Raw genomic sequence first — 259,710 nt, 5'->3', positions numbered from 1 at the left:
AGAGTTCTGCTCACAGTAACAGGGCAAATGCCCAGAGTTTGCACTCCAAAGGCAGGCATAAAAATGTTAAACATAATTCGCGTTCATCAAAATCCATGACTCTCCTCTGAGTTGTGATTTTTTTTTTTGATACAGAGCCTCAAGCATCCCCCTGAGTAGAGTGCTGTGACATCACAGCTCACAGCAATCTTCAACTCCTGGGCTGAAGAGATTCCCTTGCCTCGGCCTCCCAAGTAGCTGGGATTACAACCGGCCCCCCAGAACGCCCGGCTACTTTTTGGTTGTAGTTGTTGTTTGGCAGGCCCGAGCTGGATTCGAATACTCCAGCTCTAGTGTACGTGGCTGGAGCCTTAGCTGTTTGAGCTATAGGCACTGAGCCTGAGTTGCGATTTCATTTCCACCAAATAGCTCTGCAAATTGTCACAATTGGTGATTCCATTGAACTCAAAGCAGTTCAACAATGATAAAAGAATTCACTTGCCATCTGCCTAAACCACACATCTAGATTGAGTCGTGAATTGTCTCCACTTCCTTGAACAAATCAGTTATGATCCTCCCGCAGTTTCAAGCCCACTGTTCAAACATCTTGTCACACTGGTATTAATTTATACCTCTTTTTCCAAAAAGGATTTAAGGTAGCTTGCCACATCAGAAGAAATTATTACAAGCCACTGGAGGCTAAAATTTCGATCTCTCAGAGCCTCTTAACATTTCAAAAAGTCCCTGATCTGCCTGAGGTCAGGAGTCCCAGACCCCATCTCTACCAAAAAAAAAAAAAAAAGCCAGGTGTGGTGGCAGCCTCTATGCAGTGGTTCTCAACCTTCCTAATGCTGCAATGTATTTTCATTGTTACAAAGGGGTGGCGACCCACAGGTTGAGAACTGCTGCTCTATAGCCTCAGCTACTTGGGAGGCTGAGGCTAGAGGACCCCTTGAGCTCAAGAATTTGAAGTTGCTGTGAGCTGTGATGATACAACTGCACTGGAGCCCAACCAACAGAGGGAGAGCCTTTCTCTAAAAAAAATTTAAAACAAGGCGGTGCCTGTAGTTCAGTGAGTAGGGTGCATCCCCATATACCGAGGGTGGCGGGTTCAAACCCAACCCCGGCCAAACTACAACAGAAAATAGCCGGGCATTGTGGTGGGCACCTGTGGTCCCAGCTACTCTGGAGGCTGAGGCAAGGGAATCGCCTAAGCCCAAGAACTAGAGGTTGCTGTGAACTGTGACCGCACGGCCCTCCCCGAGGGCGACGAAGTGAGACTCTGTCTCTTAAGAAAAAAAAAATTAAAAAAAAAAGTGCTTGCTAAGAAAAAGGGTCAGTGAACTTCTTCAAAAAGTTTCTACTACCTAGCATCTTGACTACATTAAAAACTAAGTCCTTAAGTTCTGCTTCAATTTCTTTGAGACAGGAGACAAACTATTAATTATGGACCTGAGCATAGAAAATCATAATGCTAATTTTTTTCTATCCCATAATCAAGAGTCATATCATTCACTAAAAAAGACAAAGTTAACTACGGGCGGCGCCTGTGGCTCAAGGAGTAGGGCGCCGGTCCCATATGCCGGAGGTGGCGGGTTCAAACCCAGCCCTGGCCAAAAACCACAAAAAAAAAAAAAAAAAAAAAAAAAAAAAAAAAAAAAAAAAGACAAAGTTAACTACACCACAAACTCTCCTGAAAATTGGGCACCACCCTCTTCCTATAATTTGATTTAATTGGTAAAGCCTCCACCCCTCATGTACCCCATCTGTGGTGAATAAACTCAGCTTTTCAACTTTTAGAACAGACTGCTCAGATTGCACTACAGATGTTTAGGCCGTCCTAATTGGTGGGTGCTAGCTAAATAAGTAAAACTCTTCTTATTGTTAAATGCCAGGTCATGCTCCCAAACAGGCAAGATTCCTTTATCTTGAGAGAATAGTCACAGGATATTATAATACATTTTGCTACTATGGAAAGCTAGAAGGTGGGGTTCACAGGAGCTCAACAAGAAAAAAATCCTGTTGGAGCCTCAAGAACCCAGTCCAGGTACCCTTCAGGAATAGCACCTGGAGGGTTTAGTTTGAAGTACTTACACCTCAGATAGACATACCTTCTTTAGCCAATCAAGTAACATTTACTAGCATCTATCTGTGCAGGGGACACAAAAATCAACAAGACAAATCCTTGCTTTCAAGGAACTTGGTAACTAGTTAAGTAGACACAAAAAGCCACTAAAGAATAATACAGAAGAGTATTATTTAGGTAATAAAATGCATTACTGCCTATGAATATCTGGGGAGGAAACAATCATGTCAGACCTGAGTGGGGTGATGAAGAAGGCTTGATCTGGCATTGAAGGAGGTGCTTTTGTGTATTTCTTCTCTTTCACGCTGATTTCAGATTAATTTTTATTTTATGTGCAACAACTCTAAATTTAGAATTATGTGTAAACAAATCAGCTGCTTCTTCAACCCCAAACTTTGCCACCCTAATAACACTATTAATAGTGTTAATAGTGTTATTAGTTTGCTGTTGCTATTTAACAAATCACCAGGGTGGCACCCGTAGCTCAGTAGGTAGGGTGCCGGCCACATACACCCAGGCTGGCAGGTTCAAGTCCGGCCCAGGCCAACTAAACAACAATGACAACTGCAACCAAAAAATATCCGGGCATTGTGGCAGGAGCCTGTAGTCCCAGCTACTTAGGAGGCTGAGGCCAGAGAATCGCTTAAGCCCAACAGTTTGAGGTTGCTGTGAGCTGTGACACCATAGCACTCTACCAAGGGCAACATAGTGAGACTCTGTCTCAAAAAAAAAATTAGCAGCTTAAAACACATTTTGCAATTGTAGTGCAAGCCCTGGAGGAGGGAGTGGAGCTGGGTGCTGTGGCCACTGATGGGCAGCTGTCTCACCCCTGCCGCACTGCTGCCACTGAAAAATGGCTCCAAAGATTAAATGAAGCTCAGAACAATATATAGATGAAGCATCACAGGCTCTCCAGATGTGTGGTGATAATACCCCAGAAAGAAATTGATCTCCCTGGATTAAGTAACCAATCACAATAAAGGAGATTAGTCCTAAAACCTTCCAGAAATCTTTTAACCTGGATAAAAGTAAACAGAAAACTGATTTCTTGGTAATACAAGAATTTGAAAAAGATGATTCCTTATTTAGTAGCTTCTCTGGTAAAGATATGACCAGCTGTGATAGCAACAGTGAAGATGAATAAGGTGGAAAAATAGATCAAACGGTGAAAGCCTGAGTACATTCAAAGGCAGCTTTCTGCAAAAGAAAAGACAAAGTGAACATTCTCACATTCTCTGTGAGGTCTGCCAGATAAGGACAATTCTTTTCCTCAGCACCAATAGTCTTTAAAGCTATGAGAGCTCAAAGACCAATAAGGTCTACTTCTCTCTGCAAACATAAGTAATGTACTCCCTTTGGCTTCTTGACCTAAAAACTCTGAGGAGAGTCCAAGCTTTGGTTCATTGTTCTAATCCAGACAAGTGCAGCACAGAATGATGTTTGAAAAGATTTTTACAGCCGGGTGAGGTGGCTCATGCATGTAATCCTAGCACTCTGGGAGGCGGAGGCAAATGGATCACCTGAGCTCAGGAGTTCAAGACCAACCTGAGCAAGAGTGAGACCCTGTCTCTAAAAATAGGCGGGCATTGTGGTGGATGCCTGTAGTCCCAGTTACTTGGGAAGCTGAGGCAAGAGGATCACTCGAGCCCAAGAGTTTGAGGTTGCTGTGAGCTATAATGCCAAAGCACTCTGCGGAGAGCAACAAAGTGAGACTCTGTCTCAAAAAAAAAAAGAAAAGATTTTTACAGGCAGCACCTGTGGCTCAAGGAGTAGGGATCCAGCCCCATATACCAGAGGTGGTGGGTTCAAGCCCGGCCCGGCCAAAAACTGCAACAAAAAAAGAAAGAGAGAAAGAAAGAAAAGATTTTTACAATCTCTAGCCTGACACCAGGTGTGAAGAACAAAGTAGTTCATTAAAGACTTCAATTGTTGAACTTAAGCCTCAAGTGTTCGGTATTCTGTGCTTTTAGATGAGTGTCAATATCCTGTGCAAGGATCTCATGGCTATTGTCTGGACAGTTCTTCTCTCATGGAAGTTCTACACCCCTTCTCAAGTGGGAGGGAACTCTAACCCTAAAGACAAGAATCTGGTAAACCTGCACCTGGTCCTTGCTATAGAGATTTTTGTGGATCCTTCTTGTGAATGGCTTGTTCATTGGCACCTTAGGAGTCATACTGCAGAGCCCAATGGAGAGGCACGATGATGTCTTTCCATTCTCCCCATACTACCTCCAACACATACTACCTCCCACATACTACTTCCAACAGAATAACCAAATCCAAAGGAACTTCAGTGAACTCACGGGCACAGATGTCCATGTGTCTAAAAGTATGTGCTATCATTTGAATTTTGACCCTGACTCTGCTCCTCGGGTTACAAGGGTTTATGATTCTGCGCAAAGTAGTGATTCTGTAGCTATGACAAGCCTTACAGAGCAGGTAAAAAGACTTGCAAAATATGAATGGTACTGGGAGGCAATCACATGCAAAGAGGCAGAAGCTAGCAAATGTGCTTAGATTTTTTTTTTTTTCTTGTTCGGAATAGTGCTGATGACTGTTATCTTTTAAGCTCCAGCTTTCACTCCCATGGTAAAACACTTCACACCAGAATTGAACATTCAAATTGTAGGTTTTGCTTTTATGGACAACCAGATGTAGAAGGACAATTAGTTGATTTAATGCAGTGGTTCTCAACCTGTGGGTCACGACCCACAGGAACTGTATTAAAGGGCCATGGCATTAGGAAGGTTGAGAACCACTGATCTAATGAAACATTCACCCAGGACTCTAAAAAATGGAGCTTTTTGTTATTCAAGCTCTCAGTTGCCTGGATCTGCAATTTGCCCCGTCAGACAGACTAATCCAATATCACAACCCATGCAGGTTCATTCTTTGCGGTCTCTGTGCCATTTCCTTATGTCAGCATTTCAGCATGGACTTATTTAAAAAACTGCCTTTGCCAAACAAAACGAAGGATTATTTACAGGAGAAGGATTGCTAAAAGATTATAAAACCCCTGTATCTTGTACTCTGGGATCAAGAAAAAGAGATTGGTATACAATTCACAAACTTTTATAGCTATCAAATTTGCTTGTCATAACCATTTCAGCTTTAGGCCTCTTCACCGTGGCAGGTACCCTCCTCGCTGGCGCCTCGGGCGAGACTGTAGATATGAGCACCTCCTGGGGGAGCCCCGATAGGTGCGGTTCGCGCTCTGCTTGGCAGGCTTAGGGCTTTCTCTCTACGCTCTGACGTGAAGGCGGTACGCCCCCTTCGCTTTGCGAAGTGGGCACAGCCATCAGCTGTTCGCGGGTCTTCTCCTCCAGGTGGGGCCAGGGCTTCGGGCTGGTAGAGCACGTGCTGGGACCAGACAATATCCTCAGTCAATCCAACAGCATATACGGTTGCATCTTCTACACACTACAGCTGTTGTTAGGTTGCCTACGGACACGCTGGGCCTCGATCCTGCTGGTGTTGAGTTCCCTGGTGTCTCTGGCTGGCTCTGTCTATGTGGCCTGGATCCTGTTCTTCGTGCTCTATGATTTCTGCATCGTTTGCATCACCACCTAGGCCATCAATGTGAGCCTGATGTTGCTAAGTTTCCAGAAGGTCCCAGAACCCCAGGACAAAGTTAAGGGGCACTGAGCCCTCACCCCAAGCCAGGCTGACTATGTCTCCTTTGCTTTGGCATATGAGCCTTGCTCAAGCAGGTCGCTAGAAGGCTTACTAGATACCTCCCTCCTCCAGCTACAAGACCCAAACACAAGACATGGACCAAGTATGCCATGTTCTCTTTTTTCTGCCCACTCCCTTTGGTTCTGTCCCCAAGGGCTGGTTTCCAAAGCTCCTGCCATTGCTCAAGGAGGGGAGGTTCTGAGCAATAAAATTTCTAAAAAATAAAACCATTTCAGCTTTAAGTGTCAAAGACTAAGGAGGCTCTGCACTAGTAGCACAGTAGTTAGAGTGCCAGCCACATACACCAAGGCTGGTGGGTTTAAACCTGGCCCTAGCCAGCTGAACAACAATGAAAACTACAACAACAACAAAAATAGCCAGGTGTTGTGGCAGGCACCTATAGTCCCAACTACTTGGGAGGCTGAGGCAAGAGAATCTCTTAAACCCGAGAGTTGGAGGTTGCTGTGAGCTGTGATGCCACACACTCTACTGGGGGTGACATAGTGAGACTCTGTCTCAAAAAAACAAATGAACACATACACAACATGTATACATTTATTTTATTTTCTCAGTTTCCATGGATCAGGAATACAAGCATAGGTTAACTGGGTTCTCTGCTCACGATCTCACGTGCTGAAATCAAGGCATTGGCCAGGCTTCCAAACTCATGTAGTTATAGCAAGATTATTATTTTTTTTAAGAGACAGAGTCTCACTTTGTCACCCTCAGTAGAGAGCTGTGGTGTCACAGTTCACAGCAACCTCCAGCTCTTGGGCTTAAGGATTCTCTTGCCTCAGCCTCCTGAGTAGCTGGGACTACAGGCGCCCGCCACAACGCCCGTCTATTTTTTAGTTGCAGTTGTCATTGTTGTTTAGTTGGCCTGGGCTGGGTTCGAACCCTCCATCCTGGGTGTATGTGGCTGGCGCCCTACCCACTGAGCTAAGAGCACAGCCCAAACTATTATTATATTTTTTAATGGTAAGACCCAAACATGTTAAAGGCTGAGGAAAAAATGCTACAAGTAGAAATCAGAAAGAGAAAAGGTAATTAATGGAGCAGGGTTCTGAAAGAGATTAAGAAGGATAGCACTGGCTGGACACCTGTAGCTCAGTGTCTAGGGCCCCAACCACATACACTGGAGCTGGCAGGTTCAATCCAGCCCGGGCCTGCCAAACAACCAAAAAATAGCCAGGTGTTGTGGCGGGCACCTGTAGTCCCAGCTACTTGGGAGGCTGAGGCAAGAGAATCGCTTAAGCCCAGGAGTCTGAGGTTGCTATGAGATGTGACCCCACCGCACTCTACCCAAGGCAACAAAGTGTGACTCTGTCTCGAAAAAAAAAAAAAAAAAAAAAAAAGCTCAGCACCCATAGCACAGTGGTTATGGTGCCAGCCACATACATGGAGACTGGCAGGTTCAGTGGCTGGCGGGTTTGAACCCAGCCCAGGCCAGCTAAACAACAATGACAGCTGCAACAGAAAATAGCTGGGCGTTGTGGCGGGCACCTGTAGTCCCAGTTACTTGGGAGGCTGAGGCAAGAGAATCGCTTAAGCCCAGAAGTTGGAGGTTACTGTAAGCTATGTTGCCATGGCACCAAGGGCGACATAGTAAGACTATGTCTCTAAAAAAAGAAAGAGATGGCATTTTAGGACAAGACTATGGCTCACACCTGTAATCCTAGCACTCTGGGAGGCTGAGGCAGGAGCATTGCTTGAGCTCAGGAGCTGGGAACCAGCCTGAGCAGAGTGAGTCCCCATCTCTTCTTTAAAAAAGAGAGAGAGAGACACAAAAGAAAAAAGAAAAAAATAGCCAGGTGCCCTGGCACAGGCCTGTAGTCCCAGCAACTGGGGAGGCAGAGGCAGAAAGATAAGTTGTGCCTAGGACTTGAGAGTTCTGCGGTGAGCTCTGATAGGGCCAGTGCACTCCAACCTGGGTGACAGAATGAGACCCTGTCTCTGAAAAGTAAAAAATAAAAAGTCAAATAGCCGGGTGTTGTGGCGGGCGCCTGTAGTCCCAGCTGCTCGGGAGGCTGAGGCAAGAGAATCATGTAAGCCCAAGAGTTAGAGGTTGCTGTGAGCCATGTGACGCCATGGAACTCTACCCGAGGGCGGTACAGTGACACTCTGTCTCTACAAAAAAAATAAATAAATAAAAAGTCTAAGCCACAAAAGATAAAAAAAAAAAAAAAGTCTAAGCCAGGCTCTGTGGTGGGCGCCTGTAGTCCCAGCTACTTGGGAGGCTGAGGTGAGAGAATTGCTTAAGCCCAAGAGTTGGAGGTTGCTGTGAGCTGTGACGCCATGGCATTCTACCCAGGGCAACATAGTGAGACTCTGTCTCAAAAATAAAAAAATAAAAATAAACAGAAAAGTCTACCTAGGATGGCAGAAGATATTTGCAATTCATATAACTAAAAAGGATAACTATCTTGAACATCCATATTCATGTTTAAAATGACTATATGGCTGGGCATAGTGGCTCATGCCTGTAATCCTAATACTCTGGGAGGCCAAGGTGGGTGGATTGCCTGAGCTCAGGATTTCGAGACAACCCTGAGCCAGAGAAGACCTCGTCTTTAAAATAGCGGGGTATGGGTGGCACCTGTGTCAAAGGAGTAGGGTGCCGGCCCCATATACTGGAGGTGACCGGTTCAAACCCAGCCCCGGCCAAAAACTGCAAAATAAATAAATAAATAAAATAGCGGGGTCTTGTGGTGAGTGCCTGTAGTCCTACCTACTTGAGAGACTGAGGCAAGAGGATCACTTGAGCCCAAGAGTTTGAGGTTGCTGCGAGCTATGATGTCATGGCACTCTACCAAGGGCAACAAAATGAGACTCCGTTTCAAAAAAAAAAAATGACTATATGTCAGCTGGATGCAGTGGCTCATGCCTATAATCCTAGCACTCCAGGTAGCCAAGGGGGGTGGATTGCCTGAGCTCAGGAGTTCAAGATGAGCCTGAGCAAGGGTGAGACCCTGTTTACTAAAAATAGAAAAACTAGCCGGGCATCCTTGTGGGATGTATTCCCAGCTATTCAGGAGGCTGAGGCAGGAGAATAACCTGAACCTAGGAGTTTGAGATTGCTGTGAGCTGTGATGACATAGCACTCTACCCAGGGCAACATAGTGAGACTCTGTCTCAAAAAAAAAAAAAAAAAGGACTATATGTTAATAACAAAAAGATAAGTCTGGCCAGGCTCCATGGTTCAAGCCTATAATCCTAGAACTTTGGGAGACTGAGGCGGCAGGATCCCTGGAGCTCAGGAGTTCAAGACCAGGCTAACGAACAGTGAGACTCCCATCTCTACTAAAAATAGAAAAACTAACTGGGCACTGTGGTGGGCACCTGTAGTCCCAGCTACTTGGGAGGCTGAGACAGGAGGATCACTTGAACCCAAGAGTTTGAGGTTGCTGTGATCTAGGCTGAGGTCATGACACACTAGCCTGAGTAATACAGTAAGACTCTGTCTTACAAAAAGGAAAGAAACATAAGTTATCTGGATCAGGGAAGAGTTCTTTATTTTATTTTATTATTATTTTTTTTTGAGACAGAGTCTCACTATATCATCCTCGGTAGAGTGCTGTGGCGTCACAGCTCACGGCAGCCTCCAACTCTTGGGCTTAACTGATTCTCTTGCCTCAGCCTCCTAGTAGCTGGGAATACAGGTGCTTGCCACAACGCCCGGTTGCTTTTTGTTTGCAGTTGTCATTGCTGTTTAGCAGGCCCTGGCCGGGCTCCAACCACCAGCCTTGGTGTATGTGGCCTCAGCCTCCCAGAGTGCTAGGATTATAGGCCTGAGCCACCATGTGGGCCAACTTTACCTTTATAGATCACAGCAATTAGCTAGACAAATGTCTACAGATATTGGCTCGGCGCCCGTAGCACAGTGGTTACGACACCAGCCACAGACACTGAGGGTGGCGGATTCGAATCTGGCCCAGGGCAACTAAACATTTGCAACAAAAGAATAGCCGGGCATTGTGGTGGGTACCTGTAGTCCCAGCTACTCAAGAGGCTGAGGCAAGAGAATTGCTTGAGCCCAGGAGTTGGAGGTTGCTGCGAGCTGTGACACTCTGGCATTTTACTGAGGGTGACATAATAGACTCTGTCTCAAAAAAAAACATAAAAGAAAAAATGTCTACAGATACCATCCTCATGGCATACGAAAAGTGAAATAGGTCTAGGGGGCAGCACCTGTAGCTCAGTGGATAGGGCGCCGGGCCCCATGTACTGAGGGTGGGAGGGTTCAAACCTGGCCACAGCCAAACTGCAATAAAAAAATAGCCAGGCATTGTGGTGGGTGCCTGTAGTCCCAGCTACTGGGGAGGCTGAGGCACACAATAGCCTAAGCCCAGAAGTTGGAGGTTGCTGTGAGCTGTGATGCCATGGCACTGTACCAAGGGCGATAGAGTGAGACTCTGTCTCTAAAACACACACACACACACACACAAATATGTCTAGGGAAAGTGAAAGCAAACATTCTCTATATTATGTATATTGCTATGTCTCAGGCTTTTTATAGGGGCATGGAGAATTCAGGCAATTTTTCTTTCCCACACCCAGGATTTCTCTTCTATCCTCTTTTCATCTCAATCTGCGAGTTCTCCCAGGATCATCCCACACACTCTTGTTGTTTAACTGCTACCTGGATGCTAAGAACTTCAACTTATCCCACCACCTGCTAGTCATTTACATCTGAATGTTCTAAAGACACTTGAAATGCCACGTATTCTAAACGGTTAACCTCACCCTTGCCCCCAAACTCTTGTATTCTCTACATTAGTTGATAGCAGCACCATCTATGTCACACTTGTGCTGCCCTCATTAATTTGAATAGCTTTCCTATATATGGAAGAATTGCCACGTTATGAGTGCTATCTCCCAGGTATGAGTCAGAGCTATTTGCCAGTTTCTCCTGTAGCTAAGACGCAGTCGTGTGACTCGGTTCTTCCAATCAGAAATGCCTGTACAGATTGATTCAGAACTGAGCAACAGGAGGAAAACAATTCTATCTGATGCTCTCTTCTTTTCTTTTTTTTTTTTTCCCCCCTCCCTTTTGTTTCTAACAGAGAATTTGCAGTTTTCAAGGTTGGCTTCTTGCAGCGGTGGCAGTTTCTTCCTGTGCTCAGGGAAAGGGCACCTATATCATCCAGGCACTTCTGCTATGGTTTAAACTGCAGGGGTCCTCAAACTTTTTCAACAGAGGGTCAATTCACTGTCCCTCAGATGGTTGGAGGGCCGGACTATAGTTTAAAAAAAAAAAAAAACTATGAACAAATTCCTATGCACACTGCACATATCTTATTTTGAAGTAAAAAAAACAAAACGGGAACAAATACAATCAAACCACCTCATGTGGCCCACGGGCCGCAGTTTGAGGACCCCTGTTTTAAAGCATTGTTCCTGGAAAGTTAGCCTCTAACCTGGTTCTCCAGCTCTCCCAACAATTATGGGGGCTTCCCAATATCTTTTTTTTTTTTTTTTTGTAGAGACAGAGTCTCACTTTATCACCCATGGCAGAGTGCCGTGGCATCACAGGTGCCCACCACAACGCCTGGCTATTTTTTGCTGTTGTCGCAGTTTGGCCAGAGCCGGGTTTGAACCCGCCACCCTCGGTATATGGGGCCAACACCCTACCCACTGAGCCACAGGCGCTGCCCCCCCCATATCTTTTTTTTTTAAATGCCTTTTCTAGCCAGACGTTGGGGGGGGGCCTGTAGTCCTACCCACTCAGAAGGTTAAGTTAAGAGGATCCCTTGAGCCCAAGAGTTCGAGCTTGTTGTGAGCTATGACGCCAGGGCACTCAACCCAGGGCGACAGTGAGACTCCGTCTCAAAGGAAAAAAAAAAAGCCTTTTCTGGCAGGGCCCATAGCTCAGTGGGTAGGGTGCCGGCCACCAACAAAAAAAATAGCTGGGTGTTGTGGCGGGTGCCTGTAGTCCCAGCTACTTGGGAGACTGAGGCAAGAGAATCCCTTAAGCCCAAGAGTATGAGGTTGCTGTGAGCTGTGATGTCCTGGCACTCTACCCAGGGCGACAGCTCAAGAATCTGTCTAAAAAAAAAAAAAAAAAGCAGGGCAGGGCCTGTGGTTCAGTGGGTAGGACGCTGGCCTCATATACCGAGGGTGGTAGGTTCAAACCCAGCCCTGGCCAAACTGCAACAAAAAATAGCCAGGTGTTGTGGCAGGCTACTCAGGAGGCTGCTACTTGGGAATCTGAGGCAAGAAAATTGCCTAAGCCCAGGAGTTGGAGGTTGCTGTGAGCTGTGATGCTATGGCACTCTACTGAGAGTGATAAAGTGAGACTCTGTCTCTACAAAAAAAAAAAAAAAAAAAAAGCCTTTTTCTGCTTAGTCAGCCTCTATTACTGTCGACTATTATCTCTGACAAATTACACAAAACTGGAACGGGAACCTGGAGTCATACTTGACCCTCCCTCATGACTACTATCCAATCAATCCTCAAGTGCTTTTAATTTTGTCTTCCAAGCATTTATGGATTCAGACCCTTCCTTTTTTATCCCAATTACCACTTCCCTGCCTGGCTCATACCCTGTTAATTTTTCATTTAGACTACTGCAACAGTCTTCCAATTAGTCTCCCTGTCTCCAATCTTGTTCCTCTTCCAATCTTAGACTTCAAACTGTTAATAGAAGGATTTTTTTTTTTAAGAGACAGAGTCTCACTTTGTTGCCCTCGGTAGAGTGCCATGGTGTCACAGCTCGCAGCTTCCTCCAGCTCTTGGGCTTAGGCGATTCTCTTGCCTCAGCCTCCTGAGTAGCTGGGAATACAGGGGCCAGCCAGAACACCCAGCTATTTATTTATTGCAGTTTGGTCGGGACTGGGTTTGAACCCGCCACTCTCAGTATATGTTGCCGGCGCCCTACCCACTGAGCCTCTGGCTCCGCCTGTTAATAGAAGTTTTTATCTAAGACAACAAACCTGGTTGGCCCAGGCAGGTGGCTCACACCGGTAATTCTAGCACTCTGGGAGGCTAAGGTGGGTAGATTGCTTGAGCTCTGGAGTTTGAAACCAGCCTGAGCAAGTGTGAGACCTGATCTCTACTTAAAATAGAAAAGGTAGCCAGGCATTGTGGCAGACACCTGTAGTCCCAGCTACTCAGGAGGCTGAGCCAAGAGGATCACTTAAGCCTAAGAAATAGAGGTTGCTGTGATCTATGATGATGCTACGACACTCTACCCAGGGTGACAGAATAAGACTCTGTCTCAAAATATATATATATATGTAAAAATAAATAAAATAAAAATTGATGTAAAAGTCACATTATAAAATTAAACTTTTTTTTTTTTTGAGACAGAGCCTCAATCTGTCACCCTGGGTAGAGTGCTGTGGCATCACAGCTCACAGCAACCTCCAACTCCTGGACTCAAGCAATTCTTCTGCCTCTGCCTCCCAAGTAACTAGGACTACAGGTGCCCGCCACAATGCCCGGCTATTTTTTAGGAGTTGCAGCTTCATTGTTATTTGGCAGGCCCAGGCTGGATTTGAACCCGCCAGCTCAGGTGTATGTGGCTGGCGTCTTAGCCGCTTGAGCTACAGGCGCTGAGCCACATTTTTTTTTTTTTTTGAGACAGAGTGTCACCATGTCACACTCGGTAGAGTGCCTTGGCATCACAGCTCACAGCAACCTCAAACTCTTGGGCTCAAGCGATTCTCTTACCTCAGCCTCCCAAGTAGCTGGGACCACAGGTGCCCGCCACAACGCCCAGCTATTTTTTGTTACAGTTGCCATTGTTGGTTAGCTGGCATGGGCCGGGCTCAAACCTGCCACCTTTGGTGTATGTGGCTGGCACCATAACCACTGTGCTACGGGCGCCGAGCCTACAAAATTAAACATTTTAAAGTATGATTCAGGCTCAGAGCCCGTAGACAGTGGTTACGGCGCCAGCCACATGCACCAGAGTTGGTGGGTTCAAATCCAGCCCAGGCCAGCTAAAACAACAATGACAACTGCAACAACAAAAAAAAGTGGCTGAGAGTTGTGGCAGGTGCCTGTAGTCCCAGCTACTGTGAGGCTGAGGCAAGAAAATCACTTAAGCCAGAGAATTTGAGGTTGCTGTGAGCTGTGACACCACAGCACTCTACCAAGGGTGACATGGTGGGACTCTCTCAAAAAAAAAAGTGTACGATTCAGAGACATCTAGTATATTCACCATGTTGTATAACCATCCCTGCTATCTAGTTCCACAACATTGTGTCACCCCAAATAGAAATCCCATACCCCTTAAACCAGTGGTTCTCAACCTTCCTAATGCCCCGACCCTTTAATACAGTTACTCATGTTGCGGTGACCTCCAACCATAAAATTATTTTCGTTGCTACTTCATAACTGTAATTTTGCTACTGTTATTAATTGTAATGTAAATATCTGACTATGCAGGATGGTCTTAGGCGAACCCTGTGAACGGGTTGTTCAACCCCCAAAGGGGTCGCAACTCACAGGTTAAGAACCGCTACATTAAGCAGTCATTCTCCCTTCCTCCCTCCCCCAAGTTTCTAGCAACTGCTAACCTGCTTTCTGTCTATGGATTTATCTATTCTGACTACTTAGGATAAATGGGATGATATGTGACTTTTGTTTTTGTCTGTTTGGGATGAATGGGTTTTGGCTCTGCAGGAGGGGGTGGAGTAGGAATGATTTTGACTTGTCAAGGTGGGGGTATTTGTATGGTTTTTTTGTTTGTTTTTGAGATAGAGCCTCAAGCTGTCACCCTGGGTAGAGTGCTGTGGTATCACAGCTCACAGCAACCTCCAACTCCTGGGCTTAAGCAATTCTCTTGCCTCTGCCTCCCAAGTAGTTGGGACTACAGGTGCCCGCTACAACACCCAGCTATTTTTTGCTTGTAGCCGTCATTGTTGTTTGTCAGGCCTGGGCTGGATTCGGACCCGCCAGCTCTGGTGTATGTGGCTGGTGCCTTAGCTGCCTGAGCTACAGGCACCATGCCTGTATGGTATTTTTTACTTTTAAATTTTTTTGTGTTAGGGCATAATAGTAGGTTCGGCACCTGTGGCTCAAGGGCTAAGGCTCCAGCCACATACACCTGAGCTGGCTGGGTCGAATCCAGCTTGGGCCTGCCAAACAACAATGACGGCTGTAACCAAAATATAACCAGGCATTGTGGCGGGCGCCTGTAGTCCCAGCTACTTGGGAGGCGGAGGCAGTAGAATCCCTTGAGCCCAGGAGCTGGAGGTTGCTGTGAGCTGTGATGTGAGCCCAGGAGTTGGAGGTTGCTGTGAGCTGTGATGCCACAGCACTCTACCCAGGGTGACAGCTTGAGGCTCTGTGTCAAAAAAAAAAAAAGGAAAAGAAAAAAAGGCATAATGGTAGTCTTAATAAGGCTGTAATTTTTTGTCTTCTTTTGAAAGATTAAACTTTTATCTCTTGAACTGACAGTATTTTGATTTTGTTGTGAAATCGAGTCTGAATGATTTTGTTGTTTCTGGCCCTTTAAGGCTGACTCTGTTGGCACTTTTATTTATTTTTTTTTTTTGCTGTTTTTGACCAAGGCTGGGTTTGAACCCGCCACCTCTGGCATATGGGGCTAGAGCCCTACTCCTTTGAGCCACAGGCGCCACCCTCTGTTGGCACTTTTTTAGCTGGGGTTTGGAATGGCTCTAAAGTCCTATGGACAGTAAACTATATTGACTATGTAATGACAGAGATGAGGTGCCCCTCTCTGTGTGTTGTTTTAAAATTTTTAGTTATAAGGTTTTTGTTTGTTCGTTTGTTTGTTTTGCAGTTTTTGGCTGGGGCTGGGTTTGAACCCGCCACCTCCAGCATATGGGGCCTCCGCCCTACCCCTTTGAGCCACGGCGCCACCCAAGTTATAAGTTTTTGATATTTCCATATAGTTTGAGACTGGTCCCCAACACTTTCTGTCTATCTTTTTCACATAACTTGTTTTTGAACTTCATCCATGTTATAGCATGTATCAGTATTTCATACTTTTCTATGGCTGAATATTGTTCAATTGTATAGATATACAGGCAGTTCCCAAGATAAAAACACCCAATTGATATATGACTAGGACTGATTTGCACTTACAAACAGAGGCAATTACAAGTGGCTCGACGCCCATAGTTCAGTGATTAGGGCCCTGGCCACATACACCAGGGCTGGCGGGTTCGAACCCAGCCTCGGCCTGCTAAACAACAATGGCAACTGCAACAAAAAAAATAGCCGGGGCTTGGCACCTATAGCTCAGCAGCCAGGGCACAAGCCATACACCAGAGGTGGCAGGTTCAAACCTGGCCCAGGCCTTCCAAACAACAATGACAACTACAGCAACAAAATAGCCAGGCATGGCAGGCACTTGTAGTCCCAGCTACTTGGGAGGCTGAGGCAAAAGAATCACTTAAGCCCAAGAGTTTGAAGTTGCTGTGAGCTGTGACATGACAGCACTCTACCAAAGGTGATATAGTAGTGAGAATCTGTCTCAAAAAAAAAAACAAAAAAACAAGTAATAGGGAAACATACCTGTTCCAGCTTACATACAAATTGAACTTAAGAACAAACCTTGGGCAGCACCTGTGGCTCAGGAAGTAGGCCACCGGCCCCATATACCGAGGGTGGCGGGTTTGAACCCCTTCCCCCCCACTCCCTACCCCCTGGTCAAACTGCAATAAAAAATAGCCGGGCATTGTGGCAGGCACCTGTAGTCCCAGCTACTCGGGAGGCTGACGCAAGAGAATCACTGCCCAAGAGCTGGAGGTTGCTGTGAGTTGTGACGTGGAGGCAACAAAGTGAAACTCTGTCTCTTAAAAAAAAAAAAAATCCTACAGAACCAGTCTCATTCCATAACACAGGGACTGCCTGTACCTCATTTTAAAAATCCATCCATTGGCTCTGCACCTGTGGCTCAAGTGGCTAAGGTGCCAGCCACATACACCTGAGCTGGTGAGTTCGAATCCAGCCCGGCCTGCCAAACAACAATGACGGCTGCAACCAAAAAATAGCCAGGCATTGTGGCAGGCGCCTGTAGTCCCAGCTACTTGGGAGGCAGAGGCAGGAGAATCGCTTGAGCCCAGGAGTTGGACGTTGCTGTGAACTGTGATGCCATGGCACTCTACCCAGGGTGACAGCTTGAGGCTCTGTCTCAAAAATAAATAAATAAATAAATAAAAATAAAAATCCATCCATTGATAGACATTTGGGTTGTTTCCACCTTCTGGATATTGTGAATAGTGCTGCTATGAACATCTGTGTACAGCAGGGGTCCTCAAACTGCGGCCCAAGGGCCACATGAGGCAGTGTGATTCTATTTGTTCCCGTTTTGTTTTTTTTACTTCAAAATAAGATATGTGCAGTGTGCAGAGGAATTTGTTCCTAGTTATTTTTTTTAAAACTATAGTCCGGCCCTCCAACGGTCTGAGGGACAGTGAATTGGCCCCCTGTTTAGAAAGTTTGAGGACACCTGGTGTACAAGTTTTGGTTTGAATACTTGTTTTCAATTCTTTTGGGTATAAACCTAAAAGTACAATTTCTCAATCATATAGTAATTCTAATTTTTTTTTTCATTTTTGAGACAGAGTCTCATTCTGTTGTCCTGAGTAGAGTGTCATGTCATCATAGCTCACAGCACCTTAGACTCTTTGGGCTCAAGCAATTCTCTTGCTTCAGCCTCCTAAGTAGCGAAGACTACAGGTGCCCGCACAATGCCCTGCTATTTTTTGTTGCAGTTGTCATTGTAGTTTAGCAGGCCCAGGCCAGGTTCCAACCCGCCAGCCTCTGTGTATTGGCTCTGAGCCTGTGTGATACATTTGTTACAGCAATGAACCAATATTGATACATCATTAACCAAAGTTTATACTTTGTTCAGATTTCCTTAGCTTTTACCTACTGTCCTTTTTCTGTTCCAGGAGCCCATCTAGGACACCACATTACATTTAGTTGTCATTTCTCATTTCTCCTTAGGTTCTTCTTGGCTGTGGAGAGTGAGCCATGTGGTGGCAGGGCCCCCACAGCCTGGGTAATGTTCAAGAAACAACCTCCAGCTGCTTTCCTCCTGCTGAGTCAACGTGTTTTTCCTCCTCTTAAAACAATGTTTTTCTCTTTCTTAGATGTTTTGCCAGAATTCATGTATTTCTTTTTTACCTAATCTTTAGAAAACTACGCAGAAAACTATGAGACCCTTCTCTTTTTGTTTATCTTTAACATATGTTAATGATGTTATTCAGTAGAAACCATTAACAGAAAGCGGCCCCTGTGGCTCAAAGGGGTAGGGCACTGCCCCCATATGCCCACCATATGCCCAAGGTGGCGGGTTCAAACCCAGCCCTGGCCAAAAACCGCAAAAAAAAAAAAAAAAAAAGAAGAAGCCATGAACAGAGTGAATTGTTATTGATAAAGCAATTTACATTTTCCAATCATATTGTAAGATAAAAAATATGGTTTTTGTTTATGCTACTTCCTCATAAACAACTCTGCTGTGATACTATAAAATAAAGCTGATTTTGTATTTTTTTGCTTTGAGACAGAGCCTCAAGCTGTGGCCCTGGGTAGAGTGCCATGGCATCACAGCTCACAGCAACCTCCAATTCCTGGGCTCAAGTGATTCTCCTGCCCCTGCCTCCCAAGTAGCTGGGACTATGGGCACCTGCCATAATGCCTGGCTATTTTCTTTTTTAATAGAGATCAAGTCTTGCTATTTTGCCCAGGTTGGTCTCGAACTCCTGGCCTCAAACAATCCTCCCACCTCAGCCTACCAAAGTACTAGGATTACAGGCATGAACCACTGTGCCTGGCCTTGTTAACATTTTTTCTTTTTTTGAGACAGAGCCTCAAGCTGTCACCCTGGATAGGTCGCTCACAGCAACCTCCAACTCTTGGGCTCAAGCGATTCCTCTGCCTCTGCCTCCCAAGTAGCTGGGACTACAGGCGCCCGCCACAACACCTGGCTATTTTTTGGTTGCAGCCGTCATTGTCGTTTGGTGGGCCCAGGCTGAATTCGAACCTGCCAGCTCAGGTGTATATGGCTGGTGCCTTAGCCGCTTGAGCCACAGGCACCCGAGCCCAGAGATATTTTTTATGAAAAGAAGAGTCAATTGATGCAGCAAACTTCATTGTTGTCTTATTTAAAGAAATTGCAAAGCTGGGTGCAGCAGCTCACGCCTGTAATCCTAACACTCTGGGAGGCTGAGGCAGGTGGATTGCTTGAGCTCATGAGTTCTGGGGTGTTGTGGTGGGCACCTATAGTCCTAGCTACTCAGGAACCTAAGGAAAGAGAATCGCTTGAGCCCAAGAGTTTGAGGTTGCTGTGAGTTATGACACTATGGCACTCTACTGAGGTCCGCAAAGTGAGACTCTGTCTAAAAAAAAAAAAATTAAAATAAAATAAAATACCCCAAGATATCACCTAACCCCAGTAAGAACAGTCCACATCACAAAGCCTCAAAGCTACAGATGCTGGCGTGGATATGGAGAGAAAGGAACACTTTTACACTGCTGGTGAGTCTACAAACTAATACAACCATTTTGAAAGAATGAAGAATGAAGAATGCTCAAGGAACTCAAATTAGACGTCCCATTTGATCCTGCTATCCCATTACTAGGCATCTACCCAGAAGAAAAAAATCCTCTTATCATAAGGACATTTGCACTACACTGTTTATCACAGCCCTATTTACAATCACCAAAACGTGGAAACAACCTAAATGCCCACCAACCCAGGCATGGATTAACTAGCTGTGGTATATGTATACCATGGAGTACTATTCAGCCACTAAAATAGATGGAGACTATACATCTTTTCTATTTTTTTTTTCCTTAGGACAGAGTCTCAAGCTGTCACCCTGGGTAGAGTGCTGTGGAGTCATAGCTCACAGCAACCTCTAACTCTTGGGCTTAAGCAATTCCCTTGCCTCAGCCTCCCAAGTAGCTGGGACTACAAGCACCTGCCACAACGCCCACCTAGTTTTTGGTTGTAGTTGTCATTGTTGTTTGGCAGGCCTGGGCTGGATTTGAACCCACCAGCTCCGTTGTATGTGGCTGGTGCCCTAACTTCCGAGCTACAGGCACCAAGACAAGACTATACATCTTTTGTATTAACTTGGATAGAGATGGAACACATTCTTCTTAGTAAAGCATCAAGAATGGAGAAGGAAGAATCCAATGTACTCAATTCTTTGTGTGTGTGTGCGCGTGTGTTAATTTTACTTTTTTACAATTTTTTTTTTGTAGAGACAGAGTCTCACTTTATGGCCCTCGGTAGAGTGCGGTGGCCTCACCCAGTTCACAGCAACCTCCAACTCCTGGGCCCAAGCGATTCTCTTGCCTCAGCCTCCCAAGTAGCTGGGACTACAGGTGCCCGCCACAACGCCCGGCTATTTTTTGGTTGCAGTTTTGGCTGGCGCCGGGTTTGAACCCACCACCCTTGGTATATGGAGCCGGCGCCCTACCGACTGAGCCTTAGGCACCGCCCACTTTTTTACAATTTTTGATAGATGGCTGCCTGGGTCGTGTCTGGGGCAATGTGTCTGGGACGTGTCTGGGTTGTGTCTAGGTCACAAACGAATGGCTACAATCCCTTTTATTCCTAGGCCTAGGAAATGGGGCCCCCCTGCCCAACCTCCAGCCCACTGATTCTGCTGTTTACTGCCACCACACCAACATCGCAAAGGCGGAGGCATCCCCTCCACGAGCTGGCTGGGATGCCACTTGTCCTGTATCAACTCTCCCTCTCTGAGTAGAAACTCTAACTGCTGTTAGGGAAAAAGGATAAAGACTCAATCTAATTGCTTCCTGATGAGTCAAGCGATGACAGGAGGGGGCAATTAGGGTTTCTCTAGAGGGAAAGTGATCCAGGGGTTCATGATAGAATCAGATCTTGATCTAGAACCATCTTTACTGTGTGTGGCTTGATGACACAAATCTGATTAGCACATTAAAAGGCAAGGGTAGAGGGCAGCACCTGTGGCTCAAAGGAGTAGGGCACCGGCCCCATATGCTGGAGATGGTGGGTTCAAACCCAGCCCCAGCCAAAAACTGCAAAAAAAAAGGCAAGGGTAGAACAGTGAGAGGAGGAGGAGGTTAATTACAGTGTTAGGTTAGAAGAATGAAGTCAGTGATGTTTAAAAGAAAACTATATTAACACTTTTCTTGCTGTCTCCTAAACAATAACTTCAAATTTTCTTTAGGCTCACAAGTGTAGGTGGACTGTGGTTTATTCTCTTCATGGTCTGCTTCTGTAAAAGGTGGTGGGTTCCAGGATTTTACTCGTGAGTGATGCATCCAGGAATCTATTCCCATAACTTTAACAGCTGTAGAAGCTATAGAAGAAGACAAGATAACATAAAAGGGCCCTTCCCAAGTTGAGGTTAGGGAAGGTGAATTAGAGGGGAGAGTTTTGATCATGACTAGATCTCCAGGAGAGAAAAGCTCCTTTAGGGTTGAATGTGAAAATGTAGTTGGGAGGTTTTTAAGGATTTGTTGAAATTTAGTTAAAGAAGTAATGTTTTCGCCTGTGGCTCAGCGGGTAGGGCGCCAGCCCCGTATGCCGAGGGTGGCGGATTCAAACCCAGCCCCGGCCAAACTGCAACAAAAAAATAGCCGGGCATTGTGGCAGGCGCCTGCAGTCCCAGCTACTTGGGAGGCTGAGTCAAGAGAATCGCCTAAGCCCAAGGATTTGGAGGTTGCTGTGAGCTGTGTGACGCCACGGCACTCTACCGAGGGCGATAAGGTGAGACTCTGTCTCTACCAAAAAAAAAAAAAAAAAAAAAAAAAGGAAGTAATATGTTTTACTAATTCTGTAGTTTCTAGATCTAATAATAAATCATTAGTTAAAAGGGGTCTTCCATATAATAATTCGAATGGGCTACAGCCAAGTTTCTGAGGTAAATTTCTTATTCTAAGGAGAACAATGGAAAGCAATTTAGTCCAAGGTTGATGAGTCTCTTGAGTTAGCTTTCGTAACTGTCCTTTGATTTTATCATTCATTTTTTCTACTTTCCCAGAGGACTGAGGCCTCCAAGAGCAGTGTAGATATTTTATGCCCAGGGCTTTAGATATTCTTTGTGTCACAATTGCCTTGAAGGGAAGGCTGGCCCATTATCACTTTGCAAACTTTGAGGGTGTCCAAACCTGGGGATAATCTCATGTACTAAAGCCTTTACAACTTCCTGGGCCTTTTCTGTTCTACAGGGGAATTCTTCAACCCAATTAGTAAAAGTATCCACAAATACCAGCAAATATTGTACACCATGTACCTTAGGGAGATGAGTGAAATCCATTTACCAATCTTCACCTGGATACTTACCTTGTTTCTGTATACCTGGAGGAGCTAGATGGTGATTTGAAGGATTGTTTCTCTGACATACATCACAAGTCCTTATTATATGTATTACAGTTTCCATTCTAGAGTGACTAGGCCCTCTTCTTGGGCATTTTTAATTAAAGAATAGAGTGGTCTGCAGTCCCATTACTGGGCATCTATCCAGAAAGAAAAAAAAAAAAAAAAAAACCTTTATTATAGACACCTGTACTAGGCTGTTTATCGCAAACCAATTTACAATTGCCAAAATGTGGAAACAACCTAAATGTCCTTCAACCCAGGAATGGATTGGTAAGCTTGGTATATGTATATGATGGAATATTATTCAGCCATAAAAATGGATATTTTTCAGCATTTGTACTAACCCAGATGGAGGTGGAACACATTATTCTTAGTGAAGCATCACAGGAGTGGAGAAGTATGAATCCTATGTACTCAATTTTGATTTGAAGACAATTAATGACATAGGGGGGCATGTGGGAAGGGAAGAGCAGACAGAGAAGGAGGGAAGGCATGAGGGATTGGAAAAGAAGGAAAACAAACAAGAAAAGAAAATAGTGACTAATCTTCACATAAATTGTTTTTTTTGTTTGTTTGTTTTGTTTTTTTGTAGAGGCAGAGTCTCACTTTATTGCCCTCGGTAGAGTGCTGTGGTGTCACACAGCTCACAGCAACCTCCAGCTCCAGGGCTTAGGTGATTCTCTTGCCTCAGCCTCCCGAGTAGCTGTGACTACAGGCGTCTGCTACAACACCTGGCTATTTTTTTGTTGCAGTTTGGCTGGGGCTGGGCTTACTGAGCCACAGGCACCGCCCACATAAATTGGTTTTAATTTTGACCAAAGTATGTTACTTAAACATTAATTTTTAACTCAACATGTTAATAGTTGTTTAGGATATTGTATCCTCATTTTGTGTTTGTAATTTCTCCTTTATAATAATATATTTTCTCCAACTTTAATATCAGGTGTACCCAGATCAAGTAGAATGATTTTGATGTATTTCTTCTTTTTCTACTGTCTATAAGATTTAGCATGATCTGTTTTTTGAAATTATCTTTTACTTTTATTTATAAATATTAGTTGTCTATTTTTTGATACTTAGAAAAAAGAAGTTAACTGATAACTCCATGCTGAATCCCAGAGTCAAAGCATTCTATAATAGACATACTCTTATTTGAAAATGTGAATGTTACTTACTTTGCATTATTATTATTATTATTATTGCTTAATATTTCGATGTAGCAATTGTCTGATTCCTTTTCTGAATGTAATTATGTTTGTTCGTTCTTTACAAGGTTTTTGTTTCTTTTTTTTTTTTGTAGAGACAGAGTCTCACTTTATGGCCCTCGGTAGAGTGCCGTGGCCTAACACAGCTCACAGCAACCTCCAACTCCTGGGCTTAAGTGATTCTCTTGCCTCAGCCTCCCAAGTAGCTGGGACTACAGGCGCCCCACCACAACGCCCGGCTATTTTTTGGTTGCAGTTTGGCCGGGGCCAGGCTTGAACCCGTCACCCTCGGTATATGGGGCCGGCGCCCTACCAACTGAGCCACAGGCGCCGCCCACAAGGTTTTTGTTTCTAATCCTTATCTTAAACATTGTTATCATTGTTACATTTTAAGTCTTTTTTTAATTTTGTGAAGGCAAACAAAAATGGAAACCTAATTAACACATGTATATGTAAAAATAAAAATTAAAAAAATAAAAAAAAAAGAATAGGGCGGTACCTGTGGCTCAGTCGGTAAGGCGCCGGCCCCATATACCGAGGGTGGCGGGTTCAAACCCGGCCCCGGCTGAACTGCAACCAAAAAATAGCTGGGCGTTGTGGCGGGTGCCTGTAGTCCCAGCTACTCAGGAGGCTGAGGCAGGAGAATCGCTTAAGCCCAGGAGTTGGAGGTTGCTGTGAGCTGTGTGACGCCACAGCACTCTACCCAGGGCCATAAAGTGAGACTCTGTCTCTACAAAAAAAAAAAGAATAGAGTTGTCTAGCTATTTCACTATATCCAGGAATCCAGAGCCTGCAAAAGCCTGTGATTCCTAAGAAGCCTTGAAGTTGTCTGAGAGTTCAAGGTTTAGGGTGAGCTAATATTGGTTCTATTATTTCTTTGCCCCAGGCTCTTTCCCCTGTGAAAGCTGGAGACTCAAATAGTGAACTTCTGGGACACATAATTGGGCTTTAGCCTTGGGAATTTTGTACCCACAATCAGCTAGGAAGTTTAATAGAGTTTGTGTAGCTTTGTGGCATTCCTCTGCATCTGGTGCTCCCAAAAGAATGTCATCTACTTGCATGTGGAAATGTCTGCTCCTCATTCCTTTGAAAGCAAGAATACATTCATAACATGCTACATTTAAAAAGGAGTTCTCAGGGCTGCCAACCTTACAGTAGAGGTTGAGTGGTAGTATATTTCTCCTACATAGAAAAAAAAGAATGTCATCTACATACTGAATAAGAGTCGCTATAGAATATGAAAAACGACTCAAGTCTTTGGCTAAGACTTGTCCAAACAAGTGAGGGCTGTCCCTAAATCCCTGGGGTAACACAGTCCATGTGAGCTGGGTGTTGGAGTCAGAGGGGTCTTCAAAAGCAAAAAGGTATTGGGAATTTTCATGAAGTGGAATGCAAAAGAAGGCATCTTTTAAGTCTAGGACTGTGAAATAGGCAGCCTTTTCAGGGATATGAGACAAAGTATATGGATTAGGAACTACAGGATGGAGAGGAATGACCACTTCATTTATAATGTGGTGGTCTTGGACTAGTCTCTGAGTTCCATTTGGCTTTGGCACTCCTAGAATAGGAGTGTTACATGGACTATTGCAAGGTATTAATAATTTCTGTTGCTTTAGATTCTGTATTATGGGTATTACTCCATTCTTAGTGTCTGTTTTTAGAGGATACTGTTTTTGATTGGGATAGATGGCGGAATTCTGGCAGGATTCTTTAATTTAATTTGGACTGGTTGAACATACCTTGCTCTTCCCACCTGCCTCTCAATAGCCTACACTTCTGGGTTAATGTCTGTCTCTAATAAGGAAAGGCATAATATAGGTTCCTGTCCCATATTCATATAAATGGTTGTTCCTGCTTTGGTCAGTATGTCCTGCCCCAAAAGGGGAGCAGAACTTTCAGGCATGATTAGGAAGGCGTGAGAGAACAGCCAGTCATCCCAATTGCAGCTTAAAGGCTGAGATAAAAATTTGGAAACCAGCTTTCCAGACACCCCCTGTATAGTTACAGATTTGGGGGATAAAAGACCAGGGTTAGAGAGAAATACAGAAAAGGTTGCTCCAGTGTCCAGAAGAAATCCTATCTCCTGGCCCTCCACTATAAGGCAAATCCAGGGCTCTTAAGGGGTGATGACACAAGCTGGAGCCATGAGAATCTGCCCCTGGCACTCTCACTCAGTCTAGTTCGGGCACTGATGGGATTGCTGTCCCCAGAGGCCTTCACCTCTGAGGACAGACCACCCTCCAGTGGTCACCCTTGCATTCTGGACAGGGGCCAGGTGGCTTGCCCAGCTGGTGGTGCTGCTGTGGGGCAGTCTTTTCTGAAGTGGCCAGCCTTACCACATTGGAAGCACTTGTTCTTAGCACCTCTGGTTTCCCTCTGCCCCTGAAAGGTGCTTGTTTGTTGGAGTGCCAATACTAGAGCTGTCATTCTTTTCATATCCCTTTTTTCTCTTTCTTCCTCTTTCTCCTGATCTCAGTTTAAGAAGATTTTCCAGGTTATGACCAGGGCCTAGAGCCAATTTCTGGAGTTTCCTTCAAATGTCTGGGGCTGCCTGAGTGATAAATTTATCTTTTAAAATAATTTGGTCCTGGCTCAGCACCTGTAGCTCAAGCAGCTAAGGTGCCAGCCACATACACCAGAGCTGGCAGGTTCGAATCCAGCCTGGGCCTGCCAAGCAACAATGAGAACTACAACCAAAAAATAGCCGGGCGTTGTGGCGGGCGCCTGTAGTCCCAGCTACTCGGGAGGCTGAGGCAAGAGAATCGCTTAAGCCCAGGAGTTGGAGGTTGCTGGGAGCTGTGATGCCATGGCACTCTACCCAGGCGACAGCTTAAGGCTCTGTCTCCAATAATAATAATAATAATAATAATGATAATTTGGCCCTCTAAGGAGTCGGGTATTAACTGAGTATGTTTTCTCATCAGTTCCCTAAGCCGCTCAAAAAAGGCTGAGGGACTCTCATTTTGCTCCTGGTTAATCGTAGATAACTTAGACTAATTCATAGGCTTTTTCTTGGATTGACATAAATCTTCCAGGCTACATGTTAGAAAATGTTTACGCCACCAGTCACCTTGTTTCTCACGGTCCCATTCGGAATCCTCAAAGGGAACTGCCTGTCTTCCCATGGGGTATCTGTCCCTTTCCTCAGGAGACATACAGCATCAGTATTGGACATGAACCACAAATCACCCTACTTTCTAACTTCATCTAAGACTTCATTTTTTTCATTAAAATTTAAAGTTTGATCTAGTAGTAACATTACATCTCTCCAAGAGAGGTCAAAGCTTTGTCCTAACCCTTGGAGAACATCTGTGTACTTATCAGGGCCACCAGAAAATTTTCCTAAATCAACTTTAATTTGCTTTAAATCTGCCAGAGAAAATGGAGTGTATACTCTCACACTTCCCTTGTCACCACCCACAGTCTCAACCAAGGGACACAAAGAAGGATATGGTTGCCTTCTGGGGGTCCCAGTAGGACCAGAAAAAACTCTTGGGATAGCCTCCCTCCTAGGGTTTTCTGAATGCACAGAGGAAGGTGCAGGAAAAATAGATTTTGGGTTTGAACTAGGTTGTGACAGCGTCTCCCTTGGGAATCCCTCACCATTTGGGGAAGTTACAGCCAGGAGAGCTGAATCTATCTGACAGGTTTTACACAGTTGGGGGTTGTCCCTGAAGAAAAAGAAAGCTTGAACATAGGGCACTTCAGACCACTTTTCTTCTTGTTTACAAAAAGTAACTGAAAAATGGTGTCATAATTAAGAGTACCCTCTGGAGGCCATTTTTCACCAGTGGAGAGTTGATACTGAGGTCAGGCCTGGGTGCAGAAGAAAACCATACATTGTTTTTTTCAACATCTAGGGATCAAACATGTCCCTGTGCTTCAGAATACAGCTCAGCAGGGTGTTCTCTTGGTGAGAGAATATGTTACCTATCTGTGGGAAAGAACAAACGTCCAGCATCTTAATCAATCCCACCCTGTATTCCTGGGTTGTCAAAGCATCCTCTGACCAACCCAAGAAGCCTTCCACCAAACGAAAGGAAGCGTCCTTCCAATGTTTGGGGAAGAATCCCTAAGAAGAGTGGCTGCCTCAACCCCTGTGCTCTTGTGGAATTAGCCACTCTTACCAATGTAGCACTTAGTACCCACTGGCTCTCCTGTGCTTATAATGTGCTGGCAGCACAGCCTGAGAAATCAGGTATCAGGGAGCCTGGTCCCACTTGATGCATATTCTGCCTCTTTCTGCCCCTTCCCCCATCTAGCTTCAAAGTATCAATCAAAGTGGTGATGAGCCTTGCCTTGGAGAAAATGGCTGTGTGGTTCTTGCACATTTAACTCTATGTAATCTTAACAAGCTTCTTCTAAATTCCCAGTAACCTCAGAAAACAGCAGGTCTTAAATGCTATGTTTTCCAACCTCCCTTTTCTTTCCCAAAAGTTAGCCAGGTAACGATAACTACTTAGTGACAAATCAGAATTGAGAGACACTTTGAAACTTTTGGATCACAATTAATTACAATTAGCAGAAGTCTTAGAGAAACCTGGAAGTCAGTATTTCAAACGTTCCCATTTACACACACCAATAAACCAGAAGAAATCAAATACCCATGGTCATTTTCATTGCCTTTCTTCATTTTTAAGAGACTGAACTGTAGATGAGGGTTTAGGGCCATTCTTGCCTTGGGGAGTTGCCCATAGCTTCCCTTCACAGGTCTCTAGCTGCCCAGAAAAGCTATGTAGGGGAGTCTTTTTGACCTTTGTTTGGAGCTGACTTGTAGTTAACATGGTTTAGCCTTTTTTCTCAGACACATGAAAACGTCATTGAATTTAATTTTGCAATGAAAGGCAATAAAAAGGACCTTATAACACACCTACAACATTTGAGGTACACTTAAAACATCTGAAAAATATCAGAATGAGCCCATACAAACTTAACTAGATAAAACAATCCTTTACCAACATTCAGACAAAGCATGCAAACTACAAGGGGGGAGAGAGAGAGAGAGTGAGAGAGAGAAGCAGAAGAGGTCTATAGAGATTCTAAAGATCAGCAGAGAAAATTTGGGGACCATGGAAGGGAAGAGAAGATAGTAAAAGCTGGGAGAGCACGATTTTCCGAAGGCCCTCCCATGTCCTGGGGTCAGAACCAGACCCAGGGCCTCTGGGTGCTACCTCTTTGCTTGGCTCTCAACCAGAGAAAAGGAGTAAATACAGAACAGTTTCAAAAGTCTTCTAACATTTGACTCCTTTCTGGACACAAGGGGAATTAGAAAGTTCATTCCCCAGCAGCCTCTTGCCTGTGACCTAGAGGTCAGCAGCCACACTATGCACATTTACTGGCTGATGGGCATCAAAATTATTAGTCTCCATTATTGTAACTATGGAGAAAAGCAGGGTAGAGGTAAGTGGTCCCATTGCTTACCACAGATCTTCAGTCCCGGACACAAGCCCCCAAATATGATACCAGAATATCACTCTTCAGTAGGTTCTTGGTCTCGGTGATTCAAATAATGAATCCGCAGACCACAGATCTGTGGTAAGACAGGATTTATTTACAGAAAAGAATACAGAAGCACCAGAGCTCCTGGCAGAGAGAGAAAACCCAAGTCAGGAGAGAAAAGCTCTCTCTCTGTCTGTCTGTCTGTAGGCTCTTTGTCTAGGGGTATATATAGTCGCATGGAGCCCTCGGTAGTTACATTTAGCAGGGCTTGGTAGTTACATTTAGTGAGTCTGGGACATGTCTGGTCCCAAATGAATGGATACAATCCCTTTCATTCCCAAGTCTAGGAAATGGGCCCCCCCATGCCCACCCTCCAGCCCGCTGGTTCCCCTGTTTGCTGCTTCAGCACCAACAACATCAGGGTGGAGGCAGCCGGTCCATGCCCCCGAGCTCCACGAGCTGGCTGGGATGCCACTTGTATCACTATGATGCCATGGCACTCTACCCAGGACGACAGAGTGAGACTCTGTCTAAAAAATAAAAAATAATATTTTTTGAAGTGTCTATATTCACTGTCTACACTTCCCCCCCCTTTTTTTTAAGAGACAGAGTCTCACTTTATTGCCCTCAGTAGAGTGCTGTGACATCACAGCTCACAGCAACCTCCAGCTCTTGGGTTTAGGTGATTCTCTTGCCTCAGCTTCCCAAGTAGCTGGGACTACAGGTGCCCACCACAACGCCTGGCTATTTTTTTGTTGTAGTTTGGCTGGGGCCGGGTTTGAATCCACTACCCTTGGTATATGGGGCTGGTGCCCTACTCACTGGGCAACAGGCACCACCCCCCTCTCTCTCTTAAACTAATTTTCTTTTTTTTTTGCAGTTTTTGGCTGGGGCTGGGTTTGAACCCGCCACCTCTGGCATATGGGACCAGCACCCTACTCCTTTGAGCCACAGGTGCTGCCAACTTTAACCAGGCTTTCACTACCATCACACCACTGAAACTGTTATTGTAAATAATAGCATTACCTTGATTTTTGTCAAATCCATTTTGCCTCAGTTCTCAGGCATCATCCTACTGGTCCTCTTATCAGCATTTGATACAATTTGATCATGACTTCTTTTTTGAAATTCTTTTCACTTGGCCTCTGGGAACTATATCCCCACCCTCACCGCCAATTTTCTTCTTACTTGACAGGCTGCCCCTTCTCAGCCTGCTTTAATGAGTCTTCTTCCTGGCCTCCATATTTGTAGGAGTATCCCAGGGTTAAATCCTTTAATCTCCTCTGTAAATCTGCACTCAATTCTTAGGAGGTATTATCTAATCTCATGGCTTTTTTTTTTTTTTTTCCAAGACAGAATCTCACTCTGTCCCCCAGGCTAGAGTGCAGTGAAATCAGCATAGCTCACAGCAACATCAAACTCCTGAGCTCAAGTGATCCTCCTGCATCAGCCTCCCCAGTAGCTGGGACTACAGGTGCCCACCACCCTGCCCAGGTAGTTTTTCTAGTTTTAGTAGAGACAGGGTTTCAGTCTCCCTCAGACTGATCCAGCAATCCTCCGGCCTCGGCCATCCAGGGTGCTAGGATTATAGGAATGAGCCATTGTGTCTGGCCTGCCATGGCTTTAAAAACTATCCACATGGCGATAATTCCAAAATCTGTATTGCTAGCTCCAACTCCAGACTCATATAGCCAATTGCCTATTCAACATCTTCACTTGGATGTCTAAATGGCGCCTCAACCTAACGTGTCAAAAATAGAACTCTTTCTGCCAAATACAAAGACTTGCTAAAAACAAAACAAAATAGGGCGGCGCCTGTGGCTCAGTCGGTAAGGCGCCGGCCCCATATGCCAAGGGTGGCGGGTTCAAACCCAGCCCTGGCCAAACTGCAACAACAAAAAAAAAATAGCCGGGCGTTGTGGCAGGCGCCTGTAGTCCCAGCTGCTCGGGAGGCTGAGGCAAGAGAATCGCGTAAGCCCAAGAATTAGAGGTTGCTGTGAGCCGTGTGACGCCACGGCACTCTACCCGAGGGTGGTACAGTGAGACAATGTCTCTACAAAAAAAAATTAAAAAAATAAAAACAGAAACAACCTTGCAAGTCTTTATTTCCCCCCTCCAAACCTTCTTTTTCCTCAGTGTTCTTCATTTTATCAAACAGCATCTCCAGCCTTTAAGTCTCTCAGGTCTGGAAGTAATCCCTGACTCCTCTCTTTGTCTCATCACTGACATCCAATCCATCAACAAATGTTGTTGGCTCTACTTTCAGAATACATGTCTACTCTAACCACTTCTCACTATTCCTATTACTATCAACCTCATCCAAGCCATGATCATCTTCTGCCTGGATTACTACAATAGCCTTCTAACTCACTAGTTTCCCTGCTTCCACCATTGCATACTATTTACTAGAAAGCTTAAGTGTCCTTTTAAAAGCAGAAATAAAATCATGTCACTCAATTGATTAAAACCTTCTACATTGATGCCGGAATTTCAGGTTCTTGGTCCCGGTGATTTGAAGAATAAATCCGCGGACCACAGATCGGTGGTAAAACAGAATTTATTTACAGAAAAGAATACAAAAAACACTAAAGCTCCTGGAGAGAAAATCTCTCTCTGTCTCTCTACATCTAGCGGTATATATAGGTGCGCGGGTTCCTTGGCCAGGAAATGAATGGACACAGTCTTCCGCTTGAGCGAGGTGAATGAATGTATTAATGGTGGAATTGAGGCTTAGGAAACTTACATGAAATTGACCTAGGCATAGGAAATGGGGGTTCCGTTTTCAGTCACAAGAGTAAAGGGAAGGAGACACCAAGGCGCGGGTGTCCACCCAGCAGTTGTTCCGCTCCTTTGGTTATTGAAGCCTCCGGTGGGAATGGGAGCCCCCCCTTGCCTACCCTCCAGCTCGCTGGTTCCTCTGCCGGCTGCCTCCGCACCAAAATGGCCAAGGCGGCGGTGGCAGGTCCTCTAGCTCAGCCTGGCTGAGCTAGCTGGGGCGCCACCGCACCACCTGTCCTGTATCAACATGACCAGGCTCAGTGGTTTACACTTGTAATCCTGGCACTTTGGAAGGCCAAGGCTGAGAGAACTGCTTGAGGCAGGAGTTTGCGGACATCCTGAGCAAAAATAAGACCCTATCCCTAGGTCAGGTGAGGTGGCTCACACCTGTAATCCTAGCACTCTGGGAGGCCGAGGCGGATGGATTGCTTGAGCTCACGGGTTCAAGCCTAGCCTGAGCCAGAACAAGATGACCATCTGTAATAAAAATACAAAAAACTGAGACAAGAGTATCGCTTGAGCCCAAGAGTTGGAGGTTGCTGTGAGCGATGATGTTGCCAAGGCACCCTACCCAGGGCAACAGCTTGAGACTCTGTCTCAAAACAAACAAACAACAACAAGAAAAAAACCCTATCTCTACAAAAAATGGAAAGATTAGCCATAGTGGCCTGGCCTATAATCCCAGCTACTCGGTAGGCAGAGGCAGAGGATCGCTTGAGCCCAGAAGTTTTAAGTTGTAGTGAGTTATGATGATACTACTGCACTCTAGCCTGGGTGACAGAGCCAGACCTTGTCTCAAAATAAATAAATAAATAAATAAGACCTTTTGGCCCGGGATGGTGGCTCCTGCCTGTAATCCTAGCACTCTGGGAGGCTGAGGCAGGTGGATCTCTGGAGCTCAGGAGTCTGAGACCAGCCTGAGCAAGAGCCAGACATGTCTCTAAAAAAGAAAAAAAATAGCCAAGCATTGTGGCAGGTGCCTGTAGTCCCATCTACTCAGGAGGCTGAGGTGAGAGGATTGCTCAAGCCCAAGAGTTTTAGGTTGCTGTGAGGTATGACACCATGGTACTCTACCAAGGGCAATAGAGGCTGTCTCAGAAAAAAGCCTGATGTGTATAAAATGAATCTCATTGTCATCATTCTTTGTGTTTCCCTAATGACGGATGAGGTATCTCATCTTTTCTTGTTTATTGGCTGTTCCTATTTTCTCTTCTATGAAATGCTGGTTCATGTCTTTTGGTCAGTTTTCACTGGGTAGCTTGTCTTTTTGCTATTGATATATAGTCATTTTTAATATATATTTAGGAAAGTTATCCTTTAGTTATATAAATTGTAAATATTTTGTGCCAACCTTTTTATTTTTATAGATGGGGTCTGGAGTGCAAGTGGCCCTATAATAGCTCAACGCAGCCTCCATCTTCTGGGCTCAAGCAGTTCTTCTGCCTCATATTCCCATAGTGCTGGGATTATGAACCACAGTGCACCACCCACTAAATTTTTAAAGGAATAACTTTGACAGAGTCTCACTTTGTCCTCCTCCCCCCTCACCCCTGTAGCTAGGACTATAGGCACCTGCCACAACGCCTGGCTATTTTTAGAGATGGAGTCTGGCTATAGGTCAGGCTGGTCTCCAACTCCTAAGCTTAGGCAATCTGCCTGCCTCAGCCTCCCAGAGTGGTGGGATTACAGGCATGAGCCACTGTGCCCATCCAACTTTTTTTTTTTTTTTTTTGAGACAGAGTCTCACTCTATTGCCCTAGGTAGAGTGCTGTGGCATCACGGAACTACAGGCACCTGCCACAATGCCTGGATGTTTTTTCTATTTTTTTTTTTTGCAGTTTTTTTTTTTTTGGCCGGGCTGGATTTGAACTCACCACCTCCGGCATATGGGGCCTGTGCCCTACTCCTTTGAGCCACAGGTGCCACCCTTTTTTTTTCTATTTTTAGTAGAGATGGGGTCTCACTCTTGCTCCAGCTGGTCTGGAACTCCTGTGCTCAAGTAGTCCACCCTCCTCAGCCTTCCAGAGTGCTAGGATTATAGGCGTAAGCCACTGCACCCAGCCGACTTTTTTTTTGGATCAATTTTTATTTGGACTTTCACAGTGGTTAGAGTCACTGCCTTTAGAACAATTACAGTACAGGAAATTAATCACTTGCGACTACTCAAAAAAGTCTGACTGTGGTTCAATCCTGGGTTTCGGCACAAGGACTTTCTCATTGGGGCAGCGCCTGTGGCTCAAGGAGTAGGGAGCCTGCCCCATATACTTGGAGGTGGTGAGTTCAAACCCGGCCCCGGCCAAAAACTGCAAAAAAAAGAAGTCTGACCAGATGGTCTTTTAGACAAAGCCTAACTCCTTCAGCCAAAGGATCTTTTTTTTTTTTTTTTTTAAGACAGAGTCTCACTGTGTCACCCTCAGTAGAGTGCCATGGCAGAAGCTCACAGCAACCTCAAACTCTTGGGCTTAAGCAATTCTCTTGCCTCAGCCTCCCAAGCAGCTGTGACCACAGGTGCCCGCCACAACACCTGGCTATTTTTTGTTGCAATTGTCATTGTTGGTTAGCTGGCCTGGGCTAGGTTAGAACCCACCAACTTCGGTGTATGTGGCTGGTGTCATAACCACTGTGCTACGGGTGCCAAGCCAGCAGCCAAAAAATTTTTGAAGCTACCTATCACCTTTAAGGCCCCCCACCTACTTCCAGATGTCCCACCTTCTTGGAACAAACCAATGCATGTTTTCCACGTATTGATTTATGACCTCACTTGTAATTCCTGTTTACCTAAAATGTATAAAACCGAACCCTAACCCCACCACCTTTAGTCCAAAAAAAAAGAAAGAAATATTCTCTTATATCTTCTAAAAAGTTTAAAATTCTTGCCTTGCACATCTAAGTCCTTAATCCATGCAGAATCAATTTTTGTATAAAGTATGAGGTAGAGATCTCATTTCATTTTCTTCTATGTGGATAATCAGCCGATCCAGCACTATTTTGACAATACTCCATCCTTTCCCCCATTGATCTGCAATGCCACTCTTGTTTTCCTTTTGAGACAGATCTGTTGCCCTGGGTAGAGTATCATGTCATCGTAGCTCACAGCAACCTCCAACTCTCGGGCTCAAGTGATTCTCTTGCCTCAGTTTTTCTATTTTTAGTAGAGACAAGGTCTCACTCTCGTTCAGGCTGGTCTCAAATTTGTGAGCTCCAGCAATCCACCCACCTTGGCCTCCCAAGGTACTAGGATTACAGGCATAAGCCACTGTGCCCAGCCTGCAATGCCACTCTTATTGTACCTGATTTCCATATATGTTCTGCTTTTTAGCTCTCTATTCTTTTCCATTGTTACATTCATGTATTCTTCCACTAATTCTAAACTCTCTTAATTATTGCTTCATAATATATCCTTTTTTTTGAGACGGAGTTTTACTTTGTCGCCCTCGGTAGAGTGCCATGGCGTGACAGCTCACAGGAATCTCCAGATCCCTGGCTATTTTGTTGTTGTTGTTGCAGTTTGGCCAGGGCTGGGTTTGAACCCGCTACCCTCCGTATATGTGGCCGGCGCCCTACTCACTGAGCCACAGGCACCGCCCCTTTTTTTTTTTTTTTGAGACAGAGTCTTACTATGTCACCGTCAGTAGAGTGCTGTAGCGTCACAGCTCACAGCAGCCTCCAACTCTTGGACTTAAGTGATTCTCCTGCCTCAGCCTCCCAAGTAGCTGGGACCACAGGTGCCTGCCACAATGCCTGGCTCTTTTTTTTTTTTTTTTTGCAGTTTTGACCAGGGTCGGGTTCGAACCTGCCGCCCTCGGTATATGGGACCAGCACCCTACACCCTGAACCATAGACGCCACCCAGCCCAGCAATTTTTTTGGCTGCAGTTGTCATTGTTGTTTGGCAGGCCCAGGCTGGGCTAGAACCCACAGCTCTGGTGTACGTAGCTGGCACCCTAGCCGCTGAGCTACAAGCGCCGAGCCTCATAATAATTTTTGATATTTGAAAGTTCCATTTCCCTTATCTACTTATTTTGTCTCCATTATTTTTAGTCAGTTCCTCTTCCATTTAAAGTTCAGAATTGACTGGTGAGGCATGGTGGCTCACCCCTGTAATCGTAGCACTCTGGGGAGGCTCAGGTGGGTAGATAGCCTGAGCTCAGGAATTCGAGACCAGCCTGAGCAAGAGTGAGACCCCCATCTCTAAAAAATAGCTTGATACTGTGTTGGGTGCCTGTAGTCCCAGCTACTTGGGAGGCTGAGGCAAGAAGATGGCTTAAGCCCAGGAATTTGAGGTTGCTGTGAATTATGGTGCCACAGCACTCTACTGAGGGCAGTAAAGTGAGACTCTGTCTCAAAAAAAGAAAAGTTTAGGGCCGGGCACGATGGCTCACGCCTGTAATCCTAGCACTCTGGGAGGTGGAGGGAGGAGGATAACTTGAGCTCAAAAGTTCGAGACCAGCCTGAGCAAAAATCAAGACCTTTTCTCTACTAAAAATAGAAAAACTGAGGCAAGAGGACTGCTTGAGCCCAAGAGTTGGAGGTTGCTGTGAGCTATGATGCCACGACACTCTACCCAGGGCAACAGCTTGAGAGTCCATCTCAAAAACAACAAACAAACAAACAAAAACATCCCAAAAGTTTAGAATCATTTTGTCAAATTTTATGAAAAATCCAATTGAGTTTTCGTTTTTTTGTTTTTTTTTTTGCAGTTTTTGGCCAGGGCTGGGTTTGAACCCGCCACCTCTGGTATATGAGGCTGACACCCTACTCCTTTGAGCCACCGGTGCCGCCCCTCAATTGAAATTTTGATGGAAGTACACTGGAATCCATAGATCAGTTTAACACGTTTATTTTTATTTATTTATCTATTTTATTTATTTATTTTTTTTAAGACAGAGTCTCACTCACTATGTCACCCTCTGCAGGGTGCTATGATGTCACAGCTCACAGCAACCTCAAACTCTTGGGCTTAAGTGATTCTCTTGCTTCAGCCTCCCAAGTAGCTGAGACCACAGACTCTTGCCACAACGCCCAGCTATTCTTTTGTTGCAGTTGTCATTGGTATTTAGCTGGTCCAGGCTGCCACCCTCAGTGTATGTGTCTGGAGCCGCAACCACTGTGCTAGGGGTGCTGAGCCTATTTTAAGTGATATATATATATATATATACACACACATACACATATATATATATATTTTTTTTTTTTTCTGAGACAGAGCCTCAAGCTGTCACCCTGGGTAGAGTGCTGTGGCATCACAGCAACCTCCAACTCCTGGGCTTAAGAGATTCTCTTGCCTCAGCCTCCCAAGTAGCTGGGACAAGAGGTGCCTGGCACAACGCGTGGCTATTTTTCAGTTGTAGTTGTCATTGCTGTTTGGCAGGCCCAGGCTGAGATTGGAACTCGCCATCTCTGGTGTATGTGGCTGGTGCCTTAGCCGCCTAAGCTACAGGCACCGAGACAGTGGCAATCTTTAAAAATGGAACGCTTTGCGAATTTGCATGTCATCCTTGCGCAGGGGCCATGCTAATCTTCTCTGTATCGTTCCAATTTTAGTATATGTGCTGCCGAAGCGAGCACCAGTGATATATAATTTTTAAGTTATGCTTTTCTTCATCCAATTGTTCTTCGTGTCAGTGCAAATCTACTTCTATTCCTACAACCCCACTGACCTCCTAATTTTTTTTTTTTTTTTGAGACAAGCTGTCACCCTGGGTAGAGTGCCATGGTGTCACAGCTCATAGCAACCTCAAACTCTTGGGCTTAAGCAATTCTCTTGCCCCAGCCTCCCAGGTAGCTGGGACTACAGCCTAACACAATGCCTGGCTATTTTTCTGTTGCAGTTGTCATGGTTGCTTTAGCTGGCCCAGGATGGATTCGAACCTGCCAGCCTCGTTGTATGTGGCCGGTGTCCTACCCACTGAGCTACAGGCATGGCCTAACCTTCTAATTTAATTTCTTTTTTTTTTTTGAGACAGAGTCTCAGTATGTCACCCTTGATAGAGTACTGTGGCATCACTGCTCATAGCAACCTCCAACTCTTGGGTTTAAGTGATTCTCTTGCCTCAGCCTCCCAAGTAGCTGGGACTACAGGTGCCCACCACAACCCCCGGCTATTTTCTGTTGCAGTTATTATTGTTGTCTAACTGGCCCGCTTGAATCTGCCAGCCTCAGTGCATGTGGCAGCGCTGTAACCACTGTGCTATGGGCTCCAAGCCAGCAAAGCCAATTTTAAAAGGAATTATTAGCCTGGATGGCTAATAATTATATTTACTGCACTTAATGCAAATAATCAGACTTAGTATACTGAGAGTACGGTTTATTTTGGCAATTAAATCAGTTCTTCTGTAATTTGTTCTTAGTAAAGTGAGACATTAGAGAGAGAAAAATGGTTCAAAAAGAAAAAACTGTGGCCCACCTGTATTATATTCCAGGCTTGTCTGAAATACCAGCTCATAAAATGAGATATAGCAGTTTAACTAAACTGATTTATTAAACAGGACTAAGAGTCTGGCCAAAGAATATAAAATTATACACAATAGTTACCCAGGCGTGGTGGCTCACGCCTGTAATCCTAGCACTTTGGGAGGTTGAGGCAAGTGGATTGCCTTGAGCTCGTGGGTTCGAGACTAGCCTGAGCAAGAGTGAGACCCTGTCACTCAAAATAGCTGGGCATTGTGGCACTTGTCTTTGCACATGGGCTGGGAACAAGGACTCCAGCTGTTGTGGCCGTGTCTGTCCAGTCAGCACAGAATCTCAGCCACTGAGCCATGCTGGACCCCGGGTGGCCTGCAGGGAGCCCAACCCCTTCACCCAGGTAGTCATGAACAGCCACAGACACAGTGGCAGTGTAGAGTGGCTTCTGGTCAGTGGGCTGGGTGCTGGTTGCTCCCCTCAGCCTCCACATAGTCCAGGATTCCAGGTGGTAGTGGCCAAGAGTGAGACAGCCTGGTACTCACCCAGCAGCCCCCCAGGGGCAGCCCCAGGACCAGGATGATGATGATGAGGAGGAGGAGGGTGGGGAGGGGGGCTCAGGAAAGCCCCCTAATGTAGGCCACCACCTGTCCACCAGTGGGCACCCTTTGAGAAGTGGAAGTGCCTCAGTGACTATGCCCTCATCTTTGGCATGTTCAGCATCGTCATGGTGACAAAAACAGAGCTATCCTGGGGGATGTACACCAAGGAGTCTTTGTACTCATTTGCACTCAAATGCTTCATCAGTCTCCCCACTGTCATCCTACTGGGTCTCGTGGTTCCGTACCACTCCTGGGAGGTCCAGCTGTTCATGGTGGATACTGGGGCAGATGACTGGTGCATCGCCATGACATGCAAGCATGTCTTCCTGGTCTTCCTGTCTTCCTCATCTTGCTGGAGTTATAATAATAATTCTATTATTATTATACTATATAATTCTATTATATACTATAATGTATAATTATGTTATATAAAGTTTATAATATATATAACTTTAATATGTATAACACATAATTACATTATATAAAATTATATAATATGTTATATATAATTTTATATATTAATATAACATTTATATTATTATATACATTATATATTAATATATATTATATTACCTTATATATTAATATAAATATTAATATATTTAAAGTATAATATATTTATATTAATATATAAAGTTATATGTTATATAGTTTATAATATATAACTTTCGATAACTATATATATTATATAAAGTTATAATATATAATTATATTATATGGTTGTGTATGCTATCCACCCGGTGCCTGGCCACTACGGCTTCACATGAAGTGCTCGTTTGGCCTTCACATAAGTGCCATCAGTGGTCGAGGCCAATGTAGATATGTTGTTGTCCATCCTTATGTTTCTGTGCCTCTATCTGCTGGGCGGTGTCATGCTCCTGCATAGTAACATCTTCACAGATGCCTCAAGCCACAGTGTTGGGGCCTTCAACAAGATCACTTTCAACAAGCATTTTATCATGAAGACACTCATGACCATCTGCCCCGGCTGCATGCTGCTTGTTTTCAGCATCTCTTCCTGGATCATCGTTACCTAGACCATGCGTGTCTGCGAAAGGTAAACAATGCTGCTGCTAATGTTCTCAGGGAGACGTGGCTCATCTGTAAACACACCAGGCTGGTGAAGCAGCCAGATCAAGCCCGGGTTTGGAAACACCAGGGTTAAATTCTTCCAAGCCATCCATCAATAAGTCCAGCACCTTTACAGCTCACGTTTCTGTGTCTGCCAGGTGTGGAGACAGCCCTCAAAAGCTTAATATGGCCTTGTAATGGCTCACTCCCTCAGCCTAGGCTGGGTGGTCAGTTGATTGGGGCCTGCAGCTTCTGTGCTGAGTGGGTTGGGAGGATTGTCAGAGGGAGGCAGGTCATGGGCTCTGACAAGTCATAGGTGCCACCCAAAGTAAGTGGCAGGAAACCTATTTTATTTTCTGGAATAACCAAATGATTTTTTACCCTTTTCTTTTCTTTTTTTTTTTTTTGAGACTGTCTTATTATATCGCCCTTGGTAGAGTGCTGTGGCATCACAGCTCGCAGCAAACTCAAACTCTTGGGCTTAAGCCATTTTCTTGTCTCAGCCTCCCAAGTAGCTGGGATGATAGGAGCCCGCCATAACACCTGGCCATTATTTTTGTTGCAGTTGTTTAGCTGGCCCCGGCCAGGCTCTAACCCACCACCCTCGGTGTATTGTGGCCAGCACCATAACCCCTGCCCTGTGGGCGCCGAGCCTCCTTTTTTCTTTTTAAAAAGAGTCCTACTCTGTCACCATGGGTAGAATGCTGTGGTATCATAGCTTACAGCAACCTCAAACTCTTGGGCTTGAGCAATCCTCTTGCTGCAGCCTCTCAATTAGCTGGGGCTATAGGCATATACCACTACGCCTGGCTAGTTTCTTTTTCTATTTTTAATAGAGACGGGGTCTCACTCTTGCTCAGGCTGGTCTCCAACTCCTGAGCTGAAGCAATCCACCTGCTTTGGTCTCCCAGAGTGCTAGGATTACAGGTGTGAACCACCAGGCCCAGCCTAATTTTCACCCTTTAGATTTTGCAACAATTTTTCTTTTTTGCTTTGGCTACCCAGAGGCTCAGAATTAAATCTGTGGATTGATCCGTGAGATCATGTGGTATAATTAGAAATTACTTAATTTCCTCCATTGTCCATTTTCCCTGAAAATTATTTAATATGTGGGTCTCATCTTTGGCTACTCATTGGGATACCTGGAGGGGGGGGCTTTTATAAAAAACTATGGGCCACACCCAATACCACTTACAATTGAGTCTGAGATGTAGCCTGAACCAAAATTTAAGTTCCTCAGGTAAGTCCAATGTATAGCAAAAGTTGGCAAAATTTTTCTGCAAGGGGGCAGATAGTAAAGATTTCAGGCTTTATGGACGAGACAGTCCTTGTTTCAATTACTCAGTTTTCTGATGTTGAAGGAGGAAAGCAGTGGAGATGAATAGGTAAGGCTGTGTTCCAATAAACCTTTACTTTCCAAGATAGACAACTGGTTGAATTTGACCCTCAAGCCACAGTATGCTGATTACTGTGCTGCCAACTAGAATATTATGTGAGCAACATACATAATTTTAAGTGTTCTTACAGCCACATTTAAGAAAAGTAAAAAGAAACAAATGAAGTAAATTTTAATACATTTATTTAATGTAATATATTAAAATACTATTAAAAAAGTAAAAATACATGAAAGCTATAACCCAGTTACAACCTAAGAATAGGGGGAAGGGGGAAAGGGAGGGGAGGGAGAGGGGAGGGGGGTAGAGGGAAGGGGATTGGTGGGATTACACCAGCGGTGCATCTTACAAGGGTATATGTGAAACTTGGTAAACAGTCTGTGAAGCTAGTGAATGATGCCCCATGATCATATCAATGTACACAGCTATGATTTAATAAAAAAATAAAAAATAAAAAAATAAAAATAAATTAAAAAAAGTAAAAATAGCCAGGCATTGTGGTGGGCATCTGTAGTCCCAGCTACTCGGGAGGCTGAGGCAAGAGAATCACTTAAGCCCAAGAGTTGGAGGTTGCTGTGAGCTATGACATCAAGGCACTCTACCGTGGGTGACAAAGAGTAGCAAAAAAGATCTTCACTTGGGTAATTAACCGTGTTCTGTTTACCCTTTTGTGTCTTTACACCCTTTTTGTCCAGGGGATCAAGTCTTGGTCAAGGATCGGAACCTGGTCATCCTACATCATCATCCTGACCACACCCACAGCAGCAAAGGTGAAAGGGATCCTCTCCTAGATCCATCACAGCAGACTGAGGAGAGCTTCACTGTTCCAGTGGGAAGGAAAAACAGATCCGGTCAACCCCAGCAAGGTAACTTTTTTTTTTTTAGAGACAGAGTCTCACTTTATTGCCCTTGGTAGAGTGCTGTGGCGTCACAGCTCACAGTAACCTCCAACTCCTGGGCTTAGGCGATTCTCTTGCCTCAGCCTCCCAAGTAACTAGGCGCCGCCACAATGCCCGGCTATTTTTGTTGTTGCTGCAGTTTGGCCGGGGCTGGGTTCGAACCCACCACCCTCTGTATATGGGGCCAGCGCCCTACCCACTGAGCCACAGGCACCACCCAAGCAGCAACAAGGTAACTTTTGAGGTAGTTAACATGCCCAGCTCCAGCCACATACTGGGAGCCGGCTATCAACACACAGCTGAAGTCTGATGAAATTCCTCTTGGGACTTGTCTTAATAGGACTTTGGACTTTGGGAAAGGGGGAGGAGGAATGTGATCTGTACACCCATACCACTAAGATAGGACAAAAGCTGATTCTCTTGTAGCATTTATGAATGCAAAGGCACCCACAAAGGTAACCTGCACTCATAATCTGATACAATACTGAATATGTGACACAGAAAAAGGTGAAAACCCATATGTATATTACAACCCCATAGAGCCCCCCCCACGGTAGAGTTAAAGCCTGGGGAGAAGTCCCAAAAGGATCCACAATCCCTGAAATCTGAATGCTGGTCCAGACCAGGGAAATAGGAGAACCCAGACAGGTGACTCTGAAGTTTAATGTCTGCAGCACCATGCGAAGGTGTTGCAGCAGAAGGAGCTGGAAAAGAAATTATAAGACAGATCAGAAGTACCTCTGTGCCTTGGGTTTTGTAGAAAAGTGGTGTGAGGTCAAATGTGAAAGGTGAAAATGTATGATAGAAGGCACCTGAGGACTGCAGCAAAAGAAATATCATGCTCAAAAAAATAGTAGTGATTATGCCACTATCCTCCATCCTGGCCGATAGAGCCCAACCCTGTCTCTCTTTAAAAAAAAAAAAAAAAAAAAGATTTTGTTGTAGTGGCTGATGCCTGTAATCTCACCTCTCTGGGAGCCTGAGCTCAGGAGTTCTAGACCAGCCCAAGCTAGAGCAAGATCCTGTCTCTACTAAAATAGTAAAATTAGCTGGGCGTTGTGGAGTGGGGCACTTGTAGTCCCAGCTACTTGGGAAGCTGAAGCACGAGGATTGCTTGAACCCAGGAGTTTGAGGTTCTGTGAGCTGTGACGCTATGGCACTCTACCCAGGCCAATAGAGTGGGACTCAGTCCCAAAACCAACCAACCAACCAACCAACAAAAATATGTAGTTTTGTGTTTTACTTATAAATCCATGACTTATTTTGTTTGAGTTCATTTTTGTATATGATGTCTTGGGTTGAGGATCTTTTTTTGTTTTTGCATGTGAATGTCCACTTACTCTAGCATGATTTGTCTGCAAAGACTTCCTTCACTGAATTGCTTTTGTACCTTGGTTAAAAATAAGATAGGAATGTTTGTGTGGGTCTAATTCTGAGTCCTCTATTTTGTTCCAGTGATTTATGTGTCTGATCCTCTACTGATACCACACATTCTTGATTACTGTAGCTATATTATTCTTGAAATCAGGTAGACTGATTCCTCATACTTTTATTCTTATTTTTCAGAATTATTTTAGCTATTCTAGTTTGTTTGCCTTTCTATGTAAAATTTAGAATAATTTTTTTTTACCACATAACAATCCTTTATTTTTTTCTCTTAATTTTTTTATTTAATCACTACTGTGTACATTAATGCATTTATGGGGTAAAATGTACTGATTTTACATATAATTTGGAATGCTTACATCAAACTGGTTAACATAGCCTTCACCTCACTTGGTTATTGTGTTAAGACATTTATACTCCACTCTTTTTTTTTCCAAGCTGTGGCCAGGCTTGGACCCACCACCCCTGGTATATGGGGCGAGCACCCTACTCCTTGAGCCACAGGTGCTGCTCCTATACTCTACTCTTAATAGATTTGATTATTTTTCTAGGTATATATATCCAGAAGAATAATCTTATCTATATCTACTATATCTACAAAAAAAATTTTTTTTTATATTTAAATAGAATTGTGCTGTATTTGTATATCAGTTTGGGGGAGAATTGACATCTTTAGTCTTTCTTTTTTTTTGAGACAAATTCTCACTGTGTTGCCTTCTGGGTAGAGTGAGGTGGCATCATAGTTCACAGCAACCTCGAGCTGTTAAGCTCAAGCAGTCCTCTTGCCTCAGCCTCCCAAGTAGCTGGGACTAAAGGTGCCCACCACATGCCTGGCTAATTTTTCTATTTTTAGTGGAGATGAGGTCTCTCTCTTGCTCAGGCTGGTCTTGAACTCCTGAGCTCAGGCTATACACCTGCCTCCGCCTACCAGGGTGCTAGGATTACAGCTGTGAGCCACTGCGCTCGGCACATCTTTAGTCTTTCAATTCATGAACAAGGTATAGTCTTTTCAATTATTAGATGTTCCTTGATTTTTTTTTTTTTTTGTAGAGACAGAGTCTCACTGTACCGCCCTCGGGTAGAGTGCCGTGGCGTCACACGGCTCACAGCAACCTCTAACTCTTGGGCTTATGCGATTCTCTTACCTCAGCCTCCAGAGCAGCTGGGACTACAGGCGCCCGCCACAACGCCCGGCTATTTTTTTTTGTTGTTGTTGCAGTTTGGCCAGGGCTGGGTTTGAACCCGCCACCCTCTGCATATGGGGCCGGCACCCTACTCACTGAGCCACAGGTGCCGCCCCCAATTCCTTGATTTTTTTTTAATCAGTATTTTATGGTTTTCATCATGTATGACCTGGATGTGTTTTGTTAATTCCCATTTAACTATTTTATTCATTTTATTTTTAGCCGTTGTAATGGTATTGTATTTTTTTGTATTTGTCTACATGTTCATTGTTACTATGGAAAAATATTTTAAGTTTGATGGGCACATGTTCATTATTTATATAAAAATAAAAATACAATTATTTTTGTATATTTAAAAAAAAAAGAGTAGTGGAGGCGGGCGGCGCCTGTGGCTCAGTGAGTAGGGCGCCAGCCCAATATTCTAAGGGTGGCAGGTTCAAACCCAGCCCCGGCCAAACTGCAAGGAAAAAAATAGCCAGGTGTTGTGGCAGGTGCCTATAGTCCTAGCTACTTGGGAGACTGAGGCAAGAGAATTGCCTAAGCCCAGGAGTTGGAGGTTGCTGTGAGCTGTGAGGCTACAGCACTCTACTGAGGGCAACAAAGTGAAACTCTGTCTCTACCAAAAAAAAAAAAAAAATAGTGGAGACAGATTGCTCTGTGGGTCAGTATAACTCCTGAAACTGTTCTTTTTTTTTTAGACAGAGTCTCACTTTGTAACCCAGGGTAGAGTGCTGTGGGGTCAAAGTTCACAGCAACCTCAAACTCTTGAGCTCAAGTGATTCTTTTGCCTCAACCTCATGAGTAGCTGGGACTATCGGCACTTGCCACAATGCCTGGCTATTTTTAGAGATGAGGTCTCACTCTGGCTCAGGCTGATCTCAAACCCATGAGCTCAGGCAATCCACCTGCCTTGGCCTCCCAGAGTGCTAGGATTACAGGCATGAGCCACCGCACCCAGCTGTGTCTACTCTATCTAAAGTTGGACGGCCCCTTCTCCAACCCAGCCACAATTTCTGTTTTATTTCTAACAGTTTGTGTTTACTTGTTTACTGCCTGTCTCTTTTCTTCTAGAATGCAAATTAAAGTACCTGTAGTGAGAATAAGAGTTATTCAGGCTAGGGCTGCTGGTCTGGTTGGTTTAGGTCCTATGTGATCTTCACTTCATGTCTCCCATTCTTGCTGTTTTGTAAACTCAGCTTTACCTAAAAGTGTATATCCTGAGTAGTCTAGGGCAATTGATTTAGGAGATTGACTTTTGAGTTGGAATGTTGTTTTGGGTCATGGGTTATGTCAAGTATTGTTCATTATGGGTCATGGATTATGCTGATTATTGTTGTTTAAGATAAGGGTTAACTAGGTTTTTAGTTTGAACTTTTATGTATAAAACTGTGATTTGGGGGCTGCACCTGTTGCTCAGTGAGTAGGGCTCTGGCCCCATATGCCGAAGGTGGTGGGTTCAAACCCAGCCCCAGCCAAACTGAAAAAAAAAACAACAACTGTGATTTGGGGGCGGCTCCTATGGCTCAAAGGAGCAGGGCACTGGCCTCATATACTGGAGGTGGTGGGTTTAAACCCAACCCCGGCCAAAAACTGCAAAAAATAATAATAATAATTAAAAAAAAAGCTGTGATGTTGGAAATAGAAGAACAGAACAGTCTTTTTTTTTTTTTTTCTTTAGACAAAGAGTCTCAAGTTGTCACCCTGGCTCCCAGAGTGCTAGGCGTGAGCCACCTAAGACAGAACAGTTTTGAGTTTTTTTCCCCAACAGAACAGTCTTTTTTTTTTTTGAGGCAGAGTCTCATTATGTTGCCCTCAGTAGAGTGCCAGGGTGTCACAGTTCACAGCAACCTCCAACTCTTGGGCTTAAGTGATTCTCTTGCCTCAGCCTCCCAGGTAGCTGGGACTACAGGCACCCACCATAACGCCTGGCTATTTTTTTGTTGCAGTTGTTTAGGTGGCTGGAGCCAGGCTGGAACCCACTATGCTCGGTGTATGTGGCTGGCACCATAACCACTGTGCTATGGGTGCCGAGCCCCAACAGAATGGTCTTGAAGAGGGTACTCTCACTATTCTCCAGAATCACTAGCCTCCTGATAAAGTTTGGTGTGGACCTATCCAATCTCTGCCTATTAGCTGACAGTGACAGACAGATGGACCCTCTTTGTCCGGCAATACAAGCTCCATGAGAACAACGGTTTATATCTCTGTTTTTCGCTGCTGTATTGCCAGAGCCTAGAATAGTGCACTGTAGGCACACTATAATTTTTTTTTTTTTTTGCAGTTTCTGGCTGGGTCCGGGTTTGAACCCACCTCCAGTATATGGGGCCGGCGCCCTTCTCCTTTGAGCCACAGGCGCTGTCCCACACTATAAATTTTTATTAGCTGGATAATTGAATCCTATGTGCCTCCTCCTTATTTCTTGTTAGCTCTGGCAGAAAGTAAACAAGTAGTCGGGAAGTAGCTAAGAATGAGAGCCAGAACCGAAATTATAGCTAGGAAGCAAAATTGCAGCTACCCTGTTTCCCCAAAAATAAGACAATGTCTTATTTTATTATTATTATTTTTTTTTTGGCTGGGGCTGGGTTTGAACCCACCACCTCTGGCATATGGGACCGGCGCCCTACTCCCTGAGCCACAGGCACCACCCGACAATGTCTTATTTTAAGGTGTGCTCCCAAAGATGCGCTAGGTCTTATTTTCAGGGGACATCTTATCTTTCCTATAACTAGGTCTTATTTTCGGAGGATGTCTTATTTTCGGGGAAACGGGGTAGGAACTGTTCCCTGGTCAGAACACAGTGAGGAGCCCCTAGTGACTGTAAACTGATCCTCAGCTCATTACCATACAATTACCATTGCAGATTTTTGACCTGCTGGGTTCCTGGAGAAGTTTGGGCAAGATACCTGCAGAAAAAGTTTATTATGTAACCCCAACTTGTCAATCACCCAAGGGGCAGGAAACAACTGCCAATCCTGTGTGGGGTGAGATGGGAGGGAGGCAAGACGAGGTGAAAAACATGGAGATGACCCTGTATGCTCACACTTCAGGGTCTCTTCTGCACTCCTGGAGGAGGACCCATCTCACTGTTCCAGATGTACTCTTGCTATACTTTACTTTTGTTTATTGTATTTAATTAATTAATTAAATTTTTCTTTTTTTGAGACAGAGCCTCAAGCCGTCACCTTGGGTAGAGTGCCATGGCATCACAGCTCACAGCAACCTCCAACTCCTGGGCTCAAGCAAGTCTCCTGCCTCCGCCTCCCAAGTAGCTGGGACTACCGGTGCCCCCCACAATGCCCGGCTATTTTTTGGTTGCAGCTGTCATTTTTGTTTGGGCCTGGGCTGGATTCAAACCCGCCAGCTCAGGTGTATGTGGCTGGTGCCTTAGCTGCTTGAGCCACAGGCGCCGAGACTGTACTTTACTTTTGTACTGCAGTAAATGTGTATATATGTTTTTGCTTTGTATTGTGATCGCTCCACCATCGAGCCGGCACCATTGCTTTGGCACTGGGGACCAAGTGCCAGGAAACATCCACATTCCAGCCAGACCTAACAGTCTTATATCAGGTGCTCTTTCTTCAAGCCTGGCCCCTTCCTTGATACATTCGCTATATTCAAAATGTGCATACTCTGAAGCAGAGTTAATATCTCTACAACCAAACTTAAATCTAGGTGCAACCTTCACCTGTTTTATTTTCTGCATTGTCAATGAAGATCAAGTATAAATCCAAACTCCTTTCCATGGCCTATAAACCCTTTGGAAACCTATTTCATGATCTGCACTCCTTTCCTCACCTTTGCCCCTATCCTCACATTCCCTCCCCACATACCCAATGCTCCAGTTACATTGTTGCAGCTCTCCAACCGTTCCATGCTTCTTTGTAGCTTCGACGTTAGGATACATACTATCTGTTGGGAATATCTTTTTTTTTTTTGTAGAGACTGAGTCTCACTTTACCGCCCTCAGTAGAGTGCCATGACGTCACAGGACTCACAGCAACCTCCAGCTCTTGGGCTTCCACGATTCTCCGCCTCAGCCTCCCGAGCAGCTGGGACTACAGGCGCCCGCCATAACGCCCGGCTATTTTTTGGTTGCAGTTCTGCCGGGGCTGGGTTTGAACCCGCCACCCTCGGTATATGGGGCCGGCGCCCTACTCACTGAGCCACAGGCGCAGAGAGTCTCGGTAGAGTGCTGTGGCGTCACAGTTCACAGTAATCTCAAACTCTCAGGCTCAAACGACTCCCCTGCCTCAGCCTCCCAAGTAGCTGGGACTACAAACACCCACCACAACGCCTGACTATTCTCTTTTTTTTTTTTTATGTAGAGACAGAGTTTCACTTTGTTGCCCTCGGTAGAGTGCCGTGGCGTTACACGGCTCACAGCAACCTCCAACTCCTGGGCTTAGGCGATTCTCCTGCCTCAGCCTCCCGAGTAGCTGGGACTACAGGCGCCCGCCACAACGCCCAGCTATTTTTTTTGTTACAGTTTGGCGGGGGCTGGGTTTGAACCCACCACCCTCGGCATATGGGGCCGATGCTCCACTCACTGCGCCACAGGCGCCGCCCCACCTGGCTATTTTTTTGTTGTAGTTGTCATCACTGTTTAGCAGGCCTGGGCTGGACTCAAACCCATCACCCCGGGTGTATGTGGCTGGGGCCCTAACCGCTGAGCAAAGGCACTTAGCCCAGTGTCTCACTTTGTTGCCCTCAATAGAATGCCATGGCATCATAGCTCACAGCCACCTCTAACTCTTCTGCTCAAACGATCCTTTTGCCTCAGTCTCCAAGTAGCTGGGACTACAGATGCCGGCCACAATGCCTGGCAATTTTTAGAGACGGGGGTCTCGCAATGGATCAAGCTGAGTTTGAACTTGTGAGCTCAGGCAATCCACCAGCCTCGGCTTCCCACATGCTAGGATTATACTTGTGAGCCACTGCACCCAGCCTTGTGATCTGATTTTTTTAACTATGTGTTACATAGATAACAATTTTACAGAATTGTTTTTGACCTTTAGCCTAATAATTATACACTAGAAAACTGATACTACAGAAACAATTCAACAGAAGTAAAAGTTATATGCATGAAATGTTCATTGTTGTATTATCTGAAATTGAGGTGTCAGCCACAATAACTCACACCTCCAATTCCAGCATGTTGGCAAGCTGAGGCAGGAGGATCTTCTGAGATCAGGAGTTTGAGATCAATGTGACAAATATAGCTAGACTCTGTCTCTACAAAAATTTTTAAAAATTACCCATCTGGGGTGGCGCCTGTGGCTCAGTGAGTAGGGCGCCGGCCCCATATACCAAGGGTAGCGGGTTCAAACCCGGCCTCTGCCAAACTGCAACCAAAAAATAGCTGGGCGTTGTGGCGGGCGCCTGTAGTCCCAGCTGCTCAGGAGGCTGAGACAAGAGAATCGCATAAGCCCAAAAGCTGGAGGTTGCTGTGATCTGTGTGACGTCATGGCACTCTACCGAGGGCAGTAAAGTGAGACTCTGTCTCTACAAAAAAAAAAAAAAAGTTAAAAAAAAATTACCCATCTGGCTTGGCGCCTGTGGCTCAAGGGGCTAAGGCGCCAGCCACATACACCTCAGCTGGCAGGTTCGAGTCCAGCTCCGGCCTGCAAAGAACAATGACGGCTGCAACCAAAAAATAGCCGGGCATTGTGGCCAGTGCCTATAGTCCCAGCTACTTGGGAGGCGGAGACAGAAGAATCGCTTGAGCCCAGGAGTTGGAGGTTGCTGTGAGCTGTGATGCCATAGCACTCTACCCAGGGTAACAGTTTGAGGCGCTATCTCAAAAATAAATAAATAAATAAACATAAAATCGAAAGGTCCAGGTGTGATGGCTCATGCCTGTAATCTTAGCACTCAGGGAGGCCAAGGCAGGTAGATTGCCTGAGCTCAGAGGTTCCAGACCAGCCTGAAGCAGAGTGAGACTGTCTCAAAAAATAGCTGGACATTGCTGCAGGCAACTGTAGTCCCAGCTTCTCAGGAGGCTGAGGCAAGAGGTTTACTTGAACCCAGGTGTTTGAGGTTGCTATGAGCTATGACATCACGGCACTCTACGGAGGGCAACACAGTAAGACTCTGTCTCAAAAAAAAAAATTAAAAATAACTAAATTGACTTGGCGCCCATTGCTCAGTGGTTAAGGTGGCAGCCACATACACCAAGGCAGGTGGGTTCGAACTCAGCCCAGGCCTGCTAAACAATGACACCTGCAAAAAAAAAAAAAAAAAATAGCCAGGCATTGTGGCAGGCACCTGTAGTCCCAGTTACTTGGGAGGCTGAGACAAGAGAATCACTTGAGCCCAAGAGTTTGAGGTTGCTGGGAACTGTGATGCCACTCACTCTACTGAGGGTGACATAATAAGACTTTGTCTCAAAACAAAATATATAACTAAATAAAAATAAAATCTAGCGGGGCAGGCATGGTGGCTCATACCTGTAATCCTGGCACTCAGGGGGGTCAAGGCAGGTGGACTGCCAGAGCTCATAGGTTCAAGACCAGCCTGAGCCAGAGCGAGACCTCGTCCCAGCTACTTGTGAGGCTGAGCCAAGAGAATCGCTTAGCCCAAGAGTTGGAGGTTGCTGTGAGCTGTGACACATGGCACTCTACCAAGTGTGACAGAGTGAGACTCTGTCTCAAAAATAAAATAAAATAAAATAGGGCGGCGCCTGTGGCTCGGTGAGCAGGGCGCCGGCCCCATATACCGAGGGTGGCGGGTTCAAACCCGGCCCAGGCCAAACTGCAACAACAACAAAAAAATAGCCGGGCGTTGTGGCAGGCGCCTGTAGTCCCAGCTACTCGGGAGGCTGAGGCAGGAGAATCGCTTAAGCCCAGGAGCTGGAGGTTACTGTGAGCTGTGTGACGCCACGGCACTCTACCAAGGGCGATAAAGTGAAACTCTGTCTCTACAAAAAATAAATAAATAAATAAATAAATGAAATTAAATAAAATAAAATAAAACAAAGAAATCTTGGAAAAATCTAATAACACAATAATAGAAAAATGCCTAAGTGAATAAGGGTAAATTAATTAAACTATCAAACAGCTATAACAGGTGACCATTTTATAAACTATGTAGAAATGTGGAAGAGACCAAATTTGGAAAACCCTAGTTTATGGCGTTTCTCTCTTCTCCCTCTTTTATAACATAATGTTTAGAAAGCATAATATAAATTGGTATGTGCAACTATGATCTAATTTAGGAGGGCTGGGCACAGTGGCTCACACCTGTAATCCTCGTACTCTGGGAAGCCTAGACAGGAGGATTTCTTGAGATCAGGAATTCCAGACCAGCCTGAGCAAGAGCAAGACCCTGTCTCTACTAAAAACAGAAAAAAACTAGCTAGACATGGTGGCAGGTGCCTGTAGTCCCAGCTACTTGGGAGGCTGAGGCAAGAGGATCACTTGAGCTCAAGAGTTTCAGGTCGCTGTGAGCTATGATGCCACGGCACTGTACCCAGGGCAACAGAGTGAGACATAAAAAAAAAAAAAAAAGAGGCCAGGCATGGTGGCTCATGCTTGTAATCCTAGCACTCTGGGAGGCCAAGGCAGGTGTATTGCCTGAGTTCAGGAGTTCCAGACCAGCCTGAGGAACAATGAGACCTAATTTCTAAAAATAGCCAGGTATTGGAACAGGTGCCTGTAGTTCCAGTTACTCGGGAGGCTGAGGTAAGAGAATTGCTTGCTTGAGCCCAAGAGTTTGAGGTTGCTGTGAGCTATGATGCTAGAGCACTCTACTAAAGGAGACAAAGTGAGACTCTCTCAAAAAAAAAAAAATCGTTAGGTATATTCCTAGGTATTTCATTTTCTTTGAAACTATGGTGAAGGGAGTTGTGTAAGGCATGAAACAATAAAAATCCTCCAAGAAAGCATAGGAAAAACACTGGAAGATATTGGCCTGGGGAAAGACTTCATGAAGAAGACTGCCATGGCAATTGCAACAACAACAAAAATAAACAAATGGGACTTCATTAAACTGAAAAGTTTCTGTACAGCTAAGGGGACAATAACCAAAGCAAAGAGACAACCTACACAATGGAAAAGGATATTTGCATATTTTGAATCAGACAAAAGCTTGATAACTAGGATCTATAGAGAACTCAAATTAATCCACATGAAAAAAGCCAACAATCCCATATATCAATGGGCAAGAGACATGAATAGAACTTTCTCTAAAGATGACAGACGAATAGCTAACAAACGCATAAAAAAATGTTCACATCTCTATATATTAGAGAAATGCAAATCAAAACAACCCTGAGATATCATCTAACCCCAGTGAGAATGGCCCACATCACAAAATCTCAAAACTGCAGATGCTGGCGTGGATGTGGAGAGAAGGGAACACTTTTACACTGCTGGTGGGACTGCAAACTAGTACAACCTTTCTGGAAGGAAGTATGGAGAAACCTCAAAGCACTCAAGCTAGACCTCCCATTTGATCCTGCAATCCCATTACTGGACATCTACCCAGAAGGAAAAAAATCCTTTTATCATAAGAATACTTGTACTAGACTGTTTATTGCAGCTCAATTTACAATCGCCAAAATGTGGAAACAGCCTAAATGCCCACCAACCCAGGTATGGATTAACAAGCTGTGGTATATGTATACCATGGAATACTACTCAGCCATTAAAAAAAATGGAGACTTTACATCCTTCGTATTAACCTGGATGGAAGTGGAAGACATTATTCTTAGTAAAGCATCACAAGAATGGAGAAGCATGAATCCTATGTACTCAATTTTGATATGAGGACAATTAATGACAATTAAGGTTATGGGGGGGAAGCAGAAAGAGGGACGGGGAGGGGGTGGGGCCTTGGTGTGTGTCACACTTTATGGGGGCAAGACATGATTGCAAGAGGGACTTTACCTAACGATTGCAATCAGTGTAACCTGGCTTATTGTACCCTCAATGAATCCCCAACAATTAAAAAAAAAAAATCTGCTGGTGGGATTACAAGCTAATACGACCTTTTTGGAAAGAAGTTTGGAGAATACTCAAGGAATTAAATGTAGACCTACTGGTCAATCCTGCAATTCCTCTACTTGGTATATACCCAGATGATCAAAAATCATTTTACAACATGAGGCTGGGCGCCCGTAGCACAGTGATTATGGCACCAGCTATGTAGTCTGAGGGTGGTGGGTTCAAACCTGGCCCAGGCCAGCTAAACAATGACAACTGCAACAAAAAAATAGCCAGGTATTGTGGTGGGCACCTGTAGTCCCAGCTACTTGGGAGGCTGAGGCATGTGAATCACTTAAGCCGAAGAGTTGGAGGTTGCTGCGAGCTGTGATGCCACAGCACTCTACTGAGGGCAACATAGTGAGACTCTGTCTCAAGAAAAAAAATCATTTGAGCGGCGCCTGTGGCCTGTGGCTCAAGGAGTAGGGCACTGGCCCCATATACCAGAGGTAGGGGGTTCAAACCTGGCCCTGGCCAAAAACTGCAACAACAAAAACAACAACAACAATAACATTTTACAACAAAGACATTACACCAGAATGTTTATTGCAGCCCAATTCATAATTGCCAAGACATGGAAACAGCCCAAGTACCCATCAACCCATGAATGGATTAACAAATTGTTGTATATGTACACCATGGAATACTATGCAGCCATAAAAAGATGGAGACTTCACATCTTTTATGTTTACCTGGATGGAGCTAGAACATATTCTTCTTAGTAAAGTATCTGAAGAATGGGGAAAAAAGTATCTAATATACTCAATACTACTACAAAATCAATATATAATCACCTACACATTCATACGAATGGGAAAACATAACTATAGTCCAGAAAGTAGAAGGGAAGAGGAGAGAGAGGGGACAGGAAGGGGGAGGCGGGAAGGAGGGTATTTGGGGGGACCTCATCTAATGTGCATGATGCAATGGTACATTTCTTTCTTTTTTTTTTTTTGCAGTTTTTGGCCGGGGCTCGGTTTGAACCCACCACCTCCTGTATATAGGGCCGGCGCCCTACCCCTTGGGCCACAGGCGCCACCCGTTTCAAAACTACTAAGAAGGCGGCACCTGCAGCTCAGTGGGTAGGGCTCCAGCCACATATGCTGAGGTTGAAGGGTTCAAACCCAGCCCAGGCCAGTTAAAACAACAATGACAACTGCAACAAAAGAACAAAGAATGGCCAGGCATTGTGGTGGGCGCCTGTGGTCCCAGCTACTTGGGAGGCTGAGGCAAGAGAATCGCTTGAGCCCAAGAGTTTGAGGTTGCTGTGAGCTGTGATGCAACAGCACTCTACCCAGAGTAACAGCTTGAGACTCTGTCTCAAAAAGAAAAAAAACTACTAAGAGTATAATTGTCTTACCACAACAAATAAGATGATGGATGTGTTAATCAGTTCAATGTAAGCATTTCACATTGTATATCAAATAAGTACACTGAAGTCCATAAATGCATCAATGTACACAGTTATGATTTAATAAAAAATCTAATTTGGGAAAAATATATATACATTATATACACAAGTGTATAAGGCCAGGTGTAGTGGCCACACCTGTAATTCTAGCAGTTTCAGAGGTAGAGGCAGGAGGATCACTTCAGCTCAGGAATTTGAGGTTGCTGTGAAGTAGTCTGATGCCATAACATTCTAGCCTGGGCTACAAGAGTGAGAATCTGTCTCAAAAAAAAAAAAAAAAGAACAAGTGTGTAAGCTACACACAAAACAAGTTAGCTGTGATTGTCTCTAGATGGTGGGATTATAGGTTATATAACCTTTTTGTTTATCTACGTTGTCTAATTTTCTACGATGAACAGTAATATTTGCACGATAATGATTTCTACTTTTTTTGGGGGGGTTGCAGTTTGGTCGAGGCTGGGTTTGAAGCCGCCACCCCGGTATATGGGGTTGGCACCCTACTCACTGAGCCACAGGCGCCGCCCAGATAACAACTTCTAAGTTTAAAGTTTAAGAAACAGGCAGTGTCTGTGGCTCAGTGAGTAGGGTGCCAGTCCCATATACCGAGGGTGGTGGGTTCGAACCTGGTCCCGGCCAAACTGCAACAAAAATAGCCGGGCATTGTGGTGGGCGCCTGTAGTCCCAGCTACTCAGGAGGCTGAGGCAAGAGAATAGCCTAAGCCCAAGAGCTGGAGGTTGCTGTGAGCTATAATGCCATGGCACCCTACCGAGGGTGACAAAGTGAGACTCTGTCTCTAAAAAAAAAAAAAAAAAAAAAAAAAACGTAGAAGAAATGTTTGTTCTTGGAGCTTCTTCTTTTTTTTGTAGAGACAGAGTCTCACTTTATGGCCCTCGGTAGAGTACCATGGAATCTCACAGATCACAGCAACCTCCAACTCCTGGGCTTAAGCGATTCTCTTGCCTCAGCCTCCCGAGTAGCTGGAACTACAGGCGCCCGCCACAACGCCCAGCTATTTTTTGGTTGCAGTTCAGCCAGGGCCGGATTTGAACCCGCCACCCTCGGTATATGGGGCCGGCACCTTACCAACTGAGCCACAGGCACCGCCCTGTTCTTGGAGCTTCTAAACTGGGTCATTGACCTCTTTAACAAGAATGTTTCCTATATGACTTCAAAAACCTCTATTCTAAACTAAGAATCAGAATTGCACATTAAGTGTTCTTTATAGTTACTCTCTTTTACTTCTTGTAAGTGTACAACTTAGTTGATGTGTTATGATTTTAAGTTTAGTTTCCTGTACTTTTTCTAAGATACATAAAAGACTGAATGTGCATCTGCCTGAATTATTTTTAACTTTTTTAAAATTTTTTTATTGTTAAATCATAGCTGTGTACATTAGTGCAATCAAGGGGTACAATGTGTGGGTTTCATATACAATCTGAAATATTCTCATCAAACTGTTCGACATAGCTTTCATGGCATTTTCTTAGTTACTGTATGTAGGCATTTGTATTCTGCATTTAGTAAGATTTGCCTGTACCCATTCTAAGATGCACCGTAGATGTGGTCCCACCCATTACCCTCCCTCCACCAAAACCTCCCACCTCCCTTCCCCTTCCTTGGCCCTTTCCCCATAGTCTTGTGCTATAGTTGGGTTATAGCCTTCATGTGAAAGCTATAATTTAGCTTCATAGCAGAGCTGAGTACAAAGGATACTTTTTCTTCCATTCCTGAGATACTTTGCTAAGAAGAATATGTTCCAGCTCCATCCATGTAAACATGAAAGAGGAAAAGTCTCCATCTTTCTTTAAGGCTGCATAATATTCCATGGTATACATGTACCACAATTAGCTAGTCCATTCGTGGGTTGATGGGCACTTGGGCTTCTTCCATGACTTAGCGATTATGAATTGGGCTGCATTAAACATTTTGGTACAGATGTCTTTGTTATATTGTGACTTTTGGTCTTTGGGGTATAAACCTAGTAAAGGAATTATAGGATTGAGGGCGGCACCTGTGGCTCAAGGAGTAGGGCGCCGGTCCCATATGCCAGGGGTGGCGGGTTCAAACCTAGCCCCGGCCAAAATCCAAAAAAAAAAAAAAAAAAAAGGAATTATAGGATCGAATGGCAGGTCTATTTTTAGGTCTCTAAGTATTCTCCAAACATCCCTCCAGAAGGAACGTATTAGTGTGCATTCCCACCAGCAGTGTAAAAGTGTGCCCTTTCCTCCACATCCAGGCCAACATCTCTGGTTTTGGGATTTTGTTATGTGGGCTACTCTTACTGGGGTTAGGTGGTATCTCAAAGTAGTTTTGATTTGCATTTCTCTGATGATTAAGGATGATGAGCTTTTTTTCATATGTTTGTAGATTGTGTGTCTGTCTTCTTTGGAGAAGTTTCTCTTCAAGTCCCTTGCCCACCCTGAGATGGGGTCACGTGTTCTTTTCTTGCTAATACGTTTGAGTTCTCTGTGGATTCTGTTTATTAGACCTTTATCGGAGGTATAACCTGCAAATATTTTCTCCCATTCTGAGGGCTGTCTGCTTGCTTTACTTACTGTGTTCTTGGCTGTGCAGAAGCTTTTTAGTTTGATCAGGTCTCAGTAGTGTATTTCTGACACTGCTTCAATTGCCTGGGGAGTCCTCCTCATAAAATATTCACCCAGGCCAATTCCTTCAAGAGTTTTCCCTGCACTTTCTTCAAGTATTTTTATAGTTTCATGTCTTAAGTTTAAATCTTTTATCCAGTGAGAGTCTATCTTAGTTAATGGTGAAAGGTGTGGGTCCAGTTTCAATCTTCTACAGGTTGCCAGCCAGTTTATCCAGCACCATTTGTTAAATAGGGAATCTTTTCCCCACTGAATGTTTTTAATTGGCTTGTCAAAGATCAAATAACGTAAGTAGCTGGATTCATCTCTTGATTCTCTATTCTGTTCCAGACATCTACTTCTCTGCTTTTGCGCCAGTACCATGCTTATTTTTAACTTTTGTCACATTATATACATTAACATTGACCCAGAGCTTATTTAGCTTTTTAATTCCCAATTAGGCAAATACTTTAGAAAGGTCAATTATTTTTCTTCTTAACCAATTTGGAAGAAAGTTTTTAAATAGCTATTTGCAAAAGCAAATACAAAGGTTCATAACTACTTAATAGTATGTTAAACACTCAAAAGGCCAACAGGAACATAAATAGAACATTATCTATAATATAAATATATCAAATAAAGACATTCATTTGTGGCACCACCTAAAAAAATGCAGCAGTACTTTAATACCCATCAGATCTTTGGAATACTTAAAATTCCTAATCTTTTATTTATATTTATATTTATTTATTTTTATTTTTTTGAGACAGAGTCTCACTATGTCACTCTACTCTTGGTAGAGTGCCCTGGTGTCATAGCTCACAGCAACCTCAAACTCTTGGGCTCAAGCGATTCTCTTGCTTCAGCCTCCCAAGTAGCTGGGACTACAGTAAAATTCCTAATCTTTAAATCTTGTCTTTTGCTCCAGAGGAAAAACAATCCACAAGTTTGAATTGGTATTTCAAATGCAAATGATTTCTTTTCTTAATAATAAGTTTGAGTTCTCTGTGGATTCTGGTTATTAGACCTTTGTTGGAAATGTAACCTGCTTCATAATAGCCAAGTCATGGAAGAAGCCCAGGTGCCCATCAACCCATGAATGGATTAATAAATTGTGGTACATGTATACCATGGAATACTATGCAGCCTTAAAAAAAAGATGGAGCCTTTACCTCTTTTATGTTTACATGGAGGGACCTGGAACATATTCTCTTGAGTAAAGTATCTCAAGAATGGAGGGAAAAGTATCCAATGTATTCAGTACTTCTATGAAACCAACTTATATTTACTCATACTTTCTTATGAAAGATAGAACACAACTATAGCCCAGGATGAAGGAGAGAAATGGAGTGGGAAGGGAAGGGTGGGGAGAAGTTTGATAGAGGGAGGGTAAAAGGTGGGACCACACCTATGGAGCATATTGCAAGGGTACAAGTCAAATCTGTCAAGTGTAGAACATAAATATAATAACACAATAATCAAGTAAATGAGGCGAAAGCTATGTTGATTGGTTTGACGTAACCACGTCAGATTTTATATTAAAAAAAAATCAACACAGGGCGGCGCCTGTGGCTCAAGGAGTAGGGCGCCGGTCCCATATGCTGGAGGTGGGTTCAAACCCAGCCCTGGCCAAAAAAAAAAAAAAAAAAAAATCAACACATTGTACTCCACATTTGCATAAATGTATTCATGATCTATGTGTGTTTGACTTAATAAAAAAAAAGCAAATGATTTCCTTTTGTTACTTTTTTTTTTTTTTTGAGACACAGCCTCAAGCTGTCACCCTGGGTAGAATGCCGTGGCATCACAGCTCACAGCAACCTCAAACTCCTGGGCTCAAGCGATTCTCTTGCCTCCTTTCAGTCCTGATAAAAAGAAGCCTGTTGTTGGGCAGTGCCTGTGGTTCAAAGGAGTAGGGCCCTGGCCCCCATATACCAGAGGTGGCAGGTTCAAACCTGGCCCCAGGAAAAATTGGAAAAAAAAAAAGAAGCCTGTTGTTGTTTCAGGTCCACATATAGTTTATATGCTACAAGATCTTGATATTCTTTTTTGTATGTGAGTGGCAGAGTCTTACTATGTCTTCCTCAGTAGAGCACCATGGCATCACAGCTCACACCTCAAATTCTTAGGCTTAAGAGATTCTCTTGCCTCAGCCTCCCAAGTAGCTGGGACTACAGGCACCTGCCACAACACCCAGCTATTTTTTGTTGCAGTTGTCATTGTTGTTTAGGTGGCCCGTGCTGAATTCGAACCCGCCACCCTCAGTGTATGTGGCTGGCGCCATAACCATTGTGCTACGGGTGCCGAGCCAAGATTGGACAAGAATAAGGAAGGTGATGGCTACCCTGGGTCCACATAGAGTGAAAAAGGATCCACTCGTGGGCAGCGCCTGTGGCTCAGTGAGTGGGGCGCCGGCCCCATATGCCAAGGGTGGCGGGTTCAAACCCAGCCCCGGCCAAACCGCAACAAAAAAATAGCCAGGCGTTGTGGCGGGCACCTGTAGTCCCAGCTACTCGGGAGGCTGAGGCAAGAGAATCGCGTGATCCCAAGAGTTAGAGGCTGCTGTGAGCCGTGTGACGCCACGGCACTCTACCGAGGGCAGTACAGTGAGACTCTGTCTCTACAAAAAAAAAAAGAAAGAAAAAGGATCCACTCGTGAAACTGGAAAACATCTGCACAGTGCTACATCTAAGAGGGAAGACTATATTACAATGGTGAATGGTATATACACGGACAAACAACATGCATTGATAAAAAAGATGAATGTCCTACACATGCCCTAATTACAATAATTAACCATGATGAAGTTTGGTTTAAGAAGCCTGATGGAAGCAAATCTAAGCTTTACATTTCACAGCTACAGAAAGGAAAATACTCAAACATTCATAATCATGATTTAAGTGTTAGCTAAATCTACATGATTAGTGTTACCAAGTGTGATGTGTCATGGTAATAAAAAATGTATTCAATAATTTAATGTTCTCCGGCGGCGCCTATGGCTCAGCCGGCCCCATATACCGAGGGTGGCGGGTTCAAACCCGGCCCTGGCTGAACTGCAACCAAAAAATAGCCGGGCGTTGTGGCGGGCGCCTGTAGTCCCAGCTACTCGGGAGGCTGAGGCAAGAGAATCACTTAAGCCCAGGAGTTGGAGGTTGCTGTGAGCTGTGTGAGGCCACGGCACTCTACCAAGGGCCATAAAGTGAGACTCTGTCTCTACAAAAAAAAAAATAAATAATAATAATAATAATAATAATAATTTAATGTTCTCAGGTGGCGCCTGTGGCTCAGTGAGTAGGACGCTGGTGCCATAAACCAAGGGTGCTGGGTTTGAACCCGGCCCTGGCCAAACAGCAACAACAACAAAAAAATAGCTGGGCGTTATAGCAGTCGCCTGTAGTCCCAGCTACTTGGGAGGCTGAGGCAAGAGAATCGCCTAAGCCCAGGAGCTGGAGGTTGCTGTGAGCTGTGACGTCACACACTCTACAGAGGGCAACAGAGTGAGACTCTGACTCTTAAATAATAATAATAGTAATAATTTAATATTCTCAATGAATTGTGAGAGAATGTGTATTTGTACATAGTACTCTAAGCAGATCTCATATTGACATATTATTAAAAGAAACAGTATGGGCAGTGCCTGTGGCTCAGTAGGTAGGGCACCAGTCCCATATACTGAGGGTGGCGGGTTCAAACCTGGCCCCTGCCAAACTGCAATAAAAAAATAGCTGGGCGTTGTGGCAAGTGCCTGTAGTCCCAGCTACTTGGAAGGCTGAGGCAAGAGAATCGCCTAAGACCAAGACCTGGAGATTGCTGTGAGGTGGTACACCACAGCACTCTACCAAGGACAAAAAAGTGAGACTCTGTCTCTAAAAGAATATTTTAAAAAATGAAAAAAAAAAAAAGAAACAGTAATAAAAGTTTAATCATGGCTTGGTGCCATAGCATAGTGGTTATGGTGCCAGCCACATACACCGAGGGTGGCAGGTTCGAACCTGGCCGGTGCCAGCTAAACAACTGCAACAAAAAAATAGCTGGGCATTGTGGCAGGTACCTGTAGTACCAGCTACCTGGGAGGCTGAGGCAAGAGAATTGTTTAAGCCCAAGAGTTTGAGGTTGCTGTGAGCTGTGATGCCATGGCACTCTACTGAGGGCAACATACTGAGACTCTGTCTCAAAAAAAAAAAAAAGTTTAATCATGATTGTTAATAAAAACAAAAATTGTTGGGGCGGCACATGTGGCTTAAAGGAGTAGGGCGTGGCCCCATATGCTGGAGGTGGCGGGTTCAAACCCGGCCCAGGCCAAAAAAAAAAAAAAAAAGAAAAGGCAATACATAGTCAAAACTGGATCACATGCAAATTCCTTCACACATTTCCTTTTAAGAGCCTTAAAACCTGCACAGTCTATTTACAAATATGCTAAACCAGAGGTCCTCAAACTACGGCCCACAGGCCACATGTGGCCCGCCGAGGACATTATCTGGTCTGCCAGGTGTTTTTACCACCCTGCCTGTCATGCTTAGCAGCTGACTTGTCCCAAGCCGCAGTGCGCATGTGTGGAATATGCGCCAACTCCTCAACTCCGCTCCTTTTATCTGTCTCTCCCCACCACTCCTTCTCTCTGTTTCTCCCTGCCACTCCTTCTCTCTGTCTCTCCCAACTGGGTGTTTTTGCTGTCCTGCTTAGCAACCCACTTGTCCAGGCCCACAGTGCACATGTGTGGAATGTGCGCCAACTCTCTGACTCCACTCCTTCTCTCTGTTTCTCCCTGGCCCTCCTACTCTCTGTCTCTCAACTCCTCCTCTCGGTCTCTGGTGTAATTGGAGGAGTCACCAGGTTGCCTGTGCAGAGCCTGCTGCTGCCTAAGGACCGAGGTAAGAACAAGTTAGGATTTATTATTATTATTTTTGAAGTTAGGAGATCTATTTTTTTTTATTTTGCAGTTAGTAGGGCCCTTTTTTTGCAGTTAAGGGGGGCCTTTCTTTTCTGAAGTTAGGAGGTCTTTTTTTTTTTTTTTTGCAGATGGGGTTGCCTTTTTTTTTGAAGTTAGAAGAGCCTTTTTTTTTGAAGTTAGGAGAGCCTTTTTTTTTAAGTTGGTTAGTTGGTTGGGGGTGGTTTCCAGGGGGGTTGCATCACAGTGATAACGCAAATAGTCAGCGCTCAGTGCTAATGCAAATTGTCAGTGCTCAGAGGTAATGCAATGGTCAGAGCTCAGAGGTAATGCAAATAGTGCTCAGGGGTAATGATAATTGTACATGCTCAGTGTCAATGCAAATTGTTAGTGCTCAGTATTAATGCAAATTGTCAGCAGTCAGTGTTATCGCAAATGGTCAGCAGTCAGCATTAACGCAAATGGTCAGTGCTCAGTGTTATCGCATGGGGGCCCCAAACTGGTAATCTTCCTAGGGCCCCAAGGGAACTTCATCCGGCTCTGCAGACAGCCAAGGAGTAGGAAACCCAATTTAATTGACAGTAAGTGCATTTATATTCTGATTGCTATTTAGTTGTGTATGATGTTGTATGTTGTGTGCTGTGTAAGCCCCAGTTCACAATGTTGCAATCTCTGAGCAGTGCGAGTTCAGCCATATAAGCATATGGCTGAACTCGCATTAGATTCAGACGAAAAAAGGCATACATGCCTTCTTTATTCCTGAAGTGCGAGTTCACAGATCGCAGTGTGGTTCGCACAGCGTAGTGGGAACTGGAAAGGTGGTGGAGGAACTGGCTCTGTAATTGTGCCTGAAATGATGTGGACTGGCAAGGCTGCATTGATGGACACCAATCAGACTGCATTGATGGGCACTGATCAGACTGCATTGATGGGCAGTGCAGTCTATATGTCTCTGTGTGGGCAAAGTTATTGCTGGTATATTGTTTTTGGAGCACTGTATATATATGTTGGTATTTTACTAACAGCAATTTGGAATCCCTAGGAAACAATGATATCAAGAAAGACAAAAATTGACTTGGAGTGTAGGATATTCAAAGAACAGTGGACTTATGATTACTTTTTTGTGCAGTATAAGGAAAGAGCTGTGTGTTTGATATGCCAGAATATAGTGTCTGTGTTCAAAGAATACAATTTGCGTCGACACTATCAAATTCAACATAAAGATAAATATGATTGGTTGGAGAAGTGAGAAAAGATAAAATATTAAAACTGAAATATACATTGACAACTCAGCAAAATACTTTTGTGAAGCAGAAACAGCTAAATACTTCATCACCGCGAGCAAGTTTTCAAATTGCCAAGCTAATAGTGTGCACTGGCAGACCATTCGTGAAGGGAAATTTTGTTAAACAACGCCTTCTTTCTGTCTCCAAAGAGATGTGTCCAGAGAAGGCCGATTTATTTAGTACAGTGAGTCTTTCAGGACCCTCAATTACATGAAGGATTGAAGAAATGGGAGACAATTTGCATCAGCATTTTCAAAATCAGCAAAAAAACTTTCCCATTTTTCCTTGGCACTTGATGAAAGTAATGAGGTTCGTGATTCTGCACAACTTCTAATTTTTATTCATGGGACAAATGACTATTTCTAAGTCAGAGAAGAGCTTGCTGCACTGCAAAGTATCAAAGGAACAACTACAGGAGAGGATATCTATGAAAAGGTTTGCCAAACTGTGAATAGTTTGGAGCTGGACTGGGCAAAACTAGCCAGTGTGACAACTGATGGTGCTCCTAGCATTGTGGGGTCTAAGAAAGGAATAATTGTTCGCATTAACCAAGAGATGGACAAACATAACCATTCTCATCCAATAGCCAAACACTGCCTCATCCACCAACAAGCGCTGTGTAGTAAATCACTGAAGTGGGACTCTGTTATGAAAACTGTGGTATCTTGTGTTAACTTCATTAGAGGTAATGCACTAAACCACAGACAATTTCAGGAATTTCTGTCTGAGCTAAATGTTGCCTGTGAAGATGTTCTGTACCACACAGAAGTCCATTGGCTGAGTCAAGGGAGAGTTTTAAAATATTTCTATGACTTACTTCCACAGATTACAGCTTTTATCCTTTCAAAAAACAAAGAAGTATCAGAGCTCAATGATGCAGAATGGAAATGGCACCTTGCCTTTCTGACAGATGTAAAAGAGCTACTCAATAGTTTCAATGTGCAACTTCAAGGAAAGGGGAAGCTCATCTGTGATATGCAATCACATGTGAAAGCTTTCGAAGTAAAATTAGGCCTCCTCATCTAACAAGTGAACGAGGAAAATTTCTGCCATCTCCCCACAACTCAAAATCTGTTAGCAGAAAATCCATTGGCTGCATTCCCAAATAAAATGTGTGGGGTGAAGAGCAAGATGGTGGCCGAGTAACAGCTTCTTTGCATCTGGGCACCGTGAGTCTGGGGAGATAAGACTCCAGCCATCTCTGGCTGGTGGGATCTGCCTATAATCATCCCTTTGAGGATACAGGGAGTCAGCGAGAGACTTCTGGACCCCAAGAGGAGGACAAAAACAGTGGAAAACTGGCAAGTAATCACGTGTGTTGATCGGTCTAATCCCACCGACAGCTGTAAGTGCAGTAGCAGCAAGACTGCAAACTGGAAAGGCCTTACCTGTGAACTGTTTTGGTGTTTTTGGACTTGGCACTCAGTTGAACTGCCTTGGGGAGAGCTTGAGCGGGAGTGCAGAGAACTTTGGGCGTTGTCTGGGACCCCAGACTGAGCCGCTGAGCCAGACGGACGGAGCTAATAGTGTTTGGCTGTGGGCCGCAGGGAGCCATTGGGAGAGAACTGCCCCAACAAGGTCCACCCTAAGGGTTGCAGAGCAAGGATCGGGCTGTACCTTGTAACCTAGTGACTGAGCAGCCTAAAGGCGGGGTCTAAGCCGCCTTACAGCCCTAACCCTCAGGGGCAGAGTGAGACCGATTCTGGCACACTGGGTAAGTGGATAGCCACTTCACCAGTGATTCCAGAGACAAGCAATTTCCTGGGAAAGCTTCTGCTTAGTGAGTTTAGAAGCTTAAAGTGCCTTTTAAGAGGGCTAAAGAGAGACTTAGGGTGTCTACCCTGTGGGGTTTGAGAAATCAGCGGAGGCCTCCAGTCGTATCAGCACTGTAATTAACATCTCATACCCCAGAAGACCACTTGTTGCCCAGACAATATTCAACAAGATATATTTACTGCTTTGTTTTTGGTTCTTTTTGTTTTGTTTTGTTTGTTTGGTTTTTGGTTATTTTGATGTTGTTGTTCTTGTTTTGGGGTTCTTTTTTTCTTTTTTTTTTTTTTTTGGTTTTCGGCCAGGGCTAGGTTTGAACCTGCCACCTCTGGCATATGGGACTGGTGCCCTACTCCTTGAGCCACAGGCGCCACCCCATTGTTTTGTTTTTTAATTTCAACCTTCTCTGTACAGATTTTTTCTTTTCTTTCTCCTGTTTTCTAGTATAAATACAATTTCCCATTGCTGCCTTTTTGAATAACTAGAATTTCATTTTTGCTAGTGTTTCTACCCCTACTATTTGGTTTTTCGCCCAATTTTATCCCGTAAAGTTTTCTGTTTGCTTGTTTTGGTTTGATTTATAGCATTTTTGTCTTTCCTCTCTACTTGGTGGAGGTGGGGTACTGTGTCTGATCAGGATAGCAAAGAGCTGCTGACCTCAAGGGAACCACCCAACTGGGCAACCCCAGAGGTTGGGGTTTTTTAAGGTTGTGTCAAAGTACCCTACTGTACACCTATATTGCTCTGTCTCCCTCCTTCTGTGACTCTCTTCTTTTTGTCAATATTCCTTTTACCCACCCCCTCTGCTTTCTCTATTTTCTTTTTGTTCTTTCCTTCTTTCTTTTATTTATTTATTTTTTTTTTGTAGAGACAGAGTCTCACTTTATGGCCCTCAGTAGAGCGCCGTGGCCTCACACAGCTCACAGCAACCTCCTGGGCTTAAGCGATTCTCTTGCCTCAGCCTCCCGAGCAGCTGGGACTACAGGCGCCCGCCACAACGCCCGGCTATGTTATTTCCTTCTTTCTTTCATCCCCTCTTGCTTTTCAACATTTTCATCCTTCTGGTCCTATACAAAAAGGACTCATCAAAACCTTAGTCCACAGGCACTGGAACTTAAAGAGCAAGAGGAAGTGAAAGGAAAATTAGGGCAAGGAAACAGACAAAAGAAATCACTCATGAGGAAGAATCAGCAGAAAACTCCAGGCAACATGAAGAACCAGTCCAGACCAACCCCTCCAACGGACCATGAGGTAGCTACTGCAGAGGATTCCACCAATAAAGAAATGTTAGGAATGACAGAAAGGGAATTTAGAATACACATGATGAAAACAATGAAGGAAACTGCTAATAAAGTGGAAAATAACCAAAAGGAAATCCAAAAACAGAATCAAATAAGAGATGAATGATATGAAGAATACTGAAAGGATATAGCAGAGCTGAAGGAAATGAAGCAGTCAATTAGGGGACCTAAAGATGCAATGGAAAGTATCAGCAACAGGTTAGACCATGCAGAAGAAAGAATTTCAGAGGTAGAAGACAAAGTTCTTGAGATAACTCAGATAGTAAAAGAGGCAGAAAAGAAGAGAGAGAAAGCAGAACATTCACTGTCAGAATTATGGGACCTTATGAAGCGTTCCAACATACGAGTTATAGGAATCCCAGAAGGGGAAGAAGAATGCCCCAGAGGAATGGAAGCCATACTAGAGAATATTATAAAATAAAATTTCCCAAATATCATCAAAGATTCTGACACTCTGCTTTCAGAGGGATATTGTACCCCAGGTCGCCTCAACTCTAACCGAGCTTCTCCAAGACACATTGTGATGAACTTGTCCAAAGTCAAGACAAAAGAAAAGATTCTGCAAGCTGCCAGAAGTAAGCGCCAGTTGACCTACAGGGGCAAATCCATCAGAGTGACTGCAGACTTCTCTAATGGAACTTTCCAAGCAAGAAGAAAATGGTCGCCTACCTTTAATCTACTTAAACAGAACAATTTCCAGCCCAGAATTTTGTACCCTGCTAAGCTAAGCTTTAAAATTGATGGAGAAATCAAATCATTTACGGATATACAAACATTGAGGAAATTCGCCACAACAAGACCAGCTCTACAGGAAATACTTCAACCTGTTCTACACAGTGACCATCACAATGGATCAGCAGCAAAGTAAAAACTCAAAAATTAAAGGACAGAACCTCAACTCCACACTGATGCAAAAGATAAAACTAAGCAATGGACTCTCACAATATAAGATGAATAGAACACTACCACACTTATCAGTTATCTCAATAAATGTTAATGGCTTGAATTCCCCACTGAAGAGATATAGACTGGCTGACTGGACTAAAAAACACAAGCCGTCCATTTGCTGTCTGCAAGAAACACACCTGGCTTCAAAAGACAAATTAAAGCTCTGAGTCAAGGGTTGGAAGACAATTTTTCGGGCAAATGGAATTCAGAAGAAAAGAGGAGTTGCAATCTTATTTTCAGATACATGTGGATTTAAAGCAACTAAAGTCAAAAAAGACAAAGATGGTCACTTTATATTGGTCAAGGGAAAAATACAACAAGAAGACGTTTCAATTCTAAATATCTATGCACCCAATTTAAATGCTCCCAGATTCTTCAAACAGACCTTACTCAGTCTGAACAATATGATATCTGATAATACCATAATTACAGGGGACTTTAACACTCCTCTTACAGAGCTGGACAGATTCTCTAAACAGAAATTAAACAAACATTTAAGAGATTTCAATGAGACCTTAGAACAACTGTGCTTGATAGACACATATAGAACACTCCATCCCAAAGATAAAGAATACACATTCTTCTCATTACCCCATGGAACATTCTCCAAAATTGATCATATCCTGGGACACAAAACAAATATCAACAGAATCAAAAGAATTGAAATTTTACCTTGTGTCTTCTCAGACCGTAAGGCACTAAGGGTGGAACTCAACTCTAACAAAAACGTTCAACCCCACACAAAGACATGGAAATTAAACAATCTTCTGTTGAATAACAAATGGGTGCAGGAAGAAATAAAACAGGAAATTATTAACTTCCTTGAGCATAACAACAATGAAGACACAAGCTACCAAAACCTATGGGATACTGCAAAAGCAGTTTTGAGACGAAAATTTAGATGCCTACATTCGAAAAACAGAAAGAGAGTGCATCAACAAACTCACAAGCCATCTTATGGAGTTGGAAAAAGAAGAACAATCTAAGCCTAAACCCAGTAGAAGAAAAGAAATCTCCAAAATCAAATCAGAGATGAATGAAATTGAAAACAAAAGAATCATTCAGAAAATTCATGAAACAAGGAGTTGGTTTTTTGAAAAAATAAATAAAATAGATAAACCATTGTCCAGACTAACGAGAAATAGAAAAGTAAAATCTCTAGTAACCTCCATCAGAAATGATAAAGGGGAAATAACAACTGATGCCACAGAGATACAAGAGATCATCTCTGAATACTACCAGAAACTCTATGCCCAGAAATTTGACAATCTGAAGGAAATGGATCAATATTTGGAATCACACCCTCTCCCTAGACTTAGCCAGGAAGAAATGGAGCTCCTGAACAGACCAATTTCAAGCACTGAGATTAAAGAAACAATAAAAAATCTTCCAACCAAAAAATGTCCCGGTCCAGATGGCTTCACACCAGAATTCTATCAAACCTTCAAGGAAGAGGTTATTCCTGTACTGCAGAAATTATTCCAAAAAATCAAGGAAGAAGGAATCTTCCCCAACACATTCTATGAAGCAAACATCACCCTGATACCAAAACCAGGAAAAGACCCAAACAAAAAGGAGAATTTCAGACCAATCTCACTCATGAATATAGATGCAAAAGTTCTAAACAAAATCCTAGCCAATAGATTACAGCTTATCATCAAAAAAGTCATACATCATGCTCAAGTAGGTTTCATCCCAGGGATGCAAGGCTGGTTTAACATACGCAAGTCCATAAACGTTATCCACCATATTAACAGAAGCAAAAATAAAGATCATATGATCCTCTCAATAGATGCAGAAAAAGCATTTGATAAAATCCAGCATCCTTTTCTAATTAGAACACTGAAGAGTATAGGCATAGGTGGCACATTTCTAAAACTGATTGAAGCTATCTATGACAAACCCACAGCCAATATTTGACTGAATGGAGTAAAACTGAAAGCTTTTCCCCTTAGAACTGGAACCAGACAAGGTTATCCTCTGTCACCTTTACTATTCAACATAGTGCTGGAAGTTCTAGCCAATACAATTAGGTAAGACAAGGAAATAAACGGCATCCAAATGGGAGCAGAGGAGGTCAAACTCTCCCTCTTTGCTGACAACATGATCTTATACTTAGAGAATCCCAAAGACTCAACCACAAGACTCCTAGAAGCATCAAAAATACAGTAATGTTTCGGATATAAAATCAATGTCCACAAGTCAATAGCCTTTGTATATGCCAATAACAGTGAAGATGAGAAGCTAATTAAGGACACAAATCCCTTCACCATAGTTTCAAAGAAAATGAAATACCTAGGAATATACCTAACGAAGGAGGTGAAAGACCTCTATAAGGAAAATTATGAAGGGTGGTGCCTGTGGCTCAGTGGGTAGGGCGCCGGCCCCATATGTCGAGGGTGGCGGGTTCAAACCCAGCCCCGGCCAAACAGCAACAAAAAAATAGCCGGGCGTTGAGGCGGGCGCCTGTAGTCCCAGCTGCTCAGGAGGCTGAGGCAAGAGAATCGCGTAAGCCCAAGAGTTAGAGGTTGCTGTGAGCCGTGTGATGACACGGCACTCTACCTGAGGGCAGTACAGTGAGACTCTGTCTCTACAAAAAAAAAAAAAAAAAAAAGAAAAGAAAAGAAAATTATGAAATCCTCAGAAAGGAAATAGCAAAGGATTTTAACAAATGGAAGAACATACCATGCTCATGGATGGGCAGAATCAACATTGTTAAAATGTCTATACTTCCCAAAGCAATCTACCTATTCAATGCCATTCCTATCAAAATACCAACATCGTACTTGGAAAAAATGGTTCTGCGTTTTGTATGGAACCAGAAAAAAACCCATATAACTAAGGCAGTTCTTAGTAATAAAAATAAAGCTGGGGGCATCAGCATACCAGATTTTAGTCTGTACTACAAAGCCATAGTGGTCAAGACAGCATGCTACTGGGACAAAAATAGAGACATAGACACTTGGAATCAAATAGAAAACCAAGAAATGAAACTAACATCTTACAACCACCTAATCTTCGATAAACCAAACAAGAACATACCTCGGGGGAAAGACTCCCTATTCAACAAATGGTGTTGGGAGAACTGGATATCCACATGTAAAAGACTGAAATTGGACCCACACCTTTCCCCACTCACAAAAATCGATTCAAAATGGATAAAGGACTTAAATTTAAGGCATGAAACAATAAAAATCCTCCAAGAAAGCATAGTAAAAACACTGGAAGATATTGGCCTGGGGAAAGACTTCATGAAGAAGTCTGCCATGGCAATTGCAACAACAACAAAAATAAACAAATGGGACTTCATTAAACTGAAAAGCTTCTGTACAGCCAAGGAGACAACAACCAAAGCAAAGAGACAACCTACACAATGGAAAAGGATATTTGCATATTTTGAATCAGACAAAAGGTTGATAACTAGGATCTATAGAGAACTCAAATTAATCCACATGAAAAAAGCCAACAATCCCATATATCAATGGGCAAGAGACATGAATAGAACCTTCTCTAAGGAAGACAGACGAATGGCTAACAAACATATGAAAAAACGTTCATCATCCCTATATATTAGAGAAATGCAGATCAAAACCACCCTGAGATACCATCTAACACCAGTGAGAATGGCCCACATCACAAAATCTCAAAACTGCAAATGTTGCATGGATGTGGAGAGAAGGGAACACTTTTACACTGCTGGTGGGACTGCAAACTAGTACAACCTTTCTGAAAGGAAGTATGGAGAAACCTCAAAGCACTCAAGCTAGACCTCCCATTTGATCCTGCAATCCCATTACTGGGCATTTACCCAGAAGGAAAGAAATCCTTTTATCATAAGGACACTTGTACTAGACTGTTTATTGCAGCTCAATTTACAATTGCCAAAATGTGGAAACAGCCTAAATGCCCACTAACCCAGGAATGGATTAACAAGCTGTGGTATATGTATATCATGGAATACTATTCAGCTATTAAAAAAAAATGGAGACTTTACATCCTTCGTATTAACCTGGATGGAAGTGGAAGACATTATTCTTAGTAAAGCATCACAAGAATGGAGAAGCATGAATCCTATGTACTCAATTTTGATATGAGGACAATTAACGACAATTAAGGTCATGGTGGGGTGAGGAAAAGCAGAGAGAGGGAAGGAGGGAGGTGGGTGGGGCCTTGGTGTGTGCCACACCTTCTGGGGGCAAGACGTGATTGCAAGAGGGACTTTACCTAACAAATGCAATCAGTGTAACCTGGCTTATTGTACCCTCAATGAATCCCAAACAATAAAAAAAAAGGGAAAAGGGTGGCGCCTGTGGCTCAGTGAGCAGGGCGCCAGCCCCATATACCGAGGGTGGCGGGTTCAAACCCAGCCCCGGCCAAACTGCAACCAAAAAATAGCCGGGCGTTGTGGCGGGCACCTGTAGTCCCAGCTACTCGGGAGGCTGAGGCAGGAGAATCGCCTAAGCCCAGGAGTTGGAGGTTGCTGTGAGCTATGTGACGCCATGGCACTCTACCAAGGTCAATAAAGGGAAACTCTGTCTCTACAAAAAAACAAAACAAAACAAAAAACGTGTGGATTCACTGGAAAAGTTGCAAGAGGAGTTCCAATTTAGATTTAAAAAGCTTCATCTCCATGAACAGGATATACAGCTTTTCCATAACCCATTTTCTATTGACATTGAACATGTGGATATGATTTACCAAATGGAACTGGCTGAACTGCAGAATTGTGACTCTCTGAAAGACACATTCAAGTCAAGCAGCCTTCCTAATTTCTATGCATCTCTCCCCTCTGAGACATATCCTAATCTCAGGAACCATGCACTCAAAATGGCAACCATCTTTGGCAGCACTTATGTCTGTGAACAGACTTTTTTCAGAATGAAACATCTGAAATCTCCAATTAGATCTAGACTAACTGATGCACACTTGCATCACTTGTTACGACTAGCAGTGACAAATATGGAACCGGACATTGACCATCTCATTAGCCAAAAGCAGGCCCATAGTTCCCATTGAAATATTGGTAAGTTTGTTGATTTAACTTTACTTGTTCTTTATTTCAAATATTGTATTTTACTTCAAAATAAGATATATGCAGTGTGCATAGGAATTTGTTCATAGTTTTTTTTTAAAACTATAGTCTGGCCCTCCAACAGTCTGAGGGACAGTGAACTGGCCCCCTGTTTAAAAAGTTTGAGGACCCCTGTGCTAAACCTTCTGGTTTGCCCTGCCTTTCATTTTCTTAAATGGTCAGTCATTCTATTTCAGGATAAGATTTACCACAGAAGATCCTTTCTTACACAATGCCATTTTCCTTTCTAATTTTTCTTGCTCTCAAGAAACCACTTTTCACAAAACAGGACAATAGTTTACTATGAAGAATTATTCATTTGGCTAAAGTGATAATTAGAAGGTTTAAAAGGCAAGAATCTTATTCTTTGATGGCTGCAGGAAGACAAGCCCAATGGAGAGAAACAGCACCCAAACACTATGTTTATAAGAGGAAGGGCTCTTTATTTCAGCTGGTGCAGTTTACGGCATATAAAAATTTGAAATGTCTATGCTCCCCAACTGGCTTGGTCTTTCCCTTTTTATCTCCAGTCAAAAAGTTCCAACTCAGGCTCAGCGCCCATAGCTCAGTGGCTAGGGTGCCAGCCACAACACCAGGGCTGGTGGGTTTGAACCTAGCCTGGTCCAGCTAAAGACAACAATGATAACTACAACAGAAAAATAGCTGGGTGTTGTGGCAGGCACCTGCAGTCCCAGCTACTAGGGAGGCTGAGGCAAAAGAATCACTTAATCCCAAGAGTTAGAGGTTGCTGTGAGCTGTAATGCCACAGCGGTCTACCAAGGGTGACATACTGAAAGTCTGTCTCAAAAAGAAAAAAGTTTCAACTAATAGGTACCTTTTTCATTGGTCAGTTTGAATCAAGTGGGAGATGCTATTCCAGCCCCCACAGAACTACAGGATTTCACAGAAGTGGAAATTTCCAAGTTCCAGGAAGTTAAGTCTACAAATTCCCAAGAGCTGAGTCACCATGGAGAGGACCCTGCAGTTATATCCTTGTGATCTTGAGAAGACCTGTTCTTCTGGCCCTCACCCTTCTCAGGTATCCTCTTTCATGACAAAGACTCAGTTTCCCAAATGATCTAAACAACCAAATTATTACATTTTACAAATGAGAGACATTTCATGGAATATAACATGACTTTAAGGTTTTAAGTTACCAAAAAATGTTCTGAAACCACAATATAGGCATCATTTCTGACTTCTTTTCATTATCCCCCTAAGTCTCACATGGCCACATGGAATCAAAAGATGGCCATGAATGTTCTTTCACCAGGTGCAGAGTTCGAGATAGAAAGAAGGAAACCAGAACATTCAGTTTCTGTCAGAATAGCCAGGGGGCAAAGTTGGAGCAGGAAGAAGGGGCCATGTGGGCTAGACTGTGCCTTGTAGCTGTCAGAATTCCACCCTCGGTGTCCCTCCCAGTCATACCACACCCACACTCTTTCATATTCCTTTCACCAGCCCTGCAGGCGATCTAATGTCCAGGGGTTGTTCAGATCCTTCTGCACTCAAATATAGTGGGCCCAGATTGGTCCTACATTGCCTCAGATGTCTCCCAGTGCAGGAGCTGAAGGAAAGTACTACCAAATCCAAAAAGGGAGGTGGGGAGGGGACCAGCCATGTAGCAGCACCTCTCGCCCCCTACCATAAGAATGTGACCTTTTGTAACTGTTCCAGGAAATAGCCCCGAGCTGAAGCAGATAACCGGTAACCGGTTCTGAGAAAAGAGCTAAGCAAATGTTTAACTGCTGATCTTGTCTTAAGACAGATGAGTAATGAACTAGAGTTCTTCTTATCTGGAAAGCCCCTGCTATGTCTGCTACCCCTCCCTAACTTGTGGTTTTTGCCTTTATAAGCTTGTAAAACCTGCTGTTCGGGGCTTGACTCCTCTGCTCCTGAGAGAGTTATGAGTTAAGCCCCAGCATGCTGGAATAAAATCCTCTTGCTGATTGCATCAAGTGCCGTCTCTTGCAGTTGACTGGGGTCGTCGTCGTTCGGGACAGAGTGGGGGGTCCTGTCCCAAGTCTTTCATTTGGGGACTCGTCCAGGATTTGACGACCACCCCTCACCTGCAGAGTCGACCTTGGAGGTAAGAAAGGGGTACCCCGAAAACTGTCTGGTCTGTGTTTTCAGTCCTTTGTCTGATCTGTGTTTTCAGTCCTTTGTTTGACTCTGTGTGTGCGCTTTCGATTTCGCAGCCATTCGGCACCTCGTGAGAGTGGCCGGACAGTGGTCGGTAGACGTGCCCGGAGGACCACAGGCTGAAATCCTGGGGGACGCCCCAGGAATTGAGGAGAACCAGGGATGCCTGGTTGTCTCCTGCTGTAAGGGCGCTGATCGAGTCCGGTTGTTCGATCAAAAATTATGGGAAATGCGCCCGTCTGATTCTGTTGTAGGCTTGTGAGGGACCAAGTATGGTAGGTAGGTCCTTGTATCTGTAATATTTCTGTTATTCCTGTTATTTGTGTTTCTGACATATCTACTGACCATGGGACAGACTGTGACAACCCCTCTGAGTTTGACTCTAGATCATTGGACTGAAGTGAAGAGGTCGTGACCTGTCAGTAGAGGCTAAAAAAGGCCCATGGCAGACTTTCTGCTCCTGGGAGTGGCCCATTTTTAACGTCGGTTGGGCCTCAGGAGGAACCTTTGACTTATCTCTTATTTTTGCTATCAAAGAGATTGTTTTTCAGAGAGGACCGGGAGCCCATCCGGATCAACAACCTTACATCATAGTCTGGCAGGACCTGGTGCAGAATCCGCCCCCCTGGGTTCGGCCGTGGACTGCCACATCCAGGCCCCCGTCTAATCCTTGGGTGCTTGCTGTCCAATCTTCCGGTTCCAGAAAAGGGGGTGACAGCTCAGACCCCCCTAAGAAGATCTACCCGGAAATTCAGGCTGATCATCTTCTCCACAATCCTCCACCCCCTCCTCCCCCATACCCTCCCGCCTTGGCTCCTGTCAGGGGGCAGGGAGGACCAGCATTGCCGGATCTGGCGATTGCCTCCTCTGCACCCCCGGGGGAACCTTCACTGGGGCCCGCACAAGGTACCAGGAGTCACCGCCGGGGAGGAATGTCTCCTGACACTACTGTTGCCCTGCCCCTGAGGGCATACGGCCCCTCGCCGGTGGCAACAGATGAGGGACCACCTCCTCTCCAGCCCCTCCAGTATTGGCCATTTTCTTCCGCAGACCTGTATAACTGGAAAACTAATCACCCCCCTTTTTCAGAAGACCCCCAACGCCTGACTGGGCTGGTAGAGTCCCTGATGTTCTCTCATCAGCCCACATGGGATGACTGCCAGCAGCTCATACAAACTCTCTTCACTACTGAAGAGAGGGAGAGGATTTTACTAGAAGCTAGGAAGAATGTGCTCAGGGCGGACGGGCGTCCTACCCAGCTCCCCAACATCATCGAGGCTGCCTTTCCCCTCTCCAGACCTGACTGGGACTTCAACACGGCAGAAGGTAGGGAGCGACTGACAGTCTATCGCCAGGCTCTAGTAGCTGGCCTCCGTGGGGCGGCAAGACGCCCCACTAATTTGGCTAAGGTAAGAGAAGTAATACAGGGGGCCACGGAACCCCCCTCAGTGTTTCTTGAGTGTCTGATGGAAGCTTTTAGGCGCTACACCCCATTTGACCCTGCCTCTGAAGGACAGAGGGCTTCGTGGCTATGACTTTCATAGGGCAGTCAGCTGTAGACATTAAAAGAAAGCTGCAGAGGATTGAAGGATTGCAGGACTATACCTTGAAGGATTTAGTTAAGGAAGCTGAGAAAGTATACCATAAAAGAGAAACTGAGGAAGAAAAAGAGCAGAGAAAGGAGAAAGAGAGAGAGGAAAGAGAAAATAAGAGAGACCGAAGACAGGAGAAAAACTTAACACGGATTTTGGCCGCAGTAGTAGGGGAAAAGAGCCAGGAACAGACCCAAGGTAGAACTAAGAAGTCAGGTAGCCTGGGCAACCGCGTCCCGTTAGATAAGGATCAATGTGCCTACTGTAAGGAGAAGGGGCACTGGGCCAGGGAATGTCCTAAAAAAAAGAAGAAAGAACTCTCCAAGAAAGTACTGGCCTTAGAAGAAGAAGATTAGCGGGGACGGGGCTCGGAACCCCTCCCCGAGCCTAGGGTAATACTTAAGGTGGAGGGGAAGCCAGTTGAGTTCCTAGTAGACACCGGAACTCAACACTCAGTCCTACTCGAACCATCAGGACCCGTCTCCAAGAAAAAATCTTGGGTTGTAGGGGCCACAGGGCATCAGCAGTACTCATGGACTACCCGAAGATCAGTAGATCTGGGAGTGGGACGGGTAACCCACTCGTTCTTAATTATCCCTGAGTGCCCTGCACCCCTCCTCGGGAGAGATTTACTCACCAAAATGGAAGCCCAAATCACTTTCACTCCTGATGGCCCAGAGGTAACCCAGAATAAGAGAGTAACAGCCCTGACCACGCGTTTGGAGGATGAACATAGACTCTTTGAAAAGCAGCGGGAGAAAGGGACTAGTCTCGTACATGACTGGCTAGAAAAATATCCCGGGGCATGGGCCGAAACTGCCAGAATGGGACTGGCCGCAGAAAGGCCGCCTTTAGTCATAGAATTCAAAGCTACTTCCACTCCTGTGGCAGTGCGCCAGTATCCTATGACTAGAGAAGCTCGGGAATGGATTAGGCCTCACATTCAGCGTCTCCCACAGCTGGGCATACTAGTAAAATGCCAGTCACCATGGAACACCCCCTTATTACCCGTCAAGAAACCCAGCACAGGAGACTATCGCCCTGTGCAGGACTTGAGAGAAGTAAACAAGCGGGCGCAAGACATCCACCCCACCGTGCCTAACCCTTATAATCTGTTAAGCTCTCTCCCTCCAAACCATATCTGGTACACTGTCCTGGATTTAAAGGATGCCTTCTTCTGCCTCCGACTGCACTCCTCTAGCCAGAACATCTTCACATTTGAATGGAGAGACCCGGACTCTGGAACGACGGGGCAATTGACATGGACCCGACTTCCACAGGGGTTCAAGAACTCCCCAACCATCTTTGATGAAGCCCTCCACCAAGACCTAGCTCACTTTCGCGCCAGCCACCCTCAGGTAACGCTCCCACAATATGTAGATGACTTACTACCAGCTGGAATGACAAAGGAAGAGTGCCATCGGGGCACAGAACTGTTGCTGGAAGAACTAGCCCGCTTAGGATATCGAGCCTCCGCCAAGAAGGCCCAGATCTGCCAGAAAGAGGTAATGTATCTGGGTTACACCCTAAAAGGAGGGCAGAGATGGTTAACAGAAGCCAGGAAGCATACTGTGACTCAGATTCCAGTTCCCCGCTCGCCCCGCCAGGTGTGAGAATTCTTAGGAACTGCGGGGTTCTGTCGCTTATGGATACCGGGGTTTGCTACTCTGGCAGCCCCTCTCTACCCTTTGACCAAGGAAAGCACTCCCTTCGAGTGGGGTGCCAGCCAACAGTGGGCCTTTGACAACATTAAAAAGGCATTATTATCAGCCCCGGCCCTGGCTCTACCAGATGTAACAAAGCCCTTTGTCCTATACGTAGATGAGAAGAGAGGAGTGGCCCGAGGGGTGCTGACCCAGCCTTTAGGGCCATGGAAAAGACCGGTAGCATACCTCTCCAAAAAATTGGACCCCGTCGCTGGTGGTTGGCCAGCCTGTCTGAGGTCTGTGGCAGCAGTGGCGGTACTGGTAAAAGATGCAGACAAATTGACTATGGGGCAGAAGTTGACAGTCATTGCCCCCCATGCTTTAGAAAGCATCATCAGACAGCCCCCTGACCGGTGGCTGTCCAATGCCCGCATGACACATTACCAGAGTCTCCTATTAAATGGAGACAGAGTCCAGTTTGGCCCGCCTGTCATCCTCAACCCGGATACCCTACTACCTGATACCTCTGTCCGGGAGGATGTATTACACACATGCCAAGAAATACTGGCTGAGGAGACTGGAACTCGGAGGGACCTCTGTGATCAGCCCCTGCCGGATGCCCAACTGACCTGGTTCACTGATGGGAGCAGCTCCATAATAGAAGGTAAAAGGGTGGCCGGGTCGGCAGTAGTGGACGATAAGCAGACCATCTGGGCAAGTAGTCTGCCTGAAGGGACGTCGGCCCAGAAGGCCGAGCTGGTCGCCTTGACCCAGGCCTTACGTTTGGCAGAAGGGAAAAAGGTTAACATATACACCGATAGCAGGTATGCTTTTGCTACAGCCTGTGTCCATGGGGCCATTTACAGGCAGCGAGGACTGTTAACTTCAGCAGGAAAAGAAATTAAACACAAGGAAGAAATCCTAAGTCTACTGGAGGCTGTTCACCTCCCTAAGAGAGGCCATAATCCACTGCCCTGGACATCAGAAAGGGGGGTCCAGAGTTGCCGAGGGAAACCAAAGAGCCGACCGAGAAGCTAAGCGAGTGGCTCAAGGGCTCAACATCCTACCGCTATATGAAAACACTTTAAGGCCTAGCCTTAAAGAAATAGCACCCCCCCTTATCAAAAACTTTAAATATTCGGAACGGGATCTCGAGAGGATGGACAGGTTAGGCCTCCACCTAGAATCCCCAGAGGGGATCTGAGAAACCCTGGAAGGGAAAAACATCCTCCCTGAGGAGCAGGCAATCACCTTTCTCAGACAACTTCATAAATTAACCCATCTGGGCCCCAAGCATCTGAAAACCATTGTTCAGTCCTCTCCATACTATATTATAGAATTAAGTAAGCTCGTTGATGCAGCTGTAAAAGAGTGCAGACCTTGCCAATTAGTAAACACCCAGCCTAGCACACTACCTCAGGGAAAACGACTCCGAGGGGATCGCCCTGGAAGCTACTGGGAAACAGATTTTACTGAGATTAAGCCGGTTAAGTACGGATACAAGTACTTGCTAGTGTTCATAGAAACTTTCTCAGGATGGGTCGAAGCTTTTCCTACAAAGAGGGAGACTGCTCATGTTGTGGCCAAAATAATATTAGAAGAGATTTTTCCAAGATTTGGGCTACCCAAAGTAATCGGATCCGACAACGGTCCCGCTTTCGTTGCCCAGGTTAGTCAGGGTTTGGACAAAATCCTGGGGCTTGAATGGAAATTACATTGTGCTTATCGGCCCCAGAGCTCAGGGCAGGTAGAGCGGATGAATAGAACCCTAAAAGAGGCCATGACTAAATTATCCTTAGAGACTGGCATTACTGACTGGACAGTCCTCCTTCCCTTTGCCCTGTTCCGTGTGCGCAACACCCCTAGTACTCTCAAGCTGACCCCCTTTGAAATCCTATATGGAGCTCACCCCCCACTTGTTGCCATGCAGCACCTCCCTTCCCCAGAATCTTACTCCGCTCAATCTCTATACACCAGATTAAAAGCCCTTGAAACTGTGCAAAAAGAAGTGTGGAGCCGGCTAATCGAAGCCTACAAGCCCGGAGATCTGCAAATACCTCACCAGTTCCAGGTTGGAGATTTGGTGTACATCCGGCGCCACCGGACAGCCAACCTTGAACCACGGTGGAAAGGACCATACCTAGTACTGCTCACAACCCCGACCGCAGTAAAAGTTGATGGCATCGCAGCCTGGATCCACGCATCTCATGTCAAACCAGCACCGCCGCCAGACTCCAGGTGGAAAGTGGAAAAGACGGACAATCCCCTCAAGCTCCGCATCCGCCGCAGTAGCCCTGCTCCTGCTGATACAACTCCCGGTGATAAGTAGCTCCGGTCCCAATCCCCATGCCCCCCAGAGGTTAACCTGGCAGGTTCTCTCTCAGACTGGTGATGTAGTATGGAGTACTACAAAAGAGGACCCTCCTTGGACCTGATGGCCGTCCCTCACCCCAGATATTTGCGCCTTAATAGCAGGGCTAGATAATTGGGATATCCCCGATGAGACCTCTGAGGAGGTTCCATCGAGCCTTGATCATCATTTGGCAAAGCGCTCGCTTACCCAAGGCTCCACATCCCAAGGCCAGTACATTGCAGATGCCCCTGGCTGTGGCAACTTGCCCGCCCAGTGCCGGATGCGACAAACGGAGTTCTATATCTGTCCCTGGGACGGGAGAATGAGAAGCCAGGCCAACAGATGCGGGGGGATAGAAAATTTCTATTGTAAGCAATGGGGATGTGAAACGACTGGGCAGGCCTCCTGGCACCCCATCTCCTCTTGGGACTTAATAACCGTAAAGAGAAGCAGTACCGGGGCAGGGTCAAACCCCCTAAATATTTCCTTCACGGAGAGAGGGAAACAAGCCCGAGATTGGATAAAAGGAAGAACATGGGGATTCCATTTCTATACGTCAGGGTGGGATAAAGGATTTACCTTCTTTATCAAATTAAAAATAGAGACCCCCGTCGCTGTCCAGCTAGAACCCAACATTGTACTCTCAGGACAGCAGCCACCAGCCAGGCCGCCTATTTCCCCCCGTATGCCCCAGACCCCAGGGAGCACCCCAGGGAGCACCCAATTAACTGGGGCCAGCACAGCCCCATCGCTTGTGGAACTGTCTCCCCAGGTAACATCCCCGGAGACTCCAAGCACTGGGCAGAGACTCCTTAACTTAATACAGGGGGCTTTCAATGTCCTCAATACTTCCAACCCTAATCTTACTGAATCTTGCTGGTTGTGCCTAGCCTCAGGCCCACCCTATTATGAAGGAATCGCCTTCTCAGGTATCTTCCAAAATACCACCTCCCATAATTCCTGTGACTGGGGGTCCAAGATCACCCTTACAGCAGTCTCTGGATGAGGCACTTGCCTAGGCACGATCCCCGAAAATGGCCAGCATCTGTGTAATCAGACCATAAAAAGCGCGTCAACCATTACCAATTATTATCTAGTGCCCCCTAAAGGAGGATGGTGGGTTTGCAGCACGGGGCTAACCCCGTGCATTTCCTCATCAGTGTTTAACTCCACTGCAGACTACTGTATCCTCGTACAGTTAATACCTAGAGTTATCTACCACGAGGCGAGTTCCTTCGAGGCAGAATTCGATCTCAGAACCCGTAGACAGAAGAGGGAACCAGTCTCTATTACCCTAGCTGTCCTGATGGGTATAGGGGTGGCAGCCGGAGTAGGAACAGGAACGGCTGCGCTTGTCCAGACCCCACAGTATCTCAAAGAACTGCGAGCAGCCGTAGATGAGGACCTAAAAGCCATAGAACAATCAATCACAAAACTAGAAGAGTCACTGTCCTCCTTATCTGAAGTAGTATTGCAGAATAGACGGGGACTCGATCTCCTGTTCCTAAAAGATGGAGGGTTATGCACTGCACTGAAAGAAGAATGCTGTTTCTATATAGATCACTCTGGCATGGTAAAAGACTCCATGTCTAAACTTAGAGAGAGACTAGAAAAAAGGCAACGAGACCGGGAGGCCCATCAAGGATGGTTTGAAAGTTGGTACAACCAGTCCCCTTGGTTCACCACTCTCGTTTCCAGTTTAATAAGTCCCCTTATTATACTGCTTCTAATTCTTATCTTTGGGCCCTGCATTTTCAACCATATAATCACCTTCATCCGGGAGAGAGTGAGTGCTGTACAAGTATTAATGCTCAGGCAGCATTACCAGTCTCTCTGCCAAGACAATAGCCATGAGAATGAATACATAGAGCCAGAAGTTCCATGATTAGAACTTCCCAAAAAACAAATGGGGGAATGAAGGAAAGTACTACCAAATCCAAAAAGGGGGGGGAGGGGACCAGCCATGTAGCAGCACCTCTCGCCCCCTACCATAAGAATGTGACCTTTTGTAACTGTTCCAGGAAATAGCCCCGAGCTGAAGCAGATAACCGGTAACCAGTTTTGAGAAAAGAGCTAAGCAAATGTTTAACTGCTGATCTTGTCTTAAGACAGATGAGTAATGAACCAGAGTTCTTCTTACCTGGAAAGCCCCTGCTATGTCTGCTACCCCTCCCTACCTTGTGGTTTTTGCCTTTATAAACTTGTAAAACCTGCTGTTCGGGGCTTGACTCCTCTGCTCCTGAGAGAGTTATGAGTTAAGCCCCAGCATGCTGGAATAAAATCCTCTTGCTGATTGCATCAAGTGCCGTCTCTTGCGGTTGATTGGGGTCGTCGTCGTTCAGGACAGAGTGGGGGGTCCTGTCTCAAGTCTTTCAGTGCCAGTTCCTCCCCGTGTTTGACTCCTCCAAGAACTGCCGAGGGGGGTCCTTTCTCCACCCAGTTGAGGTGCCCACACAGGGATGCAAAACTGCCATCCCAGGAATACTCAGTGGTTCACGTCACCCGGGCTGATCAGGCACCCCCCTCTTCTCCCCATGGGTGTCCAGAGGGCTGGCAGCAACCACACCAGGTGCAACTGAGCCTTTTCTCTCCTCGGGTGGTCTTGCTTCCCATTCAGGGAACCAGAAATGTTGCAGGAAGACAAGGCCCAGTGGAGAGAATGAACACCCAAATACCCATGTTTGAAAGAGGAAGGGCTTTATTTCAGCCGGTGGAGAAATGTCCATGCTCCCCGACTGGCTTGGTCTTCTCCTTTTTATCCCCAGTCAAAGAATTCTGGCCCAAAGGTATCTTTCTCTTTGGTGGGTATGAATCAAGCTGAGAAGCTGCTCTGGCTTTTATAGAAGTGGTAGCAAGTGTTAGTTTCCAGGTCCCAGGAAGTTAAGTTTCTACAAATTCCTAAGAGCTGAGTCACCACAGAGAGGACCTGGCAGGTGTATCCTTGGCATCTCCTTGAGAATCCCTGTTCTCTTAGACTTCACTTTTTCTGAGTAATCTCTCTCAATTTAATCTTTATAATGATCCTATTATTTCACATTTACACATGAGGAAACTAAGGCCCAGGGGACTTATCTAAATTGAGTCCAAGTTTGAGCACAGGAGTTTGACTTCAAAGACATGTTCTTAGGCACTATTTTAACTTGAGAACAACGTCAGATATCATCAAATTTAACCATTTTGTACATCATGCACATGAAAGTCTCCAAACTGGCTCAGCACCTGTAGCACAGTGGTTACAGTGCCAGCCACATACACTGGGGCTGGTGGATTCAAACCTGGTCCGGGCGGGCCAGCTAAAACAACAATGACAACTGCAACAACAACAACAACAAAAAATAGCCGCGTGTTGTGGCAGCCGCCTGTAGTCCCAGCTACTTGGGGGAGGCTGAGGCAGGAGAATTGCTTGAGCCCAAGAGTTAGAGATTGCTGTTAGCTGTTATGCCAGAGCACTTTACTGAGGGCGACATAGTGAGACTCTGTCAAATAAAAAAAGGAAGTCTCCAAACTGTCTCTGGGCTCAAAAACAGCATATTACAAACTAGAAAAGCACATATGTCCCTGGCAAAGCGCTCTAGGACAGTGTGAAGGATAAAGCAACTCCATCTTGGATGCTAATTTGTTATGTTGACTTCTGGTTAACCTCTATTCAGGGAATGCCTCAGTTCCACTTCATCTACCATTACCCTAAATCCTGCCCTGAGGTCAATACAACCTTGGCCATAAATCCTTCCCTTAGGCAGATTCACCTAGCATTCTTGCCTTTCCCCGAGGGGTCAACTTTAATTGACCTACACATTCCTTACTTAAGGTTTATAAACCCTGGGTGTAAGGGGTGTTGGGGTGGGTATTCACCTTCTTGTCTCTCCTAACCCCTGCCAAAGACATGGCTTCTGTTCATAAATCCCTAAAACAGCTTATATTGTAGAAAAGAAGAGAGTTAATGGAAATTCACAGGCAGGCATAGTGGCTCATGCCTCTAATCTTAGCACTCTGGAAGGCCGAGGTGGGTGGATTGTTTGAGCTGATGAGTTCAAAACCACCCTGAGCCAGAGCAAGACCCTGTCTCTAAAAAAAATAGCCAGGTATGGGCGGTGCCTGTTGCTCAAGGAGTAGGGCGCCAGCCCTGGGAGGTGGTGGGTTCAAACCCAGCCCTGGCCAAAAAAAAAAAAAATACTGGGCTCAGTGCCTGTGGCTCAAGCCGCTAAGGCACCAGCCACATACACCTGAGCTGGCGGGTTCGAATCCAGCCCCGGCCCACTAAGCAACAATGACAGCTGCAACCAAAAAGTAGCCGGGCGTTGTGGCAGGTGCCTGTATCCCAGCTACTTGGGAGGCTAAGGCAGGAGAATTGCTTGAGCCCAGGAGTTGGAGATTGCTGTGAGCTGTAATGCCACTGCACTCTACCCAGGGCGACAGCTTGGGGCTCTGTCTCAAAAAAAAAACATAGCCAGGTGTTGTGGTGGGTGCCTATACTCCCAGCTACTCAGGAGGCTGAGGCAAGAGAATCTCTTGAACCCAAGAGTTTGAGGTTGTTGTGAGGTTTTTTTGTTTTTTTGTTTGTTTGTTTTTGTTTTTTTGCAGTTTTTGGCCGGGGCTGGGTTTGAACTCACCACCTCCAGTATATGGGCCAGTGCCCTACTCCTTTGAGCCACAGGTGCCACCCTGTGAGTTTTTTTTTTAAGCATCAATAATGTTAGGATGCTGTGAGCTTTGATACCACAGCACTCTATTGATCATAACCAAGTGACACTCTGTCTCCAAAAAAAAAAAGAAAGAAAGAAAGAAAAGAAAAACTTGACACCTAGGGAAAGCCCCAAGCAGTCCTCTTTACAGAGTTTCGACTGACATCAAAAGCAGTTTAATTGCTTAGAATTATTTATTTATTTATTTTGAGACAGTCTCAAGCTGTCACCTTGGGTAGTGACAGTGCTGTAGTGTCATAGCTCACAGCAACTTCCAAATCGGTCTCAAGCGATTTCCAAGTTGGGTTCAAGGGATCCTCTTGCCTCTACTATTTTTAGTAGAGATGGGGTCTTGCTTTTGCTCAGGCTGATCTCAAACTCATGAGCTCAAGCAATCCATCCACCTTGGCCTCCCACAGTGCTGGGATTACAGGTGTGAGCCACAGCACTTGGCCAGAATTTTTTATTTTTTGAGACAGAGTCTTCTTGTGCCACTCAGGCTAGAGTGCAGTGGCATGATCATAACTCACTTGCAGCCTCAAACTCCTGGGCTTACGTGACCTCCTGCCTCAGCCTCCCAAGTAGCTGGAGCATCAACACCTGGCTAAGCTTTAAATTTTTTGGTAGAGAAGAGTCTCACTATGTTGCTCAGGCTGATCTCACACTCTTGGCCTTAAGTGGTCTTCTTATGTTACCCAAGTTTTCTTTTTCTTTTTTTTTTTTGTGGTTTTTGGCCAGGGCTGGGTTTGAACCCGCCACCTCCGGCATATGGGACCGGCGCCCTACTTCTTGAGCCACAGGCGCCGCCCGTTACCCAAGTTTTCAAACCAAGTTCATGTCTCACGAAGTCCATGAATAAATTCACAGACAGAGATGACAAGTGAAGCAGTTTATTAAGGGCAAAGAAGGAAAATTTCACCACAGGGAATGTGGTCTCATTTATTGAGAAGAAAGCAAAGAGGAAATGTAAAAGCCTCTGGCACAGGGAAGGGGGTCCCTAGTGGGTTGCCACTGAAAGCTAAATGTTAAAGTGATTATATATGCTGTCTAACCTTATCTATCTTTCTCAAGCCCAAGGGAGTGGAACATATGTTCCTTTGTGTCTAAACTTCTAGTGCCAGAAGCATAAAATTTGAAGTTAAAATTTAATCTACTGCATGTGATGAGATTTCTACAAAGAACTAGTCACAAGCCTTCCTGGTTATTTATGACTCTGATAGAACGCTTGATGTGGTTCAAAGCACATGACTACCTTCTGCCATCTGGGCTGCTTAAGGCAGCGTGTTCATTTAACCCGGCTACCTCAATTTCCCAGTGCTACTTTTCTTGTCTCACCTAGGCCTCCCACAGTGCAAGGATTTTTTATTTTTATTTTTTTGTAGAGACAGAGTCTTATTTTATCACCCTCGGCAGAGTGCCGTGGCCTTACACGGCTCACAGCAACCTCCAACTCCTGGGTTTAGGCGATTGTCTTGCCTCAGCCTCCTGAGGAGCTGGGACTACAGGCGCTAGCTACAACGCCGGTTATTTTTTTTATTTTTATTTTTTTGTAGAGACAGAGTCTTACTTTGCTGCGGGTAGAGTGCCATGACGTCACACGGCTCACAGCAACCTCCAGCTTTTGGGCTTACCCGATTCTCTTGCCTCAGCCTCCCGAGCAGCTGGGACTACAGGCGCCCGCCACAACACCCAGCTATTTTTAGGTTGCAGTTCGGCAGAGGCCGGGTTTGAACCCGCCACCCTCGGCATATGGGGCCGGCGCCCTACTCACTGAGCCACAGGCACCACCCATTTTTTTTTTTTTTTTTTGAGACAGCCTCAAGCTCTCGCCCTCTCAGCCCACAGCACCCTCCAACTCCTGGGTTCAAGCGATTCTCCTGCCTCTGCCTCCCAAGTAGCTGGGACTACAGGTGCCCACCACAACGTCTGGCTATTTTTTGGTTGCAGCCGTCATTGTTTGGTCAGCCTGGGCTGGATTCAAACCCGCCAGCTCAGGTGTATGTGGCTGGAGCTTTAGCCGCTTGAGCCACAGGCGCCGAGCCCCCACTTCCTTTTAGCACGGATATGTGTCCCCAATCTTTTTGTAGTGTGTTTTTTAATTTTAATTTAAAATAATTTAAATTTTATTTATTTTATTTTTTTGAGACAGAGCCTCAAGCTGTCTCCCTGGGTAGAGTGCCGTAGCATCACAGCTCACGGCAACCTCCAACTCCTGGGTTTAAGCCATTCTCTTGCCTCAGCCTCCTAAGTAGCTGGGACTACAGGCGCCCACCACAACGCCTGGCTATTTTTTTGTTTTTGTTGCAGTTTTGCCAGGGCTGGGTTTGAATCCACCCCCCTCGGTATATGGGGCTGGTGCCCTACCCACTGAGCCACCGGTGCTGCCTAAAATAAAATTTTAAGGTTCTCCACTAGCAGCTGACTGACTTGGATCCTCTTTTGGCCAAGGGGATCCCCTAAAACTGAGTTGCTGGCCATGAAAAGGAGAATAGACATGCCTCATTATGTCCCCTGCCGCCTTCTTTTTTTTTTTTTTTTTTCAGTTTTTGGCTTGAGCTGGGTTTGAACCCACCACCTCCGGCATATAGGGCTGGTGCCCTACTCCTTTGAGCCACAGGTGCCACCCATCCCCTGCTTTTTAGAGATGTTCTTTGTGACTCATTAACAGGCCTAAGGCTATATAAGACATACTTGCATGTCCTCAATACACGTAACAACCAACTTGGGACTAAGCATATATGGCCAATACTTTGTCTCTGGTTAACAGACCATTATCTAGATGAAGCCTCTTTCAGCCATGTGTCAGCCAAAGAATATTTAAATCCATCTATAACCTGTAAGCTCCCCACCTTGAGATGTTCTACCTTTTGGGGTCAAACCAATAGATGCTTTCCACAACTTTACCTGTAATTCCCATCTCCCTGAAACATATAAAACCAAACCGTAACCCCATTGCCAGGAGTCTACTTGCTCAAGGTGTCTTGGGTGTGGCTCTGGGTCCTGATCCTCAAATTTGGTTCAGAATAAACCTCTTTAAATTATTTTATATTGGCTGGGTGTAATGGCTCATGCCTAGAATCCTAGCACTCTGGGAAGCTCAGGCAAGTGGATTGCTTGACCTCATGAGTTTGAGACCAGCCTGAGCAAGAACTAGACCCCAGGCTCAGCACCCGTAGCACAGTGGTTATGGCACCAGCCACATACATCGGGGCTGACAGGTTTGAACCCAGCCCAGGCCTACTAAACAATGACAACTGCAACTACAAAAAAATAGCTGGGAGTTGCAGTGGGCTCCTATAGTCCCAGCTACTTTGGAGGCTGAGGCAAGAGAATCGCTTAAGCCCAAGAGTTGGAGGTTGCTGTGAGCTGTGACACCATGGCACTCCACCGAGGGTGACAAAGTGAAAAAAAAAAAGAACTAGACCCCATTGCTACCAAAAAATAGAAAATCTACTGGGCATTGTGCTCCTATAGTCCCAGCTACTCAGGAGGTGGAGGCAAAAGGATCACTTGAGCCCAGGAATTTGAGGTTGCTATGAGCTATATGATGCCACGGCAGTGTATCCAGGGTGACAGAGTCAATAAATAAATAAATAAACAAACAAATACGTTCTCAGAGTATAGCTTCATTTTTGTCAAGTTTGTTTTGAGGTGGCGCCTGTACCTCAGTGGGTAGGGCACCGGCCACATACAAGGCTGGCAGGTTTGAACCTGGCCCGGGCCTGCTAAAACAGCAATGACAACTGCAACAACAAGAATAGCCAGGTTTTGTGGTGGGCACCTGTAGTCCTAGCTACTTGGGAGACTGAGGTAAGACAATTGCTTAATGGGACAGCGCCTGTGGCTCAAGGAGTAGGGCGCTGGCCCTGTATACCGGAGGTGGCAGGTTCAAACCTAGCCCTGGCCAAAAGCTGCAAAAAAAGAGAGAATTGCTTAAGCCCAAGAGTTGGAGGTTGCTGTGACAACCACAGTTATTATTGTTTAGCTGGCTCAGGTCCCCGTTAGAACCTGCCAGCCACAGTGTGTGTGGCCAGCACCGTAACCACTGTGCTACAGGCGCTGAACCATGGAGACAGGGTTTCATTCACTCTTACTCAGGCTGGTCAAGAGTTTATATTTAATAAAAAAGTCTGGCTGGGTGCAGTGGCTCACACCTGTAATCCCAGCACTTGAGGAGGGAGAGGCAGCAGGATTCCAGGTGTTCTGGCAGGTGCCTGTACTTTCAGCTACTTAGGAGACTGAGGCAGGAGGATCACTTGAGTCCAGGAAATTTGAAGTTGCTGTGAGCTAAGGCCATGGCACTCTATCTAGCCCAGGTGACAGAGCAAACACTCTGTCTCAAATGAAAAAATGAAGAGTCAACTAAATTGAAAAATTCTGTTTTCTAGCCCTGTGACAAACAGAAGATGAAGTTGAGAGAGGATATCCAAGAATGAGGTCCAGGAGAACAAGCCTTCTCAAGGAGACCAGAAGGATACACCTGCAGGGTCCTATTCATGGTGACTCAACTCTTGGGAATTTGTAGACTTAACCTCCCAGAACATGGAAATTTCCACTTCTGTGAAATCCTGTAGTTCTGTGGGGGCTGGAATAGCATCTCCTGCTTGATTCAAACTGGCCAATAGGGCAACGCCTGTGGCTCAATGAGTAGGGTGCCGGCCCCATATACCGAGGGTGGCAGGTTCAATCCCAGCCCCAGCCAAACTGCAACAAAAAATAGTCGGGCGTTGTGGCGGGCGCCTGTAGTCTCAGCTACTCCGGAGGCTGAGGCAAGAGAATCGCCTAAGCGCAAGAGCTGGAGGTTGCTGTGAGCTGTGATGCCACAGCACTCTACCAAGGTTGACAAAGTGAGACTCTGTCTCAAAAAATAACAACAACAACAACAACAAAAGGCCAATAAAAAAGGTACCTATGGGCTCAGCACCTGTGGCTCAAGTAGCTAAGGTGCCAGCCACATACACCTGAGCTGGCGGGTTTGAATCCAGCCCGGGCTGCCAAACAACAACAGCTGCAACCAAAAAAATAGTGGGGCGTTTGTGGCAGGCGCCTGTAGTCCCAACTACCTTGGAGATGGAGGCAGGAGAATCACTTGAGCCCAGGAGTTAGAGGTTGCTGTGAGCTGTGATGCCATTGCACTCTACCCAGGGTGACAGCTTGAGGCACTGTCTCAAAAAAAAAAAAGCACGTATGGGTTGCAACTTTTGGACTGGAGATAAAAAGGGAAAGACCAAGCCAGTCAGGGAGCGCAGCCATTTGGAATTCTTCTATTCGGTAAGCTCCCAGCCAGTGAATAAGGTCCTTCCTCTTATAAACATGGTGTTTGGCTGCTCTTTCTCTCCATTGGGCCTCGTCTTCCTGCAACATTTTTGGTTCCCTGACTGGGAAGCAAGACCACCTGAGGAGACAATAGGCTCAGATGCAACTGGTAGTTGTCACCAATCCTCTGGATGGGGGATGTGGGCGGGGGGCTTGATCATCCTGAAAGACATGAACCACTGAGTGCGCCAGGGAGGCAACTTAGCCTCCCTGTGTGGATGCCTCAACTGGGTAGAGAAAGGACCCTCTCAGTGGGTCTTCAAGGAGTCAAACACTGGGAGGAACTGGCACCTGCACAAGAAGACATCTAAGGCAAGGTATGGTCAATCTGGGGTTCCCACCATTTGGGTAGACAAGCAGGAGTCCGTGGATGTGGCGTGACTGGGATGAACTCTGAGGGTAGGGTTGGACCTTCCCTCACAGGGCCTAGGGTAGTGTTGGCTTGCCTCTTATGGCTAAGTGGCAATTTGAGTGGGAAATTGAGGCTGCCCAGTTTAAGAAATGGGTTGGAATTGTGTGCATGTGAATGCTTGGAGAATGACTGAGATGGGTAATAAGTGGGGTTTTGCTCCCCGCCACACACACACAGGGCGAAATGATGAAATGATTGTGTGAGTGGCCCCTTCTTTCCCGCTCTGATGTTGCCCCCTGGCTATTCTGAGAGAAACTGGGTGTTCCAGGTTTTCTGCTGTCTGGGACACAGGTCTAGTCCTTGGTGGCCACGCGGCCATGTGAAACTTAGGGGGAAATGAAAAGACATCAGAAAGGATGACTGTTATGGTTTTGTTATTGGAATTTCTTCAGTGAGTCCTGGTCTCAAGGATTCAAGAATTGAGCCCACGGGCCACAAATCAGTGATAAAATGGGATTTTTTTGGACTGAGGGGCATGCAGAGGGAGAGCACCAGAGTTACTGGCTGGGAGGAGGAGGCCCAAATCGGAGGTCTCCTGCATGGGTCCTATGTCTAGGGGTAAGTAATTGGCCCTGAGAGATATTTTGGACAGGACTTGGTAGATGGAAAAATACCTTTACAAACTCAATGGGTGTTCTAGCAAATGAATGAATGCAGTCCATCTCCTGGGGCAAGAGTATTAGGTCTTTTCACTTTTTGTCCAGGGGAGGGGGTTAGGGTGTGTGCTCCCTACTTAGGGTGGAGCCATCCAAAAGGTTTGGGGCTGCTTTATTCATGACCTTGCTAGGGCTCAGCATGTTTGTGCCTAGAAATGGTTGTCTGATTTCTGAGCTGACCTGAAACTGAAAAATGGGGGTTCTCTCTCTAGCCGTGAGTGGGAAAATCCTATGTCAATGTTATATTCCATAAAATGTCTCTCATTTGTAAAATGTAACAATTTGGTTGTTTAAATTGTTGGGGGAACTGAGTCTTTGTCAAAGAATAAGATTCTTACCTTTAAAACCTTCTAATTATCAGTTTAGCCAAGTGAATACTAACTTCATAGTAAACTGTGATCCTGTTTTATAAAAAGTCAGTTTTTGAAATTAAGAGAAATTATACAGAAAGGAAAATGTCACAGTTTAAGGAAAGAATCTCTGTGATAAATCTTGTCCTGAAACAGGAATGATTGTTTAAAAAAGTGAAAGGCAGGGCTCAGCACCTGTACCACAGTGGTTACAGCACCCGCCACATGCACTGAGGCTGGCAAGTTTGAGCCCAGTCCAGGCCAGCTAAACAACAATGACAACTACTTCCCCCCCCCCAAATAGCTGGGCATTATAGTGGGTGCCTGTAGTCCCAGCTACTTAGGAGGCTAAGGCAAGAGAATGGCTTAAGCCCAAGAGTTTGAGGTTGCTGTGAGCTGTAATGCCATAGCACTCCATCCAGGGTGACAGGTTGAGATTCTGTCTCAAAAAACAAAACAACAACAACAACAAAAAAAGTGAAACGCAGGACAAAAGTTAAAGAAAGTGTAGAATATTTGTAGATTGTCTGTGCAGGTTAAATGAAACTCATAAAAGGGAATTTGTGAAGGAATTTACATGTGATCCAGTTGACTATGTATTGCCTTTAAAATTTTTTGGCTTGTAATCTTGTTTGAACAAATGTTTTAAACCTTTGATATTTGACAAACCTTCCAAAATCAAAACTCTAAAATTTGGGGCAGTGCATAGGGCACCAGCCCCATATACTGAGGGTGGCAGGTTTGAACACGGCCCTGGGCCAAATTGCAACAAAAAAATAGCTGGGTGTTATGGCGAGCAGCAGTAGTCCCAGCTACTTGGGAGGCTGAGGTAAGAGAATCACATAAGCCCAGGATTTGGACATTGCTATGAGCTGTGATGCCACAGCACTCTACGGAGGGCAATAAAGTGAAACTCTGTCTAAAAAAAACCCAATTCCAAATTTGGACTTGGTGTCCCCATAGGACAGTGGTTACAGTGCCAGCCACATGCACTGAGGCTAGTGGGTTCAAACCCAGCCCAGTCCAGCTAAACAACGACAACTGCAAAAACAAAACCAAACAAAAACACCTCTTTTTGAAATATTAAGACCACTAAAAGTCTGAGAAAGACAAATAGGCTTATTTGATTTGTTAAAAATATAAGGAAACGGGCGGTGCCTGAGGCTCAAAGGAGTAGGGCGCCAGCCCCATATGCCAGAGATGGTAGGTTCAAACCTGGCCCTGGCCAAAAACTGCAAAAAAAAAATTAAATTAAAAAAATTATATATATATATATTATAAACATTGTCAAACATGAAATGGTGATTAATTTAGTGTGGGTTATGGTTATGTGTATGTTCCAATATTATAAAATAATGGGTTTTTTTTTCTTTTTTTTCTTGAGACAGAGTCTCACTATGTTGCCCTGGGTAGAGTGCCATGGCATCACAGCTCACAGTAATCTCAAACTCTTGGGCCCAAGTGATTCTCTTGCCTCAGCCTCCCAAGTAGCTGGGACTACATGTGCCCACTACAATGCCCCGCTATTTTTTTGTTGCAGTTGTCATTGTTGTTTAGCTGGCCTGGGCCAGATTTGAACCCGTCAACTTTGATATGTGGCTGGCACCATAACCACTGTATTACAGGTGCTGAGCCTGGGCTGTCTTAATTTATATTATCAGTAATAATTTTAATTCATCTCAAAAAATGTTTTTTTTGTAACTGGGTAAGTCCAAAGTTTGTCTTTCAAAAGAAATTAGGAGAGTTTGACAAATTCTCTGGAATTCAAATTTCCGATGTCTTTGGAAATGAAATACCTTCAGACTAAAAGAAAACTTCTAGAACTTTAATTACAAAGTTAACATGTCAGCTTGGTGCCTGTGGCACAGTGGTTACAGCACCAACCACATACACCAAAGTTGGTGGGTTTGAACCTGGCCCGGGCCAGCTAAAACAACAACTGCAACAACAACAAAAATATAGCTGAGCATTATGACAGGTGCCTGTAGTCCCAGCTCTTGGGAGGCTGAGGCAAGAGAATCACTTGAGTCCAAGAGTTTGAGGTTGCTCTGAGCTGTGACGCCATGGCACTCTACCAAGAGCGACATAGTAAGACTCTGCCTCAAAAAAAAAAAAAAAAAAAAAATTAACATGTCTACGAGTAATGCTAACCTAACTTCAAACAGAACAAATCAGTTACATGGAACTGGGCTGGTTTGTTATAGCTTTTTGTTTGAAATATTGCTAATCCTGGGTGGCACCTGTGGTTCAGTGGGTAGAGATCCCATATACCGAAGGTAGCAGGTTCAAACCCGGCCCTGGCCAAACCGTAACAAAAAAATAGCCAGGCATTGTGGTGGGCACCTATAGTCCCAGCTACTCAGGAGGATGAGGCAAGAGAATCACTTAAGCCCAGGAGTTGGAGGTTGGTATGAGCTGTGATGCCACAGCACTCTACTGAAAGCCATAAAGTGAGACTGTCTCCTAAAAAAGAAAAAAAAAAAAATATATATATATATATATGTATATAGCTGGTTCTGTTTTCCGGAAGTCAAGAAAACCATTTTCTGTCTTTTGAGCTATTTGTAGCTTTTTAAGCAATGTATGTACTTAAGGGCAGAATTTGAAACACGTATTTTCTCTCTCTCCTTGATTTCTCTGGAATTTGAAAGCCATTTTTAAGTATTTTTAATTTTTCTTCTTTTTTTTTTTTTGTAGAGACAGAGTCTCACTTTGTCACCCTCAATAGAGTGCTGTAGCGTCACAGCTCACAGAAACCTCAAACTCTTGGGCTTAGGTGATTCTCTTGCCTTAGCCTCCCGAGTAGCTGGGACTACAGGTGCCTGCCACAACGCCTGGCTGTTTTTTTGTTGTAGTTTGGCCAGGGTCGGTTTGAACCTGACACCTTTGGTATATGGGGCCGGCACCCTACCCATTGAGCCACAGGCACCACCCTGTTTTTAATTTCTGACAATACAGTTATTTGCATAAGTTCAATACAAATCTGTTTAGTTCTACAGAACTTGATGAAGGCACTGGTTATTTTACCAAGGCGGCTGGAATAGCATTTCCAGAGGTGTCCAGACTGCATTAAGGAATTAAGATTGACTTTGTAAGAACAATAAAAAAAGCCCTTTGGGGTGGCGCCTGTGGCTCAGTGAGCAGGGCACCGGCCCCATATACCAAGGGTGGCGGGTTCAAACCCAGCCCCGGCCAAACTGCAACCGAAAAATAGCTGGACGTTGTGGCGGGTGCCTGTAGTCCCAGCTGCTCGGGAGGCTGAGGCAGGAGAATCGCGGAAGCCCAAGAGCTGGAGGTTGCTGTGAGTCCTGTGACATCATGGCACTCTACCGACGGCGGTAAAGTGAGACTCTGTCTCTACAAAAAAAAAAAAGCGCTTTGGAAAAACTGGCTAGATACCCAACGATAACGTTTCCTTATCTGTGGTAAGCACTGAAGGTCACTTTCTGACAAGTCCGGAATCAAAATGTGCTTGGGGACCTCAAGAGAAGAGGAATTCACCTAATGCATACAGGTATCTAATGGCACATAAGAAACCTGGACTCATGGAAGGCTTTCAAGTCTAACCTGAGATTCCTTATAAAAGGTTCCAGCAAAGCCAATTTTAAAGGAAAGAGCCTAGACAGCTAAAAATTATTCTTGCTGCACTTTATGCAAATAATCAGACCCAGTATACTGAAGGTACAGTTTATTATGGCAACTAAGTTAGTTCTGCTATAATTTGTCTTTAATAAAGAGAGAAACTGGAGAAAAATGGTTCAAGAAAAGAGGCTGTGGTCCACCTGTATTAAATCCCAGACTTATCTGTAATGTCACCTCCTAAAATGAGACATAACTGTTTTGCTAAACTGGTCTGTTAAATGGGGTTAAGAGACTGGCGAAAGAGTATAGAATTATATACAGTAGTCATATTTGCTCTGAAACTTTGAAGCTCAACAAGGGTTGCCTATTGGCCATACTAGAAAATTTGTGCAGTATTAAATGTTATCTGCTGTGTCTATGTAGATACCTCAGAAAAAAATTGAAACCTGAATGATAATTTCCCAGTAAATAGTGTGAGTGTAACACCGCCTCATAAGTGGCCCCACACCCAACTGATGTTCAGGAATATTCATTTAAATTGTCCAGAACTTTGGATCAGTTCTACAGGGACTCTTTTTTTTTTGAGACAGAATCTCACTTTGTCACCCTTGATAGAGTGCCATGGCGTCTTAGCTCACAGCAACCTCCAACTCTTAGGTTCAAGTGATCCTCTTGCCTCAGCCTCCCAAGTAGCGGTGACTACAGGCGCCTACCACAATGCCTAGCCATTTTTTTTTTTTGTAGAGACAGAGTCTCACTGTACCGCCTTCAGGTAGAGTGCCGTGGCGTCACACGGCTCACAGCAACCTCTAACTCTTGGGCTTACGTGATTCTCTTGCCTCAGCCTCCCGAGCAGCTGGGACTACAGGCGCCTGCCACAACGCCCTGCTATTTTTTTTTTTTTTGTTGCAGTTTGGCCAGGGCTGGGTTTGAACCCGCCACCCTCGGCATATGAGGCCAGTGCCCTACTCACTAAGCCACAGGCACCGCACTACAGGGACTCTTAAAACTATGTATTATCTTAACTGTGCTAAGTCTGTAAGTAGAAATACTAATGTTCTCATTGTGTAAACCTTAGCTTCGAAACCCAGAACTTGTAAATGTTTGTAGGTAACTGCTAAATAGTTTCATTCTCTTATGCAAACCCAACCTTGACTTCGTCCCTGTCAGTGTAAGGGAGACAGAAAGCCACAAACATATGCAAGGTGACTGGGGTCATGCAGAAGCTGGATGAAAGCCCCGAGAAGTTCTGTGAAAGACTGTGAAACATACAGACTGCTAAACCGTGTATGAAGGGGAGAGAGACTGAATTTAACAAAAGCCCTAGGAAGAGTAACAAAAAAGATCTCCACTTGGGTAATTAACCATGTTCTGTCTATACATCCTTTCTCTCTGGAGGATCAAGGAAATGAAGTCTAGGTCAAGGATCAGAACCCAGTCCCCCTCAAACCAAGGTAGGAAGTACTGTACACCATCATCTTGACCACACGCACAGCAGCAAAGGTGGAAGGAATCCTCGCCTGGATTCATCACAGCTGGCTGAATAGAGATTCACTGCCCCATGGGAAACAAAGGTAACTTTTAAGACGGTCAACATGCCCTGCTCCAGCCACATACTTACTGGGAGCTGGCTGGTCAACGCATGGCTGAAGCCTGAGGAAACTCAACAGACTTGTCTTAATCAGACTTTGGGAAAAGGGGGGATGTTTCACAGGGAAAAGTGAAAACTCGTAAGTATATTAGCCCACCACCACAGTACAATTAAGACCTGAGTACAGAACCCGAGAGGAGTCACAGCTCCGGAAATCTAAGTGCTGATCCAGATCAGGGAAATAAAAAAACCCAGCCAGGTAACTCTGAAGTTTACTGCCTATAGCACCATGCGATGGTGCTGCAGGAGAAGGAAGTGGGAAAAAAACTATAGATCAGAAATACTTTGTGCCTTAGATTTTGTAAAGAAGTGATATAAACTTTATTTTTCATGAGTTTTGTTGTCGTTGTTGCGGTTCTAGCTGGCCCAGGCTAGGTTCGAACTGCCAGCCTCAGTGTATGTGGTCCATGCCCTACCCACCGAGCTGCCCAAAAGTGATATAAAGTTGAATGTGAAAAATAATTAATACCAAACCTTGCAGAAGCAAACTGATATTGAGACCCCAAATTAAAATATATATATTAAGTTTCAAAACAGGGGAATGAGAGAGGATACCCAGGAAGGGTGAGGTCTAGGAGAACAGGTCTTCTCAAGGAGACACCAAGAATACACCTGCAGTGTCTGCTCCATGGTCACTCAGGTCTTGGGAATTTATAGACTTAACTTCTTGGAACTTATTTCCACTTCTGTGAAATCCCGTAGTTCTGTGGGGGCTAGAATAGCATCTGCCACTTGATTCAAACTGGCCAATAAAAAAAGTAGCTATGGGTTAGACCTTTTGGACTGGAGATAAAAAGGGAAAGACCAAGCCAGTTGGGGATCATGGCCATTTGGAATTCTTCTATGCTGTAAGCTCCCAGCCAGTGAATAAAGCCCTTCCTCTTATAAACATGGTGCTTGGGTGCTTTCTCCCCTTGGGCCTCATCTTCCTGCAACAAAGTCACTATATGGTTCTGAAGCTCTTCCCTACACTTAAGATATTTTCTTTTTTTTTTTTTTTTTTGGTAGAGACAGAGTCTCACTGTACCGCCCTCGGTAGAGTGCCATGACATCACACGGCTCACAGCAACCTTACGCGATTCTCTTGCCTCAGCCTCCCGAGTAGCTGGGACTACAGGGGCCTGCCACAACACCTGGCTATTTTTTTTTTGTTGTTGTTGTGGTCTGTCCGGGGCTGGGTTTGAACCCGCCACCCTCGGCATATGGGGCCAGCGCCCTACTCACTGAGCCACAGGCGCTGCCCCACTTAAGATATTTTCATCTGTAACAATGGTTCACCAAGGCACTGATTGAAGTGAATGTGGAGAAAATTAATAGGGGAATGGGAGTTTGAAGTCTCTCAGGGACTGGGTGCACTCACTCACACCTGTAATCCTAGCACTTTGGGAGGCTGAGGCAGGTTATCGCTTGAGCTAAGGAGTTTGAGACCAGCCTGAGCAAGAGTGAAACCCCCCTCTTCCTCCACCCCCGTTATCTAGTTAAGGTTCATATGACTGTGAGGATGTTTATCTTAGTAAACTCTGAGGAAGTAGTCACACATAGACAATAGGTATTGTGATATTGCTAGAGGTTACTTTTTTTTTTTGAGACAGAGTCTCACTTTGTTGCCCTCAGTAGAGTGCCATGGTGTCACAGCTCACAGCAACCTCCAATTCTTGGGCTCAAGTGATTCTCTTGCCTCAGCCTCCCGAGTAACTGGGACTACAGGCACCTGCCACAATGCCCAGCTATTTTTAGAAATGAGGTCTTGGGCGGTGCCTGTGGCTCAAAGGGTAGGGCGCCAGCCCCATATGCCGTAGGTTGCAGGTTCAAACCCAGCCCTGGCCAAAAAAAAAAAAAAAAAAAAAAAAGAACTGTTTTGGGCGGCACCTGTGGCTCAGCGGGTAGGGCGCCGGTCCCATATGCTGGAGGTGGTGGGTTCAAACCCAGCCCCGGCCAAATTAAAAAAAAAAAAAAAAAAAAAAAAAAAAAGAAATGAGGTCTTGCTCTAGCTCAGGCTGGTCTCAAACATGTGAGCTCAGGCAATCCACCCTCCTCGGCCTCCCAGAGTGCTAGGATTACAGGCATGAGCCATGCACCTGGTCCCTGGCTGGAGGTTAGTTTGATGTTTTCTCTAACAATTTTCTTATTTTGTTAAAGTGAAAATTATGGCAGTGCCCATAGTTCAGTGGGTAGGGTGCCGGCCACATACACCAAGGCTGCAGGCTGGCAGGTTCAAACCCGGCCTGGGTCAGTTAAAAAACAATGATAATTGCAACAGAAAAATAGCTGGTGAGGGCGACATATTTAGACTCTGTCTCAAAAAAACAAAAGAAAAAGAAAATTACCTTTCTGTTGTTCAACCATTTTGCTTTGTTAGAATGGAGACTCCTTTGATGTCACTTCCTATCATATAAAGTTAAAATATTCTAAGTTTGTTTTCTTGTATTTCATTATAAAAATAATTAGAATTATAACTGAGGTAGAACAGAATTGAAAGAATACTCTCACTGTTCTCCAGAATTGCTGGCCTTCTGAAAGTAAAGCTTGCTTTGATTTAAAACCCTGTTTCTACATATTGGCTGGACAGTGTGGCAAGTGGCCGGACCCTCTTCATCCAGTAACAAAAGAGTGACAAACACAGAACATGAGCGCACATTTTTATTTTATTGTAAATCAGGATGGACATTTACACAGGTTGAAAAGCTGTAATATGGAGTTGATGGAAATCACTGGATTTCAAGTCCCCAAAATGTGGAAATCCAAACCTAATAGTCAAAATTTAAAATAAATGATTTTCAAAATCTTATATCCATTTAAACCAACCTGCAGAATTTATGTTTATAATTTTTATGTATTTATAATCATCACAGTTTGTGCATAACATAGATTAAATACAAAATATTGAGAGCAATTTATTTAAAGAAAACTTAACTTTTCTTTGAGACAAGAGTCATCTCACTTTGTCATCCTTGGTAGAGTGCTGTGACATCATAGCTCACAGCAATCTCAAACTCTTGGGCTTAAGCGATCCTCTTGCCTCAGTTTTTATTTTTAGTAGAGATGGGAGTCTCATTCTTGCTCAGGCTGGTCTCAAATTCATGAGCTCAAGCTATCCACCCACCTTGGCTTCCCAGAGTGCTAGGATTACAGGCATGAGCCACTGCGCCTGGCTAGAAACTTTGATTATGAACCAAAAAGTAAAGGATAAATTTACAATATAATATACTTGATAATTAAAAAAATATAAGACTAGGCCAGGCTCGATGGCTCATGCCTGTAATCTCAGCACTTGGGAGGCCGAGGCAGATGGATTGCCTGAGCCCACAGGTTCGAGACCAGCCTGAATCAGAGCAAGACCTAGTCTCTGAAAGTAACCGAGTATTGTGGCGGGCACCTGTAGTCCTAGCTACTTGGGAGGCTGAGGCAAGAGAATCACCTAAGCCCAGGAGTCTAAGGTTGCTGTGACCTATGATGCCACAGCACTCCACCAAGGGTGACAAAGTAAGACTCTGTCTCAAAAAAAAAAACAAAAAAAATGACTATACAGTATTTCTTCTAATGTACTCATGTTTACCAAAGGACTATTAATAACATTAACTTTATTATTCTATCTGCATCAGAATTATAGGTATGCACATTTTAGCCCTGGAATTGAAATTTACAATAAACAATCCTTGCCCCATTTTTTTTCTTTTGAGACAAGAGTCTCACTCTGCCCTGGGTAAAGTGCCACGGCATTCTAGCTCACAGCAACCTTAAACTCCTGGGCTCAGGTAATCCCCTTGCCTTAGCTTCCCCAGTAGGTGGGACTATAGGTGTCTACCACAATGCCCAGCTAGTTTTTCTACTTTTAGTAGAGATGGGGTCTGGTTCTTGCTCAGGCTGGTGTTGAATTCCTGAGCTCAAGCAGTCCACCTGCTTTGGCTTCCCAGAGTGCTAGGATTACAGGTATGAGCCACCATGCCTGGCCACCTTTTCAAAAATTTTCTTTTCTTTTCTTTTTTTTTGAGACAGAGTCTCACTATGTCATCCTCAGTAGTGCTGTGGTGTCATAGCTCACAGCAACATCAAACTCCTGGGCTCAAATGATTCTCTTGGCTCAGCCTCCCAAGTATATGGGACTACAGGCCCCCACCACAACACCTGGCTATTTTTAGAGATGGGATCTTGCTCTTGCTCAGGGTGGTCTGAAAGTCCTGAGCTCAAGCAATCCACCCATCTCAGCCTCCACCTTTTCCAATTTTAAAAATAGTTTTAGCTTTACTTAAGTAACACATGCATGCTTATATGGCAATGACAGCTACTCAGCAAGTTCTTCCCTGACCATTAAATTAGTACACTCAGCCATGCTACAGTGCCTCATGCCTGTAATCCCAGCACTTTGGGTGGCTGAGGCAGGAGGATTATTTGAGGGCAGAATTTTGAGACCAGTCTGGGCAACATAGCAAGACCTTTTCGCTATAATAACAACAAAAAAAAAAAAAAAAGAAAGAAAGAAAGAAAGAAAATGAAAAAAATTAAAAACTAGCTGAGGATGTGGGTGCAAGCCTGAAATCTTAGCTACTTAGGAGGCTGAGGCAGGAGGATCACCTGGACCAGACATCCTCAAACTTTTTAAACAGGGGGCCAATTCACTGTCCCTCAGACCGTTGGTGGGCAGGACTATAGTTTAAAAGAAAAAACTATGAACAAATTCCTATGCACACTGTATATATCTTATTTTGAAGTAAAAAAACAAAACGTGAACAAATACCATCACACCACCTCATGTAGCCCATGGGCTGCAGTTTGAGGACCCCTGACCTGGACCCAGGCATTTGAAGTTCCAGTGAGCTATGATCATGCCACTGCATTCAGCTTGGGCAACAGACTTCTCTCTTAATAAAAGAAAAAAAAAGAACTAGTACTCTAATGCCATACCCTCTCACATCACTTTTATTCATAAGTACTTTTTTTGTTGTTTTGAGACAGAGTCTCACTATGTCCTCCTCAGTAGGCTGCCACACAGCAACCTCAAACTCTTGGGCTTACATGAGTCTCTTCCCTCAGCCTCCCAAGTAGCTAGGACTACAGTTGCCTGCTACAACGCCTGGCTGGGTTTTTTTTTTTTTTTTTTTTGGTTGCAGTCGTTATTGTTTTAGCTGGCCCGGGCCAGGCCCAAACCCGCCAGCTTCCATGTATGTGGCTGACGCCCTACTCACTGAGCTACGGGCACCGAGCCATTCATAAGTACTTCTTACTTTTTTAATTGTCTACCTGCCCTACCAAATTCTAGGCTTTTTGAGGCAACAGACTATGTTTTATTCATTGCTGTTTTCAGATCATCTAGAATAATGCCTTGAACCCATTAAACTTAATGTATATTTACTGCTTGACCAAAATACTCACATCTCATCCGTCACCATGTCCTAAAGATTCTACCCTCTAATTTCTCTCTAATCTCTGTCCATTGTTCTTGTCTTGCAACTTGCCTAAATGATCACCAGACCCATCTCCAATCATGTTTTCTTACCATCCACATTCTGAATTGCTGCTTAAGTGATCCAAGTCCTTCAATAGATCCCTATTGCCTTTAAGATAAAATCCAAATTCTTCAGCAGAGAAGAGAGCTCTCCAGAATTTGGACCTTCTGCTAATTCTACAATTTCAGTTCTCACCAGCCCCTTCCATTTGCACCATGCAATAACTATCCCTAACTACAGAGGTGCCTAATGAATGCATACATTTTAAGGGAGGAAAAAACTGTATTACATTTGTAATACTTGGCTTGGTGCCTGCAGCTCAGTGGCTAGGGTGCCAGCCACATACACCAGGGCTAGCGGGTTCAAACCCAGCCCAGGCCTGTCGGTAGGGTGCCGGCCCCCTATGCCGAGGGTGGGGGGTTCAAACCCGGCCCCGGCCAAACTGCAACCAAAAAATAGCTGGGTGTTGTGGCGGGCGCCTGTAGTCCCAGCTACTCGGGAGGCTGAGGCAGGAGAATAGCTTACGCCCAGGAGTTGGAGGTTGCTGTGAGCTGTGTGAGGCCACGGCACTCTACCGAGGGCCATAAAGTGAGACTCTGTCTCTACAAAAAAAAAAAAAAAAAAACAATGACAACTGTAACAAAAAAAAATAGCCAGGTGTTGTGGCAGGCACCTATAGTCCCAGCTACTTGAGAGGCTGAGGCAAGAGAATCACTTAAGCTGAGGAGTTTGAGGTTGCTATGAGCTGTGACGCTATGGCACTCTACCAAGGGCAACATAATGAGACTCTGTCTCAAAAAAAAATTTTTGTAATACTCAAATCATGTTTAACTTTTGCAATTCCAAGAGGTGCACAACATGACTTGTATTTATCTTTTGTTATTGGCTTATTATTATTACAGCTTTAATACAGTTTTTTCCTTTCTTAAAATGTGTATATATTTTTTGGCACCCTTTGTGTTTATAGTTGCATGCTTTTTGTACATGCTATTTTTCTCTGCCTGGAATGATTGATATATAATTCCTTGCCCCCAATATTTTCTTTGCCTGGCTAACTCATACTAGATACCTCTGAGAAGGTTTCCTTTATTCCAGAGTTAGGGTTACATGTCCTTCTCTGTATACCTTATTATTTCACTTATTATATGCTTGTATGGACTTGTCCAACATTACACTGATTCATATTCACAGCATCCAGCATAGTGGTTGGTACAGAATCATAAACAAAGAGTTACTGGCAGGGTACAGTGCTCACGCCTGTAATCCTAGAACTCTGCGAGGCCAAGGCAGGTGGATTGCCTGAGCTCACAGGTTTGAGACCAGCCTAAGCAAGTGTAAGACCCTGTCTCTAAAAAAATAGCCAGGTGATGTGGCGGGCGCCTGTACTCCCAGCTACTCAGGAAGCTGAGGCAAGAGAATTCCTTGAGCCCAAGAGTTTGAAGTTTCTGTGGGCTATAATGCCACAGCACTCTATCAAGGGTGACAAAGTGAGACTTTGCCTAAAAAAAAAAAAAAAAAAAAAAAAAAAAAGAGTGAAACTCCACTTCTCTAAAAAGTAGAAAAATTAGCTGGATATAGTAGTGGCACATGCCTATAGTCTAAACTACTGCAGAGACTCACTTGAGCCCAGGAATTAGAGGTTGCAGTGAGTTATGATGACACCACTGCACTCTAGCCTGGGAGACAGAGCAAGATCCTGTCTTCCTACTCCCCCCCAAAAAAGGGTTATTGAAATGAAATGAATCCCTACTGGTCTATGTCTTGTAACTAGGTCTTCACCCCAAATTTACCTTTTCTGCTTTTATACTCTGATAGCTGTGTTGCTAAGTACCCCTGGAGAAAAACCACACAATAAATTGGTACCATTTTAATTGACAGTCTTTGATCACACTAGGTGTGGTGGTTCACACCTGTAATCCCAGCACTCTGCGAGGCCGAGGCAGGCGGACTGCTTGAGCTCATGAGTTCGAACCAGCCTGAGCAAGAGTGAGACTCTATCTCTAAATAATAGCCGGGCATTGTGGTAGACACCTGTAGTCCCAGCTACTTGGGAGGCTGAGGCAACAGAATCGCTTGAGCCCAGGAGTTTGAGATTGCTATGAGCTACGACGCCACCGCACACTACCAGAGACAACAAAGTGAGACTGTTTCAAAAACAAAACAAAACAGTCTTTACTCTCACTTCCACATTAAACATCCAGTAATCCTTTTATGAAACCCTAGTTATCTCTATTTCTGGTTTTCCTCAGTGATCATTAAAAAATAAAAAATAGGCTGAGGCAGTGGCACATACCTGTAATCTTAGCACGTTGGGAGGCCCAAGTGGGAGGATCCCTTGGGCTCAGGAGTTTGAGAACAGCTGGAGCAAAAGCTAGACCCTGCCTCTACTAAAAATAGGAAAAATTAGTTAGGAGTCGTGGCAGGGAACCTGTCGTCCCAGCTACTCGGGAGGCTGAGGCAGGAGAATCTCTTGAGCCCAGGAATTTGAGAATGCTGTGAGCTAAGCTGATGACATGGCCCTGTAGCCTGGGCAAATGAGAAAGACTCTGTCTCAGGAAAAAAAAAAGTTTAAACTTAAATAGAAAGGTTTAACAATAGTGAAAACAGTGAGGCCCCCCACAATTCCACCTCACTCCTAGAAATGCTAACAGTCTGAAGTGCATCTTGCTCAATCTTTTTCTGTAAGTATGCAAACATGGATTTATCCACTTTGTCCTCCAAACAAATGAAATCAAACCCTACTTGACAATCTTACTTTTTTTCGAAAGTATCTTTCCAGTGGGCAGGCTCAGGTGGCTCACATCTGTAATCCTAGCACTCTGGGAGGCCAAGGTAGGTAGACTGCTTGTGCTCAGGAGTTCAAGACCAACCTGAGCAAGAGCAAGACTCCATCTCTACTAAAAATGGAAATATCAGCCAGACACTGTGGCAGGCACCTGTAGTCCCAGCTGCTTGATAGGCTGAGGCAAGAGGATTGCTCAAGCCCAAGAGTTTCAGGATGCTGTAAGCTATGACACCACAGCATTCTACCCAGGGTGACAGAGTGAGACTCTGTCTCAAATAAATAAATAAATATCTTTCCTCAATAGTCCATATAGATTTTCCTCATTATTTTAATAGCTGGGTATTTTTCAATGAATGGACAAACCATAATTCAACCCCTCTGCTACTAATGGACATTTAAGCTTTTTTCCAAGTTTCTCGTTATCCCCCTCAGTAGTTTAACACTTTATTCAAGCTACCATTCCCATTTTCATTTTTGTCACAAGGATAGTTTTTTTTTTTCCCTTCAAGAGAGTTTCACTTTATTGCCGAGGCTAGAGTGCTGTGGTGTCAGCTCAGCTTACAGCAACCTCAAATTCCTGGTTCAAGCTATCCTCTTGCCTCAGTTTCCCGAGTAAGCTGGGACTACACACGGGCACCCACCACAATGCCTGGCTGGTTTTTCTTTCTTTCTTTTTTCTTTTTGAGACAGAGCCTTAAGCTGTTGCCCTGGGTAGAGTGCTGTGGCATCGTAGCTCATAGCAACCTCAAACTCCTGGGCTCAAGCGAGTCTCCTGTCTCCGCCTCCCAAGTAGCTGGGACTATAGGCGCCCGCCACAACGCCCGGCTATTTTTTGGTCACAGCTGTCGTTGTTTGGCGGGCCCGGGCTGGATTCGAACCCCCCAGCTCAGGTGTTTGTGGCTGGCGCCTTAGCCGCTTGAGCCACAGGCGCCGAGCCTAGTTTTTCTAATTTTAGTAGAGACAGGGTCTTGCTCTTTCTCAGGATGGTCTCAAACTCCTGAGCTCAAGGGATCCTTCTGCCTAGGCTTCCCAGAGTGCTAGGATTACAAGTGTGAATCACTGAGCCTGGCCATTTTTTTCTATTTTTAGCATAGACAGGGTCTTGATCTTGCTCAGGCTGGTCTTGGATCCCTTAGGGATCCACCTGCCTCTGCCTCCCCGGGGTAGGATTACAGGCGTGAGCCACAGTACCCAGCCCACAAGGGTAATCTTACCTATTTGAAAGAGGAAACTGAAGCTGTGATGTATGTACTCTTTAAACTTCTTATATCCCTTATCTACATACTGATCTATAACTGCATCCATTCTTTTCTCTTGCTCAGGGAAGATCTCTCCTGCTAAGGCAAATTTTTCTATTAGCAAAGATATGGTCTTCACAGGTCCTTTCAACAATTATCCTTTCTTGCTTTTTCTATCCCTTCTTTCTCTATTGCACTTTCCTCTAAGACTATGTAAGCATACGCATTTATCTTCCATCCTAAGACTCTTCCTTTTATTCTTCACAGCCCAGCTTCTTCAAAGAGTAGTTTATGACAACTGGAACAAAAAATAGGCAGGCGTTGTGGCGAGTTGTCACTTCATCACCTCCCATTTGTTCTTTACCCCACCAATGGCTGGATTCCAACCTCACTGACTCTGCCAAAACTGTTTTTGCTAGCTCAGGTCACCAGAGATATACTAATTGTCAAATCCAAATGCTTTCTTTTAAGCCTGACTACTTCTCTATATTAAATATGCTGTTCCCCCGGGCGGTACCTGTGGCTCAGTGAGCAAGGCGCCGGCCCCATATACCGGGGGTGGCGGGTTCAAACCCAGCCCCGGCCAAACTGCAACAAAAAAATAGCTGGGCGTTGTAGTGGGCGCCTGTAGTCCCAGCTGCTCGGGAGGCTGAGGCAGGAGAATCGCCTAAGCCCAGGAGTTGGAGGTTGCTGTGAGCTGTGTGAGGCCACGGCACTCTACCGAGGGCAATAAAGTGAAACTGTCTCTACAAAAAAAAAATGCTGTCCCCCTCCATTAAAACTCCTTCCTTGGTTTGAGAAATACCACTCTTTAGGTTTTTATTTCTGACCACTCCTAAATACTGGTGTTCACTGGGATTCTATCCTCCCCGCTTTTCTGACCCTACACATGCTTCCTGGTGACCTCACCTATTTTTAAAGTTAGCTTCAAATCCTAAGATTTTTCTTTTTGAGACAGAGTCTCAAGCTGTCACTCTGGGTAGACTGCTGTTGCGTCACAGCTCACAGCAACCTCAAACTCTTGGGCTTAAGCAATTCTCTTGCCTCAGCCTCCCAAGTAGCTGTGACTATAGGCACTCGCCACAACGCCCGGCTATTTTTTGTTCTAGTCGTCATTGTTTTAGCAGGCCCAGGCTGGGCTCAAACCGCCAGCCTAGGTGTATGTGGTTAGCACCATAACCACTGTGCTACAGGCGCCGAGCAAATACTAAGTTTTTCTTTTTTTTTAAGAGACAAAGTCTCACTTTATTGCCCTCAGTAGAGAGCTGTGGCATCATAGCTCACAGCAACCTCCAACTCCTGGGCTTAGGCGATTCTCTTGCCTCAGCCTCCCTAGTAGCTGGGACTACAGGCACCCACCACAACGCCTGGCTATTTTTTGTTTTGCAGTTTGGCTGGGACTGGGTTCGAACCCGCCACCCTCCATATATGGGGCTGGCGCCTTACCCACTGAGCCACAGGCACCAACCCCAAACCCTAAGTTTTATACATTTCTTTTTGAGACAAGAGTCTCACTTTGTCACGCTGGGTAGAGTGTCGTGGTGTCATACCTCACAGCAACCTTAAATTCTTGAGCTCGGGCGATCCTCTTGCCTCAGCCTTCCCAGTAAGTGGGACTACAGGTGCCCAAGACAACATCTGGCAATTTTTTTTTAAGAGACTGGATCTTGCTCCTGCTCAGGCTGTTCTTGAACTTCTGAGCTCAAGCAATCCACCTGCCTCGGCCTCCCAGAATGCTAGGATTATAGGTATTAGACATAGCGCCCAGCCAGCTTTATAGATACTAAAACTTCAAATATTATATGCTTCAAACTAAGCTTAGCTGTTTCCCCTACCTTCCATCCCTACCTACCTGGGTCAGTGAATGAGATCATCATTTAACACCCAGTCACCTAAGTCAGAAAACTAGGTTCCATTATTTTTTCTCCCATTTCCAATCAGTCATCAAGATATACCTCTCATTCCATCCTTACTGTCACACCTCCATCACAGTTTAGGTCTCCATCATCTCTCATGTGGCATCGCCCCCCTACTCGATTTTCATACTACTGCCAAAGGGATGGCTCTAAAATGAGCATTTCATTCTTTTTTTTTTTTTTTCTTGAGACAGAGTCTCAAGCTATAGCCCTGGGTAGAGTGGGTAGAGTGCCGTGGCATCACAGCTCACAGCAACCTCCAAACTTCTGGGCTCAAGTGATTCTTTTGCCCCAGCCTCCCACGTAGCTGGGACTACAGGCACCCACCACAATGCCTAGTTGTTTTTTGTTGCAGTTGTCATTGTTGTTTTAGCAGGCCCAGGCAGGGTTTGAACCTGACAGCCTCAGTGTATGTGGCCGGCACCCTACCCACTGATCTATAGTGCTGCTGAGCATGTTGAGCATTTGATTCTGAGCTTGTAATCACTACACTACATACGCATATGTTCCCTGTTCGCCAGCAACCTGTAACTACTTGTTTCCTAAGCATTCTGTTCCCTCTGCTTAGAAAGTACACCTACTTTCTACCCTTTGATAAATGCTTCCTTACTTTTTGTGATCTTTTAAGGGTCTCTTCTGTTAAGCACTCCTGTCCTTTACTCCGTAAGTAGAGTTGAGAACTTCTTCCTCTCACCAAGGAATCTTGACACTATTCATAGTAATGATTACTTTTATTTTTGAGACAGTCTCAAGCTGTCACACCTTGGGTAGAGTGCCGTGGCATCACAGCTCACAGCAACCTCAAACTTTTGGGCTCAAGCAATTCTCTTGTGTCAGCCTCCTTAGTAGCTGGGATTTCAGGTGCCCGCCACAACACCTGGCTGTTCCTTTTTTTTTTTTTTTTAAAGAGACGGGGTCTTGGTCTTGCTTAGGCTGGTCTCTAACCTGTGAGCCAGGCAATCCACCCACCTAGGCCTCCTAAGTGCTGGGATTACAGGCGTGAGCCACCACGCCTGGCCTGATCACATTTTATTAAACTCATTTATTTACATATCTATCCCTCATTCTAGACCAGTGGTTCTCAACCTTCCTAATGCTGCGGCCCTTTAATATAGTTCCGTGAGCCACAGGTTGAGAACCACTGTACCAGACCCTAAATTCCTTGCAACTAGAGACTGTATTTTATTTTTCTATCAGTATCTTGCAGACTGCTTGATAAAAATAGGTAGCCTGATAAACATTGAAATGAATGAATGAATACCATGTATCCACCCGATTTTCCAAACCAAAATTCTGGAAGCCACTTTCTACTTCCCCTACTCCACTTCTAAATGCCAAGGCCTGTTGATCTTACTCCCTAAAGATCTCTCAAATCCATCCTCCTCCTTTCTACCTCAATGCCACAGCCCTATTCCATTACACCTTACTTGAACTAGATTTGCTCCCCCCTCCAAACCATTCTCCACCACTACTGCTAGAATTAAAAAAAAATTTTATTATAAAAATACATACTTATAAAAAAATTCAAACAATACAGAAATAAAAGCACAATACCCTCCCAGTATACATACAAGCACATAAACCCCCTTCCCTCCAATCCTACTCCCCAGAGATTATTTTTGTGAACAGTTTAGCATATATCTTTTCAGACCTTTTCCTTTGCATATACAAGTATACATAAACACATATAAATATACACACATGGTTTTGTCTTTTACAAAAACAGGATCACACATGACTCTTACATATGATTTTTCAATTTCTTCATTCATTCAGTACACAGAAAATTTCTAAAACACAAATCTGATTATATCACTCCTCTAGAGCTCATTTCCCATAATATAAAATACACACACATTAACAGCAAATGCAAAACTCTTGATGGTATGCTTCTTGCCTATCTTTCAGTCTTACCTCTACCCATTCCAGCAATAAAGGACTAGAACATAAACCATCTTAAATCCTTTCTGGAACAAGGTAGGTACAAACAAACTAGGAACACACTCTGCCATTTCTAGACTTTGGCCTTTTCACTTCATTTTACATTCTGCCTGGACTTTTCCTTCTGGCAAGCTCCTATTATTTCTTCAACAATTAGCTTAAAAATTACCTTTAAGACTTCCCTGATTTTTTTTTCAGACATGATCACTCCTCTACTTTCCCCTATACTTTATAGCTAGCTTCTTAATTGCACTTATCTCACAGTACTGTAATAATTTATTAACATGTTTTGAATTCTACTCCCCCTTCCCCAACTTCATGGTGATCTCTTTCGGTAAAAGGGATGTGTCTCATTTACTTCTGAATCCCAAGGATCTGATACAGTGCTTACCATGAAGCAGATGCTCAGTAACATGTCTACTGAGGATTTTATGATTCTAGGAACATTTACTGAATTCCTGGCTATGCTCAGAACCATATCCTAAGCATGAAAAGAAACAAAAAACACAGTCTTGACCCTAAAGAACTTACCATTTTCCTATAATTCCCCTCCCCCACCATGGGGGGGAGGGAGAGAACACATTTACACGACAACACATCATTTCTGACATATATAGGCTATTTCAAGGATTTATAGTCAACCTGCCTCAAATCCATTTCGGCATAAATAATAATGGGCTGTTTGTCTAATAGTTTTTTTTTTAAGTATGGCATAGAGTTCCCCAGAACCCAATGCTCTGTTACAGCAAGGGGGTTCTCACCTGTTTCAGCCTGAAAATTAGAAAACTGAGATGATACCATGCTTGGAAAATTTCTAATACATCAAGAGGACACTAAGTTATTAGTCCTTTCATAATTTCTCCTTCTTCCCCAGGGAAAAATTATACCATGAGCAATAAATGGTTTTAAAGGAGGGAACAAGAGAAAAATGAGCTTGCTCTTTTTGGTAGTGGTAGGGGGAATAGGGCTGCTAAAAAGAAGGGTAACATTGCCCCGCGAAGATCAGAAGAAGTGATTTATTATCATTTACTATATATTATATATATATATATATATTTTTTTTTTGTAGAGTCAGAGTCTCACTTTATCGCCCTTGGTAGAGTGCAATGGCGTCACACAGCTCACAACAATCTCCAACTCCAGGTGATTCTCCTGCCTCAGCCTCCCAAGTAGCTGGACTACAGGCACCCACCATGTCATTTACTATTTTTTAAAGGCTAAGGTGATTTCAGGATCAGACATTGTACAAATATAAATAAACCGGGAAAAATGTGACACCTAGGCTGGAGAACAGGTAAGGCTGACCAAGGAGGCCCAAAGGAAGCCTCATTCATCAGAGTCCAAGTCACTGTCCCCAGCAATGGAGTGAAAATCCTCACTGTCCTCCTCGTCCTCTGATAGGTGAACCTGGCTTAGTACACTTGGCCCAGAGCGCTGCTCTTCCTCCTCATCTTCTTCCTCCTCTGATACCTCATACCCACCGATGCTGCTGAAGCTTGTGTCTTGGGTGTTCGACTTAGGATCAGGCTCCTCATAGCTCCCATAACTGAGAAGAGAAACGCGTCATCTCTCAAGTTCTGACACCATCCTCTAGCTGACCATTCCCATTCTCAGTGCCAATAAACAATCATCCCATCTCACCTCCCCTGGACACTAAAGTGACTAGACTGAACTGAACTGTTCTACGTGTTCCTAAAAGAAAAATGATCCTATTCAAAACATCAACTTGCCAACTTCATATACACAAGAACCTGAAAGAAATTCTACACCCGAACAACGCACACTGCCAGCTTACATGACCATAAGTGCTCTGACAGCCTCATTGTCTCATCTACCATTTATGGTATCCAATTAGTCAACAGTCCCAAAGATTCTCTCTTTAATATATATTGTCTCTACCACCTCCCTTACAATCCTATCCTGCCTGCCTTGGCTTAGTCCTTTGTTAGCTCCTGCCTACACTATTGAAATAAGTCTTCACGCCTCTAGTCTTGATTGCCTCCAATTACTTCTTCATACTTCTGCCAGAGTGCTTTTTATTTCTTGTTTCTTTATGCTTAGTTTTACTTAAAAAAAAAAAGTAATGCACATTCACTAGTAAAAAAAAATCAGAATATACATCAGAAACAAAAAACCCTACCAACAATTCCACCATCCAAAGACAATCTTTTGGTGTATAACAACCTCCCCAGGTATTTTCTATTCACTTTAGATGCTTAAACATTTTTTTTTCAATTTACAAAACTGGGATACTCTATATATTCTTTCCATGTCAATAAACATATATCATAACGTAATTTTAATAGCTATATAGTACACCACCATATGGCTGTAACATGATTTAATAATCTCTCACTAGGATATATTTAACCACCTCCAAGTTTTCCACTATCAGAAACAATGCTGTGTTGCTCGGTGCCTGTGGCTGAGCGGCTAGAGCGCCAGCCACATACACCAGAGCTGGCGGGTTTGAATCCAGCCCGGGCCTGCCAAACAACAATGACAACTACAGCCAGAAAATAGCTGGGTGTTGTGGTGGATGCTTGTGGTCCCAGCTACTTGGGAGGGTGAGGCAGGAGAATTGCTTACACCCAAGAATTTGAGGTTGTTGTGAACTGTGATGCCATGGTACTCTACCAAGGGTGACATAGTGAGACTCTGACTCAAATAAAAAAAAAAAAAAGAAAAAGAAACAATGCTGTGATGAACATCTTGATGAAGGTGTTTTATTCCCACAGAATAATTCCTTAGATATTGAATTTTTGGGTAAAAGGGGATGTACATTAAAAAATTTTATTTATAATAAATTGCTATACTTCTCTCCCACCTATCCCATTGTATTTTATTTTACTTTTTTGAGACAGAGTCTCAAGCTGTCACCCTCCATAGAGTGCTGTAGTGTCACAGCTCACAGCAACCTCAACTCTGGGGCTCAAGCGATTCTCTTGCCTCAGCCTCCCAAGTAGCTGGGACTACAGGAGCCCACAACAATCCCCGGCTAGTTTTGTTGTTATTGTTGTTGCAGTTGTCATTGCTGGTTAGCTGGTCCGGGCCGTGTTCGAACCTGCCACCTTTGGTGTATGTGGCTGGTGCCTTAACCACTATGCTATGGGCACCGATCCACCTATCCCATTTTATCAATTTAAGTTGTCGAAGAGGCTGGGCCTTGGTGCCCATAGTGCCAGCCACATACACTGAGGCTGGCGGGTTCGAATCCAGCCAAGCCAGCTAAACAACAATGACAACTGCAACAAAAAATAGCTGGGCATTGTGGCGAGCACCTGTACTCCCAGCTACTTGGGAGGCTGAGGCAAGAAAATCACTTAAGCCGAAGTGTTTGAGGTTGCTGTGAGCTGTGATGCTATATCACTCTACCAAGGGCAACATAGTGAGACTGTCCCCCCCAAAAAAAACTAAATAAATACACAAACAAACAAATAAATAAATAAAATAAGTTGAAGAGGCTGGGCTCGGTCCCTTTACCTCAGTGGTGAGAATGCCAGCTACATACACTGGGGATGGGGGGTTCAAACCCAGCCAGGGCCTGCTAAACAATGACAACTACAACAACAACATAGCTAGGTGTTGTGGCGGGTGCCTGTAGTCCCAGCTACTTGGAGGCTGAGGCAAGAGAATCGCTTAAGCCCAAGAGTTGGAGGTTGCTATGACGCCATGGCACTCTACCAAGGTTGACAGAGTGAGACTCTGTCTCAAAAAAAAAAAAAAAAAGTTTAAGAGACTGGGCACAGTGGCTCAGACCTGTAATCCTAGCACTCTGGGAGGCCTAGGTGGGTGGATTACCTGAGCTCATGAGTTTGAGACCAGCTTGAGCCAGAGTGAGACCCTGTCTCTAAAAATAGCCGGGCGTTGTGGTGGGTGCCTGTAGTCCCAGCTACTCAGGAGGCTGAAGCTGGAGAATCGCTTCAGCCCAAGAGTTTGAGGTTGCCGTGAGCTGTGACACTACTGCACTCTACTGAGTGTGACCAAGTGAGACTCTGTCTCAAAAAAAAAAAAAAAAAAAAAAAAGAATGTCTTCTTTTTTCCTTACATCCTTTCCAATACTGAGCATTATCATTCATTTTAATCTTCACCAATTTGGTAGGAAAAAAAATTACACTCCATTGTTTTTCTTGTTGCATTTCCTTGGTTATTAAAGGAAGTTATTTTCATGTATTTATTGGCTGTTTGCATTTATTTTGTGAATTATTAGTTCATTTATTTGCCTAGTTTTATTTTGAGGCACAGAGCTATCCTTCTAAAATGTAAATCTGATCATACTATCCTCATTTGCTGCCTGCCCAAAACTTTCAGGCCCTTCCTATTAATCCTTACCTACTTCCTTAAATTGTTTCTAACATGTGGATCATAGATTTTTTTTTTTTTTGGTAGAGACAGAGTTTCACTTTATTGCCCTCGGTAGAGTGCCGTGGCGTCACACGGCTCACAGCAACCTCCAACTCCTGGGCTTAGGCGATTCTCCTGCCTCAGCCTCCCGAGTAGCTGGGACTACAGGCGCCCGCCAAGATTTTTTTTTTTTTTTTGAGACAGTTTCACTATGTTGCCCTTGGTGGAGTGCTGTGGTGTCACAGCTCACAGCAACTTCAAACCATTGGCTTAAACAATTCTTTTGCCTCAGACTCTCAAGTAGCTGGGACAGGTGCCCACCACAATGCCTGGTTGTAGTTGGCCCAGGCTGGATTCGAACCTGCCAGCTCTGGTGTATGTGGCTGGCGCCCTAGCCACTGAGCTACAGGCGCCGAAATTGGATCTTAGATTTTTACATGGATCAATCAAAAAAGCTCCAGCTCACACAGTGAGCTGTGTTTTCTTTTTTTTTTTTTTTTTTTTTTTTGTAGAGACAGTCTCTCACTCTATGGCCCTCGGTAGAGTGCCGTGGCCTCACACAGCTCACAGCAACCTCCAACTCCTGGGTTTAAGCGATTCTCTTGCCTCAGCCTCCCAAGTAGCTGGGACTACAGGCGCCCGCCACAACGCCCGGCTATTTTTTGGTTGCATTTTGGCCGGGGTCGGGTTTGAACCCGCCACCCTCGGTATATGGGGCCGACGCCTTACCGACTGAGCCACAGGCGCCGCCCTGAGCTGTGTTTTCTAAAACTGTTTTATGCCTCTGTGTTTTCACACATGCTGTTCCTAGTCACTGCTATTTTCCCTTTGCTTTCTTTTTTTTTTTTTTTTTTTTTTTGTAGAGACAGAGTCTCACTGTACCGCCCTCGGGTAGAGTGCCGTGGCCTCACACAGCTCACAGCAACCTCTAACTCCTGGGCTTAAGCGATTCTCTTGCCTCAGCCTCCCGAGCAGCTGGGACTACAGGCGCCCACCACAACGCCCGGCTATTTTTTTGTTGCGGTTTGGCCGGGGCTGGGTTTGAACCCGCCACCCTCGGCATATGGGGCTGGCGCCCTACTCACTGAGCCACAGGCGCTGCCCGACCCTTTGCTTTCTTTTTAATTTTATTTTTATCTTTTATTTTTTGAGAGGGAGGGGAGATGGGAGAGAGTGGAGGGGAGAGAGGAGACAGAGGAGGTGGAAGGAAGGAGGGGGAGAGAGTATCGATTGCTCTTCGCTGGCCTGCTTTCTTCATTCTAGCTACTTCCTATTCATATTTGGGTCAGTTTCCTTCTCTGACCAGCCCTCCTCTTCTACTTCTACCCAAATTTCATAAAAACCCTGTGGTTGCATATCAAAACACTTTTCGCCTTTTTTTTTTTTTTTTGAGACAGTCTCACTTGGCTCTCAGTAGAGTGCTATGGCGTCATAGCTCACAGCAACCTCAAACTTTTAGGCTCAAGAGATTCTCTTGCCTCAGCCTCCCAAATAGCTGGGACTACAAGCACCCACCATAACGCCCGGCTATTTTTAGAGACGAGGTCTCACTCTGGCTCAGGCTAGTCTCGAACCTGCGAGCTTAGGCAATCCACCTGCCTTGGCCTCTAGGATTACAGGCATGTGTCTCCGCGCCCATTCTCAAAACACTTTTCATGTTACACTATGATTGTCTATTTAATTGTTTTAGGTTACCTACCAAATTGAACTCCCTGAAGGGGCCACATATTAGTTATTGTACTTATGATAAATATTTGCTGAATGAATAAATTCTGCCTGCTAACTAGATGTACCATATGTACATTAAGTCCAACATGTCTAAAAGCCAAATCCATTTTTCGTTTTCCTACCCTATTTAATACCTGACCTGTTCTTTCTCTTTCCTATCTCAATAACATACTCATTTATTAATTATCTGACCTCTTTACCCCCTAAATCTAATTGATCCACCTTCTAAACAGCTCTTGAGTATGTTCCTTTATTTTCCCTTAGCACCTGACAGATCCCAGTTGATATCCTCATCATCTGTCCCATATTGCCCTAGGAATTATTTCATATACAAATTTGATGTTACTTCCCTTTCCTTAAACTAATGATTCCTACATCCAGGATTCCTACTAACTATAGAATAAAAATCCAAATGATCTAACATGCAATTTAAGTTCTTCTTCAATATAATCCTTTGCTAGTTCTGGAGCTTCAACTCCCAACAATCTCTTTTTGCTCTGGAACATACTTCGTGCTATATTTCCATGCCCTTTAACATACTGTCCCATCTATAAAGATCTCTTTACTCATTGCCACAATACCTATTAATCTGATTTCCATTCATCCTTTAAGGCACATTTCAAGTGTTCCCTTGTCTCTGAAACTTTTTGAGCTCAAGCAATCCACTCACCTCGGCTTCCCAGAGTGTTAGGATTACAGGTATGAGCCACCACATCTGGCCTCACATGGTATTTGTAATGATTATTTGTGTTAGTCTTTTTCACTAGACTGTGAGCTCCTCAAGGACAGGATTATGTCTTACTTGTCTTTATATCTCCAGGGCCTACCACAGTGCCTGGCCCTAGTAGGCGCTCAAGAAATATTTGATGGATGAAAGCAATCTGGTATTGGGCCCTCTGACATCATAGCTGGGCACGGATGCCACAGCCCTATAGCATGTTGCTGCCAATTACCTGATGTTGCTATCCTCCAAACCATGGGAAGCTTCCCCGCCATCTCCCTCATAGGACATCATGCTTTCTTCATTTTCCATGCCCATCCTTGTGTTCTCTTGAAGCATGCGGGGCTGTTTGGGTCTTATCCCACCAGAGCCCACATCCGAGTCACTTCCACTTTCACTCAGCTGGATAGCTGTAAAAAGAAACAGATCCTGGTTTATTAAGAGATAAGCTTGACAGAATTAAAATCTTTGGGTTTGGCCTACTAAAATCAGTCACTCTCATACATATACACAGGCATCTTTCTGCACTCCTCACCTCAAAGGCCTCTCTTGTAAACTGCCTAGGATCAACAGTGGCAAGCTGTGCAGCTCTGAATGCAAATGACAATTTCCTTTCTCCATTTTAATCCAACCTGTTTTTTTTCCCTTATCATTTCCTCCTATATTTTTCCTCTACCACTACCATTAATCCATAAAACATCCTCAACAGGATCTTTTTTCTTTCTTTTTTTTTTTTTGCAGTTTAGGCTGGGGCTTGGCTTGAACTTGCCATCATGGGCATATGGGGCCGGCACCCTACTCCTTGAGCCACAGGCGCCGCCCAGGATCTTCTTTCTTAATTTTCCCTCCCTGTTGCCACATATAACCACTTTGTTCTCATCTTCAGCAAGTATCCAAATCAAAGCTGTTACTTAGGTGTATTGCCTTTTCCACTACTGTCTTTTGAACCTCCTAATACATTGTTTCTTTACTTTCTCTAAGGGATAATGAATGTGTTCATCCGATGAGAGCATGCTCAGTACTCTATTAGTCTATTAATGAACTTCAATAAAAGAGGCAGCTTCTAATAAAAACCTACGTGCTCAAAAAGAAAAAAAAAAAACTATGTGGTCAACGGCTTCTACCCAGTCCCTGAGGGTGCTATGGTGACCTATATAGAAATACAAGAAATGGGCGGCGCCTGTGGCTCAGTGAGTAGGGCGCCGGCCCCACATGCCGAGGGTGGCGGGTTCAAGCCCAGCCCCGGCCAAACTGCAACAAAAAAATAGCTGGGCGTTGTGGCGGGCGCCTGTAGTCCCAGCTGCTCAGGAGGCTGAGGCAGGAGAATCGCTTAAGCCCAAGAGTTAGAGGTTGCTGTGAGCCGTGTGACGCCACAGCACTCTACCAAGGGTGGTACAGCGAGACTCTGTCTCTACAAAAAAAAAAAAAAAAAAGAAAAAGAAATACAAGAAATGGTCAAGACTTACCAGAGAAAGGATTATCTCCTTCTTCATCACTCCCAGCATCATCTTCATCATCTTCTCCTTCAGACATAAGCAAATCCTCATACAGGACACTGGCTTGAGGCTGTTGCACAGTTCCTTCCTCTTCATCTGCAAGATCACCATCTCCATCTTCACCTTCCTGAATGAGACCAGTTAAGGATCAAAGCCTCATCAACTGACCAAGTAAAGACCAGAAGCCACCACCAGGCACCCCCCTCCCTTGCTGCCTCACAAGAAGTTTTGGTGGATAGACTTGTTTAGCTGGTTCCAAGGATTAAAGTCAGACTGGGGCTCACTATGGAGACCTTCTGATGTCACCTTGGGATTTGGCCTGCCCTGTACTGTTGGGGCTCCTGTCATATAAGGGTATATAATGTAACCATAAGCTTTCTGTAAGCATACTCACTGGGGCTGGAGTCTTAGGTTTCCCATCCTCCTCCTCATCATCATACCCTTCAATATCTACATCAGAGTCTTCCTCGCCCAGCCTACCTCGGCCCTGGCGCATCTGAGTAAGGAACACAAATAGCACACCATTGAGGGACGTGCCTGTAGGAGGAGTGAACCAAGGGCTCTCACGTAGGATGAATGCTCCTCCCTAACACCCTAGCCAACCCCACTGCTAGTGGGGGCCATTTACACAGCCCAAGGCATGTGCATTTCCCCCCATTCTCTGGAAATCACAGGCAGGGTAAAAACTCAAAGAATAAGAAGGTCCTTAGTCTACCTTACTATATCATCATAAGAAGATTCTTCCTTTTTTATTTTTTTTTTGTTCCGTAGAGACAGAGTCTCACTTTATCGCCCTTGATAAGAGTACTGTGGTGTTACAGTTCATAGCAACCTCCAACTCCTGGGCTTAGGCAATTCTCTTGCCTCAGCCTCCTGAGTATCTGGGACTACAGGCGCCCGCCACACGCCTGGCTATTTTTTTATTTGTTTGTTTGCAGTTTGGCTGGGGCTGGGTTTGAACCTGCCACCCTTGGTATATGGGGGTGCTGCCCAAAGATTCTTCCTTTTTGACTCAAGCTTTCCTTATAATTTATGTTGGACTCATTGGGATAGAAAAACCCTCCTAGGTTTCAAACTTCCCAGGGGAAGCTGGGCTGAGAATAACTATAGAATTTATAGCTTCAGAAGGACTATTTTCTGATACCCCTAGAAAAGGCATATTTTTTAAGTTTAATTTTATAAATAATTTTAATTTAGATTATAACATACATATAATAAAGTAGCAGGCCAATTATTTTGAACTGTCTCTGAATGCAGTTGGTCTTTCTAGTCACCTGATAGGTTACTCTGATGCCTCATACACTTTTTTCATACTTGTACCTTCCCTGAAGTTCTGCTGTGCCTAACTCTAACAATAGGGATAGAAAGAAGACAACGCTAGTCACATAACCTGCAACCATCTCACCTTGAAATCATATTTCTAAGTTTTATTCCCAGGGCCAAAGGGCCCTGTCATCCTTGATGTATGTTACATATAGCACCATTACCACTCCCCTCTACCCCCATCTCCAGGCATACTACCAATTTCACTAAGAGAAAAATTTAACACATTCTACCTGTGTTACTTGCTTTTCTGGAGTTGCAGTGGGAATATCCAGGACAGACATATTGCTCTCATCTTGAAACACAGAGGCATCTCGAGATATACTGAGGGATATGTTGGTATCATACAAATCAGGAGGCTATGGCACAAAACATATAACTCAGTTTCTATCGAGGAAAGGAAAAAGAAATACAGATAACTCCCCTTTGGAGCATTCACTGAAGAAAAAGATCATGCAGAATAATCTAGTTAAAGAGAAAACATAGTTTGGCACAGCTTTATGGGAAATCTTGGGGAATCTTACAAATGTTACCTATTCTAAGCAGATAGCACCTGATATATGTGATCAGAAACCTGAAGCAGAAAATGCATCAAAGCCATTTAACAATTTTATACTCTAACAGCCTTTCTGGTCACTAAACTGGTTTTTTTCTAAGAATTGTCTTATTGTTTTAGGCCCAGGGCTTCATATATGTGCTATTTTGATTGTTTGATTTAGAGACATTTAAGAGGAAATGGGATAAAAAAAGTTCAATTCCAACAAGAGTATGGAATGCTTTCATAGTTTATGAGGCTGTCAGAGGATGCTACAAAACAAAATGGTGTGGTGAAAAACCACAGATTTCAGGTAAACTGCCCTGGGTTTAAGTCCTGACTCCAACACTTACTAGTTGAGTAATTTTTAACAAATTATTTCACATCTCTAAGCCTTGGCAATCTCAATGTAAAACAGGGATGATAATGTCTACCTCACAGGGTTGTTGTGAGAATTCAGAAGAGACTAAATAAAAGGCTCACAATATAAAGTGAAAAGAACAAGATACAAAACCACATTGACCAGAGAAGCGCCCCATAGCACAGTGGTTACAGCGCCGACCACAAGCACGGGGGTGGCGGGTTCGAACCCAGCCAGGGCCAGCTAAACATCAATGACAACTGCAACAAAAAAACAGCTGGGTGTTGTGGTGGGTGCCTGTGGTTCCAGCTACTTGGGAGGTTAAGGCAGGAGAATCACTTAAGCCCAAAAAGAGTTTGAGGTTGCTGTGAGCTGTGACGCCACGGCACTCTATGGAGGGTGACATAGTGAGACTCTGTCTCAAAAAATAAATAAATAAAGATAACCTCAGTAACAAAATCATCATGAATTGAAAAGAGTAAAATTTAACTTGCCTAAACTTGTGCCAAACATTTTAATGAATATCCTCTTTTTATTTATAGCACTTTGGTGATTGGTACCAGTGATAAATTCAAATAAGTGAAATACAATTTATATCACCCACTTTTGTTAATAAAGTATTCTGATATTTTGAACTTGTTGTCAGTCAAATATTATCATTTATCTTCAGTGCTTGAGCTACTTAGCTTTCTACTTGCCAGTTTTACCTTTTATTAAAATTGGAAAAATACAGCTCAATAATGAAGGAAGAGCTTTACTCCTAATTGGACAAAAAATTGACCCTGCTTATTTTAAGATCATTTGAATATTTATATCTTTGTAAGTTGTAGAGAATGAAGTTTTAAAATCTGGGCTACATAAGGCTTTTACAACTTTAACTTAGATTTAAGATATTATCATGGCTTCCAACAACTGTACTGGTGTGAATCCAGATTTAGATCTAATAGATAACTAATAGTTGTCATGGTTTTTTTTTTTTTTGTAGAGACAAGGTCTCACTTTACTGCCCTCGGTAGAGTGCCATGATGTCACATGACTCACAGCAACCTCCAGCTCTTGGGCTCACGCTATTCTCTTGCCTCAGCCTCCCGAGCAGCTGGGACTACAGACGCCAGCCACAACGCCCGGCTATTTTTTTGTTGCTGTTTGGTCGGGGCTGGGTTTGAACCTGCTACCCTCAGTATATAGGGCCGGCGCCCTACTCACTGAGCCACAGGCGCCGCCCTGTAGTCATGTTTTATTATTCTTTTATTCTCTCCGTTTCTAGTATTTGGCACATATATGCAATCAATAAATACTGAATAGAGAAAAAACCCACATTGACAAATTTCATTTTATTATTCATTCATTTTTTTTGAGACAGAGTCTTACTTTGTTGTACTTGGTAGAGTGCCATGGAGTCATAGCTCACAGCACCTCAAACTCTTGGGCTCAAGTGATCCTCTTGCCTCAACCTCCAGAGTAGCTGGGACTACGGGTGCCCACCACAACGCCCAGCTATTTTTAGAGACGGGGTCTTGCTCTGGCTCAGGGCTGGTCTCAAACCTGTGAGCTCAGGCAATCCACCTGCCTCAGCCTCTTAAGTGCTGGGATTACAGGCATGAGCTACCTCGCCTGGCCCACTAATTTCATTTTAAAAGTGTGCTTATAACAATAAACACACCACAAACATGAAAGAAATACATCAAAATACTCACAGTGGTGATGTTCTTTCTGAGTTAACTTATTTCTAGTTTCTACTTTCCAGTTTTCCCCAATGAATGTTACTTTTATCAACAAAAATACCACATGTTGTTACTCTGTGGGGGTTTTTTTATGGTAGTTTTTTTTTTTTTTTTTTTTTTTTTGTAGAGACACAGTCTCACTTTATGGCCCTCGGAGAGTGCCGTGGCCTCACACAGCTCACAGCAACCTCCAACTCCTGGGCTTAAGCGATTCTCTTGCCTGAGACTCCCGAGTAGCTGGAACCACAGGCGCCCGCCACAACGCCCGGCTATTTTTTGGTTGCAGTTTGGCCGGGGCCGGGTTTGAACCCGTCACCTCGGGATATGGGGGCCGGCGCCCTACCGACTGAGCCACAGGCGCCGCCCTTTTTCTTTTTTTTCTTGAGACACAGTCCTCACTCTGTTGCCTGAGCTAGAGTGCAATGCTTCATCATAGCTCACAGCAACCTTCAACTCCTGGGCTGAAGTGATCCTCCTGCTTCAGCCTCCTGAGTAGCTAGGAATACGGGTGCACACCACCACACCTGCCTACTTTTTCTATTTTTTGCAGAGATGAGGGTCTTGCTTTTGCTCAAGCTGGTCTCAAACTCCTGGCCTCAAGCAATCCTCCTGCCTTGGCCTCTCAAAGTAGTAGGAATTATAGGTATGAGCCACTGCACTGGGCTCACTTTGATTTTTTAAAGCAAACGAGTAAGACTGAATGAGAAGTGGGTTTTAGAGAAATACAGGCAAAACAGAATTCAAAGTATTATAGAGCAAATAAACAGTGTGGAACAGAGGAAGGGAAAATAAGGGAATGAAAATTTTTCTTTTCTTTTTTTTTTTTTTTTTTTTTTTTGTAGAGACAGAGTCTCACTGTACCGCCCTCGGGTAGAGTGCCGTGGCGACACACAGCTCACAGCAACCTCTAACTCTTGAGCTTAAGCGATTCTCTTGCCTCAGCCTCCCGAGCAACTGGGACTACAGGCGCCCGCCACAACGCCCGGCTATTTTTTTGTTGCAGTTTGGCCGGGGCTGGGCTTGAACCTGCAACCCTCGGCATATGGGGCCAGCGCCTTACCAACTGAGCCACAGGCGCCGCCCTTTCTTTTCTTTTTTTTTTAGAGACAGAGTTTTATTTTGTCACCCCTCGGTAGAGTGCTGTGGTGTCACAGCTCACAGCAACTTCCAGCTCTTTGGCTTAGGCGATGTCTTGCCTCAGCCTCTGAGTAGCTGGGACTACAGGCGGCCGCCACAATGCTGGCTGTTTTTTGTTGCAGTTTTGGCCAGGGCCGGGTTCGAACCCGCCACCCTTGGTATATGGAGCCAGTGCCCTACTCACTGAGCCACAGGCACCACCCCTGAAATTTCTATAAAATCCTAATGCATGGTGTAGAAAGAAGGCTGTGTGGGAAAAAAAGTATTAAGCTGAATGGATGATGCAATGCAAGCTAGGTGAAGATAACATTACTAACTACTACCATTTAAAATTACTGTCATGTAGAGGCTGCCTTCAAGAAATTTCAGTTAGATATACTTAAACATGTACATTACTTTTTTAAAATCTAACTAGTATGTACTTAATAATTTCAAAAAATAAAAACTGTCTAATTTTAAAGTTAAAAAAAAAAATTACTGTCATGTTTCCACACAACCAGAATTGTTATTATGATAAGTTTAAATTTTTTTTGAGACTACACTGTTGCTTAGGCTAGAGTGCTGTGGTATTAGCCTAGCTCACAGCAACCTCAAATTCCTGGGCTCAAGTCATTCTCCTGCCTCAGCCCTCCCGAATAGCTGGGACTACAGGTGCTTGCCACTACACTTGGTTAATTTTTCCATTTTTATTAGAAATGGGGTCTTGCTAGCCGGGCGTTGTGGTGGGCGCCTGTAGTCCCAGCTACTCGGGAGGCTGAGGCAAGAGAATCGCTGAAGCCCAGGAGTTGGAGGTTGCTGTGAGCTGTGTGATGCCACGGCACTCTACCAAGGGCTATAAAGTGAGACTCTGTCTCTACAAAAAAAAAAAAAAAAAGAAATGGGGTCTTGCTCTTGCTTAGGCTGGTCTCAAACTCCTGAGTTCAAGGAATCCTCTCACCTTGGGCCTCCCAGAGGACTAGGATTGCAGAAGTGAGCAACAGCACTCAGCCTCAGGTTTAAACTTTTACAATCTCTAATAACATTTGAGAGTAGTAAAAAGAATAGCAACTCATGTGCATCATCCTCAACTTAAGAGGTAAGGAGTAGGGCTTACTATCTTAAACTGTGTATGTGTGAGTAAAGGGAATAATAAAAAGGTGAACTAGAGGGCAGCGCCTGTGGGTCAAAGGAGTAGGGCGCTAGCCCCGGAGGTGGCAGGTTCAAACCCAGCCCGGCCAAAAAAAAGGTGAACTAGAATAATGAAGCAGTACTATCAAGCCCTACTCTTCATAGGAAACTCTCTAACTGTATCAAATAAGAGCTACTGCTCAAGAGGGAGAACAGATGACAGGCTTCCCTCAGCCATTTGAGGTAATGGGAGAAGCGGGGGAAAGAAAGGAAGATGATTTTTGGGTCCAAGGCTTTGACTCACCAAAAGACTAGGCTTAGGCTATCCTAGAAATGAGCAAACCATGTGTTACTCAGTGACTAGACTCTCCTGGAGAATGGTGGCTAATACCCAGGCTTTAACTTACCAGAAAGTACCTTGAGGAAGCTGTGGGCCTATTAGAAAATAGGGCCTTCCTGGGCAACATCACTCACCCAAGCCCCCTTGACCCAATCTGCCCACATACTCCAAGAGCCTTTCCTTGTTCTGGGCCTTGAAGAAGTATGAGGGTTCTTTATACCTGGACCCTCAGTAACCTAGGTTTTGGGATGAAAGAGAGAGTAAAAGATAGATAGGGAGAGTTCGTATGAATGAGATACAGAGACAGCAATAATCCAACAGAGATCACATAGGTTGCATTATCAGTTCAGAGTAAAACCTCGGTAGAATGAAAAAAAAAAAAAAAAAAAAAGTTTCCGGTGGGAATTGGGAAAGTTCTGCATTAAAATATTTGGCTAAATTTCAAAGAGCTTTGGGGAACTTTATAGACAATAGAGAAAAGAAAACAAACATTTATTGAATGTTTACTATGCGTCTGGCAAATTAACTCATTTAATGTTTATTAACAATCTTAAAAAGTAGGTTTTAGAGAAAAGGTAACTGAGAGAGGTTAACTTAACTTTCCAAGATGACAAAGCTAGATGGCAGCAGAGCTAAGACTCAAACCCAGGCTTGTTTTATGTCAAACCTCATGTACTTTCCACTCTACCACAATGCTTCCAATATAGAAAGCAAGCACCAATTAAATTATGTTAAATCCTATTCTTTTTTTTTTTTTTTTTTAGAGATGTCATCAAGAAAGGATAAATCCTATTCTTTAAATATGCCAACCCTCTCAGAGTATAGTATGGGGGAAATAGACTCAGTTTATTTAAGGGTTTAGTCAGACCAGAAAGACTAAAAATAAAGAAATTTTTATTTTTTTTAAGACAGAGTCTCACTATGTCACCCTCAGTAGAGTGCCGTTGCGGCACAGCTCATAGTAACCTCAAACTCTTGGGTTTAAGTGATTCTCTTGCCTCAGCCTCCCAAGTAGCTGGGACTACAGGTGTCCATCACAACACTCAGCTATTTTTTGGTTGTAGTTGTCATTGTTGTTTGGCAGGCCCGGGCTGGGATCAAACCCGCCAGCTCTGGTGTATGTGGCTGGCACCCTTGCCACTGAGCTACAGGTGCCGAGTCAAGACTAAAAATTTCTTATTCATCCTGTTTTCTAGTATTTTAACATGTAAACTTAAGAACATTACAAATATTACCTGTCTTTGTGTACTAGGAGGGGGAATCAATCCAGGAAAATGGATGACATCTGAGCTGCACAGAGTAGAACAACATGGCCCATACCTATAACTCAGAAGTCTACATTGTAGGGATGCCTTAGAAACCCCAAAATCATGATCAAGAGAACTCCAGAGATTTTGAGAGGATGCCTCTGGCTACAGTAGTCAGGAATCTGCTATTTATTAATACTGTCTAAACAACTAACACCCGACCCCACTCATTTATCCCACACTACTTTCTCTGGATTCAAAAAGGTCGCCAAGACCCATGGTCCTCACTCACCTTAGCCTTTGAGAAGACAAGAAAGCACACGAAAGGCATATGAAGAGGAAGGACAGAGAAGAATGGTATCTCAGTAAATACATCTGTTAACATGCTCCCAATTTCCCAAACCAATAAGAAAACTGTAAGAGGAGGTTCCTAGTCCTCAAACTTACCTGAGGTGTGTAGGGCCCTGGTGTCATTGGGTCTAGGCTTTCTAATTCTGCTTCTTCTAAAGCTGCTTCCTTAGCTGTACAAATATCCTTCTCAAGTTGAGTCAAATGCTCATCATACTAAGAAATAAAGAAAATTAACAAATTCATTGAACATGTATTTTTTTTTTTTTAGAGAGTCTCACTTTATTGCCCTCAGTAGAGTACCATAGTGTCATAGCTCACAGCAAGCTCCAACTCCTGGGCTTCGGCGATTCTCTTGCCTCAGCCTTCCGAGTAGCTGGGCTACAGGTGCCCGCCACAACACCCAGCTATTTTTTTGTTGCAGTTTGGCTGGGGCCGGGTTTGAACCCGCCACCTTCCGTATATGGGGCCGGCACCCTACCCACTGAGCCCCAGGCGCCACCCCCATTGAACACGTATTTTAAGCACTGAAGACAGAAAAGTAGGTAAAACAACAAACAAAAATATCCTTGTCTTCATGGAGCTTTTATTTTAGTGGCAAGACACAGGTAATCAAAATAAACAAGACAGGGAAGGAAACAGAGTAAGGGAGGGGAAGGGGATAAAGTCAGGGAATGCTTCTTACTCAAGGGAACAAAAGGATTTACAAAAGGTTTATCTTAAGGAGACTTCTTTACTACCTACCTCAGTCAATGTCTGGTAACAGACGTTCACAATCTCCTGAGCAGTCTTAGTGTACTGACTCTCAGGCCCTATAAATTAAATAAGAAAGTGCCATTACTTTTGCATACTTTGGTTCTAGAATTTCACATTCTGTTACCAGCAGTGTCCGATTATCCTAGACCGAGAAAAATCATGCTTCAGCTTTAACATGGACTCCTGCTCTATCGGAAGAGGTAAAAATTTCAAATGCATATAAAAACAGACTAATACAACAAACTCCCATGCACTCATTAGCCAGCTTCAAAGATTATCAACATAATGCCAATTTTTTTTTTCAAGACAGTGTCTTGCTTTTGTCGCCCTTGGTAGAGTGTCCTGGCATCATAGCTCACAGCAACCTTAAACTCTTGGCTCAAGCGAATTTCTTGTCTCAGCCTCCTGAGTAGCTGGGACTACCTGCCACAAGACCCAGCTATTTCTAGAGATGGGGTCTTGCTCTTGCTCAGGCTGGTCTCCAACCTGTGAGCTCAGGCAATCTGCCCACCTCGGCGTCCTCGAGTACTAGGATTACAGGCATGAGCCACTGCGCCCGGACTCATATGGCCAATCTTTTTTCATTTATATTTCAACTTTTTAGACGCTTCCTAACTTATTTTGAAGCAAATGCTAGCATTATTTTATCCATGAATTGTTCAGTACACGTTGGTAAGGATGTTTTTAAAGAATAATTATGTATTTGGGCGGTGCCTGTGGCTCAGTGAGTAGGGCACTGGCCCCATATACGGAGGGTGGCGGGTTTGAAACCAGCCCCGGCCAAACTACAACAAAAAAATAGCCGGGCGTTGTGGCGGGCGCCTAAGCTCAAGAGCTGGAGGTTGCTGTGAGCTGTGACGTTACAACACTCTACCGAGGGCAATAAAGTGAGACTGTCTCAAAAACAAACAAACAAAAAAAAAAAACAACTAAAAAAAAATTATGTATGACACTATAATGGTAGACACGTATCATCATACAGTTATCAAAACCCATAGAATGTACAACACCAAGAATAAGCCCCTACAGTAAACTATGGACTTTGGGTGATAATGGGTCTGTGTAGGTTCAATGACCCAACAAAGATAGCACTCTGATGCAGGATATTCATAGTTGAAGAGACTGTATGTATATTGGTTTACTTTTTTGCATTGATTTAGAATATTACCATCATTGTAGAAAATGCTATTTGGAAGTACTCTTCTAAAATGTTAATCATTAAGCAAGCCTTTTTTACAAAGTCTAAGCATGCCACTGAAAGGAACTATCTCCTCTTATTCTGCATTATTTCTTTTTCTTTTTTTTTTTTTTTTGTAGAGACAGAGTCTCACTGTACCGCCCTCGGGTAGAGTGCCGTGGCGTCACACGGCTCACAGCAACCTCTAACTCTTGGGATTACGCGATTCTCTTGCCTCAGCCTCCCAAGCAGCTGGGACTACAGGCGCCCGCCACAACGCCTGGCTATTTTTTTGTTGCAGTTTGGCCAGGGCTGGGTTTGAACCCACCACCCTCGGCATATGGGGCCGGCACCCTGCTCACTGAGCCACAGGCGCCGCCCCTATTCTGCATTATTTCTAAGTTTTGAATATTTTGTTTTCATTTCTTTTTTTTTTTGAGATGGAGTCTCACTATGTCACCCTCGTCAGCTCACAGCAACATCAAACTCTTGGGCTAAAGAGATTCTCTAGCCTCAGCCTCTTAGTAGCTGGGACTACTGGCGCCCACTACAATGCCTGGCTTTTTTTTTTTTTTTTAGAGACAGAGTCTCACTTTATGGCCCTCGGTAGAGTGCCGTGGCCTCACACAGCTCACAGCAGCAACCTCCAACTCCTGGGCTTACGCGATTCTCTTGCCTCAGCCTCCCGAGTAGCTGGGACTACAGGTGCCCGCCACAACGCCCGGCTATTTTTTGGTTGCAGTTTGGCCGGGGCCGGGTTTGAACCTCCCACCCTCGGTATATGGGGCCGGCACCTTACTGACTGAGCCACAGGCGCCGCCCTTTGCCTGGCTTTTTTTTTGTTGTTGTTGTTGTAGTTGTCATTGTTGTTTACCTGGCATGGACCGGTACTGCCTAGGTATGTGTGGCCAGCCTCCTACCCACTGAGTGACAGGCACCGCCCAATTTCTTTCTTTTTTCTTTAATTGTTAAATCATAGGTATGCATATTAGTGCAATCAAGGGGTACAATATGCTGGTTTCTCTTTTTTCTTTTGAGACAGAGTCTCACTCTGTTGCCCAGGCTAGAGTATCACGCCCTCAACCTACCTCACAGTTACCTCAGACCCCTGGGCTCTAGTGATTCTCCTGCCTCAGCCCCCTGAGTAATTGGGACTACTGCATCTGCCAAAACACCTGGCTATATTTTTCTATTTCTAGTACACATGGGGTCCTACTCTGCCCAGGCTGTTCTTGAACCCAAGCTCAAGGGATCCTATCATCTCAGGCTCCAAGAGTGATAGGGTTACAGGTGTGAGCCACAAGGGAATATGTGAATCCTAGTAAGAGTGGAATGTAAAGGTCTTATCAAAATAACTAAGAAAATGCCACGAAAGCTATGTTAACTAGTGTGATGAAAATGTGTCAAACGGTCTATGAACCAAGTGTATGGTGCCCCATGATCATACTAATGTACACAGCTATGATTTAATAAAAAAATAAATAAATAATAATTAAAAAAAAAGAAATTGAATTCTTGGAACAACTGGTATTTCTATAAAAACCCAATGTCACATGAGTTACCACTGGGCAATCTCCCTCTATTTCAGCCACCTTATTTTTTTTATTTTTTTTTTTAATTTGGCCGGGGCTGGGTTTGAAGCCACCTTATTTTTATTATTATTTTTTTTTTGAGACAGAGTCTCATTATGTCGCCCTCGGTAGAGTGCCATGGCGTCATAGCTCACAGCAACCTCTAACTCTTGGACTTAAGCTATTTTCTTGCCTCAGCCTCCCAAGTAGCTGGGACTACATACACCACCATAACGTCCTGGTAGGTTTTTTGTTGCAATCATCATTGTTGTTTTGGCTGGCGTGGGCCAGGTTTGAACCTGCCAGCCTCAGTGTATGCAACTGGAGCCATAACCACTGCACTACGGGTGCCGAGCCTCAGCCATCTTATTTTTAAAAACAAAGTGGAGATCCAATTTAGATATTTTTTTTAATTCATAAAGACATCCTTTGCTTTTTTGAGTCCTGTATGACAAAGAAAACTATATATGACTTATCTTACTTAATTTTAAAGATAACAGACTTACATGAATGAAAAACTGCCCATAGGGTGGCACCTGTGGCTCAGCGGGTAGGGCGCCAGCCCCATATACCGAGGGTGGCGGGTTCAAACTCAGCCCCAGCCGAACTGCAACAAAAACATAGCTAGGCATTGTGGCAGGCGCCTGTAGCCCCAGCTACTCAGGAAGCTGAGGCAAGAGAATTGCCTAAGCCCAGGAGTTGGAGGTTGCTGTCAGTTTAGTGATGCCACGGCACTCTACTGAGGGCGATAAAGTGATACTCTTGTCTCTACAAAAAAAAAAAAAAAAAAAGAAAGAAAAATTGTCCATAATATATGTTTTGTTTTTTATTTGAGACAGAGTCTCACTATGTCTCTCTGGGTCGAGTACTGTGGCCTCACAACTCACAGCAACCTCAAACTCTTGGGCTCCTGTGATTCTCTTGCCTCAACTTCCCAAGTAGTTGGGACTACAGGTGACCACCACAACGCCTGGCTATTTTTTGTTGCAGTTGTCATTGTTTAGCTGGCCCAGGCCAGTTCGAACCTGCCCACCTCAGGGTATGTGGCTAGTGCTGTAACCACTGTGCTATGGGCACCAAGCCCATAATATATTCTTAAGTGTCAAATTGTAGAACAAAAAGTAAATAAATTATTTTATTTCTCAAAAAAGAAGAAGTATGTAGTATATATGAAAAAAGGTTCAGAATATTTTCACACCAAAACTAACACTGGCTATTCTGCAGAATGGGATGGGAGGAGGGGAAAGATAAGGAAATGTTTCCTATTCATTTTATCTGCTACAGTTTTCCTCTTTTCAATGAACATGTATGTAATTTTTATGATGAAAAAAAATTTTTTTAAGAGACAGAGTCTCACTCTGTCACCCTTGGTAGAATGCTATGGCGTCATAGCTCACAGCAACCTCAATCTCTTGGGCTCAAGCGATTCTCTTGCCTCAGCCTCCCAAGCAGCTGAGACTAAAGGCAACTAACACACAGTTATTTTGTTTTTGTTGTTGTTGTTGTTGCAGTTGTCATTGTTTAGCAGGCCCAGGCCAGCCTCGAACCCGCCAGCCCCAGTGTGCGAGGCTTGCGCCCTAACCACTGAGCACAGGCACCAGCCACATGCTCAGGGGCTGGTGGGTTTGATCCCAGCCAGGGGCCTGCTAAACAACAAGAACAACAACAACAAAAAAAGCCGGGTGCTATGGCAGGTGCCTGTAGTTCCAACTACTAACTAGGGAGGCTGAGGCAAGAGAATCACTTGAGCCCAAGAGTTCTCAAGAGGTTGCTGTGAGCTATGATGCCATATCACTCTACTGAGGGTGACAAAGTGATACTCTGCCTCAATAAAAAAAATTCTTATACCTATAGAATAACCCGCAAAACTCACTAATATTAAGTAAACAGCACAACTGGCTGGCCATGGTGGCTCACGCCTGCAATCCTACCACCCTGGGAGTCTGAGGTGGGTGGATTCTTTGAGTTAGTGCACTCTACCAAGGGCCATAATGTAAGACTCGGTCTCCAAAAAAGAAAACAACATAATTAAAACTGAGCCAAAGAAATGAAAAGACACTTCAGAGTAAATACACAGGTGGCAAATAAACATGAAAAGATGTTCAATACCAACAGCTATGAGAAAACATAAAGTAAAACCACAATAAGAATAGATAAAATAATAAAGGTGATGATAATGAAGGCTGCAGAGAAACTAGATCACTCATACATTGCTTGTGGGAATGTAAAATGGAACAGATGCTCTGAAACAAGAGTAAGTTTCTTACTAAACTAAACATAGGTTTACCATCTTTCTTTTGAACATTTATCCCAGAGAAATGAAGTCTTACATTCACACAAAACCCTGTACATGAACATTTACAACAGCTTTACACATAATAGCAAAATAATGGAAACCTGAATGTCCTTCAATGAATGAATGCTTGAACAAACTCTAGTGTATCTGTACAATAGAATACTACTCAACGATTTAAAACATAAACTACTGATATATAAAATTTGAATGGATCTCAAGGGAATTATGCTTTGGAAAAAAAGCCAATCTCAAATAGTTACATAGTATATTATTCCACTTATATAACATGTTCAATGTCAAAACTAGAGACAGAGAATAGACAATTAGGACAGGGACAGTGGTGGGTATGGACATAAGAACAGGGAGTTCTTTTGTAGTGATACAAGAGTTCTTTTTTTTTTTTTTTTGTAGAGACAGAGTCTCACTTTACTGCCCTCGGTAGAGTGCCATGGCATCGCATGGCTCACAGCAACCTCCGGCTCTTGGGCTTTCGTGATTCTCTTGCCTCAGCCTCCCGAGCAGCTGGGACTACAGGTGCCCACCACAACGCCCGGCTATTTTTTTTGTTGCAGTTTTGGCAGGGGCTGGGTTTGAACCTGCCACCCTTGGCATATGGGGCCGGCGCCCTACTCACTGAGCCACAGGCGCCACCCGATACAACAGTTCTAAATCTTTTTTTTTGTTGTTGTTGTTTGAAGCAGAGTTTTACTTTTTTACCCTTGTAGAATGCCCTGGTGTCATAGCTCACAGCAACCTCAAACTCTTGGGCTCAAGCGATTCTCTTGTCTCAGCCTTCCAAGAAGCTGGGTCTACAGGCACCCAGCACAAGACCTGGCTATTTTTAGAAACGGAGTCTTGCTTTTGCTCAGGCTGGTCTCCAGCCTGTGAGTCCAGGCAATCCTCTTGCTTTGGTCTCCCAGACTGCTAGGATAACAGGCAGGAGCCACCACGCCCAGCCTGAATAGTTCTAAATTTTGATTGTGGTGGTGGTTATGTGACATACATATGGCACATTTTTTAAAAGGTAAAAACTAAATAAGGCCTGTAATACAGTTAATAGTAATGTACCAATGTAAATTCGCATGTTTTGATATTGAACTACAGCTATGTAAAATATCACTGGAGGAAGTTTGAGTGAAAGGCACACAGGATCCTGTACTATTTCTTATAATTTCCTCAATCTGTAATTACATCAGAAAGTCAAAAAGAAAGGATCAGGATGTATTTGTGACCAAAAAAAGTCAAGGTATAGAATTATGTATAAAAGTGGCAACTTCTATAAAACAAAAAAAAAATTTTTTAAACTACGTGTAATTTGTTAACCATGTTTTACATAAGTATAAAGAAGTATCTCTGGGGAATGAAACAATGAGAGATAAGTATAAGAGGCTAGGTATACACTTTTTTTTTGAGACAGAGTCTCTGCTGCCCTGGGTAGAGTGCCATGGCCTCATAGCTCACAGCAACCTCAAACTCTTGGGCTTAAGTGATCTCTTGCCTCAGCCTCCCAAGTAGCTGGGACTACAGGCACCTGCCACAATGTTTTATTGTTGTAGTTGTCATTGTTTTGGCAGGCGGGGGCTGGGTTTGAACCCGCCAGCCCAGGTGTAAATGGTTGGCACCTTAGCCACTGAGCTACAGGCACTGAGCCCACATTAACTTTTAATGTTATTTATTTCTACACTGACCTTTTTACAAGAGATACGAATGTCAATCACAATATACTTTCAAGGAAGCAGTGGCCAATGATGTCAAATACTTGGGCAAGGTCAAGATAAGGACTGAAAAGTACCGATAATATATGGCGATTATGTGATCCTATTCACTTGGTAGAATGGGCAGGGAAGAAGCCAAATCAATCCTAAGTGAGGCACTATTGACAAATGAAGAAATAAAAATATGTTACACATTCATAAAAGAAATCTGGCTGGCATAAAAAAGAATGGAATCTGGATACATGTTACGATATGAATGAAACTTGAAAACACTATGCTAAGTGAAATAAACCAGACACAGAAGGACAAATATTGTATGTATTGTATGATTTTACTTATATGAGGTACTTGAAATAAGCAAATTGATAGGAACAGAAAATAGAATAGAGGTTTCCAGGAACTAGGGGGAAGGAAGGAATAGACAGAAAGTAGGACAGAGGTTACCAGGAGCTGAGGGGAAGGAAGAAATGGGTAGTTATTGTTTAATAGATACAGAGCTGTTGTTTGTAACAGTATGGATTCACAATGGCTGCACAACATTGTGAATGTTTAATGTTATACTTAAGAAGAGTTAAAAATAACATTGTTATGTATGTTTTACCATAATAAAACAAAAGTCTGGCTGTGAAAAGAGGATAGCAGGAAGACACTAAAGCAGGATAGAAGAATTTTTATTTTCTTCAATGATGTGAGAGACTTAACCTTTACATGGGAATATTTACATCTTGGCCCCAAGACTGAAGGGGTATAATTTACTAGTGGCCAAACTTACAGAGTAGTAGCCATATAACATAGAAGTAGAAACTAGTATTATGGAAATATTGTAAGTATTATATTTAAACCTATGAATACTGAATCATTGATTCATATACTTCAAACTGACTGAAACCTTTAGATTTAATAATCAGAAAAAAAAGAGCAAAACTTTAAATTACCTAAGAATAAACTCAACAATAAAAACATTCAATAGCCAAAAAGAAAAAAAAAACTATAAAATACCTAGGAATTAATTAAACAAAAGAGGCCTAGAAACAATAAGAAAACCAGAAGCCGGGCGGTGCCTATGGCTCAGTCGGTAAGGCACCGGCCCCATATACCGAGGGTGGCGGGTTCAAACCCGGTCCCGGCCAAACTGCAACCAAAAAATAGCTGGGTGTTGTGGCAGGCACCTGTAGTCCCAGCTACACGGGAGGCTGAGGCAAGAGAATCGCTTAAGCCCAGGAGTAGGAGGTTGCTGTGAGCTGTGTGAGGCCACGGCACTCTACCGAGGGCCATAAAGTGAGACTCTGTCTCTACAAAAAAAAAAAAAAAGAAAAAGAAAACCAGAAGCCTTTACTGACAGACATAAAAGAAAAAAGTAAATGAAAAAATGTAAATTACTAAATTGGCTAGGCACCCATAGCTCAGCGGTTAGGGCGCCAGCCACACGTACTGGGGGTGGCGGGTTTGAACCTACCAGGGCCTGCTAAACAACAATGACAACAATAACAAAAAAATATCTGGGCGTTGTGGTGAGCACCTATAGTCCCAGCTACTTGGGAGGCTGAGGCAAGAAAATCACTTAAGCCCAAGAGTTTGAGGTTACTGTGAGCTGTGACACCACAGCACTCTACCCAGGGCAACATAGTGAGACTCAAAAATAAAAAACAAAAAAGTAAATAAATAAATTCCTAAATGGAAAAACGCAAAATTATAAAGATTAATTATAAAATTAATCCATAAATTAAGATCTCAATAGGTGTTTACTGGCCAAGCACAGTTGCTAACGCCTGTTAATCCTAGCACTTGTGGAAGAAAGGTAAGAGGATCACTTGAGGCCACGGTGTCAAGAACAGCCTGGGCAAAACAGCAAGATCCCATCTCTACAAAAAAATGGGGGAAAAAGCTCGGCACCTGTAGCTCAAGAGGCTAGAGTGCCAGCCACATACACCAGAGCTGGCAGATTAAAATCCAGCCCAGGCTCGCCAAAGACAACTACAAAAACAAAAAAAAGAAAAAAATAGCTGGGCCATTGTGGCAGGCACCTGTAATCCCAGCTACTTGGGAGGCTGAGGGAAGAGAATTGCTTAAGCCCAAGAGTTTGAGGTTGCTATGAGCTATGATGCCACTGCACTCTACCCAGGGTGAAAGCTTGAGACTCTGTCTCAAAAAAAAAAAAAAAAAAAAAAATGGGGGGAAAAAAAGCATTTATTTGAGGACAAGTTAGAATCTAACAAAAATGATCCCAGAGTTTATTTAGAAAAATTAGGCAAAGATAACCAAGGAATTTAAAATTATAAAGCCTTAGTTATTAAAAACTATTATAATTGTTACCTGATAATAATGGCACCAGATTAGACAAATAGATCAATTAAACAGAATAGAAAGCCCCCCAAAATGCTCAATATGTACCAATTAGGTTTACTATAGAGGTACCACTTTAATTAATAGAAAAAGATAAGACTATTTCACAAATATGACTTAGCTAATCATATGGGAAAGAACATGAGTTAGATATTTACCTTATACTTCAGATTCTATTTCAAAAATTAGATAAACGTTTAAATGTTTAAAATATTACATGGGCTCAGCACCCATAGCACACTGATTATGGTGCCGGCTACATAGACAGAGGCTGCTGGGTTCAAACTTAACCCAGGCCAGTTAAGCAACAATGACAACTGCAACAGAAAAATAGCCGGGCACTGTGGTGGGTACCTGTGGTCCCAGCTACTTGGGAGGCTGAGGCAAGAGAATCGCTTGAGCCCAAGAGTTTGAGGTTGCTGTAATGCCATGGCACTCTACCTAGGGTGACACGGTGAGACTGTCTAAAAAATAAAAAAAATAAGTAAAATATTATATGTTCTAAAAATATATATAGCTGGCTCTCTTAGGGATAGGGAAGATCTTTTAAACAATTATAGCAAAGAAAAGAATCACAAAAGACTTATAAAACTAACATACATTTTTTTGAGACTGTCTATGTTGCCCTTGGTAGAGTGCCGTGATGTCACAGCTCACAGCAACCTCAAACTCTTGAGCTTAAGCGATTCTCTTGCCTCAGCCTCCCAAGAAGCTGGGACTACAGGCACCCGCCACAACGCCCAGCTATTTTTTGTTGTAGTTCCCATTGTTTAGCTGGCCACAGCTGAGTTCGAACCTGCCACCCTTGCTGTATGTGGCTGGCACCTTAACCACTGAGCTACAAGACAAAACTATTTTTTTGAGACAGCATCTTGTTCTCTCACCCAGGCTGGAGTGCAGTGGCACAATCATTGCTCAATGTAACTTCCCAGTCCTGGGCTTAAGCCATCCTGCTACCTCAGACTCCCAAATAGCTGGGCCTGTATGTATGTGCCACCAAGTCTGGCTAATTTTCTTTCTTTCTTTTTTTTTTGCGGTTTTTGGCCGGGGCTGGGTTTGAACCCACCACCTCTGGCATATGGGGCCAGTGCCCTACTCCTTAAGCCACAGGCGCCGCCCTCTTTCTTTTTTGAGACAGAGTCTCACTATGTCGCCCTCGGTAGAGTGATATGATGTCATAGCTCACAGCAACCTCTGTCTTGAGCTTAAGCTATTCCCTTGCCTCAGCCTGTAGTAGCTGGGACTACAGGCGCCTGCCACAATGCCTGTATTTTTTTTAGAGGTAAGGTCTTGCTCTGGCTCAGGCTGGTCTTGAACCTGTGAGCTCAGGCAATCCACCTACTTCAGCCTCCCAAATGCTGGGATTATAGGCATGACCCACCACACTCGGCAATTTTCTTATTTATTTATTTTTTTTTTAGAGACAGTCTCACTTTATGGCCCTCGGTAGAGTGCTGTGGCATCACACAGCTCACAGCAACCTCCAACTCCTGGGCTTAGGCGATTCTCTTGCCTCAGCCTCCCGAGTAGATGGGACTACAGGTGCCCGCCACAATGCCCGGCTATTTTTTGGTTGTAGCCATCATTGTTGTTTGGCAGCGTGGGCTGGATTCGAACCCGCCAGCTCAGATGTATGTGGCTGGTGCCTTAGCCACTTGAGCCACAGGTGCAGAGCCTTCCCCACCCTCATATGCAGTTCATTTCAGATGATCAAGATGGTATGGCCAGGCTCGGTGCCCATAGCTCAGTGACTAGGGTGCCAGCCACTTACACAGAGGCTGGTGGGTTCGAACCCAGCCTGGGCCTATTGAATGATAACTGCAACAAAAAAAAAAATAGCTGGGCATTGAGGTGGGTACCTGTAGTCCCAGCTACTCGGGAGGCTGAGGGAAGAGAATCGCTTACCCCCAGAGTTTGAGGTTGCTGTGAACTATGATGGAAAGCACTCTACTGAGGACAATACTGTGAGATTGTCTCAAAAAAAAAAAAAGGGCGGCGCCTGTGGCTCAGCGGGTAGGGCGCCGGCCCCATGTGCCGAGGCTGGCGGGTTCAAACCCAGCCTCGGCCAAACTGCAACAAAAAAATAGCCAGGCGTTGTGGCAGGCGCCTGTAGTCCCAGCTACTTGGGAGGCTGAGTCAAGAGAATCGCCTAAGCCCAAGGATTTGGAGGTTGCTGTGAGCTGTGTGACGCCACGGCACTCTACCGAGGGCGATAAGGTAGATAAGACCTCAGGCGATAAGACTCCGTCTCTACAAAAAAGAAAGAAAGAAAAGATAGTATGGCCATAGACTATGCAGCTAATTTTAGATTTAATCAAACATTAAGCACTAAGGTCTTTGTGAAGACCTTCGACTTTGTGAAGACTAGAAAAAGGTTTAGGTCGTATTTTTCAGAAAGGATTTATCGTATCACTTTCTCCATTTTGAGGGAGCAGGGTCTCATATTTTTACTGAGCTAGAGTGCAGTGATGTCACCATAACTCACTGGAATCTCAAACTCTTATGCTCTAAGGAACCCTACTACCTCAGCCTCCCAAGTAGGTGGGACTACAGGTGTACACCACCATGACTATAGCTAGTTTTTCCTTTTTAATTTTTTTTTTGTAGAGATCAGTCTATGTTGCTTAGGATGGTCTCCAACTCCTGGCTTCAAGTGATCCTACTCAAGTGCTACGATTACAGGTGTGAGCCCCTACAAGCAGCCATACTGTCTCTTTTAACTGACGCAGGTGTGTTTTGCCAGGCACAGTAGCTCATGCCTGTAATCTCAGCACTCTGGGAGGCCGAGGCGAGTAGATTGCCTCCTGAGCTCATGAGTTGAAGACTACCCTGAGCCAGAGTGAGACCTCGTCTCTAAAAATAGCCAGGCACTGTGGTGGGCGCCTATAGTCCCAGATACTTAGGAGGCTGAGACAAAAGAATCACTTAAGCCCAAGAGTTTGAGGTTGCTGTGAGCACTCTACCAAGGGTGAAAAAATGAGATTGTCTCAAAAAAAAAAAAAAAAGTATGTTTCTTTTGGGATTACTGCAAATACTCCACCTACATTTTGGGTTTTCCTGATTGTTTTATTTCAAATGCTATTAGAACATGAACAGATCCTGAGATTTATTAACCTAGTACTTACACGGTAGCTGGAAGGCATAGGGCTTAAATTCTATAATTAGTGTGGAGTACATCATCACCACTTAAGTACAAGATTAGGTAATCTCATACATACTACGTATGTCCAGCTGCAATTTTATATGGAATACTATTTATCTTCTGCTTTTTTTTTTGCCTAATGACCCAAACCATAGGGCTAAACATTCTGGCTACATACAATATATCCCATGGAGTAAATATGTGACTCATAAAGGGTAATAAGTCAATCTAAAATTCTATGGAAATAAGCTCATATACAGTGTGAATTATGTGTGAAGGATCTAAATAGAATAAATCAATGTCAACTAGAGATTACATTCTACTATTACGGTTAATAAAATTTTATAAAATAAAAATTTTAGGCTTGGTGCCTGTAGCTCAGCAGCTACGGCACCAGCCACATACACCAGAGCTGGTGGGTTCAAACCCAGCCTGGGCCTGCCAACAACTACAACCAAAAAACAGCTGGGGGTTGTGGAAGGCGCCAGTAGTCCCAGCTACTTGGGAGGCTGAAGCAAGAGAATCGCTTAAGCCCAAGAGTTGGAGGTTGCTGTGAGATTTGACACCATGGCACTCTACTGAGGGTGACATAGTGAGACTCTATCTCAAAGAAAAAAAAAAGAAAAAATTTGAAGTTCGTGTGGAATTTATTATTATAAATTAAACACAGAAGCAGGATATTCGGTGGAACCAACACACCTTTACTTATATAAGAGATGGGGTTCTTTCTTGCTATTACCCAGGCACAATCATACATAGCTCATTGCAGACTCTAACTCCTGGGCTTAAGCACTCCTCCCACTTCAGCCTCCCGAATAGCTCGGATTACAGGCCCAAACCACTTCCCGAGTAGCTGAGACTACAGGCACATACTACTATGCCCACTTAAATCTTTCTTTCTTTCTTTTTTTTTTTTTTTTGAGACAAAGCCTCAAGCTGTCACCCTGGGTAGAGTGCCGTGGCATCACAGTTCACAGCAACCTCCAACTCCTGGGCTCAAGCAATTCTCCTACCTCTGCTTTCCAAGTAGCTTGGACTACAGACACCCACCACAATGCCTGGCTACCTTTTTGGGTTGCAGCCGTCATTGTTTGGTGGGCTCAGGTTGGATTCAAACCCGCCAGCTCAGGTGTTAGCAGCTTAAGCCAGATGTGCTGAGCCTTTTTTTTTTTTTTTAGGGGGGAATCTGTTGTCCAGGCTGATCTTGCTTCCTAGCCTCAAACAATCCTCCTACCTCAGCCTCCTGAATAGCTAGGATTATGGGTGCAACGCACCACACTGGCCCAAGAAAGTTTTTAAAACAGAAGTGTTATTTCATGCATAGTATGTAATAGCAGGAAACATGTCATATGTGCCTTTAACTGCGCAGGACCCTTCTAACCCTTATAGGCCTATTCAGATGTTTCTTATTCTCTCATCCACTAGTTAAAAGGGTTAAAAACTGGCCTTCTAGGCTGTCTACTGCTTCTATGAAATCATTATCTACTTCTCTTTGGGGAAAAAAAAATCCTTCTTACTCTAAGGCCTGTTTTCTACTATGCCAGAGAATAAAAACTTGGAGCCAGATTTGGCTTGTAGTCAGATGTTTTTATTTGGCTCAGAGTTAAAGAATTCACAAATATGTAAAAATTGAGAACTGTTACACACACAAAAAAAAAATCAAGATTTTCATCATCTCTTGAAAAATTAAGATACCTAGCAACATTGGCTACTCATTCACAATAATCTGATGAAATAAAGACATGCCTCTTTAGATGTAATTATGTTTTCTTCTAGTTTACCACAATCCCCACCTAGCTACCTTACTAATTTATAACTTGCCTGGCTCTTGTAGGTCACTTGAGTTTGAAATCTATGTTCTTCACCTTCAGTTATCAATCACTGATTCTAATTCACTTACACACTGGCACATTCTTCCTTTCTACTCCAAATCCCTCCCATCACTTGTTACTCTAATGTTTACTTGTACCACCTATCCAAAATCCTTGCCAATCTTCATAACAATGGTTTGCACCCTTATTCCAGCCAAACATATCCATGGCTATATCCAAAATGTTGTCTTTACTGAAAATTGTTTCACCTCTAAAAATTTCAACTCCAGGGCGGTGCCTGTGGCTCAGTCAGTAAGGCGCTGGCCCCATATACCGAGGGTGGCGGGTTCAAACCCAGCCCCGGCTGAACTGCAACCAAAACAAAACAAACAAAAAAAAATTTCAACTCCAATATCCTACTTTCTTATTACAACCTTCTGTCTACCTTCTTTTCTTTTTTGAGAGAGAGTGTCTCACTTTGTCACCCTTGGTACAGAGTGCCGTGGCGTCACAGCTCACAGCAACCTCAAACTCCTGGACTTAAGGGATTGATTCTCTTGCCTCTGCCTCCCAAGTAGCTGGGACTCCAGGGGCCTGCCACAATGTCCAGCTATTGTTAGAGATGAAGTCTCTCTCTGGTTCAGGCTGGCCTCAAACCTGTGAGCTCAGGCAATCCACCCGCCTCAGCCTCCCAAGTGCTGGGATTACAGGCATGAGCCACTGCACCCAGTTTATCTTCTTTTTTTAAAAGCATTTTCTTAAAACTTAGTTGTTTTTTTTTCCTTCATCTTTATTTTGAGACAGTGTCTCAATTTATCGCCCTTAGTAGAGTGCTGTGGCTCACAGCAACCTCCAACTCCTGGGCTTAGGTGATTCCCTGCCTCGACCTCCCAAGTAGCTGGGACTATAGGCACTCACCACAATGCCTGGCTATTTTTTGTTGCAGTTTGGCAGGGGCCGGGTTCGAATCCACCATCCTCGGTATATGGGGCCAGCACCCTACCCACTGAACCACAGGTGCCACCTTAAAATTTATTTTTAGACTGAGTCTCACTCTGTTGCCCAGACTAGAGTGCCATGGCATCAGCCTAGCTCACAGCCACCTAAAACTCCTAGACTCCAGCTGTCCTCCTGAGTAGCTAGGACTATAGGTGCCCACCACAACATCTGGCTAATTTTTCTATTTTTAGTACAGATGAGGTCTTACTGGTGCTCAGTCTGGTCTTGAATTCACAAACTTGAGAGATCCTCCCACCTTGGCTTCCCAAGAGTGCTAGGATTGTAAGTGTGACCCACCACACCCAGCCACTTCCAGTTTTTTATTCTCTTTCTGGGACCTCAAGAAAATTGCCAGGCCCATTAATCCCTATCTCCCAACCTATCAAGTCTCTTCTGGCACTAGTTTCTTCCCTAATCAGCCCCATGCTTTAAAATCTAAGATAATACAGAATAATATACCAAAGTAAGCTACCAGGATCATTTGTGGCATAGCTTCCTCAATCAATAATTTTACTTGCAGACTGAAGGGGAGATTTAATTTGGTAAGACATTTAAAACATGTTAAAGTACAAGCAAATAAGCCTAATGTAAAATTTGCATAAATTTTTGAGATAAAAACACAAATTGCTAAAGAAATTTCAAACTTTATTTTTTTTTTGAGACAGAGTCTCACTATGTCGCCCTTGGTAGAGTGCCGTAGTGTCACAGCTCATAGCAACCTCCAACTCTTAGGCTTAAGCAATAGTCTTGCTTCAGCCTCCCAAGTAGCTGGGACTACAGGCACCTGCCACAATACCCGGCTATTTTTTGTTGCAGTTGTCATTGTTGGTTAGCTGGCCTGGGCTGGGTTCAAATTCACCAACTTCAGTGTTATGTGGCTGGAGCTGTAACCACTGTACTATGGGCACCGAGCTGAAATTTCAAACTTTTATGGAGCTGCTTTGAGATTTTCACCAAGACTAGAAACTACATAGTCATAATCCTGTCATAGAGGGTCTTTTTAGTGACAAAATTTCAGGTATCTAAACTTTGACAATTTTTTTTTTTTTTGCTAACACCCTCAATTTTTTATCTTTCTAATGCATTCACAAAACAATCCCAATCCTGAAATCAATTTTATAATCTGCCTTCTCAGTTCCCTAACTTGGTTTGATAAGCACTGACAAAATTACACAATTGTGCCAACTGATGCTGTTATAAAAATTTAGTCTCTGGCCCGGTAGATACTCATGTCTATAATTTTAACACTATGGGAGGTTGAGGCAGGAGGATCCCTTGAGCTCAGTTTAAGACCAGCCTGAACAAGAGTGAGATCTGTCTCTACTAAAAACAGAAAAATTAGCCAGATGCTGTGGTGGATGCTTATAGTCGAAGCTAATCAGGAAGCTGAGGCAATAGCACCACTTGAACCACCAGTTTGAGGTTGCTAGGCTGGTGTCACAGCACTCTAGCCTGGGCAACAGAGACTCTTCGTCTCAAAAAAAAAATGGTCTCCAACTTCAGATGGACCCTCAAAAGCTACTCAACATACTTCTAAAATGTTGCCCATCAGTTCCTTTTCTAATTTCCCATTAATAGGCAACTGAAATCCTTATCTACATTTGTTTTTAAATTCCTTCTCCCACCATCTCACCCACTTTCAGCCAGAAAAGATGCTGTTTCCTACTTTACAGGGAAAAGAGACTACTAGGCAAAAACTTTCTCAATACTTATTCCTTCATTGCTATAGGGACTTCATATCTTTATTTTTTTAAAACTTTATTCAAATTAATATGAGGGTAAAATATTTAGGTTACATTGACTATAGAGGAGTCCCTTACCCGGGGGGATGCCACACACTCTCAATGTGCACATTAGGTGAGATCCCACCTCCTGCCCTGTCTCCTTCTGCCATATGTCCTCCATCCTCCCCCGAACTGAACTATAAAATTGTGTTTTATTGTTCTTAGGAACATGTAATTGTTTACATATTGATTTCATATTAGTATGGAGCACACTGGATATTTATCTTTCCTTCTTGACATACTTTACTAAGAATATACTTCAACTCCATCCAGGAGGGACTTCTTTTCTTTCTGTTCTTTTTTTTTTTTTTTGCAGTTTTTGGCCGGGGCTGGGTTTGAACCCATCACCTTCAGCATACGGGGCCAGCGCCCTACCCCTTTGAGCCACAGGCGCCACCCTGGGACTTCTTATCTTTAATTCTCCTCTCTTTTACCTATAAAAAGGTCCTCTGTCCAAACGTGTCAAGATACTGATTACTATTATCCTTCTTACCTTCACAGGCAAATTCCACTCTTCTACTCTCTTACTTTCCATTCATTCAGATCCCCTGCAGTCTGGCTTTTGATCCAACCACTTCACTAAAGTAGTTCTTCTGAAGATCATCCTCTTTGCACCTTGCCACAGCACCTGACTTAGCCATTTTCCCTCTCTAAAATTCTCTTCTCTCGGTTTCCAGTATGTCACCTTTTTCCTGGTTTTTCTACTTTCAATATGGTCACTCCTCAGTATTAACCTGATAAATGTTGGAATTTGTCCAATCTATTTTCATCCTATGTTCCTTTTTCTTTTTTCTGTTTTTTTTAGACAGTCTCACTTTGTCTCTCTCGGTAGAGGGCTACCCCATCACAGCTCACAGCAACCTCAAAATCATGGGCTCAAGTGATTCTCTTGCCTCAGCTGGGACTATAGGTACCCGCCACAATGTCCAGCTATTTTTAGAGATGGGCTCTCGTTCTTGCTCAGGCTGGTCTTGAACTCCTGAGCTCAAGCAATTGACCCACTCAAGTCTCCAAGAGTGCTAGGATTACAGGTATAGCGTCTACATTCCTTCTTAAACTAAACAGTTATTTTTCAGTTTTTAGGTTACATACAACTTTGATAATAGCTATGATCTTTCTATCCAGAAAAATATATGACCATATTTTACATATATCAGAGGGTTCGAGGAATGTACCCTACTCTCCATCTGAGCTCATCTACTTCTATTTTTATATGTCGAGGACTTGAAAAATAATCCGTATTTACAGATTTCTCTTCTGAGCTTTGGATCTATATACAACTACCTACCTACCAAAAGTCTTCACTTGGATGTCTTACTTCAATAAACACACATCAGGTTGAACTCTACCATCTTTTCTCTAAAACTTCTCCTCCTATATTTCCCGTATTAGTCAATGGCATCACCAGCTGCCCAAGTCAGGATTTTGGGTAACATCTGATTTATCCATCCTTCCAAAAGTGAAAATGTCTTTTGTTAATTACAAGTACCATGTCCTAACTTTAAAAAGTTCAACAAAGAAAAAAATCAGTTTTTTGAGATAAACAATCTGCCATTTTTCCTTCTTTGCCAGTAAAGTAATAAACTTTCCTTCTCAAAAACAACTTTTTTTTTTTTTTTTGGAGACTGAGTCTTACTTTGTCACCCTCGGTAGAATGCCATGGCATTATAGCTCACAGCAACCTCAGACTCTTGGGCTTAAGTGATTCTCTTGCCTCAGCCTCCCATGTAGCTGGGACTATAGGCGCGTGCCACAATGCCCGTCTATTTTTAGAGAAGAGGTCTCCCGCTGGCTCACACTGGTCTTGAACCTGTGAGCTCAGACAATCCACCCACCTCCGCCTCCCAGAGTGCTAGGATTACAGACGTGAGTCACCTCGCCCAGCCTCAAAAACCACTTGTTCTTGTTTTGTTCTAACATGTCCTTGAGAATAAATACCAAACATTGGGTAACAGATTTTGGCATCCTTGGGTGGGCTCACTGGCTACCTAATGGAATGGCACCCTGCTGAAGAAGCAGGGAGCAGACTGGGTCAGAGTAAAGAGTTTGCACTGGAAGGAGTATTCTTTTCAAGGTGAGAGAGTATGGGATGGTCCCAGTAGCTGCTGGGGTGTGTTTTAGCTCTGAGGAACTCCCACTTATCTACCCAAAGTTGATGCAGCTCCCTGTAACCTGAATGGAGTTAAGGAGAAGGAAACAAATTTGGAAAGGGTCCAGATACCAGGCATTTTGATCAAGTAAGTTCCCCAGGGTGTACCCTGAGATCCCCACTTCACCCATTCAGAAGGTTTTCAGAACTTCTTGCTCTGTGGCAGAGCATTTCATTTGAATTTATTTGAAGGTACCATCTGGGGTATGAGTCTTGGGTCTAGCAGAACTAGGGAGTTCACTCGCAATTCCCTGGGAATTGGGGGGACCAGGTCACCATTTGGAAACAGTTTACCTTTCAGCCCTTCAGGGCATTTGAGGCCACACAGTCCGAGGTGCCATTTAGGGTGAGGTTTTATCTTCTGTGGATTTCCATTTGTTTGATAGGCACTGGCATTTTGTGTTGAAAATTCTCTGTATTCTCTGTGCTTATTATTTGTGGGTTCTGTTGCAACATAGGAAAGTTCCATCTAGTCTGGGTGCAGTGGATCATGCCTGTAATCCTAGCAATCTGGGAGGCCAAGGCAGATGGATAACTTCAGCTGAGAAGTTGGAGACCAGCCAGAGCAAGAGCAAGACCCCAGTCTCTACTAAAAATAGAAAAAACTAGCTGGGCATGGGGGTGTGTACCTGTAGTCCCAGCTACTTAGGAGGCTGAGACAAAAGGATAGCTAAAGCCTAAGAGGCTGAGGTTGCTGTAAGCTATGACACCATTGCACTCTACCCATGGTGAATTGACACAGTGAGACTCCGTCTCATTAAAGAAAAAAAACGAAGTTCCATCTAAAAGTCCATTGGGAAAACTTTTGTCTGAATAGTCAATTTATAGCTGCAAGCCTATGTCATAAGGACAATTTTTTTTTTTCTTTTGAGACAGTCTCACTATGTCACCCTCTGTAGAGTGCCATGGTATCACAGATCACAGCAACCTCCAACTCTTGGGCTTAAGCGATTCTCTTGACTCAGCCTCCCAAGTAGCTGGGACTACAGGCGCCCGGCACAACGTCCACCTATTTCTGGGTTGTACTTAGCATTATTGTTTGGCAGGCCTGGGCTAAGGTTCAAACCTGCCAGCTCTGGTGTATATGGCTGGTGCCCTAGATGCTGAGCTACAGGTGCCAAGTGCCCCCACCCCTTTTTTCTTGAGACAGAGCCTCAAGCTGTCGCCCTAGGTAGAGTGACGTGCCGTCACAGCTCACAGCAACCTCAAACTCCTGGACTTAAGCGATTCTCTTGCCTCAGCCTCCCAAGTAGCTGGGACTATAGGCGCTGGCCACAACACCTGGATATTTTTTTGTTGTTGCAGTTGTCATTGTTGTTTTAGCTGGCCTGGGCCAGGTTCAAACCCATCAGCCTTGTTGTATGCGGCCAGCACCCTACCCACTGAGCAACAGGTGCAACCCTGTTTTTTCTTTGTTTTTTTTTTTTAAACAGAGTCTCACTTCGTCACCCTGAGAAGAATTCCATGGTATCATAGCTCACAGCAACCTCAAACTATTGGGATCAGGTGGTCCTCTTGCCTTAGTTTTTTTTATTTTTAGTAGAGACAGAGTTTCACTCTTGCTCAGGCTAGTCCTGAACATGAGCTCAAACAATCCACCCACCTCAGCCTCCTAGAGCTAGGATTACAGGTGTGAGCCATGACGCCCAGCCCAGGATAATGTTTTATTGTAATCCAATACGTGTGCTAGAGGGTGATAAAAAGTGGCTACTAAATGAAACCTTGAACTGCAACTTGAACTTGAAGACTACCCTCATGGCTAGAGTTTCTTTTTTTCTTTTTTCTTTTTTTTTTTTTTTTTGTGGGCATCATCATAGCTCACACCAACCTCAAACTCTTGCGCTCAAGCGATTCTCTTGCCTCAAGTCTTGCAAGTAGCTGGGACCACCATAACACCCGGCTATTTTTAGAGACAAGGTCTCACTTTGGCTCAGGCTGGTCTCGAACCTATGAGCTCAGGCAATCCACTGGCCTCAGCCTCCCAGAGTGCTAGGATCACAGGTGTGAGCCACTGTGCCAGGCCCAATGGCTGGAGTTCTAAAGTAAAATCTATTGAAATTTTATGGAAAAAAAAAATTCAAATACCTATGTACAAACAAGTATAAAGTGAAAATTATCCTCCATTTCTGCCTTTAGTAGTTTTGCTCCATGACAACAACTGAGCTAAATAGTGACTTTCAGATGGAAAACCTCTCTAGTTCATCAGCCCTCACAGCTAATTTCACTCTTTTATGTTACCTGTCTGGCCTCTAAAGACTATGAATCTGTGACCCCTTTCTAAATACACTAGTAGGCTTGGCGCCCGTAGCTCAGTGGTTAGGGTACCAGCCACATACACTGAGGCTGGTGGGTTTGATCCCGGCCCAAGCCTGCCAAACAATGACAACTACAACAAAAAAATAGCCAGGCGGTGTGGTGGACGCCTGTAGTCCCAGCTACTTGGGAGGCCAAGATAAGAGAATCGCTTAAGCCCAGGAGTTTGAGGTTGCTGTGAGCTGTGACACCACAGCACTCTACCAAGGGCGATATAGTGAGACTCTGTCTCAAAAAATAAATAAATAAATACTCTGTTAAGTAACACAATTCTCAATAATAAATCTTGAATATCTTTTGCTATTAGCAAATACAAGCATACTTTCCTTGTTAACTAAATCTATCGTTTTGATAACTAAGCAGTATTCCACCATTATAAACGTTATCATATTTTAACCAATTTCTATTGTACAATATTTAGAAAGCTCCATATTTTTTCCAATTACAATGTTGCAAATAACATTTGTACATACACCTTTGCAAACTTGGGTGGAATATTCCCTAGAACGGAAATTGTTTAGTCAAAAGGAATAAACATTTACAGGCCTCCAAAAAGTTTTTACTAATTTATGTTTCTACCAAGACTATACGAATGCTTGGCATCATCTTGAATTCTCCATCCTTTATCCACACCCCCAGTTTTCAATCCATTTACGAAGATATCAATTCTACATCCTTAGTATCTTTATAATCTACCCTACCTTCCCACCTTATTACTACTTACCTTAGTTCGGGCCTTCAGTATTTCTAACCGTTGACTGCATCAACAGTCCCTTCACTGTTCGCCACCTCATTACCCCCAATCCATTTTTCAGATAGCTTCTAGCAAGATTTTTTTTTTTTTTTTTTTGTAGAGACAGAGTTTCACTTTATGGCCCTCGGTAGAGTGCCGTGGCCTCACACAGCTCACAGCAACCTCCAACTCCTGGGCTTAAGCGATTCTCCTGCCTCAGCCTCCCAGGTAGCTGGGACTACAGGCGCCCGCCACAACACCCGGCTATTTTTTGGTTGTAGTTTGGCCGGGGCTGGGTTTGAACCCACCACCCTCGGTATATGGGGCCGGCGCCCTACCGACTGAGCCACAGGCGCCGCCCGCTTCTAGCAAGATTTTATTAATGAAAATACCTGGTATGTCCTCCCCTTCAAAAGGCTTGGCCAAACACATGAGGATTTTCATAATTTGGCCCCTATCTTTATTTTTTAATTTTTTTTAGAGACAGAGTCTCACTCTATCGCCCTCGGTAGAGGGCTGTAGCATCACAGCTCACAGCAACCTCCAACTCCTGGGCTTAGGCGATTCTCTGGCCTCAGCCTCCCAAGTAGCTGGGACTACAGGCACCCGCCACAACACCCAGCTGTTTTGTTGCAGTTTGGCTGGCACTGGGTTCGAACCCACTCAGTATATGGGGTCAGCGCCCTACACACTGAGCCACAGGTGCTGCCCCGGCCCCTATGTCTAAAACCTTATCTCTAAGTATTAAACCTAGCTCCCACTCTACATTCTAGCCCAACTTAACTATTTGTACTTCCCTATCTAAGGCACTTTCACCTACTTTTGCATTTGTGCTTCTGCCTGAACTTCTTCCCCACCCTTTTCTACTTGACTATATGCTTGGCACAGCAGGTGTTCAATAATTGGCTATTATAAACGTCATCTTTCAAAATTCAGCTCAAAAGACACTTCCTCTAGGAAAGTTCTCTGCCTCCTACACCAGTAAAAAATCTTGGAAAACGTGCAAAACATGAAAATAAAAAAGGAAAAAAACATGAAAACAATCTTAAACTCTCTACCTCAGAAATAACTGCTATCATCATTTTGATGTATTTCCTTCCAGCGTTTTTCCCCTACATATATACAGGTGTCCATACAGTTCATGTGCAATTTATAATATAAAATTATTTTAAATTTCACACGAACTTTCTGGACACCCTGTGTATCTTTTTTTTTTTTTTTTTTGTAGAGACAGAGTCTCACTTTATGGCCCTCGGTAGAGTGCCGTGGCTTCACACAGCTCACAGCAACCTCCAACTCCTGGGCTTAAGCGATTCTCTTGCCTCAGCCTCCTGAGCAGCTGGGACTACAGGCGCCCGCCACAACGCCCGGCTATTTTTTGGTTGCAGTTTGGCCGGGGCCGGGTTCAAACCCGCCACCCTTGGCATATGGGGCCGGTGCCCCACCGACTGAGCCACAGGCACCGCCCCCCTGTGTATCTTTTAAAAAACCATTACCAAGATGACATAAACAATTCTGTGTTCTGCTTTTCTAATTTAACACTGTGAACATTTTTTGGTAATTAAGTTTTCCAAAAAAAGATCTTTTAATCTTTACCTAATAATTTACTATATAGATGACACTATTACTAATCATTCCCTTTATGTTAACAATTCAGGTTTATTTCTCATTAATATAAATAACATTACTATCAGCACTTTTTTTTTTTTTGGTGAGCGTCTCACTATGTTGGCCTGGTGTCACAGTTCACATCAACGTCAAACTCTTGGGCTTAAGTGATTCTCTTCCCTCAGCCTCCCAAGTAGCTGGAACTACAGGTGCCTGCCACTACGCCCGGCTATTTGTTGTTGTTTAGCAAGCCAAGGCTGGGTTCAAACCTGACATCCCCAGTGTATGTGACTGACGCCCTAACCACTGAGCGATGGGCACACCGAGCCTAATATGAACACTTTTGTTGACATATTTATAGGCTTAGAATCTTAACGTGGGCTAAACACTTACATGCATTATTTTATTTAATCCTCACAACAATACTTTGAGGGGGAATACTATTCTAATTCTCATTTAGCAGATGGGAAAGCAGAGGCAAAGCTACTTTCCCAAAGTCATACTGTTATTATTAAGTGGTAGGATCAAAATTCAAATCCAAGTGTACTTAAGTAGAAAGTATTTGTTTAACTATTTTTAAGTCTCTCAATGTTGCCAAATAGCTTTTCAGAAATGTCTCACAATTTCATATTATCAACAGTGATATGGGAGAGCACATGCCTCATTAGCATTGAGTACTTCCATTAAAAAAAAATAAACTTGACTGTGTATAGCTCATGCCTATAATCCCAGCAATTCGGGAATCAGAGGTAAGAGGATAGCTTGAGGCCAGGAGTTTGAGACCAGCCTGGGCAATATGGTCAGAGCCCAAACTCTACAAAATAAATAAATAAACAAAATTAGCCAAGTGTAAGTCTGAGTTGGAAGGATCATTTAAGCCCACGAGTTTGAGGCTGTAATAAACATGATAATGCCACTGCACTCCAGCCAAGGGTGACAGAGTTCCTATCTCAAAACTAAAAATACACAAATAAAAGAAGAAGGGCTGGGCACGGTGGCTCATGCCTATAATCCTAGCACTCTGGAAGGCCAAGGCAGGTAGATTGCCTGAGCTCACAGGATTGAGACCAGCCTGAGCCAGAGCGAGACCGCGTCTCTAAAAATAGCCAGGCGATGTGGTGGAATAGCTGTACTCTCAGCTACTTGGGAGACTGAGGCAAGAGAATTGGTTGAACCCGAGTTCGAGGTTGCTGTGAGCTATGATGCCACAGTACTCTACTAAAGGTGAAAAAGTGAGACTCTGTCTCAAAAAAAAAAAATAAAAAAAAGAAGAAAAAGCTGAGTTTATCTAATAGGTTAAAAAAAGATATCACTATTTTTTTTTTTGAGACAGAGTCTCACCTTGTTGCCCATGGTAGAGTGCTCTGGCATCACAGCTCACAGCAACTTCAAACTCTTGGGTTTAAGACAGTGGTTCTCAACCCTCCTAATGTTGCGGCCCTTTAATACAATTCCTATGGGTCGCAACCCACAAGTTGAGAACTGCTGACTTAAATGATTCTCTTGCCTCAGCCACCCAAGTAGGTGGGACTACAGGCACCCGCCACAATGCCTGGCTATTTTTTTGTTGCAGTTGTCAATGCTGTTTAGCAGGCGGAGGCCGAGTTCGAACCTGCTAGCCCCAGTGTATGTGGCTGGCGCCCTACCCATTGAGCTATGGGCGCCATCCAAGGTTGCTAAATGTTAACAATGCTAATAACTCGCTCAGCACCCATAGCATAGTGGTTATGGCACCCAGGCACATATACGGAGGCTGGTGGGTTCGAACCCAGCCCGGGCCAGCTAAACAACAATGATAACTGCAACAAAACATAGGCATTGTGGTGGGCATCTGTAGTCCCAGCTACTTGGGAGGCTGAGGAAAGAGAATCGCATGAATACAAGAGTTTGAGGTTATGAGCTGTGACACCAAGGCACTCTACTGAGGACAACATAGTGAGACTCTGTCTCCAAACAAAACAACAATGCTAATAACTAGTGTTAGATGGACAGATTGATGGAGAGGGAGAAAAAAGATAAATACTCACCATTGTACTTAACACTGTTGGCCAGAATAAGGTTTACATCATCTAGAAAGCTCTCTCTACTCTGATACTTGTGCTTAGAAATATTCTGTAATGAAAAGAATCAAACACTCAGGTACGCATACAAAGTCATTTGATTACAAAAAGGCATTTTAGATCAAATACTCACCTTCCTTATAGTCTCTAAATCCATTGGATTGACAATCACTTTGTAATAATCTGGAACAAACTTCTTATTAACTGGGTGATGAAATGGCCAAGACTAGTAAAAAGAAGACATGGGAAAGGAAATGGAACCACTCTTTATACCAGAAATTCTCAACCTTTGTTGGATCATGAATATTCCTGACAAAAAGTATAGACCGTTTTTCCAGCAAAACACTCTGTATATCCTATGGTGCATATTGCAAGGGTGTCAAATCTATTACAAATAGAGTATAAATGTCTTAACACAATAATTAAGTAAGGTGAAGACTATGTTAACCACTTTGATGTAAGCATTCCAAATTGTGTATAAAATCAGCACATTGTGTCCCATAAATCCCTATGTTTATAATTTAATTTAAAAAATTAAAAATAAATAAAACTCTGTATATAATTTAAGGAGTTCATGGATTCCTTTAAGGGGGTTCTGTGCCTTGATAGGATAAGAACCCTACTTTATAAACAAAATTAAAACTCCCTATTCCTTACTCCCATTCTCAAGTTTAATAGAATGACACACTCAGAAAATATGCCTACAACAGTGTAAAAAGAAAATTCCTGGGGAAGATCATTACAACAACAACAAAAATGAAACAAAAGAAAACAAACACTTGATAATTATCAAAGTGTCCTTTGCCTAGAAGCACCTCTAAATCAAATGCCTCTCCCATTAGTTGACATCCTTTCTATCCAGAGCTATTCAGGAGCATTCAAATACTGAATGCCAACAAGCAAGCATTCATTTGATTTCAATGATAATACACTCATACAGCCAAAAAAGGTCAATATTTAAAATTATATACTAGTCTCAATTAAAATATACCATTACTCAGGCTTTCCGACATACATATACATGCACAACCTATACTTCTTTGCTTTCCTCTGTATTATCCTCACAATATTTACCATAGAGACCACTTACATCTGGAACTGCCATCATTTTCTGGGTGACAATGTTGTCCAGAATGAAAGAAAATGCCACTTGGTCATCATCATCCAGCAAGGGGTTAATAGCTTTCTCTAAGCGAGCCAATTTGTCTTCTTTCTAAAACCAAACAAAGCAAAGCCAAGACAGAAGTTTTCCTTGAGGTATGATCACCATTGAAAACTTGGGACAGAAATGATGTGTCAACAACTTCTTTTGATATTCTACATTCAATTCTCTCTCTCTCTCTCTTTTTTTGTTTTTTTGAGACAGAGTCTCTCTTTGTTGCCTTGGCTAGAGTGCAGTGACATCATCATAGTTCACTACAACCTCAAACTTCCAGGTTCAAGCAATCCTCCTGCCTCAATCTCCCAAGTACCTAGTACTATGAATGGCATGCCACCATGTCCAGCTCATTTTTCTATTTTTGGTAGAGGTAGGCCGGGGTGGGGGATAGGTGGAGCTCTTGCTCAGGCCAGTCTTAAACTAGTGACCTCAAGCAACCCTCCTGCCCCAGTCTCCCTGAGTGCTAGGATTACAGGCACAAGCCACTGTATACAGTGTTCTTTGTTTTAGGTTTGTTTTTTTTTAAGAGACAGACTCTCACTGTGTTGCTCAACGCTGGAGCACAAGGGTGCAATCAGAGCCAACTGTAACCTCAAACTGCTGGGTTCATGTGATCCTCCCACCTCAACCAGGATCCTGAGTAGCTGGGACTGCAGGCATGTGCAACCACACCTGGCTAGTTTTTTTGTAGAGACAGGGTCTTGCACTCCTGGTCTCAAGCAACCCTCCCTTAATGCTGGGATTACAAGCATGAGCCATCACACCTGGCCCTCTCTACATGCTATTCTTCTGGATCATTAAAAATATGTATTTCTTTTAAAGTGATTTAACATTGTCTCTCCCCACAACCACGCTTGAATAGCAAAAACAAAAAAACAAAACAATCCCCAAAAAAACAAAAATATATATCCCTGGATATCAACAGCTTAGTTCCCACATAAAAACATCTTTGGCAAGGTAAGCTTTAATACCATGCTGTTTCTGCTATAGAACTAAACTGAGTATTACTGTTTAGTGACTTTTGTGTAAGAGGACTTAACAAATTTGTTTCAGACTTTATGCTAGGCAAAAGTTTGTGTTCCCATTGTTCTACATCCTTATCAACACTTAGTACTATCAGTCTTTTATTTTAATTTATTTATTTTTATGGTTAAATCATAGCTGTGTACATTAGTGCAATCGAGGGGTACAATGTGCTAGTTTCATATACAATCTGAAATATTCTCATCAAACTGTTCAACGTAGTACTATCAGTCTTTCTAATATTAGTATTAGCCTTTCTGGCAGGTATGTAGTGGTATCTAATAGTGATTTATTTATTTTTCTTTTTTAATTGAGACATAGAGTCTCACTGTGTCACCCTTGGTAGAGGGCTGTGGAGTCACAGCTCACAGCAACCTTACACTATTGGGCTTAAGCAATTCTCTTGTCTCAGTCTCCCAAGTAGGTGGGATTACAGCCACAATTCCCACCTATTTTTTGTTGCAGTTGTCATTGTTGTTTAGCTGGCCCAGGCCGGGTTTGAACCTCTGTGCTATGGGTGCTGAGCCTCTAATAGTGATTTAAATGTGCATCTCCCTAATGATCACTCAAGATGAGAATCTTTTCATACTTATTGGCCATTTAGTTATCTCTTTTGTGAGATGTCTACTTCAGGCTCGGTGCCTGTACCTCAAGCAGCTAAGGCGCCAGCCACATACACCAGAGCTGGTGGGTTCGAATCCAGCTCGGGCCTGACAAACAACAATGACGAATGCAACCAAAAGATAGCTGGGCATTGTGGCAGGCGCCTGTAGTCCCAGATACTTGGGAGGCTGAGGCAAGAGAATCACTTAAGCCCAGGAGTTGGTGGTTGCTGTGAGCTGTGATGCCACAGCACTCTACCCAGAGCAACAGCTTGAGGCCCTGTCTCAACAACAACAACAAAGTCTATTTCAATATTAACATCACCAATATAATTGTACTTTTGTAAGATTGTAAGATGCACAATTTTTTTTTTTTTTGAGACAGAGCCTCAAGCTGTTGCCCTGGGTAGAGTGCCGTAGCATCACAGCTCACAGCAACCTCCAACTCCCGGGCTCAAGAGATTCTCCTGCTTCTGCCTCCCAAGTAGCTGGGACTACAGGTGCCCGCCACAACACCCAGCTATTTTTTGGTTGCAGCCGTCATTGTTGTTTGGCAGGCCCAGGCTGGATTTGAACCCACCAGTTCAGGTGTATGTGGCTGGCACCTTAGCTGCTTGAGCCACAGGCGCCAAGCCAGATGCCCCAAGTCTTTTTTTGGTAAAAAGATGGACTGTAGACAATCATTTGGAAATTAAACTTCTGGGCCAGGCACAGTGGCTCACGCCTAAATTCCTAGCAGTCTCAGATGCCAAGGTGTGTGGACTGCTTGAGCTTAGGAGTTCAAGACCAGCCAGAGCAAGAGTGAGACCCTGTCTCTAAAAAATAGCTGGGGGCGGTGCCTGTGGCTCAAAAGAGTAGGGAGCCGGTCCCAGAGATCAGAGGTGGCAGGTTCAAACCCAACCCTGGCCAAAAACTGCAAAAAAATAAAAAAAAAACCAAAAAATAGCTGGACATTGTGGCGGGCGCCTGTACTCCCAGCTACTTTGGAGGCTAAGGCAAGAGGACTGCTTGAGCCCACAAGTTTGAGATTGCTGTGAGCTATGACACCATGACACTCTACCAAAGGTGACAAAGTGAGATTCTGTCTCAAAACCCCCCCAAAAAAACTTAAAAAAAATAAAATTAAAATTCCTCCCTGCCAAAACAGTGACTAGTCTCTTAGCTACAGATGACTTTCTGAGAAGTCACTTTCCTTTGCCCCTTCTAAAGACTAATATAGATTCTGGATCTTAATCCTAACTTTACTATTTAATACTCGTGATATGCAGAGCAACTGTTTTCTTCAATGGGCTTAGTTTTCCCATCTACAAAAGGGATTGGCCTATGAGAGTTTTAAAGTTCCTTCTAGTCTTTACACACTAAAGACCTGATAATACTCCCACGCACATACTTTTCCTTCTGTTAAATGCTCTACTTCCTAAACCCTGATACCCCTCATTTTCAAATTCCACTGCCTTTCATTCCAAGTGTCTTACCTCTTTAAGTTTTTCATCACAGAGATCCAGCATGGATTGAGATATCTGGGTCAATGAGTGCTTTGGCCCTAAAGAGGAAGAGTAAGACATAGGACCATTAAAAATTAGACTAAAGAGCTGCCAACACTTTGCTATCCTTTTACATTTATCCATATTTTGCCATGTATAATATGCTCCTGTGTATAACACAAATTCATATTTTTAGTCTCAATTTTCAGGAAAACACCCCTTGAGAAAGTGGCCAGACACATATGGGAGGGTTAATGTTCCTCTGGTAAACATACAGATTGCCCCGCCTTCCTACAGCCACCTGCTCTGGGAAGGCTGTCCCTTCCAACTTTCCCTGGATCCCTATCCTCCTGACAGGAGCTTCTGAGGTCGCTGGGCATGCTGGCAGCCAATTAGGTTCCTGGAGCCTGTGTAGGGCTCCCACTCCCCTACATGCAGCCAAGCCTTGGGTCTCAGCTCTCACACCCTGCTATCAGCCTCTCCCCAGATGGCAGCACTTGGTGGAGTCTACTTCAGCCAACTCACACTGGATCCCAGATCCTCCCAGACTGAATTCTGTGTTCCCACTGAGCTCTCCTGCTCCTGAAAGGATGCACATTATATATACCACTCATGTACAATACACATGCTTATTTTTCTCTCAAAAATTTAGATAAAATGGGCATTATACAAGGTAAAACACAGTACTTAAGAACCTAATAGTATGACATGCACCAGTCTAACTTTTGGGTTAGATACATTTCCTAGACTTGAGGCTGGATACAGTGCCTCATGCCTGTAATCGTAGCACTTTAGAAGGCCAAGGTAGGAAGACAGCTTGAGGCCAGGAATTTGAGACACACTAGAATTATCTCCCAATTATTAGTGCCAAACATATAGCAGGTATATGAATAAATAAACTAATTTTAACTCTTTTCTTTCTTTCCTTTATTTTTTGACACAGAGTCTCACTCTTTCACCTGGACTAGTGTGCAGTGGTGTGATTACAGCCCACTGCAACCTCAATCTCCTCGGTTGAAGTGACTCTCCCACCTCAGCATCCTGAGTAGTTGGGACTATGGACCTGCTGCCATACCTGGCTAAGTATTTTTGTAGAGACACAATCTTTCTATGTCTCCCAGGCTGGTCCAAATTCCTGGGCTTAAGCAATCTTCCTGCTTTGGCCTCCCAAAATGCTGGGATTACAGGTATTAGCCACCATGCTTCTTGGCCTTAACTCTTTTCTTCATTTGTGTGTACACATGCACAGTAATAGAACTGTTGCCTTTAACAACAATTTGTTTAAGCATGGCTGAAAAGATCAATGGATGATTTATAATTTTTCCACAATTAGCATATATAATGTGTGATTATATATATACAATTAGCATATATAATGTGCAAATTTTTTTTAGAGACAGAGTCTCACTTTGTCGCCCTTGGTAGAGTGCTGTGGCATCACACAGCTCACAGCAACCTCTAGCTCTTAGGCTTAGGCGATTCTCTTGCCTCAGCCTCCTGAGTATCTGGGATGACAGGTGCCCACCACAATGCCCGGCTATTTTTTTTTTTTATTGTTGCAGTTTGGATGGGGCCGGGTTTTAACCCACCACCCTTGGTATATGGGGCCAGCGCCCTACTCACTGAGCTACAGGCGCTGCCCATGATCGCAATTTTTGTTTGCAGAACTTATGGTCTGTGATGTTCCCACAACACCTAGCCAATCCAAAGCCTTTGTTATAAAAAAAAAACAACTCCATGTTGATGTCCCTATCAGGTGCTTCAGAGAATCCTTGAACTATTCGCCCTATATCCTACACTCCCTGTTCATCACAGGGATAGCTACAACATTTTCATCTAGCCAGTAATTCTGACTACTTCCTTTAAGTATACTCTGCCAGATAATCTTCCTCTATCCTTCATGTTAGTGTTACCAAGAACCTAAACCTCAACTCCAGTCTCAACTACTAATTATTTAATTCAGCATTCATTTGTTCATTTATTCAACAAACATTTAATGACTATATATGATGTGTTCAATGATGGGACTACAAGGAAAAATAAGAGTTCCTGGAAGAGTTATTGAAACAGAATGACTTGAAAATCACTGCAAGACAGAGTATAAGGGGCTCTGGGAGGCTGAGGCAGGTGGATTGCCTAAGCTCACAGGTTTGAGACCAGCATGAGCCAGAACAAGAACCCACCTTTAAAAATAGTCAGGTATGTGGTGGGTACCTGTAGTTTTAGCTATTTGGAAGGCTGAGGTAAGAGAATCACTTGAGCTTAAGAGTTAGAGGCTGCTGTGAGCTATGACACCACAGCATTCTACCAAGGACAACAAAATCAGACTTTCTCAGGAAAAAAAAAAAAGTGCTTCAAATACACATGGATAAAATTATATGAAATTTGCAAATATACACTAAAAAAGATCGGCCATGGGGCGGCGCCTGTGGCTCAAAGGAGTAGGGCACCAGCCCCATATACCGGAGGTGGCAGGTTTAAACTCAGCCCCAGCCAAAAAACTGCAAAAAAAAAAAAAAAAAGATTGGCCATATGGTAACAAATTGATGAGATGAGTGAACAAATACAGCAAGGTTTATTTCTTCTGTCTATATATGTCTAAAAATTTCCATCATAAAAGTTTAAAAAACTTAGTGTAAAGAAATATACTGGTTGCTATAAAATATGGAAGGACTGCATATGAAACATGGATGTTCCTCAACTTATGATGGGTTATATCCCAATAAATTCATCATGAGTTGAAAATATCATAAATGGGCAAGGCATGGTGGCTCAAGCCTATAAAACTAGCACTCTGGGAGGCCTAGGCGGGTGGATTGCTTGAGTTCAGTGAGACTCTGTCTCTACTAAAAATAGCTGGGTGTGGTAATGAGTGCCTACAGTCCCAGCTACTTGGAAGGCCGAGGCAAGGGACTGCTTCAGCCCAAGAGTTTGAGGTTGCTGTGAGCTATAACATGGCACTTTACCCAGAACAGAAAAAAAGGACCAGCCTGAGCCAGAGCAAGACCCCATCTCTAAAAATAGAGAGCTGTGGCAGGCGCCTGTAGTCCCAGCTATTTGGGAGCCTGAGACAAGAGACTCGCTGGAGCCCAAGAGTTTGAGGTTGCTGTGAGCTATGACCCCATAGCACTCCACTGAGGGTGACAAAGTGAGACTCAGAAGTAGATTTTTTCTTCCTTGCCATCTCAGCTTTTAAGCAAAGTGGACATATAACAGCCCTTCTAACAAATTTGTAGATCAAATCAAAGACTTACATGCACCAAATATGGTCACAAACACATACTCTACACAGGTTCAGGTTCCATCTACATTGAATGCTTCTCTGTTAAAGTAGGCCCACTTGTTCCTCCCACTACTCCCCATGCAACTGATAAGAGATAAACTCCAGACTGTGAACGGTGGCTGACACCTGTATTCCTAGCACTCTGGGAGGCCTTGGTGGGCAGATTGCCTGACCTCAGGAGTTCAAGACCACCTAAGCAATTGTTGAGATTCCCATCTCTTAAAAAAAAAATAGCTGGGTGTTGTGGTGGGTGCCTGTAGTGCTAGCTAACTGGTAGGCTGAGGCACCAGGATTAATTGAGCCCAAGCGTCTGTGGTTACTGTGAACTAAGATGCCTTGGCACTCTACCCAGGACAACAGGGTGAGACTCTGGACCAAACTCCAAATTCTCCAGAGGATATAAGAATAAAATACTGCGTGTGTGAAGGGGAGTAGAAACAATAGTAATTAAATGACTGAAAATGTATACTACCAGATTTTCATACCACCAAATACACTATTATGTTGCAGCCTTTTCAGTCAGTCTATTCTAGTCTGAATTTATGACCAGTAATAACTGAAAGGTGACCTTTACCGAATGGGTGATTCTTACCATTGTAGGTTGCACTATTTTTAACGATTAGCTCCAAATGTTCTCTGAACTCTTCCCGAGATGGGTAGAGGCGTTTACGCACATTTTCACGGAGTGTTTGTAGGTCCATTGGTCGGGTGATGATTTTGTAGTAGTCCTTTACGACCTTTGCATTGACTGGAGTGTGGAAAGGGTATGTCTGTGCAAATAAAAGCCATAACCACCTATGAGCAAAGAACTTTTGAGAGCCAGTTCCTAAAACTCTCACATCTTACCTGTCTACCTGGCCATCAACTGCCAAAGGAATCTTTCTAGATGAAACAAATATGTTTCTCCTCGTACACTGTTAAAAAAAACCCAGGCCGGGTGTGGTGGCTCACATTTGTAATCCTAGCACTCTGGGAGGCCAAGGCATATTGCCTGAGCTCAGGAGTTTGAGGTCAGCCTGAACAACAGTGAGACCCTCATCTCTACTAAAAATAGAAAAACTAGACAGGTGTAGTGGCGCATGCCTGTGGTCCCAGCTACTTGGAAGGCTGAGGCAAGAGGATCGCTTGAGCCCAGGAGTTTGAGATTGGTGTGAGCTATGACCCCATGGCATTCTACCCAGAGAGATAGAGTGAGACTCCGTTTAAAAAAAAAACAAACAAGGCCAGGCGCAGTGGCATGCCTATAATCCTAGCACTCTAGAAGGCCGAGGTAGGTAGATTGCCTGAGCTCACAGGCTAGAAACCAGCCTGAGCTACAACAAGACCTCATCTCTAAAAAATAGCCGTGTTGTGGCAGGTGCCTATAATCCCACCTACTTAGGAGGCTGAGGCAATAGAATTGCTTGATCCTAAGAGTTTGAGGTTGCTGTGAGCTATGACCCCATAGCACTCTACTGAGGGTGACAAAGTGAGACTCCGTCTCCAAAAAAACAAAAAACCTATGTCTAGGCAGCTAGATCTATATGCTAACTGTTCTATTTGTGATTCTAGAACAAAGGGTCTTGCCAGCCCTACAATAGATATCCAATGCAATAAACTCACATTTGGAAGATCTCTCATGTCATTAATAATAGACTCCAAGATGGATGACAGGGTCACCATAGGGTCTGTCCGGCGCCGGTGGATGGACTTATGAGGTCTCTAACAAGAAACAAGCAATCAGAATGCTTCTTTAGATCAGAACCCCATGTTCTATATCTAGGCAAATATATTTTAGAAATTTTAAAATGAACAGTACATGTAATTCTCATGATGGGGCCAAAGGGAGAAACTAAGGCTGTCAAAGCTATAGTATAGAAAGCTAGGGAAAACCAATTAGACCTATCTGATCAGAAGGAAGCAATACAGATACTCACATTCAAATAGTCACAATGAACAGTGGTTCCAACTCGGCGTTTCTTCTTGGGAGGAAGTTGCTGCTTAGGGAACTTGAGAACCAGAGATTTTCTTCGAACCTCATCTGCACTGGGGAATCAATAACAATTTCATAGGATATGGCCCCTATTTCTAGTTCCCAGGGTGGGGCAGGGGGAGACACAACTACAATGAAAAAGTACAAAGTACCTCAGCATGAGCCTGGGGAGGAAAAAGCCAAACAAAGGCCAGACATCCAGCTTTTTTTTTTTTTTTTTTTGTAGAGACAGAGTCTCACTGTACCGCCCTCGGGTAGAGTGCCGTGGCGTCACACAGCTCACAGCAACCTCTAACTCTTGGGCTTAAGCGATTCTCTTGCCTCAGCCTCCCGAGCAGCTGGGACTACAGGCGCCTGCCACAACGCCCGGCTATTTTTTTTTTTTTTGTTGCAGTTTGGCCGGGGCTGGGCCTGAACCCGCCACCCTCGGCATATGGGGCCGGCGCCCTACTCACTGAGCCACAGGCGCCGCCCCAGACATCCAGCTTTTAAGGCTTAGGTTAGGCAAGGCCTCACAGGATCATAGGATCCTCAGCTCAGGTAAGGCCTTATAGGATTTCCAAATTAATAAAGAAGTAGGCAAGTTACAACTTCACCTCAGTTTCCTATTCAGAAGATAAGGGAACTAGGCTAAAGGAATTTTAAGAATTCTAGTTTCACCTATGGAGCATATTACAAGGGTACAAGTCAAATCTATCAAGTATTAAACACAAATGTCTTAACACTGCGATTAAGTAAATGAGGTGAAAGCTATGTTAATTAGTAGGATGTAGGCACTCTAATTCGTACAAATAATCAACACGTTGAATCCCACAAAGACATAAATGTATTCATGATCTATGTATATATGACTTAATTTAAAAAAATAAAATAAACATAAAAATTATCAACACACACACAAAAAAGAATTCTAGTTACAACATTCTGTTTTAGGGCTAGGAAACCTAAATGATTCAGAATGGAAACAAAAAATTTTAAATAGGTTACCCTTTATCATTGAAGCCCATCCATGTAGAGTTGGAACTCATTCTTCTTAATAAACTATCACACGAATGGAAAAGCAAGCATCCAACGTTCTCAATTATAATATGAAGCCAGTAGACAATCTAATACACACTTCCCACATTAAGAGGAAAACTCAAATAAATTCAAGGTAGTGGGTGGGGGAATAAAGCAGCGGGGAGAGGTGGGGGAAAGAAGAGGATAGGTTGGAACCCGCCAGCCTCCATGTATGTGGCTGGTGCCCTACCCTGTGAGCTATGGGTGCCGCCAATTTTTCTATTTTTAGTAGAGACAGGTATTCCATTTTGCTCAGGCTGGTCTCTAACTCGTCAGCTCCAGCAATCCACCCATCTCAGCCTCCCAGAGTGCTAGGATTACAGGCGTGAGCAACCACGCCCACCAAATTTGCCTTTTCTTAATGTGCTTTAAAATACAATACCTATTATAGACATTGATAAATTAAAGCAACCATGATGGAAAAAAAGAACCTCAAACAAAATAAAAATAAATAACTCTAACTGTATCAAATTGATTTTTAAAATTACACACAAAAGGCCAGGCGTGGTTTTTTCATAAGACTGAGGTGGAGGTTGCTGTGAGTTATGACAGCACGGCACTTTATCCACGACAGCTTGAGAATCTGTCTCAAAAAATAAAAATAAAAATAAAAATAAATAGCCACATGTTCTGGCAGGTACCTGTAGTCCCAGCTACTCAGGAGGCTGAGTCAAGGGGATCTCTTGAGCCCAAGAGCTTGAGGTTGCTGTAAGCTATGACACAATAGCACTCAACCAAGGGTGACAAAGTGAGGGACTGTCTCCAAAAAAAAAGAAAAGAAATGAATAAAATAACACAAAAAAAATAATTACTTCAAATGTATTTTTAATGTAATACCCTGACTATCCTTTACTAGTAGGTAATTCAAAAATAACAAACTACAAAAAACATCTTGAATCTACATCATGTTTGTTGTTGGTAATGGTATTAGTATAGTAATTCTGAAACTTTTTGTGCATATCATAGGATAGAACAAATGAATAAATATACATGTCAAAAATGAATTATTTATAGAGAAAGGATATAAATATGAAATGGAACAAGATGAGAAATAATCGATAAGTACAATTTGGATTAGAAGTACCAGTACAAAGTTTGATCTAAAATATATACATATTTCCTAGTTCTCTCCACAAAAGCATAGAAGCAATGACATCTCAATGGCCATGAATAACACCTGTATCTTGATAGCTAACACCTATATCTTGATTTTTAAAATAACATTCCTTAATAAAAGGAACCTGGGCTCCTTGGAGAAATTGCAGAGTCTAAGTCTAAGACAGGAAAAGTTCAAAGAAAGCCTATAATATCTTGTGCCAGAAAATAAAGATGTTCTCAAAGATTTACAGTCATTTCAAAAGGACACATGATCTGGCTTAAAGCTTAGGATCTATCTAAGAAGCTAAATTAACGATGTTAAGTTTAATTATTACCTGATCAGACTTTAGCTTATACTACAAAGTCTATAGTTATCAAAACAACATGGTGTTGGCATAAAAACACAGAGATCTCCGAAACAGAACAGAGAATTCAGAGATGAAGCCATTCTCATATACCCATCTAATCTTTGACAAAGCAAACAAAAGCATTCACTAGGTAAAAGAATCCCTATGTAATAAATAGTGCTGGTAGAACTTGTTAGCTATATGTAAGTAAATGAAATGGGACCCACACCTCTCACCACTTTAAAAAAAAATTACTTTGCAATGGATAAAAGATCTAAATTTTAAACACGAGACAATAAAAACCCTAGAAGATAGTGTGGGAAAACTTGATCTTATTGGCCTAGGTGAAGAATTTATGAAGACAACCCTACTAACAATTGCAGCAACAACAAAAAAAAATAAATGGGACCTAATCAAGTTAAAAGTTTTTGCACAGCTAAGGACACAATCCACAAAGCAAAAAGACAACCTGCAGAATGGGAAAAGATAGTTCCGTGCTACAAAAGGTTAATCACCAGAATCTACGATGAACTCAAGTGTATCAACAAGAAAAGAACAAACAAGATGTTTGGAGACCACTTAGAGATCTAAAAATAGACCTGCCATTCAATCCTATAATTCTTCTACTAGGCATATACCCAGAAGACCAAAAATCACATCATAACAAAGATATTTGTACCGGAATGTTTATTGCAGCCCAATTCATAAATGCTAAGTCATGGAAAAAGCCCAAGTGCCCATCGATCCACAAATGGATTAATGAATTGTGGTATATGTACACCATGGAATATTATGCAGCCTTAAAGAAAGATGGAGACTTTACCTCTTTCATGTTTACATGGATGGAGCTGGAACATATTCTTCTTAGTAAAGTATCTCAAGAATGGAAGAAAAAGTATCCAATGTACTCAGCCCTACAATGAAACTAATTTATGGCTTTCACATGAAAGCTATAACCCAGTTATAACCCAAGAATAGGGGGAAGGGACAAAGGGAGGGAAGGGAGGGAGGAGGTGGGCGGTGGGAGGGTGATTGATGGGATTATACCTGCAGTGCATCTTACAAGGGTATATGTGAAACTTAGTAAATGTAGAATGTAAATGTCTTAACATAATAACTAAGAAAATGCCAGGAAGGCTATGTTAACCAGTGTGATGAAAATGTGTCAAACACTCTATAAAACCAGTGTTTGATGCCCCATGATCGCATTAATGTACACAGCTATGATTTAATACAAAAAAAAAAGAAAGAAAGGAACAAACAACCCCATTTAAAAACTGGGCAAAGGAGTAACAGCTTCCCTGCAACTGGGAACAGCGAGTCTGGGGAGATAAAACTCCAGGCATCTCTGGCAGGTGGGATCTGCCTATAATCAGCCCTTTGAGGATACAGGGAGCCAGCAAGGGACTTCTGGACTCCAAGAGGAGGACAAAAACAGTGGAAAACTGGCAAGTGGTTGCGTGTGTTCAATCGACCTAATCACGCCAGCAACCGTAAGTACAAGCAGCAGTGTGACTGCAAATCGGAAAGGCCTTACCTGTGAACTGTTTCGGTGTTCTTGGACTTGGCACTCGGTTGAACTGCCTTGGGGAGAGCTTGAGCAGGAGTGTGGAGAACTTTGGGTATTGTCTGGGGCCCCAGACTGAGCCACTGAGCTGGGCACAGGAAGCCATTGTGAAAGAACTGCCCTGGCAAGCTCTGCCCTCAGGGTCTCAGAGCAAGGACTGGGCGGGTCAAAGTAACCTACTGACTGAGCAGCCTAAAGGCCGAGGCTGAGCTGCCTTACAGCCTTAATCCTTAGGGGCAGAGTGAGACAGTTTTGGCACACTGGAGCCTTGGGCTGTTGCCCTGGGTAGAGTGCCGTGACGTCACAGCTCATAGCAACCTCAAACTCCTGGAGCCGCCCAGACCTCCATAAGAGCTGTGCAGCGACTCCTGACCGGTGACCCGCACCCACCGGGCCTCCGCATTCCCTGATCAGGAACTGCGGGAGCCACGTAACCCTGCGTCCTCCCTCCTGTGTCCTCCCAGCTTCCACACTAGCCCATTCATCTGGACAGAGACTCTGGTAGCTGCGTGCCCTTTGGAGCCCTCCCTGCCTTTGCACAGAGCTCTTCTCCTGGCCAGAGACTGCTGGAGCCTTGGGCTCTCTGTTTCAAAGTCACTGGGCGCCTGAATCTCCCAGAACCGTGCGCACCACCCCCAGCCCTGTTGCTGGATCTGGGTGTGTCACACACCGGAGCTGCTTCCACAACCAGAACTCCCTAGCTAGAGCAGCCCCAGAGGAACTACACAGGGTCACTCCACACAAAGATCCAGCAACAATAGAGTGATCCCGCTGGGGTCCAATCTTGGAGAGACACCCCCCCCCCCAACTCTGAGGACAGCCAGAAGCAACGGTGAAAAACAACCACGAGGCGAAATCAAAAGAAAAACCCTGGCAATATGAATAATCAGAGTAGATCAACTCCTCCAAGGATCAATGGAGCAGAAACAGCACAAGACCCCATGCCCAAACAAATAGCTGAGATGTCAGAAATTGAATTCAGGATCTGGATAGCAAATAAGATCAAATTAGAATTCCAAAAGTTATCTCAAGAATTCAACGGATTCAAAGATCAAATGACCAAAGATTTTGACACATCGAGACAAGAAGTTGCATCCCTCAAAGATCTGAGAAACACAGTAGAATCCCTCAGTAACAGAATGGAGCAAGCAGAAGAAAGGATTTCTGACATTGAAGACAAAGCTTTCGAACGCTCCCAAACCCTCAAAGAAGAAGAGAAATGGAGAGCAAAAACAGACCACTCTCTCAGAGAGCTCTCAGATAATTTGAAGAAAACCAATATCAGTCTTATAGGGATCCCCGAAAGTGACGAAGTGGCTTCACAAGGCACAGAGTCTCTTCTCCATGAGATTATGAAGGAGAACTTTCCAGACATGCCAAGAGTTTCTGAAATTCAGATAGCAGACAGTTTCAGAACTCCAGCACGACTCAACCCAAATAAGACATCCCCCAGAAACATCATAATCAATTTCACTAAAGTTAATATGAAGGAGAAAATTCTGAAAGCTGCCAGATGAAAGAAAACCATTACCTACAAGGGGAAGAATATCAGAATAACTGCAGATTTCTCTGCTCAAACCTTTCAAGCTAGAAGAGGATGGTCATCAACTTTTAATCTCCTTAAACAAAATAACTATCAACCCAGGATCCTGTACCCAGCTAAACTGAGCTTCATTTATGACGGAGAAATTAAATACTTCAACGACATTCACATGTTGAAGAAATTTGCCACAACTAAACCAGCTCTCCAGGACATTCTTAGACCTATCCTCCATAAAGACCAGCATAATTCTCCACCACAAAAGTAAAACCACCCAAAAAACTTATGATCAAATTCCAACTTCCACAGTCACAAAAGGATTAAAAATGTCAACCGGTCTCTCGAAAGGCTTATCAATACTCTCAATTAATGTAAATGGTTTAAATTGTCCCCTAAAGAGGAACAGGTTGGCAGACTGGATACAAAAACTCAAGCCAAATATCTGCTGCATCCAAGAATCGCATCTTACATTAAAAGACAGATAATAGACTCAAGGTGAAGGGATGGTCATCTATATTTTAGGCAAATGGAAAGCAGAAAAAAGCAGGCATTGCAATCCTGTTCGCAGATGCAATAGGCTTTAAACCAACCAAAATAATTAAGGATAAGGATGGACGCTTCATATTTGTTAAAGGCAATACTCAATATGATGAGATCTCAATTATTAATATTTATGCACCCAACCACAACGCACCTCAATTTATAAGAGAAACTCTAACAGACATGAGCAACTCGATTTCCTCCACTTCCATAGTAGTTGGAGATTTTAACACCCCTTTAGCAGTCCTGGATAGATCCTCCAAAAAGAAGCTCAGCAAAGAAATTTTAGATTTAAACTCAACCATTCAACATCTGGACGTAACAGACATCTACAGAACATTTCATCCCAATGAAATGGGATGAAAAAACTGCATACACATTCTTCTCATCAGCCCATAGAACATACTCCAAAATTGACCACATCCTAGGCCACAAATCTAACCTCAGCAAATTTAAAAAAATAGAAATTATTCCTTGCATCTTCTCAGACCATCATGGAATAAAAATTGAACTAAATAACAACAGGAACCTGCATACCCATACAAAAACATGGAAGCTAAACAACCTTATGCTGAAGGATACATGGGTTATAAACGAGATTAAGAAGGAAATCACCATATTTTTGGAACAAAACAACAATCAAGACACGAATTACCAGAACCTCTGGGATACTGCAAAGGCAGTCCTAAGAGGGAAATTTATAGCACTGCAAGCCTTCCTCAAGAAAACGAAAAGAGAGGAACTCAATAACTTAATGGAACATCTCAAGCAACTGGAGAAAGAAGAACACTTCAACCCCAAACGCAGCAGAAGAACAGAAATAACCAAAATCAGAGCAGAATTAAATGAAATTGAAAACAAAAGAATTATACAACAGATCAATAAACCAAAAGCTGGTTTTTTGAAAAGATCAATAAAATAGATAAACCTTTGGCCAACCTAACCAGGAAAAAAAGAGTAAAATCTCTAATTTCATCAATCAGAAATGGAAATGATGAAATAACAACAGACCCCTCAGAAATTCAAAAAATCCTTAACGAATACTACAAGAAACTACTCTCACAAATATGAAAATCTGAAAGAAATCGACCAATACCTGGAAGCACGCCACCTACCAAGACTTAGCCAGAACGAAGTGGAAATGTTGAACAGGCCTATATCAAGTTCTGAAATAGCATCAACTATACAAAACCTCCCTAAAAAGAAAAGCCCAGGACCAGATGGCTTTACATCAGAATTCTACCAAACATTTAAAGAAGAACTAGTACCTATACTATTAAACCTCTTCCAAAATATAGAAAAACAAGGAATATTACCCAGCACATTCTACGAAGCAAACATCACCTTGATCCCCAAACCAGGGAAAGACCCAACAAGAAAAGAAAATTATAGACCAGTATCACTAATGAATATAGATGCTAAAAATACTCAATAAGATCCTAACAAACAGAATCCAGCAACACATCAAAAAAATTATACACCATGACCAAGTTGGATTTATCCCAGGGTCTCAAGGCTGGTTCAATATACATAAATCTATAAATGTAATTCAACACATAAACAAACTTAAAAATAAAAACCATATAATTCTTTCAATTGACGCAGAAAAAGCTTTTGATAATATCCAGTATCCCTTCACGATCAGAGCACTTAAGAAAATTGGTATAGAAGGAACATTTCTTAAACTAATAGAGGCCATCTACAGCAAACCCACAGCCAATATCGTATTGAATGGAGTTAAATTGAAATCATTTCCACTTAGATCAGGAACCAGGCAAGGTTGCCCATTGTCTCCATTGCTCTTTAATATTGTAATGGAAGTTTTAGCCATTGCAATTAGAGAAGAAAAGGCGATCAAGGGTATCCACATAGGGTCAGAAGAGATCAAACTTTCACTCTTCGTATATCTGGAAAACACTAGGGATTCTACTATAAAACTTTTAGAAGTGATCAAGGAATATAGCAAAGTCTCAGGCTACAAAATCAACACCCATGAATCTGTAGCCTTTATATATACCAACAATAACCAAGCCGAACAGTCAAGGACTCTATTCCTTTCACAGTAGTGCCAAAGAAGATGAAATATTTGGGAGTATACCTAACAAAGGACGTGAAAGATCTCTACAAAGAGAACTATGAAACTCTAAGAAAAGAAATAGCCGAAGATGTTAACAGATGGAAAAACATACCATGCTCATGGCTGGGAAGAATCAACATTGTTAAAATGTCCATACTGCCCAAAGCAATATATAATTTTAATGCAATTCCTATTAAAGATCCATTGTCATACTTTAAAGATCTTGAAAAAATAATACTTCGTTTTATATGGAATCAGAAAAAACCTCGAATAGCCAAAACATTACTGAGCAATAAAAACAAAGCAGGAGGAATCACGCTGTACTATAAATCCATAGTGATCAAAACAGCATGGTACTGGCACAAAAGCAGAGAAGTAGATGTCTGGAACAGAATAGAGAACCAAGAGATGGATCCAGCCACTTACCGTTATTTGATCTTTGACAAGCCAATTAAAAACATTCAGTGGGGAAAAGATTCCCTATTTAACAAATGGTGCTGGATAAACTGGCTGGCAACCTGTAGAAGATTGAAACTGGACCCACACCTTTCACCATTAACTAAGATAGACTCTCACTGGATAAAAGATTTAAACTTAAGACATGAAACTATAAAAATACTTGAAGAAAGTGCAGGGAAAACTCTTGAAGGAATCGGCCTGGGCGAATATTTTATGAGGAGGACTCCCCAGGCAATTGAAGCAGTATCAAAAATACACTACTGGGACCTGATCAAACTAAAAAGATTCTGCACAGCCAAGAACATAGTAAGTAAAGCAAGCAGACAGCCCTCAGAATGGGAGAAAATATTTGCAGGTTATACCTCCGATAAAGGTCTAATAACCAGAATCCACAGAGAACTCAAACGTATTAACAAGAAAAGAACACGTGACCCCTTCTCAGGGTGGGCAAGGGACTTGAAGAGAAACTTCTCTAAAGAAGACTGACGCACAATCTACAAACACATGAAAAAAAGCTCATCATCCTTAATCATCAGAGAAATGCAAATCAAAACTACTCTGAGATATCACCTAACCCCAGTAAGAGTAGCCCACATAACAAAATCCCAAAACCAGAAATGTTGGCCTGGATGTGGAGGAAAGGGCACACTTCTACACTGCTGGTGGGAATGCACACTAATACGTTCCTTCTGGAAGGATGTTTGGAGAATACTTAGAGACCTAAAAATAGACCTGCCATTCGATCCTATAATTCCTTTACTAGGTTTATACCCAGAAGACCAAAAGTCACAAAATAACAAAGACATCTGTACCAGAATGTTTAATGCAGCCCAATTCATAATTGCTAAGTCATGGAAGAAGCCCAAGTGCCCATCGACCCACGAATAGACTAGCAAATTGTGGTACATGTATACCATGGAATACTATGCAGCCTTAAAGAAAGATGGAGACTTGGGCGGCGCCTGTGGCTCAGTCGGTAAGGCGCCAGCCCCATATACCGAGGGTGGCGGGTTCAAACGCGGCCCCAGCCAAACTGCAACCAAAAAATAGCCGGGTGTTGTGGCGGGCGCGTGTAGTCCCAGCTACTTGGGAGGCTGAGGCATAGAATCGCTTAAGCCCAGGAGTTGGAGGTTGCTGTAAGCTGTGTGAGGCCACAGCACTCTACCGAGGGCCATGAAGTGAGACTCTGTCTCTACAACAACAAAAAAAAAGAAAGATGGAGACTTTACCTCTTTCATGTTTACATGGATGGAGCTGGAACATATTCTTCTTAGCAAAGTATCTCAGGAATGGAAGAAAAAGTATCCAATGTACTCAGCCCTACTATGAAGCTAAATTATAGCTTTCACATGAAGGCTATAACCCAACTATAGCACAAGACTATGGGGAAAGGGCTAAGGAAGGGGAAGTTAGGGGGGAGGTTTTGGTGGAGGGAGGGTAATGGGTGGGGCCACATCTATGGTGCATCTTAGAATGGGTATAGGCAATTGCACTAATGTACACAGCTAAGATTTAACAATAAAAGAAAAAGAAAATGCATAAAAAAAATTTTATAGAAAGACCAAAAAAAAAAACTGGGCAAAAGACAAGAACGGAAACTTTTCTCATGAAGACAGAAGAATGCCAATAATCACATGGAAAATGCTCAGAGAAATGCAAATCAAAGCCACTTTGAGATATCATCTAACTCCAGTGGGAATGGCCTACATCACAGTGTCTCAAAGCAATAGTTGGTGGCATGGGTGCAGAGAGAAAGGAACACTCCATGCACAGTTGGTCGGACTACAAACTAGTACATACTCTATGGAAAGAAGTATGGAGAGTCTTCAAAAAAGTAAAAGTAGACCTACCATTTAATCTGGCAATGCCATCACCAGGTATTTACCCAAAGGAAAAAAAGACATTTTATGAAAAAAGACACTTGCATTCAAATATTTATAGCAGCACAATTCATGACCACAAAGATTTGGAAACAACCCAAGTGCCTACCAACACATGAATGGATTAATAAACTGTGGTGTATGTATACCATGGAATACTATTCATCCCTAAAAAAACAAAAAAGATGGAAATTTGCATCCTTTGAAACAACCTAGATGGACTTGTGAACATTCTCCTAAGTATCACAAGATTAGAAAAACAAGCATCACACATACTCAATACCAATTTGAAACTAGGAGATTAACCACAGACCCACACAAGAAAAAAATCTCAAATAAACTCAAGGGGGGTGTTGCCTGTGGTTCAGTGTGTAGGGCGCCAGTTCAACCCTGGCCCCGGCCAAACTACAACAAAAAATAGCTGGGTGGTTATGGAGGGCACCTGTAGTCCCAGCTACTCGGGAGGCTGAGGCAAGAGAATCACCTAAGCCCAAGAGCTGGAGGTTGCTGTGAGCCACGGCACTCTACCAAGGATGACAGCTTGAGACTGTCTCAAAACAAAATAAACAAATAAATAAAATAATAAATTTATAAAAATAAATAAATAAACTCAAGGGAGGGGTGGTTTCAGTAGGTTCCTACACAATGGGTACAATGAATGGATATGTGACACATTCCCTGGGTTCAGGACACAACTATAACTCTGATTTTTATCTGTCATGTGTAAATTATATAAGCTAATGGTTTGTACCCTCATATTAATCTGAAATAAAAAAAGAAATGGAGGCTTGGCATCTGTAGCTCAAGCAGCTAAGGCGCCAGCCACATACACCAGAGCTGGCGGGTTTGAATCCAGCCCAGACCTGCCAAACAACAATGACAACTACAACCAAAAAAATAGTGGGGCATCGTGGCGGGTGCTTGTAGTCCCAGCTATTTGGTAGACTGAAGCAAGAGAATTGCTTAAGCCCAGGAGCAAAAGCTTGATGCTCTGTCTCGAAAACAAAACAAAAAACAGAAGTAGAAAAATGATGTTAAGGAAAGAATTTCAGAATCCATAATAATACTTTAAAAAGGAGAGGAGTAAGCTCTTCTTTATAGAAAAATGCTAGTTAATGTAGAAGGAATGCTAAAATTAGGAAAAATCACCATTTTAGAACCCCCACTGAAATAACTGAAATCTGGTTTATTGACTGATGATAGGACCCATACGTAGCTCAGTGGGTAGGTTGCTGGCCACATACATCAAAGCTGGGGGGTTCGAACCCAGCCTGGGCCAACTAAAACAACAATGACAACTGCCAACAACAACAAAACAAAAAATAGCCAGGTATTATAGTGGGCGCATGTACTCTCAGCTACTTGGGAGGCTGAGGCAATAGAATCGCTTAAGCCCAAGAGTTTGAGGTTGCTGTGAGCTGTGACACCACAGCACTCTACCCAGGGCGACAGCTTCTTGAGACTGTCTCAAAAAAAAAAAAAAAAAAGAAAGAAAGAAAGATTGTTAGGTAATAAGATATTCACACTCAAATTACAAAGGAAAAAAATACACCTTTATTATAGGATCTGAGAAGCACCACTTTACTGAGGTGCTTTCATTTTAAGATGATCAAAATATAGTGGGAAAACTTGACATTTTGTGCTTCTTTATGTGGTACAGTAAGTATATAGTACCAGCTATGTATGATATTAAACGTCCTACTAAAAGCATTTAATATCAATCTAATTGACAAGAAAATAGACAAATCCAGAATGTGGGATATTTTATGAGACAACTGGCCTGAACTTTCAAAAAATTCAGTGTCATGAAAAACATAAAAAGTTGGGCAGTGCCTGTGGCTCAGTGAGTAGGGTGATGGCCCCATATACCCAGGGCGGTAGGTTCAAACCCGGCCTGGCCAAACTACAACAAAAAAATAGCTGGGCCTTGTGGCAGGTGCCTGTAGTCCCAGCTACTCGGGAGGCTGAGGCAAGAGAATCACCTAAGCCCAAGAGCCCAAGAGCTGTGGTGTTACTGTGAGCTGTGACACCATGGCACTCTACCGAGGGCGACAAAATAAGACTCTGTCTCTAAAAAAAAGAAAAACATAAAAGGCAGGGAGAACCATATTATAGATTAAGAAAAACTCAAAACGTATTTAATGTCTGTAGTACAACTGGATCCAGAATTTGGAAGGGAAGCAATAAAAGACATTGAGACAACAGGAAATTTCAATGAGGTCTGAATATTACATGTTACTGAATTAATAACTTTCTTGGGTGTGATAATAACATCATGCTGTTATATCCTTATTCTTAGAAGATACGTGCTAAATAATTTAGGAATGCAATGTCGTTACACCTTTAACTAACTTACTGCTAAAATGGTTCAGGAAGAAATACGTTTAGGTATATAAAGATGAAGCAAATGTGGCAAATGCTAACAATTGGTGAATTTAGAGGAATACTGTAAGGTACATTATATTCTTTCAACTTTTCTGTATGTCTGTAATTTTCAAACTAGAAAGGGGAAAATTTTTCAAAACTTCTCCGTTTGGCCAGGCACAGAGGCTCACACCTGTAGTCCTAGCACTGTGGGAGGCTGAGTTGGGTGGATTGCCTGAGTTCATAGGTTCAAGACCATCCTGAGCCAGAGCAGGACCGTATCTCTAAAAATAGCTGGGCGTTGTGGTGGTTGCCTATAGACCCAGCTACATGGGAGGCTGAGGCAAAAGAATCACTTAAGCCCAAACGTTTGAGGCTGCTGTGAGCTGTGACACCATGGTACTCAGTACCAAGAGGTAACAAAGTGAGACACTGTCTCAACAACAACAAAAAAAAGAAAGAAAGAAAGAAAGAAACTTTCCCATTTTATTATCAATTAAATGTTCCAAGAGCAAAAGATAAGTGTAAGCATAGTTTATGTGTGTCCTCAATTTATATGTTATCAGAATGGTTGAGATCAGGGACTTTGCAAATATTATAAGTGCCTGAAAGTAGACTAGGAAAAGAGAAATTAACCTTTACTGAGTGTCTATAATATGCCAGGCACTGTACTATCTGCTTGTCTCTCGTTTTATCTTCTTAACTACCCTAGTAAGGGTAGTTTTATTTTGTAATTATGGAAACTGAGACTCGGAAAAGTTAGGGAGCATGCCCAACAGCAAGTGGTGGGATTTAATAAGTGGTGTCATTTTCATTACTGGTAACAAATACTGAGGAAAATTCATCAGAATCCCTGTAAACTCAGTTCTATTTCAGAGAATCCATCACATCCACCCGTCACCCACCAACATCACCAAACTCTGATAGCTCTTTGCCATACCAGTTTCTGCCTACTATACCTTACCTCTCAATTAGCTGTTTCCCCAAGACAATCTTGGTCCCTTCAACCTTGATAAGTTCTTCATTATCATTATGAATGACTGTCTTTTCCAACTCCTCCTCTTGCTCCTCTGTCATGGCAACAGGGTTAGAAGGTGGAGCATTTGTTTGATAATAGAGGGGGCAAAATTTGTTTGTCCTCATGTGCCCAATGGCACCACACGCGCCACATTTCAGCTGCAAAGGAAAAGTATCAACATTTAAGAGTTAAGCAGGTAAGTCGTCCCTCAGCATTTACAGGGGATTAGTTCTAGGACCTCCAGAGTATACCAAAATCCATGCATAATCAAGGTATACAGTTGGCCCTGTGAAACTTATGTATACAAAAAGTGAACCCTCTTTATAAATGGCCTCCATATCCCATGATCTATGCCTATACTATAATTGGACCTGTACAATTCAAACCCATGTTGTTCAAGGGTCAACTGTATATAGAGGGTGACAAAAATATACATATACATTTTAAGAAAGGAAAAATTGTATTGAAGTTTTAATAATATATACCAATAACAGGCCATGCACAGTGGCTCAGGCCTATTATCCAAGCACTCTGGGAAACCAAGGTGGGAGGATGCCTGGAGCTCAGGCATTTTAGACCAGCCTGAACAAGAGTGAGACCCCATCTCTACTAAAAAATAGAAAAACTTAGGCAGGTGTTGTGACGGGTGCCTGCAGTCTCAGCTACTCAGGAGGATGAGGCAGGAGGAGCTCCTGAACATAGGGAGTTTGAGGTTGCTGCACTCTAGCCTGGGCAACAGAGTGAGACTCTGATAACAAAACATGAATACAAGTCACATTGACCATGTCTTATAATTGCAGAAGTCAAACAAGACTGGAGTATTAGTTTGTTTTTTTTTTCTTTCTTAAAACGTATGTACTTTTTTTTGGTACCCTGTGTACAAGGCAGGAGAGAACAAGAGCAGCTTCAGAATTTTTGCTCTAATACACTTGTTATGCACCTATCAACCAGAACCCACTGGGGAAAAGTACATGTATGGAAATTACACATGATAAATAAAATGAAATCCAGGTTAAGTCACTTCCTCTCAAGCTTGGTATTTAGTCAGCAGGGACCCAAGTGGGTTCAACAAGCATACTGAGAAGTGTTATTTCTGTTCGGGTCTACTCTACCCTGGCCACAGCATGATGTTCGTCCACAATGATTACAACATGAGGGTGAAAATATGGGAGAACTGGGCAGTGGGAACTGAGGCAGTGGAGAATACCTTTTTTTTGTTTGTTTTTTGAGACAGAGTCTCACTATGTTGCCCTGGGTAGAGTGCCATGGCGTCATAGCAAACTCAAACTCTTGGGCTTAAACAATTCTCTTGCCTCAGCCTCCCAAGTAGTTGGGACTACTGGCACCCACCACAACACCTGGCTAGAGAATACCTTCTTGATGTGCCAAAAATGAGTTTTGCTAAGTTCAAAGTTTTAATGAAATTACATAAAACAAAGTTTAACAAGTTTGAGATTTGATTGATTACGGCAGACAAGTAATAGTCAAGGAAATAGCGATCGAAGATGTGGATATTAAAGACTGTGTACACAGTCAAATCACATTTGTGTATCAAGAGAAAAATCTGTTGAAATATGCAACAGCAGAGGCCTCTACCAAAACACAAGGAATGGTCTGGGTGAGGCTTCCTTTCCCCTAAGTGAGGCTCTGGAACTTTTCCCAACTAAAACCCTCAGTGAAAGTCACTGACAGAGAGGTTTAGTGAAGGATTGACCTCTTCTCTCAGTAAGAGTCTATACAAAGGTCTATGAAAATAACCAGCAGGGACTTGTTGGAAACAGTACAGACACCAAGACCTCGATAAGAAAGAAACATTTTCTTGGAGAGCTAGGAGGAAAATGCCTCTTTCTCGGTAGTTCTTAACATGGGTATGGCATCAGCCTGTCTGCCCAGCAGGGACTAGGTGGCTTAATTGATGCCTCAGGAAACTGTTTGCATGGTCAAACTGGAGTCTGCACTCATATCCTGCTTCTGAGCTTTGTTCCTTGTTTCATGAACTGCATCTGCCTCTTAAGTTTATAAATAACTTATAGTGAAAAGAGAATTACAAGAGTTAGTTAAAAAGTAACTTAGCTGGCAATGTGGGCACCACAAGAACGATGACATACACTGCATGGGCTAATTCTACTAATCAACTGATTTGCTGATTAAGCAATAATATATACAATAAAAACAGAGTCAACCCAGAACAAAGAGCTGTCACCTGTCCTCACTATTTGGAGGTGTCGGTGCCCTGGGCCCAACTCTTTAAATCTATAGTCTGTCTCTGCCTTTTTATTTCTTTCATTCTCTTGTCACTGCCAGGCACTAGGAAGAACATGGTGCAGTATGGGGCTGGTCCCTAATAACAAGTTGTTCAGATTTTGTAAATCAAAATGTCATAAAAACTTTAAAAAGAAGCCCAATCGCTCGGCGCCTATGGCTCAAGTGGCTAAGGCGCCAGCCACATATACCTGAACTGGTGGGTTCAAATCCAGCCCAGGCCCGCAAAACAACAATGACGGCTGCAACCAAAAAATAGCCGGGCATTGTGGTGGGCGCCTGTAGTCCCAGCTACTTGGGAGGGGGAGGCAGGAGAATCGCTTGAGCCCAGGAGTTGAAGGCTGCTGTGAGCTGTGATGCCACAGGTCTCTACCCAGGGCAACAGCTTGAGGCTCTGTCTCGGAAAAAAAAAAAAGAAGCCCAATCGGGTGGCGCCTGTGGCTCAAAAGAGTAGGGCACCGGCCCCATATACCAGAGGTGGTGGGTTCAAACCCAGCCCCAGCCAAAAACTACAAAAAAAAAAAGAAGTCCAATCATGGCCAGGCGCAGTGGCTCACACCTGTAATCCTAGCACTCTGGGAGGCCGAGATAAGTGGATTGCTTCAGCTCAGGACATTGAGACCAGCCTGAGTAAGACTGAGAACCTATCTCTATAAACAGCTGGGCAAGGGTGGCACCTGTGGCTCAGTCAGTAAGGCGCCGGCCCCATATACCGAGGGTGGCGGGTTCAAACCCGGCCCCAGCTGAACTGCAACCAAAAAATAGCTGGGCGTTGTGGCGGGTGCCTGTAGTCCCAGCTGCTCGGGAGGCTGAGGCAAGAGAATCACTTAAGCCCAAGAGTTGGAGGTTGCTGTGAGCTGTGTGATGCCATGGTACTCTACCGAGGGCCATAAAGTGAGACTCTGTCTCTCCAAAAAAAAAAAAAAAAAAACAGCTGGGCAAAATAAAAATTAAAAAATAAAAAATAAAAACAGCCGGGCGTTGTGGTGTGTGTCAGTAGTCCCAGCTACTCGGGACACTGTGGTAAGAGAATTGCTTGAGCCCAGGAGATTGAGGTTGCTGTGAGCTATGATGCCAGAGCACTCAACACCAGGGCCACTAGGTGAGAGTCTGTCCCAAAAAAAAAAAAAAAGAAAGAAAAGAAAAACATAGAAATGAACCTGTCAAATACCAGAAAAAGCTATGGAACAAAACTACTGATACAATGAAGAGACTTGAAGAGAGCAAACAAAAACGCTAAGCTAATTTTTTTTTTTTTTTCTGTACAGAGTTGTACTTTATCACCCTCAGTAGAGTGCGGTGACGTCATAGCTCACAGCAACAGCTAACTCCTGCGCTTAGGAAATTCTCTTGCCCCAGCCTCCCTAGTAGCTGGGACTACATGTGCCCACCACAATACCCGGTTATTTATTTGGTAAATAAATTTACCCGGTTTTTTTTTGGTAGAGACAGAGTCTCACTGTACCGCCCTCAGTAGAGTGCCGTGGCGTCACACACCTCACAGCAACCTCTAATTCTTGGGCTTACGGGATTCTCTTGCCTCAGCCTCCCGAGTAGCTGGGACTACAGGCGCCCACCACAATGCCCGGCTATTTCTTTTTTTTGTTGCAGTTTGTCCGGGGCTGGGTTTGAACCCGCCACCCTCGGCATATGGGGCCGGCGCCCTACTCACTGAGCCACAGGCGCCACCCTACCCGGTTATTTTTTATTGCAGTTTGGCTAGGGTCAAGTTCGAACCCACCACCCTCGGTATATTATATGGGGCCAGTGCCCTACCCACTGAGCCATAGGTGCCACCCACGCCAAGCTAAATTTATAACGAACAGATTGAAGAAAGATAAAGAGCTACAGAAGCCTAGGACATCAAAGAAGTCAAGCAAAACATCTATCTTGGCTTGGTGCCCGTAGCACAGGCGCCAGCCACATACACGAAGGGTGGCAGGTTCGAACCTAGCCCGGACCAGCTAAACAACTATAACCAAAAAATAGCCGGGCATTGTGGCAGGTGCCTATAGTCCCAGCTACTTGGGAGGCTGAGGCAAGAGAATCACTGAAGCCCAAAAGTCTGAGGTTGCTGTGAGCTGTGACGCCATAGCACTCTACAAGGGCAACATAGTGAGACTCTGTCTCAAAAAAAAAAAAAAACCTACACATCTACCTTATCTGAGCCCCTCTTGCAAGCAAAGGAAAAAGAAGGTGGAGGAGAAAACAGTACAGCAATTACAAGAGGATGTGGACATGGAAGATGTTTCCTAAAAATTTTACTATCTCCCCAGGCAAGATAGCTCATGCCCATAATCCCAGCACTCTGGGAGGCTGAGGTGGGTGGATTGCCTAAGCTCACGAGTTTGAGACCAGCCTGAGCAAGAGTGAGACCCCATCTCTAAAAATAGCTGGGTGTTGTGGCGGGCGCCTGTAGTCCCAGCTACTTGGAAGGCTGAGGCAAGAGAATCGTTTAAGTCCAAGAGTTTGAGGTTGCTATGAATTGTGACACCATGCCACCCTACCGAGGGCAGCAAAGTGAAACTTTGTCTCAAACAAAAAAAAATCTTGCTGTCTGTAACCATTTCTATATGTACATTTGAAAATGTCCCTTAAAGACTACAACTTCTAAGTTATTGATTTTTTTACATAAGGTCATTCAAATGAAATGGTATTAAAAATATATCTCCTACATTGCTATCCACAAAACATCAGATAGTATGGATGTTTGATTGCATCTCAGTGTTAAACCTTCACTGATAGATGTGTAAATTATGAAAGTTCTGTTTGTAAATATAGAAGGGAATTGTGGGCATAAAATGGCCATGGCATTTTGGATGCCAAAAGCTAAGGAAAAAGGTATGCTTTCTTCCTTTGCTTCATTAGTTGTGATCATGCCACATCATACTTACTTTTAAATCAGGACGCTCCTTCATTTTTTTTGGCTTTTTCTCAGGAGGACCCTTAAGCTTCTCCTTTTCTTGGTTCCGTTTAAGCCGCCTTAGTTGCTCTTGAATCCTCCGCCGCTCTTTTCGCATCTCTTCTCGATGCTGTTCATCAAAAAGGGCAAATTTTCGACTGAATAACAGGGAAGGGGGGAAATCACAGGACCATAAGCAAACCTAAACCAAGAAGATTGTCTTTACAGCAAACATCTCAGAATTAAAGAAATTCATCCAGGCTGAAATAAAAGGGGCTACCACCTGCCATTCCCATCTCCCTCACTAGTTAGCCCTCCATTTGCACAGAGGCATCTTTCTCAGAAAAGTCCTGATAATCCCTAAGATGTTTGCATATCAAGCAAAATGCAGAGGTCACAGAGAGAAATAGATATGTCTTTATTATGTGGCAAATGCAAATTTTCTGTGATTTGCCTTTGTTCAAACACAACAATCTAAAGGCAAGAGAGTCTCCAGTTATAGCAAAGGGACACAACTGTGAAGAATTCTCTCACTAAAACTCAAAGTATCCACCCCAATCTCCATTCCCCACCAATATCATCATCCTCCCTATCACACTTGAAAGTGGTAAATCAAACTTACATGAATTCTTCATCTTTTGTGGTCCTTATGCGCACATAGGCATCAATAACAGCTGGTTTTCGGACCGTCTCACAGCGAACATACTCTTTCCCCTCTTCATCTCGAAATGTGCGATAAATCTTAAGACAGCGGCCAGTTGCAGAAGAGTTAAGGCTAGTCACAGAAGCTGTGTCATCATCTCTGTGACTGTTTCCTGATGCTGCTGAGCCTGCTGCTGCAAGACAGAAAAAGATTTTCAAATATTCTTTCTACCATCCGAATAGTCATTTTCTTGGGGTTGGGTGCCATAAAACCATGGTTTTACAGAAAGCCTAAGGCATCACAAGCCCCAATAGTACACTCATTTATCCCTTTCTGACTTTATTTTACCACTCAAAATTTCCCTATTTTTTAAGTACAAAAAATTGAGAGAATCTCAAAGAACTACATGTTTGCTATAGGACACATAAGGAGCAGCAGTGGTATTCTGATTCCTCTGAACAACAGGGGCAAGAAAAACATCAAAGCAGGAAGTAGTTGATCACATTAAAGAGAAGCACCCAACTAAGTACTCAGGAGGAAAAAATGACACCACAGAAATAAGTCCAGAGCCTTAAGGCCTAGGGTATGCTTCTCAAACTTTAATAAGAATAGGAATCATCTGAGGATCCTGTTAAAATGTAGGTTCTAATTCAACAGATCTGGAATGAGGCCTCAGATTCTACATTTCTAACAAATTCCCATGTGGTAAACATACTGTGGTCTAGGACCATACTAGTAAAGCTCTAGAGGACCACATTGGTACAAGAGATATGTTACATCTTTACAAAACAGTCAAAAGAATAAAACTACACAAAACTTTAACAGAAAGAAGGAAACAAAGGGCAGATTACTATGAGTGAGAATAGTCATTCAAATCTTCATCTTTGGCCTTTATCTTCTCTTCTCAGTATCTACATCCAAGTTTTCAACTGCTTGTTTGACATCTATAGTCAGGAGCGTGATGCAGAATTCAAACCCAACACATTACACATTCTCTTCCTAAAACCTTCTTTCTCTGAAATTTACTACTTTGATCAGTGGTATCAACATCTTTCTAGTAAGCCCAAAGAGAAATATTAAAGTAGTCTTGATTTTTTCCCCCCTTTTATCCCCAATATCTATATCCCAACATAATTCAGGGCTTTATTATCATCCCCACCCTCAACTCCTGCACTTTTTGGCTAGTAAATCTGGACTCCTTTGGGGGTATAAGACTCCTCGGATAATCTTCTGCAAGCTATGAATCTTCTCAGAAAAAGCACATTTGCACATAACTTTACATGTAATTTCCAAGGGTGCAAGGACAATTCCCCAAACTAATCCACAGACTCTGTATTAAAAACTCTTACCCTCTAGGACAGTGGTTCTCAACATTCTAATGCTGTGACCCTTTAATACAATTCCTCATACATGAATCTCAGGCCTCATACATGAGGAATTGTATTAAAGGGTCGCGGCATCAGGAATGTTGAGAACCACTGCTCTAGGATGAATGCCCAGAAAGTTCATTTGAAGTACAGTACTGATAGCCTTGGCTTGGCCAGATAACTGATACAGAGGCAGCAGTGGATTGACAGCATCTCCTCAATTTTCACCCCAAAGACAAACCTAGAGTCCCATTTGCAGAAAGCTCTCTACTTCATCTACATGTATTTCTACACTCCTCCCCTACTTCTTCTGCCTCAAGCTTTGCCTCAGCTATAGTCTGCAGTAATTTACCCTCCATTTTCAATCCTTTTCTATCTTGTCTGTCTGTGAAGCCACTACCCTCACCAAGTAGCATCCGCTGTAGTTCCTTCCTCTCCTGCTCCTCCCGTTCACGTGATAGCTGAGAGCTGGTTTTCTTATTCTGTAACATGTTCTCAATGTTCTTTCCCATTTCTTCAAAATCACTATCTTCAGCTGAGCTGCTGTCTGTGTCAGTTGATAAGACTTCAGTTGATGACAAAACCCTAAAAAGAGAAGACAAAGCTAAATTAAGAGCAGGAGATATACAAAAGAACAGAAAGAGCAAAAGAAGTAAGATTGAAGGCAAGAATAGAAAATTGGAAAACTACCTTAAAAAGGCATACTCAAAATCTACTAAGACATGGGACCCCTAACAGAAAAGCTTTACTAAGTTTTCCTAGATGTTTAGTCCACAAGGCAAGTTTAGAAAATTACGGTAACTCTTTTAGAACTCCAGGAGAAAATCTGAGAAACAAATCCGCACACCGCTCATTTTTAATGACACATTGCTATCCTCTCACAACTAAGCCTTTAGAAAAAAACCCTACTTGTCATCTGTTACTATTGTTCTGGCTATAGGGTGCAAGTAGGCTGTAAGAGTTAGCACAGAGCTGGGCGCGGTGACTTATGCCTCCAATCCTAGCACTCTGGGAGGCTGAGACAGGTGGATTGCTTGAGCTCATGAGTTCAAGACCAGCCTGAGCAAGAGCAAAACCCTATCTATAAAAAATAGCTAGGTATTGTGGCGGGCGCCTGTAGTCTCAGCTACTCAGGAGGCTGAGGAGGCAAGTGCATCGCTTGAGCCCAGGAGTTTCAGCTTGCTTTGAGCTATGATGCCATAGCACTCTACCCGGGGTCACATAGTGAAACTCTGTCTCGAAAAAAAAAAAAAAGGAGTTAGCATTGAGCCTAGAGCTCAAGCCTAGCATCTCTTTCAATTTAAAACTTTTGCCAAAGGCAGGGCACAGTGGCTCATGCCTGTAATCCTAGCACTCTGGGAGGTCAAAGTGGGTGGATTGCCTGAGTCCACAGGTTCCAGACCAGCTTGAACCAGAGCAAGACCTCATCTCTAAAAATAGCCAGGCATTGTGGTGGGCATCTGTAGTCCAGGCTACTCGAGACAAGAGAATTACTTGAGCCCAAGAGTTTAAGGTGCTATAAACTGTGACGCCAGGGTACTCTCCTGAGAGCAATAAGTGACACTCTATCTTAAAAAAAAAAAAAAAAAGGAGGGCGTCAGCCATATATACCCAGGCTGGCAGGTTCAAACCCAGCCCTGGCCAGCTAAACAACAATGACAACCGCAACAAAAAACTAGCCGGGGCTCATTGTCCATAGCACAGTGGTTACGGCGCCAGCCACATACACAGAGGCTGGTGGGCTCGAACCCGGCCTGGGCCAGCTAAACAACTGTAACGAAAAAATACTCAGGTGTTGTGGTGTGCACCTATAGTCCAGCTACTTGGGAGGCTGAAGCAAGAGAATCACTTAAGCCCAAGAGTTGGAGGTTGCTGTGAGCTGTGATGCAACAGAACTCCATGGAGGGCAACACAGTGAGACTCTGTCTCAAAAAATAAATAAATAAAAACTTTTGCCAAATTGCTTTGAAGAGAACAGGTACTCAAGTAGTATTATTGCAAACAGACACTGTTCTGACATCTCAAATATCTGACCACTAGTCTTATTTTTAGGTGACCTTCTCTTCATTTTTATAAAATGCTGTCTGGGACCTTTCCCTTTTCCAGCTTGGATTTTTATAGCACTAAAACAACACACTTGTTCTGTAGATCAAAGATGCGCTGACATTCCTCTTTGTAACGCTCCTGATGTTCAGCCACAGAAAACCTTGATCCACGGGCAAATTTACTCATGGGCCCCTCTCCAGAGCGGGCCTGTTCTGTTGACATTGTGCGCACTACATCAATCACTTCCCAGCGGGACAACTTCTTAATCTATGAGACAAACCGACACATACACACAAATATATAAATACACAAATCATACAGGGACTTCAAAGGAGAAACCAACCCACACAATTAGAGCTAGACCACAAAAGTAAAATCATTTCAAGACAGATTAAAAAGAAAGCTTTCGGGGGCAGTGCCTGTGGCTCAAGGAGTAGGGCGCCGGTCCCATATGCCGGAGGTGGCGGGTTCAAACCCAGCCCCAGCCAAAAACCACAAAAAAAAAAAAAAGAAAGCTTTCGGAAAGCTAACTAACTCCTATAAATCAAGTATCTGAGACCCAGCACACCACAACCTACACCACAAAGTTCTCCAGATTATTCTTTACAACTGCCACCTAGCTTTTCCTCATCTGTACAAAGCTCTTAGGATCCTCTTAAGTTTTCATCTTCCACACTCACCTCTTCCTCAGGCACACCAAATTTACGTAAAAGTTGCTTCGCATTTTTTAGGGAAAGGCGACGGAGGTCTGCATCTGTTCCTGTCACTGTCTTCTTCACTGGCTGAGGTTCCTTATCATCCTATCTCAAACAAAAACAAGTGAGAATCCTAAAAAACTGAACTCTTTATAGTAGCCATCTAAGTCATTCTTCCAATTTAACCACTTTCCTGGTCTTGTACTTATTCCATCCACCTCCACTCAACCTCTACTTCTTCCTCCTCTTCTTCCTGTAGAAGAAGATTTTCTTCTTCTAGAAATTCAGATCTTACCTTCTGCTGTGTTGGCTTATTTGGAATCTTCACATAGGAGAATCCTTCGCCACACCCTGTGGGATCTGCCACCCCAGTCACCTCCAGGAGACACTTGCCCTTCATGGCAGCAATGAAGGCCCTTGTGGTGTTCCAAGGAGCAGTGCGAACCTAAGGGACAGAAAAAGATTCTCAGGGCTGTAGGAAATATTTGCTCTATGTCTAACCATTAATTAGAAGGATAGAATAATTATAACGAACAATTTCATACTTTCTTAAACTGTTCACAAAGATCAACAATTAAACATGACCGCCTAGTACTCAGTTCTCTTCTTTCATATGTATGATACTTAAATCATGGCATTATACAGAGGCCAAGAGCTCAGCCAGAGTAGAGACATATGAGGAACAGTAGCATCCTTCTGCCTCATATCCCTGGGGCTTCACTGAGCATTCTCGGAAAAGTATTTTTCCCTACCATTGCAATACTCAAAATTACACTGATGACTGAATTTGATAGTACAATTGTTCAAATAGCATCTTTAGAATGACATATATAGGCGGCACCTGTGGCTCAGTGAGTAGGGCACTAGCTCCATATACTGAGGGTGGTGGGTTCGAACCCGGCCTCGGCCAAACTGCAACAAAAAATAGCCGGGTGTTCTGGTGGGTGCCTGTAGTCCCAGCTACTTGGGAGGCTGGAGGCAAGAGAATCACCTAAGCCCAAGAGCTGGTGGTTTCTGTGAGCTATGATACCACAGCACTCTACCGAGGGCAACAAAGTGAAACTCTGTCTCAAAGGAAAAAAAAAAAAAAAGAATGACGTATACATTCTCAAAATAGACTATATACGTGATTTCAAAGCACTGGCCCCAACCCACTGCACTAAATCAAAGTCCATTTTTCTACCTCTGCCACTGGTTTGGCCAAAAGGCATATACTCCCCTGGGACTCTGAAAAGTGTTTATCAACCCCACAAAACAATTAAGAGAATTAAGACAAGGGGAAAATGTGCTTGCTCTCACAAACTAGCCAGAATGGACAATTCTTTCTTCAAGATTCAATCTAGAATGACATTCAACAGGATCATTAAATTCTGAATTACTTAGATATCCATGCATTTTTTTCATTCCAACTATGAAAAACATAGTAGTACAACAGTGCTTTGCTCATTCTGTCTGACCTCATTTTCTGCTCTTTATAATCATTTATGCACTTAACAAATATTTATTCAATATATACTACATGCCTGGCACTACTTTCTCATGAACTTTATGCTAGTGAGAAAAAAAGATAGTCAACCAAGTACAATTTTATGTGATCAGAATCATACAGACTCCATCTCTGCAAAAAGAAACTTAAAAAACTAGCCAGATACTCAGGAGGCTGAAGTGATAGGATTGCTTGAACTCAGAAGTTGAAAGCCGCAATGAGCTATCATCTGGCACCTGCACTCCATTCAGCATGGATAACAAAGTGAGAACTCAAGACCCTGTCTCAAAAAAAAAAAAAACAATACAAGCAAAAAAACCAAAACGCCAAACAAAGAAAAATTGGTGCTATATATACATAAGGAAGGGGAATATTTATCATGCCATCCCAATCTAATCCCAGGATAAGAATTACAGAAAGTTTCCAAGAGAATATAACTTGCAGATGAAGCCCAGATGGAAGAGGAGAGGAAAAAAAAACATATCCAGGGGAAGTAACAGTTGCAAAACACTGGAAGGCAAAACAGACATTTAGGGAACTGAATGAACTTCTGTATGTTTGGACTTTATAGTATAAGATGGGCAATGAGAAGAGATGAAAGGAAGTTAGAGTTATATGCAAAGACCAAACCACATTGAATTCGGTATATTGTATTTTTGTTTGTTTGTTTAATACAGGCTCATGCCTGTAATCCTAGCACTCTGAGAGCCGAGGCAAGTGGATTACCATAGCTTACGGGTTCGGGACCAGCCTGAGCAAGAGCAAGACCCCGTCTCTAAAAATAGCTGGGCATTGTGGTGGGCACCTGTAGTCCCACCTACTTGGGAGGCTGAGGCAAGAGAATCACTTGAGCCCAAGATTTTGAATTTGCTATGAGCTATGACACCTTGGCACTCTACCAAGGGGGACCAGGTGAGACTCTGTCTCAAAAAGAAGAAATGAGGATCCAGAGAAAGTTTTGGGGACAGAAAAATGATGTGACAGAATTTTTGAGTTTTCCCTTTTTTTTTTTTTTGATTTGTTTTGTGAGATAGAATCTCATTCTGTTGCCTAGGCTAGAGTCCTACAGCATTAGCCTGTATCACAGCAAACTCAAACTCCTAGGTTCAAATGATACAAATGATATTCCTGCCTTAGCCTCCCAAGTAGATGGAACTATAGGTGCTGCCACCATGCATAGCTCACTTTTGTTTTTTGAGACAGAGCCTCAAGCTGTCACTCTGGGTAGAGTGCAGTGACATCACAGCTCACGGCAACATCCAACTCCTGGGCTCAAGCGATTCTCCTGCCTCCGCTTCCCAAGTAGCTGGAATTACAGGTGTCCACCACAACGCCCAGCTATTTTTTGGTTGCAGCCATCATTGTTTGTTGGGCCAGGGCTGGATTTGAACCCGCCAACTCATGTGTATGTGGCTGGCGCCTTAGCCGCTTGAGCCACAGGTGCCGAGCCTCATCTTTTTTTGTTGTTATTTTTTTTTTTTTTGTAGAGACAGAGTCTCACTGTACCGCCCTCAGGTAGAGTGCCGTGGCGTCACACGGCTCACAGCAACCTCTAACTCCTGGGCTTACGCGATTCTCCTGCCTCAGCCTCCCGAGCAGCTGGGACTACAGGCGCCCGCCACAACGCCCGGCTATTTTTTTGTTTCAGTTTGGCCGGGGCTGGGTTTGAACCCGCCACCCCGGCATATGGGGCCGGCGCCCTACTCACTGAGCCATAGGCGCCGACCTTGTTATTTTTTAGTAGAGACTGGGTCTGGCTCTTGTTCAGTCTGGTCTCAAACTCCTGAGCTCAAGTGATCCTCCTGCCTTGGACTCCCAGAATGCTAGGATTACAGGTATGCAACACTGTTTCTGGCCTATTCTTAATAATTCTTTTTGTTTTTTTAATAATAAACAGGGACTCACACTGTCACCCAAGTTAAGAGTGCAGTGACATGATCAACAAAGCTCACTGTAACTGCAAACTCTAGGCTCATACAATACGCCTGCCTTGCTCCCCTGAGAAGCTGGAACTACAAGTGTAAATCACCAAGCCTAGCTAATTTTTCTTTCTTTCATTTATTTATTTATTTTTTTTTTGTTTCTGAGACAGAGTCTCATTTTGTCGCCCTTGGTAGAGTGCCGCAGCATCATAGCTCACAGCAACCTCCAACTCTTGGGATCAAACGATCCTCTTGCTTCAGCCTTCTGAGTAGCTGGGACTACAAGTGCCCACATGACACCTGGCTATTTTTAGAGACAGGATCTTGCTCTAGCTCAGACTGGTCTCAAACTCCTGAGCAAGTGATAAGTAATCCTCCTGCCTCGGCTTCCCAGAGTGCTGGGATTAAGGCATGAGCCACCACATCTGGCCTAATTTTTTTTTTTTTTTTTTTGAGACAGAGCCTCAAGCTGTTACCCTGGGTAGAGTGCCGTAGTAGCACAGCTCACAGCAACCTCCAACTCCTGGGCTGAAGCGATTTTCCCGCCTCCGCCTACCAAGTAGCTGGGATTACAGATGCCTGCCACAACGCCCAGCTATTTTTTGGTTGCAGCTATCATTGTTGTTTGGTGGACCCGGGCTGGATTCGAACCCGCCAACTCAAGTGAGGTGTATGTGGCTGGCGCCCTAGCCACTTGAGCCACAGGCACTGAGCCATTTGGCCTAATTTTTCTCATTTTTTGTAGAGAGGGAGTCTCACTTTGCTTAGATCTCAAATTCCTGGCCTCAAGCAATCCTCCTGCCTTGGCCTCCCAAAGTGCTGGGATTACATGTGTGAGTCACCGTGCCTGGCTAAATTTTGTTTCAAGAGATCATTTAATTCTTTAACAAATGGTGCTGAATAATTGGATATTCATATGCAAATAATAAACTTTAATCCATACTGTACCCTATACAAAATTCACTCCAAATAGACCTAAATATAAGATCAAAAACAATGAAAGTTTTAGTAGAAAACATAAGAAAATCTCTGAAACACGGTATTAGACAAAAATTTCTTAGCTACAACACCTAAATCATAAGTGACAAGAGAATATTGAGAAGTTGGACTTCATGAGACATTGTTAAGACAATTAAAAGACACATCATAGGGATGCCTGTAGCTCATGTGGCTAAGGTGCCAGCCACATACACCAGAGCTGGTGGGTTCAAATCCAGCCCGGGCCCGCCAAACAATGACAACTACAACCAAATAACAGCCAGGTGTTGTGGTGGGCGCCTATAGTCCCAGCTACTTGGGAGGCTGAGGCAAGAGAATCGCTTAAGCCCAAGAGTTTAAGGTTGCTGTGAGCTGTGATGTCACAGCACTCTACCCAGGGAGACAGCTTGAGGCCTTGTCTCAAAAAAAAAAGACAGGCCACAGACTAGGAAAAAATCTTTGCAGATCAGATACCTGATAAAAGACTCATGCCTAGAAAACATAAAAAAAACTCAACACTCAGTAAGACTATAGCAACTAATTAAAACTAAAACTGGACAGAAGAATTAACAAACACCTTACCAAAGAAAATATATGGATGATAAATAAGCATATGAAAAGATGCTTAACATTCTTAGCCATTAAGAAAAGGCAAATTAGGGCGGCGCCTGTGGCTCACTCGGTAAGGCGCCGGCCCCATATACCGAGGGTGGTGGGTTCAAACCCGGCCCCAGCCAAACTGCAACCAAAAAATAGCCGGGTGTTGTGGCGGGCGCCTGTAGTCGCAGCTACTGGGGAGGCTGAGGCAAGAGAATCGCTTAAGCCCAGGAGTTGGAGGTTGCTGTGAGCTGTGTGAGGCCACGGCACTCTACCAAGGGCCATAAAGTGAGACTCTGTCTCTACCAAAAAAAAAAAAGAAAAGGCAAATTAAAACCACAATGAAGGCTCGGCGTCTGTAGCTCCAGCAGCTAGGGTGCCAGCCACATACACCAGAGCTGGTGGGTTCGAACCCAGCCAGAGCCTACCAAACAACAATGACAACTACTACAAAAAAAACAGGCAGGCTTTGTGGCGGGCACCAGTAGTCCCAACTACTTGGGAGGCTTAGGCAAGGGAATCGCTTAAGCGATTAAGACTTTGAGGTTACTGTGAGCTGTAACACCACAACACTCTACCGAGTGCGACATAATGAGACTGTCTCAAAAAAAAATTAAAAATTTAAAAAAATAAAATAAAACCACAACAAAGGCTGGGCATGGTGGCTCACGCCTGTAATTAATGTTACCACTCTGGGAGGTCTCAGAACTACTTGAGCTTAGGAGTTCTGACCAAGGCTAATTTCAGCAAAGAGTGAGACCCCCATCTTGACCAAAAATAGAAAAACTGGACGGCGCCTGTGGCTCAGTGGGTAGGGCACCGGCCACATATACCGAGGGTAGCAGGTTTGAATCCGACCCTGGCCCAACTGTAACAGAAAATAGCCAGGTGTTGTGGCGGGCGACTATAGTCCTAGCTACTCAGGAGGCTGAGGCAGGAGAATCGCCTAAGCCGTGGACTTGGAGGTTGCTGTAAGCTGTGACACCATGGCACTACCAAGGGCGATAAAGTCAGACTCTGTCTCTTAAAAAAAAAAAAAGAAGAATGAAATTCTGATACATGTTAAAACATGGATGAACCATGAGGATATTATGCTATTTATCAAAGACAATAAACCAGTCATAATCAGGAGTGTCTAACCTTTTTTCTTCTCTGTCCCACACTGGAAGAAGAGTTATATTGGCCACACATTAAATACACAAACACTAACCAAAGGTGATCAGCAAAAACAAAGTCCATGCATAATTTTTGTGATATCTACCACCACAGATAAGAAAAAAACTCCTCATATGATCTGCATGCAGCCCACAGGCCACAGGTTAGACACCCCAGTATGGTTCCACTTACAATGAAGTATCTAATGTAATCAAATTCATAGAAACGAAGAATGATGGTTACCAAGGACTGGGAGGAGGAAAAAATGAGGAAGGTTGTTGTTTAATGGGTATGAGATTTCAGTTTAACCAGATAAAGAATTCTGAACAATGTGAATGTACTTACTACTGGACTGTACACTTAAAAGATATTGAATTTTCTATTATGGATATTTTACTATAGTTTTTTTAAAAAGTATACTATATGATTTCATGATCTAAAATTCTAGAAAATACAAAATAATCTACAGTGATAGAAAGCAGATCAGTGGTTGCCAGGAGACAGAGAAAGGGCAGGATAGGGAAGAGGAACCAAAAAGGGATTTCAATAGAGCACAAAGAAATTTGGGGGGTGGGGTAGTGGGTAACAGGTATGCTCATTATTTTATCATGAGGATTTCATAGCTATAAAAATATTCCAGAACATCAAATACTATCCTTTATGTGCAGTTTATTATATGTCAATTTTATCTCATAATGCTGTTTATTTAAAAAAAGGATAATTAGAGCAGGCGTGGGGTCTCACACCTGTAATCCCTATAATCCCAGCACTCTGGGAGGCTGAAGGGGGTAGATCACTTGAGCTCAGCAGTTCAAGACCAGCCTGAGTAAGAGCAAGATACTATCTCCACTTAAAAAAAAAAAAAAAAGCCAGGCATTGTGGTGAGCACTTATAGTCCCAGCTACTTAGAAGGCTGAGGAAAGAGGACCGCTTGCACCCAAGAGTTTGAGGTTGCTGTAAGCTATGATGCTACAGCACTATATCCAGGGTGACAGAGTGAGACTGTCTCAAAACAAACAAAAACAAAAGGATAACTAATAAAATTTACTTGGCTTGGCACCTGTAGCACAGTGGTTATGGCACTGGCCACATACACCAAGGCTAGCAGGTTCAAACCCAGTCCAGGCCAGCTAAACAACGACAATTGCAACAAAAAAAAAAGCCAGGCGTTGTGGTGGGCGCCCGTAGTCCCAGCTACTCGGGAGGCTGAGGCAAGAGAATCGCTTAAGCCTAAGAGCTTGAGGTTGCTGTAAGTTGTGACACCATGGCACTCTACTGAGGGTGACACAGTGAGACTTTGTCTCAAAAAAAAAAAAAAAAAAGAAATTCACTGTAAAGCCTTACCTCATCATCAATCTTCATCTGAAAATCTTCCTCATTTTCTTCTTCTGGAGCAAAAAAGGACTTCTCACCATAGCCAGCATCCTGGAAGAGGACAAATCCATGCGTAAATCAGTCAATTAAAAAACACAAAGTACCAGTTTTATTGAATATGAAGTAGAGAGCATCAAAGCTAGCTTTGCATAGATAATGAATTCTGTAAAATCTTCCCTGTATCTGTCACCACTATACATCCTCTTTAAGCTATTAGAAGACATATTACCACATTCCAAGAACTAATTTATTAGCTAATATAAAGATAGTTAGAGCTTATAAGGAAGCTAAACAGAGGTGCTCAGAAACTGAGATGCATTAATTCAGTGGGACAGAGCCATACTGTTCCACCCCAGCTGGATCTTTTCTATTTTGGCCTCATAAGGATTTTGTCATCCTCTAAACCTCACATTCAATACCATTATCATCTCTGCCCACCTAAGAGGCTAACAAGTACTTTCTCTGCTTACATGTTGGTCTTGCAAAGAAGAGAAATTAATGTCACCAACCTAGATGAATAACCATTTTCAAAGCAAAGTAATATATCCTAAGTTCCTCATTAAGCCTTCCCATTAGTATTTAGCTACATTGCAGTTTCCCCCAGAACTGATGTATACAGGAAGTACTCAATATAGTTTGACTTTTTTAGTAACTGGTAACTAGTAACCATCATCCCTAAGCCACTGAGAAAGTAAGTCGTCTCTTTTCTCTCTCTGAAAAAGCAACACAACCATAAGCAGTGCCTATGAGGAAAGTGTTCACCTTCAGCCGCTGCTCTGCAGCTATCATGCTATAATAAGCACAGCATTGCTCTGGTGACACCATAGCTCTGATCTCCTCTTCAGTTGGTAAACGAAAATCAGACTTCAGCACCCACCAGTTTGAGTCCATCCCTGGAAAAGAGAGAATAAGACTTTCTGAATTCCAAAGGCCCTGACATTCATTAACAAAGATAGCAAACCAACATTGAACCAGGCAATGCCTAGAAGGTAACAAGCCTAACCACAGTTAGCATGACTGTCTGGCCAAGAAAACCCCTGCTGCTAAGTTTCCTACATATCGTATAAGACATCCAACAAACACATAGAATTTCCTGGCAGCCAAAATCAAAGGGTAATCAGTCTCTTCCGTAATTGTAAGATTTGCTACCTCCTACTTTTATACTATCAGTTTCTATTTTATTTGCTATATGATTATCCTTTAATTGAAAGCCATATTTTTTTTTTTTTTGGAGACAGAGCATCAAGCTGTCGCCCTGGGTAGAGTGCCATGGCATCACAGCTCATAGCAACCTCCAACTTCTGGGCTCAAGTGAGTCTCCTGCCTCTGCCTCCCAAGTAACTGGGACTAGAGGCGCCTGTCACAATGCCTGGCTATTTTTTGGTTGCAGCTGTCACTACTGTTTGGCAGGCCAAGGCTGGATTCGAACCTGCCAGCTCAGGTGTATGCAGCTAGCGCCTTAGCTGCTTGGGCCACAGGCGCCGAGCCATAATTGTTTTTTTTAAATACAAGGCTATAAGGTCTCAAAGGTTACTCAGGCTAGGATGCAGTGGTGCAATCATAGCTCACTACAACTACAAAATCATGGACTCAAGCAATCTTCCTGCCTCTGCCTCCGGAAGTAGCTGGGACTACAGGCATGTAGATTATTCAAATTTTAGTAGAGACAGGATCTAGTTATGTTGCTCAGGTGGGCCGTGAACACCTGATCTCAAGCAATCCTTCTGCCTTGGCCTCCGAAAGTGTTGGAATTATAGGCGCAAGGTACCACATTTGCTGTGTAATTATTTTAGTGGAAAAGTGATAGATAGGACAAATAACTAGCCACAACAGATAACCTGTGCGTTTAAAGTCAGCGCAGAGCTTTAGCCTCTTCCGGATGCTGCTTTCTGAATGGGAAGGAAAGGCTTTTTTTATATCTTCCATTCGGATCCGCCGTGGCCGATCTTTACTCTTCCAGAAGAGGCGGTAAATAAAAACCTGTGCAACAAACCAAATGGATTTTATTTGGCAAGGAAAGGGATAAAGGTCCTGCATAGGGCCTCTTCCCTGACTAAACGCCGAGGTTTTCATCTTGCCAGATGTGCTCTCTAACCCACATACCCTTTTTATACAGTAGAACCTCCATGGTGGACCACCGTCCTACATTTGACCACTTTTAAGTTGACTTAATTATCATGGACAGAATATGCATTAATTTTCATGGACAGGATACGCATCACATGTATGTATCAGTATAGAAGGTCTAGTTCATTATGTTGACCACCTCCATATACTGACCAGTTTGTTAAGAGTCCCTTTTGTGGTTAACTTATACAGGTTCTACTATATACAACTTGACCCTCTCCCAATCTTTCCAGTCTTACCTGTAGAAAGTCTCGAATATGTGTATTGGCCCTTTTGGAGTTGGGCCCAGGAACTTCAAACAAGGGGCACTGCTGGCCAACCACAAAAATATCCACTAATTCTCGAATATAGTAACCCTGTCTTGTCCGAATGATAAGGAAGTCACTTTCTGGCATCTTATGAAGATAAATCGGAGCACGAAAAAGATTGTTCTCAAATGCCTAACAGAAATAAAAAACATAAAAATTATACACAGAAAAGCCCTACAATATGAATATCAAAAAGAGATTAAATAATTGTTATCCACTGTCTTTTAGACTCAGTAATAAAGAAAATAAAGAAATTGGGTAGGGCATGGAGTTCACCGATAATCCTAGCACTGTGGAAAGCAGAAGGCAGATTACTTGAGCTCAGGAGTTCTAGATCAGCCTGAGTAACACGAAGACACAGTGTCTACTAAAAGTAGAAAAATTCAGGCCGAGAGTGGTGGCTCATGCCTGTAATCACAACACTTGGGAGGCCAAGGCAGGCGCACTGCCTGAGTTCACAGGTTCGAGACCAGCCTGAGCCAGAGCAAGATCTCATAAAATAGCCGGGCGTTGTGCTGGATGCCTATAGTCCCAGCTACTTGGGAGGCTGAAGTGAGAGAATGGCTTAAGCCCAGGAGTTTGAGGTTGCTATGAGCTACGACGCCACAGCACTCTACCAAAGGTGACAAAGTGAGACTCTATTTCAAAAAAAATAAGAGGCTTGGCACCCGTAGCACAGTGGTTACAGTGCCAGTCATATACACTGAGGCGGGCAGGTTCAAACCCAGCCTGGACCAGCTAAACAAAAATGACAACTACAACAAAAAACAGCCAGGCATTGTGGTGGGCACCTGCAGTCCCAGCTACTGGGAGGCTGAGGCAAGAAAATCGCTTAAGCCGGGCGGCACCAGTGGCTCAAAGGGATAGGGCGCCAGTCCCATATGCTGGAGGTGGTGGGTTCAAACCCAGCCTCGGCCAAAAACCACAAAAAAAAAAAAAAAGAAAAGAAAAAAAAGAAAATCGCTTAAGCCTGAGAGTTTTTTTTTCTTTGAGACAGAGTCTCAAGCTGTTGCCCTGGGTAGAGTGCTGTGGCATCACAGCAACCTCAACCTCTTCGGCTTAAGTGATCCTCTTGCCTCAGCCTCCCAACTAGCTGGGACTATAGGCACCAGCCACAATGCCCGGCTATTGTTTTTTGGTTATAGTTGTCATTGTTGTATGGATGGCTGGGGTGGACTTGAATACTCAGGTTCTGGTGTATGTGGCTAGCGCCCTAGCCACTTGAGATACACGGGCCAAACCAAGCCCTAGAGTTTCAGGTTACTGTGAGCTGTGATGCCACAGCACTCTACCGAGGGCAACATAGTGAGACTCTGTCTCAAAAACAAACAAACAGGGGCGGCACCTGTGGCTCAGTGAGTAGGGCGACGGCCCCATATGCCGAGGGTGGCGGGTTCAAACCCAGCCCCGGCCAAACTGCAACAACAACAACAAAAAAATAGCCAGGCGTTGTGGCGGGCGCCTGTAGTCCCAGCTGCTCGGGAGGCTGAGGCAAGAGAATCGCGTAAGCCCAAGAGTTAGAGTTTGCTGTGAGCCATGGCACTCTACCAAGGGCGGTACAGTGAGACTCTGTCTCTACAAAAAAAAAAAAAAAAAACACAAACAAAAAAAAGGGTGGTACCTGTGGCTCAGTTAGTAGGGCACGGGCCCCTATACTGAGGGCTGCGGGTTCGAACCCGGCCCTGGCCACTGCAACAAAAAAACAGCCAGACGTTGTGGTGGTACCCTGTAGTCCCAGCTACTTGGGAGGCTGAGTCAAGAGAATCACCTAAGCCCAAGAGCTGGAGGTTACTGTAAGCTGTAACGCCATGGCACTCTACCAAGGGCAACAAAGTGAGACTCTGTCTCTAAAAAAAAAAAGAAAGAAAGTACGAAAAATTAGCCAAGTGTTCTTGTGACGAGTGCGTGTAGTCCCAGCTACTTGGGAAACTGAGGTAAGAGAATCTCTGAAGCCCAAAAGTTTAGGGCTGCTGTGAGTACCACAGCACTCTACCTAGGACACAGAGTGGGACTCTATCTCAAAAAAAAAAAAAAAATTGGATTCAGGTGATGGTGGCTCTATCATTACCTATATTTTATCAGAGAAGTTATTTATTATCACTGAGCTTCATTTTTCTCATCTATAAATGGAGATACTTAAAATGTCTATACCTCATAGGACTGCTATGAAGACTATATGTGAAAATCACTTTAAAAACAAGTACTAGGGGGCGGCACCTGTGGCTCAGTGAGTAGGGCGCCGGCCCCATATGCCGAGGGTGGTAGGTTCGGACCCAGCCCCAGCCAAACTGCAACAGAAAAATAGCTGGGCGTTGTGGTGCGCGCCTGTAGTCCCAGCTGCTCGGGAGGCTGAGGCAAGAGAATCGCGTAAGCCCAAGAGTTAGAGGTTGCTGTGAGCCGTGTGATGCCACGGCACTCTACCCGAGGGCGGTACAGTGAGACTCTGTCTCTACAAAAAAAAAAACAAGAACTAGGGCGGCACCTGTGGCTCAGTGAGTAGGGTGCTGGCCCCACATGCCGAGGGTGGCAGATTCAAACCCAGCCCCAGCCAAAGGGCAACAACAACTAAAAAATAGCCAGGTGTTGTGGTGGGCGCTTATAGTCCCAGCTGCTTAGAAGGCTGAGGCAAGAGAATCGCGTAAGCCCAAGAGTTAGAGGTTGCTGTGAGCCATGTGACATCATGGCACTCTACATGAGGGCGGTATGAGACTCTGTCTCTACAAAAAATAAATAAATAAATAAGTAAGTAAAAACAAGTACTACATTATTGCCCCGGATGCCACAATATAGCCCCTCGCACACAACAGATGAGATCAAAACAGGTGAATAAATTAAGGAGTTAATTAAAAAGTCAAATAGCACGGAGCCAGGCGTGCTGGCTGATGCCTGTAATCCTAGCACTGTGTGAAGCCCAGATGGGTGGATCTGAGCCAGAGTAAGACCTCATCTCTATGGGTGGCGCCTGTGACACAGTGGGTAGGGCGCCGACCCATATACCAAGGGTGGCGGGTTCGAACCCAGCCCTGGCCAAAACTACAACAAAAAAATAGGCGGGCATTGTGGCGGGTGCCTATAGTCCCAGCTACTCGGGAGGCTGAGTTAGAATCACCTAAGTCCAGGACTTGGGACGTTGCTGTGAGCTGTGACGCCAAGGCACTCTACCAGGGGCGATAGAATGAAGCTCTATCTTTAAAAAAAAAAAAAAAAAAAAAAAACCACAAAAAAAAAACCTCGCCTCTAAAAATAACCGGGCATTGAGGCAGGCACCTGTAGTCCCAGCTATTTTGGAAGCTGAGGCAAGAGAATTGCTTGATCCCAAGAGTTTGAGGTTGCTGTGAGGCATGACGCCAAGGCACTCTACTGAGGGGAAAAGTGAGACTCTGGCTCAAAAAAAGGGGAAAAGTCAAATAGCAAAAACAAAAAAATAACTAATGAGGTAGAAACTATGCTAGAGAAGACAAAATAGACTTAGAAATAAGACAAAGGAGGACGGCACCTGTGGCTCAAGGAGTAGGGTGTGGGTCCCATATGCCAGAGGTGGCGGGTTCAAACCCAGCCCCGGCCAAAAACCACAAAAAAAAAAAAGACAAAGGAAAGCCCAAGACAGTAGGGAAGAGCTATGATAGCAGAATGGAAACATTTATGAACTAGTTTAAGCAGGAGCGAGATAGGGATCAATGGTTACAAGAAGCCTATGAGGGCTAGGCATAGTGGTGGCTCACGTCTATGATCCTAGAACTGTGGGAGGCAGAGGCAGGTGGATTTTCTGAGCTCCCAAGTTCCAGACCAGCCTGAGCAAAAGTGAGACCCCATCTCTACCAAAAAACAGAAAAACCTGAGACAAGAAGATCGCTTGCACCCAAGTTGGAGGTTGCTGTTGAGTTATGGTGCCACAGCACTCTACCCAGGGTGACAGCTTGAGACTCTGTCTCAAAGAAACAAACAAACAAACAAAGAAGCCTGTGAGTATAAGGAAAGTCTTGACTCAGTTCCAGTAGCACAGTGGTTACGCCCCCCCAGCCACATACACTGAAGTTGGCGGGTTCTATCCCAGCCCGGGCCAGCTAAAACAACGACAACTGCAACAAAAAATAGCCGGGCATTGTGGCAAGCGCCTGTAGTCCCAGCTGCTTGGGAGGCTGAAGCAACAGAATCACTTATGCCCAAGAGTTTGAGGTTGCTAGGAACTGTGATGCCATGGCACTCTACCAAGGGTGACATAGTGGGACTCTTGTCTCTTTAAAAAAAAAAAAAAAAAAAAAGTCTCTCCAGAAAACCACAGCAGTGGACAGAAAGGAAGAGCTTCATTATACAGGTGTGGAAAAAAGTTCCAAATGTGAAATGTAGATAGAACAAGACTTACAGAAAAAGAAGATAAGAAAGGATCTTTAAGAGACTATAAAAGTAGCCACAAAAGAAGGGAATGGATTGGTAGAAAACCTCAACAGAAAGTTACAGTAGCTGGCACTCTGGGAGGATGAGGCAGGTAGACTGTGAGAGCTCGGGAGTTCCAGACCAGCCTGAGCAAGAGTGAGACCCTGTCTTTACGTCAAGAAACAAAAATCCAGGTATTGCGGCAGGTGCCTGTAGTCTGAGCTACTCAGGAGGCTGAGGCAAAAGGATCCCTTCAGCCCACGGGTTTAAGGTTGCTGTGAACTAAGACACCATGGCACTCTACCTAGGGCAACAGAGTGAGACTCTCTCAAAACAAACAAAAAACTGAAAGTTACAGTAGAGGAATGCCAAGGACAGTATAAAAGGACTATAGATTTAAAAGATACAGAACAAAACAAGTTTTGCCAGGGCTTTAAAAAAGTAAGCAATAGGCCAAGGGTGGTACCTGACACCTGTAATCCTAGCATTCTGGGAGGCCAAGGCCAGTGGATTGCCTGAGCTCACAAGTTCGAGACCAGCCTGAGCCAGAGCGAGACCTTGTCTCTAAAAATAGCTGGGTGCCTACAGTCCCACCTACTTTGGAGGCTGCAACAAGAATCGCTTCAGCCCAAGAGTCTGAGGTTGCTGTGAGCTGTGATGCTATAGCACTCTACAGACTGCGACTAGACAGACTGTCTCAAAAAGAAGAAAAGTAAACAATAGCAACAGTGGAATAAAGTAGGGTAGAAGAATACAGAAAATGGCTAAGATTTCCAAGAGAAATGAGGTGGATAAAGAAAAAATGATAGGAGGGCGGCGCCTGTGGCTCAGTGAGTAGGGCGCCAGCCCCATATGCCGAGGGTGGCAGGTTCAAACCCAGCCCCGGCCAAACTGCAACCAAAAAATAGCCGGGCGTTGTGGCGGGCGCTTGTAGTCCCAGCTGCTCGGGAGGCTGAGGCAAGAGAATCGGGTAAGCCCAAGAGTTAGAGGTTGCTGTGAGCCGTGTGACGCCACGGCACTCTACCGAGGGCGGTACAGTGAGACTCTGTCTCTACAAAAAAAAAAAAAAGAAAAAGAAAAAATGATAGGAGAGTGCTAGAGGTTCCCCACATCAATTGTGGACTTCTATACTTCTCCTTGTATATATAAAAGCTGTTACTAGAGGGCCTCTCTATACCCATTAGAACAAAGGAGGAAAAAAAGGATTTCACTGTGGTTGGGGACTATAGATGGCATGGTTTTGGTGCAGCTCAGTACTCACAACAACCAAATTAATGATCAAAATGCACCAATTTTACACAGGAATTAAACATTCATAAATTATAGCAAATTAAATTATACTAAATTATTAATCCTAGATTGGTTTCCCTATGTCGTACAAATGTTATTGGACTTAACCAATTTTTTTCCTTTTTTTATTGTTTGGGATTCATTGAGGGTACAAAGAGTTAGGTTACACTGATTGCATATGTTAGATAAAGTCCCTCTTATGATTGTGTCCCGCCCCCAATAGCTGTGCCACATACCATGAACCTGATTCTCCTCCTGCTCCCTCATTCCCCTACCCCGCCTTGTAGTATATCATCTACTGCCTTCATATTATAATGGAGTACATAGCATTCTTACTTCTCCATTCTTATGACGATTTTACCATGAAGAATGTGTTCCATCATAGTCAAGGTGGGACTTACCCAATTTTCTTTTCCTTTTTTGTTTTTAAGACAGAGTCTCAAGCTGTCGCCCTGGGTAGAGTGCCATGGCGTCACAGCTCACAGTAACCTCCAACTCCTGGGCCTAGGCGATTCTCTTGCCTCAGTCACCCGAGTAGCTGGGACTACAGGCACCCACCACAATGCCCAGCTATTTTTTTGTTGCAGTTTGGCCAGGGCCAGGTTTGAACCTGCCACCCTTGGTATATGGGGCTGGCGCCCTACACACTCAGCCATAGGCACCATCCGCATGCCTGGCTATTTTTTTATTGTACTTATCATTGTTCTTTGGTGGGCCCAGACTGGATTTGAACCCACCAGCTCCAGTGTATGTGGCTGGCACCCTAGCCGCTTGAGCTATATATAGGCGCCAAGCCAGGACTTACCCAATTTTCAAAAAATTATATTTAGCCTAAGAACAACACAATTCAAAACCAGTTTTAAGAAAAACATTTTATTATGAACATTTTTGAGTTAAAATGTTCTAAACTCAACTTCCCCATCCTTGATACACAATAGTCTCTCAATCAAGTAAAACTAGTTCCTTCTGAGGTGATGAAATCCTCATCCATCAATTTCTTTTATAAAAAGAGTAAAAATAGGAAGTAATTTCTCACCTGCAGTAATTGGCCAGGATGGAGAGAGCCTAGGAAAGGAGATGTATGACAGTAAACAGTTTCCCCATATTTACAGTCTGGTGCTCCAGGGTCTTTTCCAGGTTTCTATGAGGAACATAGCAGACCCAGTTACTATCATAGAATATACAGTATAATCAATAACCCTACACATATATATTCCATGAGCATGCATTTTTATTTATTTTTCTTTTTGAGACAGTCTCAAGCTATTGCCCTCGGTAGAGTGCTGTGGCCTCACAGCTCACAGCAACCTCCAACTCTTGGGCTTAAGCGATTATCTTGCCTTAGCAACCCAAGTAGCTGGGACTACAGGCACCCGCCACAACACCCGGCTATTTTTTATTTTTTGCAGTTTTTGGCCGGAGCTGGGTTTGAACCCACCACCTCCAGCATATGGGGCCGGCGCCCTACTCCTTTGAACCACAAGTGCCGCCCCTAGCTATCTTTTTTTATTGTTGTTTCAGCGGGCCCAGACAGGGTTCAAACCCACCAGCCTCTGTGTATATGGGTGGCGCCCTAGCCACTGAGCTACGGGTGTCCATCCAGCATGCATTTTACAAATAGATTGAGTATCCCTTATGTGAAATGCTTGGGACCAGAAGTGTTTTGGATACCAGTTGGGTATCCCAACAAAATCTGAAATGCTCCAGTAAGCATTTCCTTTAAGCTTCATGTTAGTGCTCACAAAACTTCGAATTTTGGTTTTAGTTTTCCAATTTTCAAATTTGAGATATTTAATATGTACCACTAAGAAAATACCAATCCTTTCTCCTCAAAAACTTATAGTATAAAAAACTCAAAATAAAAAAAAGTCAAAATACATGTTCATAGTTTATCACTAGATAACCAACTAAAGCTATACTAGTAACAAAAATTTTTTTGAGCAGGCTCAGCGCCTGTAGCACAGTGGTTACAGCACCAGCCGCATGCACTGAGGCTGGCAGGTTCCAACCCAGCCAGGGCCAGCTAAAACAACAATGACAACTTCAACAACAACAATAAAAATAGCCAGGTATTGTGGCAGGCGCCTGTATTCCCAGCTACTTGGAAGGCTGAGGCAAGAGAATTGCTTAAGCCCAAGAGTTGGAGGTTGCTGTGAGCTGTGACGCCACAGCACTCTACAAGGGTGACACAGTAACTCTGTCTTAAGAAAAAGTTTTAGGGCGGCGCCTGTGACTCAGTGAGTAGGGTGCCGGCCCCATATACCGAGGGTGGCGGGTTCAAACCCATCCCCAGCCAAACTGCAACCAAAAAAATAGTCGGGCACTGTGGCTGGTGCCTGTAGTCCCAGCTGCTCGGGAGGCTGAGGCAAGAGAACTGCCTAAGCCCAAGAGCTAGAGGTTGCTGTGAGTCCTGTGACGTCATGGAACTCTACCAAGGGCGGTAAAGTGAGACTCTGTCTCTACAAAAAAGAAAAAAGAAAAAATTTTAGCAGAAACTCACCCGTTTATAGTAGTTCTTTATCTTGGTTGCCATGCCAACCTGCATCATTAAGGGCCCATTTTCCTCACTATACTCTGCAAGAATAAGATCTCCATCTTTTCCTGTGAGGTCCTGAGGTGTGCGCATAAAAAACATCTCTCCACCACCTGAAGCTTGCCTCTCTTGTTCTCTCATCTGCCCAGAACAAAGAAAATAAACTCCAACTTCTGATAGGACACTCACTACACACAGTCATGTATTCAATCTGAGACAAACACACCAAAAAATATTTAACTTTGCTATTGTTCAATTTCATTGGGAAAATTGTGAAACATACTGTATAGTAAAGTTGAAATAGTACAGTCAGCCCTCCATCCAATCAAAAATTGAAAATACTTGAAAAAAATTTCATCTGCACTGAAAAAATACAGACTTTTTTTGGTCATTATTCCCCAGATATAATATAACAACTATTAACACAGCATTTATACTAAGTATCATAAGGAGGATTGATTACATAGTTTATATGTAAATACCATGCCGAAAGAGACTTCCACATCTAAGAATTGTGGTATCCACAGGAGGTCCTGGAACCAGTCACCCACAGATACCACCTATTATCCTACTACCATGTGACTTTTATTTTGCTTTTTTTTTTGCAGTTTTTGGCTGGGCCTGGGTCAGAACCCGCCACCTCTGGCATATGGGGCCGGCGCCCTACTCCATTGAGCCACAGGCACCCGCCCTATTTTGCAATTTTTATCTATAACCTTCCTTCCAAAGATTTTGCTGAACCACTTTTTAAAGTTGTGGTAATTGTGATACTTTATCATTAAATTATTTTCACATGCACCTCCTAAGAATAAGGAAATTCTCCCAAATAAAATAACATCCTATCACATAGGATGAAATAAGAGGGGCTGGGTGCAGCACCTCACAGCTGTAGTCCTAGCACTTTAAGAGGCTGAGCCAGGAGGCTCACTTGAGCTCAGTTCAAGACCAGCCTGAGCAACAGCAAGACCCCATTGGTCTACAAGAAAATAGAAAATTAGCTGCGTGTGGTGGTTCACACCTGTAGTCTGAGGTACTCAGGAGGCTGAAGCAGCCGGATTTGCTTGAGCACAAGAGTTTGAGGTTGTGGTGAGCTACGGTAACACCACTGCACTCTGCCCAAGGCAAGAGAGTGAGACTTTACCTCAAAAAAATATTAAAAATAAATTAAAAATAAATAAGTAGAAGAAAATAAACAATTCCCTGGTATAATCCAGTATATTTCCCAATTTATACCCTAGTATCTATCTTTCATAGTTGTTTTCTTCTAACTAGAATTCAGTTATACCTTGGCCTTCTTTTTGATGTGCTTTAGTAAAGGCTGGACTGAGTGGGGACCTGGCTGAGATAATGCCCCAAAGGAGTACTTTTTCAGAGGCGGGCGATGGAACTGTCGGAGTTTGATTGGTCCCATATGGGTAGGAAAGAAGGGCTGCCGTAATTCCACAGCAGGAATTGAATGCTAAAACAGGAAATAGAAATATTTTTTAGCATTTAAAATTAAATACTAACTCCAACATTTAAATTGAAATACTAAAATAGGCCAATTTACCCATATCCTCTATGAGAACAAAGCAATAGGTTTCACTCTACCACAGAAAAGATCATATTTGTACCTGGATAATATTCCCTCCAAAGGTGCCTCGAAGACCCTGTTGCTTAGGGTAGTAATACTCATCATTGGAGAGATTCCATGGATCTTTCACTTCAGGCTGGGACATATTCTAATGATAGATCATGAAATAAGCTTTAGCCAGACTACCCTTCTCCATTACCTTTCTCTGCTCTAAACATCAAGTCCCTTTTCTCTTTGCAAACCTGTTGTGGTTCCTCCTTGATGACTCCTGTTTTCCCTAAGAGAATTCTACTTTTCTTCAGAGATGACTCCTTCTTACTTTCTTTGGAGGGAGAGTTAGAAGTGGCCTCTTCCTTTTCATCAGGAATTTCTGAAGATGAAACAAATCACTCTCAAGTTACTATCCCTACAGATTCACCTTTCTTTTCTTGTTTGTTTGTTTTTTGAGACAGAGTCTCAAGCTATAACCCTAGGTAGAATGCCAGGGCGTCACAGCTCACAGCAACCTCAAACTTGGGCTTAAGCGATTCTCTTGCCTCAGCCTCCCAAGTAGTTGGGACTATAGGTGCCTGCCACAACGCCCAGCTAGTTTTTTTTTGTTGTTGTTTTAGCTGGCCCAGGCCGGATTAAAACCTCTCAGCCTTGGTGTATGTAGCCTGCGCCCTACCCACTGAGCTACGGCGTCACCAGAATCACTTTCTTACTGCCATCTTTGCAGTTCCTAAAAAACTCTCATCCCACCCTAAATCAATGCTAATCCATGATTCACTCTAACTGAACAAACTATGGTGACACTGCAAAGTTTCCACTTTTCCAACATTCCTACATGAGTTTCCCCCTAAAAAATAAACAAATACTACAAACTGACAGCCACAACTTTGACTGCTTAAACTGCTACCTGGAGTTTCTAGTCTTCACCTTCTCCAACCCTTCTGACTCCCTCCTGCCCTTTGACATTACCAGCAAGCTGCCAAAGTTGGAGAAGGAATACTGGCCTCTGCCAGTAACATACCCAAAATAAGGTTTTCATCGTTGGGATCGAGTGTCAAAATAGGAGGCTCCAAAAGCCGGGGCATGGCCTGAGCATCCCAGATAATATTGTCCTCCCAACGTCCATACACCAGCTCCTCATTGTCAATGGGAAAAATAGAGTACCAAGGTTTGTCATCATCCAGAGTGGCTGCAAAACCTAGTCAAAACAGGAGGAAATAACAGATAAAACATTTATACCCCTTTAGCAAAGAGCAAAAAAGTTACTCACATAGCTACTGAAAAGGAACCTATACAATGTATCTCATTTTTAAAAAGTTATAGACAAAAATATTCACTGAAATATTATTTTATAATAATCAAAATTGAACCCGCCTAAAAGCTTAATAAGGAATGGTTAAATAAAGAATAGTAATAAATGGGGGCGGTGCCTGTGGCTCAGTGAGCAGGGAGCCGGCCCCATATACCAAGGGTGTCGGGTTCAAACCTGGCGCTGGCCAAAATGCAACAAAAAATAGCCAGGCATCGTGGCGGGCACCAGTAGTCCCAGCTACTCGGGAGGCTGACGCAAAGAGAATCGCCTATGCCCAGGAGTTGGAGGTTGCTGTGAGCTGTGTGATGCCACGGCACTCTACCAAGGGCAGTAAAGTGAGACTCTGTCTCAAAAAAAAAAAAAAAAAAAAAAAATTGAGCTTCTGACATCATCAAACATTTTTATGACAAAACGGAATGATATAGAAAAGTATTTGTTAAGTGAAAAGCACACTATATAAAACTGCATACAGACATGAACTCAACTACATATATACATGAGGAATGAAAAGAAAATATACCAAAATTCACAGTTGATAATCTGTAAATGGAGTACTAGTTTTGGGGTTTTTTTGTTTTTTTTTTTGTATTTGATACTTTATTTTTTTCACCTTATGAGGGTTTTTTTTTTTTTGACACTATACTGTATTTCCAAAGTTTTCCACAGTAAGTATGAAATACCTTTGTTTTTAAACATATTTAAGGATAAAAAGGCAAGCTGGGCGTGTTGGCTCACACCTGTAATCATAGCATTCTGGGAGGCCTTTCAGGCAGGCGGATTGCTTGAGCTCATGAGTTTAAGACAAGCTTGAGCAAAAGTGAGACTCTATCTTTACCAAAAATAGAAAAAATGGCTTGGCACCTATAGCTCAGTGGCTAGGGCGCTGGCCACATACACCAGGGCTGGTGGGTTCGAACCTGGCCCAGGCCTGCCAAACAACTACAACTACAACAAAAAAAATAGGCAGGCATTGTGATGAGTGCCTATAGTCCCAGCTACTTGGGTGGCTGAGGCAAGAGAATCACTTAAGCTGAAGAGTTTAAGGTTGCAGTGAGCTGTAACACTACAGTACTCTACTGAGGGTGACACAGTGAGACTCCATCTCAAAAAATAGAAAAACTGACATAAGAGGATAGCTTGAGCCCAAGTATTGGAGGTTGCTGTGAGCTTTTGACTCCATGGTACTCTAACCAGGGTGACAGCTTGACACTCTTTCTCAAAAAAAAAAAAAAAAAAAGAAAGAAACTATGTGAACAAAAAAGAAAAAAGTAAACAACTTCCTCCCCACCACCCCCTCTCTAGCCCCTTCCCTACCCCTCAAAAAAAAAAAAAAAAAGAAAAGAAAACTATGTAACCCAAATGTTGTGGTGGGTACCTGAATTGCTTGACCCAAGGAGTATGAGGTTGCTGTGAGCTAGGCTGATGCCATGGCACTCTAGCCTGGGTGATAAAGCACTGTCTCCAAAAGTAAAAAGAAAAGAAACTACATGACTGGGTGCACTGGCACATGGCTATAAGTAATCCCAGCATTTTGGCTAACGCAAGATCTCTTACAGCCAGGAGTTTAAGACCAGCCTAGGAAACACAGTGAGACCCCTGTCCCTACAAAAAAAATAAGAAAAATCAACCAGGTGTGGTGGCATATGCCTACAGTCCCAGCTAGTAGGGAGGCTGAGGCAGAAGGATTGCATGAGCCCAGGAGCTTGTGGCTGCATGAGTTATGATGATACTCACTGCACTCCACACACCCAGTATCTTAAAAACACAAAAAACAAGTATAGTCCCTCCTAGCTTGCTAATAGAGTAAAAAATTATACTGACTAGAGCCCCTACGCACATAGGGAAGGGCATATTGGAAGGGCGCCTGGCGGGGGAAGAGCGCAGTGCATTCCTGCTCCCTTGCCTCCCCACCCCCAGCCTGGTGCCTTTGATGCAATGCGCAGGCAGAGAAAGCTGAGAAGCCATGAGTGGCCAAAGAAGGCGGCGGCACTGCTGCTCAGGCTGCTCCTGGAGGCTCTGCCACAGTCAAGACATCCTGTTTTACTAAATATCCTCCAACAATTGAAGTAAGAAAGAATGCTAGTTTCTGCGGTGCCTGTGGCTCAACGGGTAGGGCACAGGCCACATATACCAAGGGTGACGGGTTCGAATCCGGCCCCGGCCAAACTGCAATAAAAACTAGCCAAGCATTTAACTAGCCAGTAGCTGGCGGGTGCCTGTAGTCCCAGCTACTCGGGAGGCTGAGGCAAGAGAATCGCCTAAGCCCAAGAGTTGGAGGTTGCTGTGAGCTGTGACGCCACAGCACTCTACCAAGGGCGATGTAAGACTTTGTCTCCAAAAAAAAAGGAATGCTAGTTCTTATGTAGCCAAGTTACAGGAGCATGCTATCTCAAAAACAAAGGTGCTGTCCTGGAGGTCATCCATGTCACACTCTGTTACAGTGTATCAGGATGGAGTGAGGGATAGCCACCTGCAAACCCTGCTTGAACATGAAATACCAGATTTTGGCCTGCCTGAAAAAGATCCCCTCTCATGAAAAGTAGTTTCAGTCTAACTTTTCATTATGGTGAAGCAAAGAATCAACACCAGATTTTTTGCTGACTCTGGAAGAGGTCTTGAAAATGCTCTTTCAGGAACAGTTATTGATGTTGAGGCAACCAGAAAGGAATGGTATGATTTTTTTTATTGTGAGTCAGTCTGTGCAAGAAGGGACTGTCACCCCCACATACTATAATGTCATCTATGATGAAGCTGGCTTGAGTCCAGATGAAGTACAGCAGTTTAACTTACAGTCTATGCCACATATATTATAACTGGATAGTTTGTAATTTGAGCCAGTCTTATAAAGAATGAAAACACCCAGGAAAATGTTGTGACCAAGAAAATAACTGACTGAAATGTGCAGCCAGTAGTGAAAATACAGGATATGGGTTCCTCATTTAAGAAAAACTAAGTTGACATGTTATTTTCTTAAGTTGGAATTTGGTTTATGATAGTATATTTTAAAGGTAAAAAAAAAAAAAAAAAAAAAAAAAAACATTTGGAAGGAACAAACTGAAAGTAAAATTTCCTGAATGTTTCCTGTCAATGTGATATGTACAAATATATGTATCACACACTCCTAACAGCATTAAGTTTAAAATGATTTAATTGAATAAAGGTATCATGTTAAAAAAATTATACAGACTACACTTAGGGCTTAAATCCTAAACATTTCACTATCAGCCCAATCATAGCTAAGCCCATTAAGGTGACTGAGGTGAAGGGTAATGTGCTAGACACGGAAGCATACCTTGCTGAACATTGTAAGCCATAGCGTTCCTAGTCATGCTGGAAGGAAGCCAGCCTGCCAGGCTTGCACGCTGAGGTTTTGTCCCTTTGTGTTTGACATCCTCCCCATCCCAGATGATATCATCCTCCCAGTGCAGCTGTGTCACCATCAGAAAGTTTTCATCAGCCAGAAGATCACTGCCATTGCTTTCTTCAAGTTTCCTAAATTCCTGTAGAAGTAGAGAAAGAACGGCCGGTGTCTGTGGCTCAGTGGGTAGGGCACAGGCCCCATATACCGAGGCTGGCCCCGGCCAAACTGCAACAACAAAAAAAAGCCAGGTGTTGTAGCGGGCGCCTGTAGTTCCAGGTACACGGGAGGCTGAGGCAAGAGAATCACCTAAGCCCAGGAGTTGGAGGTTGCTGTGAACTGTGATACTAAGGCACTCTACCCAGGGCAAGAGCTTGAGGCTCTATCTCAAAAAAAAAAAAAAAAAAAAAAAAAAAGTCATCTGCAGGTGGAGACCAGCCTGAGCAAAAGTGAGACTGTATCTCTATTAAAAATTGCAAAACTGGCTCAGCGCCTGTTGCTCAAACAGCTAAGGCGCCAGTCACATACACCTGAGCTGGCGGGTTTGAATCCAGCCCGGGTCCGCCAAACAACCATGACAGCTGCAACCAAAAAATAGCCGGGCATTGTGGCGGGTGCCTGTAGTCCCAGCTACTTGAGAGGTGGAGGCAGGAGAATCGCTTAAGCCCAGGAGTTAGAGGTTGCTGTGAGCTGTGATGCCACGGCACTCTACCCAGGGCGAAAGCTTGAGGCTCTATCTAAAAAAAAAGAAAAAAAATAGAAAAACTGGGGCGGCGCCTGTGGCTCAAAGGAGTAAGGCACCGGCCCCATAGGCCATAGGTGGTGGGTTCAAACCCAGCCCTGGCCAAAAACTGCAAAAAAGAAAAGAAAAGAAAAACTGGAACCTGTGGCTCAGTGGGTAGGACACCAGCCCCATATACCAAGGTAAGTGGATAGCCACTTCAGGAGTGATCTCAGCGACAAGTGCTTTCCTGGAAAGCTTCTGCTGAGCCAAGTTTAGCAGTTGTTAAGAGGGCTGAGGAGATATTTATGCTCTCCACCCTGCGGGATTTGAGAAATCAGCACAGGCCCCCAGTCGTTATCAGCATTGTGATTAACATCTCATATCCCAGATGATCACACGTTGCCCAGACAATATTCAGCAAGATATATAGGCTGCTTTGCTTTTAGTTTTGCTTTTTTTTTTGTTTTTTGTTTTTTAATTTCAACCTTTTCCCTATAGATTTTTTTCTTTTTTTTTCCTTTTCTTTCTCCATTTTTCTAGTTTAAATACAATTTCCCATTGTTGCCTTTTTCAATTAGAACTTCATTTTTGCTAGTGTTTCTACCCCTATTATTTGGTTTTTCTTCCAATTTTATCCCGTAAAGTTTTCTGTTTGCTTGTTTTGGTTTCATTTAGAACATTTTTGTCTTTACTCTCTACTTGGTGGAGGTGGGGTACTGTATCTGAACAGGCTAGCAAAGAGTGCTGACCTCAAGGGAACCAGCCAACCTGGCACCCACAGAGGTTTGGGGTTTTTAAGGTTGGGTCAAAGTACCCTACTGAACACCTATATTGCTCTGTCTCCCTTTTTCTGTGCTTCTCTTCTTTTTGTCAATATTTCCTTTTACCCACCCCCCTCCTTTCTCTTTTTTAGTCTCGTTTTTTTTTTTTTTTCTTTCTTTTTTCCCTTCTTGCTCTTCAACCTTCTCATCCTTCTGGTCTTGCACTAAAAGGACTCATTGAAACCCTAGTCCAGAGGCACGGCAACTTAAAGAGCAAAAGGAAATGAAAGGAAAATTAGGGCAAGGAAACAGATAAAAGAAATCATTCATGAGGAAGAATCAGCAACGAATCCTGTGTACTCAATTTTGATACGAGGACAATTAATGACAATTAAGGACACGGTGGGGGTGGGGGAAGTGGAGAGCAGAGAGAGGGAAGGAAAGAAGGGGGTGGGGCCTTGGTGTGTGCCTCACCTTTTGGGGGCTAGACACGATAAGAGGGACTTTGCCTAACAAATGCAATCAGTGTAATCTGGTTCCTTGTACCCTCAATGAATCCCCAACAACAAAAAATAATAATAAAGTTTTAAAAAAACTATTGGTAAGGTAGCTCTTTGAATGTTAATAAACTTTCTTTTAAACAGAAAAAAAAATAGAAAAACTGGAACCTGTGGCTCAGTGGGTAGGGCACCAGCCCGATATACCAAGGGTGGCAGGTTCGAACACAGCCCCAGCTGAACTGGAACAAAAAATAGCCAGGCATTGTGGCGGGCGCCTGTAGTCCGAGCTACTCGGGAGGCTGAGGCAAGAGAATCACCTATGCCCAGGAGCTGAAGGTTGCTGTGAGCTGTGACATCACAGCACTTTACTGAGGGTGATAAAGTGAGACTCTGTCTCTACTAAAAAAAAAAAGGCCAGGCGTGGTGGCTCACGCCTGTAGTCCCAGCGCTGTGGGAGGCCGAGGCGGGTAAACTGCCTGAGCTCAGAGGTTCAAGACCAGTATGAACAGCAGTGAGCCAGAGTAAGACCCCGTCTCTAACATCAAGAACATCACCAGAGGAAGAAGAAAATGAACAACAAAAAAGAGTACTTCAAACGAAGAAGAATGAACAAGGAAGTTGAAATTTAAAAAAAAAAAAAAATTAAAAAAAAAAAAAATAGAGAAGAAACAACAAATCCCTGACTGGTCAGTGGTCAAAGTCCCCACTCCAAATCCCAAAACAGATATATATCAGATACATCAAAAATAGTCTTTTACTTCAGAAAACCTCCTGATGATGGAGGAATACCTGCCTCTTTACACTCGTAGTCTGGCACAACATTCATTTCACAAACAGAATTCTTAGAATGGGGCCTAGTTACCAGGATGATATACTATACCAAGCAAAATACTTAAAACACCTAAATCTCCTACCAAGGAAACCCTATATAACATATCCCCAGTTAAAAATCAAAATTACTAAATGTGACAGAGCCCTGGGGACATTGATTCCTTTCTTACACATCAGTATTGCTCACCTCCATCATTTTACATTTTATCACAGGTTCATGTTCTGTCTTCCTCAGTTTGAAGCCATAGTCAAACCCACTTCCATCTTCAGGGACACCCAACATATCATACCACAGTCGGGCAGGCCCATAACGCCACTCAGCCACTCTTGGTTTCGTATCTGTCACTTTATCTACATCTCCAGTTGACTGGGAAAACTTAGACTCCACAGGAGCCATCATTGTGATCTGAAACAGAACGAGCAGGGGGAAGAATTTCTCAATTTCAGATGTCCTAATGCTACAAGGAGTCAACAATGAGAAGGCAATTTTTTTTGAGACAGGGTCTCACTTTGTAGACAATAGAGAGCCATATCGTCATAGCTCACGGCTACCTCAAACTCTTGGGCTCAAGCGATCCTCTTGCCTCAGCCTCCCAAGTACCTAGGACTACAGGCGTCTGCCACAATGCCCAGCAATTTTTAGAAACAGGGGTCTCACTCTTGCTCAGGATGGTCTCGAACTCTTGAGCTCAAGTGATCCACCTACCTCAGCCTCCCAGAGTGCTAGGATTATAGGCATGAGCCAATGCACCCAGCCTAGGAGGTAAATTTAAAGAAGCCATAAGGCAGGAAATTTTTTTTTTTTTAATTTTTAGAGACAAGAGTCTCATTTTATCGCCCTCAGTAGAGTGCCATGGCGTCACACCTCACAGCAACCTTCAACTCCTAGGCTTAGATAATTCTCTTGCCTCAGACTCCCGACTACAGGGTCGGGGACTACAGGCTGCTGCCACAAGGCCCAGCTACTTTTTGTTGCAGTTTGGCTGGGGCCGGGTTCGAACCCACCACCCTCGGTATACGGGGCTGGCCCCCTTACACACTGAGCCATAGGTGCCGCCCAGGCAGGACTCTTCATGAGTTAGTAAGTAAACAATGGAAGTATATCAGGGCACATTTTGCCTATAATTCAAAACTTCCTAGTCGGCAATGTATTACCACCTACTCCTCTGCTCCTGCACCTCAGCCAAAAATTACTTTTCTATCACAATAGGGAAAGGGACAGTCACTGAGATTTCATTTATGATTACTCATTGAGAATTAGCACAGAGGCTCGGCACCTATAGCTCAGCAGCTTGGGTGCCGGCCACATATACCAGGGCTACAGGTTCAAACCCAGGCCAGGCCTGCCAAACAATGACAGTGACAACAACAATAGCCAGACGTTGTGGCAGGCACCTGTAGTCCCAGGTACTGGGGAGGCTGAGGCAAGCGAATCTCTTAAGGCAAGAGTCTGAGGTTGCTGTGAGCTGTGATGCCACGGCATTCTACCAAGGGAGACATAGTGAGACTCTGTCTCAAAAAAAAATAAAATAAAATAAAAAAGAGAGAGAATTAGCACAGAATTCTGCCTAAATTGTTATTCCCAATTTAGACATAAGCTAGAGAGAACTCATTTGTTCCCCTCATGGGCCTTAATCCCAGGTCTCTTTTGCCTACTTCATCGTCAGAAAGACATTGCTCTGGAGGTGGTGGTGGAGCATAGTCATAGTTCCATAAAGACTTCTGGTTAACTTCTGATTCTACTGAACATTCCACCTCCTGGATCTGTCCTTCTTGTATCAGCTCACGGTGCTTCTTTTTTCTCTTTCTCCGAGCACTTCGCCAAACAGACGGGATGTTCTTCCCAGGTCCAAAAAGACGAAGGAAGCGTAATACCTAGAACACAGAACATATTACTGTGTCAGACTGGAAAACAACAGCAACTGAGCCTGAAAACTGCCTTAAAGGATCTATTCAACTCCGAGGAAGGAATCAAGGCATGTTCAGATTTATAACATCTAACATGCATATAAAAAAAAAATCCAGGCCGGGCGTGGTGGCTCACACCTATAATCCTAGCACTCTGGGAGGCTGAGCAGTAGATTGCCTGAGCTCACAGGTTTGAGACCAGCCTGAGCAAGAGCGCGACCCCGTCCTTAAATATAGCTGGGCATTGTGACAGGTGCCTATAGTCCCAGCTACTTGGGAAGCTGAGACAAGAGAATCACTTAAGCCCAAGAGTTTGAAGTCGCTGTGAGCTATGACGCCATAGCACTCTACCCAGGGCAGCAAAGTGAGATTCTGTCTCAAAAAAAAAAAAAAAAAAAACAGTAATAATTCAGAATGGCTTTTTTAAGGCAAAAGAACACTTTCTAGTGAGAATAGCATAAATCACATTTATGATCAATATATGTAACTTCAAAAAAAGACCTAATGGGGCAGTGCCTATGGCTCAAAGGGGTAGGGCGCTGGCCCCCTATGCCGGAGGTGGTGGTTCAAACCCAGCCCTGGCCAAAAAACGCAAAAAAAGAAAGACCTAATACAGTCTGAAGAGCTCTTACATAGTCAATAATACGTCATGGTCCATTCCATAATCAGTTTTTTTTTTTTTTTTTTGAGACAGAGTCTCACTATGTCACCCTTGGTAGAGTGCCACGACAACGACACAGCTCACAGCAACCTCAAACTCCTGGGCTCAAGCAATTCTCTTGCCTCAGCCTCCCAAGTAGCTGGGACTATAAGTACCCATGACATCACCGGTTATTTTTTGGTGCAGTTGTCATTGTTGCTCAGCTGATCCAGGCCAGGTTCAAACCCACCAGTCTCGGTCTATGTGGCTGGCACAGTAACCACTGTGCTATGGGCACCGAGCCCATAATCAGCATCTTAACAACAGAACTTAGTATTTGGAAGAGGTCAATGGTTTGCAAAATGGGCATTCTTCACACAAAGTACCTTTCCAAGCTGGGTGCAGTGGCTCACATCTGTAATCATAACACACTGAGAGGCTGGGGTGGGTGGATTGCTTGAGCTCAGAAGTTTGATACCAGCGTTAGTTAGAGCAAAATCCTGTGTCTACTAAAAACAAACAAAAAAAAAAACTAGCAGGGTGTTGTGGTAGGTGCCTACAGTCCCAGCTACTTTGGACACAGAAACAAGAGGATCTCTTGAGCCCAGGAAATTGATGCTATGAGCTCTGATGATACCACAGCACTCTACCCAGGGTGACAAAGTAAGATTCTGTTTCAACAAAAAAAGAAAAAAAAAAAAAAAACAGTACCTTTCCAGGACGAAATTCTGGGAAAAGTTCTGTGACGCTTGGCAACAATTTGGTAGCATCATGCTGCATAATCCCAGCCAATGGTAGGGTCAGCTTTCCATCCTCAGATTCTGCCTGTGTTGCATCCTGAGGTCCCATCTCAGACTCTGAGTCAGAGGAACTACTGAAGTCCACTTTTTCTGAGGCCAAAGAGGAAGGGGCAATGATGGAGGGCAAGATGATGCCTTCTCCATTTTCAGACACTGCAACAAGGAAGAGAAACCCCTTTGGCATGTAACTGTGAGCATATTTTTCAACACTCACTCTAGGCTATATGCATGGCTCAGAGGCAGGGGATATAGTCTCAAGCACCCAGATTACTAGTATGAAACCCAGAAAACGCATTCCAACTCATAATCTCCCATTATACCCAACTCACCTTGTACCTGGGTACCCTAGGGTTGTGATGAGAAAAAACAAACACTATTACTGCATTTATTACTTTCTGTAAGCGACAGATATTGCAACCAATATTGTGACCAATAACAAAATTATATCATACTTTATACCAGTCAGGCTTTATTATGTCCAGTTAAGGACCCATAAGCTGGAAAATTTTTTTAAGCCCACAGGATAACAATGACATTGTTTAGCACAAAATAAGATCTAAGACACAAAGGTAAAAGTTGATATTTAGCCTGCAGACTAAAAAAGGAAATGGCTTAAAACTCGAACAGGAGGAATTTAGGTTAACTTAAGCCTTGAAATACAGGATATCAAAGATGATACTCTTCCCCAATCTTCTGAATGAGGACCAGGTTATTACCATTACAGGCATAGGAATAGGTGAGATGATCATTAAGACCCTACCAGCTTTTGAAAACTCTGAGTATCTGATAGTTAATGCTGTATAACTTACATACATTATAGGGCACCTTCCTTATTTAGACATTTAATTTAAAAGAAAGCCATTTGAACTGGTAGTTTCCAAATACCAGCAGGCAGATCAGTTGCATCAGAAATTTCTTGGAGAACTCTCTTTAAAATTACTGGACTCACACCTACGGTGCATCTTACAAGGGTACATGTGAAATTTACTAAATGTAGAATATAAACGTCTTGACATAATAACTAAGAAAATGCCGTGGCTCAGGGCAGCTCCTATGGCTCAAGGAGTAGGGCACTGGCCCCATATACTGGAGGTGGCGAGTTCAAACCCAGCCCTGGCAAAAAAAAAGAAAAGAAAATGCCGTGGCTCGGCGCCTGTGGCTCAAGTGGCCAAGGCGCCAGCCACATACACCTGAGCTGGCGGGTTCAAATCCAGCCCAGGCCCGCCAAACAACAATGATGCCCGAAACCAAAAAATAGGTGGGTGTTGTGGCGGGTGCCTGTAGTCCCAGCTACTTGGTAGGTGGAGGCAGGAGAATCACTTGAGCCCAGGACTTTGAGGTTTCTATAAGCTGTGATGCCATGGCACTCTACCCAGGGCGACAGCTTGAGGCTCTGTCTCAAAAAAAAAAAAAAGAAAAGAAAATGCCACGAAGGCTATGTTAACCAGTTTGATAAAAATATTTCAAATTGTATATAAAACCAGCACATTGGGGTGGCGCCTGTGGCTCAGTCGGTAAGGCGCCGGCCCCATATACCGAGGGTGGCAGGTTCAAATCCGGCCCCAGCCAAACTGCAACCAAAAAATAGCCGGGCGTTGTGGCGGTCGCCTGTAGTCCCAGCTACTCGGGAGGCTGAGGCAAGAGAATCGCTTAAGCCCAGGAGTTGGAGGTTGCCGTGAGCTGTGTGAGGCCACGGCACTCTACCGAGGGCCATAAAGTGAGACTCTGTCTCTACAAAAAAAAAAAAAAAAAAACAGCACATTGTACCCCATGATTGCATTAATCTATACAGCTATTATTATTATTATTTTTTTTTTTTGGTAGAGACAGAGTCTCACTTTATAGCCCTCGGTAGAGTGCCGTGGCATCACACAGCTCACGGCAACCTCCAACTCCTGGGCTTCAGCGATTCTCTTGCCTCAGCCTCCTGAGTAGCTGGGACTACAGGCGCCCGCCACAACGCCTGGCTATTTTTTGGTTGCAGTTCAGCCGGGGCCGGGTTTGAACCCGCCACCCTCGGTATATGGAGCCGGCACCTTACCGACTGAGCCACAGGCGCCACCCTATACAGCTATGATTTTAAAAAAATAAATAAAATTACTGGGCTCTGCCCTAGATCTTCTGAATCACACTCTCCACGGATATTTTTTAAAGACTCAAAGTGAATCTGAAGGGTAGCTAGATGTGAGAACCACTGACCTAAACTACTACTTCTTGAACACATGTTAAAATGCTATTGCCATTTTTTTTTTTAAGAGAGAGTCTCACTCTGTCCACCTGGGTATCATAGTGCCTTGGCATCATAGCTCACAGCAACCTCAAACTCCTAGGCTTGAGCAATCCTCTTGCCTCAGCCTCCCAAGTAGCTAGGACTACACGTATGAACTAGCATGCCTGGCTACTTTTTCTGTTTTTGGTAGAGATAGGGTCTTGCTCTTGCTCAGGCTGATCTCAAACTCCTGAGCTCAAGTAACAGATCTGCCTCAGCCTCCTAGAGAGCTAGGATTACAGGTGTGAGCCACTGCACCTGCCCTACCAAATGTTTTTTTTTTTTTCTTTCAGTTTTTGGCAGGGGGCTGGGTTTGAACCCGCCACCTCCAGCATATGGGGCCAGCACCCTACTCCTTTGAGCCATAGGCACCTCCCTGCCAAATGTTTTAAAAGTGAAAAAAAAAAAAGAGGAAGAAAAAAGAATGTTTTAAAAGTAAAATTTCCTTTTAATACTAAATTTTGAGATTGTATGAATCATTTATAGAAGTTTTATCCTTTCCTAGCTTTATTTTGTTTTAATTGTCCCCTATGTATGTGTCAAAAACCTATACTTATGAATGAAAACGTCCTCCTTAGTATAGACACTTTTTACTTACCACCAGTAATAGCATCTTGGTCCTTATCCTTCTTCACTGGTCCTGAAGGTGGAGGTGGGGGAGGCATCAACTTGCAATCAATGTCTTCACAATCAGCATCATAGTCATCTTCATCATAATCTAACAAAACCAAGAAGGTTATCTCCTCAGTATCGAAAAAGCTATATAACTGCCTTGTACCCCCTTGCCACACAAAAATTTAAAGCACCAGGACCAGGCAAGATGGCTCACATCTGTAATCCTAGCACTCTGAAAGGCCGAGGCAGGTGGATTGCCTGAGCTCAACAGTTGAGACAAACCTGAGCCAGAGGGAGACCTCGACCCTAAAAAAAAAAAAAAATAGCCAGGCGTTGTGGTGGGCGCCTACAGTCCTAGCTACTTCAGAGGCTGAGGCAAGAGAATCTCTTAAGCTCAAAAGTTTGAGGTTGCTGTGAACTGTGAAGCCATGGCACTCTACTGAGGGTGACTCTGTCTCAAAAAAAGAAGAAAAATTTAAAGCACCACATGTATATCCCTTAAGAATACACAGGAGACGCAGCTTCAGCCTTTAGAAAGAAATAGCATTGTGGTATAGACAAATGATATAACATTAAGTATAATATTTCCTATAGGATATGATCACTTCCAAGTGCTGTTTGAATTTTTTTTTTTTTTTTTGAGACAGTCTCAAGCTGTTGCCTTGGGTAGAGTGCTGTAGCGTCACAGCTCACAGCAACCTCAAACTCTTGGGCTCAAGCGATTCTCTTGCCTCAGCCTCCCAAATAGCTAGGACTACAGGCACCCACCACAACACCCAGCTATTTTTTGGTTGTAGTTGTCATTGTTGTTTGGTGGGCCCAGGCTGGATTCAAACCCACCTGCTCCAGTGTATGTGACTGGCACCCTAGCCGTTTGAGCTATAGACGCTAAGCCTGTTTGAAATCTTTTGGTTCTCTGATCGTATGTTTTTAAAAATATTTTCACACTATTCAATCTCATACTTTTTTTTGAGATATAGTCTCACTTTGTCACCCTCAGTAGAGTACTATGGCGACATAGCTCACAGCAACCTCAAATTCTTAGGCTCAAGCAATTCAATCTCATATTTAAATTGAAACTTCTTCCTTTGTCAGTTTCTTCTAAGACTGGTCTTTCTTCCCACATCTCATGTCTTTGATACACTTTTAATGTCGACCATCTGCAGTTTATTATTCTTTTCATTGCCCTTTAACTGCTGGCATCATTTAATACTTGGTCCTGAATATATTCTGCTTTTATTACCCTAAAGACCCCCTTTCCCAAGAATCACCCATAAAGGCACCCATAGGTCAGTGATTAGGGTGCCAGCCACATGCTCCGGGGCTGATGGGTTCAAACTCGGCCTGGGCCTGCTAAACAAAAAAACAATAGCTGGGCATTGTGGTGAGAGCCCGTAGTCCCAGCTACTAGGGAGGCTGAGGAAAAGAATCGCTTGAGCCCAAGAGTTGGAGGTTGCTATAAGCTACGACGCCATAACACTCTACTGAGGGTGACAAAGTAAGATTCTGTCTCAATACAAAGAAAAAAAACAGGGGCAGTGCCTGTGGCTAAGTGAGTAGTGCGCCAGCCCCATATACCCAGAGTGGCCGGTTCAAACCCGGCCCCAGCCAAACTGCAACAAAAACACAGCCAGACGTTGTGGTGGGCGCCTGTAGTCCCAGCTACTCGGGAGACCTACACCCAAGAGATGGATGTTGCTGTGAGCTGTGACACTACAGCACTCTACTGAGGTCTACTAAGGGCAACAAAGTGAGACTCCGTCTCTTAAAAAAAAAAAAAAAAAAAAAGATAGCTGGGCGTGTGGCGGGTGCCTGTAGTCCCAGCTACTCGGGAGGCTGAGGCAAGAGAATCGCTTAAGCCCAGGAGTTGGAGGTTGCTGTGAGATGTGTGAGGCCACGGCACTCTACCGAGGGCCATAAAGTGAGACTGTCTCTACAAAAAAAAAAAAAAAAAAGAAAGAAAAAAATGAGAATCACCTTTACCTAAATTAAATCCAAATCTATTTATCTTGCCCCAACTTACCCCCTTTATAATCCTACCACATCTTCTGCTATCTAAAGAATCTTTCCAGGCAGTGCTTGTGGCTCAAGAAGTAGGGCGCCGGCCTCATACACGAGGGATGGCGGGTTCAAGCCCAGCCCCAGCTAAAACAACAACAACAACAACAACAATCTTTCCACTCATATATTCAACTGTATCTTTTTTTTTTTTTTTTTCTTTGAGACAGAGGTCTCACTCTGTAGCTCTGGGTAGAATGCTTTGGCAGCAAAGCTCACAGCAACCTCAAACTCCTGGGCTCAAGCGATCCTCTTGCCTCAGTCTCCCAAGAAACTGGGACTACAGGCGCCTGCCAAAACACAGGCGCAGTTTTTATTTTATTTTATTTTTTTTTTTTTTGAGACGAAGTCTCAAGCTGTCACCCTAGGTAAAGTGCCGTGGCGTCACAACTCACAGCAACCTCAAACTCTTGGGCTTAAGCGATTATCTTGCCTCAGCCTCCCAAGTAGCTGGGACGATAGGCACCTGCCACAATGCCCAGCTATTTTGTTGTTGCAGTTGTCGTTGTTTTAGCTGGCTGGGACCAGGTTTGAATCCACCAGCCTAGGTGTATGTGGCTGGCGCCCTTCCCACTGGGCTATGGGCACCGCCCCATCCAATTAGTTTTTATATTTTTAGTAGAGATGAGGTCTCACTCTTGAGAGGCTGGTCTTGAATTCACAAGCTCAAACAATGCAACTGCCTCAGCCTCTCAGAATGCTAGGATTACATACATGAGTCACCGCATCCGGTCTTTGCTGTATCTTGCAAAACACTGAAATATCCTTCATATCTTTCTTTTTTTTGAAAAAGAGTTTCACTTGGTCTACCTGGGTAGAATGCCGTGGCATCATAGCTCACAGCAACCTCAAACTCCTGGGCTTGAACAATCTTCTTGCCTTAGTCTCTCTAGTAGCTGGGGCCATAGGTGCCTGCCACAACACATGGCTCATTTTTCTACTTTTAGTAGACATGAGGTCTCACTCTTGGACAAGCTAGTCTTGAACTTCTGAGCTCAAATAATCCATCTGCCTTGACCTCCCAGACTGCTAGGTTTATAGGCATAAGCCACCAAGCCCAGACTAAAGGATTTTTACAAATGAGAAATCCAAGCTTCAGAAATTGAGCAACTTGTCCAGGGTCACGCTAAATGTGGGTTTGGGATTTGAACCTATGATATTTGGAACCTGGGACATTTTGACTCCAAAGTCCCTTTTCTTTTCATTAGAATACCCTTCTTACTCAACCAAATATGTTGGTTTATAATTCTTTAAGGAATCTCGAATCCCAAGTAATATATAGTGAAAGATTCTGTAATTTTTTTTTTTTTTTTGAGAGACAGAGTCTCCCTTTGTCGCCTGATAAGAGTGCTATGCCATTAGAACTCACAGCAACCTCAGACTCTTGGGCTTGAGCAATTCTCTTGCCTCAGCCTCCCAAGTAGCTGGGACTACAGACGCCCACCACAACATCTGGCTATTTTTAGAGACGGGGGTTTAGCTATAGCTCAGGCTGGTCTCAAACTCGTGAGCTCAGGCAATCTGCCTTGGCCTCCCAGAGTGCTGAGATTTCAGATGTGAGCCACCTCACCCTGCCCTGTTCTATCCCAGATTCTTGCTATTTGGCAGTTACGTTTTCCACTCCTTTCAAGAAAACCTACTGGCAAATTCTGCTCACACACTACTACTCTCTCATTCCTAAATTATCTCTAATCATGTGGTTAGCTTCCTAGAAAACAAGAGAACATGGAAATGTGCATCTCAGAGTACTGAGATTCTATCCAATGCAGAACCTGCTTTTTCCAAGGATTTAGCTCATAAAGTCTACCTAAGAAACCTCCACAGAAAACACTCTCTTCCTTGACATCTCTAGTCAAGACAACAAACCCAAACCTGGAAATTATAACTTCCACAGAAAATCAGAGCTACCAACATCTATTTAATCAGGGTGCTCAAAAATAATAGCTATGCTATTTGTCTTAGTTATTCCAGTAGTCAATTAAAACTAAATATAATGCTCTATTACATTTGTTTTTGTTTTGTCTTATTATTATAAATAATTATTTTGCATTTATTTACTTCATCTTCCTCACATGTTATCAGTATCTCTAAACGTAGGTCCTGGGTGGTGCCCATAGTTCAGTGGGCAGGGTGCTGGCCACATACACCGAGGCTGGTGGGTTCAAACTCAGCCTGGGCCAGCTAAACAATGACAACTGCAACAAAAAAATAGGCGGGTGTTGTGGCAGGCACCTGTAGTCCCAGGTATTTGGGGGGCTGAAGCAAGAGAATCGCTTAAGCCCAAGATTTTGAGGTTACTGTGAGCTGTGATGCTACAGCACTCTATTGAGGGTGACACAGTGAGACACTGTCTCAAAAAAAAAAACAAAAAGAAAGAAAGAAAAAGAAAATAGCACTCAAAGCCATTAACTGGCCCTGAAAATATTCAGTTCAAGTATTTACCAAGGTTTCATCTACATTTCTCAGTAAACTGAAATCTAATTCAGAGAGATGCACAATGCATAAACAATGAGCAAATTCACATAAAAGTTTCAATCAGTGGGCCGGTGAGGTGCCTCATACCTATAATCCTAGCACTCTGGGAGGCCAAGGTGGGTATGTATTGCCTAGTTCACAGGTTCAAGACCAGCGTGAGACAGAGTAAGACCTCATCTCTAAAAAAATAGCTGGGTGTTGTGGTAAGTTCCTGTAGTCCTAGTTACTTGGGAGGCTGAGGCAAGAGAATTGCTCAAGGCCAAGAGGTTGAGGTTACTGTGAGCTATAACGCTATAGCACTATACCAAGGGTGACAAAGTGACTCTGTCTCAAAAAAAAAAAAAAAGTAGGGCGGCGCCTGTGACTCAGTGAGCAGGGCGCCAGCTCCATATAACAAAGGTGGTGGGTTCAAACCCGGCCCCAACCAAACTGCAAAAAAACAGCCAGGCAGTGTGGCCGCCACCTGTAGTCCCAGCTACTTAGGAGGCAGAGACAAGAGAATCACCTAAGCCCAGGAGTTGGAGGGTGCTATGAGCTATGATGCCACTGCGCTCTACCGAGGGAGATAAAGTGAGACTGTCTCTAAAAATAAATAAATAAAGGTAGGTCCTATATCTTCTATTTTTTGTAGGTTATTTCTTGTATACATGGTATAGTTAATTCTCTTTGCATAAGAAAAGCACTCAAGGCTCGGGGCCTGTAGCTCAAGCTCACCAGCCACATACACCAGAGCTGGCAGGTTCGAATCCAGCCCGGGCCTGCCAAAGAATGACAACTACAACCAAAAAATAGCCAGGTGTTGTGGCAGGTACCAGTACTCCCAGCTACTTGGGAGGCTGAGGCAAGAGAATCACTTAAGCCCAGGGGTTAGAGGTTGCTTATGATCTGTGATGCCACAGCACTCTACCCAGGACGATAGCTTGAGGCTCTGTCTTAAAAAAAAAAGAAAGAGGGTGGCGCCTGTGGCTCAAGGAGTAGGGCGCTGGTCCCATATGCCGGAGGTGGCGGGTTCAAACCCAGCCCCGGCCAAAAACCAAAAAAAAAAAAAGAAAGAAAGGAAAAGCACTCGAGGCTCAGTGCCCATAGCTCAGTGGTTACAGCGCCAGCCAAGTACACCGGAGCTGCCGGATTTGAGCATGGCCCAGCCCAGCTAAACTATGACAACTACAATAAAAAGAAAAATAGCCAGGCGTTGTGGTAGGCTCCTGTAGTCCCAGGTATTTGGGAGGCTGAAGCAAGAGAATCGCTTAAGCTCAAGAGTTTGAGGTTGCTGTGAGCTGTGACGCCATGGCACTCTACCGAGGGTCACACAGTGAAACTGTCTCAAAAAAAAAAAAAAAAAAGTTTCAATCAGTGAAGAAGAGTGCAGGGCAGTACAAAGAACTATGTGATCAATGGCTCTAGGTTCCAGACCACTAAACGAACTCCTGAAGATCAGAAAATGGATTTTATTATGTTTGCACTGTAATACTTCTTTCAGTTTATCGTATATAACAGGCACCTAATTTCCATCTGATAAACTGAGTTCTTAAAATTAGTCAGGGTCTGCCATGAGCTAATTATAAAACTTTTGATTAAGTTCCACATTTTATAAAAGTTGAAGTTTTCCTTAGCTATGAGGAGATTAAAATTAAATAATTGCTGAGACCCTTTCCAGCTGACATTTTCATTCTATAATGTAGCACCTTATACCAGGGAGGAAAATGTTACATTGGAGCAAGCATTTAAGTACACTGTGTCAGCAGACAAGTGGATAATGAGCAAAATACATGTACTCAGGTATACCTATAATATATGCACTGTATACTTAATTCTTTTCAAACTATCACTTCCTTACTGGCAAAGACTCGTTAGTGTCCTAGTTTCTAACTTTGAAGAGTGTGGAAAATGGTGCCATGGGTACTCATAAAGCAGCTAACGCGAAGGAAAGCATTATCTTCCCTATTTGTCATTAACCAAGAATTTGGAGGATTAACAGCTTGAGTATGGAAAGACTACCCTAGAATAACAACAGAAAGAATAACAGCTAGGTGAAGCTGAGCTGACAAAGGGAGAGAAGCAGAGGAAAGGCATAGGGAGCAGGAACAATGGCAGAAGGCATGCATAGAAAACAGAGCCCAGACAGGACTATACAGCAAGAAAATGTACTGGAATGCTTTGTCCATGAAACAAAGAAATTACCTGAGTGGCAAAGGGGCTGCAAGCTCCCCATTGTCTGCTGGTATCTTCGGCTTTCATCTTCTGCTACCTCATTGATGTCTGAATAATCCACAGCATCCTCAGTACTCCTGATCCATCCTATAAATTAAAAAGGAGGAAGGAGAACCTTAACAAAGAGCAATTATCCCTTAGATAATTTCCATTTAAAAGTACACCTACAAGAAAAAAAAATAAAAGTACATGTACAATAAGTGTAGCCTCCTCCCCCTCCTTACTCCCCACAACCCAGACTTCACCTTCATCATTTACCAAGGCACCGTCAGTCCCAGTCAATTCTTCATTTGCCGTGAGTTCAGTGATCAGGCTGCCCAGACCCAAAGCCCCCAAGCCTGCCAAGTGCTTCTTACACTCCTGAAAAAGGGACAGCAACAGAGTCCAAGATGAAAACTAGACCTAAGCTTCCCACACCACGAGGTTTATCTTCCTGGTCCACGACAAAGACATAAATCCATATGAAAAATGACTCTGCAGTGTGCTAAAAGGGGAATAACATTCAAGAACCATATGTATTCCACTCAACTCCATGCTGATCAGATCTTTATTCAAATACCACGTCTAATTTCACATCCACACTTTAATGTAAGAACAGATTATTCAAATAACTACCTAGGCTCAATAAATGGAACAGTAGTTCTCTGAATAAAGGCCAAAGGCAACCCAGGTTGTGCAGACCAGCAAGGCCAGCCAGCGCTGGGAGCTGGCTACCTACCAACCTACCCACCTATTTAACCTATCTGGCATGTGTTGCTAGGGAAAGGGCACCTTTGTCAACAGCTTTACACCTAAATGAAAATAGGTGACTTTCATTTGGGCACAAGAATTTCGTGAACGTCAGGGAACACAGTGGGACAGAAGTCATCTGCTTCCCGCGGGGAGAGTGTACCCTGTCCTAGCGCTGGGGCCCCAAGTAAAGGGCGTGTGGCAAGTTGTGTGCAGCGCTCTGGATCTGCAGCCTTCTATGGTCAGTGACATCAGAAATGCACAGTGTCATCTCACTCTCCAAGCGGTTCCCAGGGTAATGATTTGGAAGCAATTTCATTTGGGTGCACGATTTTTTCCTACTGTCTGGTCCAGTAGAACATTATCCCCAAAGCCGCTCACTCCGCGCCTCCACCTCCGGGGCTCGTCTAGCTTTTCTTCCCACCCACGCCCAGAATTGAGCCCTCCCACTCTGTGAACACGCGCTCCTCCGCTTACACGGACTGCGCGCGCGCTCTAAGACGGCCACATCGCCCTCTACCCGCCCTCGCTAAGCACCCTCTGCTTTCCTCACCACTATACTTATCCGCACCACCCCGGAGCCCCATCCCCACGCCCACCCCCTCACATCATCCAAGACGCTTTCCCCCTCCAACTGCCCGGCTCCATTGATGTTGCCGAAAAGAAAACCGGTTAAAGAAAATGGCCCGCCTCCAGCAGAATCGTCTTCGCTGTCTGTGTCTGACATGATGGCGGCTACAGCGCCAGCAGCTGCTGAAGGCAGCAGCAAATCCCAGTCTGGTCCCATAGACCGGAAATTAGAACAACTGTCGCACATAAGTGACTTTCTCACTTCCTCGACCTCACCCGCCTCTACCGGAAGCGGAATAAAGGGGGCGGGAAATAGCCGGAAAGACCGGCCATCCTACAAGAAAAGAGAAAAAGTATTACTACTTTACTAACGGCTTTTGATTCGACAACACGCGATCACCAGGCTGGATATGTGGAAAGCGGTTGGTCAAAGCAAATGTTCAGTCCCGCCCCCTTACGCTTATTTGCATACGGACAGTCTCACTGCACCAGTTGAGAGCAATGGGTCTTCCTCCAATCAGGAGCAGGTGGAGCCACGTGGTTTAAATTCTGGCAACCGCAGATCTCAGCCCCTCAATCCTGGGAACCAAGAGTGAGAACCGGTTCTTCTACCTGCCGGCTACAGCTTCACTGCTCCGTTCCAAAGAGAAATTTGAATTCTGTGGATAGTCCCCAACTGTGTCAAAGGTACCTTTTCAAGTTACTTTTTAGAATTGACGTTTCCCCATAGGAATTGCTTTTCCTAAAAAAACTTTTATTTCAGGAAATGTGTAAAATGAACAGCCGATCCTTCACCACCTACATTCACAAACAAATAACGTTTTGCCAGTTTTCTTTCCTCTACCATTTGAAAGTGGTTGGTTCTTCACTTCTGAAAATAGACATCGTGCTACATAACCACAGTATCATTATCACATCTTTAAAATTTCAGTCAATATTGTTTAACATACAGTCCATATATAAATTTCACCAGTTGTAGTTTGGGGGCATTTTACATTTTTCCTAGGATACATTCAAGGTTCATGCGTTATATTTGGTCATCTCCCTTTAGTCCAGGATCCAGACTGTCTGCCTTTTTCTTTGTTCTTCGTGACACTATGTATTTGAAAGAATCCAGGCAAGGTGTCTTGAAAACATTACATGGGCCGGGCGCAGTGGCTCACGCCCGTAGTACTAACACTTTGGGAGGTATGATAATGCCACCGTACTCTATCCAGCGCGACAGAATGAGACTCAAAAGAAAAAAGAAAAGAAAAAGATCTGGGGTATCATTGCTTGCAGGTCCTTTTAGTGGAGAGAGCTTAAACACCTTAATTAATTAATAATACCTCCAATTTAAATCCACCACACCAGAGTTCTTTCCCACCTTTCCCCCTTTCATATTTGTATCTGTCTTCTCTACGAATGAAAATACTGGTTGCAGCTCAGCTCCTGTGGCTCAAACGTTTAAGGCGCCAGCCACATACACCTGAGTTGGCAGGTTCGAATCCAGCCCAGGCCCGCCAAACAACAATGATGAGGCTGCAACCAAAAAATAGCGGGCGTTGTGGTGGGCAACTGTAGTCCCAGCTACTTGGGAGGCAGAGGCAGGAGAATCGCCTGAGCCCAGGAGTTGGAGGTTGCTGTGAGCTGTGATGCCATGGCATTCTACCCAGGGTAACAGCTTGAGGCTCTGTCTCAAAAAAAGAAAAGAAAAGAAAATACTGGTTGCATTCAAGGGAAACAAAGAGAAAAACACTAATTCCCAACATTATTAAATTTAAGGCCGGATGCAGTGGCTCACGCCTGTAATCCCAGCACTTGGAAGGCCAAGACGGGTGGATTGCCTGAGCTCACAAGTTTGAGACCAGCCTGAGCAAGAGTGAGACCCTTGTCTCTACTAAAAATAGAAAAACAAGCTGGGTGTTGTGGCAGATGCCTGTAGTCCCAGCTACTTGGGAGGCTGAGGCAAGAGAATTGCTTAAGCCCAAGAGTTAGAGGTTGCTGTGAGCTGTTACACCACGGCACTCTACCAAGGGCAACATAGTGAGACTGTCTCAAAAAAAAATTATTTGATAGCCGGGCATTGTGATGGGCGCCTGTAGTCCTAGCTACTTGGGAGGCTGAGGCAAGGGAATCATTTAAGCCCAAGAGTCTGAGGTTGTTGTGAGCTGTGACGTCACAGTACGCTACTGAGGGCGGCATAGTGAGACTGTCTCAAACAAAAAAATTGTTTGAATCATTTTTTCTTCTATAGAAGTTCTATATAGATTTTGGCAGTGCCCATAGGTCAGTGGGTAGGGTGCTGCCCACATATACCAAGGCTGGCAGTTGGAACCTGGCCCTGGCCAGCTAAAGTAACAATGACAAGTGCAACAACAACAAAAAATAACCAGGCGTGGTGGCGGGCGCCTGCAGTCCCAGCTACTTGGGAGGCTGAGGCAAGAGAATCACTTAAGCCCAAGACTTTTGAGGTTGCTGTGAGCTGTGACGGTACGGGACTCTACAGAAGGCTACATAGTGAGACTCTGCCTCAAAACAAACAAACAAAAAAAAAAAACCTTTTACATGGTTCAAAGTTAAAACTCAGCATTGGAGAGCGTTGGTGGTATAGTGGTGAGCATAGCTGCCTTCCAAAGTTAAAACTCAGCATGAACAAAATAGCAAGACAAAAAAATTTAGAAGGGCCACCAGTCCCTTCTAATATTGATGTGGCTGGTGCTGTAACCACTGTGCTACGGGTGCTGAGCCATAGAAAACAATTTTTTAGATGAGGTGGGCATGGTGGAACATGACTATAGTCCTAGCTACTCAGGCTGAGGCAGGAGGATAGCTTGACCCCAGGAGTTTGAGGTTGCAGTGAGCTATAATGATGCCACTACACTCTATTCTGGGCAAAATAGTCTCGGTCTCAATTTTTTTTTTTTTTTTTTTAGCCAGACAGAGTGGCTCATGCCTGTAATCCTAGCACTCTGGCAGGCTGAGGCAGGTGGATTGCCTGAGCTCAGGAACTCCAGGCCAGGCTGAACAAGAGTGAGACCCCATCTCTACTAAAAATAGAAAAACTAGCTGGGTGTTGAGACAGGCATCTGTAGCCCCAGCTACTTGGGAGGCTGAGTAAGAGGATCACTTGAGCCCAAGAGTTTGAGGTTGTTGTGAGCTATGTCCACACATCCTGGGGCAACAGAGTGAGACTCTGTCTCCAAAAAAAGAAAGAAAAGAAAAACAGGCCAGGCATGGTGGCTCACACCTGTAGTCCCAGCGCTGTGGGAGGCCAAGGCGGGTGGATTTCCTGAGCTCGGAGGTTCGAGACCAGTATGAGCAGGAGTGAGCCAGAGTGAAACCCTTTCTCTACCTGCCCCCCAAAAAAAGTTGGGCGATGTGGCGGGTGCCTGTAATCCCAGCTATTTGGGAGGCAAAGGGCAAGAGAATCGCTAAAGGAAGAACAGAAAAAGAAAGAAAATAAGAAAAAAAAAAATTCAAACTAAGAAGAGTAAAAGCCTGGGCGGCACCTGTGGCTCAGTGAATAGGGCGCCGGCCCCATATGCCGAGGGTGGCGGGTTCGAAACCCAGCCCCGGCCAAACTGCAACAACAACAAAAAAAAAAAAATAGAAGAGTAAAAGCCAGCTTAAATTAAAAGCAAAGAAAAGAAAAATATGGTTTTGTTGTTTACCATGGTTTTGTTCAACACTATACACAATCACCATCCAGAATTAGTCAATAAATGATGTGCCTTGTCTTTATAACCCTAAACCCTAGCACAGTGATGCCTGTAAGATAGTAGTAGCTTAATAATTATTTACTGAACATTGTATAATATATAAGAAAAATGCCTACAGGAAACTGATGTATCTTTAAGTGAGACTGCAGAAATGAAGATAAATCCAGGGATGAACAGGTAGAGGTGGTAGAAGCAATATTAGAAGGGCTGACAATCTCCTACCCTGATTTGCAGGGTACAGCTATAGTTACACAAAGATACTGTGTGCAACATAACAATTTTAGTTGTTTCACCCTTTGTAAGTTGAAAAACACTTAGAAACCACTGAAAGGAGGGAAGGGGAAGACATGCTTTTTATTTTTTCTTTTTTAAAAAATAGCAAACCCAGTAAAATCAGAAAATTTTATTACCATTCATTATAACTTAAAAGTGATGTCAGCAAGTTGGTCTTCAAATTTCTTTTAAATATAAAAAGATACCAGTGTATGATCAATTCTATTAAATCGGTCCAATACAGAAAGGACTCACACACTCAGACTTGAGGATCAGACCTCCAATTATTTGAGGAAACAAGTTTGCCCAAACAAAACCTTAGCTTACGTCTGGGAATTTGCCAGTCCCCTCCTTTGAGAAGTAAGAGGCACTATTAAATTTATTTAGAGATGAGGTCTTGCTCTGGCTCAGGCTGGTCTTGAACCTGTGAGCTCAGGCAGTCCACCCACCTCAGCCTCCCAAATGCTGGGATTACAGGCACCAGGCTTTTTGTTTGTTTGTTTGTTTGTTTGTTTCAGACAGAATCGCACTATGCCGCCCATCCTAGAGTGTTGTAGCTTCACAGCTCATAGCAACCTCAAACTCTTGGGCTTAAGAGATTCTCTTGCCTCAGACTCCCAAATAGCTGGAACTACAGGCACCCGCCACAATGCCTGGCGATTTTTTTGTTGCAGTTGCCATTCTTGTTTAGCTGGCCTGGGCCAGATTTGAACCCGACAGCCTTTGATGTATGCGGCCAGTGCCCTAACCACTGTGCATAGGTGCTGAACTGGCACTATTAAATTTAAAGCAACTTCAACTGGGTGCAGTGGTTCATGCCTGTAATCCTAGCACTTTGGGAGGCCAAGGTGGGTGGGTTGCTTGAGCTCAGTATGTGGAGACAAGCCTGAGGAAGACAGAGACTCCATCTCTATTAAAAACAGAAAAACTTCACCGGGCACAGTGGCTCATGCCTGTAATCCCAGTACTGTGGAAGGCTGAGAAGGGAGAATTGCTTGAGCTCAGGAGTTCGAGACTCACCTGAGCAACAGTAAGACCCTGACTCATGAAAAAAATGGAAAAACTCAGCCGGGAGCCACAGGGAGCACCTGTAATCCCAGCGGCTTCGGGAGGCTGAGGCAGCAGGGTGCCTGCAGCCCAAGTCTGAGGTTGCAGTGAGCCACCATGCCCACTGCACTCTGCTCAGGGGCATAGGGTGGGACTCTATCTCAACAACAACAAAAATAAAAAAAAACTTCAAGTACCTGTTGCTCAGTGGTTAGGGCGCTAGCTGTGTGCACCAGAGTTGGTGGGTTTGAACCCAGCCTGGGCTTGCTAAACAAACAAACAAAAAAAAATAGCTGAGCCTCTAGCAGGCGCTTGTAGTCCCAGCTATTGGGGAGGCTAAGGCCAGAGAATCACTTGAGCCCAAGAGTTTGAGATTGCTGTGAGCTATGACGCCATAGCACTCTATAGAGGGCGACAGTGAGACTCTGTCTCAATAAAAAATAAATAGGACGGCGCCTGTGGCTCAAAGGAGTGGGGCGCTGACTTCATATGCCAGAGGTGGCGGGTTCAAACCCAGCCGCGGCCAAAAACTGCAAAAAAAAAATATTTTTTTTAATAAAAAAATAAATAAATAAAAAAGTAAAAATAGAAAAACTAGGGCGGCGCCTGTGGCTCAAGGAGTAGGGCGCCAGTCCTATATGCCGGAGGTGGCGGGTTCAAACCCAGCCCTAGCCAAAAACCACAAAAAAAAAAAAAAAAAAACTAGCCAGGTGCTGTGGCCCACGCTTGTAATCCTAGCACTTGGGAGGCCAAGGTGGGTGGATTGCATGAGCTCACGGGTTAGAGACCAGCCTGAGCCAGAGCAAGAACTCGTCTCTAAAAATAGCCAGGCGATGTGGCAGGTACCTGTAGTCCCAGTTACTTGAGGAGGCCGAGGCAAGAGAATCACTTGAGTCTAAGAGTTTGAGGTTGCTGTGAGCTATGACACCATAGCACTCTACCCAGGGTGACAAAGTGAAACTGTCTCAAAAATAAAGAACTATGGCTCGGTGCCTATGGCACAAGCAGCTAAGGCGCCAGCCACATACACCTAACTGGCGGGTTCAAATCCAGCCCGGGCCCACCAAACAACAATGACATTTACAACCAAAAAATAGCGGGGCGTTGTGGCAGGCGCCTGTAGTCCCAGCTACTTGGGAGGAAGAGCAGGAGAATCGCTTCAGCCCAGAAGTTGAAGGTTGCCTTGAGCTGTGATGCCACAGCACTCTACCCAGGGCAACAGCTTGAGGCTCTGTCTCAAAAAATAAATAATAAAAATAGAAAAACTAGGGCGGCGCCTATGGCTCAGTCGGTAAGGTGGCGGGTTCAAACCCGGCCCTGGCCAAACTGCAACCAAAAAATAGCCAGGCGTTGTGGCGGGCGCCTGTAGTCCCAGCTACTCGGGAGGCTGAGGCAAGAGGATCGCTTAAGCCCAAGAGTTGGAGGTTGCTGTGAGCTGTGTGAGGCCACGGCACTCTACCGAGGGCCATAAAGTGAGACTCTGTCTCTACAAAAAAAAAAAAAAAAATAGAAAAACTAGACAAGTGTTATGGTAGGCACCTGTACTCACAGCTACTTGGGAGGCTGAGGCAAAAGGGTCTCTTGAGCCCAAGAGTTTGAGGTTGCTGTGAGCTATGATGTTACAGCACTCTACCCAGGGTAACCAAGTAAGACTCTTGTCTCTAAATAAATAAATAAAACTTCAGGGCAGTGCCTGTGGCTCAGTAGGCAGGGTGCAGGCCCTATATACTGAGGGTGGCAGGTTCAAACCCTGCCCCAGCCTAACTGTAACAAAAAAATAGCCAGGTGTTAGGGCGGGCACCTGTAGTCCCAGCTACTTGGAAGGTTGAGGCAAGGGAATCGCCTAAGCCCAGGAGTCGCAGGTTGCTGTGAGCTGTGTAAATGCCACGGCACTCTACCAAGGGCAATAACATAAAACTCTGTCTCTACAAAAAAAAAAAAAAAATGTAACTTCAAACAGATTCCAGTTAGCTAGACAGAAAATCCCCAAAGATATCCCCACAAATGACAGCCATGCTTCTATCCCCTTTCAACCATAAATTCCTATTAATTATCCTAGGCAACATCAATCAGAACATCCTGAGACTGGAATACACTTGAGATTTCATCTGGCTGCCTGTGGAAAAACTCATCCACAAGCCCACAGGCCAGTTGACTCCTGTAGTCCCTACACTACTATAATAGCAGCCCCACTTTCCAAAGTGCTACTAGGAGCTGGGCGCAGTGACTCAGCCTATAATCCCAGCACTCTGGGAGGCCAAGGCCAGTGGATTGCCTGAGCTCACAAGTTTGAGACCAGCCTGAGCTAGAACGAAATCCCACCTCTAAAAATAACTGGGCGTAGTGGGCACCTATAGTCTCAGGTACTCAGGAGGCTGAGGCAAGAGAATTACTTGAGCCCAGGAGTCTGAGGGTGCTGTGAACTATGACACCAAGGCATTAAAAAAAAAAAAGTGCTATTGGGACTTAGTTGAGGGCCATTACACCCTCTTCCAGTTAAAATGCTACTCAGACTGAATCTCTGCTACCCCCCACAGGGGGCGCAGGGCCACACACCCGAAAATACAGTACATTGAAATTGCAATAGTATGTGCTAGACAATACCATCCAACCTGGACCCTCTGCAGCTTTAGACAATCAACGGTGTAGAAATAAGACACCGGTGAGGCTTGGCACCCGTAACACAGTGGTAACGGCGCCAGCCACATGCACTGAGGCTGGCAGGTTCAAACACAGCCCAGGCCAGCTAAAACAACGACAACTGCAACAAAGAAAAAAAAATAGCCAGGCATTGTGGCAGGTGCCTGTAGTCCCAGCTACTCAGGAGGCTGAGGCAAAAGAATAGCTTAAGCCCGAGAGTTTGAGGTTGCTGTGAACTGTGATGCCATGACACTCTACTGAAGGCGACGTAGAGAGACTCTCAAAAAAAAAAAAGAGACAAGTGAACATAGATTAAAAGGATGGTGCAGTGATGAAAGAGAAGCAAAACAAAACACTTTAATGAGAGAAAAGGGAAACAGGAAGAAAAAGTGAAATACAGAGTTTATTGATAGCTGTTTGACCAGGTTTCATTCTCCCAAGAGTAAGAGCTACTACTGCATTTATTAAATAGAAATATAAATTGCCTCATTAAACTTGACTTTCAGATAAACAATAAATGTTTATGTGCCAAATATTTTATGATACCTACACTAAAAAAATTTTTTTACAGTCTCATTTTGTCCCTCGGTAGAGTGCTGTGGTGTCATAGCTCACAGTAACCTCCAACACTTGGGCTCAAGCAATTCTCTTGCCTCAGCCTCCCATGTAGCTGGGACTACAGGTACCCACCACAATGCCCAGCTATTTTTAGAGATTGGGTCTCGCTCTGGCTCAGGCTAATCTTGAACTCCTGAGCTCAGATGATCCACCCACCTTGGCCTCCCAGTGTGCTAGGATTACAGGCGTGAGCCATCACACCCTCAAAAATTATTTCTAAAAGATTATTCATCTGAAATTCAAATTTAACAAGACCTTGTGTACTTATGTCTGTCAACCTTATCCAGGTTTATTTAGCCTGAGGATACTCTTCCGAAAATTTATCATAAAGCAACATGGAGACTACTACAGCAAAGCAGGCACTTCACCCACAGCAGGGCAGAGGGTGGGCACAGATGATATGATCATTTTAGCTCTCAAACTCTTTTTTTTTTTTTTTTTGGCCAGGGCTAGGTTTGAACCCGCCACCTCCAGCATATGGGACCGGCGCCCTACTCCTTGAGCCACAGGCGCCGAGCTCTCAAACTCTTGAAAAACAGAAAACCTGATGCTATTTGGCATGGTGTGTGCACTGTGTCAACCACCATCAGGTAAAATGTTCCTTACCAAATGAAGGTCAAAAAACAAACTAGGGAAAAGGAGAAGCAGGCCCACTTGGACATATAATCTGACTGCCCTAAAACAGTGGCTCTCAACTTGACCCACAGGAACTGTATTAACGGGCCATGGCATTAGGAAGGTTGAGAACCACTGCCCTAAGGAAAGTTGAGCAACTCCAGTAAAGCTTAAAGTCTTATACAACAACCAGACGGACAGCTTCAGGGTACAGAGATGAGGATCCAACAAACTCCAACTCAGAAGAACTAAAAGACCTGAAAGCCAAGCATAGTGGCACGTCCTGGTAGTCCCAGGTATTGCAGGATTGTTTGAGCCCAGGCTAGACAGCATGAAGAGAGATCCCATCTTTAAAAACAAAAAGCTTCCAGCCAGTGAGGTGGCTCAGGCCTCTAGTCCCAACACTTTCCCAGAAGGCTGAAGTAGGAGGATCACTTGAGGTCAGCCAGGAGTTCAAGACCACCCTAGGCAACATAGCAAGACCCATTCTCTACAAAAATTTTAAAAATTAGCAGAGCCTGGGACTCAGTGGGTAGGGCACTGGCCCCATATACGGAGGGTTGCAAGTTCAAACCCGGCCCTGACCAAACTGCAACAAAAAAATAGCAGGGTGTTGTGGCAGGCACCTGTAGTCCCAGCTACTAGGGAGGCTGAGGCAAGAGAATTGCCTCAGCCCAGGAGTTGGAGGTTGCAAAGATTATTATTATTTTTTTTTTTTTTTGCAGTTTTTGGCCTGGGCTGGGTTTGAACCCACCACCTCCAGCGTATGGGGCCGGCGCCCTACTCCTTGAGCCACAGGCACCGCCTGCAAAGATTATTTTTGAGGCTCGGTGCCTGTGGCTCAAGCGGCTAAGGCGCCAGCCACATACACCTGAGCTGACGGGTTCAAATCCAGCCCAGGCCCACCAATGACGGCTACAACCAAAAAATAGCAGGGCATTGTGGCAGGCACCTGTAGTCCCAGCTACTTGGGAGTCAGGGCGAGCTTGAGGCTGTCATAAAAAAAAAGAAAAAAAAAAGTGGTGCCTGTGGCTCAAAGGAGTAGGGTGCCAGCCCCATATGCCGGAGGTGGTGGGTTCAAACCCAGCCCCAGCCAAAAAACTGCAAAAAAAAAAAAATAATAAAAAAAGATTGTTTTTGAAAGATGTCCAATGCACAGTAAGCATTTTTTCTTTTTTTTTTTTTTTTTTGAGACAAAGTCTCAAGCTGTCGTCCTCAATAGTGCCATGGCATCATAGCTCACAGCAACCTCAAATTCTTGGGCTTAAGAGATTCTCTTACCTCAGCCTCCCAAGTAGCTGGGATGACAGGCACCCACCACAATGCCCAGCTATTGTGTTGTTGCAGTTGTCATTGCTTTAGCTGGCCTGGGCCAGGTTTGAACCCGCCAGCTTCAGTGTATGTGGCTGACGCCCTACCGACTGAGCTACGGGTACCACTAGCATATTCTTTTAACTTTTTTTTTTGTAGAGACAGAGTCTCACTTTATTGCCCTCGGTAGAGTGCCGTGGCATCACACAGCTCACAGCAACCTCCATCTCCTGGGCTTAAGCGATTCTCTTGCCTCAGCCTCCCACGTAGCTGGGACTACAGGCGCCCGCCACCCTCGGTATATGGGGCCGGCGCCTTACCAACTGAGCCACAGGCGCCGCCCCTCTTTTAACTTTTTTGATCAACATAATTTAAGTGTGCCAGGGAAGTTTAACTATAGGTTCAAGGGTCGTGCGATAAAAAAAGGCTTGAAAAACACTGAGAGCTATGACCATCCTACTATACGCCAGGGCAACAGGAAGACTGCAGACCCCGTCTCTTTTTTTTTTTTTTTTTTCTTTTTGTAGAGACAGAGTCTCACTGTACCACCCTCGGGTGGAGTGCCATGGCGTCACACGGCTCACAGCAACCTCTAACTCTTGGGCTTACGCGATTCTCTTGCCTCAGCCTCCCAAGCAGCTGGGACTACAGGCACCCGCCACAACACCCGGCTATTTTTTTGTTGCAGTTTGGCCGGGGCTGAGTTTCTCTTTAAAAGAAATTTTAAAAAGGCCCACAGGGCTGAATAAGCACAGAGAATGTCCTGAGGAGCGAAGACAGGAATGGAGCAGGCAGCCTTTATAAACTCGAATGTGCACAGAAATGATGGCAGAAGTCCCAGAAGCATAGACTCCCTGACAATGACTGGCAGAACAGTTTGTTTATTTTACTTTTATTTTATTTATGTGGTTATCCTTGAGTAGTCGATCCCTAAAACAGAAAGTAAAAGAGGAAAAGGAACCACACAGAAGACTCAAGCACAGCTTTTCAGGGGAGATTGATAATTCCATATAACCAGGTCCATATTTCTATCATAATCTGATAGCAGATCTATCAGATCACATATCCAATGCACTATCATAACTGAGTGCAAGACCCATCTCTTGAAACAGAGGAACCAATAACAAGTCCACACTGGTAAACATGTGTCTGCAGAGCATGAAGGAGACACCAAAAAGAATGAGACCACATCATGCTTTTTGACTTTTTACAGATTCCTCCTTGGGAATACTTAGTTCTCATTAACCCAGCTTCTCTAAAACTGTCACCAGAAATAGTAATAGGTGTTGCATGGGACCAAAAAGAAAGTCCAGTGTGTAATAAGTTTGGGAAATGTTGCATATATATTGTTAATAAAATCCACACATATTGAGCGGCACCTGTGGTTCAGTTGGTAAGGCGCTGGCCCCATATACTCAGGGTGGCGGGTTCAAACCCGGCCCCGGCCAAACTGCAACCAAAAAATAGCCAGGCGTTGTGGTGGGCGCCTGTAGTCCCAGCTGCTCGGGAGGCTGAGGCAAGAGAATCGTTTAAGCCCAGGAATTGGAGGTTGCTGTGAGCTGTGTGAGGCCACGGCACTCTACCGAGGGCCATATAGTGAGACTCTGTCTCTACAAAAAAAAAAAAAAATCCATACATATTGTTAATAAAAAAAGGAATCTGTTCAATTTTATTTAAATTGCTAGTTCTTGGGCAGCACCTGTGACTCCGTGAGTAGGGCACCGGCCCCATATACCGAGGTAGCGAGTTCGAACCCAGCCCCAGCCAAACCACAACAAAAATAGCTGGGCATTGTGGCCTAAGCCCAACCTCCAAGAGCTAGAGGTTGCTGTGAGCTATGACAACACAGCACTCTACCGAGGGCAACAAAGTGAGACTCTGTCTCTAAAATAAAAATAAATTGCTAGTTCTTGAGCTTACTTGTAAACAGAACCCCCTTAAGGAACAAGGAACATCTGTTACCATCTCAGAGAACTTTGGAAAACAATGCTTAACATTTTTGTGAAAATGTCTCATCTTGGGCCAGGCGTGGTGGCTCACACCTGTAATCCTTAGCACTTTGGGATGCTGAGGTAGGTGGATTGCTTGAGGTCCGAAGTTATAGACCAGCCTGAGCAAGAGTGAGACCCCCGTCTCTACTGAAAATAGAAAAACTAGCCAGGCTTACCAGCATACACCTGTAGTCCCTGCTACTGGGGAAGCTGAGGCAAGATCTCTTGAGCCCAAGAGTTTGAGGTTGCTGTGAGCTATGATACCAGGGCAACAGAATAAGACTAGCTCAATGAAAAAAAATAGGCTGCACAGGTGGCTCATGCCTGTAATCCTAGCACTCTGGGAGGCCAAGGTGGGTGGACTGTCTGAGTTCGCAAGTACAAGACCAGCCTGAGCCAGAGCAAGACCTTGTCTCTAAAAATAACCAGTAGTTGTGGTGGCCTGTATTCCCAGCTACTTGGGAGGCTAAGGCAAGAGAATCACTTGAGCCCAAGAGTTTCAGGTTGCTGTGAGCTATGACACTATGGGACTCTACCAAGAGCAACAAAGTGAGACTCCTCAATACATGGCTCAGTGAGTAGGGCGCTGGCCCCATATACTGAGGGTGGTGGGTTCAAACCAGGCCCTGGCCAAACTGCAACAAAAAGTCTCAAGAATGGGCAGCACCTGTGGCTCAGTCTGTAGGGCGCTGGCCCGGGCCAAACTGCAACCAAAAAAAAAAATAGCCGGGCGTTGTGGTGGGCGCCTGTAGTCCCAGCTACTCAGGAGGCTGAGGCAAGAGAATCGCTTAAGCCCAGGAACTGGAGGTTGCTGTGAGCTGTGTGAGGCCACGGCACTCTACCGAGGGCCATAAAGTGAGACTCTGTCTCTACAAAAAAAAAAAAAAAAGTCTCAAGAATGTGAAGAACATGTCATCATCGAGAATACCCAGAAATCACACATAAAATGCCTTTCTTTTTCTTTTTTTTTTTTTTTGCAGTTTTTGGCCAGGGCTGAGTTTGAACCCATCACCTCCAGCATATGGGACTGGCACCTACCTAATCCTTTGAGCCACAGGCACCACCCATAAAATGCCTTTCAATTCAAGCAGAGGTGCATGTGAAAAATAAAGAAAAATGGTGGTTTTCAAAAATTAGCATATCAGGGCGGCACCTGTGGCTCAGTCGGTAAGGCGCCGGCCCCGGCCAAACTGCAACCAAAAAAAAAAAAATAGCCGGGCATTGTGGCGGGTGCCTGTAGTCCCAGCTACTCGGGAGGCTGAGGCAAGAGAATCGCTTAAGCCCAGGAGTTGGAGGTTGCTGTGAGCTGTGTGAGGCCACGGCACTCTACCGAGGGCCATAAAGTGAGACTCTGTCTCTACAGGAAAAAAAAAAAAAAAATTAGCATATCATGTAATCCTAGCGCCTTGGGAGGCCAAGGTGGGAGGATGTTAGAGGTCAGGAGTTTGAGACCAGCCTGAGCAAAGCAAGACCCTGTCTCTACAAAAAATAGAAAAATTATCCAGGCATGGTCATGTGCACCTGTAAGTCCCAGCTATTTTGGGGGGCTGAGGCAGGAAGATAGATCCCTTGATTCTGAGTTTGAGACTGCTGTGAACTAAATGATGCCGCTGCACTCTACCCAGGGTGACAAAGCAAGTCACCATCTCAAAAAAAAAAAATTGTATATCAGAAAGTTTAAGGCAATGATTTGAAAACTAGAACAACTTTGTCCTTCTGTGAGGCACTTGCTCTATGGCAAATACAGCAAGGAAAGCTGAAATTAGTTTGTTTTTTTTTTAGAATTTTTTTTTTTTTTGAGACAGTTTCACTTATTAACCCTCGATAGAGTGCTGTGCTGTCACAGCTCACAGCAACCTCCAAATCCTTAGGCTTAGGCGATTCTCTTGCCTCAGCCTCCCGAGTAGCTGGGATTATAGGCACCCGCCATGACACCAGGCTATTTTTTTTGTTGCAATTTGGCCAGGGCTGAGCTTGAACCCACCACCCTCGGTATATGGGGCTGGTGCCCTACTCACTCAGCCACAGGTGCCACCCGCTGAAATTAGATTTAAAAGCAAACAAGCAGGGTGGTGCCTGTAGCTCAAAGGGGTAAGGCACTGGCCCCATATGCCGGATGTGGTGGAGTTCAAACCCAGCCCCGGCCAAAAACAGCAAAAAAAAAAAAAGATAGGAAAAAGCAAACAAGCAAAAGCCTACAAAGAACAGTAATAGACTGCTTTGCTTACTCACAGCCTGGCCAGGAGAGAAAATAACATACTGTGTGGCATCTCCTCTTCACCATTTTGACAGAGGATACACGTGCATGTGCAACACACACACACACCTTCCTCCATAAAGGTTAGACCAAATTTCAAAGCAGCCATGTACAAACCAGTGTGTCTTCATTCTTCCAAAAGCCAAATATCCTGGAGCCTAGGGTTTCTAGAAAAATGGCTCATGCTGGCATGCTTAATTGCTGTCAAAGGAATCCCCTCCCTTAAACTCCTTAGGTGCAGTCCCCACACGGCACCCAAAAGCTATAAGAGGATGCACTTCTTGATGTTCTTCTTTGTGGCAGGGTAAAGCACAGCCCGCACAGCCTCTGCAAATACCTCACGCACCCCATCCTGCTTCAGGGCTGAACATTCCAAATACTTTACAGCCCCCACCTGTTTAGCAAGGGAAGTGCCTTGCTGAGGAGTTGTGGGTACTAGGCTCTGCTCCTTCAGTTTCTTCACCGTCTCAAAGTCACTCCGCAGGTCCCTTTTGGTACCTACCAGCAGAACAGGTACATTGGGACAATGATGGGAGACCTCTGGGTACCACTTATGCCTCACATTGGCATAAGAGGATGGGTTGCCAATGGAAAAACAAATGACAAAGATATTGGTCTGGGGGTAGGAGAGTGTTCGCAGTCGGTCATACTCCTCTTGGCCAGCAGTGTCCCATAGGTTCAGGCTGACGATTTGGCCATCCACAGATGTCTGGGTGCTATAATTGTCAAAGACAGTGGGGATATACTCCTCAGGAAAGGCATTTGTTGTATAACTGATGAGGAGGCAGGTTTTCCCTACAGCCCCATCTCCTACAACCACACATTTAATTGTCTGCATTCTTCCCTTTGTAGTCCTATATAAAAGAAAGAAAGAAGGTTCAGAGATATCTGGTCAACTTAGGGATCCAGTGTTTTATAAATATTTCTATCTGAGTTGGGTGTGGTGGCTTACTCCTGTAGGCTCAGCACTGGGAAGCTGAGGTGGGTAGATTGCCCTGAGCTCACAGGTTCGAGACCAGCCTGAACAAGAGTGAGACCCTGTTGGGAAGCGCCTGTGGCTCAGTGGGTAGGGCGCCAGCCCCATATACCGAGGGTGGTGGGTTCAAACCCAGCCCCGGCCAAACTGCAACAAAAAAATAGCCGGGTGTTATGGCAGGCACCTGTAATCCCAGCTACTCGGGAGGCTGAGGCAAGAGAATTAATCACCTAAGCTCAAGAGCTGGAGGTCGAGCAGCATCTGTGGCTCAAGGAGTGGGCACCAGCCACATATGCCAGAGGTTCAAACCTAGCCCCGGCCAGAAACTACAACAACAACAACAACAACAACAAAAACAAGATCTGCAGGTTGCTGTGAGCTGTGATGTTACAGCACTCTACCAAGGGCAACAAAATGAGACTGTCTCTTAAAAAAAAAAAAAAAAATTGTTTTTCTCTGAGGAGAAAAGACCCCTCCACTTCCTATGCTCTTAATGCCACAGAAGAATCGCCTACAAAAGTATGTATAAAGCAAAAGATCTTCCCTGTAGTCTATGGACTGCTAGAAGATAAGTTTTGTAAGTTGTGTCCAATATTATGTATATGGTGACAAGTGAATTTTTCTGGAAAGATCCAAAGTTGTCATCAGATTCCCACCCCCGCCAAAACCTCTAAGCCCTAGATCAAAAACCATTCAGGGGTGTGTGTGTGTGTGTATGTATCTATATTGTCATATAGTCTGGATACACTGTATCAAAGGTAGTAAAATATTGTAGGTGATCAATAAATTCTAACTAATTAAAAAAAAAAAAAAAACAGGCCAGGTGCAGTGGCTCACCCCTGTAATCCTAGCACTCTGGAAGGCTGAGGCAGGTGGATTGCCTGAGCTCAGCAGTTCAAGAACCAACCTGGGCTAGAGCAAGACCCCGTCTCTAAAAAATAGCCAGACGCTGTGGGAGGCGCCTATAGTCCCAGCTAACAGGGAGGCTGAGGCAAGAGAATCACTGGAGTCCAAGAGTCTGAGGTTGCTGTGAGCTATGACACTATAGCACTCTACAGAGGGCAATAAAGTTAAGACTGTCCAAATAAATAAATAAAAACAAAAAATAACCACATTGGTATGAAAATGTTTCCAAGGTTGAAACAAAAGAAACATAGCTCTCACCTTGAGTCTGTGGCTAAAGACTCAGCAAAGGAACCTCTCTTCCTGAAAATAGTGACATCCTAATACTGGAGAGAAAGGTAGACAAATCAGGCCAACCCATAGACAAGTGGTTACCTGTCAAGGCTCTGCAGTCAGACTGCCTGGAGTCAAAAACAAGTCCTCCTTGGTTTTGTGAACTTGAGCAAGTTGTTAACCTGAGGGTTAAATGAAAGAAGGCATGGGCAGTACTTATCAGTCCTCATTAAGTACTTAGAATTCATTAAGTGTTAGAAGATAGAATTACTTAATTCTTCTACTATTCTACTACCAGGTAAGGCAAAAATACAGCAATATGATTACAATGTCTCATCCCCTCTGATCTTATCTGAGTAAAATCACACATCATAATACCAGAATATTCTTGTCCATTTATTTCTTCATGAATCAAGTATTTCAGAATAAATATGACACAGATGATCTCCAGGGAGCAGCATGTTTACTAGGAACTCCTATTATTTATACTCCCATATATGAATACCCCATCATGCCTTACCCTCAATTTAGGCCAAAGCACTCCATTTTCTGTAGGTTCTAAACTATTGCCCTAATTTCAGATCCAATCCTTATAGCTTTATGTTCTTCAAGTTGTCAGAACATGGAAGAAAGGAGATAGTCATATGTATTTGGTTGCAGGAAAAAAAAACCTGATAATTTCTCACATCAAGAATTTGGAAAAATAGGGCTGTGCCTGTGGCTCAAAGGAGTAGGGCATCGGCCCCATATACTGGAGGTGGTGGGTTCAAACCCAGTCCCAGCCAGAAACTGCAAAAAAAAAAAAGAAAAAAGAAAAAAAAAGAATTTGAAGAAATAGAAAATCTTCTCCATCCTGTTGTCTTAATAGCTAAGATCTAGGTTGGGCAAGGTGGCTCATGCCTGTAATCTTAGCACTCTGGGAGGCCGAGGTTGGGGGATTGCCTGAGCTCACGAGTTTGAGACCAGCCTAAGCCAGAGTGAGACCTCATCTCTAAAAACAGCTAGGTGGCTGCAAGTCCCAGTGTTCCTTTCTTGTCTGTGTTTGCTGGGTTGCCCCCGGTTCCCTCTGATTTTTCCTGGCAGCAATTTGTGGTCCCCTGGCTTGGGATGGAACAGCTAGGCGAACTGGAGCTGCTGATGGAAAAGAATTTTGGGGAGAAGACTGAGCTGCCTGCAGAGTTATTGCAGAAGAAAGTGGTATCTTCATTTCCTAAAACAATGCTGACCCAAGGAATAGATAACTAGTACTTGGTGTTAGCAGTGGATGTTGTACAGAATGAAGAGGGAAACCATGAAAAGCAACTAATCATCACTGCTTCCCAGTCACTAGAATATAAAGAATGATGCATCCTTAGGAATGACTAGTGTTCTGTACCAGTAGAGCCAAGAGATTATCATTCATTTGGCGGGAGACTGTACATTCGGTACTTGAATAATAGATGAACATTTTGGATATTTGATTCTTTATCCAGACATGCTGTTTTCTGGCACAAGCATAGCCAGTAGTAGTCAGTGTATGAGAAGAGTTATCCTGAGTGAAACTTTCAGGAGCTCTGATCCAGCCGCACGGCAAATGTTAATTGGTACTGTTCTTCATGAGGTATTTCAAAAAGCAGTAAGTGATAGCTTTGCCCCAGATAAGCTACAAGAACATGCTTTTCAAACTATTCAAGAAACAAAGCATTTGAAGGAAATGTACCGCTTAAATATGAATCAAGATGAAATCAAACAAGAAATAGAGGAATATCTTCCTTCATTTTCTAAATGGGCTGGAGATTTCATGCATAAGGACACTTCAACTGATTTCCCTTAGATGTAGCTCTCTCTGTAAGAAACATTTATTTGACATAATGTTCATATTTTTTAGAAAAGGACTCTATTCTATATGTTGAATTAAGGCTATAAATTATGGTCCTGAGTCTCTATCCACAGCAAAAAATAATTAACAAAGAAGTTTTATTTTCATTATTAATAAAATATTCTAATTTTTATATGTAAAAAAAATAAATAAAAACAGCTAGGTGAGCTGGTGGGTTCGAATTCAGCCTGGGCCCACCAAACAACAATGATGGCTACAACCGAAAAAGAAAAAAATAGCTGGGTGTTATGGCGGGCACCTGTAGTCCCAGCTACTTGGGAGGCTGAGGCAGGAGAATTACTTGAGCCCAGGAGTTGGAGGTTGCTGTGAGCTGTGAGGCCACGGCACTCTACCCAGGGCAACAGCTTGACTCAATAAATAAATAAATAAATAAATAAAAACAGCTAGGTATTGTGGCGAGCACCTGTAGCCTACTTGGGAGGCTGAGGCAAGAGAATCTCGTGAGTCCAAGAGTTTGAGGTTGCAATGAACTGTGACACCAAAGGCAACAAAGTGAGACTCTGCCTCAAAAAGAAAAAAAATAGGCAGAGTGCAGTGGCTCACGCCTGTAATCCTAGCACTCTGGGAGAGCGAGGCAGGTAGATTGCTTGAGCTCACGAGGTCGAGACCAGCCTCAGCAAAAGGGAGACCCCATCTCTACCAAAAATAGGAAAGCTGAGGCAAGAGGCTCACTTGAGCCCAAGAGTTAGAGATTTCTGTTAGGTATGACGCCATGGCACTCTACCCACCGCAACAGCTTGAGACTGTCTCAAAAAAAAAAAAAAAAAATAGCTAAGATCTATATAAGGCCCATTACATAGGCAATAACAATAAAAACAACACCTCATTTTGAGTCAAGGAAAAGAAAAATGACCATCAGGGACAGCGCCTGTGGCTCAAAGGGGTAGGGCGCTGGCCCCATATGCTGGAGGTGGTGGGTTCAAACCCAGCCCCGGCCAAAAACTGCAAAAAAAGAAAAATGACCATCAGAGTATATTTCCCATGAGCCCACCAGGGGTAGCTCTCTCCCCACAAAGAACAAATTCTTAGCAGTTAGGCCTTCCACCTACAAGTCTCACAGGACTCAAAGCTAAAAGAAATCCAGAGCATAAAGTTAGATCTAGTAGGTAAACACCCCAGGACACTCAAAATCAGCTTTGTCTGAGAGAGAGAAAGGGAGGGTTTAACAAAAGTCCCAGGTATTGCAGGCTGGGGAGCTGCTTTGTATAATTCACTTAATTGTTCAGCCCATAAATTGTGCCAGTCACATACACGGAGGCTGGCAGGTTCGAACCTGGCCTGGCTCTGCTAAACAACAATGACAACTGCAACAAAAAAATAGCCCAGCATTGTGGCAGGTACCTGCAAGTCCCAGCTACTTGGGAGGCCCAGGCAAGATAATCACTTAAGCCCAAGAGTTTGGGGTTGCTGTGAGCTGTGATGCTACAGCACTCTACCGAGGGCGATATAGTGAGACTCTGTCTCAATAAAAAAAAAGGCTCGTGGAAAAATTAGCCTAGTGTGGTGCACACCTGTCGTCCCAGCTACCACGGACCCTGAGGTAGGAAGAGTGCTTTAGCCCAGGAATTTAAGGTGGCAATGACCTGTGATGACACTACTGCATTCCAGCCTAGGCAACAAAGCAAGACCCTGACTCAAAAAAAAGTCTCAATACTAAAAATCAAAATCATAACTGATGCTGAGATCTCTCACCATAGGATTCCCTGCAGAGTCCCCACCAGCAAATGCAGCCCCTTGACCTTGGACATTTCAACCTCCATAACTGTAAGAAATAAATTTCTTTTCTTAATATATTATGCAGTTTCAGGTATTCTGTTATAAGCAACAAAAAATGGGCTAAGAAAACTGGTACTGAGAAGTGTGTTGCTGCTGATAAGAAATACCTGAAATATGGAAGTGGCTTTGGAACTAGGTAATGGACAGAAGCAAGAAGAATGTGAAGAAGCAAGCTAGAAGAATGTGAAGGAGCAACCTAGAAAATCCCTAGATTCTCCTGGGGGTTTAGAAAACAAGATAACTAAGGAAAGTTTGGGACTCCTCAGAGATTGGTTAAGTGGTCAAGGCCAGAATGCTGATAGAAATGTGGACAGTAAAGGCCATTCTGACAAGATTTCAGATGAAAATAGGGAACAAGGTATTAGGGGCTAGATTAAAAGTTATCCTTGTTGGCCAGGCTCGGTGGCTCACGCCCCTAATCCTAGCACTCTGGGAGGCCAAGGCAGGTGGATTGCCTGACCTGACAGGTTCGAGACCAGAGTTAGCCAGAGTGAGGCCCAGTCTCTAAAAATAGCCAGGCATTGTGGCAGGCGCCTATAGTCCCAGCTACTTGGGAAGGCTGAGGCAAGAGAATCACTTGAACCCAAGAGTTTGATGTTGCTGTGAGCTATGAGGCCATGGCACTCTACCCAGGGCAACAGAGTGAAACTTTGTCTTAAATAAATAATAATTCCCATCCTGGACAGGTGCGGTGGCTCATGCCTATAATCTTAGCACTCTGGGAAACCAAGGCAAATGGATTGCTTGAGCTCACGAATTTGAGACCAGTCTGAGCAACATCGAGACCCCATCTCTACTGAAAATAGAAAACTTGGGCAGCGCCTGTGACTCAGTGGCTAGGGCCCTGGCCCCATATACCAAGGGTGGCGGGTTCAAACCCGGCCCAGGCCAAACTGCAACAAAAAAATAGCCAGGCATGGCGGGCACCTATAGTCCCAGCTACTCAGGAGGCTGAGGCAATAGAATCGCCTAAGCCCAGGAGTTGAAGGTTGCTATGAGCTGTGACGCCACAGCACTCTTCCGAAAGCGATAAAGTGAGACTCTTGTCTCTAAAAAAATAAATAAATAGGGCAGCACCTATGGCTCAGTGAGTAGGGTGCCGGCCCCTTGTACCGAGGGTTGTGGGTTCAATCCCAGCCCGGACCAAACTGCAACAAACTGTGGCAGGCACCTATAGTCCCAGCTACTTGGGAGGCTGAGACAAGAGAATCACGTAAGCCCAAGAGCTGGAGGTTGCTGTGAGCTGTGATGCCACAGTACTCTACCTAGGGCGATAGAGTGAGACTCTGTCTCTTAAAAAAATAAAATAAGGGCGGCGCCTGTGGCTCAGTCGGTAAGGCGCCGGCCCCATATACCGAGGGTGGCGGGTTCAGGCCCGGCCCCGGCCAAACTGCAACCAAAATACAGCCGGACGTTGTGGCAGGTGCCTGTAGTCCCAGCTACTCGGGAGGCTGAGGCAAGAGAATCGCTTAAGCCCAGGAGTTGGAGGTTGCTGTGAGCTGTGTGACGCCACGGCACTCTACCGAGGGCCATAAAGTGAGACTCTGTCTCTACAAAAAAAATAAATAAAATAAAATAAAATAGGGTGGCACCTATGGCTCAGTGAGTGGGGTGCCGGCCCCATATACCGAGGGTGGCAGGTTCAAACCCAGCCCTGGCCAAACTGCAACAACAAAAAAAATAGCCAGGCGTTGTGGTGGGCGCTTATAGTCCCTGCTGCTCAGGAGGCTGAGGCAGGAGAATCTCGTAAGCCCAGAAGTTGGAGGTTGCTGTGAGTCCTGTGACGTCATGGCACTCTGCCAAGGGCGGTAAAATAAGACTGTCTCTACAAAAAATAAATAAATAAGCAAATAAATAAATAGAAAAAATAGAAAACCTAAGGCAAGAGGATCGCTGGAGCCCAAAGAGTTGGAGGTTGCTGTGATCTATGACGCCATGGAGTTCTACCCAGGGTGACAGCTTGAGACTGTCTCAAAAAATTAAAAATAAAAAAGCCATCCTTATTATAAATTGGCAAAAAACTTGGCTGAACTGTGTCCATGCCAAAGGGCTTTGTGGATGAACTTGAGAGTAATGGACTAGGGTACCTAGCAGAAAAAATTTCTAACAGCAAAGTGCTGAGGATGCTGCTTGGTTACTTTGAACCTCTTATGGTGAACTGCTAGAGAAAAGAGAAACAAGGAAAACTGGCAATCTGGCCTAGTAGTAAAGAAAGAGGAACAGAAACGTGTGGTGCTTACTAAGATTAGCATAACTAAAAGGGATCCAGGTGCTAATAGTCAACACAATGAAAATAAGGTCCCAAAGGCATTTCACAAATCCCAGAGGCTGCCTTTCCAATCACAGGCTCAAAGATGGGGGTGGGGGGTGTTCCTGAGGATAGGTAGCCGCCTCACTGGCTTGTTCCGCCTCCGGAGGCTGCAGCTCTAGAGGCAGTTCCACTAGGTACAAGTTGTAAACCTTAATGGCCTCCCCAGGGTGCTAATTCTGCAGGCTTGCAAAAAAGTAAATGCTGTGGCTGCTTGGCAGCCTCCACCCAGACTTCAAAGGATGTCATCTAAAGCCTGGGAGTCAAAGCAGAGACTTGTCTCAGGAGCAGAGCCACAGTAGAGACACCCCGTACCCCCACTCCGCAATACCTAATGAAGTCATGGGAGCCAGAACACCATCAAGCCACCAGAACTGTAGAACTAGTACACAATACTAGCTAGGGAGAGCTGGGTAGACCCAGCCCAGAGAAGTCAGAGGTGAAAAGGGACGGGCCACCTTCCAAAAATTACAAAAATAGGAAAATACCTAATCCTGCAATTTGCTAATTAACAGTTAAACATCAGTACTTTCTCACAGGGCATCCTGTGGATTTTTGTTTTCACAAGTCTTTGAAGAGACCAGCAGACCAAAAGGAAATGCAAATTCATTTCACATTCATCAGCTCCTCTGTCTTTTAGAATTTGTACCTTCAAGCCTCAAATAATTCCTGCGTTTCCGGACAATGGGATGTCTTCATCCTCGCCTAAGGAAAAGCAGATGAACCAGTTTTCACAATTCCTTGTGAATTCAACTACAGTTGCCTTTTTTTGTCCGGCTTAAATTCAGCTACCTATTGGACCTCAGAGCGGGCATTCATTCTTTGGGATGCCGCACCATCTCCCAGCTTTTCTCTCTCTCTCCCTCTCCTTCTAAAATATAAAATAAACTTATACTTTTATATCCTAAACTTGCCCTAGAGAAATTCTTTTCTTGTCCCACATGCAGCCTCTACTGAGCTATTTTTCCCAACCTATCAAGAGGGGCAGGTCTACACAAGGCATTGGGGCCCAACCCCCACACCGGTGTGCTGAGGATGCCAGACATAAAAGAGTCAAAGGAGATTATTCGCTCTGGGGTTTTGCTCTTGCTTGGAGCCAGTTACCCTTTCTTCTTGCCTATTTCTCCCTTTTAGATTGGGAATGCATACCCTATGCTTGTCCCACCATTCTATATTGAAGTAGATGACTTGTTTTTATTTCACAAACTCACAGATAAGACTTTGGGGAATGAATTTGTGAGAAGGGTATGAGTTTTGGGGGAGGGGCGCCAAAAGTGGAATGCTATGGTTGGAATGTCCCCTCCAAAACTCATGTTGAAACTTAATCCCCAATGTGGCAGTATTGAGAGATGGGGCCTTTAAGAAGTGATTAAATCATGAAGGTTCTGCCCTCAAGAATGGATTAATCCATTAATAGATTAATAAATTAAAATGGGAGTAGGACTAGTGGTTTTTATAAGAGGAAGAGACCTGAGTGAGCACTCTTGGCCCCCTCCATGTCAGCCACCTCAGGATTCTGCAGATTCTCCATGAGCAAATAGTAGGCTGTTAACCAGTAGTAGCCCCTCAACCTTGGACTTCTTAGCCTCAGCTTCCTAACTGTAAGAAATGTATTTCTTTTCATTATAAATAACAAAATTTAAAGGGTTGTGGGCTCTATGAGAAAGCTGAGAGATACAAAAGAAAGGCCAATATTTTAGGTTGTTCATCACCTATGAGAAAAGTTTACCTCAGCTCCCGAATCTGAAATTATGCTGTCCTGTTAATGACCACACACAGCTTTCCTCCTCATCATCCCCACTGTCCATCCACCCCCCTGACACTACACTGCTAGGAGGGATTTATAAAAGAGGTTTGTTTTTTATTTTTTTTAAAGACACCCTAAATGCTAGGAATGCTAGAAGCTTACAGTTTTGTGGCAAAAGAACAATCTATATAAAAATCAAACAAGGGCAGCGCCTGTGGCTCAAAGGAGTAGGGCGCTGGCCCCATATACTGGAGGTGGGGGCTTCAAAGCCAGCCCCGGCTAAAAACAACAACAACAAAAAAAAAAAAAATAGGGCGACGCCTGTGGCTCATCGAGTAGGGCACCGGCCCCATATACCGAGGGTGGCGGGTTCGAACCCGGCCCTGGCCAAACTGCAACAAAAAAATAGCCAGGTGTTGTGGCGGGCGCCTGTAGTCAGGAGGCTGAGGCAAGAGAATAGCCTAAGCCCAAGAACTGGAGGTTGCTGTGAGCTGTGACGACACAGCAATCTACCAAGAGCGACAAAGTGAGACTCTGTCTCTTAAAAAAAAAAAAAAAATACACAGAGAAAAAAGTTGCTATGGGGAAGCAAAAGAAAACTCAGTAGCACCTTGAAATAGACGGCGACCTGGGCGGCGCCTGTGGCTCAAGGAGTAGGGCGCCGGGCCCATATGCCGGAGGTGGCAGGTTCAAACCTAGCCCCGGCCAAAAACCACAAAAAAAAAAAAAAAGAAAGAAATAGATGGCGACCTTTAGGTATGCCTAGAGGATTGGAAATTGAGAGATCAGAGTTGTAGGGACCCCACAAGGCTGCCTTATGAGTTAGTCCCTGTGGGAAGCTCTGCCCCCCAAATCCGGAACCTGGGGCCTTGGGGCCACATGTGGCCTCCTAGATCCTAGACTGTGGCCTTTTAACTAAATCCAAATTTTACAGAACACATACTTTTAATAAAGGGATATCATCTAATAAAGCATCTTTCTCCACATACATAATCTGCCTGGCAGTCAATTTTCTCCTTAGGCTAGACACACAATAGGAAAGTAGCAACAATAGTCAATACAAGAGTGCAGCTCAAAGTAACTACTGTTCGTAACACTTTCTCAGAGTTTCAACCTTCCCACAAGTCTGAGTCTGTATCTACTGGAAATTGCCTTCTGGGACTTCCTGAAATGAAAATAATTAAACAGAACACCCTCACCCCACCCCCCGTTTTTATTTACTGTACCTTCTGCAACTTAAGACTGATTTATTTGGTTCAAGACAGGTCAAAGGAAACTCTGGGACACTGGGCGGGGGGAGGAAACTACGTGAAAACTCCCCAACTTTGAGCCTGGGAAGACTATCTTGCACTTGGAAACTTAACTGGAGAAGAGGCAATCGTAGTGACTCATCCAATAGACACACAAGCCCATCCGCACTTCCCTCACATCCTTCTCCATTAGGAGTAGTTGGTTTCGGGGCTTCATATGAACCAGTGAGCCTGGGACAGAGAGGTGCCTTCCACCTGATTCCCAAATAGAACAGCTAGTTAAATCTCCCCGACATACACACACCCCTCACCCTACCCTCAAATTCCTTCCATCCAGAAAGTGGCAACTATACCAGGGGATGGGAAGAATGAAAGGGAGAAAATCAGAGGTGGGGATCTGCTGGAGGTTTCTCAATAAAGGGTACTTGGCAATATCTCACCCGTCCGCCAGCGACGTTCAACAGCAACTGACCAGCCTCCTGAGAGTCTCGCGTTGGGATTGGCAAACTCCGCGAGCTCGCCGCCACATCCGGGTAGCGATGGAGTCCCACCCCATCGGCGAACGCAGACTCCACTCCACGCCCCAAGACCTCCTGGGAAGTGGAGTTCTAGGGCCAGCCTCTCTGTCAGTCAGTCACAGACTTCTAAACTGCACCTTCAAGTAATTGAGGAGTATTAGACTGCAATGCCAGTACCAGTTACTTGGTCTGGTAGTGCCCAAGTCCCACCTTTCGTTTGGCAAAGTGAGACCACCCCCTCTTCCCCAGAGAACCCCTCCAGGTCCTGTTTCCTCCTTAGGACCAATATTAACATAAATGGCCAGGCCTGGAGGAGGCTCACACCTGCAATCCTAGCAGGCTGGGAGCCAAGGCAAGAGTATCACTTGAAGTAGGAGGATCGGTTGAGCCCTTGAGTTCGACACCAGCCTGGGAAATTAAGCGAGTCTGTCTCTAAAATAAATTAATTAAAACAAATAATTAAATTATTATTTTTTAAAGGCAATGAAGCAATGAGCTCGTTAGAATTCCTTTTTGTCGCAGAATACAAATGTCTACATACAATGACTAAGAAAATGCCATGAAGGCTACGTTGAACAGTTTGATGAGAATAATTCAGATTGTATATGAAACCAGCACATTGTACCCCTTGATTGCACAAATGTACACAGCTATGATTTAACAATAAATTTAAATTGAAATAAATAATAAAAAAAAAAGAATTCCTTTTTGTCTGTGGGCACGGTGGCTCACGCTTGTAGTCCTAGCACTCTGGGAGGCCAAGGTGGGAAGATTGCCTCAGCTCACAGGTTCAAGACCACCCTGAGCCAGAGCGAGACCTTATCTCTGAAAATAGCCGGCCACTGTGGGAGGCGCCTGTAGCCCCAGCTACTCAGGAGGCTGAGGCAACGAAATCGTTTGAACCCAAGAGTTTGAGGTTGCTGTGAGCTATGATGCCACAGCATTCTACCAAGGGTGACAAAGTGAGATTCTGTCTCAAAAAAAAAAATTATTTTCCGTCACTATACATATGTTTGAATTTCCTAGAGTTTTATATAAATGGACTCATACATTGGCTTGGCGCCCGTAGCATAGTAGTTAAGGCGCCAGCCACATACACCGAGACTGGCGGTAGTCCCAGCTACGTGGGAAGCTGAAGCAAGAGAATCGCTTAAGCTCAAGAGTTGGAGGTTGCTGTGAGCTGTGACACTATGGCACTCTACTGAGGGCGACATAGTGAGACTCTTGTCTCCAAAAAAAAAATGATGGGTGGCGGCGGCTTGGGCTCAGTGAGTAGGGCGCCGGCCCCATATACCGGGAATGGTGGGTTCAAACCCGGCCCAGGCCAAATGGCAACAAAAAAATAGCCGGGCGTTGTGGCGCGTGCCTGTAGTCCCAGCTACTCCGGAGGCTGAGGCAAGAGAATCGCCTAAGCCCAGGAGTTGGAGGTTGCTGTGAGTTGTGTGACGCCACGGCACTCTACCCAGGGCGATAAAGTGAGACTCTGTCTCTCCAAAAAAAAAAAAAAAAGAAAAAAGGACTCATACAGTATGCGCCTTTTTTTTTTTTTTGAGACAGTCTGTCACCCTGGCTAGAATGCCGTGGAGTCATAGCTCACACCAACCTCAAACTCCCGGCCTTAAGTGATCCTTCTGCCTCAGCCTCCCAAATAGCTGAACTACAGGAGGCCACCACAAGGCCTGGCTAATTCTTTCTATTTTTAGCAGAGACCACATCTCACTTTTGCTCAGGCTGGTCTCCAACTCCTGAGCTCAAGGGATCCTCCCACCTCTGCCTCCCAGAGTGGTGTGAGCCACTGTGTCCAGCCTGCAATCTTTTTCTTAACAGCTTTGTTGACATATAAATAATTCAACCACTCTACAGTTCAACCACTTAAAGTGTGCAATTCAACAGTTTGGGGTATATTACATTGTTACATTTTTAACTTGTAACAAAATTAATATAACATAAAATTTGCCATTTTAGCCACTTTTAAGTGTACAATTCAAAGGCAATAAGAACACTCACAAAGTTGTGCAAACATCACCACCCTCTATTTCTTTTTTTTTTTTCTTTTTTTTTTTTTTTTTTTTTTGGCCGGGGCTGGGTTTGAACCCGCCACCTCCGGCATATGGGACTGGCACCCTACTCGCTGAGCCACAGGCGCCGCCCCACCCTCTATTTCTAAAACTTTCATCACCTTAAACAGAAACTCTGTACCCATTAAACAATACTCCCATTCCTCCCTTCTCCCAGCCTCTGATAACCTCCAATCTGATTTCTGTTTCTATGAATTTGACTATTCAAGATGCCTCATACAAGTAGAATCATAAACTATTTCTCCTTATGTATAGCTTATTTCATTTGGCATAATGTTTTTAGCACCATACATGTTATAGCATGTATCAGTACTTTATTCCTTTTTAATGGCTGAATAACGTTTCATTGTATGGTTATACCACATTTTGTTTATACATTTCATCTATTGGACGTTTGGATTGTTTCCAACATTTGGATATTGTGAATAATGTTGCAAGGAACACTGGCATACAAGTATCTGGTTTCATTGATTTTCTCTATTGTTTTCCTGTTTTCTGTTTCACTGATTTCCACTTTGATATTTATTATTTTTGGTTGAGCTTTTTTGTTGTTGTTTATTTGTTTTTTCTGTTTTTTTTTTTTTTGAGACAGAGTCTCACTATGTTGCCCTCAGTAGAGTGCCATAGCATCACAGCTCACAGCAACCTCAGACTCTTGGGCTTAAGTGATTCTCTTGTCTCAGCCTCCCAAGTAGCTGGGACTACAGGCGCCCGCCACAATGCCTGGCTATTTTTTGGTTGTAGTTGGCCCCAAACTGGAATTGAACCTGCCAGCTCTGGTGTATGTGGCTGGCACCCTAGCCACTGAGCTATAAGCGCCAAGCCGAGTTTGTTTTTTGTTTTTTTTTTTTCATAAGACTAGGCCTCGCTATGTTGTCCAGGCTCTGGAGTCCAGTAGCTATTCAAAGGAGCCTCTGTGAGTATACTGGCACTATAGCCTCCAACTACTGGGCTCAAGCAATCCTCCCACACCAGCATCCTCATTAGCTGGGACTACAGGTGGGCACCACCGCACCTGGCTTATTTCAACTCTTCTTTTCTTTTCTTTGCTTTTTTTTTTTTTCCAAGAACCAGTGACATAGTATTATTTCTCTTCTCTTCTTATTTATTTATTTATTTAAGATAAGAGTCTCACTCTGTCACCTTGGGTAGAGTGCCTTGACAAGGTAGCTCAAAGCAACCTCAAACTTTTGAGTCCCTAGTAGCTGAAACTACAGGCACCCACCACAACACCTGGCTATTTTTTGTTGCAGTTTGGCCGAGGCCGGGTTCAAACCCACCACCCTGGGTATATGGGGCCGGTGCCCTACCCGCTGAGCCACAGGCACCGCCTGTTTTTCTTTCTTTCTTTCTTGTTTTTTTTTTTGAGACAAAGTCTCACATTGTCGCCCTCGGTAGAGTGCCATGGCGTCCCACAGCTCACAGCAACCTCCAACTCCTGGGCTTAGGTGATTCTCTTGCCTCAGCCTCCCAGGTAGCTGGGACTACAGGCACCCGCCACAACATCTGGCTATTTTTTGATAAAGTTTGGCCGGGTCGGATTTGAACCCACCACCCTCGGTATATGGGGCTGGTGCCCTACCCACTGAGCCACAGGCACCGCTCTGTTTTTCTATTTTTAGTAGAGACAGGGTCTCAATCTTGCTCAGGCTGATCTCAAACTCCTGAGCTCAGGTGATCCACCTGCCTCAGCCTCCCAGAATGCTAGGATTACAGGCATGAGCCATTTTGTCTAACCTTATTTCGGTTCTTAAGCTTGAATTTTATTTAGTCTTCCTTTTTTAGTTACTAAAATGAAAGCTAAAGGCATTGTTTTGAGACCTTTCTTCTGTTCTAATGTAATTAGTGCTGAAAATTTACCCATTAACTACCGCTTTAGCAGAATCCCATAAACTATGATATGCTGTGGTTTCATTCAGTTCAAAATATTTTCTAATTTCTCTTTTGATTTCTTCTTTGGCCCATGGGTTATTTTAAGTGCATTGTTTTGTTTTTAAATATTTGAGGATTTTCCAGAGATTTTTGTGCTATTGACTTCTTCAAGACTGAGTCTCACTATGTCACCCTTGGTAGAGTGCCCTGGTGTCACAGCTCACAGCAACCTCCAACTCTTTTTTTGTTTTTTTTTTTTTGAGACAGAGCCTCAAGCTGTCACTTGGGTAGAGTGCCATGGCCTCACAGCTCACACCAACCTCCGACTCCTGGGCTCAAGCGATTCTCCTGCCTCCACTTCCCAAGTAGCTGGGACTACAGGCACCCACCACAATGCCCAGCTATATTTTGGTTGCACCTGTCATTATTTGGCAGCCCAGGTTGGATTCGAACCCACCAGCTCAAGTGTATGTGGCTGGCACCTTAGTCACTTGAGCCACAGGCACTGAGCCAGCCTCCAACTCTTGGGCTTAAGTGATTCTCTTGCCTCAGCCTCTCAAGTAGCTGGGACTACAGGTACCTGCCACAACACCCTGCTATTTTTTTGTTGCAGTTGTTTAGCTGACCCTGGGCTGAGTTCGAACCTGCCACCCTCGGTGTATGTGGCTGCCGCCGTAACCACTGTGCTATGGGCACCGAGCCTGTGTTATTGACTTCTATAGAGTGTTCTATAAATGTCAACCACATGAATTTGATTGATAGTGTTGTTCACTTCTACTACATGCTTGCTGATTTTATGCCTACTTATTCTTTTTTTTTAGACAGTCTCAAGCTGTCACCCTGGGTAGAGTGCTGTGGCGACATAGCTCACAGCAACCTCCAACTTGGGCTCAAGCGATTCTCTTGTCTCAGTTTTTCTATTTTTAGCACAGATGGGAGTCTCATTTTTGCTCAGGCTGGTCTCCAACCTGTGAGTGCAGGCAAGGCAATCCACCTGCCTCGGCCTCCCAGAGTGCTAGGATTACAGGCATGAGCCACCATACCCGGCCTTTTATTCTACTTGTTCTACCAGTTTTTTTTTTTTTTTTTTTTTTTTGTAGAGACAGAGTCTCACTATACCGCCCTGGGTAGAGTGCCGTGGCGTCGCACGGCTCACAGCAACCTCTAACTCCTGGGCTTAAGCGATTCTCTTGCCTCAGCCTCCCGAGCAGCTGGGACTACAGGCGCCCGCCACAACGCCCGGCTACGTTCTACCAGTTTTTGAGAGAGGATATTGAAAGTTCTGACTCAAATTATGGATTTGTCTATTTCTCCTTGTGGTTTATCAATTTTGTTTCATGTGCACTCTTATATTAAGTGCACAAAAATTTAGAATCATTATGTCCTTTTCATTAATTGACCCCTTTATCATTATAAAATTACCTTTTTTATTCCTTATATCTTTTCTCTGTTATCTACCTTCATATTAATATTTCAGACTAGTGTTAGCCTACACATCTTTATTTTTTCTTTTTTTAGATAGTTTTACTCTGTTGCCCTGGGTAGATTGCACTTGCATCATATCTTACAGCAACATCAAACTTCTGGGCTTAAGTGATCCTCTTGC

At 44.0% G+C, this 259,710-nt stretch overlaps 2 protein-coding genes, 2 non-coding genes and 2 pseudogenes across 13 annotated transcripts; 3 read left to right on the top strand and 3 right to left on the bottom strand.

The window, feature by feature from the left end:
- Window positions 1–5,221: 5,221 nt before the first annotated feature.
- LOC128577137 (vitamin K epoxide reductase complex subunit 1-like) lies at window positions 5,222–5,903 on the top strand (annotated as a pseudogene).
- An 18,397-nt stretch (window positions 5,904–24,300) lies between these two features.
- Window positions 24,301–24,435, top strand: LOC128578911 (small nucleolar RNA U109). The gene has a single exon (XR_008377998.1). It is a non-coding gene; the product is annotated as a small nucleolar RNA U109 (small nucleolar RNA).
- Window positions 24,436–32,625: 8,190 nt separating this feature from the next.
- On the top strand, window positions 32,626–39,526 carry LOC128576864 (small conductance calcium-activated potassium channel protein 1-like; annotated as a pseudogene).
- Window positions 36,923–37,029, bottom strand: LOC128578657 (U6 spliceosomal RNA). The gene has a single exon (XR_008377796.1). It is a non-coding gene; the product is annotated as a U6 spliceosomal RNA (small nuclear RNA).
- A 60,124-nt stretch (window positions 39,527–99,650) lies between the features above and the next one.
- Window positions 99,651–228,299, bottom strand: TAF1 (TATA-box binding protein associated factor 1). 7 transcript variants are annotated; one of them, XM_053579150.1, is made up of 39 exons: window positions 228,109–228,299; window positions 227,018–227,132; window positions 226,743–226,859; window positions 220,012–220,131; window positions 217,056–217,297; window positions 215,453–215,671; window positions 213,984–214,202; window positions 210,915–211,122; window positions 207,332–207,508; window positions 206,562–206,689; window positions 206,360–206,467; window positions 206,032–206,205; window positions 204,714–204,887; window positions 203,250–203,354; window positions 196,481–196,681; window positions 195,953–196,094; window positions 194,877–195,007; window positions 194,085–194,165; window positions 186,898–187,047; window positions 186,588–186,707; window positions 185,999–186,174; window positions 184,268–184,446; window positions 182,474–182,687; window positions 181,844–182,009; window positions 176,634–176,845; window positions 162,683–162,791; window positions 162,369–162,467; window positions 161,359–161,536; window positions 157,475–157,542; window positions 154,306–154,428; window positions 153,349–153,441; window positions 153,183–153,267; window positions 127,503–127,570; window positions 126,858–126,974; window positions 120,193–120,318; window positions 119,031–119,132; window positions 118,607–118,763; window positions 117,373–117,550; window positions 99,651–99,770 (listed from the first exon to the last, which is right to left on the bottom strand). In XM_053579150.1, exons 1-39 carry the CDS (start codon window positions 228,286–228,288, stop codon window positions 99,692–99,694), a joined length of 5,640 nt encoding a protein of 1,879 aa, XP_053435125.1. In that variant the 5' UTR covers window positions 228,289–228,299; the 3' UTR covers window positions 99,651–99,691. The 7 variants fall into 7 exon arrangements, with proteins under 7 accessions (XP_053435125.1, XP_053435124.1, XP_053435120.1 ...); XM_053579149.1 differs by having other exon boundaries at window positions 99,661–101,882; XM_053579145.1 differs by lacking the exon at window positions 99,651–99,770 and adding an exon at window positions 107,899–111,893.
- Window positions 228,300–228,739: 440 nt separating this feature from the next.
- On the bottom strand, window positions 228,740–254,485 carry LOC128577134 (rho-related GTP-binding protein RhoG-like). Of its 4 annotated transcripts, none has more exons than XM_053579184.1 (4): window positions 254,077–254,130; window positions 244,779–244,858; window positions 242,919–243,378; window positions 228,743–229,743 (listed from the first exon to the last, which is right to left on the bottom strand). In XM_053579184.1, the coding sequence occupies exons 3-4, from the start codon at window positions 243,360–243,362 to the stop codon at window positions 229,510–229,512; spliced, it is 678 nt and encodes a 225-aa protein (XP_053435159.1). In that variant the 5' UTR covers window positions 243,363–243,378; window positions 244,779–244,858; window positions 254,077–254,130; the 3' UTR covers window positions 228,743–229,509. The 4 variants fall into 4 exon arrangements, with proteins under 4 accessions (XP_053435161.1, XP_053435159.1, XP_053435160.1 ...); XM_053579185.1 differs by lacking the exon at window positions 254,077–254,130 and adding an exon at window positions 251,289–251,488; XM_053579187.1 differs by lacking the exon at window positions 228,743–229,743 and adding an exon at window positions 251,289–251,344 and having other exon boundaries at window positions 241,517–243,378; window positions 254,077–254,485.
- Between the last annotated feature and the right edge of the window lie 5,225 nt (window positions 254,486–259,710).

This window comes from Nycticebus coucang, chromosome X, assembly GCF_027406575.1.
Source record: "Nycticebus coucang isolate mNycCou1 chromosome X, mNycCou1.pri, whole genome shotgun sequence".
Classification (NCBI taxonomy): domain Eukaryota; kingdom Metazoa; phylum Chordata; class Mammalia; order Primates; family Lorisidae; genus Nycticebus; species Nycticebus coucang.
Note: the sequence above shows the minus strand (reverse complement) of the source record. Positions and strands in the feature narration are given on the sequence as shown.

Bases quoted from the DNA above. Each gene is read 5' to 3' on its own strand.
- TAF1 (XM_053579145.1), bottom strand. From the start codon at position 228,288: ATGGGACCAGACTGGGATTTGCTGCTGCCTTCAGCAGCTGCTGGCGCT. The intron at 207,509-210,914 runs GTATGCTTCCGT...TGTTTTGACTAG, and splicing joins GGCTTACAATGTTCAGCAAG to GTTTTGCAGCCACTCTGGAT. The intron at 187,048-194,084 runs GTAAGGCTTTAC...TCTGTCCCTTAG, and splicing joins AGATGAAGATTGATGATGAG to GTTCGCACTGCTCCTTGGAA.
- LOC128577134 (XM_053579184.1), bottom strand. From the start codon at position 243,362: ATGCAGACAATTAAATGTGTGGTTGTAGGAGATGGGGCTGTAGGGAAA. The intron at 229,744-242,918 runs GTGGGGGCTGTA...TTTTTGAGACAG, and splicing joins GCACTTCCCTTGCTAAACAG to AGCCTCAAGCTGTTACCCTG.